Source organism: Buteo buteo, chromosome 16, assembly GCF_964188355.1.
Source record: "Buteo buteo chromosome 16, bButBut1.hap1.1, whole genome shotgun sequence".
NCBI classification, from domain to species: domain Eukaryota; kingdom Metazoa; phylum Chordata; class Aves; order Accipitriformes; family Accipitridae; genus Buteo; species Buteo buteo.
In genome coordinates this window covers 29,647,174-29,861,718 of record NC_134186.1, presented here as the reverse complement: position 1 = coordinate 29,861,718, position 214,545 = coordinate 29,647,174, and the positions used below count along the sequence as shown (strand labels likewise).

The window sequence follows — 214,545 nt, the reverse complement described above, 5'->3', positions numbered from 1 at the left end:
GGTTTAAGAGCTTGAAAGGCAAATGTAGTTGGAGATGTGGGTCCCTGCATGGCCAGGTGGTTGTGGACCAACTAAGCATCCTGCCAGGGTGTCTGTCAGTGTTTCATTAGAAAACACCTTCGTTATCTACAGAGCACAGGTTTAAAAATCACTAATAATTAAGCAAGGGATTAAGTCATCATAACTGATCTCATGGAAACCGCCTCCCTGCCTGAGAGCTGGGAGTCTCTTGCAGTGATGGCTTGGGAAAACTGGACTACGGTGACAGAATTTGTTTTCAAGGGGTTCACGGATCGCCTCGACCTCCAAGTTACCCTCTTTGTGGTTTTCCTGCTCATCTATGTCATCACTGTGGTGGGAAACCTTGGCATCATTGCTGTAGTCTGGCTCAATTCCCAGCTTCAAACCCCCATGTACTTCTTTCTCAGCAACTTGTCCTTCTTGGATCTGTGCTACTCCTCAGCTGTGACACCCAAAATGCTGCTGAACCTCTCATCAGGAAGGAAGACTATTTCTTTTGCTGGCTGCTTCACACAGCTGTATTTCTATGGCGCTTTTGTAACTGTGGAGTGTTACCTCCTGGCCGTCATGGCGTACGATCGTTATGTTGCCATCTGCAACCCGCTGTGCTACCCCGTCGTCATGTCCCAGAAGGTCTGTGTTTCCCTCTTGGCTGGGTCCTATGTGGTTGGGTTTTTTAATTCGGTGGTGCTCACGGGGTTTGCACTGCGGGTGTCCTTCTGCGGCCCCAACGTCATTGACCACTTCTTCTGCGACGGGCCACCGCTGTCAAAACTGGCCTGCTCTGATATTTGCCTCAACCAAATGCTGCTACTTGCTTTTGGGAGCTTCAATGGGGTCACCACCATATCAGTCATCCTCATCTCCTACGGCTGCATCCTAGTCACCATCCTGAGGATGGGCTCTGCACCGGGTAAGCGCAAAGCTTTCGGTACCTGTGCATCCCACCTGGTGGTGGTCGTCATCTTCTACGGGACCCTTCTCTTCATGTACCTGCGGCCCACCTCCAGCTACTCCCTGGGCAGGGACAAAATCGTTTCTGTCTTTTACGCAGTGGTGACGCCTGTGTTGAACCCCTTCATCTACAGCCTGAGGAACCAGGAGGTGAAGCGTGCTCTAAAGGGAGCAGTGAGGAGAATAATTATTTCCCTGCTGAGGCGGTAAATAGTTTGACATTTAGGCAGTGATGGGAATGGGTTCTGTGGTTTGGGGTCTTTTTGGAAGTGGAGAGCAGCTGTGATAATTCTTCTATATATTATTGTCCATTTTGTAGACTGCCTCTATTGATGTGGGATTAATTTGCTATACGTTCACCTCTAGGTAGTGCATTTCCTAACAGGAGAAATACATACTCATTGAAGAACCACCAAAGGTCCATTTGTGAGGAAACGTGCTAAAATGTCCAGATGGTTTCTGAATATTTGGAGGCAAGTATGTGCTGGGTTTTCTCATGGACCTGCCATTCCTTAGGCAACCCCGTCACCCCTTTCTTGAAGCGAAATACGATGACAAGGCTCAGCCCTGTAAAGGTAACACATTTGTGAGATTTCTGCTGAGAATTTGGACCACTTTCTTCTCAGCTATATTTGGTCTGAGCCTACTCGTGGTCACCCTCTCCCACAGCTTGGATGTCATTCATCAGCACAGCGGACTACATCCCTACCAAAGTGCTGTATCTCTTCCAGCTATGAGATGGGATCTCCAGATTTAAGGTGAACTTCAGTGCTTCCAGGTAATCCCTATGACAGATGGGAGCATGCAGGAGAACACACGGAGCAAACCAAGGCGGGTTGAATGGGAGAGGAGGATATGTTTCCCTAAAGCTGCAGGAAACGGGGAAAATTGAGAGAAACTTCTCTGAATCCTCTTTTTCCACAATGACCCATCAAAGTATGTTCAAAAATATCTTAAAAATTTTCTGCTGCACTTTAATCCTTCAAAATGCGTTTTATAGTGAATAAATACTTCAAATGATTTTGTTAATACGCAACTAAGTATTGGACAATGACAGTTCCTAAAGGTACTGTTTAGTGGAATTTTTCAGTAGCTATATTCAAACTTAAGGATGTACAGTAAAGCCATGGTGCATTAGTTGCAATAAACCTAATATTTCCAATCTTTTCTCTAATTTTCTCTAAGTATGTCATTATCTGTATCTGAAAGACCATTAGCTGTGGGATTTAACTGACCAAACTCGAAGTTTAATGGGTAAACATTAAATCTGATCTTGGTCTCCCTCTGTAGCAGGAACAAAAGACCATGATTCTTGTTAAAATAGACATGGGAAATGGCTTGGGTGAACTATGTTGCATAAAGACCTAATGCTGCATATAGGAAATGTAGCATGACTCTGACATAGTTAACTTCAAGACATCTGAATTTATGGTGGCTAAAACCCACCCAGCCTATGGGTCATGTCACTTCCATATGTCAGATTTCAGTTTATATACTATTTTCCTGTTTGTCTTTTTTTTTATTTGCAACTGCTCCTTTCCATTTCTACCTCCATTATAAGAGCAAAATTAATAGGCCAAAAATACCCTTAGATGTGGCAATACGCAACACAGCTGCATAGCTGATAAAAGAGAGATGAAGAATTTAGTAATAAACATTTCAAAGGTTAGTACCTACTTACCTGATAACTATTTGTGTAACTGCTTTCTATGAATTGTTTTCCCTTCTTTGTCATTCTTTTGTAAGAAGTAAAAGAAGTTTCTTTTGGAAACAACTGGAATGCATGTTTTTATTTACCTTTTCAAGAAATTGGGGGTGTTTTGATTTGTACCTGGAAGTTTAGTCATAAAGTGGGAACAAACGTGAATCAGTGGTGAAAGTGTTGGCACAGAAACTCCCCAAATATAAATCCTGCTGTTAAAATATTGCCATTTGTAGAGCTACACCTAACCAAAACACCGGTCTGGGGTCAGTGCAGCTGTCTGCATTGCTCTTCTCTGTCAATATTTGGGTTTGCTGGTGCAGGTACTGGTCTGTTGCTGGTTGCGCTGGCTCTGGTCTCTGGTGCCATTGAAGGTTTCCCGCTGGGCTCCAGCTGCTCTTCCAGAAGGTCATGGGTTCCTGTATCTGCCAGAGCCATCCCTTTAGCCAACTGAATCGCACCGCTGGAGTTCCCAGACTGGAAGAGAAGCTGGGACACCTATAGCTCGTGTGTAGGTCCATAGGTCGTGCGGACCTGGAGCAAGGTGAGCCCAAACCCATCCCGTGTGTCCATCTCTCAGCCAGTCCTCTAGGCTCTCAGTAATGCTGGCGGAGAACTTGTCTGTTCATGTGACCATCCGTGGGTCTCCTTTGGACATGGCAAATCCTCCTCCAGGCTCCACTGAGTCTCTTGATCCATCTGATCCCACCTGAGATATCATAGGACATACAGACACACATATGGCACAAGATGTAGGGAGAGTTGTGCCCTTTAGGGGAGCAGGAGAGATGTACGGTGGGTCTCAGACAGCCCTAGACACCCATGTCTGAACAGCTGAACCACCACCTTCTTTTCTACTGACTGCAAAGAGAGCCTAGGCTGTTGGCTCATATGTCTATGCTGAATGTTGTTGACAACTGATAGATGAATAAATCCCACCTATGGATCAAATATCATCCAAATATGAACTGCTATTTATATGGTGACTCTATCTATGCTGTCAGTTTAATCTAAAAGCATGGGCTTCTATTATTTAAAGGGAAAACCCAGCTATACTGAAAGAAATAGTGTGAGTTTTAAACCTTGAAATTGTTCCAGACACTGAAAGAAGCTGGTATCTATCGAGTGTGTCGAGCAGAGATGAATTACACTGAAATTACCATTAATATGCTATCAGTTTTCTGCTAGCCAAAAAAAAAAAGTTTGCGCAAAGAACTGGATTAGCACCATCTCTTTTCAAAATAGGCTGTGATGAGATGGTTTTGATCTTGCAATAGAGGTGGAGCAGCAGAATGACCTGGTTCTCTGCAAAAGGGAGGAAAAAAATGGGTAGCTGAGGTATTCCTGGAAATATCTGGAGTGTAGTAAAAAGATTTAATGGACTGCCTATCAGTCATGTTCTGACAGGTGGGTCCTGTGCAGAACTCCCTGTTCTTAACCATCAGTAGCCTGGAAGCTTTTCAGCCTCATTCATTGCTGGGAGGCTTGGGTCAGCCTTCATCTCCTGTAAGCCCAGCCATCTGCTCCAGGCATCCATCCAGAGCTAATTACAACAGCCTAAGCTGCTTGCAATAGGTGTTTAAGCTACTTGGAATAAATTGCCCTTCGGATGCACCGTGTCATCTCCCCCTTGATTTTCAGAGGGGCTTGTGAAGAATAACTTGTGCTCATTTGGATCTCTACCTTTTCTGTCCCTTGAGGCTGCCAAGTGTTGTAACAGGTTATTGATATTTGTGACAATAATTAGCGCAGGATTTTGCATCCTCCCACCTACAGAGCTAAGTCTTTATTAGCAGTTCAGGCTGTTGTGATTCTCATGGATTCTCATTAAGGAGCCAGGAGTATACAATCAAGATTCGCTTCTCTTAGAGACCTGAACTCTAGCCAAAGCCATGACAAACACTTGCTCCCTGAGGAGGGGTGCCCGTTGCCCACAAAGACCTGCAAAGAGACATATAGAAGTGACGCGTTGCTGCAAGTGAAGAACTTCATCTGGTGAAAATATGCAGGAGGCTCTCTGACGCGTAGGAGAGACATTCTTGTTTAGCTGGAAGCTAGGAGGATGGCTTCAAGGGTTAGTCCCCCAGATTTATTGTGCAGACATCCTGAGCCTGTAGTGTCATCCAAAGTGGAAGAGACCTTGCAGCTCATAAGAGGAGGTGACCCCCATACACAGGTACGTGTGAGCATTCCCCAAAAGGTCCAGGTGAGCTCTGCTAGGACTAAATCACTGCAGCAATGTTACCTTTGTGGGGGCTGCTCTGATTTATGCCAGGTAAAGGTCTGTTCCTCTGAGTTGGTTAAAGAAGATGAAATATTTCTGCTGGGATGCACTTGGGATGCACTCCAGTATTCTGAATTCAAAAGATCAGAAATCATGGTGCTTATGGTATGTTTAAGGAGCCTGGGAGAAGAAGAGAGAACACTCTCAAGGAAAGATTAACCCACCCGCTGACCCTGAAATAAAGTGATATTCACTTTAAGAAGTACAGGATATTTCTATAAAGAAATATTCTGCTGATGGAGAATGGTTCTTCAATGAGTCTTCTGATCCTAGTGCTCACCTGGTGGGGTAAGACTTTGATTCTCATCTTTAATCCTGTAAAGGTTTAATTGTTCTGAACCTTCATGTTTTCAGGCACAGAAACCTGTATGTCACATTTTCATTAGGGCAAGCAGCTGAACTATGTGCCTAAATTTAGGCAACTGGAGCTGAATGAGTTTGGCTTAGCCCAGCTCCGTGGTCTCATCCGTGGCATTGACTCCTCTTCCAGCTGAAGGGAGACGCAGGAGCTGCCGGGGTTTTGCCTGCTGAAAATGGGATGAGAGAAGTTCTGGTGAGTGCCCTAACCACCAGGATGCCATGCTGTGCCATCATCAGGCTCTCTCAGAAGGTTTTTCCTCTGCAGATGGCATCTTAAAAAAGTGAATTCTCAGTCTGGCTCGTTTTTCCCCTTGACTATTCCCCCCCCCTCGTGCCTTCTGCCAGTGCTCTCAGCCATACCTTGTTTTCACCTGGAAATAAGGTGCACCTCGCAGTCAGATGCTGCTGTTTCTGCGCACTGGGGAGAGCACCAGGTGTCACTTCATATTCCAGGACAGCATCATGGACCCTACTTTTGCCTGGGATTAGTCAGTACCTTACAGCTGGTTCATGCTCATAAACACTCACAGCCATCTCCTGACACTTAAATCACTTCTGCAAATCAGGTTTCATCTCCCAGTCCACTTCTAGAAATACAAGGCATGATTAAAGTCATCGGCATATCGTGGGGTTCATGGTACCTGCCATGGACTACTGCAGCACGGCGAGGGGAGCCATGAACAGGGACGCGATGGGCTCGCTTATTGAAAGGCTGATCCATCATTTGTTAAACCCACATAAACTCTTTATACGGGGGACCCTAACACCAGGGCTAGTACCTTTGCTCTGAACATCATGGGGAAATCAAGACAGATTTTATGGTGTTTAGTCTCTTAATTGTATATTCTCGAAATTGTACCAAGGAAAAGAAGTTTGATGTTTACACCAGTTCAAAAGAACAGCTTCAGACCCAAATTTTGCTCATAGTCTCCCTGGCTTCATCTCCCAAAGGCTTCTGAGAGTGTAATGTTAAACTCCTGATGTCCTGAAGAGTTTGGGATCATGCAATACCCCCTTTGTCTCTCCCTCCCTACTTCCCAACAAATTAAAGACTGGGGTTTTTTTCCTTCACCTTGGTGTCTTTTCCAAAACAAAAAAAGGAAAGCTACAGTATTTTCACTCTTACTCCAAGCTTACAATTACATCCAGAAGCCACTGCCAAAATCAGAGCTGTCTTGTTCTGGGCACCTTAACGTGATGGGTTTGAAATGGGGAGGAAGGGAAACAAATGTGGAGAAAAACAATTACAGGAGGTCAAGGGCAGAGCTGATGATTCGGTCTGTGTCCCCTGACGCCCTATATTCTGTTATATCCATCCATCTCATCAAATTGTAGGTACCAAAATGGGAGTCTATGATACAAAGAACCTGCCTGAAGCTCTGCCCGCAGCGGGAAAGCGAAAGACCCTCCTCAGTGACTCGGTGCAGGCGGGGAAGGTGTTTGGGAAAGCTGGGATGCTCTCCCTTCAGAAGGGACCTCCTCTTTCCTTGGACTGTAAAGGAGGACAAGCCCAGGGCCATGCAGTCCATCCCACTAGCTCCCTAAAAATGAATGGGAATGGGTCTGGGTGCTAAATAAAGGCACGGTTTCTACTGTCCTGTGTTTTCAGGCTCTCTCCTTCCTCAGTAGACGCGGAGCCCTGAATGGCAGAGCAGAATCACACCTCCGTGGCAGAGTTCGTTCTCGAGGGCCTGAGCGACCAGGCGGAGATGAAGGCAGCCCTCTTTGTGCTGCTGCTGCTCATCTACACCGTCACGCTTTTGGGCAACGTGGGGATAATCGTAGTCATCCGAGGTGACCCACGGCTCCATACATCCATGTACTTCTTCCTTGGCAGCCTCTCCGTTGTTGACATCTGCTTCTCCTCTGTGATTGCCCCCAGGACCTTGGTGAACTTCCTACTGGAGAGGAAGACCATTTCCTTCGTGGGCTGCATGGGCCAAGCTTTCTTCTACATCGTCTTTGTGACGACCGAGTGTTTCCTGCTGGCTATCATGGCGTACGACCGGTACGTGGCCATCTGTAACCCCCTGCTCTACTCCTCTGTTATGACTCGGAGGTTGTGCATGTGGCTGGTGGTGGGGTCCTACATTGGGGGTGTCCTGAACTCCATCATACAGATGACCTTCATCATCAGGCTGCCCTTCTGCAGCTCCAATGTCATCAACCACTTTTTCTGCGATGTTCCCCCCCTCCTGGCTCTGTCCTGTGCCAGCACATACATCAATGAGATGATTCTCTTCTCTTTGGCCGGCATCATTGAGCTCAGCACCATCTCCACTATTCTGGTCTCCTACATCTTCATCTCCTTTGCCATCCTGAGGATCCGTTCAGCTGAAGGCAGGCAAAAAGCCTTCTCTACCTGCGTGTCCCACCTGACAGCGGTCACCATGTTGTATGGGACAACAATCTTCATGTATTTACGCCCCAGCTCTAGATACTCCCTGAACACCGACAAAGTGGTCTCCGTCTTCTACACAGTGGTGATCCCCATGCTGAACCCTCTCATCTACAGCCTGAGGAACAAAGAGGTGAAGGATGCTCTGAGGAGAACAGCAGAAAGAATCACAGTCAGGCTCTGAACCCTCTCGTTAAAACCTGGTACAGGAATGTGGGTAACGTGGGGATTTGCCCCAGAGGCTGTGGAGCCTCCATCCATGGAGATATTCAAAAGTTGCCTGGACGAGGCAACCTGATGTGGCTGTGAAGTCAGCTCTGCTTTGAGCGGGACATCATAGAATAATTTTTGATCAGAAAGGACATCTAGGAGGTCTCTGGTCCTATGAATGGCAAGTTATACACATATATACATATATGTGTGTATATATGTATAAAAATACGATATTAAATGTACATTATAATATATATAATGCAATAGATTCTTGTGTTAAATGTGTATGCCAACACACACATTACTGATTTTTCGTGTCACTCCCTAGCCTCAGTTTAGCTGGGATCTCAATGATTTATGGGCTGGGTTGGGTAGGCAGCTCCTGTGAAAAGCTCTTCCTAGGAAAGATGGAAACACAAGATCTAAATGGATAAACTTTGAAGTTTTAATGCAGTTAGGGGGTAATGGAATGTTGTGCATAAGCCAAGTGAATGAAATATAAATTCTTAAATAGGTCTGTCTTTGAAACCAGGCTGCTGAGTTAAATTGCAGGGTTAAATTGATCTTTGTCACTTCTTTTTAGGCAACCATACACATTTGTCCTTTCGTCACTCCGCCCCATAACTTCAGCCTTTCAAAGCCTTGAAACAAAGCTCTAATTAGTTTTCTAATTTCTGCCCACAGCGGTTTGTTAAAAACAAAGACAATAATATTACCAGTAGAGTTTGCATCCAGAGATTTACACTTTGGTGTGAGGCACTAGGGAAAAGGAATGAAAAAAAAACCAAAAAACAAACCAACCCCAACAAACAGAAAAAAAGAAAAAACCAAACAACCTGAAACAAAAAAAAAAAAGGAGGTTAATTAAAAAAAAAAAAAAAAAGAGCAGTCTTTATTTCTTATGCAATAAGCAACTCCTACTAGAAATTGCAGCTCCCCTTTTCATCATATTCTGGATAGAAATGTGTGGTTGCTGCAAAAATGCAATGCCACCAGGGGCAACAGTAACCACCATATCTTCCCCCCACCCAAAAACCTTTTTCTATTTCTGTAGCAGTTCATCACTCAAAGGTAAGAGATGTCCCTGAGCAAATCTTAAGCTCCTCTGGGAGGGGATTTGGAGATGATCATCTGAGATGGAGAAGGTTTGGCTGGGTCCTGGACGAAGATTTTCCACCTGCAGTCACTTGATCTGAGCTGTACTGTCAACAGGGGGAAAAATACTCTGTAACACAGTGAAAAAATAACCCAAACAGTGATGTGACCCTGGTCAGCGCCTAGAAATTTTTAAAAAATTATTATTATTTTATCATTATTATTTTTTGATATTAAATTTACCAGCCTGAAGCTGATTCTTATGCGTGCTGGCAAGGCACAACAGCGTACAAACCTACATGTTCTTTAGCTGCCCCTTTCCTCCTCAAAAGTTGCATTTCATCTACTTCTGAATAAAATCCATTCCTGTTTGTATGGGAATGACCTATTTTTGTTCCTTCTATGTACCATTGTGCTTTGTTGTCAGTCCCAAGAGATGCAAAATGGCCATAACAGTCCCTTTCAGATATCAAAAGGGAGTGCTGGGGCGGGGGGAGGATGCTAAACAAGTGGCTACAGAAATACTGATCAGGATTTCTTATACATCGTCACCATCTATTGGACATTGTTGGAAATATGTGCTCCTTTTTATTTTAGATAAAAACTTTTTCTAATGTGGTAGTAAGCCTTGGGTAGCTAAGTGGCTTGTCCGTGTTCAGGAAACTGAGAAATAGCGGATAAATAAAACAAGATCATCATCTCGCCTCTACAGTTGGCTGATCCCATTTAGGTCAGCTCCTTGATCCTATTAAAAATGAATGGGCCATGTCAGATGTTTGAACAAGTTTCCCTTGCAGAATTGAGAGGGGGGAACTTTGCTTCAGAAATGTTTTAAACTGTGTATTTTTTTTTTTTTTAATACAATTCTTGGGTGAGGCTTCAGGTTGTATGAAATCTTGATTATCAAATTCACTCTGACCCATGAATTATTTTTCTCTTAAATAGTTTGGGCTAACCACACACAACTTGAAATGATAATTCCTGGTATTTAAAATTTTTACCTCCTACAACAGTTGTTTTCTGTAGATCTACAGATCACTCTCAGGAAGGGTCCCTACAGCACATCTTTACTCCTGACACAGCTATCCCAAATTTTACAATAAAGGCAAATGAAAATACATAGAGAGATCTAAACTTTTCTCCCATGTAGGTAAAGGATTTAATTTTTTGTTGTTGACTTCTGTGAATCACATCCATCATTACCTAAATAATCCCAGGTGAGCAGCTGCCCTCAGTGCTCTCGGATGCTGAATTAAATGGATGAGGCTGCCTGTATAGTTACCTGGTCCCTGGGTCAGTGGGGTGGATTCATCCCGGTGGCCTTCACAGGGAAAGAACCCATGCTTCGCTCTGAAATGCTGAGTGCTCAGTGGATAAAAGCAGCGTCATTCCCTACTAGGTATTTTTTTGGAGTAGACAAAGAGGTGACTTTTGTCCTTTCCTGGAAGGCACAGCAGCTGGTGCAGCCCCCTCGTCTTTGGGAGCAAAGTATAGGAAGAGTTTTGGATTGAAAATTAAAGGCAGATGCATCAAAATGAAAAATAAGGCTTGGTATGTTTTTTTTTTCTTTTCATTCTAAACATCAGCATAAACTGAAAAAAAGGGGGTGCTGGGTTTCTCATCACCTGCAGTCTGCACTGAGGGTTGAATGTTTCCAAGATGAGCCACTCTATAGAAACAAAAAAAGAGATTTTTGAATACAGATATCGCACACTACACACAGATATTTCAATAAACTACCTTTTGGGATTTTTTTTAGGATGTATGAAACTATTAAAGGCAACATTTTTGAGCCGGTATTGTTCAAATAAGACCTTCTGGTGTCGTTAATCTTAAAACCCCTTTGGCTATACCTTGACCTGGCAGTGGAGCATCTCGGGACCCCCCTGGGCTCGGCGGGGGCTGACCCTCCCTTGGTCCGACACCTCCCTGGAGGTGAAGACGTTATTCCCCAACTTGTTTTACCCCCAGCTCTGTGAAGGGCAAAGCTCTGGAAGCACGGATCGATGGTGCATGGGAGAGGACGTGGTGTACCTTTCCGGCTGGAGCGGGGAGCAGCTGTGAGTATAAAAACCGTTTCAACTGGACCCAAGAGCAAAGCGGAAGAAATCCCCGCTGTGAAAAAATCCCGCTTCATCCCACGGCATCCGCAGGATCCCCAGGACTTGTGGCAGACTGTCCGCCCTCCCTGCTCTGCTTCAGGGCAGCAGGAACAGTCACCTGGAGAAGCCAGAGGGATACTGGAGGCATGAGCACAGGATGCTTTTGCTTCCCAGTTTAAACCATCCTATTAATGAGGGGTTTTTTCTGCATCCACTAGAGAGTTTGGGCTGTAAGACTCTTAAAACACCAGCTAGCCGAACAGTGTATTTTAGCTTGGCTGTAGGGTCTCAGCAGTGGGTGGTCTTTCTCCTACCTGTAATGTCATGAGTTAAATCTTGGGAAAACACTAAAAGACAGGCTGCTCGGTGAGTCCTAGGGCAGCTTGTTGAAAAAAAAATCTTGTGCTGGCTTGCCCAAGCGGTGCAAGATCTTACTGAAATTTGTGTAAGAAAGCAGGTGCCACAAATGGAAGTCCTTTCCCCAGGAGGACAAGGATAAATATTTCGTTAGCTATTCAGCAGAGCATGGACCAACCACCTGCCTGTCAGCATGGATAATATTGAATCTGAGGCAGCAAGGTATGGGTTTTTAATTTAATTTATCTCCATTCCAGTCAGTGTCTTCAAGCCACAGGGAGATGTGGTTCCTGGCGGGCAGCTATCATGCATAGCACAAGACTTATTCACCTCCGGGATTTCATATCTACATCTCAGATCGCTCCACACAAAGCAGTTGGCTTGTCAAGTAAGAAAAAGTGGTGGTGAGCCGTAGTTAATTGTGAAATTCAGGTCAATTCTCCAATGGCCATAGATGTCTGCATCTAGGCAGGTGGATGCTGCCTCTGGGGGAGGATTCAGCTCTAGACCCAAACAGCTCGATTTTCATTATTTGTAACACATCTTCCAGCACCGTGTGGATGTCTCAGACGCTGCTTCGCCTCCGGCATCTCTACGTGGGCAGTGAAAAGCAGCTCTAAATCCCCGTTAATAACACCAGGAGACCAGACATTTTGCTCACAGGACACCTGAAATGAGATGTCTGGATCTGGAGGTGAACCTCACCCCTTCAGCTAAAGGGTCATCAAATAATTATGACTTTTTCGTTTGGATCTATACGTCAGAAGCCAGGCAGCATGCACTCTTGGTTTGCTCTCTGGTGTAACTCTGTCAAGTGATGACTGATGTTATCCAGGAAAAATCAATATTTGTTTATTCTATCTGTCGTAGAGTGTGATTTTAGGAGCTGCTGATTTCTCCCTGGTGAGCAGAGAGGGCAAGACTGAATTTATCTTTTATCTCCAAGTTAGGCATCACATCTAAAGTGAGGTGAGACAAATTCTGGCTCTTACTACTGCGCCATTCTAGACTTGGAAAAATTACGCTGAGGAAAGTCGCATTTTCCAGTGCTTTCACCTAGAAGAAGTCTTCCTGGGACACAAGGAACAGATATTTATTCCTCATGTACTCACACTGGAGTGGGAGCACTCAAAAGATGAGAAATAATTCCATTTTCTCAGTAGTTATTGTGGAAGTCATGGACTTCCATGTGTAAATGGCTTGAGAGGAACTATGAGAAAGCCCTGCAATTTATTTATGGTTTATTCTGGTATGGTATTGTCCTCCTTCCTTGCCTTAAAATATCCACCCACTTCCAAGCGTGTTGCTGGTGGTTGCATGCGTTTAGCTAAGGCTGAATGGGGAGACCGGCCTCGGGAACTTGAGGTTTTACTCTCTCAAAGAGAATTTACTTTATATTGACTTAAAGTGGTGTAACTGATTGATAGACAAAAATTGACATTCTTAACATTATTGACAGATTTGGGCCTGTTAAGCATTTCCATTTGAAAGACATAAAGCAGCTGAACTGCTTATATATTCAATATGGTTGAAGACAACTATACATTTGCATCCGAGTTTATTCTCCTGGGCTTCACAAACCGAGAAGACCTGCAGGTGACATACTTTGTCTTATTCCTTGCCATCTATGTGGTCACTCTAATAGGAAATCTGGGAGTAATTATGTTAATCAGAACTGATTCGTGCCTGCACACCCCCATGTACTTCTTCCTAAGCCACTTGTCTCTCCTAGACATCTGCTACTCCTCTACCATCATCCCTCAAACCTTGCTGAATTTTTTAGTGGAGAAGGTTATTTCCTTCGTTCGGTGTGCCACTCAGCTCTTCTCCTTTGCAACCTGTGCCACCACCGAGTGCTACGTGCTGGCTGCCATGGCTTATGATCGCTACATGGCCATTTGTAACCCCCTGCTCTACTCTGTGGTCATGTCCCAGAGGCTTTGCGTTGGGATGTTGGCTGGTGCCTACCTAGCTGGCGTGATCAGCTCCACCATACACACGGTTTCCATATTTCGTCTCCCATTCTGCCGGTCCAAGAGGATCAATCATTTCTTCTGTGATGGACCACCGCTGCTAGCCCTCTCCTGCTCTGACACCCACGTCAACGAGGTGATGGTTTCTGCCGTGGTGGGGTTCAACGTGCTAAGCACCACAGTCTTCATCCTAGTCTCCTACTTGTCGGTCCTCTCCACTGTCTTGCAGATCCACTCCGTGGCCGGTCGGCACAAAGCCTTCTCCACCTGTGCCTCCCACTTGGTCTCCATCGCTTTGTACTACGGCTGCTCCCTCTTCATGTACTTGCGCCCTGGCTCCAGAGCCTCCTTGGAGCATGGCAAGGTGGTCTCCATGCTGTACTCCATCATAGTCCCCATGCTGAACCCGCTCATCTACAGCTTAAGAAACACGGACATGAAGAATGCCATGAGGAAAGCAAAAGGCAGAGTCCTCTCCTCCTTCTCCACGCATGGTTCCTGGTCAGCTGAAAGGAGAGGGCTACCCTGACATGGTGAGGAGGGTTAGATATTGCACCTTCAAGAAGGAGAGTTAGATATTGCTCTTTCAAGAAGCACGGACTAAATGCACCCAGCAGCAGGACACCTGGAAAACAGGTTTCTCCTTGAACCAAGGCTACGTGCTGCACTAGGATGGATGGGACTTTCCCTGGCTGTAGCCTGAGACCTGACAGCGACCATGTATTGGGCAGAAAGTTATTGTCCAAAGTAAATTTTATTTCAATATTACTTGAAATAAATATTATTTATTATTTAAATACTATTAACAAATAATAACCCACTTCATTTCAGGCTTCAGAGAGCAAAAGGGAGAATGCATGTTGTGGCTTTGCCCTGCTGATATCAAACCAGCTAGTGTCTGATCTCTTGTGTTTTATATTCATGAACGTCCTCTGGTGATGTTCCTGGTATTAGGAGGATGTCAGTTGATTTTTCCAGGAGTTTTAGCTCCAGACCACAAAGTGAGGTTGCGTGAAACAACGTTGTGATGGTGTATTGGTCATCAAAGCACTCATGGTAAATGGGGAAAAGTCGTATTTGAGCCTCTGCTCTGCCCTGAGGTTAACTGGGCATGTAAAGAGCCAGAGTGCTGGTGGGAGGGAGGATTTTAGGTCTTCCTTTCCCCCGAACAGCCAAGGTGCTGGTGGTCTGCGGTCGCCTTATGATGGAGATGGAGCAGGTGCAGTACCGAGCTGTCCGGCTCTGGGATTTCAAGCTGCATTACTCACCCTGCAGACACCCCCCCTACCCAGGCAGGTTTTCTTAGTGGATTATTTAGCCTTCCATGTATGTTTTTAAAATAATCTTTGAAATATCTTTTTTTTTGTCCTAAAGTTGGGTGAGGGTTATTTCCCCCCCCTATTATGTTGTTTTTCCCACTTCACAAGCCTTAGTTTTAGCCCAGTACCCAATGGGGAAGAAAGAAATTAAAAACCATGGGGAAATCCTTTTCCACCCACCTCCAGTGCAGCTCCAGGACTAATAATCTGCTGCCTTCTAGCAGAAAAACCAATTTACATTAAAAACATCTAAAGGCATCTCCATCTTGTTTCCCCATACTTTCATAGCTCAGTATTCTCTTCCATCTGCCCTGCCCTTTGTGTTTTCTAAATGTCTGGGACAAAGTTATCATTTAATATTTGCACTAAGGGTTTTATAACCTCTCTTCATCTAGCAGAAGCTTTCAGGAAACATTGGCACTTGGAATTCATCAGAATAAAACTAGTAAATCTGAGTTAATTCTGTTATAACCTCAAAGCAGCTGTGTAAAATGATGCTTTTGAGCAACTGGTTGTGCAGTCACCAGTAAAACGTATGGAAATAAATGTATCTGCCGGAGAGGACTCCCCATGGCCACGCTCAACCCATTCACACAGCGGATGCTCCGTCAGGTTTTGTTTTCAGCACCCTTCAACGCAACACGAGCTGATCCATCAGCTTTCCCTGTTGGTAGTAAAGGGCTTCCTCAGTGAAAGACTGAAAGAGGGAAGTTTGTGATAGTTGGATAAATAAAAAGCAAACTACCCTGGACTTGTCTTTCTGCAAGACCAGGTGGTGGCACGGGCAGCCTGGGTAGTTCTCTACAGGAGAGCTCGTCGTGCAGGTGGAAAGGTTTTGGAGAGAGAGGAGGGATTGAAAGGGGCTTTTGCTGAGCAGGTCAAAATAATTACCAGCTGCAGGAGGGTCCCTGAGGGAGAGAAGCTTGCACAAACATCTGAGGTAACGCTTCATCTGGGATAAAACCCCTCTGCTAGCCAGCCAGGGCGATCCTGCCCTCCTGAGCATCTCTTCTGCCGCAGCTTCGACCCATCGGATGGGCTTCTCAAGGAGCTGCAGGTACCACATCTACCAACACCTTTCCTTTTAACCAAGCAGGTAAAAAAGGGGTTGGCATTTCCCATTGGTGACCCTTGTCGTGCTGCCTCTCACGTGCTTGAAAGAGTTTTTAAGTGCAAATGGTACAAGAAGACTCAGGCCGGTGCTTCGCTGCTCTCTCCATCATCCCTTAACCAGTAACACATTTCACAACACTTTGCTTCCAGTGTGACTCAACCGATTTATCTCTTTAGCTGTTTGTATACTTCATATTGCAAAAAAATACATTAGTATTGATTAACACCTGAAAAATGTACACCAGTCCCTTTTTGTGGGAGCTGGACTCAGTGTAATAAGTTAAAAGGAGCAGGTTACTTTTTTAAATTTCATGTTACAGTAATATTTATGTAATTTTTTTTTAATTTCTGCATTTCACTGATCAATTGGCAAACCTAGGAAAAAAAAACCCTAATTAATGCTTCTGTTTTGTTCATATGACTGAAGCTTCCCACACTCCTTTTGAGATGAGAAGAAAATTCAGAATAAAAGCATCTGCTCTGCGAAGTCCTGCAGCACAGGCTCAGGCTCAGGAGTAGCTCCATCTGTACTTGGCAAGATTTTAAATATTTTTATTATTTAAAACAATTTATTTAATATTTAAATATTTTTTAATATTAAGCATGTTTTTAACCTTGAAGTTCTTTAAGATACGATTGTCCTCTCCAGGACTGCAGGTTCACATATGAGCTGCTCACCAAAGGTTGCCTCTACGGGATGGAAACGTCCACCTCTAGGACACAATCAATTTAATTCCAGTGATGAAACTGTTGTCAATAGAGAGAAATGCATGCTTCAAGGGTACGAATCATCCAGACGGAGCTGTATCTCCAATACCAAGAGAAGTTGACCAAGAAGATCTGAGGTCGTTAGAGTGAAACGAGTGGTGCTGGTACTTAAATCACCCTCCTGCACTCCCTGCAGCCTTATGTAGTTGTTTAATTCAACCCATTCTGGGGGAGCAGATGCTCTTTTGTGGCCAGGATGTGCTGGTGGAGCTGCATCTAAAGGAATTCCATCCATGCTCTCCAAGAGCATCCATGGCGTGAACCCAAGTGCCCTAGCAGGGGTTAGGAGGTTTGCTTCAAAAAACCCACGGTCCTGATCTAGGGACACTTCAGTGGAGATGTAGACATCTGTAGATAGATCTTCCATCAGATAATTCATCTGCAGAGGGGCTGAAAGGGGGAGATGGGAATATCCAAGCTGAAGCTTTAAAAAGTTGGGTTTATATATACTATATTTTAACACCATTATGTGGATATTTGAGTCAGTCATAGAAAGCTGACTGCAATCACAGCAAAGCTGTGCTGGAGACAATACCACTGCTCCCTGCACTGCCCCCCCCCCCCCCCAACACATGCAGGGTTTTTTCTTCAAAAGCAGATAAATTTAGAAATTAAAAATGAAACAAAAATTTCAAGTGCACGGCTTTGTTTCCTAATGGAAAGGCTGCACTAGAAATAATGAGGCCACAGAAGAGCACTGACACAGTCTGAAAAAAAAAATAAAGAAGAGAGAAAAAAACCCTTGACATTTCCAGAAATCAGTGGGGAGAATACGAATCTTCTGTTTTCCACATTTTGGAAAGTGTTTATTTGACTTCATTTTTTTACACTCAGATAAACATTTTGGTATTTCTTAGTGCATCATTAGCACAGTGTCTATAAATCATTGCAGAATTACTCCCTTTTAACATCTGACTGCATAATTAGCTCCTTCACCTGTTTGACTTCAAAGCTTGGGCTAGAGGCAGAAATACAGTTGCCTTGTATTTTTCTAAAAGAATGCACCATTTTCTGTTGCATTTACTTTACGGATTAAAATCCGATGGTTCCACAGTATTTCTCTCTTAGGGATTCATTTCACTGACTCATTTTATTTCTATGCAAATTCATCTAACTTGTAGAAATGATGGATGGAGAAAACCTCACTGTTTTGTCCGGCTTCATCCTCTTGGGCTTCTCTGATGTCCCAAAGCTACAAATCACATTATTCACAATTTTCTTATCCCTGTATGTTTTCATGGTGCTGGGGAACCTGATGATGATCCTGCTAATCAATGCCACCCCCCAGCTCCACACCCCCATGTATTTCTTCCTGACTCACTTATCTTTCATAGATTTTTGCCTTTCCTCCGCTATCATCCCAAAAGCGCTGGAGACCTTCCTGCTGGGGAGAAGCCACATCTCTTTTTTGGGTTGCTTCACCCAGATATATTTTTTCCTTGCTCTGATCATCTGCGAGTCCTTCCTCCTGGTGGTGATGGCTTACGACCGATACGCAGCCGTGTGCAAGCCGCTGCTTTACACCACCACCATGTCCAGGGCGCGTTGCTACGGCGTGATGGTGCTGGTGTACGCCGCGGGCTTCCTCAGCTCCCTGGTGTACACCGTCCCGGCGGGGAGGTTGTCCTTCTGCCGAGCCAGGAGCATCAACCACTTCTTCTGCGAGCTGCCCGCCCTCCTGCAGCTCTCCTGCTCCGATGCCCGCGCAAACGAGATCTTGCAGTTTTCCACTGCTGGGCTTATCATCGTGGGCTCTGTCCTGATGATCCTGGTGTCCTACGCTTACATCCTCTGCACCATCCTGCACATCCCTTTGGCCAGGAGGAGGCTTAAAGTTTTCTCTACCTGCAGCTCCCACCTGGCTGCCATCACCATCTTCTACGTGCCGGGGATGCTCGCCTACCTCCAGCCTTGCAAGGCTTGCTGGCGGGATCAGGCAAAGCTGGTTTCAATGTGTTACACCGCCCTGACCCCCGCCCTCAACCCCCTCGTCTACAGCCTGAGGAACAAAGAGGTGAAGGGGGCCCTGAGGAGGCTGTGGGGGCAAAAGCTGGTGCCGCACCTATCCAGGTTTTGAAAACGCATTCGCAGCTCTTCGGTACTTTGGAGGTCATGAAGGAGTATGCGTTATTGGTCATTATTGGTCTGCTTACAGATGAGGAGATCACACAGCAAGTACAGGGTATGGAGAACTGGCATAACGAATTGTTCTCTTAAACAACTTCAGTTTATTTTCATTGTGGCGTGAGCCTTCAATAATTAAGCAGAATAATTGTCAGTGCTTTCCTAGCAAAACTGAAATAGTACCATGATGGTTTGTGTCTAAATTGTGTTAAATGAAAATATTGCCCACAAAAAGGATGTTCAAATTGGAGGTAAACAATTACTAATATTTCCATTGCCTCCTTGATGATCATTTCCCCTCCGAATAAGCTTAAAGAAGGGAGGATCTGTTTAAGTCAGTGATACATGGAGAGCTGCAATGCAGCCCAGACCCTCAGGGTGGGATGTGACCATCCAGGTGAAGGTCCAGCTGTGACCTCAGATGAAATTTCTGACCAATGTATGGAAGGTCCACCAGAAAGCACAAAGCCATGGTGTTGGCTCTGGGGACCTGGAGCTGTGCTGGCAACTTATGGGCACACATATGTTAGCACGTTGCCAGAAGTGTGTCCAAACCAAATTCTTCTTGGGACGTGTTGTCTTTACGTCTACTAATCTTTTCCTTTTTGGATGGTCAGTAACAGGTCCATGCTTTGTGTGGCAATTTGACTGAGTTATGACTTCTGTATGTCATCACATGGCTGAGGTGGAAGATGCCTAAAGAAAACTAGGCAAAGGTTTTTTAATATTTAATCGAGACACACCTTTTATCTTTAATGAAGTATACAATTTCTGGAAGAACATGTAGCCTGTATAATGACAAAGTGAATAAATTTTATGTTTTAAAATAAGCATCTTTGTAAACTGTGGTCTTCCTAAAAGAACTGTAATGAATAATGAATAAATGTGATGGCAACCAGTTAAAACCAGCTTTGAGCTGGTGTGAAGTAAAATGCTATAAAGCTTTTAATCAAAGTTTCTGAGGGAGTTTTCATGAAAAATAGAGGCATTTGGACAATTTCCCCAAGAAACAGAGAGCATGACGTCTGAAGCACCTTATCCTCATGAATCAACAGGAGGGACAAGAATTGTTAACATGCAGCAAAGGATGTTAATGCTCCTTTATGCCCTGTCCTTCCATCCTCTCCACGTAGGAATACATCAGAGAAGGCTGGATATGGTGCTGTAGCTGTGTTTAGGGCACTGGGTGGGGAAAAAACCCGTTCCTCTTTCCCTGAGACAGCAGGGAGCGGAACCACTGTAATTGCCATGGCCAGCATCACCTGGGGCCTCCACCCACACCCTCTGCCCAGGGCTCGGGGCAGTATTTAAGCTCAGCCCTGGGTCTTCAACAATTTTTAGAGTTGTGCTTGGTCCTGGTTTTCAGCTTTCCTGGCTTGAATTTGGCCCTTGGTTTCCTCCAGGCCATTGATGGGTGCTGTGGGACAATGCCCTGCGGGTGAGGCTATTGCCTATCCTGCATTGTGGCTGCTTTCAGCTCCCAGTTTGCCCTCCCTTATGGAGTAACTGGTTCTTGCTGCTCCCTGAGCCATGTTACGTTATGCAAACAGCATGAATAACTCTTAATGCAAAGCAAACCCCTCTAGAGTCCAAGCTGAGGATAAAACAAGTTGTTATGAAAGGTAAGTGTTATGAAGAACTCCTCCACCACTGCCTTTTTCTGTGGCTGTCTCGAGAAAAATGACCCCTGCTCAGCTACATGCTCTTGGCGGATTTTATTTTGCTCTGTATTACGTAACCACAATGTAGACGCTTACATCCGAGTGAAAACCAGTTCGGATTATTGGTATAACAGTATAGTGGGCATGCTTAGGTCATGATTTCTATAGCCATCTAAAAGAAATCATGCTAGGAGTATTTATCTTTTATTTTAGCTTCAAAAAAACCTCCAATGTCTGGATTAACTCAGATGCAGCCATGTGCAAGTTAACACTAAGTGACAGATGACCCCCCTCTTCTCTCTGTGGAGACCTGGCATCCCAGCTCGTATCGCTCAAGGTCTCTAACAGGTTGCAGTCAGTTGTCTCTGCTTTGGAGAGCATGAGATTCTGCAGCATCCCTCAGTGGTACCTTCTCAGCTATGCAGTTGTCTTGGGGAAGAGCTGGTGGGAGGAAATACCACTTCCAACAGCCCCATGACAAGAAAATAGGGGAAAAAAAAAATACTTCTCCCTTGCTAGTTACATTAGATCATGCTAAACTCCTTGCCAATAGGGAGAAATACCACTCCCAGCTGTTGCTGCTTCTCCTCCTAAAGCAGATGTGAGATGCAGGTCAGATGAAGTCCATTTCTCTCTCATAGAGCAAATTGGGGTGAGTTAGAAGCCTTGCAGTTGTAGGAAGCAAGGCATAGGATGAGATCCACCCGGGTGGCTGAGAGCACTGCTATGCTGCTGGGTACAGGCAGAGACAAACTGGAGCTTTCAGTCCCCAGGGATGAAAATGCCTGGGAGTTCAGCAGGAAAACATCCCAGCTGCTCAGGTGGAAGTCCCCACCAGGTCTGGAGGCAAAGCAGCAGAGGTTTTTCAGTACAGACCCAGCTATGCTGTCTTCAGGCTGTGATGTTCTGGTCACTCAATGATTTAGCATCTTCCCGATGCTAGATCACAGCACTTATTGCTCTCCTTCCCCGGCAGGTCAGTGGTCTCTGCTTCTGCTCCCTTAATTTCCATGGCACATCCCCCTAGAAGCAAATGAGATTTTTTTTTATTTTTTTTTTACCCTTCTAGTTAGCCCAAAGTGAGGTGTAGGGGGTGTTTTTGGATATACCTCCCCAAAAGTCCCCAGTCCTCCTTGAACTTGCCTCTGGAGAAATCACTGCTTGAATCAGTGCAACTTCTTAAGAAGCTAAGCTTAAGAGGGAAATTCGTTATGAGATTATTTTTACCACCTCCTATGATATTACATAATTTCACAGAAAGAAAAAAAAAAAAACCCAAAAAACCAAAACCGAGAGATGACAAGGAAATGGTTATCAGAGGCCCATAATGACAGGATGTTTGGTAACACTGAGTCTCTGCAGATTTTAAACCACGCTTAAAATTTGCTGTACCTGCTTCTGTAAATATATGTGGTTCCTTACTCCTCTAGACAGCTGACATAGGACTATTTAAAAAGGGAAGCAGCAGGCATTTTATCAACTGTTTGGGGTCAGTTTGGTCAGCAGGCAACTCCCCAAAATGTTATTTGCGGTTGCTTTTCTAAGTGCATCCTTGACCTCCTTGTTCCTGAAGCTGTAGATCAGAGGGTTGAGCATAGGGACGACCAGGGTATAAAACACGGCGGTGACTTTCTCCATCTCCAGCGAGTACTTGGAGCCCGGCTGCATGTGGCTCAGCCCCGCGGGCACGTAGAGCAAGGTAACAGTCAGGAGGTGGGAGGCACAGGTGGAGAAGGCTTTGTGCCTTCCTTTGACAGACCTAATCCTCAGGATGGAGACGAGGATGTACATGTATGAGATGAGGATGATGAAGAGCACAGACATGGAAATGGTCCCGTTGAAGGCTACAAGCAAAACCTCATTGAGGTGGTCATCAGAGCAGGTGAGTTTCAGCAGAGGGTTAGTGTCACAGAAGTAATGGTTGATGACGTTGGGTCCACAAAAAGGCAATGGCAGCAAGCAAGACGTTTGGATTAGTGAGTTCAAAATCCCCCCAATGTATGACCCGGCCACCAGCTGAACGCAGACCCTCTTGGGCATAGAAATAGTGTAAAGCAGCGGGTTGCAAATGGCTACGTAGCGGTCGTATGCCATCACAGCCAGCAAGAGCACCTCTGTGGTCACAAACACAAGGAAAAAGAAATGCTGGACAAAGCAGGCAGAGTAAGAAATGGTTTTCTTTTCCACCAAAAAACCAATGAGCAGCTTTGGCGAAAAGATGGAGGAGTAGCAAAGATCGATGACAGACAGATTGCAGAGGAAGAAGTACATGGCAGTGTGCAGCTGGGGGTTTGTCTTGATCAATGTGATCAGCCCAAGATTGCCCATCAGGGTGATGAGATAAATCATTAAGAACATCATGAAGAGAGGAGTCTGCAGCTTAGGCTCACTTGTCAGTCCTAGGAGGATGAACTCGGTCACGGTGGTGTGATTGCCTTGAGCCATAGTACCGTACCTCATAGCAGCGTGCCTGCTGGCAGGAGGAGAAAGAGAAATAGGAAGGAGCAATGGCATGGCTTGCATATGATGCTGATGTCAGCAAGTACTTTATTAGACTCTTTATTAAAACTACAAAGCTTTGATACTTGGGATGATAACATCTAACTGTGCTTAGGTTCTCTGCAAATCCTCACAGGCAGAGCAACTCTTTCAGAAATTGCATTCTGTCCTTACTCTCTTTAATCATGAGACTAAATTAAAAAAATTAGGTTTTTGCTTTTAAATAAAACCAACCCCAATATTGAACGATTTCAAAACTGGAGAAGGGGTGAAGAATTTGCAAACTTCATCTCATTTCATTAGGAGGCAGAAAAGGGGCAATGTATTTCATTTTCCCCATGAGAAGACTGAACACAAGTGAGTCATGACAACCCCAGGAAGCCCCGAATCCCCCGGGCCCTCTTGGATCAGCTTTGCTGGATCCCCGGCTGCCCACACCAACTCCGCAGTGAGCTGCCAGAGACTCACTCGGCAGCCTGGGACAGAAACTCCTCTGCTAGATGGCAAGAATAGGCTGAGCTGCCACATTTCTGCTGATAATTTTGGTCATGTTCCAGCACAGAGGGAAATATGCCCCCCCACCAGTGCGGCAAATCACAGTGAGACAGGATTTTATTACATTTAATTTTTGTATCTGCTCCAGCTCACCTTTTAGTTATGTGTTTTTCTCCACTCAAGGTAGGGAAGGATGGCATTTTCAGGCTGCTCTTCATAATTGTGAGACTAAGAAATGAATTGTATATAATGTGTTATGTATGTAATAGAAAGCTGTTTCCTGTATTCATGGCAATCCAGGAGGTGAGGAGGGAGGGGAAAAAAAAATTGCTTATCGGAAAGCTCCATGAAGCAGAAAGAAAACTGGTGCCTTCATTTTCAAACCACACAACACCTTGCACACAGGATTTTTTTTCTAATCAAGCCCCTCCAGTGCCAGTTACTCACTCTTTCTAGCAGAGGACAGCAGGTGTGAGGATTCCTTCATGTGCCTGAAAGACTAGTTTCTGGTATAAATAGTGGTTCTGGTATTAATTAACAATAATATCAGTGTGATAAACAGCAGTGGAAATCTTTGTTTAGAACAGAAAATGTAAGAGAACTACCACACCACACCCCCACCCCCCATCCCCCCAACCAGCTGGTAGTGAAAAATAACATCAACTACAAGCCAGGGAGAGAGGATAAACTATTTCTCTGCAGTATTGACACCAAAAGCTCAGGTGTCTCCTGATTTTCAAAGACACTTGTAATACCTTTTGTAAAGGCCCGGTTGGGACATACTGAAATAGAGTGTGCTGCTGTTTCTCTTGCAGCACGCTGTCCTGGCGTGTGGAAGGATGCCGTGGGCGATGCCTGGCAGTTTTGCTCACACACCAGGCATCAGTGAATGTGTTACTTAATTTTCATTCTTGGGTTTAGCGGTTCCCATCAGGGTGGCTGTCTCACATTTGAGATATATCGCTGCACTCCACTTCTCTGGTACAAACCCAGATTCTTGTGTCTCTGTAACAGAGTTTTCACTTTACAAATATTTATGAGGTTCAAACATACCAGAAATAGCTGGTAGGATATTTCTAGGTTTTGGCTGCAGCTGCTTTTCCCTTCCACTAAAAGAACTTTTTTTGAGAATACTTGAAGATCCTTATAAACAAAAACCTGTAACAGATCCACCCAACCCTCCTGCTGGGACCAAGCTCTCATCTTCTGCAGATGAGGAATAATACTGCAGCATGGGGAGAAGCAGAAGGTTGCTCTAAGCTCTGCAGCATGTTTTTATTCATCCTAGAGAAAAATCTTGAAGATTTCCTCAGGGGCTGAGACCTGCGTAACATGCCTTTCTGTGCTGCTGCATAGCACAGTCCTGCTCTTGTCTTCCAGCTGTCTTCCCTATTCAGTTTCTGTATGTTCAGGGCAGAAGAGCAGCTTTTCAAATGTTTTCTCTGAGGTTTTTCACAATAAGATGGTGACACATACTTAGCAAGCCTGAAGATAATGCTTTGAAATTCAGACATATGGAGAATAAACAGTTCAGGTATATTCTGCTAATGAGCTTTTGTCCTGAATCAGTAAACTTGCAAGCTTGAGTGCTGTGGGGTTTAATCTTACTCCACATTTGAAGCCTGTGCCTACAGTCCTGCTTTCCTGCCTAATACCGCATTCTTACCCAGCATCCAGATGCATCTTTCCATGATTTGCAGACAATACGTGTCCCTCGTCCTAAGGCAGAAAGAAGAAACGTGAGCTGTGTTCCTCCATTCTTCGAATTCCTCTGATCCTACAGGAGGGAAGCAGCAGTTTGCAGATGTGACGCTCAGAAGTGAGACTGAGTAACACAGCAGCTCCGTCAGCAAGAACCAAGGGTGCGTGGCACAGGCCTTTTGACCGGAGCGGGTGATGGCACTGTCCCTAAGGAGCTTGTGCAGGGGGACAGCTTCTGGGTTTACTCACTTCTTTCACCCTCATCAATAAAATCCCTGAAGTTAAGTCTTACCTGAGCAAAGAGCTTCATGCCAGCCACAGAGGGGATTGTTAGAAACTCTCAGAAGAGTCTGGAAGAAGTTTGGGCTTGGGTCCTGCCCACCCCCAGCTAACCGTGCAAGGCTCATTAACCTTTTTTTGCTCAGTGCTGATGTGGAGGCGGGGGAAGTTTTCATCTGTGCTGAGCCACAGGTGGGAAAGAAGCCATAGGAGTGTGCTAAATAATGTTTAATGGGATGCTGGGGTTTGGAATTTATTCTCCTGTTTGGACTGTGCAAGTTTAGAGCTTCACATAAACTCTACAGTTTAAGGTAGTTGAAAGCGCGAGTGCCAAAAGCAAAGTCTAATGTGCACATAAATCGCTTTCTCTCTCTGCATGTTTAACAGTTTTTATGGCTCTGAGTTAGAAAAACCCTGATTTCTCAAGCTGATCGCTTCTGCGCCTGGAGATCACCATTGCAGCTGCATCCTATGCAGAACACCCCAAGGAAAGCCACGGAGGCAGAGGAGATGTGCTTCCAACCCAAAGGTACAAAGCGTAATGCGTACTTCAGTGTAAGAGCACAAACCAAGTGTATAAACACCAGACTGTATTTCTGTAATCAGGGTAATCAAGCTTATGATTTTACCTGAGGTTCATTAGAGAAATTATATTCATTTAAAGGTCTCTGTATGCATCCCTTGAGAAAACGGTAGGCAGCAAACTTTACCATTGTGTTCCTCTAAGTAAATTAAAGGTATGTGAAAAGGCAGTTAAACTTTTCTAAGAATGTTTCATCATTCTGGTTTTATTCCTTGAACTATTCTTGGCATTGTAATAACGTGATACATAATTATGTGATGAACTAAACGCTGTTCAGGTCAGCAAGAAGCGGGCAGGATGAGGGACTCTGCAACCAGTTATGGAGACCAGGGTCAGGTTGAAGACAGCAAGCCTGCAATTTCTCTTTCCTGCTGTTTAGTTTACTTCCTTGCTATAAGCATTTTTCTGAAGCTTACTTCCAAATATTATTATTTTTTTAATCATCTTTCATTCCCTTGCCACAAAACCATTTCACTGTACCTTTCCACATGGTCACAATGAAGGTATTAAGAAAAAATAGGAGCATTTAATTAAGAAGCTCCTGTTAGGAAAAATTAAGGATTGAAACATTTAAGAGAACACACAATCCCAGTTCTTTGTCTTTACTGCATTTTGAAATGAAGTGACATAATTAAGGAATGAAATCCAGGTAGATAAAATGTCTGAACCACTATGACTACCAGGTGAGTATCAGTTAAGGGTAACAGATCTCAGCAACACCACAGGAAAACACATTTCAATCAATTTTCACTGATAGCTTTCTACATATACTTATCATTTGAAATGTGTTTATTATCTTCATCATTTAAAACTCATATAGTAGTCTACTTGTGTACTGTAATACTGTACAGCCTACTACATATCCTACAATACACAACATAGCCTACTATATATCATATCTATTGTCTCAGTAGTATGGCCTACTATGTATTATAAGTGTAGGGATAACTTACCCTGGTGACCAAGTAAATCTGGATGGAAGGTAACGGGGGTGGAGGGCACATGGGAGGAGGAAGGCAGGAGAGGAAGAGGAAGGATGGAGGAAGCAGGATGTGGCAGACACTAAAATAATCCCAGAAGAGCCAGGCTTTCAAACTAACCTGCCCAGCAAGGCTGTCCCTTAAAGCCTCCTGGGAAAACTACACTAAGAACTTGGACTGGGCTCCACTTCTCCATTAGAAAAGAAAAACCAGTGAGAGGCTGTTTAGAAGTTGCTTAAACTGTCTGAGCAGGTTTTTCCAGCTGAAAGAAAAAAGCTTGTCACTGAGCCACAAGAGGTAACAAGGATTCAGGGTTGGAAGCACAAATAATTGCAGATAGAAGCCTTATTAAATACATAACTATGCAGAATAGGTCATAAAACATCACCCCTTGTGTTGATTTTAAAATCTCATTTTTCCCTGCAGCACTTTTCTGGCTTTCTGGGTGCAGATTCTGCAAGTAACATGGTGGGAGAAGTGGCAGCTGCATTGACACTTGTGGAGAGCAGAGCTGTCCATCCCAAGGCACACCGGCTAGAGCTGCCCTTGTTTGAAGCACTAAGGCTTCCTCTTGCCAAAATATCTCCAGCTTGGAGCTTGGAATTACAGTTAAGCAGAGACCCTGTGAAAACCACCAGATCAGAGAAGCAGACATGTAAATTTTGGGTGCTCTGCTCCAGGTGCCCCTTCCCACACGCACAGCAAGTTGCAACCAGGCAGGACATCCAACTCAGGAAGCTCCCTGCACAGCACTCACTGCTGCCGTTTACACTAAGTTTAAGAAAATTTCTGAGATGGCTTAAAAATCAGGATTATTTTAGCAATGTTCATGGAATTCCACATAAAACAAGCCCAGCTTCTTATTTTATAACTTGGCAGAGTTGACCCACATATCTTCAATGTCTACAAAGCATCCAAAAGCCACTGTTAACATCAGAATTAAAACTTGAATTTTCTGTATTCAGGCCTGTGCTTGATTTGTTGGCTGTTGTCACTAAGAGGTTTCCCTCTAAGAACTGGTATTTTCTTCACCTGTGCAGCCCTCAGCAACAAGGCTTAAGCCATCCCTCCAGAGAATGAGAAACATTGTATTTGTGTATAAATTTTATTCTGAAAACAAAACCCAGCACATAGCTTTGACAAGTAAGAGGAAAAGACTATGCAAAATACAGAATAAAATAAAATAAAAAAAAAAAGAGGCACTATCTTTTTTCTTCTTAGTCTAGGACCTGTCTCTGTGTGTACAACATGGAAGGATGCCTCATGAAATCAGGGAGTGAACAGGATTCCATTCTAGGTCTATTGACATTTTTCTTTTTAAACACAAAACAGAACCTAGCAGCAAAATTCAGGCTTGGAGATCTGCAGTCTGAGCTCAGCTTGTCCTCAGTTTATGCACTATGAGCAGGCCAGAACTTTGCTGGAATTGGGATTACAACTTTTTTTTTTTTTTTTTTTAAACAAAGAAAAGCAACTGCAATAAGAGAAGGAAAAACCATTACCGAACCCTCGTTCAAGGGAAGTTTACCTCATTATTTCAAGTCTTCTTCCCAACTCCAGCGTGCCATCCATTCACATCTCCCCAGTTTTTCCTTCGGCCTCTGCTGCTTGCACCTCCCTCTTTTTGGATGGATTGTGTCAGGCAGAAATCTCTCTTTATTATTTGTACCCAGTTCTCGGTCGCTAGCTGTTCAACTTTTTATTTCTTAAATCAGCGAGGGTGTTTGTGACCAGTGCCTCCCTTTAACTCCACAGCCCAGGTATCACCTCCTGTTGTCTCCTCATCAAAAGTCTCAAACCAATGAACGCTGCTGCTGAATACAACTCCCTGGTTCCTCACCCCTCCAACCCCCCCACGCTGCGGTGGTTTCAGCTCTCTCCTAGCCTCATATGTTACTACTGCTGCGCAGGAAGACACTTATTCGATTCACTAATCTAGCCTTGTTGGGAAGCACTTTAGCAGCATCCTTCCTAGCACTAACACGCAGGACAGAAAGACGACCGTTTGTTATTAGCCTAAAATTCCTGGTTGAGCACAAAACCCCATCACAGGGGTTTGTGGTGGGACAGCCTGGCTATTTTCCCTTTTTGGTCTTTGCAGTTGCAGCGTTGTTGGTCTTGGCTTTCTTCTTTGCTGACCCCTTGGTCTCTGGCTCTTTGCGCTTGGCTGACGTGATAGAGCCCGTCACCTTGAAGAAGTCGTCCAGCCGGCCCTGCGTGCTGCCCTGCCGGCTTTTGCTCAGCCTCTTGACCCCATTGCGGATCCGCTCCTCATTGAACTGCTTCTCCCCACACATGAACTGGACGAGCTGCTCTTCATTCGGCTCGGTCCACTTCAGCTCAACAGAGTCGGGGTTGACCACATCAGGCTCTAGAAAAAGCTTCTGGGCCTCTTTGTGCAACCAGTTCTCAGGCAGAGGGTACTTCTTGGTGTCTATCTGCTGAATGATCTTCTCAATGGTTTTATGCTCCTTGATGAGCTCAACAGCACGCTTGGGCCCAATGCCACGGATGCTCTCGCAGTAGTCACAGCCCAGGAGGATACACAGATCCACAAACTGTTCCCAGGTCAGGTCTAGATCCTGCAGAATACGGTTCAGGTGAAACTCCTGGATGGGCAGCTTCTTTGTCTCGCTGGCAGTAAGGTGCCGCATCAGGACAGGACTGCCGAAGGTCAGGCAATCCATATCTTCTGTGGCAGCTGCGTAGACCTTCCCAGCCTTCACCAAGGTAGCACAGCTGGCTTCAGCCTCCCCCGGTGCCTCCACATAGGGGATGCCCATCAGTGTTAGTAACTTCTTGCACTCATCATTGTGCTGCTGGGTCACCTTGACCAGCCTCTTGCTGTATTTCTCAATGTTGGTCTCCTCTCCAGCCTCCTGAGCCTCCTGCAGGTGTTTCTCGGCCTCAGCCCGGCGCTCGGTCCGCTTTGCCAGCTCCCCCGATTTCAGCTGCGGGGGTTTGCCGTCAAAGACGTAAACTGGCTTGATGCCGTTCTCCACCATGCGGATGGTCCGGTAGAACATGCCCATCAAGTGGCTTGTGGTCTCGCCCTCCTCGTTCTGAAGGACTTCAGCTCCCTGCCGCACAGCGATCAGGAACTGGTAGATGCTCATGGAAGCATCTATAGCGACCTTCCGGCCAAAGTAAGACTTGATGTCATTCTCCCGGATGGCGCCAGGAGCCACATCGGCAATAAGCTTGGCCAGGCCATGGATTCCCATCCTGGGGAACGGAAAAGGGGATGTTGGGATCAGCCTCTGCACACGCATGGTGCTGGGGGTTAACAGCTGGGCTGTGGGGGCAGCATACCCCCTAAGCAGGGGTGACCAAAGGGAGGTGGCTGCTTCCCTTGCAAACCATTACCCCATGGGCTGCAGCCTCCGCTGGCTGCCGTTACCACGCTTCCATCCTCAGCCTCCCTCAGCCCACCATTATTGCCCTACTCACCATTACACCCCCACCATACCATTATCCCCACTTCTGACCTCAGCCTCTCCCAGCCCAGCCCACCATTATAACCATCCAGGTCCCATTATCCCCCCCCCGTTCTCATCTCCCTGTTTCCTGGCTCCACCATTACCCCCCTACCCACTATTACTTCTGGCCGCAGCCTCCCCAGGTCTGCCATTAACCCTTCCTCCTCCCCCAGCACGCCATTACCTCCCCCTCCTTCCATTATCAACCTCTTCCCAAGTTGGTCTCGCCGGGCATGCCCTTCCTACCCCCCCTCCTCAGAGCCTGCCATCATCCTTCTTTCTAATCACAGCCTCACCATCACCCCCTCTTTCCGCTGTGGCTTCTCCTGGCCCGCAGACACCCACCCCAGGCCAGCCTCAGCAGCCATTATCTCCCCCCCCCCCCCCCGGCCCACCTCAGCCTGTCCCAGCCGCTATTATCACCCCCAGGCCTGCCTCAGTCTCTCTGGCCGCCATTATCAACCCCCAAGCCCGCCTCAGCTTGCCCAAGCCTCCATTACCCGCCCCCCCCCAGGCCCGCCTCAGCCTCTCTGGCCGCCATTATCCCCACCTTCTCACCTCAGCCTTCCCCAGCTGCCATTATCAGCCCCCAGGCCCGCCTCAGCCTCTCTGGCCGCCATTATCCCCCCTCCAGGCCCGCCTCAGCTTGCCGCAGTCGCCATTATCTCCCTCCCAGGCTCGCCTCAGCCGCCATTATCCCCCCCCCCCCCCCCAGGCCCACCTCAGCCTGCTCCAGCCGCCATTATCCCCCTCCCTAGACCCGCCTCAGCCTCTCTGGCCGCCATTATCTCCCCCCTAGACCCGCCTCAGCCTCCCGGGCCGCCATTACCCCTCAGCTCGATCCCGCCACCGCTCCCGCGCTCCGCCGCAATGCCCGCCGGGAGCTCGGCGGAGCCAATAGCGAGCGGCTCCCGCTCGCTCCGCCCCACCTATCCCGGCATCCCCCCTCGCTCTCTCCTTCCGCTTCCGGCGGGAGCGGAGCGGGGAGCCGAGGCGACGTGTCGGAGCGGAGCGGGAGCCGGGCGCCATGGTGAGGGGCCGGGGCCGCCGTCGCCGTGAGGGGTCGGGAGCCGGTCCCGGCCCAGCCCCGTCCCCCAGCGGTGTCCTTACCCTTCTACCGTCTCCCCGCAGGAGCTGGAGGCGATGAGCAGATACACCAGCCCGGTGAACCCGGCCGTTTTCCCGCACCTCACCGTGGTGCTGCTGGCCATCGGCATGTTCTTCACCGCCTGGTTCTTCGTGTATCCTCGGGCTGGGGGTCGGGGGACAGGGGAGTGGGGTGGGGGGTTCCCTCACCTTGCTCTGCCTCCGTTATCGCCTTAAGCCCCGGGCTGCAGCTACGAGGTGACTTCTACCAAGTACACGAGGGATATCTACAAGGAGCTGTTGATCTCGCTGGTGGCTTCGCTCTTCATGGGCTTCGGCGTCCTCTTCCTGCTGCTGTGGGTCGGTATTTACGTCTGAGGCCCGGGCGGAGGAGCACCGGTACCGCCTTGTCGATCCCTATGGCTGTAAGCTCCCTGAGGTCGCAACTCTGCCTGTGTCTGGGTTGGGGGGGGGTGTCCTGGAAATGTAGCCCTGTCACCCCCAGTCTTTACAAAACCTACTTTTCTTCATGGGCAGAGTTAGGAGGTGCAAAAGGCTGTGCCCCCATCCTGGCAGCAGCCTTTGGGCTGAAGCATGGCAGCTGCTGCCAGCTGCAAAGCATCTGTTTGGTAACATAGCTGGAGAGGGCTTCTGTGCCCATCCATTAACTGCAGGCAGAACTGGCCTTCATCCCTGTTTGAGGCAGTAAGGAATCTTGCACGCTGGGTATTGTCCTGCGCTCTGGGGCTTTAGTAGCAGTAGAGTCTGGCCCTGGGGAATGCTGTCTCACCGACCTCCTTCATCTCTCATTTGGTTCTAGGTGGGAAGCCCTGCAGAAAGTCTTTTTGTATTTCTTTTATACTTCAACAACAAAGCTTGTGTCACGTGTGGGCTGTGCTTTTGTTGAGTGACTTCTGCCAGCCCAACAAACCAAACCTGAATAAAACTGGCTCTGTGACGCACCTGCCTTTGGACTCACAGTTTGTCTTTTAGGTGCCTTTTTTTTTAACCTGGCTTTTCCAAACCACTTTGATATTGGCACAAGACCCAAGGCCATGTGCCTTGGGATGGGCCTAGTGTTTATCATAGGCTTCCAGAGCTGTGTATGCCCTGAGGGGTTTCAGTGCCACCTAGTGCCACTAGACTCTAGAATATAAATGCTTCCTTCTTCTTTCTAAGCCTGCTTTTATATCCCTCAACCTTTATATCCCCTCACCCCCTTTCTGGAAGGCTATGCCCATTCTTATCCTGAGCCAGCAGCTTTGTGGCTCAGCAGCACAGAGGAGAGGGGCAGGGACTGCTCTGAGCTGCTTCGCTTACCATCAGCAGCACATGCTGGGGACCTCCTGCGCTAGAAATGGAGCTGATAGAAATGCCCAGTCCTGCTCTTCAGCCAGGTTCCGTGCTCCTGAGGCATGCGGATGGCGGCTGTGGCCGGGTTCATGTACCATTTGGCCTGGGTGAAACGGTGCTTGCGGAACGGTCTCTGGCCAGGGTTCCGAGATAACGCGCTGATGTGGCTTCTCAGGTGCAAAGCAAGAATGCTGCTTGGCTGGTGGGCACCGCAGCAGGTGACACAAGCTGTGTTTGTGGGAAATGAGGTTTTGGGAGGAATGGTTGAGAAGTACAGGACAGAATAATCTCGTAGCTGGATGTGCCCTTTGGTTAAGTAGTGAATTGCCTATAAAAGAGGAGTTTGTTTATGGCATGTGTAACTATTTTTATAGGTAGCTTTGAATTTGTAGCCCAGCTTTCAAAGCAATTAGATTTCAAAATCAGAAATTCAACAGGTAGCTTACAGATTTAAAGCCCTAATTTCCTGTTTGGGAAGGAAGCTTTCCCTTTGCGGATGCCTCTGGATCTGGCTCTGACCTCTGAGCCGTGAGCAACAAGCTCTTTTTTTATACCTGTTCAAAAGCACGCTATGTAGCAGTGAGCAGCCACAGGCTGGGGCTGTTCTGACCCTGACCGGACCCTGTATGGGCATGTCTGGAAACTCCCGCTGATTAATGACATGGGGGTTCCTCCATCTTTTGGGAAGCAGTTTTATAGCTACTGAACTGAAAGACTGTTATTTCACAGCAAGGGAGGAATGCGCCAGGAGCCGTCCTTGGATACAAAGCAGTATTTATATATTTATTTATATGGGCATATTTACCTCCAGCATAAAACAAAGTCTAAATAAGCCAAACAAAAAAGTGGGGAATCCGGAGACTCAGCACTCAAATTCAGCAAAATATAAATATAAATCAGAAAGAAAGGAGGGAAACCACGCTTGTTCCCCACAAATAAAAACCGATAATCAATAATACCTGCTAAGAATGCAACTCTACAGACTTGCTGGCAATATACAGTGATTAAAGCTGTGACAGCAACATTTAAACCAAACAAATTAGTGCTTTACTTTTTTCTTAATTCTTGCAGTGGTGGCATAGTCTCTATTTACAGGCTTTAAGCTCTAACAGTAGGACAGAATGTTTGTGAATTTGCTTTTGAAACAAACTCTGAAACAGCCAAACTTTGGCAAGTGGCCTCCTTTCCACACTTGTCTTCCCTCCTGCCAAGAATGTCTAGAGAGATGAAGCGTCTCGTTTCCAGCGGAAGGAGAGGGTTTTCCCCAAGCTGTACGGCTGGAGACATCGGCTCAGAGCTCCCTCCGTCTCATGCAGGGAAAGGCCTGATTGTTAACTCTCTTGTTACTGATTGGGGATGGGGAACATATCTTCAGTTAGGGCAGAGACACCTTGGGGGGAGTCTACACAAACAGCTGTTTCTGTGGGCTTGGAAGCAATCCTGTGACCCTTTAATAATTACAAAACCCTTTTGAGCTGGATTCTGCCTTGCTGTTCAGTGGCTGGTGGATCTGGCATACGCTTTGTGATACACTTTAAGACAAAAGATACTATTATTTGCGACATAAGATGCTAAAAACTGCATTCTGAATCCCTCTCCTCTTTTGATACCAGGGATTGCTGTCAGCCCGCTGCTGCTCTGCTGTGAAACAGCTGTACGTGGGTAGGGCCGGCCTTTGCACTTTAGGTGTTGCCTCATCTCCGTTCTTAAGCTAACTGGCCACTGTCTTTGAGGCACGCAGCATTTTACGCACGTGTGGGAAACCATGGTTCCCTCATGCAGTCCTGTCAGCAGAAAAAGGCACTAGAGATGTTCCTGTAGCCCTTAGGCACTTGGTTTGCCAGGGGCCCTTGTAAACCCCATGGCTAAGCGTCACAGGGACACCTGAGAGACTCCATCTCCTCTTGGGCCACTGCTGCTAGCATGTTTCTAGTGATTGATTGATTCCTCCCCTCCAGGAGTGGCTTTCCCTGCAGTGGGGTGAGATGGACTCGTGGGTCTCGGCAGACCTTGGCCAGGACCACCAGCGAGGGGGTGGATTGGTGGTGGTGATTGCAGGCAGTGCTTTCAGCTCTGGCCCTCACAACACCGCTCGTTACCTCTTCAGGGGCTAAACGAGCACACAGGCATCTAGCCCAGCTTGACAATACAAGGGAAAACGGCAGGGCTGAGAAGGCTGCCTCTCAGCTGAGCAGATATGGAAGAGCATGTGGCATCACTCACCTGAATAAGGACTTGCCAGACTGGACCACTGATTGCCAAGTGGAGAATAAAAGCTGCCAAGAAAGTAACTTCCCAGTTTAAGGCCAAGCAAAAAAGCTCAGGGCAGGCAGAGGGAAGAGTGCTGAGCAGCCTCGCTGGAGAGCTACATCGGAGGGTTTCCTTCCGAGTTGCAGGGAGAAACAGAGAATCCTGCTGAGCATGGAGCTGACCTGCTTGTGCGTAGCACAAGAGACCTCTGATTTTCCCGCTGAGCTCCCCAAAATCTGGTAGTCCCCCAGCTTCACTCCTGCTTGGCTGCCTGGCATTGCCTGCTCGCCTACTGGTTCCTGCCTGCCCAGGCTTCAGTGCATTTTAGTAACTGGAGAGCATCACCAACGTATAGTTAAGTGTTTGCTGCCTGTAGGCATACAGTAAGGTTGAAGACCTGACCTCAAAACTGCCCTACAAAGAGTGAGCCTTGCCTGGCAGAGATGCCAACTCCTAGCGATGTCGCAGGGAATTACAGGGCTGTGGCTGCTTTGCTGGGACAAGCTCAGAAATAAGTTCTGAGGAGATAAAACTGCTCCCCAGACTGTGGGGAGAAGGCCACGTAGGGTCCCACGAGATGTGCACAGGAACCACCTATATCTGGATAAAAAAATGTCTTTGCAGCTTGTTTCTCTGGAGCAGCGGAGCCAGCCACGCACTCCGCAGTGCTGGTAACAACACGGCCTGAAGCTGGCAAAGGGAGGGATCGCTGCATCCATCTCCACTGAAGGCAACAAAACGCAGCAGCCAGAGCCTGATGCAGTTTCCCAAAACCAGTTTGGTTCGAATTGCCTACGTCCAGTGGTGGGGCGGCAAGGCGTGCTCTTCTCTGAAGCCAGCTTTAGCGTGTGCTTCAGAACTGGTGAGTGGCGTTTCCCCCTCACTGCCCTTCCCCAGCAGTGGCTGCTCTTTCCTTAAGAGAAATGCATCTCAGACACAAGAACCTGGCGGTGGCTCAGCCTCCAGGAACGCAGATGTCTCCTTTTTAGCAAGAGGTGCTGGAGCAGGACGGGGAGGAGGATGGCGCGCTGGTCAGTCAGTCTGACATGTCCCAGCACCGCTGTAGCAGTCAAGCTTTAATGTGGAGCTTAGCAGTGGCCCCCTTTGGTTTCCTATTCGAGACACACGTAGCTCAATAGGGACAGAATTAAGAGACCCATTTTTATACGGCTTAAAAAAAAAAAAAAAATAAAATTCAGTAGTTTAGCAAGTTAAGAACTTGTAACAGTAAAATACCCAAAATACACTCAACATAACTGCTTTCCAAGAAGAGTGACAGCAAGGGCCCACAGTCGCTGCCATTCCCCGCTTTGTGGGAGAGGATCTGCCTCTTCAGTGCCTGGCAGAGGTCCGTTAGCCAGGGGGTGCAGCGAAGCCACGTCACACGTCCCCAGCGACTCAGCCTTGCTCTGCAGGGCGTACCGGGCTTTGCCAGTGGTCTCACTTCTGCACATCTGGGCAGAGGTGTCCATGTTGACTTGAGAGCTGACCAGGCAGCTCCACACACACTGCGAGAGGCCGCAAGCTGCTGCCAAATGAAAAAAAAAACCAAACAGGTCCCATGACACTTAACGCAGGTGACTCACGGTAATTTTTCTCCCATGGGTTGATGGCAAGTGTCCCCACGCATGGTTTGGCCTGGGCACAGCCTCAGCAGCATCTTTAGTGGGGTTCTTGAGTTTATCCATCCAGACCTGGATACGGTGAAAGTTAAAGAGTACAGCGAGGAGGGGGACAGGCAGGGTAAATGTTGAAGCTGCACCTTCTCTTGTCCACAGAGGACAGTCCGTTTGCGGGTCGTGGGGTCTCTGGGGTGGTCTGTGGAGTGGGGCTGCGGGGGATGGCCCTGGGCCAACTAGAAGGAACAGCAGCTCCAGTGTACGACTTCCAGTACGTCCAGGCACAGCCTTCCTTTCCAGGCCAAACTCCAGCGTTTCGCTCTTGGAAAGGGCTCCAGTGTCGAGCAATTCCAGTGTTGTGAAGAACTGACGTGGCACATCTGAGACCTCGGGGCCAGTACAGGATGGAGCTCCCATCCGCACTCTGGGATGTGGCAGACCCGTCCACGTTCAGTTCAGTGTAATGCTTTCAAATCCAGTGTTGCAAGGGGAGGGAGAAGCGACGGAGGACACAAGCGTCCCCATAAGGGAAGGAGAGAGATGGTCGGGGTGGCGTGGGATAGTGGGAGTCGGTGTGAGGTGAGCCCAGGAGGTACCACAGGGCCGGTTGTGTTCCTGTGGCTTAGGTCCTATGTTCTGCGTGTGCTGTGCTTCAGTGCCTGCGTCACCAGCCACAACCAAACCAGCTCCACGCCCCATGCGGGAGATGGGGGTAAGGTGGGGCTGGGGGCTAGTGGAGGAGGGTGTACAGGAGTCTCCCCAGTGTCACCAGTCCCCCTCCTCTCTCCAACCAGAGGGCACTGGTGCTGCCAGGACTCACTCACAGAGCCAGTAGAACTGAAAATAATAGTCAGTGAAAAGGTGTCCCATCTGCTCGGGAGCAGTGCTGCAGTTGGCTCGGCCCTGTGAGAGAGCGAGAAAAAGAGCTTACAGAGAGGGGTAGGACGCATACTACGAGGGGGGAATTGTGTCTGAATTACGTGCTGGGGCAGAGAAAAATCATCCCCCCACTACCCATGTAACTGTGGAAGGCAGCGGCCACGATGGAGAGGACTGTGGAAGGCTCTCAGCACAACGTGGCTGCTAAACCTGCCACGGTCCCAATGCTCTTCCGCCGCTCAGCCCTGGACAAGAGGAAGGACAAAGCAGCTGCTGGTACTCACAGGCTGTGCTACTCTGAAGCGGTAGGTAAACTCCCGGAAAGACATCATCACAAGAGGCCAACGGTGCGTTGTTTCCTGGGGAAGAAAGTAGAATAGCTGGGATGAGATCGGGGCTGAGCATCAGGGGATGTTCTCCCAGCCAGACTGGCAAGGAGCCACACAACCCTGCGCTGTCGAGTGGAGGAGCAACCTCTCCAAGGTCAGCAATCGAGCTGGACCGAGAGGGGCAAGGAGGCACTCGAGGGTAAGAAGGGTCTGAGGCAGGCTCCGGACATGGGTCGGGTGGGATGATTTCATGTGAGTGACCACATGTATCAGGTTTACAGACACCTCCCTGTTGGGGTTGCAGGGATGTCTGAGGGTCGTTGACATTAGCCAGTGCAGAGTACGGCTATGTTCAAGCACGAATTCCCTTGAGCAACTCCTGTGCTGCCCGTCCCAGGCAGCTGTAAGTCCCTTCTGGAGCGATCAGCGTTGTGCTGGGGTGACGCAAGGCGTGAGGATTTTGTGAGCCGTACCCTCCCTCCCTACCTGTGCGTCTGTCACATCAGTGGAGCTGTTCCTGCTCGCGGCATCCTGGCAGGGGTCACTGGAGACGAGGCCACAAAGGAAGATGGACACAGCGGAGGAGGAGCTGGGGAGACAAGACACAGTAAGACCCTGCTGTCCCTTCCCCAGCTCAGGCAGGAGACACTGTGGCCACACGGCACAGCGTCCAGCTGACTTCAGGGGTACCGAAACACCTGAGAGACGAGCCCTGTCCACTCACTTCATCTCCAGGGTCAGGTTGGTGTTCACTGCTGTGAGCTGGTTGACCGGGATGCGGTAGGTGAAGTTTCCAGCCCTAGGGACACAGAGAGAGCGTTGGACCTCATCACAGCATTTCAAGGCAGCTGTGAGATGGCCAGGACAGGACCCAAAGTCTCTGTTGGACCGAGACTTCAGAAGGGAGGGCTTCCCAGGCTAGTTCCCAAGGATGAGCTCATCACCAAATACAATCTTCCTGCACTCTGAGCGAAGGACTTGGAGCCCCAGCTCCTCTGCCCAAGGAGCAGCATGGACTGCCTTGTGGTGATGGCAGAAAACGGCCCAAGGCTCCAGGAGCTGCTCATCTGCTGCTTCCCCCGGAGCTCCCACAGTGCTGCTGCCACCAAAGTGCTGGCAGCCAGCCTCGCCTCACTCACCTGCATGCGTCGGCGGCTGCGCAGTACTGGGACTGGATGGCCATATTGATCTCCACGATCCGGATGGAGTGCAGCACTGGGCTTGGCCCTGCAGGTGGGAGAACTGACTATTTAGGAACAGCAAAAGGATGGCAGCTGGGTTACCCTGAGCGAGAAGGGCTGGAAGGGATGCCTGGCACTGAGACCACCTTTCCTCATCACCCTGTCATCAGAGAGGGGGTCAGATTGCTGCAAGACTGCGCTAACACCATGTCCAGGCACGGAGAGCCAGGAGAAGTGGTGCCCCAGACTATGCCAATGGCTGGTCATCGACACTCCTTTCTCTCTGCTGCCAGCATGACTGAATCTGTGCATTTCTTCCACTAGATCTCATTTAGAAATGGCCGAGCAAGCTGAGATGGGGGTAAGACCGGAGATGCTGGTACAGCAGCCTCAGGAGGGAACTAGCAACGGGCTAATATGGCCAGAAAGTGTAGGGCAGCATGGGGGAGGAAGGGCAGGGCTGGAGGTTGAACCTGGCTGCGCTGGGAGAGCCAGGGGCAAACAAGCTGCAGGACGGGGACACAGCGAGAACTGCAGGGGACGGATGAGACCCAGTTGGTTGAGGATACCCCAGGAGAGAACCCAGGATCCCGGTGCCGCTGCAGGGAGGGAAGAAGATAGGGTCCACCTACCATCTGTGCCGGGATCCTCCGTGCGGGGCCACTCGCTCACCGGCTGCTTGATGCTGCGCTGCTGCCGGGCCTGCCCCAGCGGGGAGTTGCTGCGGGAGAGCGAGAGGTTGGAGATGTACTTGGATTTGCCCTGGATGTGGGTGAAGGGGGAGGAGGGGCTGGCATTGGGGCTGCCGAAGCTCTGAGACCTGTCAGGTGTCTTTGGCCACTTGGCGTAGGAGGTCGCTTTCCCGGTGATGCCCCTGGATTTGGCTTTGATATTTGTCACTGGCAGGAGTGAGGTCTGACTTTGGTCTGTGAAGAAAAGGGAGAGAAAGGTTATGCTGAGGCAGGGAGAGGCTGGCAGCACTCCGGACCTCTGGGACCGCTGCAGAGAGGACAGCTACGAGTTCTGGGTTTGTCTTGTCCCCATGTCACCTCCTGTATTACCCCACTGGGAGCAGCTGAGGCTTCCCAGCTGCTGTGCCTGAAGGGGCTGGAGGGATCCTCGCAGCAAAGGGAAGCTAGAGCAGGCTGTGGGCACAAAGAGGGGGCACAGCCCTGCGCTCAGGTAGGGCACAGTGTTTAAGGCAAGATTAAGGCATGACTCCAGGGGTGTCACGGCTCTGCAGCGACTGCCCGGGGTGCTGTTCCTCCTGCAACAGCGACGATGACGGAGCAAGCGAGCTTGTAAAAGCCCAGCTTGGGCAGCCAAGAGGCAGCACACCTCCTGGCCTGTCAGAACCCTGCTCAAAGCAAACAGAGGAATGAGGTCAGACTGCAAGGTACGGCTGCTCGGGCACGCTGGCCAGCCTGGCGTAGCCTCTCGTGACTTCGTGCTGGCAAAGCAGGCAGCTCCAAAGTCTTTCCAGCCCCCACTTACCCCTGGCAGCATGATCATGGATGTCTGAACCATGCCACATGGGCAGCAAAGGCTGTTCACAGCCTGGCAGACCTGCTTTGCCCCGCAGCTGCCTGCTGGAGCAGCTCTCAACCTGGGCAGTGGGTGCGGAGGAAACCAGGCACATTTTGAAGGGCAGGCTGCACGTCCTTTTCATAACGTGCAGAGGTAAGACACAAGGTGAGCCGGGGCTGGGGATACGAGGTGACGCAATGGCGAGACAGACCTCGGTGTTGTTCCAGCACCTCGTGGGTGCCTGGGCTGGTACTCACCTGTCCGGTTAGTGGCATGAGTGGGGCTGGTCTCAGAGAGGGCAACAGAGGAGACGTTGGTGGGAGCAGCAGAGCAGCACGTGGAGAAACACGGCGGGCTGAAGCAGGCTAGCACGCTGTGACCAGGTAAGCCGGAGAATAAGTCATGTGTGTCCTCTGTGACTGCAGGGCAAACAGCAGGGACATGTGGAGTAAGTCAAGGGGAGAGGCATCTAAGAGGAGCGGCATCAAGCACCCCTGGCATCCCTTCCACAAAACCAGAGCCCTCGGACCTCCCAGCATAAAGACAGCACAGTGCCAGCAAGCCCCTGGCACGGAGGAGCAGCCGCGTTCATCACCCTGCACCACAACCCATCGTCGCGTGCGTCTGCCGGGCCCCCTGCCCCGCTGCGACCTACCCTGGTGCGTGGGGGTCCTGCCGCTGGCTCCGTCCGACGCAGCTGTGGATCGCACCATCTGCGTTTTATCAAAGTTCTGGCTTGACCTGAAATGCAGGAAAATACGGTGAAAACCTCTACCACAGGGTACAACAGTGTCACTTGTACGTGAAGAGAGAAGCGGCTGTAGCAGTGAGTGGAGTGATGGGACCAGGTACACGAAGCAAGAGCAGATGTGGAGAGCGCAAGGGCGAGGAGGAGCAGAGACTAGAGTGATCTGGGAAAGGCAAGGCAGGAGAGAGGCACGCAAGCCGTGAAGACAGCAAGGAGAGCTAGGAAATGCCACAGCAGATCGTGTGGCAGTCCCACGTCTGGCAGGGATGAGTCCCAGCTGGTTCAGAGGACACCAGCCATGCTCCCTTGATGCTCACTGTGGAACAGGGTGTACTCAGTGGACTTGATTTCCAACAGTGATCTCTGGGGTGGATTTATGTGCTCGGGTCTTAACACGTTAGTCTATAAGGGGCTCCAAGCATTCACCATTCCCTAAGGGAGGTGCCCCTTATCTCTCGGACACAGACTGTTCCTCACCTTGTTTGTTAGAAATATGAACAATCCCACCCAGATTCATCCCACGTAATTTCAGTTATTTCACTGAAGCTACTAAGATCTGAGCTGAGGACACCACAGGCATCTCGCGAGGGTAAGGCAGATGTGAAAGCGGAGGAACTGCTCCCTGGTGCTGTTTTATTCCCCTGTCTGCACAGGAGCCCGGAGCAACACCGCTTCTGGGCACCAGCTACCGCCTACAGAGATGTGGGATAAACCAAGGCTCTTGCCTTCATGCACTGTAGCTGTCCACTGAGCAGAAATTTTTACTGAGTTCCTAACAAAGATGTTCAAGATTTTACCTGTCCAGACCCTGCCCAGGCATAGGAGCAGTTCAGTTTTATCCATCCCACATTTTGCTTGTCCCATACCCCTGTCTTGCCTGTCCCCTTAGCATTGCTCAAAGTTTCTCAAAGATAAACGGAGCTTTCATTCATTTAGAGAAATCAAAATACCACTTTGTCACCCGCACAACTTAACGTATTTCTTTTTCTGGTGAAAGGAGACACAACGCCACTCTCCTGGAGGGAATGTGGGCACCAGCCTCTGGAGCTAACCTTCATCCCAGCCAAAAACCTACCCCTGTCCCTCATGTTCCTCCACTGCCTCGTCAACACTTACCATGCGTGGCTTTATCTTGCATTCCACAAGCAATTACTTTTTAATAGCTTCCTGTGAAACACTCTGATGTGGAGTTCTTAAAAGAATAAATTAATTGTGCCTTCCACCGCTCTTTATGCAGTGTTTTGTTCAAAGGGTGCTGATAAACAGGTAGGGCCTGGTTTCCTTTTAAGGGAATTATTTTGCAGCAGCCCTGCAGATCCCATTAACTGAGGTGCTTTACACGTCTGTACCTAATGAGTGACTCAGCCAGCCTTCCCTGTGTCAGTACCTTTCCAAACATTCCCAGGGGTGATGGCTCATAAAAAGAAATAATTTAGGGTTTTCTTCTGTCCCTCTTTTGCACAGTAAGCTGTCCTGTACTTGAGAGTGACCCTCCACAATAAAGCTACTGGCATATGAAGAGAGGGTAGGAACATCTCTTTGGCTAATTCTTCAAAGTCTTCATTCTTTTTACATACTCCCTCCACTCCTTTCAGACTGTCTGCTCCTGCTCTACCTGTAGTATGTAATTTCTTTATTTAGCCTTTGATTACTTGGTTCTTCAATCTCCTCATCCTAATTTCCCCTTCCTGATGGGCTCCATAATCCTTCCTCCTGGCATCCCACTTGCTGAGGTATATTCATATCTCTTCCTTTGCTTTCAATTTTGCTTAAGATTCTTGGTCTTCTGTGGTGCAGATGGAAGAAAGAAGAGGAATTGAGAGAAGGGATGCAGCAATTAAATAACAGTATAATGAAACAGTAACATACCGTGGACATAGAGCGACCGGGACCCCAGGACCCCTGTGCCGAAAGAGGGCCAGGAGACAGGCAGTGGGCACAGCAAAAGAGCTACAGGGCAGTGAAGGGAGACGGGAAGAAAAGGCAGGTCGGTAGAAGATGAGGAGGACAGGGGGGAATGAAAGATGATATGGAAGATAATGGAAATGAAAAGACAAGAATGGGAAAATAAAAGACAAAGTGGAAAGAAAATGGGTTGGATGAGAGATGTAACCAGAACAGGAGGGAGAGAAATAGGACAGGGAGAAGAGAGAGAGAAAAAGAGACTCATTATCTGGTAATGCGAGCTCCCAAAGGAGTCCAGTGTGCCAAAACTGAATGCCTAGCACAGGCTGCCCGTGTGCACGCTTGCCGGGTTCAGGCTGTTCCCTCAATGCTCTCTCCACACTAAGGACACTGTCTGCAGAGGAAAACTCTTGCCTAGTACAGACTGGTCTAGCCCCACTGCAATCAGTGGGATGATTCTGTTTTAGTGCAGCTGAAGAGGCATCCAAAGAACATTCAGACTGGCCACGAGTGGATATGTGAGGAGCCAAACAACAGGGTATTTTCTTTTTCTTCTCTGTTCCTCACTTCTTGCTCCAGATAATTTAACTGACATCAGACTTGGATGTGAGGATGCATTTGGTTGGCTTTACAGCTTGACTCACTGGAACTGTCTTCAATAACCCCACAGTGGCTGCTTTTTGCATTTCTGACTCCCCCGGGGTCACCACGTGCCTCCCACAAAGCCCAGAAGTACCTACCCGTCGATATCCACAAGGTCCTCTTCACTGCGCAAGCTCAGCACGTAGAGTGTGGACATGGACACCACGCTGGAAAGAAAGAGAGAGGTACAGGCTGAGGACGGGCACGGGGCAAGGGACGTGTCACAGTACTGATCTGCTTCCAAGGGATTTCAGCCCATGAAAGAAGCCGTAGGTCCACAGCCCCTCACTACACACCCCACAGAGGGCATGGGCCAAACCCATGAGCTGGAGCGAGACAGCGGAGGAGCGGCAGCCTGGGCGTGCGGTCTCACCTGAATGCCATGATGATGACCAGGGCAATGATGGTGCCCTGCAGGAAGCGCTGGCTGATGCACGCCTGTTCTGGGACAACCGACGGTGACTGCAAGAGAAAAAACCCAAGATCAGCTCAGGACTCCTTACTGCTCTGGCCTCGCACCGATCTCACCCAGCCCATCCCAAGCTCTCTTCCAGTTCCCCTGCAAGCCCTGAATCCCCTCAGTGCAGAAGACATAAACGTCTTCGTTAGGCATGGACAAAAAGGAAGGAGAGATCATGGAAATGGGAGCAGACAGCGTCACTCCCTCTGCAGCATGTGTAAGAAAACACATGAGGACCATGCAGACGACTGTTCCCAGAGAGGCCACCTTCCCCTGCACAGCGTTGCTCCTTCCGGAGCAGTCTCTTACCTTGCTAGCTACTTTGTGGGGCCTCTTTTTGTGGGGCATGCTTCCCGCACGGCTGAACTGGCTTCCTGTTTGGCTGCAAGGAGAAAGGAAGAATGGAGCTGAGCTGTGCAGGGACAGCACTCGGAGCAATTCCCAGGCAAAAACGTGATTCTCTGCTGGGGGAGAAATCTCTGTGGCATGACAGTCACAACCCCTTGTCACTTCATCTGCTTGGGGGTAGGTGCAGTGCTGGTCCTTTGCCCAGAGAGCCTGAATTCTGCCCCCAAACCTGCATAAGCTGACCAGGGTCAGGATGATGATTTTGGAAGCATGAGAAACTCTTTGCCCTGAGAAAGTCACTCACTCGCTCTAGGGAAACGTGGAGATAATTTTGTACTGGGATTTTTGGGCTGGTCTAAGAGCAGGCTGTTGGTATGTGTATGCCAGACCTGTCTCACCAATCTCAGCTCCTTGAATCTACCCCAGGCCAAATGACAACTGCCAACACCCCACCGCTCCTTCCCATCTCCCCTTTCCCAAACCAAGCTGTCCCTCAGGGCTGCCTGGGCTCAAAAGAAGACATCCCTTCTGGCTCCCATGCCCTCAGTATGCCCATACCTGAATGCCCCAGAGCTCACGGTTGACTTCATGCTGTCCAGCCGCTTGAGCTTGGCCAGCTTGTGACTCCACCTCTCCAGCTCATCGATGCGGGTCTCCAGGTTGTCTGTCAGCTTGCACAGCTCCTTCACGGCTCCCACATTCTCCATGAAGATGCGCTCCTGCCAGGGAACAGGTTGGCAGTCTGAGTGGCCTGGCATGTGGAGGCATTCCTGCTCCCGTGGATCTGGCCACCCTGAGTGCTCTCCCATGCCCTGCCACAGGGGAAAGGCTACACAAGACCCAGCTCTGGGGGTAGGGAATCATCCAACACGGCGCATCTAGATCTCTACACCCCTGGACAGGAGAACAAGAGATACCCCCTTCAAACCCAATCAAAACAATAAATGTTGGTGCAGGATCCCTGAGGTGTCCTGCTGGTGCTAATCCAACGAGTCCTCCTCAGTCACAAAGGACAGACACAAAGTCCCCATCTTCATCAGGAGCCCTTGGTCAAATCACGTAAGCAATGCTCTCCATCTACGCCTTCTCTGCCCCTCGCTCTACAGTGCAAGCTGCTGGAGTTATTCGGCAGCATTATCTAACAGACAGTTGATCAAGACCAATGAAGAGCCCAAATCCAGAAGCCTCTGGAGAGCAACCTTCCTCCTGCAGCCCCTCTGGTAAAGGCAGGGTGTTCCAGCACAAGCATCTCCCTCTGGCACAACTGCAGCCACATCCCAGGTACTGCTGCCGGCACTGTGGTATCGCCCCTGCCCCTTATCCACCCTCGGGCTCTGCCACTCCACTTCTCCATACAGAGCTCCCTAAAGCAAAACATGTCCCTGGTGTGCTGGTCCAGCACTATGCTCAGAGCATCGTGGACACCATGGATAATTTGTAGCAGTGGGTAGATGCCTCTTTGGGGAGCTCAGCTAGAGCAGACCACACAGCTTGCTGCGACAGACTGTTCTGCAGCATGCACCAGCTCCTGTTGGAGGGCTGTACAGAGACACGGCCTGGCCACGTGCAGATGGGACAGAAAAGGTCACGCTCACAGCTACTGCTAGCTGGTGATGTAACTGCAGGGATCTAGGCTTCCACAAAGGAGAAACAAGGCACTAAGGTCAGTCCTGGCCATTCCTACTCTGGACAGAGTGATGCAGGAGAGAGCTGGCAGCTCTGGGAGGCTGTCCCCTTGATGTATGCTACAAGGAGGCTGTCCCCTTGATGTATGCTACAAGGAGGCTGTCCCCTTGATGTATGCTACAAGGAGGCTGTCCCCTTGATGCCCAGAGCAGCAAACATGCTGCCACAGGTTACGGAGAGGTCAGGCAGCCAGGTGCTCTGGGTTATCTTGACATAACCACCTTATCTTATCCAGAAAGGAGAGATTATGACTAAGAGCCTCCCTACAGGAGGCTGCCAACAAGGATCCCTTCCTGCGGGAGATGCTGCCAACTTTCACCAACATCAGGCTAGTTCCTCCCTGCTGATGTCTGCCGTCCACCCAGGGCCGCTCCTGACATCTGAAAGACCAGCCAGGTCTGAAACTCGTATGGGTGGTGTTGGCTTAGAAACATTTCCCAGGCATCACAATTTCCCTCTTCCATTTTCAGCTCTGCAACTCCCTTGAGCCAGGTTTGACAGCTTCCCAGCCCCTCCTGCCCCTTTGGGCTGCCACTGACCTTGTTCACCACCAGGAAGTTCTCCAGGGTCTTCCCATTGGAAAAGACCAGGTCCCCAGTGTCCTTCACAGCTTCAGGGAGGATCTCCTTTACCTCCTGAGCAATGACACCTATGTGGAAACAGCACAGTGGGTCAAGGCGGTCTGGGCAGGGGTCCTCCTGCCACAGCTCGTTCTCCGGCCCACGCGGTCATTGGCAGGAACCCTGTTCACTGGGGACGACCCAAGGGCTGTCCTCCCTTCACCCCAGCCTGTGCAGGGCCAGGCAGAGCTCGTTGGATGCCCCACAGCCCCATACAGGCTCAGCAACAGAAGAGCAGAGGCTGTTCAGACAAGGCTGGTTCCCAGATGACGTGGACAGGGGTATCTGCATCACCCCGCTGCAGTGTGTAGCTGTACCCCTGGAGAGAGGTGGGTACTTGGAGAAGCCTTATCACAAAAGCCCTATAAGCCAGCTGCAGGAAGTGCCATGTTCTCTCCTGCTCACTAAAGAGGGAATTTCATTAGATGCCTAAACTTCAGCTGGTGAGAAGGCCCCTCTTTGCTATCCCATGCCTGGGGGGCTGTCCCCGGGCAGGGCTGGGTACAGCTGCCAGGGAAGGCAGGGCAGTGCCGCTTCAGCACCACGAACAAAAGCCACTGTAGGTTGCAGAACACGACGTCCAGCACTGCAGACGCAAGCAGGTCACGGTGGTGTGACACCGGGTCCGTACCTGTCTCAGAGGTGTTGTCAATGCCCACTGTGGCCGCAAACTCGGGCTTGTAGTTGTAGTGTACTAGCCGCATACGGGAGATCCTCTTCAGCTGCTCTGTGGTGTCCACCTGGGACAAAACAGACACGTGCAACTCCTAAGCGGGGTGTCGCTTCTTAAGTTCCCACGACACTGACTCCAAGCAGCAAAACCCACTATGGCTCATGGTAATACCTTTGTGAGACAGCCCTTCGTGAGACAGCCCTGAACCCTGCTCAGACCAGGCACTGGGATGAACAGCATTTGCACTGGGGTTAATCTCCAGTTCTTGTCACTGGACAAGTTCCTTGGGTAGTGAAGCCAGGCAGAGGCTGAGTCCCATTGCACAGCCATGCACAGGACTGAGGCAGTTCTCATAAATATGAGACATGATTGTACCCAGCTTTTCTGGACAGGGACATCCAGCTGAGAGGACTTCAGAGCAGAGCTGAGCCTCTCACCCAGGCTCTGGCAAGCCCCAGCGTGCTGTCTGATATACTGACCTGTTTCCAGGTTTGTAATTTCTGCGTTTGCTAGTTCTGGCTAACAGTGGAAGAGTCAATATTCCCTAAGACACGTTGGACAGGCTATGTTTGGGACAGACAGGGACAGACAGACTACCAAGGCGCTTCCCATCTGGTCAATAGGAGCTCAGGTTGCCCGTAAGGACTATGTCAAAATCAGCAGCCGAAACAGGTTCACAAGGACACTCACACTTTCTGTGGTACCTCTTCAGACCCCTGATCACCACAAACCTACCCTGGTTTGCTTGGCTCTTACCTCCTGGATGTCCTCCTTCACTCGGACATCTGAAGGGTGCATCAGCGAACCCATGACCTTCACGTTGCCATGGACCACGAGGGCTTCATCGGGGCGGTCCGTGTTGATGCCAACCCGACCGTGGTGAAAAACAGTATCAGGGAGCTGTGCCCGCTGCCAGAGCACATCGCTGTCACTCTCAAACTGGCCAGGGTTGGAGGCCTGCGGAGAGACGGGGTAGTGGGGACTGAAAAGCAGCAGTAGCAAGACCCGGGGGAGAAATGCTGCAGTGCTGCTGGGCAGAGGCACTCTGAGATGTAGACAGAGTGAGGATGTCAGGAGAGCCCCAGCGACCCATCCCTCTGTGCGTGTTGCAGAGGGACTGTACAGCAGGAGAAGCCAGGGGCAACAGATGGACGTCAGAGAGCCCCACGCTGCTGCAGTGGCCCAGACGGTGCCAGGCACCCTCCTGCAGCAGCGTGCCGTCCCCTTTAGCGTGAGTGGGAAACAGCCGCGAAACCAAGCTTGGTGTAAGCAGAAGCACAGCAGCGTCCTTGCTCCACGGAAGGGAAACGGGGATGGGGAAGATCTCAGCTAAAACTGGAGCACGTTCACCCAGGTACCCTGAGAAGCGGGAGGGGGCTTTTGGGATGAACAGTCCAGGTCACGAGATCCTGGCACGGATGCCCTCTCCAGCCTGCAGCACACTGAATTACAGCCCTAGGAAGACCTTCAGGCTGAGCTGTGGCAGCCCCAGCCTCGCAGGAGGGACAGCAGGGAGTTGGGCAGAGCCAGCAAAGGACAAGCAAGGCCACGGAGGTGCGAGACAGAGCTTTGCGGCAGCACAAAGCAAGGCGGCAGGGGCAGGGATCCACTGCCAGCCCTGGGAACAGATCCCAGCCTGCCCTTACAGCAGAGGCAGCCTTGGCATTCATCTGCTGGCCCTGTCTAAGCCTCTCTCCGCAGGATCTAAGGCTATGCCTGCTCCGCTCCTCTCCCTAAAGGAATATCCTTGCCTTCTTGAGCTGTCTGTTCTCTCAGCTTTCAGAGCTGTTCCAACAACCCCAACCAGAACCACATAGGACAGCAGGAGGAGACTGTAAGCGACATGGGTGTTGCTCCAGGTCCCAAATCCCAGGGTTCTGGCCTGCTGCTGTTGTTCTGTGACCCATTCGCAGGTTGAGATGGGGCAGTCCAGGCTGCCTGCAACTCCCTGCAGTTCTGCTCTGGGCACCCTGGAGGCTGCATAATTCATTGTGGACTTACTTGTCTGCAGATTCTGAGGTCCCTCTGTTTGTGTTTTACGCCCTGCCTTCACGCCTTGGAGCTGAGTGTTCTGAAGAGCCCCAGGAGAGCCTGGGGACGGTGCTTATCTCTTCCTGCTCCTCTGCATTTGAGCACTGCTGCCTTAGCACATGCAAAGGTGCTGCCCTGGGAAGATGCCCAGTCTTCCTGCACCTGGAGACCTTGTCCCTGCTGCAGAGTCCCAACAACACTGTTCTCTCACTCCCAACAGCTCTACCCTGGGTACCGGTCCAACCTTGGGAGAATGGGATGCCTTCCCCATCCTGCAACAGGTCCTTGCATGCCCTGAGCAGCTCTGACTGAGTAGGCGTGGAAAGGCTGGAGCCAGAACCCAGGTGAGGACAGGTATAGCTACAAGCAAGGCAGTGACAGTTTGGAGAAGGTAGGCAAGGGTTGGGTGGAGAAAGCACTGAAAAGCCAGAGGAAAGTAGGAGGATTGCCCAGGACATCCAGCAAAGGGCTGTGGGGCACCCATCGAGGCTGAGGGAGGAGAGAGGGACTTACTCTGACGATGATGCGCTCAGAGATGTGGGCTGCCAGAGTGTAGTTCTGGTTCTGCGCGTGTGCCTGCAAGGCTACCACGAGCATGAAATACCTGCCAAGAGGGGACAGAGGTCAGGGTGCCATCCTGCACTGGGAACTGCTTCCCCTCTGGAGGACGAGGCACCAAGCTGTCATGGTGGGCTTGGCACAGCCCCTCTCCTTCTGCACCGTCCCCAGCCCCTCACAGGGTGGGGGGAGACCCTTCTTGTGGCCACAGCAGACACCTCCTTTCCTCCACACGGACAAAGATGGCCAATTCAGGACATGTCCCCCTCCCTCCAGCCACACTCCCCAACCCAGGGGACTGGCACATCCGTCTTGAGTGCCCAGAACAGCTTGGAGAAGGCATCTCTGCTCCTCACCTCTGGTCCGGGTTGGGTTTGCCTTTCTTCCGCATGTTGTTGGCTGTGGTCTCGCTGAAGTGCAGCCGTCCCACGGTGACCTTGGTGACCTGCTCTGGAGGCAGGTTGACCCTGGGGAAGGGAAAACAGAGGAGCGAGTGAGGACACCACTGGAGGGGAGGTTCTTTGGGGATCAGCCGTCTCCTGGCCTGCTCCACGAAGGCAGGTCTATGAGCTGGGCACAGAGCAGAGTGGGGAATGTTCTACATTGGGAAAACTTTGCTGTGGGAAACACAGGAGAAAAGTGGAGAGCGTGAGACCCACAGTACTATCCCGCAGCCTCCGACCCAGCCCCTTTCCTCACCCTCTTCTGCCCTTGCTTATTCCCCAGTCGCTCTTCCCCAACGTGAACATAGCCCGGGCAATACTCACGTGACGGGGTTGAAGGGCCGTTTGCTGCGGTCAGACTGCGACTGCTCTATATTGATCGACTGGTTCAAGGCCTCTAGCTGAAGAGGAAGATTTGGGCATGTGACAAAGAGTGGACAGACAAAACCTTCCCCTTCCCACCTCCTTCTCTCCAGCACAGGCCAGCTGTCTGCCCAGCCCTCCTAGGACTCAGGACAACTGACTTGCAACACCCAACCTGAGTGCGGTCATCGCCCGAGCATGGGTGCCTCCCTTGGCAAGGGGAGGGTGAAAGGATGTTCCCAAAGTGCCTATATACCTCTGGAGTCAAAAGCGAGTGAGAGGCAGCCCTGAAGACACCCAGGCAGGGACTGAGTCCATCTTAGGACTCATATTTCAAGATGTGCCTTGTTCTGGCCTTCAGCACTCTCCTACGCACTCCCCTACAACTTCGCACACGAAGACGTGGTGTTGCCGTCTACCAAACACCCCTTCTCCCTGCTGGATTCACTGCTGGCCCTTAGCTCCCGCTTGCCTTCACTCCGTGCAGCTTCAGGTAGAAGCACTCTAGGGGTTTCAGGCCCTCGGGGGTCTTCACATACTTGGGATCTCCAAGCATGCCGATGTAGACTGTGACCTGGAAGTGATTCTTCTTCTGGCACACAAAGGCGTCGTCACCCACGGAGAAGTTGAACCCCTTGTCAGCATCGACGCGGTACGTGAGCATCGGGCTGTGGGAAAGGCAGCAGGCGTTAGACCAGAGCCCCGGGCACACCGCGAGAGGCTTACGCTTGTCGGGGGGAAGCACATGGGAGGGGAAGGAGGGTTGTTTTGAGGCAAAAGAGACAGCCTCTGATGCTGCCCCTCCTGCCTCACGCTGACGCTGCTCTCGGGCGCTCGCAGGGCTGATGAACACTGCCTGACATGAACCCGACACCTTGCCTAAGCCCACGCAGCAACCCATCCTGCTGTACACAGATGAGGGTTCAGAGAAGGTCCCTACCTCCCTTGAAGCTGCAAGCTTTGCTTTAGGTGGGTCTTCAGCTGGAAAGACATATGGTTCCTGTGACTAGGATTTGACGAGGATGCTGGGGCAACCCCCCGTCTACACGCTACGCTATAGTACTAATACTAGAAACATAGTATAATATGAGCCACAGCGGGCTAGCATCTCCTTTCTGAGTGCTGCTCCTAAAAAGTGCAGCTGCTAAGCCCTGGCTCAACACACACTGGAGATACCACGCTCCACAACCTGCCCAAAGCCTGGAGCAGACCCCTGAATGCTGCTTGCTGGGAGAAGCAGTTCAGGCTAACCTGGGGGGGGGGTCCCACACCTCCGCTCGCTTCACCCATCGCATTCCTGACGTCGCCTGCCCTGGCCCTGCTACCAGGCGGGACTGCCTGTGTGCCGGATTCCTGCCGAAATCACAACCACCTGCTCCGGCTGTTCCGAAAAGCCTCCAGCTCCCAGCGGGCATGTCCAGAGGAGGAGGAGGAGGAGGAGGGGGCCCCGGCTGCCCGATGAACACACACCAGCTGGGGAGGTTTAATCTACATCTCCGTAATGGGCTGGTTACCATGGGAACGAGGGAAATATGTGGCCTTTGCAGCAAGTCCCCTTTCTCTCACCATCCAAAAACCCAGACCTGGGCTGGTGGGCCCCCCGGGCGCTGCCCGCCCTACGCAGAGGGGAAGGAGATGTCTCTCATCCCGCCTCCCCATCAAGCAGTTCTAGCAGAACACCCAAATCCCATTGTTTTTAATTAAAGAACTACCGATGAGGTAAAGGGCAGCTCAGCCTAGCCTTTGACATCTTCAGGCTTAAAAATTGCGGAGCCTGCTTCCACAAAAGCAAACCGCTTCTGACTTCCACCTCCAGTTCTTAACACAGACAGACGGATACTGCCTGGAGCAATGGGAGGGGAGGTGGACAGACTGACAGCAACAGATGAGGCAGACCTCAGCAGACTCTGGGAAGCAAGAGCTTATGGAAAGGTCACTTTTGCTCCCCTGCTGTCCCTTCCTTTCTTCTGGGAGGAAAGCCATTCTCCCCCCCCATGCACTTGAGGGGTTAATGTGGATGAAACCTCTGGGTGTTTCCAGGCAGCCATGAATAACGTCAGGATGGCCGTGAGCAAGTACTACTCATTTCTTGCGCCCAAGGGACCCGGGGCTGCCATGCCGTGCCCTGAACACAAACCAGACGGTGGGAGCAGAGCACTACCTTAGCCCAGAAGCACGAGAGGAATTCCCCTGCGCTCTCACCCTCCCAGCCTCAGCCCCCAATTCTCTGTCTGGCTCTTCTTGATGGGGAGCTGTGGTTTGGGCTGGCCCGAGCACCCTCCGCACTCACCCCCCGGGAGCTGGACCCCTTCCCGACTGCTTTCACCGAGACCCGTCTCTGCCTGCTGAGCTGCCTCCGTCTGCCCAGACCCCTGAGCATTCACCACTTGTTTTCACTTTGTTCACTGGTTTTTAACAGAGAAAACAGAGGAGAGGGAGGGACTGACTGAACTTCCAAACCACGGGTGCTTCCCAAACGTGCTCTGGTTAATGTCACTCAAACCAATGGCTGCTAAACACATGTGTTGAGAGAGGGCAGACAGTCGGGCTCCCCTTCCTCTGTCTTCTAGAAACACCCGGTCCCTGCAGAGTCCCCTTCTCAGAGGCTCCTTTTCCCTGAGTTTGCCTTGACGGCTGTGGCTGCTGCATCCCCCAAAGCAGGATACCTGCACTGGGGTACTGTGGAGGCAAGAAGCTGCTCTCCAGGTATCAGAGAGGCCAGGGATCTCCCCAGCCCTCTGCCTTCAGCCCATCGCTGCTGGTGTAGCCAAGGAGCCGCTCTCAGATCACCCCCGCTGCAGGACAGGTTGCCCCCCAGATCTCCTATTCCAGTGCTTTTTTACTCTCACATTGTAAATCCCACCTGGAAGCAGCAAACCCGCTCCCCCGCTGCCATGTGGTGCAAAGACATCGCTGCCTGCGGCACTGTAAGGACTCCGGTGACACTCCTAAAAAAACATCCTCCCCTTCATCTTAACCCACAGGGACTTTAGGGTCACCACCTAAAGCTCCGGACCCGATCCTCAGGCAGCGTGCCCCTCTGGAGATGTGTTCTCTGGATGGGCGGCTGCCGTGAACGGGGCGGTAGGAGAAGGAAGGGCAGGTGACCCTGAGGCTGAAGCGGTTCCTGGGATTAGGGATGACACCAGCCCCTGACAAGTCAACGTCCCGCAGGCACCAAAGCCATGCTGGCTTTTCCCAGGGAGAGTGGAGGGGTCAGAGGGCAAAGTGTCAGGAGTAAAAGGTCTGGGGTCAAACGGATTATTTTAGCCAAAATGCCCCCACTGACAAAAGCAGATTAAGGCAGGACTCAGAAGGCCAGGATCAGAGGAGAGGAGGTTTCTCCCAATCTCGGTGGGTTAGAGGTTACAAACTCCCCACATCCGCACTTAGAGGAGCGGGGAGCACCCTCGCCCTCTACATTAAAGTGCAAAGCAAAGGGAAAGGCACTGCAAGGAGGAAAGTGTCTCTGATGAAAAGGGAACTGTATTGGGATCTGTGCCTGAAGGCAGGACCGTCAGAGGGATGCTCACTTGCCTCAGTTGTTTCCTCTCTGGAAGAAAAATCTCCCCCGTTTCTCTTCTCCTTCCTTCCAGGTTCCCCAATATCCCAACCACTCCTAAGACACAATGTCTGGAGACCCCCTAATTCATGGACCACTCACTAATTCCATGCAGTCCCTGCTTTTTTTCTCTTCCAGGATACAAACACCTGGATGGAGGAACGCACGGTTGAGCAGCATGACGCTGCCGTCTCACCCGGTCCCCACTAGACTGACACAGCCCCGCTGGCACGTCCACGGCTCAGCACCGTACGTGGTCCCTTCAGCTGCCTGGCACACACTCGCAGCACGAGAGAGCGAGCCCTCAGTGATCCATCACCACGGAATTAGCCAAGCTGGCCCACGCACCACGTCGCCTAACGCAAAACACATCCAGCAGGACCGGAGCACGTCACACTGGTCTCCGTCCCCTGCGTGAGATCCAGGACCTGCAGCAAGGCCAGGTTTGGTGCTGTTTATAAGGACACTTCTTCCAACCAAGGAGAGCAAGCTTGAAAGCTCCCCCCGCAGACCTGAGCTTCGGGGGAGAGCACACGGAGAGCACCAATTTGCTTGATGGGAAAAGAACGGCACCAGCCCAGTTCCCAGGGTCGGAGCAGAGAGATTCTGGCCTCAGCACGGAAATGTTTCTGGTGAGCGCTGCAGTACCCTTCGCCAGCTGCCTTACCTCAAACTGTAAACAAATGGGGAGAGGGAGGAGGGAGCCTGCTGGCATTTATCAGAGCACGCTGTCAGGGAGATGAATTACTCCTGCTCCCAGGAGTAAATTAGCGAACTGCCTGGTTCCAGGCCTCTTTGGCACCGCTGCTGGAAACCAGCTAACCCTTTTGAAGGTTCAGTGAGTCTGAAACCACAAAACCAGTGCAAAAGGCCAAGAAGAAATATATTATCAATAAAACTAATCCAGAGACTTTGGTCTCCTTCAACCAACGCAGATTCCTCAGCCCACATAAGCAAAGTCTGAGACACAAGCCCAGCAAGCCAAGACGCAGATTTCCAGGCACCTCCACTCGAATCCATGCAGCAACCTTTCCTTCCTTTCCTCCATTTCCTTAATCCAGCCTACTTCTAGGAAGTCTGTGTCAAAATTAAATCTGTGTAGTTCATGTGAGCCCAGCTCTCCTTTGCTCTTCTCCTGGCAGAGGGCTGCTCCTTCTCCACGCCTGCCTGGGGATGGGGAATCTGTTGCCATTCACACAACAAAATTCACTGTACAGGTCTCTTAGAAGGTGGAAAAAGCTACTTAGGAACGACAGAATTAGTTCAGATCCCCACTATGCTGTCCTCATGTCATCAAGCCCTGGCAATGGCTGAGAAGGAGCCTGGCTCCAAGACAGAGCCCAGAACAGCAGAAAAAGAGAAATGGTGAAGGGCCCCTACTCTGTAGCATTCTGCCAGGAAAATTACTGAACGGAGATGAAATTTTCCACATATCCACAGACACAAGAACAAATATGATCTGATGTGACAGCTACACTCACTGCATAAGAAGAGAGAGCTGTTAAACAGGCTTGAACAGTGCTGATACAAGCTGGAACAAACTCTCACAGGGCTATTGATCATCACAAACCATAGCAGAAAACTCTTTCACGAACAAAAAACTTTCAGCGATGGTTACTAGTGGACTCGATGATCTTAAGGGTCTTTTCCAACCTAAATGATTCTATACTAAGGGACCTAATTTTGTGTGTGCAAGAGGAGGAGAACATGGAATATCATTTCATTGTATTTTTTGCCCTGTGAAATTATACTTAGCATGGAATGTTACACATAAATCCACAGGCACAAGCATAAACTATTCTGTATAGGTTCAAAAATATATTAAATAAACTGCGACAAAGCAATTATTCCACCAGCCCAACAGAAAGTGTCATGCCTAGATGCAGAAGCAGAGCTGGATCTCTCCTGTGCGGCAGTGGTTACCACTGGCCTGGCTTTCTCTGAGGCAGAACAGGAGAAAGCACTACAAAACTGAAAAATTCCCCTCTGTGGAGGCTGCGAGCACTTGTCCTTCTTAGTGGAAATGCTACAGACTGGATGCAGGTTCTTCTCCCTTGCACACAGCCGGGTGGACCTGCAGGGATGGCTTTTGAGAAGTCAATCTTCTGCACACTCCAGGGCACAGAGCTGCTCTTTGTGTGCACCAGTTGCTATTAAAACACCAACAAGCTCTTGAGTACCGTGCTGGGGTAAGAACCTGAACAGCTTCCTATGGTCTCCCTCCTTAACCTACCTTCCTGGTCTCTTTTCTTAAGAACAAGAGTAGGGAAAATCAGATGATTCAGATGATTTAAATTCCTGGGGCTGTGAATAGGTTGCGGGCACCTGGATTGCAGGGGAAAAAATATGTTCCCTCTAGGGGCAGGAAACTCTAACAGCACATACAAACCAGAGAACAGCTTCCAGCAGAAAACAGACCAGGAAGAGCTGGCCTTGCTTTATGATCTCAGAGGAAACTAAACTGTGGAAATACTCATGGATCTCGAAGAGACACAGATGCCTGCTCATTTGCTGAGTATATCCAAAAGGCAGAAAGGAAGAAGACCCCTACCTGCTAAAACGTGAATTAGTCAACCTAGAAAATGCCATTTTAGAAGAAGGAAGGGAAGATCGATCTTCTGGTGTTTCTCATAGATCTGTTCTAGTGCAGTGCTGTACCGGGAGAACTAAGCGATCTTCCATTTAGAAAGAGATGTAGGTTCAGCTTGCACAGGCTCTCCTAGAGCTACCTGGCCTTGAACCCACCGCAAAGAAGGAAGAGTCCACTGAGGTAGTGTGTAACTAAAAATGAATCGATCAACCCTTGACCTTAACCCTTAATTCTGGTCAAATCCAGCGCCACAACAAACTGCACGTGGGTTCCTAAAATCTACATGAAGTCAGTTAAAAGGAATTTATTCATTACACAACAGGATGATGACCTAAATGCCACAGAAGTAGGTTTGCTCTGGCTTTCGCCCTAAATCCTAAAAGCAGGTATTAGGCAAGTGATCCCAAGCACAGATCCAAAGAACATGGCAGAGCAGGGCTGGGTTCGCAGAAGTTAAAAGCTGTGGTTTGCAGCACCCCAGCAACCTCTCTGTCCCCAGCAGAAAATATGGTGTAGTTTGCTTCTGCCAGTCTGCCTGTATGATACCAGGGTGCACGGCAAATCTCTGGAACAGGGACTGTAACACCTGCAAACAGTCCGTGACAAGCTGAACGACTTGTGACGTGTTTCAGATGGGAAACCATTTACCCAACGCAGGTAAACAGTGAGATGGAAGGAAAAGGGGACTCATTATGTCAGAGAAAAGCGAGGCCGTGCGAAAGGTCTGCTCCTACAATGCACAGAGCTCATTGGAGCCTGCTCACTACACAAGGTGCGTTTGTGCTTCTGCCACATAGTGAAAGCCCTGCGGAGATTGATGTTGGGAGAGAGGCCGCTCCGGAGACTGACAGGCTGTGACCAAGCATTGCCCAAGTTAGAGAAGAGGGTTTCGCTTCTCCTGGTGCCTCCACTTCTCAAGAAGCCTTTTGACAAGGGGCAAAGATACTGAGGCTCACAGCTGGAGGCAGTACTGGCACAAAAACAGAGTCTGGGAGAAACAAGAACAGCAGCCAAAGCCGAAGGTGGTTTTGTCAGGTAGGAAAACAGCAGCATCGCGACTGCCCAGTGACTCCCAGACCCTGGTTGAAAACCAAGCGATAGAGGTGACGTGTCCAGACAGTGCTCAGAGCGGGTGGGAGCTGAATGCAAACACCACCGGCCTGTGTGGGAAAGCAGGAACTGGGGACTGTGGCGTGTCCGTGCTCAGCGAGAGATGGTCAGCTTCCCCTGTCCCCCAGTCTACAGAAAAGCAAACTGATGGTGCAGAGCAGGAGTAGAGCTGCAGGACTGGACTCTGGAGCTGCTCACAAGTTCCCAGAAGTAGTTGATATTCCACCTGAAGGTGGGAGAAGCTTCCTTTATGGAAACAGTTCAGTAAAACAGAAGTAACCATCTCCTCTAATCACCCCACTCCTGCTGCAGCTGGGGAAACAGCCACAAACACAGTCTTTGCAAATGACAGAATGTCACCAAAGCAGTAACCAACTCCAACAGCCACTCTTCTGCAGGGGAACAACCCATAGCATGCCCCTGTCACCACCAGGTCTGCATTAAAGACGGTACAAGGACTAGGGCTGGCTGGGCAGGAGATCTGCGTGCAGAAGGGCCGGGGCTTGCAGCAGCAGCTTCCCTGCACGTCACAGATCCTAGTCTGCCTCCACGACTGGCCTCACCTGGGGTCCTTGGCTCCCATCCTCAGCACCATCCAGGCAAAGTGTGAAAAGAACCTGGGGTTATTCGTTATCGCAGACAACAGAGCACCCCTTACTCCGTGTCCCCCGAGAGGACCCTTACCAGCCACTGGCTGTGCAGAAAGAGGAGGAGGGGAAACAGCGGGGTTCGTTTGCTTGGCGAGCAGTTCCTGGAACCCAGCCTGCTGCTTGCCAGCTCTCGGTCACCTCCAAGGAATGCAGGGAGGATCCAGAGTGGTTTCCTCTTGAGCACTCCTCTTTCCCTAGGCAGCTTGTCCACGCGCTGCCTCCACCCTCCTCTGCCCCGGCCTCTTCTTCCAGCTCCCAGCCCCGCGCAGCCCCCCCAGCCCACCTTCCCACCCGCCTCGGTCACCCTAGCTTTCCTCTCCACTCGCTCCCCTTGCCTCTCTGCCAGCTCGCTGCCCCTCCTGGCTTCCCAGCTTTCCTTGACCCCTTCCCTCTTCCATTCTTTCTCTCCTCCTTTCCTCTTCTGCCCATCAACCGCTCCCACTCCTCCTCCCCAGGCTCCTTTCTGTGCTGCTCTCAAGCTGTGCTGAAGTGGCTCTAGATTACCTCCAGTCATCCATGCTATGCATTGCCTGGGAAATCCTAACACTTATTTTAAAATCCAGGACCTTGGTAAGCCTGGGCAGGAGGAAGGGCCGCTGCAGGTCCAAACCATGCTCAGGGCAAGGCTGTATTTGCCAATACAACCCTCCACGGCAGACCAAGGTCTGAGTGGCTGCTGAATTGCCACCAAAGCTGCTGAACTGCCTTCTGCTGGCTCCTACAGAGCCAGCCCCATTTCTTAATCCTCCATCAGCCCTGAAGAAGCACGGAGAAGTAACTTTCCCAATGGCAAAGGTACAGCAGAGAGAGTATCTCCCCCACAGCCCAGCAAGCAAGCAGAGATCAGCAGACGATAGGAGAGGACAAGGGGGTGCTCAGGACGATCCTTGTCCTGTCTTGTGAGTACAATGCCCCCAACCCCAGTCTCTTGCCACCGAAACACGAAAGGTGAATCTGGCTTTCTCCAAAGGTGGATGAATTACTCACAGTTCTTTGTAGTTGGCATCATACAGAGTTGCCCACTTGTTCTGTTGATGTGGCTGCCACTTTATAGACTGGTAGTTGGGATCCAAGTAGGAGCCATTCAAGCTGTCGTTATCTTGAATCAGGCCTGCAGTCAGGGGAAAACACCTATTTCAATCACTCCGACAGAGCGTCCAGCTGGGTAAGAGCACAAGGAAGCGAGCGGCATTGCCTTTGCGGCCAGCCTGAAGCTTGCCTCCTGCCTGCCAGGGCACCGCCAACGACACGAGATCTGGGCCAGGACAAACTCACCACCCTGCTCTCCTCCCGAGGACCCAGCCGGGGTGAGCCCCCCTCGTTGGCACCCTGTGGTGCCCACGTGCCCTCCTCCAAAGTACCCTGGCCCAGCGGGGTGCCCAGGCTGGCAGCAGGGGTTTGCATGCCGGGGGTATTAAGGGGAGGGGGGACGGGGAAGGGGCAAAAACCACATACCTGGTGAGAGCGCTCCCGGCTGGTGCCAGGGAGGCGTTTGGACTCTGTCAGGGTTGAGTGGCACGGACCCCATACCTGGCTCCTGCTTTATCAGCCCGTTGAGCATCTGTGCATTGAGGGTGTTGGGGGGCGACTCGGAGTGTTTCCTCTTCTTGGCAGGGTGCACCGGGAGGCTGCAGAGACCCACGGGAAAGCAAAGGCTGAGCAGGAAAGCAAGAGGTGGGGAGGTAACAGCCCCACAGCCCGTGACCACGAAAAAACTGGGATCTCGCATAAAAACCAACACCTTCACGGAGGGAGCCACCGGCTCGTTCAGCACCATCACCGCCTTCTCCCACCGGGCTCTGCCCACCCACCCTGTCCCTGCCGAGCTCTGTGCTGTCCCTGCGCTGAGCCATGTCTTTGCTTTCCTTTTGTCCGTCCCCACCACCCAACTCCGAGACACGCACCGCAAACCCCTGCCCCGCGCTTTGGGTCATCTCCACCTCGACGCTTCCCCAGCTCGCTCCCAGAGACCCAGGGCAGGCTCCTTAACTCGCAGCTAAACCCTGTAATTTTTGCTCACGCGTTCCGCAAGCCTCCAGCTCCCGTTCCCTCACCCCCCTGCTTCCCCAAATCGCACAAATAACGCTGAAAAGCCCCGGTGCCTTGAGGCCTTACTCTGCTCCGTGTTGCTGGAGTAGCTGGTGCAGCATCTGCGACTGCTGGGCATGGTGGAGGTCGGCGGGCGCCATGCCCTGCCCGATGCCGTACGGCGGCATCAGGGGCTCAGCCTTCATGTACATGTCCCGCTGCAGGCTGGGGTAGTGAGGGTTGTGCTGCTGCTGGTGCGGGTGAGGGGGGGGCGGCGGCGGGGGACCCTGAAGGTGGGGGGGTGGTGGTGGAGGTGGCGGAGGAGGGTGCTCCAGGCGAGAAGGGGGGGTCATGTGGCACATGTTTTCGGGGGTCATGGTCCGGAGGAGGTGAGGATCTTGAAAGAGAGGAAGAGTAATAGCTGTTAGACCAGCAGGTAGGGCCACGCGCTCTGTGTCCTAAGGGTCCAGCACAGACACAGCACTCTTCTCCCCTGGAAGAGAGGAGAACCATCCTGGAAGAGTGGAGAGCCATCCTAGTCCTGGTTATCTTCCCGAACCCATACCTCCCTGCCTCTTCTGCCTAGCCTCAGCACGGCTGTGTCCCCTCAGCCACCTCTTCTGCCTTGCAGTGGCCACCTTGCCCTGCACTGACTTCTCCTCCCAGGTTCCTTAATGGCCCCAGCATCCCACAGACACCTCCCGGGTTCCCCGGCATGAGAACCAGCGCAGCGCTTCCCTTCTCATGTCTGCAGCCTTGGCTGTCAACCACAGACCCGGTCTGTCCAAGTGGTATCACCAGAGCAAGGACACAGCAGGGTCCTGGCTGGCCAGCTGATAAAGGGATGCGCAACACTACGAAACCGGGTGTCTTGTACTGTACATCGTCTCAGAAGAGGTGAGACTGAAAGGGGTGAGCACAAAGGAAGCAGGCAAGGCCCAGCATCTTGAAGCTCAAAGAACCAAAACTCGAAGAGCAATGAGGTCCTCAGGCTGAGGGACAACAGGGAAGATTCCCACAAACATTCCTGATTATTTGGTAAACCTAGGTATCTTGCGTGGATGCTCTGCAGCGAAAGAATGTCTTTAGGAATTCCCAGACAGCTTTTGTGTTAGCTTTGTATTTCCCTTCAAACAGAAAATCCATCAACCACCACATTCCTGTAGCTCCAAGGAACGGCATGGACCAAGAAAGCACAGTTGGGGGAAAAGGTCCAACAGTCAGCAACAGGGTCTGAAGCCTGTGCCTGGAAATGCAGAGCTGGAGAGAAAGCACCTGAACTTTGCCTAATTTTACTGATTCGGGGCATGGCCCAAGGAAAGCGCCCAGCAATGTGCTCTTGTGGCAAAGATGAGCTACTTCATGATGCCAGAGCTCCTCGTAGCTGTGGGCCACGACACCCTGCCAAAAAACCAGACTCTCACTCACTGACAGAGCCTTGAGAAGCCAAGGGTGGGATTCATCCCACAGAGCACTGGTCATCTGAGGGCTCGGGGTCCCAGCTCGGTGCGTTGCCTGGTGTCCTCGATAGTCCCAGCAGAGAGATGTCCCAAGGATGCCCTCACCCAGCTTGGGCCAGAGGCACCGAAGAAGGCTTGTCACTGTGTTAGAGTACTACCCAACGTACTACCAAGGTACTACCAAGGACACTTGCTGGGCTCTTCTCCAACGAGAGCGGAGACAGGCATAGGAACAACTGGACAAAAGAAGAGACAACTGAATAACCTGAACAGCTCCAGCTCATCAGCACCACCAGTGAGGATTTCTGTGGAGGCACTTGCTTGATTTTTTTAAATTTAAACCAGAAGGAGACTTTGATCTCTAAATTTAAATAAACAAAAAGGGATATTCAAATGTAATCTTACCTTTTTCCTCCTCTATTTGGAATTGGATATTAAGGCCATGCCATGATTAGGGTCGTTTTGACTATATCAGCATCAAAAAAATGCTCGGTGTGTGGAGGGGCATGCAAATCCATCTCCCTTTCTGCAGCTGCTTTGGCCTCCAGCTAGCCATAAAGCTCAATGCACAGCAATGCCAGTGCTCAGCTGAGGGCTTTAACTAGAACCAAAACATTTTTGGAGGCTAAGAGCAAAAAGTAAAGTGTGTGCAGTAAAGCAACATGGTTGAATCTCACCCAATATCCCTTGAGAATGATTAGAAATTAGTGATTTGACCAAAGGAAATAATATGAATAATTTTACTGAAGAAAAACACACGTGTTCGTGAGAAAGTTGGTGTGCTGGCAAGACTTGAACAGGCTCAGTGCTCATCTCAGATGGAGCAGGTCATGATTTCCATTCTCTGAACTCAGGTGTTTGTATGACACTGCCTACAGTCTGAAGGACTGGTCACACTAGTGACCACACCAGTGAAGTTTTAACACCATTCTCATCAGAACTCAGCCATAATGACAGGATTAAGTGCCTACTCAGACTTTCTGAGAATAGTCAGCATTGGCATCATTTCAGCAGCTTATTTTTATGTTTTAAGGCACCCTAAAAAAGAGTGAGCTTGTGCCATGAGCAAGTGAAGAGCAAAGATCTGAGTCTGATAAATTGCAATGATTTCTTATGCCAGCTTCTCTATCCTCACTGCAGAAGCTGTAAAGAGAAGAAAGAAAACATAAAGAGCAGAAACTTTTCACCTGGAACATGCTTCTTTAGCAAAATCAAACCCTTCCACAGCAAGATTCTACGAGTGAAGAAATGCTGTGAAAAAATACAAGAAAACTAAAGGAATGATCACCAACTTTAGTGCAAGACACATGAGAAATGAGCTGACAAAGACTGAGAGAAGATCAATGCAAGAAAATCTGTGCACAGGAAAATCTCAGTTATCAAGATTTTACATGTGAGAGAAACTTTTCAGAACAGTGCACGCTGAAGATGTCATGTTGAGAAAAATATGACCTGAAAGAATCTACAGATTTTCCCATGAAAATCTCCCAGGAAAACGTGAGTGAACATCCTGGATGTAGATGAGTGGGAATTTGAGGCATTAACAGGCAGCTCCTGGAGAAGCAGGTAACAGAAGCCTCATGTGGAAGTTCCAACATTTCTCCAGCATGGAAGTCCTTCCCTCCTACCCAGCATTAAAACAGAAGATCTCAATACCACTCCAAAAGCCTGTGCTTGCTAAGGAGATTGACAGCATGGTCCTTTAAACAACAACAAAAAAAATCAGCTAAACTCATGTTACCCTCCTGAGACCTCCCCAGAATCCAGTACACCAAATCTGTGCTGACAAAGCACGCTCAGCCGGGTTTGGTCAAAACCTCGTAGCAAGCCGGGTGCTGATGCCCAGCTGAAGCACATCGCCTAAGAGAAATTGGAACTGAAAGGCCCAGGCAGTGACAAAATGTGCAGCTGATCCACTGCCACAGAACAGGAGCTCTTCCCTGGGTTTTCCTGCCTGTGGGAAACCCACAGCCTGGTCCCCAGCCCCACAAAACAAGCCTCCACCCACCTTTTCTTCAACAGGACAAAAGCGCATCTCTTTTCACAGCCTTTGCCTAATGGCTGGAGGTGTGTCTCCATCAGTCTGCAACGTTCAGGTGTCCCCAGAGGGCACCAAGGTCCCTGCAGAAATGAGGGACTGACTCCGGGGGCGTTTGGCCCTGGCGTATAAGGAAACCAAGGGGTGGGAAGGGACAGTGACTTTGCAGGTGTTTTAAGTGCAAGACAAAACTTCTTTGCACCCTGCTGTGGACATCTGATGAAGCTAAGCACCAGCAAATTGCAGGAGGGAGAAAACACACCCAGGGACCAGCCAAGCCTGTTACAGACTATGGGGACGCGGAGGGGGAGAGCCGGGAAGGTATCTGCTGCGTCTTTGCCAGGCTGCTCCCCTAAGCAGGTGCCACCAGCCAGCCCTGAGCCAGACACCGGGCTGGATGGACTTTGGTCTCAGAACAACCAGTCAGTGGTTGACTAATGAGGCCAAAGCACTTGACCAGGAATCAGAAAACTCCTCCCGTTGCAAGGTCTGGAAAAGTGAAATGTGTTTACGCTGAGCCCTCCTACTGAAAGCTGCCGGGGCAGGGCCACTTCCACCCATTCTGCTCCCTGCAAAGGCTTTCTGCTACCTGCCAAGATCTCTCGGTGCCCTTTTCCAGCACCCATCGAACTGGATTCCTCTGCCCGTGCTCACAGGCAGGGTCCTGCTCGCAGGCCAGTCTGCTTTCTGGAGCTGTCTCAGGGACAGCCTAGCCAAGCACCAGGGCTCCAGGGCGGAGGGGAGGTCTCCATCCTCAGGAGTTTGGAGATGGGGAGCAGCCTTGCTTTCGCACAATGGCTGGGGCTGACAGGTGACATCCCTGGGACGGAGTATCTCTCTGCTTTTCAGCCGGGTAGTGATGGTACCGGGCACGACATCCCCCTTACCCAGCTCTGCTCCTGCCATCCTGACAAGCACTCAACTTCCACCCACGTAACTTGGAGCGAAACCAGCACAGCTCAATAACGCAACTGGCCAGGCAGCTTCGGCACCACTCAGCCCAGCTGACGGATACAGCTTCCAACAGCTTCAGAACAACCCTCAGAGACCAAACCTGCACACAAGGACAGCCGCTTCAGGGCTGGGAGAGGAGCCTCGCGTCCTCCCCTGAGAAATACTGCAAGAAATACGTCTTTGCAACATCTTAAGTGAATGTCCTGATCCTGCAGCATGGTCAGCCTTGGCACTGGCGGCTCGGGTACAAGCTGGGAGACCTTGTGGTGCAGCTTTCAAGGGACAACCCACGCACGAGGGTCCGAGAACGTGCCCTCGCAGCAGACACTGCATCTTCACCACGTCCACAGCACATCGCAATTTTCACAGGCTTCTAACCAGGGCGGAGATAGGGGCTGATGCATTTGCCGAACGCAGGACCCGTGCTCTGTGCTCCCGGCTCCAGGGAAAAACCAGGTCTGGGAATCTGATCCTTTCCCTCGCGAGGAAGGAGCTGCTTTGCGGGTGCTCTCTGGAGCCTCCTCTCCTCCCCAAGCAGAGGTGCTGCTGCTCTGCCTGCACGTCAAAGCAGCTCTCCCCATGGTGAGCAACCCGGCCTCTTTGTTATATTTAAGGAAGGGCCAGGAGGAATTCCAGGGATTTTTTTTAGCAAGATAAACAGAACTCTTGACCTCTTCCATCAAAAAAAAAAGAGCAGGCACTGTTCCTGGTGGGGACTGGGCTGGAGCCTGGGGAAGAGGGTGCTGCTGCCGAGGGGGAAGGGAGACCAGAAGCAACCTTCCTTCCTCACCAAGGAGTTTCTTCCACCAAAGAGCAGTGAAGGTCACCAGAGGAACCAAATAACGCTTGGTGGCTTCCCCAGCGGGAGCCAGCAGGGCCTGGCAGTGACGCTGCCTGCACTTGGGGGGACCCGTCTCTCTCTGCCCTTTGTGGGGGGAGTGCAAGACCCCCAGGATCAGCTGGCCCCACTGGAGGGGAGGGGAGGGCTGGGAAGGAACTTACTGCTGAACGGCGGGTTCATTTCTGTCTCCCCGAGCCGGGCTCCATCTCAGGGACGCGCTCCCGCTCTTTGCCTCTCGCTCACCCGAGGCGGAGGGCAGGACAAGGAGGCTCGCGGGCTCCACATCCCACCCTGCCCGGGGACAAGCCACACCGCCGATCTCTCCCCGTGTCAGTGGATTCCCACCTTGCCTTCTCTCCTGTTCCCTCTCTCGCTCGCTCTCCCCCCTTGCAAAGACTAGCAGCAGAACAATAGGCGAAAGTCTAGGGATATTTACTAACTGATAATCTCCCCACGTATTGCAGCCGCCTGTTTTCTCCCGTCTGATAAAGATTTCAGAGCCAACCACTTTCACAGAAATAAGAGGGGGAGGATGTTGGGGTTGGGGTTTGGATTATTGGTTTTTTTTTCCCCTCTCTCTCTTTTCAGCACTTACCATTCACCTGCTGAGGGGAGTAGGCTTCTGATCCAGAGTCCGGGGGAGAGTCAGGTAAAGTGCTGCAGAGCAATGGGGAAAGAGAAGGGAAGGTCATTTTAAACCAGCTTCCAGCACAACTGAGAGGTCCAGTTTGATCAAAGCACCCTCCGGGCTCCTGTCAGAAATCCCAGCTGTGCCCGCGGCAGATCCCCGTCACCCCGAGCGTGTCCAGCTACGGGACTGCCGTAGCTGTCACTGCTCCCCACAGTGGTTCCCTGGACCTCAGGAGCAGGGACAGACATTTTGTTGACCTGACAATGAGATCTCCAGTTAAAAGAAGCCAAACTGAAACGTATCCCTTCCCCAGAGAAAGACTGCGTGCTTCACCGGGGGTCAATGGGAGGCTCTGGGGGAGCTGGGCTGGGACCTGGGATCTGATGCACAAAAGCGAAGGCTGGGAAGCCCACGGGATGGATTCTGCCTTGTGACCTGTACGAACCTGAGCACCACCACAGCTGCTGGCTGTACCACCCTGGCTCTACTCCAACATCACCAGCACCAGGATTTGGCCCTGGCTGCAAAAAAGCAACCAAGTAAAAAGGGGAGCTCTCAGCTGCCTTCTCCAGCACACCCACGGCTCGGGGATGGCAGGACTGAGGACCAGCCCCGTCATGTGCGGTGGCAATGCAGATGCACTGCAGGGAGCCGGTTAGCTCCTGCATCCTTCCTTGTTTTACCTCGAGCCAGCACAGACTCCCAGCAGCTGGTGTCTTCAGCCATTTCCAAAGCATCTCCTTGAAAATTCATTTGAACCAATTTTTCTTTTTTTCCTTTTGCAGCCCCTCCTCAACATGCTTCCTACTGCAGCAGAAGCTTGGACCTCACACATCTTCAGGCCAAGGTAAAATTTCCACCACCCTGGCGCACAAGTAAAGGACTTGCCTGTCTCAGACACTGGTTCTTCTCTAGCAACGTTTTGGAGATCGAGTACATGAAAAAAATTGAGGTCCTGCTCCCAGCTAGACTGAGCCATGGTCACTGCAAGCCAAAGCTGCAGCAGAGGTGGGCAGGGAGGCAGTGGCTCTGGTGGCTGGAGCCGTTATTGCCTACGCTCTAGAGAGAGGCTCACTTCACCTTAGTGTTTGCTGTATGCTCCGTCCTTTGGAGATCTTTGGCAGGGAGATAGCTTGTCTGCCCATTCGCATCCGCTCCATCGCCGGTGACGCACACCCACAGCAAGCCCCAGCAGGTTTCAGCAGCCCAGTACCTCAGCAAAGTCTGCTCCATCTAAGACAAACATGGCTGTTTTCCTCCCCATCTCCTGACACCTTGTTCCTCGTCACAAGTGGATTTTCACTAGGGATGCTTTTCCATTCCCCCCATCTTACACCGTCAGCTTTGTGGCTGCAAAATAATCCCAGACAAACCAGTACGGCTTGGACGAAAGCTGGTGAAAAAGCAAACGAGGCCCTTAGGGCTGCGGGAAGGAAAGGTGCGGTGCACCATGCACACGCTTCTCTGAAACTCTGCTCCTGACAGCACCCACAACGACAGCTACAAACCAGGACAGCCACCAGGACCTTCCTGCACCAGAGGAGCCCAAGACCCCCTAAATGGGTTCACCATGGTAAGAAGTACACAGCAGTAGCTGGAGAGAGATGAGGTAGGGTAACCCCAACAAAGAGCCCTCACCGTACTTCCCTCATCCTTCACTTGCAGCACCTTTCCACCACTCCCCTTCTACGCTTGGTCTGGAGCATCTATCACCAGCCTTACTTCCAGTCTCCTTGCCACGCTGGCCATGACTTCATACTATATTTCCTATGAATTTAATAGGATTTGTGCCTCAGCGAGCCAAGTTTCGGCCAATAACAAAAGGGCCTGGGACAATTCAGGGAATCCTGGAGGCTGGAAAAGGCTTTGTAGCAGAAAGATGGACACTGCAGAATTCACGTAGGGAGGTAGTGTGGATGTGCCCCATCCAAGGGAAGGGTTTGTTGGTATCCAACACGTGAGAAATTGCTCTTCCAGGAAGAGCCTAGTACAATGGGGAAGAGTCATTCTGGGATGCTGAAGAAACGCTGCTATGAAAGCTGATCCAGTTCATCTACATCCAAACCAAGGTCTTCACCTCTAATAGCAAGCTATGATCTTTACTCATGACCTCTCACATCCTGCAGAATGCCAGATGCAGGCAGAAGAAGGGGACATGACAAGGCATGACGTCATGCTTTTGGGCTTGGCTCCTCCTAAGCTGCATGTAGCCTTCTGGGTACACAGCAAGGGAGAACTCCCCCTTCTGGGAATAAAATAAGGGCAGATTTTGTTAAGCTTGTTTCTTTCGGCAAGATCTTTCCAAGTTCATCCAAAGGGCCAAAGTCATCCCAATGGAGCTGCGTTATGGCTGAATCATTGGTTCAGTCTGCTGGAGGCTTCCAAATCCGGGAATCGCCACGCCGTACTTGCTGGCAACACTAGAGGGCACAAGGCAGAGGGAGAAAAACGAGGCAGGGGCTTGCAGAGATGAGCAGTCCTGGGGCCATCCTGCCCTCCTTGTCCCTGACATCCACCATCTCTGCTGGAGAAGGCACAGAGGTTGGCTGTGCAGAGAGCGCATCAGGGCCACCCATCACCTCTGCTACGGAGACAGGTTGGACCACGGCACAGCTCCTCGTGGTATGACTATTGCCAACTGCCAGGGCCTCCTGCTGATAAATATGCTGCTGCACACGTTGATTTTCATCTGTCCAGCTTCAGATCATCTTCTTGTTTCACTCCCGTATGACTGGGGGAGAGCAGCATGGACCAGAGAGATGCACGAGGAGGAAGAGACCAGACATGTTCTTCCTTTTGGGTCTCCAGGCTGTAAAGCTTTATGGATGCCAGCCCCTATCCCTGTCACCACTGTGGGGCCATACCCTCTCAGCGTGCCATGCCTGCCAAAGTGCTCTCTACTGACATGGTCCCGGTCTGGCCCCTTGGGCCACTGCAGATGGCTGCTGCCATGTCGCTGCGTTCTCCCAGCCTGCCAGGGTCGTTTCCTTCCTGCCTGTTTCAGGCAAGGCCATCCCAGAGAGCAGGAACCACATCTTTTCTCCTCCCAGGACTAATTGTCCAGTTGAGTCCACCAGCAATGCTAAAACCGGCTCATCCTCTTCCCCTTCACCAGGTCTGCATCCAGACCTTGTTGCAAAGGAGTACAAATCCAGCTCAGATGCCGTCTTTTTCTTCTCAAGAGTGGAGTTATCTACAACATCAGGCCAAGAGAAGTACATCGCTCTGCCCAATTTAGTCAACATCTTCCCCTGGGATAGTCATGGGAACATCCTGGAGACTGAATTTTGTCTTGTTCAAATTTATTCTGCGCCTCTTCCTTCTTAAAAAAATACAATGCTACAATATTCTCCAATCACACGCTTGTAGATGTGCAGCATAGATATGCTGGTCACCCAGAGACGACAGCTCTACCACCACCTGCAGACACGGGGGATGTTACCGATCCTCTCTAACTCAATGCATACAGCCAAGATCTACCCAACAACCTTCCAGGAAACTTCAGGACCTACACTTGTAAAAAAGCATCTCTCCGTGAAGCAAGGGTTTAATACAGACTGACGCCGCCAGCAGTTGAGGCACTGTGGGACGAACTACACCACCCCTCCAGGCCCCACCAGCCTGGAGGAACACTCGTCCCACCATTTGCCCTTGTTCTGCCACCCCAACCCCACTTACCCAGGTGCGTAGGAGGCCTTAGGCTCCGATTTGATTGGAGGGACCACGTTGTTTAGGCAGTGGCCGCCAAGGTAGCCCTTGGGCACCACCATGCCATTGTTGTTATTGCAGTTGAGGTGAGCACCGTAGCCGGGTCCGCAAGGGTTGGCCAGAAGAGGACCATGCCGGATTGGGATCTGGTTGCCCGGGGGAGGAAGGTGGAGGGAACCGCTGGAAGCGGGGTTGGTCACATTGGCGATGGAGCTGGCAAGAGGCGCGTTGACGGTGGTTGAGCTGGAGGGCTGGGGGTGTGCATAGCTGGCTGAAGCAGGGATGTCAGGGAAACAGCTGAGAGAGAGAAGGGGACAACCTCAGCAGAGGGACAGGTAGACGGTGCTTTCTGCCCACCCCTTCCCTCCCCAGCCATGCAGCAATGGGGACGGAGCCACTCAGGTGCTCTGGGACACCCAGAAAAGAGCAAAACAGGCAGCATTGTGGTGGCACCAGCAGGAGCGTACAGGAAGGCAGGTCAGCCACCTGGGTTGGTGGGACTGACGCAACCCCGAGGGCATAAAATCCATCTGCGGAGCTGTAAAGGCCAGAAGCGCCCAGGACACCAACCTCAAAGCTTGCAAAGTCAGCAGGAGACAGCAGGATCTGCTCACCGTGCTTCAGCTTACAGACTAGCACATGGAAGCCGCTTTGTCACATCAGCCCCGAAAGATCCTGCTCCCACCCTGTGGCCCAGATCGCACTGGCTGCTATCCGGGTCTGCTCCCCCCACTTTGCCAGTGTCGGCGCACACAGGGAGACCCTTCCCCTCTCCTAGCTCGTGTTGTGCTGGGGATTTAATCTTTCATGCTGAGCTCCTAGTGCTTGCTTTCCTATTGCTCAAATTAAGGAAAAGTCTTTTGCGGTGCCCTCAGGAGGGGAAAGAAAGGGGACAGAAGAGACTGGGGAAATTCAAAGGCAAGAAGCCAGGAAGAGACAGGAGGAAGAACTGGAAACGAGTAAGGGAGCAAAGAGCAATAAAGAAGGACTCTAGGAGGGACAGAGCCGCAGCCAGGGTGCACAGTGATTTCTAAGTGATTCCTCGAATTGCAGGGCTGGAAATTGCTCAACTTCTCTCCACAGAAAACAACAGCGAACGCTGTTCCTGCTGCGGAGCAAGGGATGCACTTACATATCTGGTGAGTCCTCCTTGCTGATGTACTCTTCCAGGATGCTAGTGTCGATGTTAGATGGTTCCAGAGCTCCATTAATGTCGTGGCCTGCGAGGGGAGAGGAGGTGGAAGCGTGAGCCATGAGAAGGACACGAAAGGCCCTTGCTTTGCAGGTCAGAAACACCACCAGACCTTTGCAGAGTCAAGAAACTGACCCAAGAAGATCAGCAGATACTTCAGTTTGAGGACTGCCATCTGTCCATACCCATCTGTGTCCCAGCGCAAAACCAGACAGAGATGGGGCACGGGCGACAAGCCAAGGTGGTGACACTACCTGGGAAACTGGACACACGGGTGGGCTTTGTCTACAGCAATTTGCGAGCCACGCTATGGCTGCGGGACACGCGGGCTTCCCGGGACCGGGCTCAGGACACGTGGGAGACGGGAGATCACGGGGTCAAGCCTGAGCTATGCGAGACACATGGCTCTGCAGAGCACGAGAGCCAGCTCTTGCCCAACCACCACCACGAACTTGGCGCTGACGTGGCCCGAAACGGCTTTGTCAGCGAAGCTGCAAGAGCCGCTGGCCTCGCCGGGGCTGATGGCGGGGCTCCCCTTTGCAGGCAACGGGGGGAGAACAGTCCCCGCAGAGGCAGGGCTGTAAGCGTGGGCTCGGGGGTGCTTTGGGAAAGCTGGTTTCCTCCCCTTCGGACCCTCACCTCCGCTTCGCAGAACGCGCTGGAGTTTCTCCGCTGCTGCCATGACAGCTCTGGATCAGCTCCCGACCCCGCAGGAGCCCTCCTCCCTCTCCTCTCCTCTCCTCCGCGGGCAAGCGGTGGATTTCCCTCTCCTTTCTCCTGGAGGGCTCCTCCTCCCCTCCCCTGTTCTGGGGAAGCTGGGCCGGGTTTTGTTGACAGAAAGTGCTTTCTTTATCTGTCTCTCTGAAGTGGGAGTCTGCAGCCCTCTGGGGTCGGTGCCAGCCCTCGGTGCCAAAGACACTGCCAAGAAAGTGGAAGAGAAGGCCCGGCTCCCCCCACCTCCCCGAGCTCAGATAACGAAGGCAGCCCTTCCTGAAAGACCCCGCAGCTCCACGTTAAAGCACGACGTCCCTTGCCCAGGAGAAGACCCTGACCCCCCGGCCTCCCCCCCGCAGACCATGCGCCGGGGAAAGGTCAGCCGCTGAACCGCAAAACCCAGGACGGGGGGTTTCAGCCCACCCCTGGCCAATTGCAGCTCTCCCCTCTGCAAATCCCTTTCATACCAAGACAAGCAAATCGGTAGAAATAAATCCAGCTAGGAATTCTGCCAAACGGACAGGGTGTGTGCGCGGATGGAGGGATCTCTCCCTTAGTAACCCTGGCTAGAGGGGAAAAAACCTGGGTAGCCGCTCGCTTGCGAGACACCTAACCCTTTGCGCACCATCTGCCTCCGTGGCAGAGCCCGGGGACTTGGGGGAGGTGGTGGTGGTGATGCTCTCCCATGCGAACTCTTGCTACAAAAGGATGCATCTGGAGCAGGGACGCGTGATGCTCCGGCCAGGCTAGCGTCGTGGCGAGGACAGGGCAGGCAGAGCCTACGAGGTCCTGAGCTGCACCAGCACCTCGCTTATACAGTTGCAGACCCCAGGTCAGCACAAGGGTACTCCTCAGCGACAGCACCGTCCTCTCCTGCAGTCGCAGCGATGTGGTAGCAACCGTGTCGTTGTCCTGCTTCGAGTGACGGTTGACTGGAAGAGCTCACCGATGGCCAGCACCGTGGGTACTTGAGTCCCTTGCTCATCCCTGAAGACCTCTGCTATAGCCTGCTCCCGACACTTCACCACGCGTGGCTCTACCAAGGCATCTCTTCTACAAGCAGCCACTCCTCGGCCGCTGTGACCCCTTCGCATCAGCTGAAACCCTTCTGCCAGCGGGCGAGCACTCCCCGCTCTCTGCTGCCTCGCTCTTGGCCAAAGAGACCGCACCGTAAATCACACGACGTGTTTGGCAAACATCCATCGCAAAAGCTATCAGAAAACTTGTCTCCATCCCGAGTTCCAGGGTTGGGACCCAGGTTCAAAAAAAAGGCACTTGACCAATTTTGCTGCCCTTCCACAAGCTACTGAGCCTGTCCAAGAAAAATCTGACCCCAGTGGGTTTCCCTTACACCTCTAAACTCCAGGAGCTTCTCCATGGTAGAAAAGGAGCCCAGGACCTCTCCAGAAAGGACAGGAGGCCCTCAATAGACAGAGGTGTGCTAGGCTTTCCTATTTCTTTGCTACTTTGCCTTAAAAGTCACCTTCAGAAGCCCTCAGCTGAGACCCAGCCGAAAGGTGAGATAAGCACCGTGACGCGAGAGGTGTGTCAGCTGTGCGAGACGTGATAACGGCCGTGGCGGGGTCCGGCTGCGCATGTGCCATGGGAAGGGGCTGCCCACTAAAAATAGAGGACTTTCCTTTGCTTGGGGACAGAGGTACTTGCATCAGCTAGGGTGAAACGGGGATGTCAGGGCAGCGGCAAACCTGCGCGAGGAATGTCCCACTGCCCGTCGCCTCCACGCAGGCTGGGCTCTTACCAAAAGCCAGCTTAGGTGATTAATTAAAAGCTAATACTTCTCCATAGAGTCACGAGCTCCTAACGACACCAACAACGCTCCCTCCCCCTCCGAAGTGGGGATTAGGAGGAAGCGGGAAGCCACCGAGGAGGGACCCTGGGAAGCTCAACACCCACGCAGCTCTGCACGACACAGACTCCCGCATCTCCCCGTCCCAGCAAAAGAGACATGAAGGAGCCCAGAGCAGCTCTGAGCTCCCCTGTGCTGCCGGCATTAGCCCTCTCGCTGTGGGAAGAGTAGCATCAATCCCCACATAGCATCTCCTGTCCACGGCCCTGCCTCTGCACCAGTGCCCGCTCCAAAGAGTACACGAGAGCTCTTGTCACCCATAACCCTTTCGATGTCCCCGGAGCTCAGCAGGATGAATCCTGCCTTCCATCCCAGAGCAGCAAGCCGGGCAAGGTGCCACAGGCACCCACAGAGCTGCCCAAAGAGACCGTCTCACAAATCAGCTCATTAGTGCTCTCTGCACACAATGAACCCTCCCAGGGCAGGAGGGTACCAGGACCAAGTAATTCAGCTGCTTCTAAGATGTTGACCTCCCTGTACAGGCATGGAGACTCCTCAGGGCAACCTCTTCCAGGACAACCTTCTATTTCACAACTCCTTCAGTTGGTGCTGCTGCAAAGAAACTCCCAAACCTGCCAGGTCCCTATGCCCTGTCCTCCTCTTGGCCCCCGCATTGCCACCCCGCTCTCATACCATGCCACCCCTCCATCTGCTCAGCTTTCTAACCCCTCCCTCGCAAAAGGGCTGAGGAGATCCCCCAAAAGTAAATTTTGCCTGAAGAACAAGAAGATGTTAAACCCGCAGCACCCTCCTCGTCAGCAGAGCCGGGCGAGCAGAGGCCCCCGTACGTGTGAGAATGTCAGGAATCCCAATGTTTGGACTGGTTTTCTCTGCCTTCCCCAAACCTCCAAACACGATCGACATTCAAACGGAGGTGCTTCCCACACCGCCGTCTCCTCCCTGCCCCTGCTCTGATGGCCTGGGTCTGCCAGCTCGTCCCTCCTGGTGACATCCTCTCGGCTTGAGAACTTGCTCCCCATCCCATTTCCAGGTGCTCCGCCATCAGAGATGGGCAAGCGGCCACGGGGCTCTGAAAGAGTTAACGGTGTCTGGCCCCTGTGAGTCGTCATATTTACAGGTCCGAGAGATTAAAACCAGAATTTACCTCGAGTGATAGGCTGATAAGTTTATGGTATTTCTATTTATAACAGTCCCTCCCCCACCTATTCTTGCTCTGTTGCCTGTCTTCTAATCACCCATAATCCTGCCTGGGTCACCTGGGGGTGGGAGGAAGGGAGAGAGCTGAAGAACTTCATCCTGGGATCTGCTAACGAGAACCAGATGTGGGAACCTGGAGATGACAATGAGATCAACTGTTTTCAGGGGCTGGGGAACATCAGCGAAGAGTGGGGGGACACCAGTGACAAGGAGGAAGAGAAGAGGCTGAGCCAAACCCAGAGCCTCCCCGCAGCACTGAAGCCACATACCGGAGGGTGAATTTGCGTTCTGGGTTTCAGGGACCCACTAGGGGTTTGCAGGCTTGAATTACAAATGAAGCACTGTGTTCCGAAAGGCGTCGAGAAGAGGACTGCAATTAAGACGAACGAAAAGCCGCAGACCCTGGTAAGCCTGACGGCCGCACGCTTCCATTCCCGGCCACCTCAGCCCTGCCTGGTTCCCAAAACAGACAGGTACAAGCGACAGCCTCCACCAACGGGCTGCTCCAAAAGTCCGGCTCTTTCTCCAAAACGCTTGCCTGAAGCATGGCAGACGTCACCGGCTGTCAGTGCTGCCCCGCGTTCACTTCGGAGAGGACGAGGAGCGCTCCGGCGGCACCCAAGCCCTGCACGGCTGGAACTGGGGCAAACGTCTGCGGTCCCAGGGCTTTGGAGGACGGCTGCTTCCCTGCCTTCGAATCAAGAGACACGCCGGGCAGTGCCCGGCGTGCAGCACAGCCAGGAGAGGGAGCAGCCTGCAGGAGAGAGCGGAACTGGCCATTTGCTTTGAAGTCCTTGACCTACAGATGGGCCAGGGACATTGCCCCGTTGAGCACAAACCTTCACCTGAAACCTGGTGCAAAGGACGCAGGGCTTGCCCACGTCCGTAGCGGGCTGGGGAGCCACCAGACCCAGCGGAGTGGAGAGAGGAGGCTCGTGGACGTGGTGCTGGTGGTACAGCGCAGGCGGCTGGAGCATGCCGGAGGGCCCGCAGCTTTCGGGACGGTCCTTCGGCTGGTCACTGCAATCACCAAAGCACATCCACCTGCCCAAGGACTTCCCTTGGTCCCTCAGCCACCCACCTCAGCCACCCTTGGTCCATTCACCCACCTTGGTGCCCTCCCTACACGAAGCACGTTAGGGCAGGGTGCTTATGGGGAAACTGAGGCATAGAGCACCCCAGTGACAAAACCACTGCTGAACAGGGAGACAACAACCAAATATCCAGCGGGTGCATGGTGGGACAGGACCGGGAGACCCCAGGAGCTCCCAGCTGACGGTCCCACGTGGCAAGGTGCAGCGTTCCCTCTCCCAGCAGCTCTCCAAGCACACATCGGAGTGCATACATAGGTGAGCAGGACAAACGCAGCCAGCCTCAGCAAATGCCGCCATGCCTGAAGAACCACCAGCCGATACCTGGTATGGCACGGCGTTATCCGCGGAGCTCAGCAGCGGAACGCCACGCCGGCGCAGCCGGTGCCGTAGCGAGGCGCGGAGCCCCGGCGCAGCCCCCAGCACGTTCCCGTGTCCGTGCGTGAGGGGTTGTGCAATCGGCGGGCCAGGCTGCCGCATCGGCACATTCCCGGGGCCTCGAGCTGCTCAGCACCCCCTTCGTGCTTCCTCCCCTGTTTATCCTTCGGCCCTGGCGGATTGGCTGCCAGCCTGGCTGCGAGCACGAGGAATCCGTGCCATGGCTGGCTAACCAAACACCGCCTAAGCCCGAGGAGCTGCGGGGCCAGTGCTCGGCTTCAGACCTACTTCCCCATCAGCAGGAGCCCAGCTGGCTCTACCGCAAAGGGCGAAGCCCGAAAAGCATCCAGCATCACAGCCCTGCTCCGCTCCGGCTGGGAACGGCATCCCTCTTGTGCCTGCCCTGCCCGGAGTGGGATAACGGCGAGGGCCACGACAAAATCCCGTCCCTGCCCAGAGATGTGGGCTATGCATCTGCCAGATGGGGAGAGCCAGCCCCGGGGACACAGCTGCTTGCTTAAGGAACAGCGGGATGATCTCCCCATCGCTCCACGTGCCCAACCCTGGGCTGCCCAGAGGGTACGGAGGGGTGGAAACGTCCCCTCTGGCAGGAGGGACGCCGACCCCGCAGCCCCTACCTCCCCCCCAGATACCAGCCCAGCATTCCTCTTTAATTAATGCTCTTTACTACCTGACTGTAACGATAACCAGTCACTCCCAGCAGAAGTGGCTCCTGTAACCCGAGTGGGATGCCAAGGAAGACCACTCCCCCGTCTCCCCCAAAGTGCTCTCAGGACCACCCCAGAGCAAAGCCCTGGCTGTCCGAGGCACTGAAAGGGGCCCCCTCCCCGAACCGCAGCATGGTTCCTCCACGGGATGAGCCCTTCCTCACGCCAACCCCTCTATCGTCTTCCTCCGGCCCCTCCAGGACAGCCTGCTGGGGTCTGCACGGGCCGCCAGCGGGGAAAAATTTTACCTGGTGTCAATGCATGCAACTGCTCGACTTCAGGGGGCTTCACTTGATCTGATGCTGATGGAGCTACGCTGGCTGGTTCCTCACTCCTAAATACTGTCCTTGAGCAGTTTCAGTCACGTTAGGACACCCTTCTCCCACACTCAAGGAAAGGCAGCACGTGCCCCTTCCCATCGGAAAAGGTAGGGCTGTCCCAGTCAATGCAGAGGTAGAGCCATCGCCCTGTGTCCTGTCCTGGGGACATTCCCTTGTCAGCCCATCACCAAGGACAGCCCTGCCCCTCCAAAGCATTCCCCGTGCATTCCCCGTTCATGCCAGAGCAGAAAACCCAACACCCAAGTCACACCAGAAACACAGCCAAGGCTGAGCTCTGGGAGTCCGTGGGGCAAAAACTTGGGGAAAAGACCGAACTCAGGGCTGAGGAGATGGGGGTTCGTGAGAATTTGGGCATTACCCAGAACCTGTGGGCTCCAGGGAGCCTAATTTGTTTTTTCCTATTTGAAAGGAACTAGTGAATGGAGCAACTGAGAGGGGTTTTGAACATAGACACAATACCTTCTCCACGGAGAGGCCAAGACCATACCCAGCCCAACAGTACCTGACCCCCCCCATTCCTGGCAGCTCTCTTTCGCTCTCGGTGAGCTCCCAGACAGCATCCCCGCTCCCATGTCTAACCCCACTGAAATCCTCTCACTGCTGAGAGGAGAAACTATCCCACGTCAGCTAGGGCAGGATGCAGAGAAAGCAGCGCATCAGGAAGGGAGATATGGGACTGGTGGGATTTAGCCAAGACCCCAGATTTACCACAGTGAGTAAAAAGCGTTACAGGGTCTCCAGTGGCCAGGAAGACCCTGGAGCAACAACCTGGCTGAACAGCAAACCAGCACCAGTGGCAAAACACTCAGGGTAATGAACCGCACTGGTATGAGGTACAACCAAACCATCAGTAGCACCATCCACAGCAGCATCGCCATGTCCCCCGAAAAGCTCCTTCTGACCTCACGTGGGCCCACAACTCCTTAGCTTACATGCACAGAAGAATGTATCTGACAAAAGCACCTTCGGATAAGCTGGAAAGCGTCCCTAACCTTTTAACGTGTCCTGGCTCAGACCCACAGCAACCCTCATTCCAATATCCACTGTGCAGTGTTGCTATTCCTGACATACTAGCAGGAAGATCCCCTTGAAGATATCCCCTTGTTTGTATACAAGCCAGTATATATACCCTGTATAGGTGTATAGAGAGAGAGATTATGCCCTCTCTCCATCTCCCAGGCCTGGGGGAGGACAAGGTGTGTGGTGAGAGACATCCCAAGACAGAAGCAGCACAAAGAGCCAGAGGAAACCATCCCGCTGCGCCACAGCAGGGCATGGGCATCTCCCTCAGGGAACCCTGTGGGAAAAGGCAGGCAGCTCCACGCAGAAGGGATGGCCGAGCCCCATCCTCCCTCCCAAACCTTCCCGAGCCGCCCTCCTCTTTCTACTCTCTCCTCCCTACTGCCCTCTCCGCCAGCCACCTCTCAGCACCTTCTCCTCTCTCCTTCTTCCAAATTCCCCATCTCCCCTCGTCCCTTCCCTCTCCGAGCCGTTATCCCTCCGGACACTCCCGAGTCCCTTCTCCTTCCGACTCTCCACCCTTGTCCTGGCCTCTCCTCCGCCCTTGCCAGCTGTGAACCTTGGCATGGATAGAGCCATTGTCCTCCGGGCATTGGGGCCGAGGAGGAGGAGGGGAAGGTGTGAGAGGGGACACAGTGGAGCGTTTGTGCGTGTCCCCGCGGCCGTCAATGCCCTGCTTGTCCATTCATGCACTAAGATGGCAGGAACAGCAGCACCCACACAAGCCTCGCCATTTGGCGGGGTCCAAGGTGCCTGCCCAGGGGGGCACATTGCCCTGTTTGTTTGGAGTCCCGCAGAGGCAGAAGACAACGCCTTTATCTGCCTCTCCGGACCGAGGGTGTCGGAGGGCTGGCGGGGGGGGGACAACAGGACCAGAGAAGGCCACTTCATCCGGCATCTCCCGAGCCGAGGACCGACAGGGAGGTACCGCTGCGCGAGGCCGGCTCCGCGACCCTCGCACCTCCGTTCCCCAGCCCAGGAGGAAGACAGGGATGGGGAAAGGCTTTTCAGCACAGCCTCCGGATCCCTCCTGCCGAGGCTCCTTCGTGCTGGTGGGCTTGCCTGACCCAAGGCAGAGCAGCACCACGCTCCCGGCTCCTCCGGCCGTGCCCCGAGCAGGATTACGGCACACCGGCCCCACGGCCACCCCGCTTCCCCAGGCTTTGGTGGGCTGCAGTTAAAGGACTGGACAGCAAAAAAGGAGACGCAAGCCAAAGCTTCTGCTCTTGTGCATTCCTCTTTGCAGTCGCTAACTTTACCTAGATTGCAAGTTTTGGGGGACAGGAGTGACCGTTTTCTACAGGGTAACGCCTACGTGCATGAGCTCCCTGTCACCATCGCGGCAGCGAAGGTCCAGCGCAGCTCTTTCCGCTATCAGCATAAACTTTCTTCAGTGTGAATTATTACAAGAGCATACCAGCAATACAAGAAAAAAAAAAAAATATTTATTACTAGCTACGTACTGGCATTAAGCAGAGACTATGGCCCAGCTGCCCAGAGCCTTGCCATGCTCGGCGGCAACCGAAGAGGCAATAAAGGCTCAGAGAGGCACAGGGGCTTGACAAGGCTGATGGCAGATGGCTCAGCAATGTCACTGCTGCTCTGCTACTGCCAGGGAGAGAGCCCAGGGACACAGTCCCTGGACACTGACCTCGCTGCAGGACCACCAACGCTCCTGGAAAGGCTCTTGGGAAACTCGGAGACCCAGGAGCCACTCCGGAGACCATTTTCAGCCCAATTCTGAAGACGTGCGCACCGCATACATGGGGGACTCGGGACTTGTCGCTGCGCTGCCTCTCCTGGAAAGCCCCCAGCACAAAACAATCCTGAGGCAGGAAGATTAATAATCAAACAGCAACAGAATACAAGCCTACAGGCAGCCAAGCATCGCCTGGAACACCACGTCCAGATCGGGCGTCTCGTTCCTCCCTTCTAACTGGGAGGCAACAAGGTCTCTCCTGTCCAGTCTGGACAGCCTCCAGAGGAGACTGAGTGTAAGAAAGCAGAGCGATTTATCTAGATGGGACTTTTGCCAGGGCTTGGGGAGGGCCATCACTACTTTTGTGCAACCAACACCGATCTTTCACAAGCAGGAGTGTCAGGTCATCAGGCTTTTCCTTCTTCTCACACAGCTGGGACGTGCAACCATACAGCACTTGCTCTCAGCGCTACACTGCAACAGCATTTGCTCCAGAATTGACTCCTGTGAAAATCACAAAGGGTAGCAAAAACTTCTTACGTCCTTGGGTTTCCTCTACCATCGCTGCAGTAAGTCCTCATCTACCTCCACCGCACACACGGCACAAACCCCCTCAAGACCCAAGGCCACTTCCCAGGATCTAAAAGCAGAGTGACGCGACCAGGAGAAGCGGACCGGTCAGCCGCACAGGTACAGGGCAGTCATTTCTTTCCCCAAGGAGGAGGCTCAACGCATCCTGCTTCGGTGGTCTAAGTCTTACTTGGCAGCGGTGGAGCATAAATGGTGTGTTTGCCGGTACTCCCGCAGCCGGCGCACACTGGGCTAGAGAGCAGCATCGGGGTTGTGTAAATGGTCCAGCCAGAGCCCTCCTGCTCTGCTGCTTGGCTTCTGTTCAGGCTTGATTCATGAGCTGATGTGCCCTGCTTGGGAGTTCTTGCCCTCCTTGTGCTCCTGAAAGAGGGATGGACCGAAGGACACACTGGACACTGTTTCTCTCTGATTTCATCCATCTTAAGACAATACCGACCATTATATCCCTGAATCACGCAGACCACAGAATTTTACTCAGGGTGTCCCCCACAAACCTAGACTTTCTCACTGTAGTGAACACATCCTTCGGACATGCAATTCTGAATTAGACTTCAGCTCATTAATTCATCTCCTGAGGAAGGGGCCACACTAATCCATTTCCACCTTTAGTTCCTCATCTTAGTTTGCACAATGTATATCCATACCCTTAATTACCAGACTAAAGAGCCCTCTGCTCCAAGAAAGCTACTTTTCAACAAGGTGTTGTGGACTAGCTCAGTCACCTTCATGCTTTACCTTTTCCCAAGCTAAAGCTAAGCTTCTCTAGCCAACCACAATAAATAATAGGTAACGATGAAATTAAAATAATTATTTTTTTAAATATCCCTAGGGATTAATGCCATGCTGGCTATTTCCATATGGGCTTTCAGACTGAAACTGAGGTTTCTTTTAAAAAAAATAAAAAAATAAAAAAAAATTCTTGTTTGCATTTTCTGACTAACTATGAGCTGTCTCCTGCACCGGAACATAGTTCCTGCACCAGGGATTTAGCAAACAGTTACCAGACAATACAAATCAGATACCAAACGTGCTGCTTGGATCCCATCCACCCTGCAAGCTCTCTGTGTGTTCTGGGTCTCACTTCAAAGAAGTGTGCTGTCTGGAGCAGCACAAACCAAGAGGGAAGGTGCCTGGCACGCTGCTCGAGGACGCTGTGTGGGGAGGGCAGCACACGGAGGAGAGGATGAGGAGGTCACCCCAGGCCTGGGGAGGTGGGAGGCACTGACTGCATTCCCGCAGGCAGAACAGCTCCTCAGGCTCTCCAACGAGTCGTCTCTGCTCATTAGACAAAAGGAGGCAAATACTGGGAGTGAAATAACGGTGAGATGTGCCCAAAGCGAGATAAACCTCGCGGCAGCACTGCCTGAGCTGTGGGGTGCAGGAACGCGAGGGACAGATGACGATGGGTAAAACTTTCTCACAAAGGACTGAGGGCAGAATTGATGCACGAGGAAGGTCAGGGACCTGCCAACTACATTGAGAGCCGGCTCCTAGTACCTGGCCCGGGCAGATCTCCGGGATCCACCCCTCCTTCGCTCCTTCCATCTCCCCCCAGTGCAGAGGACAACAGGCAGCGACTGCTGCGGCTTCCCGACACCGCTCGCCCAGCTCCTTCTAGCAGAGGAGGGATCACACGCTGCTGCTGTTTTAAAGCACCTGCTGGGGAAAGCAGCGTGTAGGTCCTAGCAAACCAGTCTGTCTCGCTGCCAGCCAGAACTGTGACAAAGAGCCGAGTTATGAGGGAAGAGTGGGAAGGCAAGGAAATTACACAAATTGTATGAGTCATTAGATCAACAGATTAAAAGACCTCTTAGAGCCTTCTGTCCAGGCCAGCAGAAGGTCATTCATTCCCAGCTCGCTCCTTGGGGCTCTGCCCCATGCGCCTAGACTTTCATCACTTCCATTCGGGAGACGATGCTGCGGTCCCACACTCCTCCAAGGCTGGCTGCCCTCCGCAGAGCCCAACCTGAATGCTCCCTTTCTGATCTCCACTCACCGCCAGCGCCCCTTGTGCTAAACAGCAGAAGGATTTCACAGCTGGGCCATTCACTATCTTCTAACCACAACTGCTCACAGGCCAACTCCTCCAGTCCTGACTGCCATCAGCCTGACGTTGTCTGTCTCCTGCGACTGTCCTGTGCACAGCAATCCCCGTGCTATCGCTTCCCACTGCCAGCCCAGCATCTGTCGCAGCCGGGATCAGGGAGGCTCCCTCTGTCCCTTTGAGTATCTACGTTTGGAATTATTTTCCCCCGGATGCATCTTCTTTTGCTTTCCCCAAAAACGAGGGGCACAGCTCCAGCTGGGCTGGACCACAGCAGTTCGGCTGACTTCATTGGAAATGGAGCAGAAAGCCTGGCCTTCCTGCAAAATCCACTTCTCATCTTCTCACTCAATGCTTGTGGCACCAGCATCATCTTTAGATTGCTAAATACACTTGTTGTTGAGGTGCCTCAGTGCCAACACACTCTGAGGTCTGCTGGGCTAGGTGCTGTCAATTCAAATATCAGCCAGGCAGCCCCTGCTCTGCAGCGTTTACAGGCTTGAATTTCTCCAGTGCGTTTCACTTAATGCCAAACGACATCCCGATTAGAAACTTCCCCCGCATGGAACTGACAGGGAGAACATGAGAGAGATCAAACACTGAGTCACTGACAGAGCTAAAATACAGCTGTTAATAGAGAGACATCAAAGAGCAGAGGGGTTACTAGCAGAGACCCCCAGGAACTGGTACCCAGGCCAAAGCCATTCAGCATTTTTTATTGCTGTTCTCCACTGGCAAAGTTCGAAGGTGGCACACATATTGGTGGGATAGCAAAGAAAGGAAAAAAAACCCCAACTTATTCTTACAGAGCATCTTGAATCACCTGGTAAGTGACAGCAATCTGTCTGCTGCATAATAACAACGCAAAAGGCAAGACAATCACGAAGTAGCATGTACAGGCTGGGAAACTGTTGGAAAAAATCAACTAAATAAAAGGCTCCAGTTTTCAGGACTAACCACAGCCATGCAAGCCCTCAACACAACGTCGCAGCTCTGACAGTGACTGCAGGTTTCTCCATGCAGAAGGGGACTATCGAGCAGAAGATGGAGAAACGGTCTTGGCTTTTCTGCATACCGCTGCTGGAATTGATGGCCCACCTATGTTTGTCTGGAAGAGGGCATGGAAATACTGCAGAGACTGGAAAAGGTTGAAATAACGCTGCCTGGGATGCATGAGAAGCTTTACAAAAGTCCCTGTCTGGTCTGTTTATTACCAGGAGGCTGAGCAGTGATTGAATCCTCACATATATGAACTCCCATTGGAGAACGCAGCTTGCTGGGAGGGAGTCTCAGTCTTGTGAGGAGGATATGGCAGTTGGAGTGCAAGATCTGACAGCGTCGGCCACGAAATAAGACGTTGCTCCTAGCAGGGAGCAACAGCTTTCCCAGAGAGGTAAAACACGCGGGTCAGGGACCATCTGCTCCTCTGTGCTTGCAAAGCACAGCCACAGCAGGCCCATGGCCCTCGTGTCTGACTGCAATAAATAGGAATGTTAACATTACGGGTCACTGTCTTTTGGAAACTATGAAAAATTAGTCTCAAAGAGATGCTCTAGGAGCAATTCTACTTCTCATGTATCTTGGAGGCCCCTCCTAGTTGTAGAGCCCACAGTGCTCTGAATCTAACACAATACAGAGGCAGCAGACAATGTCTCAACAGATACGCGAAGCTCAGGGAGGGAAACCAAACTTTCTCAGCACAGAAAACCACAACCACAGCCCACTTGCTGTTCAACCATCCTTCAGGTTCTCCACGTTGTTGAGCTATGGACAAAGATTTCAGAGGTAACTCAGTGACTAGACACTGATTTAGGATTTTCAGCAGTTCAGGAGCACTTTTGACAGTATTTTCCTATTTCCTTATCCCCACTGTAGTTCACGGATCCTCCCAAGAGAGTTCTATTAGCAAAATTCATTCACAGCACGTGTTACCGCAGCTCCATAAATCATGAGTTGTCCATGGAAGGGGAGCAGGGAGACCATTGACTTCGTCCCACTCCCACCAGATAACTCTCTCTAGGACAGCACGCCGGATTCATCCCTTACACTAAGTCTTTCAGCCAGTCCCCAGCTGTGAAGGGAGCTTCCCTGGAAGCTGACGCACAAGTGACAAACCATTCCTTAACGTCAGAAGAGAAGCGCTAACATTTATTCTGGAGCTAATCTCCCTCCAAAGGCTACAGGACAATTCCTCACTGCCTAAGAACAACACTGAGAGCTACGAATGAAAGGTGATCTAAAAGGCTGGAATGGCTGTGGTGGTGACTGTGACCAATTTGGGGGGGGGAAAGCTGAGCCAAGAAGATAAATGACAAGAGTTTCAGCCACGCCAAACTCCCCCAAGACAACACAGCCCACTTTGCTGAAGTTTTCTAAACTTTCTTTCCCCACTTGCCTTTCTTCTGTGACAGACCCCGGTATGTCTTTGGAACAGCACGAGTGTACCCCACAGCCAGGACCCATCTCATGCCAGACCCCAACTCCGCTTCTTTTGGAGGTTCACTGTGCGGATTGGGGTCTGTCGTGATAGGAAAGTCACTTTCCCCTTCCGCAGATTCCTGGGTCTCTCCTAGAAGTCTGCTCAACACAACGAGGCTGGGGAAGCATGTTAGTGCTTACACCTTAGGTCTAGAGCCGAATTAAACGGGACGTTCAGCTTAATGCACCTCCCTCCAGGCGCTCGGCGAACTTGCTGGAGCCTCTTCCACCCAACTGCGCCTGCAACCGGGAAACAAGCTGCAACTGTCCTGCAGAGGCTGTCGGTCCTGCCATCTCCCCGTGACCCGTGGGGCTCTCCCTCGGGCCGGAGCTGAGCTCCTGGCCGGAGAAGGACGGACTCTGGGAAGGCCGTGGCAGGACAGCACTGCTGTCCAAGGTACCGCCGCCACGCCGCACCCACCGCCTCTTCCCGCACGCCGCGCCGGCACGCAACTCGCTGGCAGACACCAAGAAGGGAGAACCGAGCCAGACTCTTTCCCAGAAGGACGGTCCACGTTTATCGAACAACCACAGTGGTCTCCATCAGTTATGTTTACCGCGCCTGCGCCTACAGCTCTGATCCCTGCGACATCTCTGCCCACGCAGGGCGAAAGAACGTCCCAAGATTATTGGCCTCTTGTTTCTGTGTAGTCGCTTGTGCGAGGGGCTACGTGGACACAGGGAAGGAAGAGATGGATCTCAACCCAAAAGTGCACAAGTCTGTTATACAAAGGGCTGACACAGGCAAAGCAACAGGGAACTGCCTGGATTCATGCTGTAAAACCATGGTGTAGCCCAGAACAGAAAAACACATCTGCAGACTGTTTTGTCTGGAAGAGACCCCTGCTTATCCCTTCAGAAAAGAGCACGCAGACCTGAAGATCTGCTGGAAGAGGCTGGCAGACCTAGCCTCTGCCTCTGACAGGGCAGACACAAAACCTTCTTTTATAGAGACCTGTACTGAGACCAGCCAGCAAGGCAGACCCACGTGCTAATCGACCTGTACACTGTGCTCTTGTTGGAAACTTCTGTTGTTATTTGTTTCTTTGGTTTCTAAAAAAAGCTTACCGCAGAAGCAAATGAATTACTGACAACTTCTGACAATCCCCACTCAATCTCTTTGACTTCCCCCGTCCCTCAGAGAAGTCCTCAGCCCATACAAACTCTCAGGGCTGAGCCAAGGGCAAAGACTGACCAGTTTCACACAGTTCAACAGGACATACTCCTTCCTGTAAAAGCCCCAAACCACAGCTATGGGGTTTTGGGTTGGTTGTTAACCTCAATCTCATAGACAAATTCTCTGTGGCAGTAAAAAAACCACCAAACATATTATTCCTCCACAGTTTCAGCTGGAGGTTGCATTGCTCAAAGCTGTTATATGGGTCAGGGTAGAAGATCTGATAGTTCCTTCTAACCTGAAACTCAGTTAAGCCTCTTTATTTTAAGAAATGATACTGTCAAAGTAAGGAAAATCAGAAGGCAATTTTATTGAAAGACTTACTGCCACTGCCTGGGCCTTATGAAATCAGCAAGCAAGAAGAGAGGAGCAGAGAGGGATAAGAACAGAGCGGAGAGGTCCCTTTACCCCAGGTGGTCCTTAGCTATCTCTGTAAGTGGGGAGGCTCATCTCTCCACTCTTCCACACTTCACCTGAACCATAAAGCCTTCAGGGCACGGCCTGTCTCCCAGTCCAAAGAGGTTCGGAGCTCACCCCTGCTGCAAAGCAACCAGCAATGAGGACAAACACCTTAGCAATATGAAACTTCCCAACCACTCAGTGACACAAAGCCTCTGGATTTATTGAGCACTATGAAGTTTGGGAAACAGCAAAAAAAGATTTAACGTGGCTCTCCTGCATTGACAAAAGCCTTTAAACCAACAAACACCACCCCGACCCATTCAAACGACAGGCTGATCAAAGAAGAAACAACTTCTACAAAACTTGGGGTTTAGTTCTGCAAAACCAGAGACCTCCACAAGTCTCCTTCAGGCAGTGACTATCCCCAGGGAGCAACCTGCACTCCTAAAACTCATGTCCCCTTTTCACTTGCTAACATCAATTTTTCACTGGCTGATTTCTCATCCTAAAACACAAAACAAGGACACATCAGACCAACTTTCTCCATCTCATTCCTACTATCTAGTTCTCAAAGCTCACTCTCACTGTGGTTTGGTTTCCAAAACTGCAGAGAAGAGCGTTTAAACAAAAAAGCCCAGTAAACCCCACTACTTCTCTCCTTCAGAGAGCCAACTGAAAGCATTCCATCCTACGCATTATGTTCTCCTGACAAGGCCTTGCTCTGCACCAGTGGTGATAAATATTTGTGGTGTCTGGTATCAACTTTACTACACATCACAGCTCACTGTCACTGTTCTCATCTCCTTCAAAGCCAAACTTGGCCCAATGTCATGATCAGCTACAAATTTGTGCCTTGACTAAATTAAGAAAGCTGTGCTGAAAATTCATGGTAAAAATTCTGTAAAAATCTCTATCAGTGATCATCCATGATCTATCGCATCCACAGATGCCTCCTGGGTGTAACAGAGCCACAGCACCTGTGTCTAAAAGCAGAGGAGTAGGAAAGGTCCCTACCCTGATGTTCCACAAGACCATTCTGTTGGACTGGATTGACTTTTGACCAGTTCCTCTTCCTCTTCCCAAGCCCCTACACACCAGCACAAACCTCCAGCACCCAAACTTCTCATTCTGGGCTGTGAAGCCCGTCCCCAGTCTGCAGGTCCCCACACTGCTGTTTCTTGTGGCTTTTCAGCCCCTCAACACCAATGAGATGAGTTTTGAAACATCGTTTATGACCGTTCTCTCTTCACTACACATTCTGCTACACTGCATGTGAAAACTCATCACCATCCACCTCTCCATTCCAACACCCTTTTCCAAAGACTGAATTAAAACAGACAGGAGGGAAAGGAGATGGACCGAAGTCCTCCTACTCCCCCCTACCCAGAAATTCTCACTGACCTCAGATTTTGATTTGGATGGGACCTCATCAGGAAAAAAGACCATTTCTGTTCTTATACTGAGTGGAGCATTGATTATATTATCAGCAAGCAGCCAATTGTGAAATGGCTTGATAGCCCTTATAATGTACAGGTTTTAAACTTTTGCTTTACTTAAGCAGGTGTTTCGTTTCCAATAAAGACATAGCGCACTTTTTAGTGCTTTAATGAATCAATGTCCATAACCATTGCTTGTCATAGCAGAAGAGATATGCCAAGATCAAGCAGGCTGATAAGTTGTTTAGTTTCCTGTTTACCTAGATTTCTAGCAGTTAGCTGTAATCAGCACATGGGATTAAAAGTCATAAACGATAGTTGTTGATTAATAAGTATTGTCAGATACAAACTAAGTGAATCTTCATATACCAAATTAAGTTGAATGTACTCTTTATACTACCTGTGCTTCTCAAGGCTGCAAGCAAGAGCAGCTCAGCATGCTCTATGGTCCTTGCCATCAAAGCAGACAGACAGCTTGCAGGAATTAGGCCTCCAGCTCTTTTGGAAACCCTACCTGTCTCTTCCACAAATCCTGTCCCATGCCCATCCCCACGCCCTCTGCATTGTCTCCTCCCCACCAGTTACTATCATCATCTCCTTGGGTAAGAAAACCAGATCTGTTTGGCACTCTGAGTCTTCTGAGATAATAGACTGCTGCAACGTTGGGTTGATGACAAAAGACTCTACAAGAAAAAAAAAAAATCAGTCCCAGCAAAAATCGCTTTAATTACTGTTTTTAAAAAAAGCAGAGATCTCACCAAAGCTAGACCATGGCTGTTGGCATTGCACGTGCCTATCAGCTCCTCATTCACTTCTGGCTCCATCCCACACTGCTTCAGCTACCCTGTTCAGTCTCTATTCACACTACACACTGGTCTGCAATCACAGCCCCACTTTTTTTGCTCTTCCTACTGATGCAGTTTGCAATCACTTAGGGCATAATTCTGTACATCTCCTTCAATACGCTGCAAACAAATGATGAGAGCTGCTGAAGAAAAGAAGACTGGATAGAGCAAAAGGGACAAGGGATGGGGAAGGGGAAGAGTGGGGGAAAAAAAAGAAAATGTAGGATAAGCCAGAGAGGCTAAGAAAACTTAAACCACTGCAGGGACTGATGCCAGCTTTCTGGTGACCAAGCTGGTCTGTCACAGCAACTGGGAGGTGAAAAAGAAGCATTGACGCTGTGTTGCACCAGAGGAAATGATTCCTACCTCTGCCTGCAGCCCTGCACACTAGCCCTAGCCCTGGACATGCCATGGGATTATGATCACAGCCGCATGGCACTCCCAGGACTGCTCCCCCTGGTTCACCCTAGCCTCTACTTTCAAATCCTGGATCCGAGCACATCAAGGCTATTTGAAACTCCAGCCTTGGCCTTTCCAACCAGCCCTCCTCCCCACCACCCCAAAAGCCAGCAAAATCCACAAGCGTTCGCTCTCATTCCACAACAAATCTGGCACCTCTGTTTTGCACCAGGGCTGGCCTCTCTCCCCAGCCCCGCAGCCCTGCTCCAAGCTCTCCCTTTCGCCATTTTGAGTAACTGCATCAAAACAGACAAAGTTCAGCGAGATAAGTGGTGGACCCTGAGTATCACATTTCGTTTTCCCTCGGGAAGGAAGCCTTTCATTCAAACGTGCCTTGAACGTGCTCCAGGGTGTGCTGGAAGACAGCGAGGAGTACAGGGTCCTGGGCTGACCAGACCGTCCACCTCCACCAAATCAGACAGGAAACATCCTCTGTCCCTGCCGTGCAGGGCAAACGGTACCAATGGGAGAAGGAAGGTCTGGTGTACCCTTGCTTATCCTCCAAAGTATGCCGGTCAGTAGGAATAAGAGGGTATATTCATGAAACCGTAAGTGGGAGCCATCGGATAGCCAAGTGTGGTGTCCAATGCAATCCACCCTCTACTTCTAAGAGCACCCCTTTTCCCTACGCAGCAGCAGTACCCTCCCTTGGACTCTGCATCTTCCCTGCTGACCTGACACAGTCTCATCGCCCTCTGTCCATCCCTCATCCCGGTATCTGCCTGGAAAGCACCAAGAAGGCTATGACGTGGGTTCTCTCTCCCGAAAGATGCTGCCCCACGGGAGGGGCATCTGGCAAGCACCAGCTCGGGCCCAAAAGCCACAAGCCTGTTCCTGTTTGTGTCTCCAGTCACAGCTGCTCCCCGTCCTCTGGCAACGCACATGCTAGTTAATCATTCCTCAGACACATTTAGCTTACTGGGGTTCTTATCAGAGAGTGCAAAGTCCAAGTCCAAACAGCAACACTACTAGAAAGAGGCAAAGGGGTTACCCAGCAAGCTCTGCAAAGCTCTGCTGGAGCAACACCATCCCCAGCCAGGGAAATCCCCAGAGATACACTGGAGGGATGCCAAGCCATGGTCTAGGACCCTGTCTGGGCAGCACAGAGGAAGGGAGGACACCTGCAGCATTGCACCCTCCTAGCACAGCTCCCAGCTCTGGATCACTCAGGTCTTGTCCCAGCAGGAGGGATCCACAAGGTCCCTAACCAGAAGAGGGCAGGTACAGCCGTGCCCCGTCTCTCCTCCTTCTTTGAAACACTTCTGGTTTTATTTCTCACTAAGTGACTGTGGGGAGAGAATGACAGCAGGGCAGAAAACAGGGTGAAAGCAGAAAGATGACCACCGAACTATGACAGGAGGCAGAAAGCCCATGGGGAGAGCAACTTCCCTACGCACCACTCAGGTGGGGTTGCACTTCTCCAGGCAATACCCAGCTCTCTCCAGGCTAATCGTGCTCAAGAGCCATTTTATTCCACAGTTATTGGAGCCAGTGACATGGCAGCTGGGATGACTCTGGCCCCAGAAGGCTGGCCCTAGCGAATGCTTTGCTCTAGCAGAAAAGGCTGAGGGAACGGAGGGAAACCCTGCCTATCCAGCATCCCACTAAGGCTCCTTCTTGACCGACATCCCTTTCCCATATCCTTGTACGCAGCAGCGCTTGCACAACCCCAGCCCAGGCACAGGGAGCAGCGCGGGTCAGCCGGATCTCTGAGTCACCAACAAGCCCAATTCCATCAGCCTGGTCCCACCTCCAGCACGACTCCCTTCTCATCTGTCCCGATGGCCACCTCTTCCTGCTACCTCCTTCCAAACCCCCTCCCAGTCCGTGTCCAGGCATCGCTCCCAGGACACCAACCTGCGGAAGATACATCAACCAGAACACAGGCAAAGTACCTCTCTCCATCCCCGACGGAGCCTCTGCGGGCTCTTTCTGAATCACAACCCACCCCTTATCAGACGTCTTAAGGGATCCACCCTCTTACCAACAGCTCTCTGGCCTCGCTCCATCTGGGGGTCTTCTGTCCTCTTCCCATCCAGGAAAAAAGGAGTTTTGGGGAAACTGGGGAGAGAAGGCAGACCCCAGAGAAGTACCAACACAGTCACAAGACCACGCTGGAAGCAGCAGACCGTTCTGCACTAGCCTTGCCCTGAGGAACGGGCGAGGACAAGCGCTTTGGTTGAAGACTCTGGGAACCTCCTGCTGCTGGTCCTGCTGGGATGGAGGTGGCAGCTTCCCCCTGTGCCCAGAAATGCCCCCTGGGCCTCAGCCAGGCACTGAAGGCTGCTGGTGATGGGCGCAAGGGAACATTTTTCTCTCTTCCCTCCTCTGCTTAGGCCCTAGGATGGAGCTGGGCTCACCAGCATCCTCACGGAGGGCACATGCTGACCAGAGGCAGACACCAAGTCGAGTGGGCAGGGGAAGCTTGAAATAGAGTACAGAGAAAGGAGGACCAGAAAACAATCACATTGAAAAGAGAGATGCAGACGCCGAGGGGAAAGCAAGCTGAACCGTGGAAGGGTTGGGGGATCTGTGCTGTTACCTGCTCGGATCCAGCGCATCCTGAGCATGGTGAGAGCAGATGTCAAGCTCCCGCTGCGTCCCTGCTCTCTCCCTCTGTCATTATGCTGCCTAGCTCAGCTTGTCTAGGTCCCAGGGCTGCTGCCTGCTGGTTTTTCTATTCCCTCAGGGAAGAGTGGGAGGGCCAGGGAGGAGGCTGGGAGGCTGCTGCTACACACTGGGATTTGGGTCTGCGAGGGGATTACCAGGAGGGATGGTCATGTGTTTGTGCTGTACCAGGTTCCCCAGGACCATTCTGTCACGGGCTAACTCCATCCAGCAAAGCACTCCACGCAAAGCCTCTTACCTTCCCCACTGCGCCAGCCCGGCCCTGGAGAGACTGTCACACTGCAAAGCCACCGCTTCCCCAACCCCGCTCCTCCCGAGAGTCGGGTCTAGGCACAAAACACCCACGGCGATGTGCAGCAAAGATCATGCTGTGCTTTTTGCATTGGAGCCCGCGATTCTCCACAGCGTTTCCCCGGTGCTTTCCCTCTGCCCTTACTCTTGCCACATCGAACAACTCCATGCGAGCGGCGCAGGAAAGCCAGCGCAGCATCAGAGCTCAAGGATGCATTTGGGGGACGCAGAGGCTAAGGGCCAGACAGCCGCTGGACAGGCAGAGGGTAAACAGCGAGCACGAAGCCCGGCTCCCAAAAAAGCCATTCTTGCATATAATTCAAAGAAACTAGATGCTTTGATCTGCTGTAGTTGCATTGCTACGTCAAGCCCAGGTACCAAAAAACATACACGGGGCCAGTTGTCCTAGTTTGCGTGCGTGGCTTCTGCCTGCCAGCCAGCACCACAATAAGACACCACAGCCTCTGCTCTAGAAGCCCCGGGTCTACTGTTCTCCAGCCCGTTCTGCTCCTGGTGTTTTCAGCCTCAAGAAACCACCGCTCTCCCCTCTGCATCCCTAAGCAGCCAGGAAGACCCTACAGCAGCCCCTTGTTGCTCTGTGACTCTTTTTTCGCAATCCTCGAACATCTTGCCAGGCAGAAACTGGAACTGTCCCTGTGGTTCAGAGAACCCCCAGCGAGCTGTAACTCACACGTGGGGTCACCAGCACCGCTGGCAGCCAGAGCCCTTCCAGCTCGGGGACGCTTCCCCCCACCATGAGGTGCCAGCCAGTTCTGAAGAGAAACCGTTATTTCTCTTCCCTTAAGCTCATGGCTTCACTGTTTTACATCAGTTAAAGTTTTACCAGTGAAGTCCTTCTCTACTCGTTCCCATCCACCACCAAATCCTCCTGCAGACACACAGCACACAGAGACCCAACCCTCACGACACAGCACGGTGGACAAGGTGCAAACCCATGAGTTCTGGGTTCAGCTCTCTGCCTCAGCCCCATCATTTTATATTTCTTCATCCGAGGAAAATGGGGCAACGGCCCAGACCTCTTCCTGCAGGGCTGCAAAGCGGCATTTCCTACTCACACACATAAAGTGCTCCACAATACACAATAAAAAACACCAAGAAAGTAACCAATACCATTAACACACATAAACATGCACTCCTACGGGCAAAAACATTCCCTAATACAAACACGCTTGCTGCCTTGCTGATAAAACACCCGGTGCTCACTTGCTCACTCCCAGCTCGGAGGCTCCTGCAGCATGTGCAATACCAGCAGCCCCCATGCGTGCACGCACAGACACACGGCCGCTCGACAAACACACGCTTCCGAGTGCTCCAGCCACTTGTGCTCGGTGAAAAATTGTAAAGAGCTGCTTCGTTTCACAGGACTCGCTTGCCCTCACTGAAATCCGGCCCTTTCTGTTTAACCAACTACTGTCTTTCCCAACTACAGTTCAACCCCCAAATCCTCCAAACTTTTAGCGTTCACTATTCTTTCTCCATTTCTTACCCTATCCCCATTGAGCCATCTGCCAAACCGCTCACTCCCCTGCCCCCCGAGCCCTGCTCTGCACATCTTTCCCGATATACATTCTTTAACAACCTCTTATCTCATAAATTAGCTGAGAGAGAGAGGGATCCCGAATAGCTGAGCTCTGTCGTAACTGTTTCCCTTACGCGAGTGGTAAGCGGGGAGGAAGGTAAGGTTTCTAGCAGGATGCCAGCCAAGGGTCAGACGCTTTCAACTCCCTACTTTTCCTTTGATACAAAATACAAATGCTCTGGGTAAACACTCCTTATACTATGGAAAGACCAAACTGCGCTCCTTTACCTCCGCTGCCAGAACCCCCAGCATCCCACGCTCTCTGCCTCCAAGCTTTTCCAGCTGTCTGCCCAAGCTCTCCTTGGCAGGATGGTCCTGGACACCACCAAACATGTTTACCAGCTGTGCTAACACAAACCAGGACAGCGATGATCTTCCTAACGCAGGACAGGCCCACCTGGAGGACACACTCACAGCATCTTCATCCCAGGAGGGTGTGAAGTTATGCCCAACCCACCTCTTCTCTCAGACTGCGTACGCTTTTCCCCAGCCCCCTCCCAAACATCAGAGCAAAGCCCTGGACTTTTCACATCATTCTGCTTCTCCATCCTCACACGTCTCATATCTCACTCTCGAAGAGCAGACGACGACATTCCAGGGAAATAAGGATATCCTGCCCAAATAAATACTGAGCGCCCTCTTTATGAAAATAAAGGTCCATCTCTTGCAGCCGAGAAAACCAGAGGTGGGCAATTGGACCTGAAATCTTGGGCGCGCTCGGTCCCCAAAACCAGCCTTGCTCTGCAGATGGGACCTGTCGCGCTGTTGCTGGAGCCAGCCAAATGCCAGGATTTGGAATCAGCACAGACACCAACTCTCTTCCACACCTCAGACAGCACAGCCCCCACTCCCCAAAAGTCTGCAAAAAGAGACCAGTTAATCCTTGTCTGACACTTTGAAATACCGAGTGCTATACAAGCACTAAAGGATTACTCTTAAATATGGCGGGATTGCTTACAGCAGGCTCAGATCCTGTGCAAATCAGAGTCAAGCAAAGGAAAGGGAATTCCCAAATTATTTCAGGGTTTTCAGTGTACAGGAAGAAGTCTCTTTAGCATAAAATCTCCACTAGGCGAGAAGATGATCTGTGAGAAGAAAAAGTATTTCACTATAAGAGAAAAATATGGTCTGAACATGTGTTCCTCCCAGGAAGGGAATCAGCAGACACCTTTTAAAGAAGTGATGGGGTAGCGAGGAATCAGTTCTACTAATGAATTTATTCCTGTAAATACGTTAATAAACTCTAACAGATCTATTGTTCACCACTATAGTACACATCCAGAAACCATTAATTCTTCAGGACAGCAAGATTCCAGGGCAAATCCGACTCTGTGCTGCAAAGCTAGCGATTTAAGGCACTGACCTTCACTTCCAAATAACAGAGGATCAGTTTGGCCGCGTACTCCTTCAGAGCACCACGATTAAAGCGTGCACAAAAGGAAAGAACCTTGTTTCTTCACTCGCTGCATAAACTGAACCGAGCAGCAATCCTTTGTGGTAAAACTTTCTCCTCTTCCCCTCTCACCCTCAAGCACTGTGTTGTAACAGATGCTCTTTAATAACACCACCAAAGGGATCTCGCTGCCCAAATGAAATAAACAGCCATGTTGGGCTCCACAAAAAAATTAAGATCAGAGGAGTTCTGAAAAGGAAGTTATAAAAGTAAGCAGATAGCAGAGGCTAAGAAATATCCTTCAGCCCCAGTTTCCCTCACTCTCGGTTTTTACAGGGACATGATGGTTTTAATTCAAAAGAGAGAGAAAGACTGAAAGAAAGAAGAAAAAGACAAAAAGAAAAAGACAAAGATAAAAAGAGAAAGAAGGAAAATGAGAGAAAGAATGCCAGAATGACTGAAGTTGGCAGGGACCTCTTGAGGTCATCTTGTCCAAGCCCCTGCTCAAGCAGGATCACCCACAGCACCCAGAAAGAACAAGACAGACAGAAAAAGAAAGAAACCTTCCACCCTATAAAAAGATGCTCTGGGGGAGAGAGAGAAATTCTACTTCTACAAATGAAGAGACAGAAAGTTGAAGTCTAATGCCGGTAAATAACGTCGGGGTGCTGAGCAAGGGCTGTGCAGGACGCCGGGGAGGTGCTCAGTGCCCAGAGGACTAGAGGTGGGTGGGCAGGATTTAGGAGATTCATCCAAGTGAAACCCTAAAAACAAAACAAGCCCCCTGAAGGCTGAGGAGAACACAGGCTGGGAGCACACGATAAGAGCCTGCGTGGCGAGGCTTCCCATCCTCACTAATCCTGTCGCTCCCGGGAATCCAGAATCATGGCTAGAACAAACAGGGGATGCTTTTTCCTTTGAAGAAGAGATGTGTTACTGAGACATCACACGGATGCCAGAAGAGACGAAAGTGAGAAGTAAGCAGCTTGAGCCTCTGTTCACTCTCAAGAGCATCTTCTGTTTGCGGTGCATCTTCGCTTTCCTCCCCAGGTTACGTCCTTCCACCAGTCAAAGAAACAGAAGGGACACAGTCCTCCCACCCCAACCGCCCCAGGCCACGCTGAGTGAGAAGCTCAGCGGAGCAGGTGGCACGCTGCCCGATCCCACCGCCGGTGAAGCACAGCACGAGGACTCCGGAGGGAATCCAAGCTCCGGAGCTGACCCATACACACAACCTGCTCTCCATGGACCAGGGTCGACCCCAGCAGACCCCAGCTCTACCACCGGCAACAGGACCTGTCGACGCAACGGAGCCTCACCAGGATGGGCGCGTTGTTCCCCATCGACCGGTGCATCTGTGTGCCAGGGTCTCACACCAAGGTGTGCGGCCCGTGCAACCGAAACCTCCGCCTGGTAAACGGCCCACCAGAGAACAAGGGCCACGCGGTGCAGGGCGCAGCACCAGAAAGAGAGAAACAAAGACAACGAGCGAAAAAGAGAAGCAACAACGCAGTCAACAAGGAAGAGCGAAGCATGCCAACAAAGCCACACCGGGAAGAAGAAACACTGAGCTGAGGGAGAAACAACAAAGAGCATCGGGGTCCCGACACCTCCCCAGCCGCACCGTTCAGCCCTACCAAATCCTCAGCTACCACGAGCAACCGTGGTTCACCCCTGCTTGACAGAGAGACCAAATTCTCTTTACGACTACTTTTCCACCCTTGGTTTCAGTAAAAGCTGCCTTTGGTTTGCACTGATGGGAAGGAGACTGATCCACAGATACGTGGTGCCCGAAGGGGTCCGGGTTCTGGCTAGACGGCACTGGCCTACGGATGCCGATTAAGAGATGGTGCGGGGTCCGCTGCTGGGCACCGCTGCCGTAGGATCAGCTATCTTCTAGACCAAAGAGGAATGACTTCCCCAGCGAAGCTCACAGCGGCAAGCCTGCTTCCAACCCGCTGCGCCCAGCAGCCACGGCTCAGGGGACAAGTAGAGAGGCAGCCGGTCCCGAGGCGAGCAGAGACGGCGGCCAGGAGTTTGGCCCCGTGGCGACGTCCGCGATCCGTACGCCAGAGCCCGCGCCCGCTCCGAGGACCGGCGAGGGCCGTACCGAAGTCCTCGCCGGGGTGGCGGCAGGGATAAGGTACGACGCCAACGCGCTCCCCGGCTGTGCCGGGACCTGCGGCTCAGGACCCCCGAGGTGAGGGCGGCGCAGCGCAGGACGCGTGCCCACCACGCCTGGGTTCTACGCGGGCACGGGGGGACGCGGTGCCGCTCCGACGCCGGCCGAGGCGGTCGCCGTACCTTGCCTTTGGCCTCGGTCGGTGGCCACGGGCCACCCCCGCGGTGGGAGAGGACCGGGCCCGTAGCGGGACAGCCCTTACCTTCAAAAAACCGCTGCAGAGCCTCCGTCTCGTCCACCACCTCCATAGCTGGGCCATGCACCAGGCGGCCGGGCTAGTCTCCGCGCTTGCAGGGGGGCATCCCCCCGGGCAAGCGCCGGAGGGGGGTTAGGGGGGAAATATTTGGGGAACCGCTCCCGCTCCGCAGAGAAATCCCCCCCCCCCGCCGCCGCCGCCGCCCTCAGCGCCCCGCACCGCCGCCCCGGCGGGATCCCGGTGCCGGTGCCGGCGCCGAGCGGGGCCGCCCGCTGCCCATCGGCCTCCGCCGCTCACCGCCGAGCGCTGCCCCCAAACTTGGGCTGCGGCGGAGCGCTCCTCCCTCCCTCCTCCCTCCCTCCCCGCTCCTCCTCCTCCTCCTCCTCTTCCTCCCGCCGCACCGGGCAGCGTGCGCCCCCGCCGGCAGGGAGAGCCCGCCCCGGTACCCCCCCCCCACACCCACCCACCCGAGACCCGGGGTCTGTCCGTGTCTCCCACCCCCCCGATGGCTTTTTCCAACAGCACAACCCCGCGGGGCTGACCCCCCGCTCGCAAAAACCAGCCCTAAATCACCAAAAAAATTTAAATCCTTCCAGCACGGGAGCTTGGGGGGGGGGGGGGGAGGGACAGTTGTGTTTTCTTCCCCAGATGTGCCCACAATCAATAATAATGCCTCGGGGAAAAAAAAATAAATAACAGTACAGTATCTAAATGAAGTTACAGTTATCTGACCACAGTTAACCAAACGCAGAGCCCCTGCCAGGCAAAGACTGTGGGACCATTCTCTTCGGGGCAGATAAAGCGCACAATGAGGTTTTGTCCAGCCCCACAAACCAATTCAGAAGGGCAGATTCTCTTATATATATAAATATATTTTTCTCGCTCACACAGCTGTGCAGTGACCAATTCTTCTCTGGGGAGGGGAGCGGGGAGGGGAGGGGGGCCGAGGTTTGGGGATAGTAATAGGTCTATTATTTCAGGGATGGAGAGAAAGAGCTCAACAGCCCTTTTTTCTCCTCTCTCTCCCTCTCTCTTTCCATTAAGACAATTGTTATTCTCTGTTACCCCACGCCCCTTGTTCCTGCGCACACACTCACCTCCCCCATCTTCAGGCACAAGCTGCGTGGGAAGGAAGCAAAAATTTATTTTCGCCGTAAAGCCCGAGCGCTAGCCCAGGCCTAAATCCAGTTGGTGCCAGGTTAGATGTTAGGCCGTGTTAGATTAGACCCCAGAACTAAATGCTCCCACTAAGTATTCAAGCCCGGACCCTCGGTCCCCCGTCCTCCCGGCAGCACGTTATCTCTGCTCAGCAAGAGCCTCCTGCGCGAAGATGGCAGGAATAGACCTCCCAGCGAGCACACAGCCCTGTACGCCCAAGTCTCGCTTGAGAACACAGCAGAAGACGTTCACAGGCACGTATAGGACCCAAGCATCTAGCTCAGTGCTACCGGTGCATGGGAAAGCCTCCCCCGTTGAGTCTCTGCTCGCTCCTGGCCAGGTCTCCCTTGCATGAACCTCCCCCCCTGTGCTTCCCAATGGTCCACTGCAACATCGCCCACCCCTAAATCTTATTCTTGTGCCATCAGGCCTATGGTGCGTCACCTACACGTCTCTCAGAGACAGCTAATGCATTATAGGAGTGGCAGGAGGGAGCTGGAGCTTCAGCTGCTTAGGCACAATAAAATAACAAGGGAAGGCCAAGGCTATTCTGGGTCACTTCACCGGTGACTGTCAAAGCCAGCAAGAGAACCTGGAAACAGGCCAAGCTGGCAGAAGAACAAGTTCCTGCCTGTTATGGCATTGGACCCTAAAGCTGGGTCCAAAGATGATCAAAAGATTTGAAAGACAAATGACCCTGAGACCGATCTGCCTTGGGTTTGTAACCCTCTGGATCGACCGCGTCAGTCTTTGCCTGGGATTCCCCACCCCCAAGGTGCAAACTCCTGTGCAGCAACTCATTTAAAATAAAACTGCGACACCCCTCTCCTCTCCTTAGCAGCAACGTGACTGTCCCCGCAGCATGCCCGTCCCATAACGTGGCGCAGACTAGCCAGCCCTCCCGGCCCGAGTGCCACACGCCCCACTAACGAGACGTGAAAAGCCCTTTTGAGAGCAACCCACTAACGACGCAAACCATAGCAGAGTGGCTGCCACCCCCAGCAAACCATCCTGCTGATAAATACTCTAAGTACATAGTGTGGGGGAGCAGGATAAACAAAACACTCTTTCTATTGTCTGTGGTACGAAGTTATCGTAAGAACAAGTAGGCCAACGGCCCCCAAATAATTTCTGAAATAAGTTGGTGCCTTTGGGCAACAGCATTAAGCTAGCCAGGTATTTGTACCCAGCGCACGGCCACAGCATCCCAGCAGCCAGCAGGTAGGCTCAGCACGGTCTCACCTGTGTAGCACAGTATTGTGTACTACATTGCCACAAAAGTAAGATCCACCAGCAATTAAGAGATCTCACTCCCACTTTGCACTGGGAAGGCAGAAGTTAGAGTGGCTGCGCTTATCCCAATCCAAGCAGGCAGCCTGTGAAACACAAGCCGTGTCTCCTGATCCCAAGCCACTTGGACCTAACTGCCTCCCTAGGGCTGGTTCACCCATCTTTGCTCCTTCCCTGGTGTCTGAATCAAGCAAGGTATTGACGGTCTGCGTCCTTCTCACCTTATTTTTCTTCATGCATATTTGCCTCTCGGTACTGCTCAGCGCTCTGTCCCAAGGAGTGCCACTGTCTCCCTTCCTGGACCTAATTAAAGGGAAAAGACAGGTCGGACACGCACTCCTGATGGCACTGAGGTACACCCCCAACCTCATCCCTGCCCAAAAGGGGAAAGAGCAGCTGGTCGCTTACTGCAACGAGCTCAGAATCCAGCATTTCTGGTACTGTACTGGTGTACTGGTGTAAACCTCAAGACATACTAGAGAGATTTGAACCCAGAAAAGTCAAAAGGTGTTGCTTTGATCTACTATCGCTGCACAGAAGGCAGCGCCAGGGGACAGAAATCCAGTCCCCGTTGCAGCGTGCCATTTGCTTTCCTTTCTGCTGTCTCCCCTCTGCCGCTCTCCCTCCCTGCCAGCCCACGTCCTCCCCGTCCCCCGTGTCTCTCCCCCTCAGATACACACACACACTCCCTTCCTCATTTCCCCCGGGTCATGCTCTTTGTAAACACTGCTCTCCCTATCCCGTGTGGTTGGTCGGGAGCGGGAGCCAAGAAGGGGGTGGAGGGATATTACTCATGGAAGGTGTGGCTGTTGCTCCCTCCAGCGCTAAATTTCAAAGTCCAGCTTAAAACAAAAAAATAATTCAGCAGTCCCCCTCACCCCGTCCCTCCCCACACCTCGACCCCCAGTCAGGCTTCTCGGGCACAGCTAGAAGGCTTTTTACTCTCTTTTTATCCTCCCTCCTCAGCACCGAGCACGGACAGACACGTCAGTCCCTGTACGGGGGCCGCAGGCGTTAGGCTGGCAGGCACGTGCCCTAAGGGCGATGGAACCACTGATCCAGCTAACGTGAGGTTCAGCGGAGCTGGGCACTTTGGTCAAGAGATGTAAGATTGCTCCTGATGTGACCGTGCCATCAGATGCCAAACAAGCTGCTGCTTAGCTGTTGGAGATGCTGGAATACTTGGTGTATCATACTGATGGTTTATGCGTTATACACTCAGAGTGTGCATATATCCATTCGTTTAGTGTATTAAGGCTATATCAGTTTTGATTCTGATCTAAAGACCACTCAAGTTACTAGAAATGTTGTTGAATTTCACTACAGTAAAAATCAAGGGGCAACTGGGCTGGGGCCCTGTCAAAAGTGGTTGTACACCAGCAGTCTTCCTTAGTCCCTGGATTTTGTCTGGTATCCTTTAGGAAGCAGGCTTACAAAAATCACACCATGTGTGCAGCTGTACCTCCCCAAACTTCAGACTGGGATGATCAGCCCCATCAGCATTTAAGAGAGGGACAGTTAGGCAATATTGTATATGTTTTGCACTGCATTAAATAGGACGTATTTGTAAATAGAACGTGGACCACATGAACTGGATTTAGGTGGCCTCCTTAACAATCCAGAGTTTTTTTAATAATGTCAGCCAGGACAGGATAGTGGCTACATCCTAAAAATACGCATTATCTTAGGCAAGACAACCCATCTGACTGATTTTATCTGCTGACGGAGTCTCCATGCATTCATGGTAAGAAGTAGAACCACCATAAGGACTTGCAAGCAAGCCCCAGCAGTACTCCTCTGCCAGGATACAGTACATTGGTATGTAATCCATGAAAATGTTTGGGTGGGTTTGGGTTTTTTTCTTCCTTAAAAAACATGCCTACAGGGAAGCAGAAGCAAATAAGAAACTTGTAAACAAAATAAATGCTCTGAATTTAGTCACATTTTACATGGTTAAAAATGAAGCTAAGACAACAAACATAGCCCCTAGAATTTTTCACAGGTTGCTGTAGTTACTGGGTTTAAAAAGCAGAGAAACCGTAACATGGCCATAACTACTGTCACTCTTGAAGGCTGCAGAGAAGGGCTATAGAAAGAAGGTACGATTGGGGCAAATAACAATAATTACTGTCTCCAGCACAGAACTTTGCTCTTCACAGATGCTAGAAGGGTTAAAAGAGTTGCCATTCAGGAGCACGTTGCAGCAGTTCCCTTCCTCAGCTCCCACTGCCCCCTTCCTTGAGCTGACAAGTCTCTCTGCCGTCACCCGGGCTGACAGCCACTCTGGTACGTTGGCACGCTGCAGTAAGGGTCTTTGGACTTTTCCACAGGGTTAGTGCAAGTGTAACCTGGCAGCCACCCTCACTGACACTGTCCTAGAAACCTGATTTGGGGCAGTGTGTGAGCTTGCGTAGGTGGCAGGGAAAACAACCCATCCATGATAGGAGATGCCAAGGCTCCTATACGCGTTACATGGACTAGCACTAGGGTCACTGGGAGGTTGGTTGAGAAAGTCTGCTGTGTGAAGACTTTATTTGGGGATGGATCCATGTAACCTCATCTGTGCGCTACAGCATTTATACCCGTTCAGAGCTCGAGTCAGCTCAGCCTCAGGGACTGCGCAGAACTTTTATTTCCCATGGTTATTTGGCTGCAGAGGAGGACAGAGAAACTTCTCTCCTTGACCCCACCTGACTTCCCTGGGGAAGAGCGGTTGCTCTTATCTGGTGCGACAATGCTTCTTTGAGCCAGCCAGTGAATTCAGCATGATCAGAGAGAGATCAAAAACCTTCAAGTGAAGACTACAGCTTTGATGAGTAACTCCATGGGAATGCAGTCAATGATGGGAGCCAGCAAGCTGGCAACGAAGCTGCCTCTCGCACAACGCTGAGCTTGTGCAAATCTATACTCTCCCGTGGTCATCCCTCTACAGGTTTCCATCTCCTGCTCACCACCTCCCAGAACCCCGCTGCCAAACGGGACACCCCTCTTCTATGCTAACCAAGGCCACCAGAAAAGCAGATCCCCTTTACTGCGAAGCAGCAGGAGCAACATAGAAGCCACCATGACTCATGGACAGCTATGGTCATGATGCAGCTGGGCTGAGGTATGGAGAGGAATCTCTTCCTCAGGAGTGGGGAGGCACATCTAGCAGTGACACTCCTGTCCTCTGCAAGGAGCTAGGTGAGCACTGCTTTTATAGTGAGAGCTGGCAGAGCTCAGGGCTCTGCTTTCCCAAGGTGGCCTTCAAGTCCAGACCTCTTCCAAACCACCTTCAGCATTCACAGCAGCCCCTGCAGTTCTGGTTGACCTCCACTAAATGAAAAAGAGTACATTTACAGACCATAAGGTCTGCTGGTAGCTAAAGCCAGATAGCCCAAAACAGAGACTGCATTTGGGAATGAATCCTTTTGTGATTGATTTCTGGAGGGTCTCACAGCAAGGGATTGTCAGAACCAAGCTCAGGTCTGGGATTCTCTGGGTTTGCTTTACAATGCTTAATCCACTGGACTGCGCTGCCAGGCAGAGCTAGGGAGGTTGCAAGTCTTACAAGCTCTCTGACTGGTTCAAGGCACTTTGGAAAAATCCTCACACAAGCATGGGAAGAGCTCATCAGAGTGTTAAAGAATTACTAAAGCCCAGAGCCGAATTTCTAGGGCTGCAAGGCAAGTGCCAATGTTTAGGAAAGACCCTGCAGACAAACGCTTCAAACTTGTAAAGCATGCAGGATGCGCTCCGTACAGCATGCTGCTCCACTGACATGCCATCAGCCACATAAACTGCACTCTAGTCCTCCATCCCTTTCGTAGGGATCCAACACATGCTATTGCTTAATAGCTATCAACAGCTTCAACTTTTGTTTCAACAAAAGAAACCCACAAAACCAATTATAAAGTTTTAACATTGCAGCAATCGAAGTACAATATTTCTTGATTTGTCTGAGCAGGAAGAATGAATTTAGTACTCTGAAGAGGCCGGGAATCCCTTCTTCCTAGAGCACCAGGGAAAGCACCTACCGCTGTTCTATATAGTGCTCTCCAACTTTATCACTCCTTCTGAAGTGCTCGCTCTCTCTTCGCACATCCATAAGGATGAAGTTTTCAAAGGCACCAATGGGAGCTTAGAATCAACCATCAGTTTTAAATAGGAACTGAGTGCTGAACTGCCCCTTGGGCCTTTGAAAAATCAAACCTAGAAACAAGAGACAAGCACCAGCAGAATGCCAACGTCACACCGCAGTGACAAGCTAAACTAGTTCCTAACTAACGCTGCCCAAGGTTGTGCACGCTGGCAGAGCCCCTCCACCAGGTCTTGTCAGGGTCTGTGCCACACAGAGCCAAGTTCTCTTCCACATCTCATCACAGGACGAACAGGTCACGCCACCAGGACTGCACCACGTATTTACCATGGTCTGGGCCAGCCATGTGTCACAGAGAAAGGACTCTTACCTCAAACTGTGTTTCCTCGCTCTGAAAGGAATTTATAATGGACCCCGCTTCAGGTCCAATTGAATTTGATGGAGAAGGTATCTCTGTGCCGCCCTTCAACATAGGGCAGCCTAGCCTACCACTAAATTTAACCTCTGTGGGGAAAATAAGGATCTCTAACACTTTTAGTCAACATCCAAGACTGAAATCCCTTCAGGTAATGTGTAGTGTAGTGGCATGTGGAGGGGAAGGATGCTAGGATGGAGAAAATCTCTTTGGAAATTTCACTGAGACTGGACGCGGCACTTTGAGGCTTGCAGCCGAAGGCTGACGCATAGTCTCTTTGATCAGTAAGGCTGAGAAGTGGATTATTTTGTGATCTCAGTGGTAGAAGGCAGGTAAGATAAGGGTCAGATATGGACCTATACTGTGGTATCTGCCAGCAAGATACTGCAGCTGGCATACAGAAGAGCCATGATCAGGCAGAGGATGCGTGGCCCAGGGAGTGAGCTATCTGGCAAGATGTTATGGAATGGGTTTCGGATGTTGGTTATTCCATCCTGTTCTTACCTTACCTGACAGTCTCAGGCAGGAGGGGCGCTGCGGTCTGCATGTCTCAAACGGACAAACGGAGGGATGAGGGATGAGAACCTTAATGCTGCTGTTTCTTGTTACTATGCTCTACCAAACTTGCCTCTGTTGAACTCAGCGCCTTCCTCCTGTTCTCGTAACTGGGCTTTGTTTGAGGACACAGAAAGGCAGAGGGAAACGCAAAGAGACTGGCGAGAGTTAACATTAGCACAGTACAAACAAGAGTGTCGTTTGCTCTGGGGTCATTGGCCGTGTTAGCTTCAACATCACTGATACTGTTATCAGGGATGTGTTAAGGTACATCCTAGATTGCTCTGCCTGCGTCCTGCGAACAGCCTGTGTTGCCGAGACAGCCTGAATGCGGAACCAAAGCCCCTGTCCGCACAGCCTCAGTAGGGCACCCGCCGCCGGGCAGAGGGGCATTGTTTTCTCTTCGTTGCAAGATGCCCCTCGCCATATCGCCAGCGCTTTCCAGCTTAGGAGAGCCCTTGCTGCTCACACACCAAGGCAACGGCTGGATGAAGGATTGGTGAATGACGTCAACTCTCCATACTCTCCGACATACCCAACTCATTCTCCCTTGAATGGCGCTGATGTAACTGGATTGAGCAAGTCTAAATACAGGCCGTCCGAAGAGCCAGGGCTTGTACCACAAGTGCAGCCACTTGATTTCTTTCCTTGGTTTTGCACTTACACAAATATTCCCACCCTAAATACCCTTTCTCCTTACTCTCCATCCTCCTTTGGCCTTACACAGCCAGCATCCTTCTCTATGGCTGTCTCTGAGGCAGCCAGCACAGCAATCAGCATGCAATCCTGTGAAATCAAGGTACACTTAATTCTTCCCCCAGCCCCCCCCACATCTCCCCTCCTCTCTGTGGGTCACTCCCTCCAAGCTGCCCGAAAACTTTCATCTTTGTGCTGTAACATCTCCTTGCCTCAAACACTGCTGCAATTCTTCCACTCCTCAGCAAGCGTGGTTATTCTGGGAGCCCCCTGCCAGCTGTGCAGAATGGAGGCATTTCATAATGGAAGTTGTGCAGCCACCTAAACAAAATGCTGCTTGCTTGGGCTGCCTCTCACTCATGATTCAGGCAATTCCTGCCAGTTTCTAGGCAAACTGGGACTCCAGGGAGCCTTGCTGGGAGCCTCCTCCCCAGCCTGGAGGGTGCAATGGAGCCTCCATTCCCAGGAGCTCTGTTTGTATCCAAAACACGGTGAAACGCCAAGCAGAGGTACCCCCCAGTAGTTTTGGGGCAAGGTGCCTCAAATCAACACACAGCTGCAGCAGGAGACCAGTTTGGCTCTGCTGGCAAACAACTCTGTCACACAGCGCAGAACAAAAACATCAAAGTGACAGGCACAGAGGCGTTTGTGGACATGATGGACTATCAAAGTTGAGGAAGATGTCCTCAGGGAAGCCCCTCCAGATTAGTACTCCCTCATCAGCAGCACCAGTGCTAGAGCATACATTCGTACAAGAACACAAAATCACCTTGAGTCTTCCAGGTGACCCAACACACGCCACCACAAGGGCCAATACAGTCAGATCAGGCAGGCAGAGCTCGGTCAGCCCAAGGAGATCTGTGCCTGCTTTGACTGCGAGCGTCATGCTTTGACTGCAAGCCTCCTTCGGTATCAGCCCACGGACAGAGTTAAGACAGCAGAGGATGCAAACTCGCCCTTCTCCAACGCCCTGTACGCACCCAAGGTAGCTCCCACACTGCTGGAGGCGGAAGCAGACCGCTGCGGGCTCCTTCTGTTATCTCCTCTTGGCAAGAGAACTGCACTGATAAATCTCTCGCTGGTTATTCATTAACTGCAAGAGGTTCGTTCCCAAGATGGAGAGAACACCACCATTGATTTAAAAAGAATAAAGGACAGTCATCAGCAAGGGACACCCGTCCTGGGAGACCTCTCCATCACGGGAAACTGGCACAGTCAGAAGCCCAAGGGCTCAAACCACCACCGCTGGTATTCAGAACAACTACGGGAGCATTCGCAGAAAAAAAGATTGGTCCAAAACTTTTGGACAGGTTAGAAAGGACCCCACAGAGCTCGTGCCAGTTCATGGTACACCTGAGACCTTCCAGCAGTGAGACCCGCACCCCCAGAGGCCAGCCCCTCACATCTATTATCGTTTTTCCCCAGGCCTGCACTTGCCAGCTGCAGAGCAAGCACTGGCAGCGGGCAGAGAGCAGTATTTCAATCCTGGGGGTGCTCAGCTGGGCACTGGAAACCCCTGGACTGGGGAAGCGCCCAAGGCAGGCAGCGCTGCCAGCACGGGCACAGCACCCTCTGCTGCAGCACGGCCGACCAACACGGGGCACCTCGGACCGGGCACACCAACCGCCTGAAGGAAAAAGTCGCATGTCCGCCTCTGTGCCTCTGGACAAGGAAATCGAGGTTTGATCGAGCCCCTCTGCTGACTTTGAGAGGAACAAACAAGCCCACAAAAGCTGGGCTCGCCTCTCAAGGAAGCTCGCTAACTGGAGGAACGGAAGCGTAAGTAGAGATTGCTGAAAAGGCAGGGAAATTCAAATGCTGTCAGAAGAGCTCGTATATTCTCACATGAGTGGTTTTGGAACAATACATGCAGGCTACATGGGTCTCTGCTGCATGAGTTGCATCCTTCTATAACACACGAGCTCTGCTGTTGTGGCCTGTTATAAGCTCTGACCCACACTCTTCCTCTCCTATATCACCACCTGCCACTCTTCCACTTCTGCAGTTTTCCAAGTTTTTCCTTACACTGAGGCAGACTGACCTGGCTCCTGATCACTTTGTACTAATCTGGCCTCCTCAGACAACTAAGCATCACCCTGTAATTGCAAGTAATACCCCTATTTTCTCTATTGTACTGTTAATTGAAAGCACTAAGTTAACCTGCATCAAAGCACTGAGAGCTAGAGACACCACCCAGCTAGAAATCCTTCCATAAATTGTTTTTATTTCCCTTAAGCTTAACACTGTTCCCTAGAAAAATCAGTTGGTCGAGTAAGATTTTATATAATGCAACTGACCAGACCATTACCTCTTCTGAAAAGTACAGACTAATTAAATAACTTTTCATAGCACAATTTTTAAAATATACTTTCTGTACAATCACCTTCAAATCACTTTCTTAACTTTTTTCTCTTTTCTAACTGAAGTACAACCTAGCATCCTTGAAAAAACTGATAAACTAGTTTCTACAAAGCTGGTTTCCATTTACAAGTAATTAACAATTAGATCACAGCTTTAATTACTTCCATATTTCCATTAGTTTTCACTCATTTTCTTTGCTTGCTTGGGAATGCATCAGTCTAGCTTAAAAATTGTTTGAAAATTTGTTCTCTGGATGCTTTATGGCCAATGGGTTGAAGAACACTTTTCTCAGTAAGCTGGAAATTTCTCCTATGGCCACCAACACACCAAACAGCCAGACAGTCTTCCTGGAAGCAACTACATCCCTAGCTACATTCAACAGCTAAGGCTTTTAATAGTAAAACATGTTTTAAAGCAACATCCACCATGCCTGCCGTGTACACATTCATGTATTTTTCTCCCTTATAACTATATTAAAACAGTCACTCCTAAGCATAGATTATTTTATGTTTATACAAGGGTAGTATCCAGAGTTTTATGTTTTTCTTTCCCCACAAGAGGAAGTGTTTACAGAAGAGGCAATATCCTTTTATGAGACTGATACAATTACGGGTAGGAAAAAACCCACAAAACAAAACCAAAGCATCAGGCAGGCACTTATACATACCAGCACTTTTTATAGGCATTTTTATAGGAACTCAGTAGTTCAGCCACCTTTGAGCTCTTAATTCCCTGATAGTCTCTTCAGGAGCAACCATAAAAACTATTCCATGCAGCCATTAATAGGATTACTTTCTTCCAGGCATTCCTTTTCCTGCCTGTTTTTCTCATGACTGGCCAGAAGGCTCCTGTTCCTCTCCTGAAGCTGTTCCACTGGCTCCCCTTACTCTCCTTCTCTCTGACCCTGTTAAACCACAAGTCCTGCTTTCCCCTTTCCAGAATATGAATTACTATGGCATTATTCAGAGGTAGTGTAAACAGCACCAGGCATTGAGATCCTGCTTTATAAACCTACACAAAAACATGTCGCCTGCTCTGCAGGGCACTTAGTGCCAGGCTTCTGTGAAACTCTTGCTCACCAGTTTGAACTCACCTTCTTTGCAGAAGGATCCCAGCACATTGCTATTTTTCCACAGGGCAGATGTCTACACTATTCTTGCTCCTCTTCTCTCCCTGCCCCTTTCTCTTACCCTTCCAAAGAGTCCCTAGTTATCAACTGCCTTTGTTTGCACTAATGTCATTCTTCTCGTATGGCATGTTGAATTCAAGTACTTGTAACTCAATACATCAAGTTTCTTCCTTAATTCTCTTCTCCACTGAAGAAGAGAGATTGCTAGAGCTGAGCCTCCTGCAGTTTCCACCCTTGGCTGCATGGGGCCAAGCTGGAGCTAGCGAGTGCTGCACAGAAAAGTAGGGCGTAGAAGTGTCAACCTGGTCTCAAGGGACTGAGATATTACCCAAAGTGTTTTTCCCCCTCCATCAAAGGCTGAGATCCAGAACAGGCAGAGCTAGCGAGGTGACAATCAGCCCCACTAGCAGCTAAATTGTTCCCCAGAGCATTCCAGAGAGCTGTAGCAATGCACCAACACCATATTCCTCGTCCCTCTGCAGTAAGAGAGCACAGTACAGTTTCTTCCAACTCTCAAACTCACATGCAATCCTTTAAGGCATAACATCAGGCAAATCACAACTATCATTCTCCAGGTCAGACTTGGGAACAGTCACATACACCAGTCATGCTTCTACATCCATTTTATACACAGTGCCATATAATATACAGAAACTTTTATATACATATATCTTTATATAATATGCTATATTAATCTGTATCTTTACAGCAATATTAGTTTGGATCTTTCATACATAGGTACAAAAAGTCACATGAGAATGGCACATGAGGAGTGCTTTAGTTTCCTTGTAGTCTTCATGCTGGGGCAGCTCGGAGCAGGGATTCAGAGGGCAGCATTCCCAGGATGGGCAGCGACCTCTTGGTTGAGCATGGGGACACAGGATCCTGTGCTGTCTCCCCACTGATTGCATATGCAAGTGCTCTAAGCCCTGCAAGAGGCAGTCTGAGCAGCTCGGAGCTCGCTAGAAGGACTGTTTCTCCCATAAACGCAAAAGGCTTCAGCTATAAAGAGGCAATTGGGGTCAAAGAGTTAATTCATAGCTACCCTACTCTGAGGTGCCCCAGCACATAATGTGAGATAGGTGACAGAAGCAGGCAGAAGGGCTTTTCCATAGAGACATTGGTGTCCGCTGACAGAGAGAGAAGTGGGAGGCAAGGGAGTTATTGTATGCCATTGCTGCGTGGGCCCCCTCCCAGCAGACAGCTCCAGTCCTACGGAGGCCATCCAGCTGGGCTCCACCCACCACAGCTGGCACTAAAAAGCACAAAAAGATGAGAAAAGAAATAGTTTCTGCCAGTTCCTCTGGTCTTGCTGTCTCTGCTCACTCACAGCCATTAGGGAGGACAGGCCAGACTGGTGGCTGTCACAGCAGGATACTGGAACAGACAGCCGAGCCAAAGGAAAGGGTCTTACAGGGCAGAGCGCTCCTCTCCTGCTGCCCCACACGCACAGGCAGGGAGGCGCAACCCATCACCAATAATCCCTGTGTTGACAATAGTAATTAAGTTTATCACTAGGACAGGAGGTTGAGAATATTCCCTGGACATCACCTCTTCAGTCAGCTGCAGCATGTGTGGAGGGAAAGCTGGGAAGCTGTAGCCTCAGTAGCTGCAGATGTTGCCACTTTGCCACCAGACAGTGGCCATCAGCAAGCGCTGCGGACATACTGATAAAGGAGTTAAGACCCAAAAAGGTGCATGGCAGTGGTCTAGAAAACACATCGGGATGTGACAGCTTGGCACATATAACATCCCTTAAGTAGTGCATCAAGACAGGACAGACCGTACAGGCACATGCCACCAAGCCAGCCTGAGTGCTGAGTGATGCACACACTGCTTGGGGCTCCCTCCTCCTGGCACTGCCATGTGCACCAGGTACCTCCAACTCTGAGCCATCAGAACTGCACAAAGCCCGTGACGGAAAACAAGGCAGGGGAATTCCAATAAAAAACAAAATGAAGGCTTATTCCTATGCTGCTCTGTGTTTAATGATTTTGCAGAAATAAATAAGTAGCCAGATAGGGGCCCCCTCATCATACAGATATGCTGGGCAGGTAGAAAACTTCAGTAAATGAAAAACAGAGCACAGGATGACATGGTGAGGTCCGAGGTCTCAAACACAGCAATGAAAGCAGCAAAAATGCCCAACTCTCTAAAAAGAGAGCTTACCTTTGGAAGATGGCTGTTCCAGAGCCAGTGAGAGAAATACCAGTAAATCAAAACTGCAGCGGACAGTTCAGGATATGTTAAGTCCCTTTCAGCAAAAGTTCTTGCAAAAGCAGAGTCAGATCTTGAAGAGTGGAAAGAGTTTTTACTCACAAATAGACCTGAGAGGAAGTGTTACTTGTGAACAGACCTGTTAAACACTGACTGAGGTCACATACACCAAAGGTAGGAAGTGGTAGAAAGTCTTCCCTTTCTACTGCAGAGAAAACACTCGCTTTGCACAAGACGAGGTTCTAGATCAGAAGGGGCTGGCAGGGTAACTGCAGTGTGGGTTCGAGGAAACAGCCTGCCTCAGATCAGGCTTTGCTATGGGCACTTGGATATGACCTCAGGCAGCAGGGGACAGTGGGAAAATCTGGCAAGTCCTAGCGGAGGCAGAAAGAGAGTGCCCAGCAGCAAGGGCAACTCTGAACCAGTCCTTGGCCACACTGTATTCCCTTTCATACATCCAGAGAAGAAATAATGCGCAGAAGTGGGAAAGGAAGCTGGCAGATGTCTGGTCCTAAGCAGGCGGCTTGACCTCAAGCCAAGGGAAAACAAAGGCACAACAGGTACGAACTGAAGAAAACAAGCGAAAAAGAAAACAACAGTAACAGAGACAGCAAAGTGCTTGGAGACAGCTGAAGCTTTTTAGGACTGCAAGTCCCTACGACAAAGCAGGGAATTGCTCTCTTCTTAATTGTTTCGAATTTCCAGGGTGCATGCCCTTAAGCAACCTAAGTTTAGGCTAACAACATCCTCCCGCGCAGAGCGTAACAGCTCACAGGGAAGTGCTAGGCACAGATACAGTCAGGAGATGGGGAAGACAGAAGTTTGGCAGTTTGCGGTACTCCTGCCACACAAGGAAGCCAACAGCCTTGCTGCTCTGCAGAACACACTGCCCTCTGCACAGCAGGCTATTGTTATACAGCAAGGGATCTCCTTCCTAAAATATTTCTCCACTCTAATGACACAGAGTTTACAAATTAATAGGGTTTAAGTTTCAGGCTCTGTCCGCCACAGATCTAACACCTACCCATCTTGGCAGTGAAGGCCACGACTCTCAGAGCCGGAATACAAAACTCAGAAGCAAACAAACCACAGGGCCCCCCAGGCTTGTCTGTGCCATCTCACCTGTCAGGTCTCACTGCAAGGGGTAGTGGCTCCTCTCTGGAACAGAACAGAGCAGACACACAGCCTGCTGAGGAGCTGGCAAGGGGGAGAAGGACATCAATGAATGCTGATACAGTCTATTTCACATATCTCTCACACTTGACCCACAACACCAGTAAGACCATCTGACTGGAGAGCAAGGAACTCCCAGGCCAAGTCCCACCTCCCAGCTGCAGTCTTTCTTTCCTCTCATTCTTCCCATAGCTGCCAAGAAGGGGCAATGTTTGCCTCCAGCAGGATGCACTCTGCCTGCAACATGGAGTGTTGCCTCCTCCATGCAGGAGCACCGTGAGAGGGAGCTTTGGCACAAGAGATGCAGTTCTTCCCTAAATACAGCGCTGCAGTTCAGTACTGCACAGGCTCCAAGAACGTGCAACAAGCCTGATTCAGCCGGTACTTCCCAATGCTTCAGAGCAATATATTCCTTCATGCAGAGAATCAGAGCAGTCTGTGCAAAACCGCTGCTGCATTTCCAACCCTCCCTTTCCTTAGGCCGGCTAAAGAGGCACCAAGTACACTGCAAGTAGAGAAGAAGCTGCCATTTCACAGCTAGGAAACCACCACCACCTGTGTTAAATCTGTCTGGGTTTTTAAACTGAGCTTTCAGGTTCAGTGCGGTAGATATTTGACTCATTTCCCTTTTACTTCCCTGTACTTCTGTAACTCATTACTTTTTCTGCTACAGAACTCCAGGGAGGGAGCACTTAGCCAACAAATATCTACTCGCCCTATGCTTTTCCCAACTAGAAAGAGGATCACACAGATTGTCTATGTACTTCCTAAAGTGCAGAGCAGCTCTGTGAGAGTCTGTTGGCAGCAGCATAATTAAATAACAGCTCTCAGCAAAAATCCAGCTTTCATGGGGTGAATTTAAACAGAAGGGATGACAAACAAGTGACAGCATGGAAGGATTGTCAGCAAAAGCCATCTCAGATTTCAGTTGTCTGAGCAGAAAGGAACAAATGTAATGCTACAGATTGGAGGAAAGCTGAAGGAGCTTTTAAGCAAAAAGCAAAGCTGCTAGGTTTGTTGAGGGCTAGAGGTTATTTTAAATGTCTGCCAGTATTTCTGCATTACATTTAAAGACTTATAAATCATTTTATCAGCTAATTACTGACCTGTGTGGCTTAACATGCTCTGCAGGCAGCAGTGGCGACCACCATATCTAAAAAAATGGAAATCAAATGCTACTGCTACACTTGCTGCAAAGCCAGAATGTCTTCCTACTGCCAAGGGAAGAGAATATCCCAGCAGGAGGTACGCATAAGCACAAAGTGAACCCAGCATCAAGCAGAGTTCCAACCCAGCCAATTCCCAAGGCAAACACAGAAGGGCTTCTGTTGACCATGGAAATGCAACAGGGTAGGCTAGAACACCCTCCAGCATCACTGTTCTGTTGGGATTTAGATGCAGGCCACATTGATGAGTATGTGCAGTACTTAGGTGTGCACATGGCATCCACTCACCAGCAGAAACAAGGAACTTGTAGCTCAGTAGCTAAACTTTAAGACGCTCCAAATTTCACTACATCTAAAAAAATCCATTCGTTCAGGTTGTAAAACGCGCAAAGGATCCCAAATACAGCTTACATAGGTAATAGGTATCCTGTTCTGCTATGAGAAAGGTCTAACAACTATCCTAGGAAAGGGGCAAGTTAACAGGGTGCCAATACAATGCAAACAACAAAGCACGTATATTTTGGGCTAGCTAGCACTGATGCTCCTTCTCCCAGTCTTCCCTATAAGGATATAACCACAAAAGACAAACTCTAAACACACCAACACATGCATTTCAGCAATGATTAACCCAAACTAATCACCATTGCAAGGGATAATTCTGATTATTCATATGCCCCAATTTGTAAATTAAACAGGGTATCTGTGTGGGTAATTCAATGAAAATATTGATCTTTGCCTGCAGGCAGATAAAGCTGAGAAAACATTTAAGTTCATAAAAAAATATATTAGAAGAGGCCATTTTGCAAAACATACAGATCTCATCACCCCATCTAAAAGCAGGATACAGGAAGGATTAAAATTAATTTAAAAGTGGGAAGCAGTAGTAACCAGAAACATGGAAAACCTTTTTAGAGAGAGCATTAAGACTGGGGCCCACATGAATCTAGAGCAGTGAAAAATCAGAGACACCTGATAAAGAAACAAAATCACTTAAGATATCAAGGGAAGGTTTAAAAACCCCTCTTAATTAGGCCCAGATTACAAACAGTGAAACTGAGCAGAGGGGAACCTTATTAGGAGATGATATTTGAAAAAGTAATGCCATATTCATCCAGTTTGCTGCGCTTGATACAGATCAGCCCTGTTCTGTTTCTTTTGATAGAGACAGGACACGGCAACAAGTCAAACTCGCACAGCAGAAACAGCTCCAAGGAGCACACACTGATCCTGTATCCCCGTGCTTGGTGCTCTTCCTCGTTCTTACATGCCCTTGTGACAACACCACCTACTTCTCACCTAAATCCCGTTCCTGTTTGGGACCTTCAGCTGTTACTGCAATCTAAACGTCTATGTCCTAAAAGCATAGGAGTGAGAGTCACTGGATTTGTACATCTACACTCACAACCAGCTTTGCCATCTCAGTCCACTGTAGAGAGCAAAAGGTCCTCATACGATTCCTGTTTACTTTGAAAAAAGTTCTTTAGAAGTTGCAGAAATTAGGAATGAACACTGAAAATACTGACCACAGATCAGGTAAGCAAAAGCTAGAGATAGCTAAAGAACTTCACGGTGTTGACAGCACTCTGACCTTTCTAGATAGCCTTAGTTGCTACAGAGGGCAGCAGCCCTCTCAAGTGAATCAAGACAGGAACCCCGTTCAGCTGTTTTGGGTCATCATAGGGAATAGCTTACCCATGCTTAAGTGGTGCTATCAAGGATGTGGACTAAGACACCACCATCCTAAGACAGAGCAACCAAGAAGAGAGATAAGCTGGCTCCTGGTTATGTGACAGGAATAGGGAGCAAAGAAAAGAGGAAAGGTTAGAGAGCAGCAGTTATAAGAAAAAAATGCATGTTCCAAATAGAGAGGGCTGCTCCCCAGCAAAGGAGAGGGGATAATGGTAAGTATTGGAGAAGAGCTTACTTTCTGTTCAGCACTTGCACATACTCAGCACAGCAGGATCCTAAATTCTTGGCACTGCTGCAATTAAAGCAACAATAAAAGCAATTATTACTGATGCAGAAGAGCCTTCAAAACCACAGCCAGCCAACATTACATACTAAGGGCTTGACGATCAAAACTCACTGGAATATTATCAATGGGATTATTTTATTCCACTTTGGACAAGCCCAAAAGGGCTAGAGTGCAGCTTATAGGTGCAAAAAAAGGACAGCAGTACCAAACCCTTCACACCTTGTGAGTGAGCACAATCACAGCAGGGTCAGAAGCCGTTTTTAACTAAGCTGTTGGATGGAGTTCAACATGCACCTAGTTAAGGGCCTCCCATGTTGCCCCTGAATGCTTCAAGGCTTCAGGATTACATTCTACTACAGTCTGCTGAGAATATCACGAACAAGTGTGCAACAGCAAGTACCAATTACACAGTCAGCTGAAATCTGCTGCACCAGGGGATCGTGGAAAAGGGCAGAGTACCCTGCTAGACTCTTTGGCAAAGCTTCTTTCACTTACAGAGCTTTAATTTTAAGGTGCACAAAGCCTACTCTCTGCTCTCCAGGAACCACGTGGCCTCAGCTCCACTCCTTTACCAAACAGCTCAGAGGGGATTTTAAGGATGTGCCATTGAACTTGGCGAACTGTTGGCCCCTTAGCTAGGGTCTAGGGCGTCAGGCACTATGAACTGCGCTTCCAGCACTGCCTCCACATGGGATGGAACACCCTATTGAAATATCAAGGAAACATATAAAGATTAGAAGGCACAAAGCTCAAGAGTAGCAACCAGAAGCCAAGAGATTAAGAAATCTGAAGATGCTTCATGCTTCCCAAGACAGCTGCACATCAGAGTAGAGTGAGGGCAGAGAAAGCAGGCAATAGTATGCAGTACAAATGAAGGAGGTAGCACAGGCTTAGAATTTATTTTAACTTTCCAGATATGCTCTTCCAGGATGAAATAGGAGATCAGCCTGTCCAAATGCTCTTATAGCAAAGGAGCAATGAGAATCAAGACACAGACACACATTTAAAGCAGAAATAATGCAAAGAACATGGATTTACTTTGTAAGGACTGGGAACAGATCTGTTGGTCAAGAGAGAACAGAAACCAGGAATTACCCATAATGTGATACAACAAGAACCTTAACTAAAAGGGCTTTTTTGCACTTTTACTGCCTTGATCTATGGCAAGCCCAGGTCACAAGCATTAGGTATTTCCAGGCTTTTTAGAAGCAGCCTAATAATCACAGAGCACAAAGCAAGCAAAAAAATGCAGCATGCCAGGCTGCTTCCTGCTACAGCTGGTCAGGGCAAGGTAACCCCATTCCCCTGGGACACAGTTCCAATGGCACAGAGAAGGAAACAGTCACGCACAATGACTGTGTCTTCCAGGACATAGAAGATGTACGCCCAGGTCAGGAGTGGCTTTCTAGTGCAATATTGCAACCCATTAAACATCATCAGGTCACTACTGAAACACCAATTTTTTCTTAAGAGGGAGATAATCCACCTTCCCCGCCTTGGGTCATCTCCCCACCATCCTTGGGTAGGGCACCAGTAGTTCCACCTAGTCTCAAAGATAGTCATCTCCTAATACCTCACTGCCAGGGACAGAGATGATTTTCATTAATGTTCGTAAAGTGCTTTGCAGATATAAAGCTCTGCCTAAGTGCTAAGTGTTATTACTACCCATTTTCTGCCAACAACTAAAGGCAGAAATGAACTCCTTTTCCCTACTCTATCAACATCTGTCAGCAGTCTGCATCAGGAGGTGAGCTAGCCTGCTAGCCCCAGCCTCCCTACACTTCAGCTTCCCTTTCCCCCTCAAAACTACCCAGTTTGTGCGTATTCCTGGACATGACCGTTTTAGTGTTTGTGTGTGCAGCAATTCAGCCTTACCCTGTGGTCTGCAATAGTGGATGATCTGACAGCATTTACACAGCTGTTCTATATGAGCTCCTGAACCATACAAGCTCTCAGCAAGGGGAACAATACTGCTCTTTTCTGAAGGACCTACAAAGAAAAAAGTAACTTCTTGTTGCTCAGAATGAAAGCATTTTTCTTTTCCAAATTACTTTGAATTCAGAGGGGCTTCTTCCCTCCAATTCAAGACAGTATAGAAAAGGTCACCTTTGGAACCTAAACCATAGGGACAGTTTTTTACTGCCCATTTAACAATGTCCCTGCACTTCTAAAGGCCCTGTAATTTGTAAGCAGCAGGGGACAAGGGGACACAGCATCCCACACTAAATTGTTGAGTGGGAGATCGGCACTTGGACACAAAGTCCAGTGCACTTCTGTACACCTGAAGTTATTTACATCAACGCACACTGGCTATAAAGTGCTCTTGTTCTGAACTGATGGCATTTGATACCACTCATGCTCCATTTGTGTGGCACCCAGGACAGCACAGCCACGACCCATGCCTGGGGCTTCCAGAGACTACTCCATGAACACAGCTAGAAGCTAGAGATAACAGGAGCTGAGGGATATGCCATGAGCTAAGCTCCTGGGAAGCACAGCATCCTCCCACAATGGAAATACCACAGCTAAGGAGGGCAAAAACATCTCTGTGATAAGGAAGTTAAAATAGGAATTTCTTTTCCACTGAGGGAGGACAGAGCTCCAGTGAGACTAATTGGTAACTCACTGAGCTTTAATATGAAGGTGTTTTATCAATTAAAGGTCTTCTACTGGTCCCAGTATATATTACTTTCTAGATAGGTAGTTTCTCTCCTGCTTCCATCATTGGAAAGTCCCTGCCTAGATAAGTCTATAGCAGACTCCTCCAGGCACTGAGGGCCTGCACAGCAGTACTCAGGTAGTTTTACTAGCAACTTGGTCAAGCTTTGCAATGCAGTGTTGTGCAATGGGGAAGTGGACAAGGGAGGATGGGCAAGGGAAGCACCCAGCTTCCCCCAGACTCTGACCCACTTCAAAAGTAGGGGACTTGCAATCATACCTGCCCATCCTCTCTACCCTCAGTCCCCAGAGGGAACAGCACAGGAAGGAGAGAATGAACATGCTTTTTGCTTAGGGAAAGCCTCCCTGTTTGCTTAATAAATACCTTCCAAAAAGCTTAGCAGCTCTGTAAACATACAAGAGATTTCAATACATAGTAAAAGTTCGTCTTTTCCCTGAACTCCCAATGACAGAGGCTGGCACTGATCTGCAATTACTGCGTATGGGTGGTGTGAGGACCCAGCAGAGTCCAGGAGAGGCTCCCAGGCTCCACAGGGGCCAGGCAAATAATGCTAGGTGTTGAGAAGCCTGTTAAATTTTTAAGTTGATGCATCCATGCAGCTCTGAGATGAGAATCCTGTCAGTCCTGCAGGAATGTCGCCAGCTCAGAGTGGTCCAGGGAACTTAGAAGTGATGATGGTGACATCCAGGAGAACTCTTTCTGGCAAAGGAGGGACATGGCAGAGGGCTTTGGCTCTTCAGAACAGTGTCCTTCCCTCTCAGCAGCAGCCTGGTGGTCACTGAACACAGAAGTACTCAGGGGAAAGAAAACACAGTGCCAGCCCCATTCTTGCTGTGCCTGGCCAGGGGAGGGGAGACTGCATTTGGGGAAAATACAGCCCCAATGGCTTTAAAACAGGAGTGTCCTACAAAAGCAGCAATCCCCATGGAAGTGTGACGAATTGGATCTTGGGCCAGATCTGACATGGTAGTGCAACAGGGCCCAAAGTCTCAATCCGCTCATTTCCAAGACCACTGACACAGTACCAAGGGGGTGATCTGGCCTGGCCCCCTTGCTTCTGTCTATCCAATCCTCAAGCTTCAGAGAATCCACCCCTTCACCCCAGAGGATTCCCTGAAGCAGGGTATCTCACTCCCAAACTCAGCAGGTGCCCTGCGGCAAGGAATCTGCCTCTGAAATGAAATGAGACAGGCTGAGGTAGGGAACTTGCATCTACCTTTAGTGACTCAGACCCTCTTAGTGTAGCAGGCCTTCTGAGGCAATGCTTCTTCTCCCAGCTGCAAGCATGGGACTCAGGCACAATCCATCCTCCAGACATCAGTGTGCCACCACTGTGTCACCCCAGAAGAAATGTTTCCAGCTGTCTCCTCTGATCTGAACTGCCCGATGACCACCTCCTCCAAGTATTATCCCAGCACTCAGCCTATGGGATCAGCTCTCAGAGCCGCACCCCTTTACCCTGCACTAGAGGGCTGAAATCATGAGGTCGTCCTGCTTGGCAGGGCTGGTTACATGCCCAGAGGGGGTGGAAGTCCGGATTTTGTCAGTGGCCAGGCACTCCTGGCTGCTCACGCCTGTGGGAGTGATGTCCATGAGTTCTCCAGATGAACTAAGGGGGAAAGAGGGTGAGACAGAGATGCCCGACGAAGGATCTGTTGAGCCTGCAAACACCCTCGGGGGCTTTGGGACTAGGTTGGGTTCATATTGTGCCCTCAACAGGATCTCCTGATCACTGACAGACTTGGGCATCTCTGCAAAGTCACTGGAGCTGTCTGACACCATCATGCAGTAGATGTCCTGGAAGGAGCTGCTTTTGCTATCCAAATTAAAGAGGCTGTCTATGAACTCAGCAAACTCCAGCACTTGAGGACTGGGAACATCAGTGAGCCGTCCATTCTGGAGGGACAGCTCCTCACGAGGGGCTAAGGAAACACGGTCCCCCTCACTGCTGGCCCCCTCCTCGCTGCAGCGTCGCTGGGGGGTAGTGCCACCACTGTTGAGCACATTGTCGGGGGGTTGAGTTTCCTGGGAGTGCTTGGAGAGGCTATCAGCAGCCAGCAGCTCTGTCCGCGAGCTGAGGGAGGGGTTCTCCTCAGGGATAACAGGGTCTATATAAAAGCAGTGTGTCTCATCCTTCTCCATGACAGCATGGAGGCTGGGGGAGCCCCGGATGCTCCGAAAACCAGAGGAACGCCTTGAATCAAAGCTGTAGATGGATTCATTGTCCGAGAGGCTCTCCATGGTCGCGAGAGGGGCACGACGGTCCTGCAGCTCCACAGACAGACGTTCCTTTGTATCCAGGAGCAGCAGCTCCACAGGGTCTTTCTGCACAGGAGAAAGCGGCTTTGTCTCATAAAACCCCTCCAAGCTTATTTCAGAATGGGACTTGCTCCTGCAATGAGAAACAGACAAAGTGAGGCTGCATTGCTCCACAGACCCACAAGCTGCCAGAACAGCCAGAGAAACCAAGTCTTGGGCACAGAGTTCCTCATACACACTGAGGGTCCATGTCATTGCTCTAATCGGAGCCATCCACAACCGCAAGAAACCTCTTATCTCCCCATCCTCCCCACTGAAAATATTAGGTACAGTTTCTTCACTCTGCAAACTCAGGTTCTTGCCCTTCTCCCTTTTCTCCTAGCTAAATATCTTCTCTCTCAAGCATCATTTTCACTTAGCACTATGGTTCTGCTCCCAGTGAAACTTGCAGCACTTCTAACTGAAGCCCCTCAAAACACGGTGCAGTCTCCACACATGCAAACCCCTCTCTCGCCCAACACCTCTGTATTAGAGAGGATTGAGGCAAGAGAGGTTAAAGGACTTGCCTACAGTTAATCTACTACTTTTCTTCTCACACTCTGAACCTCTCCAGTGTCATGCCTTCCCCTCCTTCTCCATGCTGGCAATCCCTACCTTACCTACCACAAATGCCAGGAGGTGTTAGAGCACTGACCATGACCAATTCAGCTACCACTTCAGGTAGCAGATTTTATAATAGGTAAAAAAAGCAATTTACTCAGCTTAAGACAGGTAAAGACACCAGTCACACTAAGACTTTTAAGAATCAGGCAGGCTTCTCCAGAAAGACACCATGTCAAAGACACCGGGAAGGAGCTTCCCATACCAGACATACACAAAGCCTGGGATGAGCTGCAGCCAAAGCAACAGCCCTAAAGGAAAGGAGGAAATATCTGGGAAAAGATTCTGAGCTTGGGAGGACTGCTGCACCTGCCAAAAGGACACAACATATAGGGAAAGGCTTAGAAGTTAGGCCAATATTTGATCCCTTTGTAACTTCAATAGAGTAATAGTCATCTGAGAACAGGTTACAAGAACCCCAAAAGAGGGAGTCTGACACAGTAAGCTGGCTCTAACCTTGAATTCAACACAACCAACCTACAACTGTTTCCACCCTAGCACCTCCCTTAAGCGTCTCTGCCCTCTCCCTTGTTCCTTTCCCTTTCATAACTCAGAATTCCCTCTTTGCTTTCACTAACCTCAAAGGGAAGCAACTCCTTGGGTCTACTCTGGCTATGGCACAGAAACCACCACTCCTCTCCCTGCTGCCTGACCTAGTTCATTTTCTCAGTCTTATTGTAGCCTTCACAAATGTGGGCCAATCCCTGTTCCTGCTGTTTCACCACAGCTGCAGTTCTGTTTCTAAGCTCTCCTTCACTTTCTCTGACCATTCACTCTCTCTGTGACAAGAGCCTTGCCATCTTCATATTATTTGCTGTCTTATTGTCCTGGTTTTGGCTGGGATAGAGTTGATTTTCTTTCTAGTAGCTGGCATGGTGTTATGTTTCAGATTTAGTATGAGAAGAATGTTGATAACACACTGATGTTTTCAGTTGTTGCTAAGTAGTGTTTATACTAGGTCAAGTATTTTTCAGCTTCTCATGCCCAGCCAGCAAGAAGGCTGGAGGGGCACAAGAAGTTGGGAGGGGACACAGCCAGGACAGCTGACCCAAACTGGCCAAAGGGATATTCCATACCATGAGATGTCATGCCCAGTATATAAACTGGGGGGAGTTGGCCAGGAGGGGCAGATTGCTGCTTGGAACTGACTGGGCATCGGTGAGTGGTAAGCAAATGCAATCTGCATCACTTGTTTTGTATATTCCAATCCTTTTATTATTATTATTGTCATATTATTACTATTACCATTATTATTTTCTTCCTTTCTGTCCTATTGTTGTAGTTTAAGCCCAGCCAGCAACAAACACCATGAAGCCGCTCACTCACTCCTCTCCCCCACAGTGGGATGAGGAGGAGAAAATATAAAGAAAAGCTTGTGGGTCAAGACAAGGGAGGGATCACTCACCACTTACAGTCACAGGCAAAAGACAGACTCAACTTGGGGAAAAAAACCAAAATCAATTTAATTTACTACCAATCAAAACAAAACAAGGATAATAGGAAGTAAAACCAAATCTTAAAACACCTTCCCCACCCCTCCCTCCTTCCTGGCTCAACTCCACTCCCAATTTTCTCCACCTCCTCCCCCTGAGCAGTGCAGGGGGACAGGGAATGGGGGTTGGGGTCAGTTCATCACACATTGTCTCTGCTGCTCCTTCCTCCTCAGGGGGAGGACTCCTCGCTCTTTCTTTTCTCCAGCATGGTGTCTATCCCATGCGAGACAGTTCTCCACAAACTTCTGCAGCGTGGCTCCTTCCCATGGGCTGCAGTTCTTCACAAACTGCTCCAGCATGGGTCCCTTCCACAGGCTGCAGTCCTTCATGAACTGCTCCAGTGTGGGTCCTTTCTGTGGGCTGCAGTCCTTCAGGCACAGACTGTTCCAGCGCAGGCTCTCCCATGGAGTCCTGGCCATCTTCAGGGACATCCCCCTGCTCCGGCGTCGGCTCCTCCCCGGGCTGCAGGTGGGCATCTGCTCCCCTGCTCACCTCCATGGGCTGCAGAGGGACAGCCTGCTGTCTTACCATGGGGTGCAAGGGCATCCCCTCCAGCACACCTCCTCCCCTCCTTCTTCACTGACCTCGGTATCTGAATAGGGGTTTTCTCTCACATTCCACTCCCCTCCCCGCTGCAGGTTTCCCCTCTTAAATCTGTTCTCCCAGAGGCGCTACCACCATCACTGATGGGCTTGGCTTTGACCAGCAGCAGGTCCGACTTGGAGCCGGGGAAGCTTCTAGCAGCCTCTCACAGGACCCCCCCCCCCCTTAGCCCCCTCCCCTGCTACCAAAACCCCACCACACAAACCGAAAACACCTATTAAACTGCCTATCTCAACCCACAAGTTTTACTCCCTCCCCCCCCCCCCCATTCTCTCCCCCATCCCACTGGGTGGTGGGGGAAGTGAGGAGTGGCTGCGTGGTGCTCAGTTGCTGGCTGGGGTTAAACCACAACACTTATCTATCTTGTAAATTTAAATCTCACTCATGTTATCTCAAGGATACTCAGCTGTCCATCACTCAGCACAGACCATCTCACCCTGCCTCTTCCCCCACACACAGAGCTTCTTGTTGGGTCTTTCCACCTCAAATCTCCATAGAAGTGCTTCCCTTGCAAAGAAATAATCGCCTCCCACCCATAACACTGTCTTCTGTTCCTACTCACAATCCCATTTGCTATCTCTGACTACAAACCATCTTCCCTGTTTTGTCTGCAAATTTGCCCTACATAATGCAATTCTGTGACAGAAGTCATGTGTTCCAACTTTGAAATAAGCCTTTACCTACATTTTTATGTTTATTTTCTTTGTTTCTTGCAAGTCTGTGGTCCTGCAATGCCTCGAATATCTGAAATTCTGCAAGGAGTCTCTCTGCCTTTAGCTCCTGGAGGAAAGTGTTTAGGTACACCATAAAGAACAAGTTCTTCCCCAAACCACTCCTCCATATACCTTCTAGATGTTCCTCCACCTTTTGGTCTTTGCCAGACTACTGATGTTAGTGCTCAGTGATGGTCCAGCTTTTGGAAAACAACCCCTGTAGGAACACCTTCAGTACTCAGAACATGCCTTTTCCCCTTGCCTGCTTGCCACTGGACTGAGCTTCCTGCTCTTGTCCTTCACAAACAGGACACCAACTACTCTCCCCTCATCTGTATCCATGTTCCCAGATTGTCCTGTTTATAAACATTACACAAGTCACATCATAAAGTAGCTTTAAGTGCAGATCTTCTGGTAAGCTTATGGCTTTCACTGCTTCTCAGCTTTTGAGAATCACCATATTGGCTATCTTTGGGCACATAATTCGCACAGGAAAACAGAAATTTAGCTGCAGGACTGCAAGCTTTGTCTTAACAGTTTCAGGGAAAACCCCATTTGTCTGAGTACGGAGAAAAGGAAGTTTCTTCCATACCCTTATCTTCTGGGTTCTCCTGACCTTGCTGCACTCACAGATTCTTGAGCAACACAAAGGATATTTTCCCCCCAGCATGACACAAGACATGCTGAAGCTAAGTAAAAGTCTCACAAAGGCAGCCCGTGGACCTATCCTTTCCAAAAACATTGATCACAATGCCCCAAGAGGAAGAGGACCCACACCTAGAGCCAACAACCCTTCAAAGAAATCAAAGATATATCCTTACTTAGTACTGCTGTTCCTTCTGTCCACTGTTAGGGCTCCAGTTCCGATCTGCACTGAGGGTCCACTAGGTAAGGGCTGACTCTGGAAGATCAGCTCTGGGGTGAGATCCACTTCTGTAGGACTCACCATCACTTTGGCTGCAGAAAGTAAAGCTGTTTTCCCCTTGTTGTAATTCTCCAAGACCTATTCAAGGCAAGCAGAGGAACAGTAGTGCTTTACTGGAGATATCAGCTTCGCTATTCTCAGCTCAGGACTTCCAAACAGCTGGATTTGCTTGTTTCTTAGCAATACTTTCTGCAAGCACAGGGCAAGATCTTGAGATAAAGGATTATATCAACAAACTCTGACATACTTTATCCTGTCAGAATGCCCTGCTGCAAATCCAATGCTGGGGAGGTAACTGGCAGGATGCTGGCAGGAGCAGCCTTCAGACCAGCAGGGCAGAGGAGACTTGGCTAAATCTCCACGGTAGAACTGCAGGGCTAGGAACTGTAGCTTAATGGCAGAGACCCATTCTACAACCATTATACATAAGCTCAATCACCCCTCAGACTAACAGAGGGGCTGCAGCCACAGCATGGAGGACTTCTGTCACAGCTTGGATTTCACCTGACCTGCAGCCTGTAACGGGCAGTTCTGAAAAAAGGAACCAAACAACAGCCAGCCTCATATTATTATGATATTCAATTTGGAAAGACAACTTAGTCTGGGACTCTGTGTATTGGGATGGAGATCTACATTCCATTTCCAGACCTCATTAATTCAACACTAACAGCCTGTGTACGATTGGCCCAGAGCACAATCTTCTTTCCTCCTTCACTGCAAAGTAAACAGCCTTGTATATTTAAATAGCCAGCTCTCCTGGGCAAGGACTACCTCTTCTGTGTACATAAAGGCCTGTGACAAGGCACTCATTTTATTAAGGCACCTAAGTGCTCTTGCAATAAGAATTTCTAAAACTGGACCCCACCAACAGTACCTTCCTGGCCCTCCAATAAGCGCACAGAGCTTTGGCTTGGCACCAAGAAACTTACTGGGCTCATATGCTAGAACCACCATGCCCTTTGTCCATTTTGTGTTTACAGCTCACCTCATCAGCATCATTATGCTGAGCCTTTCCTGCCCAAACCCTGGTCTTTCAGGCATTCAAAGCCAGAGCCTATGTTATTGCACTGAATGATCCCTCCCCACCCCTGATCCTAATTCTCTGCATTACCTTGTTGAGCCCTTCCATGACCACATATGGGAGGTGTTCGTGCAACATCGCCGGTGAGATGATCACTTCATTAAATGCCTTATTGTCACCCCAGATAGCAAAGTAAGTGGGATCCTCTTGCTCACAGCAACTGGAAGAGGAGTTGGGATACAAACAGAGGGGAAAACAGAGAGCAGGGGATGAAAGAGCAGGCCAGTATTTTGGCATGCAAAAGAAAGAAACAGCAGGTTGCAGACAGAAAAAGCAACAGGAGGAGAAACAGAAGATATTAAAGTACACATGCTACTGCTATTGCTCCAAAACTTTGCACTAGTCAACAGTGACACGACTATCTTCCTATTCTGACAGCACAGACACAATCACTGTCATCATAAGACAGTGGGGAGTGGGATCACTTCCTTCATAGATGGGTTCCTGTCTTGGGAAGCCTTTTCCAAAAGAAAACTTTCACCCCCACCCATAGGCTGGCTTCGCAGCTCTGCGCATACTCACCAGCACTGCTCTGCAGGGTGATTGTGCACCACATGGATGATGCGGCCAGGTGGGTAGAGTGGTGTGCTTGCAGACAGGGCAATAGTCAGATCACTGGGATGGGTCCAGAGGCGATTACTCGTTACTGAATTTTCTTCCGTCTCTTCAGGGAGCTCTGACTTGGGTATGCACTTCGTAGCACCCACAATGATTCGCCACTATTCAACACAAGAGAAAGAAAAGAGAATACTGAAAAGAGAAAAACATCAAAGAAAAGCAGAGTCATCTCAAAGGGACTACTGGGAGATTTAAACTGAATACCTAATACCAGAATAGAGAAAAAACAGGTCTTGTGCCTTGATTGCTTAAATAATAGACCAAGAGACAAAGATAACCCTGCCCAGAAAAGTTGTTTCTTCCTTTCCCAGTTTTAACCTTAGAAGTGGCAACATCTCATCCTTCCTTTTTTTGGAGGTTTTTGTGGAGTTAAGGATCTAGAGCAAGCACCAACTTGTCCACCAATTAGTAACTTAGTATCTTTCAGGATAAACAAAGATGACATCTGAATTTACTGTAGAAAAATAAGCAAAAGATTATGCAACATAAAGAGACAAAAATTCTGTTTAGGCCTTTCTTTATGCACTAAAAGAAGTCCTAAAAGCCCCAATACTCACCAAAAAACCCATAAACCAAAACACAAAAACCATAGAATGCTAACAAGAAAAATAAATGTAAGTTCAGTTTTCTCCCTCTACAGGTCATATCTATAACATTTTACCCCTAAAAATCTTAAATGTCTTATGTTTTTTCCATCTCAGTGTAATGGTAAAGAAGCCTGGGGAGGAACAACTTTCCACATTTCCCATCTCCAAAATATTAACAGACAACTTATCCTAGAACAGCACCACCCAGACAGCACGCAGCAGTGTCTGTAAGCAGACAACTGTTGTACTTTCTAGCCTGTTAGCATTTGTTACTGGCCAAGAAAAGCTACAGTTGGAACACAGACTTCAAAACAGGCTCAGATGAGAATATTTCCTGCTCAGTTATTTTAGACCTGTGACGGTGAATTTACAGCACGTGAGCCAGAATCATCACACAGCCTACAGAGTGCAGCCCTTTGCCCTCACCTCTCTAGCTGCCTTCCAGCTCTTGCCATCACTCCTCTGGTTACCTAAATAGTAGTCCCAATGAACCTGAGGAGACCTGGAGGACAGAAATCTGCAGTATTGCTATATGACACTAAAAGTTTACCATCACTGCTCAGAGACTCGCCTCCAGGCGTCTTAATTTTTTACTCTTACCTTTGGTTTGTTACTTCTTTGAAGAACATCCAGAAGCTGCCGGCGAAATCCCTCCAGCTGAGAGAGACCAATTCTGGAAAAGAGGAAGATGTATTTACAACAGCTGGGCAGGGAACAGCAGGTGGGTAACAGGACAGTAGGGACACACGCACAGAAGAACAAGAAACTATGCTACAAGAGATACTACAAGAATGCAACAACACCATAATGCAGATCATTTCAGAGGTGAGTTGTGGCATCACCCAGGACCAGTAACCAGGGTTAAGAGGTCACAGGAAACCATCGTGACAACAAAACAAGTATGAAATGTAATAGCAGAGTCAGATCAGTGAACACAGGTATGAGACAGGTCAATGAACAGATAAGGAGGGAGATGATGCAATCACAGAAACAAGTGAGCAAGAAACAAGTATAGGATGACACAGAACAGGTAGGTTAAAAAGGTATCAGAGCTATATGACACCACTAAACAGATGAAAGAATGGACAAGATTTTGTCATACAGGTTACCGAGAGGCATACTCAATACCATCTAGTACTTTTCCTCAGCTGAATTCTACAAGCCTTAAATGGTGGCATTTCTGTCTGTACAATGTATCTGAGGTCATGCAACGGGGCAGAAGCAAAAGCAAAAAACAGGTTGTCTAGCTCCTAGTCCGATGCCCTGTTCAGCAGAACACGTCCCAGGAGATGATGAGAGGTGAGAAATGCCAAGACACAAGAAATGAGGGAGCTGGTTTAGAAATGCGAGATGATATGGAATAGGTATTCAGGGACAAACAGTACAATGAGATGACAACACATCTAGTTCAGGGCAGAGTGTAAAGACATCCAAAATAACACAGGCAACCAGGAAGATGGCATTGACATGTCAGATACTGCAATGAGTATAGTTACAGAGGCAGGTTATTCACCCTTTTCTTTCATACAGGCAGCTGAGAGACAGAAAGGGATATGCCTATAAAAAGGTGTGTGAAACACCAATATAGGTGTTCAGGTAAAAGATGCAGAAATACAGGTAACTAGGAAGACAAGTAAGAAGTGTATAAGGACAGGTAAATGAGGAAACTGGAGACAGATATGATCTAGGTGTTTCTGATAGGAAACAGGTAACTTTGGTATAGAAACAGCAGAAACTCATCAAGAAATTCAGACACTTCTCAACTTGCCTGGGCACTAGATCTTTGCCAAGCACGACTGCAGTCACAAACTCTTTTGAATACTCCATGGCATCCTCACTGGAAGAGAAACAGGACCAAGAAGAAGCAAACAGTGTTTCACTAGCAGCAAACTGCACTTCATTCCCAATTTGCCCCTGGTGCCAGAGAGGTTACCAAACAGCAAACCAGGGTCATAAAAACCACAAAGCTGCTCAAGGCTTTTGGGACTTGCACCTTGATAAAGAAAAGCCTAATATTCACATCCCATGCCCCAAGCAATATTACTCTGCATATGGCTCTGAATATACTTGGAAAAGGAAGTACTTTAACTCAATGCCTCATAGTCATCTTCCAATAGTTTGGGAACAGCCAGGACAGCAGAAAGGAAGAAGATATTCCATGCTCCTGAGACTACTTTACAAAGACACTTTAGAACTCAGATGGCCACTTTCTGCAGCAACCTGAGTACCAAGAGGGAATTAAGGCTTCTACTCTATGAGCTGGTTCTGCAATCAGCTACCTTCCTAGAGATCTTCTGAACCAGTTACCAAAGGCAGAGGCTGCATCATTACATTGACCTAGAGATGGTCCTGGGGGTGACACACAGTGTAACAGAAGTGTGGCAGTCAGAGGCACCCTGAAACAGTTGAAGTAACACAGGATCTCAGGAGAGGAAGCTCTGAGCAGAAAGCTATAAACTCTCATGAAACATTCTACAAAGCAATTCCTCTATAGTTGCAGAAGACCAGGGATTACTATCATCACAAGGCATGCCAATATCCAGATTCATTAGTAGGATGGTTTAAAACCCTTGGCTGCTCCTGGAACATGATGCAGTTAACTATCACAAGAAGCTTCTGATAATCCATAGCTGCTTTCAAGTGCCCCCATGATGTTTGTCACAACTAGAAAAACCTTTATCTCACTTCACAGCAATCAAGTGGGATGTTTTTGTTTGGCTGCCATGTAAGTAACATGACCAGCAGGTCTGTTCCCATTTACAGTGGGAGGAATTCACCATACCTCTCTTCATCTGAGGTAGCTACCCTAGATTCTCCCTATAGCCGAGAGAGAGAGAGGCACCCAAGAAAACCAATCCCTCTGACCTATTTTAGGCACACACTTTAGAATGACAGAAATCACACCCCAGAAGTGCCAATTCCTTTGTCAGCTGCAAAAGGAGTCCAAACAACTAGATCAACTGATGCAGACATCTATGTTCAGTCAAGTATCTCCCTTATTGTACATCTATTCACAGCAGATGGGGAAAGGACACACTGGCACTGTGCAGAGAATAAGGAAATTGCACCCCATCCACTCGGCCTGCATTTTCCACTAGTCAGGGTGAAATTAGAGCTATAGCCACAGACAACTAACTCATAAACCAGAATATTTGGGACAGTGGCCACCTGCTATCATAACCTAAATTCCAAACTATAACACAGAGCAAAGGTTGCCAACAACCCTCATCTCCTATAGACTGGCTCTCCATTTTTCTGCATACTTCTCAGGGCAGAGACTTGTCTTTTACTGCTCCTCAAAGCATCAGAAACAGGATCTGATCCAGCTACAACTATACAACCCCTCTCTTTCACCGGTCCTCCTGCCCCAACACCTACCTCAGCAGCCCACCTGGGGGAGAATAGGCAAAGCATTTCAGTGATGGGTACTGCGGACGCAAAAGGAAGGACAGGATGGCAGCTGTGCCAGCCCCTAGGGAATGACCAACCACAATCAGGCCATAGTGTTTTGTTCCTCTCCCCTGAAAACAAACAAACAAAAAAACAAACAAGAAATTAAGGTCATACTGAAAGGCAAGTCCCCAACTCCCAAAATCTGCACCTTTCCCCTGCTGTCAGTCCTTCCCATACATGAGCACTCCAGACTCCAGCTAACCAGCTCCTCCACTAACGGGAACTAGTGAGGGTATGTTAGGTCTTGAAATGGAAGCAGAGTTCTTATTTACACTGTTTAGCCTAAGTCACAGTGGCCGTCCCAGCACTCTCTTGCCCTGCAATGTTGCCTGTTCTGAAGGGATGCTAGAATTCATTGTCTTCTGACATTCTCTCCTATATCTCCTTCAGTCAGTGTTTGACCTACTGAGTCTTCCTTAAAAGAAAAAAGGTAGGAAGAAAAAGGAATTGTACTGTACACAAGCTGTTTGAGTTATTTAGGATTTGATATGAGCCTTTTGCTCCTCCTCAAATCTGACAGCCTCCTGATAATATCTGAGTCCAGGCTCACACACCTAAGGTCTCCCTGGTTCTAGAAATTACTTGCTTTCATTAATTCCAGCACTTGTGCAGGCTGAAAAACAGAAATCCTAACTAGCAGTTCGAACAATAGTCTTCTAAGTCTAGATGCTCTCAACAGCTGACCACTGCTCAAGTAATTCAGAGACAAAACTATTCTCTAACATTTTGTATTGTTCTTGTTATTCAGAGGCTAGAGTGCTAGGCATGGCTTAGAACCTAGAAGTTCACTAAGACAACATTTGAAAAGTTTCAGTCTTGTTTTTCTGCAGAGCTCTGCCAGTGCCCTGTAGGCTTTACACAGGGAAAGAGAATCCAGCATCCGACTCTCCATGGCCCTGGGTCACCACAGTGGCGGTTATACTTGGACTTCTGCATAAGATGAGAAAACACATAGAACATAAGACCAGGCCACAAGAATGAAAGATCTATCTTTGTTTCATTTTCCTTCTTGAGACCATCTCTAAGACACCATCATGCCTGTTACAGTCAGTGAGATGAATGCTGGGGGAGGTTTGAGACTTTATACACCTCACTTGTTATACTTTATCCCTGAATACCTGTTGCTGGCAACTGTCAGAAACAATATACTGGGATAAATGAACCTTTGGTAGGACCTGGGATGGCATTTATGTTTTGACCATAGCACTTTTTCAGATATTCTTCAGAGTTCAACCTCAGGCAGTAATTAATTTTCTACACACAAGCCAGTTGCTCCATCTCATATTACTCAAGCTCTCTCCATCCTTGTGGGTCAGGTCCAGCTAGTTACACTATTTTGCACCAATTAGAAGTTGGACCCACCCCAGAAAGCCAGCTTCAAACAGAACAGAATATGATACTTATTACCACACACAGGAGAAAACCAAAGTATAGAGCTTCGAACATCACCGTATCCTTACCAGTCAGGTAGCAATTGAGCTCTATAGGACATCAGGAAAAATTCCTCATGAGTAACAGCTCACTTAAGACCAATTTTCACTTTCTGGGCAGAGAGGAATAAAGCACCATATAAAGAAGTCAGATGCCTATGTATCTCTCCCTACATCTACCAAACATCACAAGGCAGACACTTCAGTGTTGACTGGTATGACACTCAAGTTTCAGGAAACCACTGAGGCTTTTATCCTTCTTTTCCTTCTCACTTGATCTATTGCTAATTTCCCCATGGGCACTGCTCAGACCAAGGCACTCTTTGGGCATGAGAAAAGGACAGCTGCCTGACAGCAGGGAATCAGGTAGTTCAGAAGTTCCCTCCCAGAAGGGGACTGACTGTGCTATTACCAACATATAAACTAAGGTAAGCTGCTTCGTAACATCTCTCTTGGGTTCTCTGATAGCGCGATCTCACAAGAAATGCGCACACACAGACAAGTCAGCATGGCAGCCCATTGCCGTCTCCAAAGAGAATCTCCATAGAGATGGGATTTTAGTTCCTGTTGATTTGTTTTTAATGTTCCCTGTCCTACATTGCCACCAAATGGGACTTCCTGCCTTAGCTTTGCCTAAGGAAAAAAAATAATCAGGACCTCTGCAGTATTGGTGGTTTCAAAATAAAAAAGCCTTGGGGGAATAAGTAACTAGTTGCCTGTCTGGCAATCCAGAGGGATAGGAATTGAAGGAAGATTTAAGAAATTAGCATGGTAGATTCAGGGACATGGAGATTTCCCTAAAGCTAGTGTTTTAGGGGAATCTCATCTTTTGTATAGCCTGCGAGGATAAAAGAAAACTAATACTCACTAAGTCTCGTCCAAAAGCTTGAGAAAGCACCATTTCTTGCTCCAATTTCTTCTTGATGTACTCAGCAGATAGCACCATTCCCTGAGGGAAACATGAAGACAGAACAGCATGTAAACAGTTGCATATCAGCCCTGATCTAAACATCTAGGAGACACCATACTGCCCCGAACACTGCATAAGCTCTAGAGTGCCACACAGCATGTGTCAGGGTTGAGGAAGAATACTGACTCCACTCCACATTTAGCAATAGACTTCATTAGGCACATGTCTTGGCTCACTGATCACCAAAGCCACAAACCGTTTGGAAGTAATGACAGTTCTTAAGATAATACTCAAAGGCCCTATTCCTGGGCTCATGGTACAAATCTAGGAAAAAACCCCAAACAACCAACACAAAACAACCCGCTTCTTAAAGACAAAGTTGTGTATCTGGTAGCTTGGCAGACACTGGGACCTGCAGTAGAACAGAGAAACAACCTTTGATTTTCCGCTTGTCAGTGGCCTTAAATGCAAAACTGTGCTCTTACATTTAAATCTGTGAATGAAAGCATGAACTAGCCTAAGAAGTTCATAGGGAAAAATAATACAAACACCAAAACACTACGAGAGGGAAAAAGAGGCAGCACTATCTGTATAGGAAGAGTTATTGATGACTGAAGAAGACAGCAACTATTAAGGGGATTCAGCTATCAATGGACATTAATCACAGATTAAAGGTTTTTATTCACTAGAAGTTAAGAACTGCTGGAAGATGGGAAAGAAGCTGATAGTCTGGTTCTAAACATTTATCCTCTCTGCTGATGGCTGCATCTGAAGTTTCTCCCTCTGTGTAATAATTACAAATGCAGTTGATCTGTTATAAACAAGCAACTAGAATTTGGTCTGTTGCATAAATTCTTGGTTATGCCTTTACTACAGTTTAATTCAATGGTAAGCAAGCCTGAACTACAAAGGCTGAAAAACAGTGATGTAGTACAAGTTGAACATGGGTAAACAGAAATCATCCATTTCTAATTTGGTGATTACAGACCTCAAATAATTCACACTGCCTGGGTTAGTCAAAAACCAGGGAAGATCTCCTTTGCTATTTTCCATTACACCCCTATCTGAAAACAGTTTAAGTACAAAGTGAACATCATTGAGGACTATTTAATCTCGGAGACATAAAAGAATTCATGGCCCTCTCAAAAAGCAAATGTGGAATTTTCAAAGTCCTCAATATCAAACACACCATCAAAACCAATCTGACTACTGAAGAAAAAAAGCAGAACACAGGTGATTCTGCTGAGCCTGTAAATGGGACATCTGTAATGCTACCATCATTATCAAAAAGCAGATGCCATGATATTTTATGCCTCTGTTCAGATCTCAGCAGCTAGCCAGCTTCCACTGCATTCAGAAGAGTCTTCATTTCCAACTCTAATGAGAAGTGAACAGCACACTACTTATATAAATTTCTAACGTGAATTTAGGATTCTATTTTTGAAAAGTATGACCTAAATCCATAGTGATATTACTAATGGGCTTTAGCCTTATAGCAATATTTTTGATAATTAAAGTACATTCTAATATAGACAGTGATTTTAATATTATGGAATAAGACTTATCACTGCAAAGCTACATTTAGACTTTCCATTAAAATGGACACTGTTTCATAAGTTTCAAAGGAATAAAACTATCTGGGCTTAATTTTCAAACCTCACATGTAAACAACCAAACAGATTGGAGATCCAGGGAAAGCAAAATGGAAATATTCTGTATTGCTTTACAGTTTGAAGGCATGAAACTGCTCTGTGATATTTGAATTGTGTGTGAAAACCCAGAGGGAGTCTATTTGGTAGAGAAAAGAGCTTGAAAGTTTCTGCTATTACTGACTGTTCTATCAAACTGGTGAGAGCTGTTATCACGGCTGAGCTTTCAGGGTTTGCTTATAGCAGCTACTTCTTGTCATGCCGGTTGGCTCAACACCAGGGAACAAATCTCCATAACATCATCATTTTAGTAGTTTTGTTCTATACAAGTTCAACAGAATTAAGTATGGATCCATGCCCTTGACTTATGATTATTTTAAAATTAATTTTGTTATAAAATCAGTGGATTTTATTTCAAAAATAGTGAAGCTAGATTTATTTCTTGCAGTTAATCTCCCCTCCAAATGGTGGCAATCCCCCCCTTTTTTTTGGCATGCTAACCCATAAACCTTAGTTACAGCTATGTTTTTTTGATCCGAAATAGCTCAGAGACCTAATATATATATTTTAACTGTGGCATTCACAGCAACCCAAGCAATCAAACACTTTCAGTTGTGGTACCGGTGGAGTGATAAGAAGGCTCATATAAACATTAAGAGTTTTAATTCGTAGGATGTCTGATCGACACTGCATGAAGCACAGTGACAGGCGGGCTCCACAGGTGGAGATAACAGGCCATGGCAGCCTGCTGGGTGTGCAGGATGAAATCAGCAAGAAAAACAACAGAAATCAAACAACTTACAGGAAGCTCCCGAATGGCCAACTACTCCTCTCCAAGTTAAATGTGTTAGCAAAACACTTCATCTATTTTTGTATTAAAGTTGACTTCTGGACATTAAAAATGCATTAAGACAGACATTTTTAAATTCTATTACCTCCATTAGTTTCCCTCAGGAATCAACAGTACATTATTGTCTGGAGATTAATATTGATAATAATTTAAGATAAAGCTATATTTCTGTACTAGCAACAATCAAAAAAGAAATAACACAAAGGCCAAATAAAAACTCAATACAGAACAAAGGGTATGATCTAAGACACTAGCATATGAATATTTTCCACGTAAAGATTAAAAGAGCCAACTTCTGTGAGGATCTATTACTAGCTTCTCTGCACATTAAAAATAGAACAAATTCCCCTCGCTTCCTTTTTGTTTCCTTTTACCTTCCTTTCTTTGTACAAACTGTTGATCACAGACTGTGAAAAGTTACTTTGGGCTGAATGAATTAGTACAAAACAAGTGACATTGTCATTGACAGTAGACATAATGCTTCAGAAGTGTTAAATAGTAAAGTCACATAGCTAAACATCAGTTATGTGACAAAATACTACCTCATTTATCTATGTTTCCATAACATGTCCTATGTAATCACCAGGTGATTAATTTTCTCATTTTGGAGGAAACAAAGGAAATACCCCTTAGCCAAATAGGAGGTACACAACACTGTTTTCAAAAAGACCCACTCCAGGAGACTTGGAGACCACAGAGAGTCCAAACAACACTTTCTTAGGTAAGCACTTTTTTATCAGATCCATATCCAGCTAAGCATTTGAGTATGCAGTTATCTATCACCTACTAATGCTCTACTTCCTAAAGCAGAGCATCAAAGCACAGAGAAGAGGTTTGGCATTCAGGCTGGACATCATGAATGAAGCAGGAGCTCCCAAGCTCTTGGCTCCTTAGGAATTAGGAGCAGAGTGTCCTGCCCTGAAGGGACACTGACCAGATGATCAGCAGCATCTTGTCTCCCTGAGTAGCAGCGTTTCCAGCAGTTGCTACGTTCCTTCCAACACACACACAACCTTCAGTTTGTATTTTTCTTTCCCAATCAGGCACTGCGTCTTGAGAGGCTGCCAAATTCTTGATAATCTTAAAACTCAGCATGTGTGTCATTACTTTGCTGGACTAGGGCAAGGGTCAGCTTTATAGTAAATTGATTTAGTCAGCCCAGTCCTGATCACTAACACAGACACATAGCATCAGTCTAATTACACAGATGCAAGTCCTGCCAGTATCCTTTTATGAGGTTCAACACCTATCCTACTGCAACAGAATTTTAAACACATGCTCAGGGTTTGATTGCAAATTCTGAAAAGGTCATTGGAAGAAAAAGTAATTTGAATTACTCCAATAATTTTGTTCTATGTCTCCACAGATGCCTTTTACAGTTTGGTTTTTACTAATTGTATGGGTTTTTTAATTACAGACATAGTGATTTTAACTGTTACACTAAGGATTTTCTTTTAACATCTCAAAGCCATTTCACTGCAATTATGTTACATCCTTCTTAAAAGCACCTCAAGCAATTAAGACCACTTTTTTTTGGTGTATAATTAAAAAGTCAAAACATTAGAAGTGGTGAGTTTTTTGTTTAGGGTTTGTTTTGTGTTCTTTTACACACCTTGTGTCCTAGCCATGTTCCATGGTGACCCTCAACTGGAAGGCGCTCTGCATCCCCTGTTAGGTCAGTCAGGGCATCCTGGAAGAAAAGAAGTCACCATGTTTCAGGTAAGTCAAACACCAAGTGTGAGTCAGGAAGGTCTCAGATCCTCCTGAAAGTTTGCCAGAGTGGCCAAGGGTATACAAGGCCACTGCACAGTGTGCTTACTTTTGGAGACAGAGTTCCTCGGATACTAATGACCACCTTCTTCTTATCATGGTCCACTGCCACATAGAAAGGCGTTTCATAAACCTGGAAAAGATCCACTACTGTAACAATTGAGACATTCCTGTTTAATTACTCTCCTGCTCAGGGAAAAAGAGGCAGAACAGCGTGACAGGTTATGCCTTATGGGTAAGCACTCCTCTGAATGATCTGATTTTTGGCAGTAGCAAATATTTCTGTCCACATGGCAGAATTTCTTGACGGAGAGATAGGATGGGACGCTCTAGTGTCAGAAAAAGGCTTAAGTTTCCTTCTTTGTACCACTACACCTGGAAGCACGTAAATCCCATTAGAAAGGGCCTTAGAAGCATACCCCAAATATGAAGGGGGTTGCAGATTCTGCTTACTGCATCATGGCAGGATGTGTAAACAATGTCCACCGAGGTCATGTTCTCATCCAAGAAGTGGCGCCGGATGGCAATGGCATTGCAGCCACAGCAATTATCCTCTTCAATGGTGACACTAGGTGCATAGCGGGGACGTGAAGGACAGAGACAGCAACATCTGCAGAAGAAAAAAATAGCTTTGAGGAAAAGAGGAACATGGAAGAGACTGGCTTTAGAGTGGAATGCCTAGAGATAAGGGAAAGACAGACCCTGCATGCCACACTGGCCTCATCTCAACAGCAGTTATTTCCTTCACTTGGAGCTCTTGCACAAAACAGCACACAACTCATGTTTCAGCGTCAAAAAGGGGCACTGGGATCAGATGTAGTTTTCCTTCCGAGCACCAGAGAGAGCTACAGTGCAACCAGTCCCCAAGGAATCAACGGATGGTGGGGCTGGGATCTCTTCTAAAGGGATACTATGCTTCATAGCACAGTCCTACATTGCTTCAACACACAAAGCAGCTAGCATTTCTTGAGATCTAGATCTATTTATAACAAAAAATAAAACAAGTCTAGAATCATCCCAGAACAAAAACAGAAGCACAGATTTTTTTTTCCTTCTTTCCCTTAAGAGACACTTCACAAATAAAAATACTCAAAAGGAAGTATATTCCTCCTAAGAGGTTCAGCACAGAAGTTGCCTGCGTAAGTGCAAAAAGCTGAACCCCAAAGAGAATCTGATGACATGATTACAGCAGCTGAAAGCAAACATTTAAAACAATACAATCCTGAACTGAACTACAGCATTGCTACCATGAGATGAGCACTATACAGCATGGCAGAAAAAACAAAAATTAGTCATAGAGAACACAGCAAAAACTCTGGTCAAGTCTTGCCGATGCTTTAATGAAGACCCAAACGTCAACTGCCTGCATATCTGGGCTTGCCGATAAATCAGCTTTCTGAGCTCCAAGACAGCTATTTTGACTCAGTGTGAAAGCAGTCTTGTGCCAGATGACTTCTCTCTGCTGGCTGTTCAAACTGCACAGGACTGGCATGATCCTTAGTGCAACAGAGAGGACAGAACACAGGACAGCCTGGTTTATTTAACAAGGTAAGCAGATAAGCAACTGTATGGAAGAGATTCAAGAGGAAGATATTGGAGTATGAAGGCACAGAGTTACTGAGAGATGGAAAGAAAAAGCAAGAGAATGGAAAAGAGGAAAAAATACAGAAGAAAAAAGGAAGAGGAAGAAATAGAGGGGTGATAGATGGCAAACTGATGAAAGAAAGGGTATTTCTAAATCCAGGAAAAACAGAAGGGAAAAGGGAAGAAGAAAAGGCAGAGTGATAGATAGGATGATCACTCACGAGCAGGATCTGGCCAGGCGACAGAGTCCACATGTAGGCTTCCTCATCAGGTATATGGGCCAGCCATAGGCAGCCAGGGCAAACAACATGTAGTAACACACCTCTTTGTACCGCTGCATCTCTTGCTGAAAGAGACAAAAGACTCACTAAAGGCCTTATTCTGTTAGACAGTGTTTTTCTACTGTTTCCCTTTTTTCATCATAGTGAGACACGTGCACCCTTCTTTCTGAGCATCAGCCTTCTCTCAGCACCACCAGAACAGCACTGTCAGCATTTCCAGGTGACTGCAGGAGAGCAAGCTGGTTCTGCTGGGCAAGATCCTCCCTCTCCCCAAACCAGCTCAGTATAGCTATGCCTGTTTTCCTGAGCAGAGGGGCCCTGCTAGCTGTTTAACAGAACTAGAAGTTAGTTCAAGAGAAATTCTCCTCTGTTTATCAAACACCCTGCTGCAACAGAAGGCCATCCCCTATGCATTTTACCCCACCCTACCCTAGCTGAGGAGAAGATAAACTAGTTTAAGTCCCAAGAAGGTGAGTGCTCTAAATGTACTGCTTCCACATAGTCACAGGCTGTAAAATGCCCAGAGAGGACCATAAAGCTAGTCTGGGGCCACATGCCTCAGTGCCGTCTTCTATAACTTCTGCTGACATCTCTCCCCACACACACCTATTCAGAAGGAGAGACAAGCTAAGCACGAGCAGGATGTCAGCATTAAACGCAATGCAGTACAGCACAGCCACAAGCAGGTTAATCACAGAATCACTTGATCAGAGATGCTGGGATTTGGTCAGTCTTGCCTCTCTTGCAGCAATATCATCTCATCAAGGGGGGTGAATACAGTTTGCCCAATGAATGGCTGCAATAGCAGCATGCCAGGAGAAAAGCCAAGCTTAATTCACACAACAGACTGCAGCCATTTCCATCCTGAGAACTGCAATCAGCCCCAGGGAGGAAGGCTCCATCTCACTCCAGGCAGCTCCCTGTCGTTATCAAGATGGAGCCCTGCCTGCTGGGCTCCACGAGCTCTGATGGTGGTACTTCCATACGGAGCTCTGCACAACACTCCTGGATGCAGCCCTCAACCCCTACCTCTGGCTTTGGAGAAACCTCACATTGCCTTCCCCCATCTGAGCAGAAATACCACCACTTCTCACAAAGTGGAAGACAGAGATGGATGGATAATGCTTTAAAAGTGATCTGAACACAAAATGCCTCTAGAGAGCGAGTTTTGTTACTAAACTCCGTTGTACTAATCTTTAATTTCCTTGATTATTCCAGAGAGGGGCAGAAAGGAGTAAGAGAAGCCACTGAGAGAAAGAAAACAGGCTACATGGGGAAGCATGGTGAGTTTGCAAGATCACAGTCCAGTGACTTACCGCATTTTTCAGATCCAGATACTTTGTGTTCCTGGTCACTGGCATCCCAGACAGAAAAGCTAAAATGTCATTGTTTGCCTGTAAGTCACAAACATACATATAAATTCTTCACTGTGACAAAGACAAAAATCTATGCCTGAGAAACAGAAAGCACTATGTAACCTGGGACAAGATACTTTCAAGTATCCCAACCAGTCTCCTCAACTGGTTCCAATTCTGCTGTTATTTCTGCCTGATCTGATCCCTGCTGTCTGAACCCCATCTCTGGGGGGAAAAAAAAGAAACCAGAACAATTTTCTACTGGGTTGGTAATCTCAATGCCAGTAATGACTTGGGAATTTTGGAATTTTTCCCTGAATTTCATCCTGCAGCTTTACCCAGATGATGGAATCTTCTCCACCTCACTACATATGAGGAGCAATCTTCCCATTCACTTTCATGTACCTACCACCTCCTTCAAGGTAGTTGCCCATTTGGGGTCAAGAGCTAAAACTGTATGCATCATCTCCCTAGAAAAGATGACAGGTTTCACAAGCTTGACTTGGTGTCAGTTGGGCCCTTCGGGAGTCTCAGAAAAAGCTGCTAAAGAAGTTAGTATTTTCATTTTATAGCTCAGTGACTGGCAATAGCCCATCACACAACAGAAACAAGGTGGGCAGTTCTCACACGCTAAGTCACAAGAGCAGCAGGTAAGTCAGAGGCCAAGTGAGATGCCCACTGCCTCCTTGCACAGCAACGGGCCCCCTCCACCCACCTCATCCAGCACAGCATTGCGCTTTGCCCGCTGCCGTTGGCGCAGAAGAACCAGGCCTGCAATGATGTCAGATGGGACGATGTCAAGGTCTCGGAAAAACTCAGCAAAAAGGTAGGCGATTTCAGAGTAGGCGTCCTGCAAAATCCAGGGAGAGAAGAGTTTAGGAGGAGGAGTTTGAGTGTGGGGAGCCTCAAAACAGGACACAGAATGAGAACCAATGCGGCAGCAATGGCCTCATTTCTTTAGTGCTTTCTCTAAAACATCCATGAGATTCCTTCAGGGAACACCATATCTGGTCTAATCATATTAATATCTCTTATTTATTTTACATAGTCACACTCAGAGGCCTCAGCTGAGACTGAATTTGTACTATGCTCGGTGCTTGTGTGGGCAAGCAGACCACATCAACATCGAAACAGACCAGGCAGGCACAAAGGGAGAGAAAGGAAATGTTTTCATCTCTACATTGTAAATAAGACAGAGGAAGTAAAGTGATAACCAAGCAAATCCCAATCCAGTGTCATCTCAGAGTCATCCATTATCCTCAAAAGCAACTTCATTTAAACAAAGGCTATTCAGGAAAAAAAAGTACTGATTTTGTCCTATTTAACAGCCTCTTCAATTCTGTAACTCTGTCCTGGGATCTTTTGGCCCATAATTAACCCAGACCTCACCAACCCAGGCACATCACAGAGAAAGTGACAGCTTTTGATTCCTGTGACTGAACAGTCTCTGTAGCTGCTCATTGCTCACCATCACACTCTTTGCTATGTGATTTCGAAGAGTTAATTGCAACAAGCAGGTGTTATACATGGCAGCTCTTGGTACTGAAGGAGCTGACCAAGTTACCAGGCTTTTCCAGGTTTATCTTGGACTACACCCAAGGCAAAAGGACCTGAAAAGGAAAACCTGGAAGAAGATCCAAGAAGATCCAAGTCCAGAGGAGAAGGTGACCAAACCCCAAAAAGAAACCACAGGACAGACAGAATTAGAAGTGACCTGAGAGGGTCAAGCAAAAGCTCTGAAGCAGAGTGACAGAGGTATTTTGAGGAGAAATGTAGTACAGAGCAAAAGGGAAAATAACAAGAAAAACCCCACAAGATCTTAAGTGAGAATTGTTTGGGAGGTTGGAGATGGGCTGGGACTGTGAGACAATGCTGATCTAGCCATCACTCAGACCGGCATGCTTAAAGACAAGGGTGACCCAGAGGCTGGGTCAACAAAACATGGGACTGAGCAAGTGCTGTAGTATGCCAATGGTCAGTATTTTGACTCATGCCATCAATAACCTTTCCTACCAAGGTGTGTCACAGCCTTATCCTGAACTTTTAACCCATGTTTTCATAGCATCCTTTACTCAGCACCTAAAGCCATGTGACTGTAGTCTTGTCTGTACAAAGCCTGAGCCACGCACTTGAAAGGCTGGTCTTCAGGAAAGGATCTCTCCATTTCTCGTTTGACCAGCAAGAAAGCAAATCCCTTCTCTCCCTAGCAGTCTTGCAGGAAATGACCTACATTCTTTTATCTCTGACAAACTCCTGGAGTGCAAGATTACTTTCTATCATTTTTTACTTGCCTACAAACGCAAGTTAAATCACCATTAAGAACGGGGCTTCAGGTGCCAACTGTGCAGGTTTCCATGCCAGCTGTGCCTTTGAAGAGCAAACGGCCTGGCATTAACCTCTCCAACATTACAACTGCAGTATCCTTGAAGTGCTGACCCCATAAATCTTAGCACAATTCCTATAAGCACAGAAGAAATGCAAGCAGCCTCAAAGTAAAAATATGACAAACACCTATTAACCCAAAGTGACAGCAACACCCCTTAATACTCTGACCAAAGTAAAAGGCCATAATGAAAGTTCAACATTTATGTTCTGTTCCAAAGAAAAAAGCTTTTGCTGGAGCACCTGATATTACATTGTAGGATTAATTATAGTGTTCTGCTACAAACCCTGCAGGCTCTGGTGTTGGCAGAGCCAGTGGACACTTAGCACTTCAGATTTCACTTCAGACCCTTAAGAACAGATTCTTGCCCCAATGCCATGTCCACTCTGCAGAACTATTTTCCAGCCCAGAGGATGACGATCCTCTGCTGGAACATTTTTTCCATAAAGACTCGGAGAGACAGCAATGGATTCATTTCTGATCCATTACATATGCATTCATTCCACACGCTGTCATGCCAGGACACACAAAGTCAGAGCTTGTTTCTGCAAAGAAAAGAGCCTGGAAATTGCTCAAGCTGAATGTAAAATGGAAATTCAATAGCACAAGGAATTTGGAGATTCTGGTATCTGCTTTTATCCTGAACTGAAAAAAAAAGTAGAAACAGACAGTCACTGCAGAATGAAAAGTTTGTTAAAAGAAGCTTGACATGAAATTAAATATTTTGCATTCCTGAATAAAATAGAGCTGTTCAGAAACCAGGCCATTCCAATGCCTGTCAGTGCTCTCAAGCCAGGCTGCAGCACCCATGCTGCACCCTCCAGACAGGCATCTCTCAATACCTGGGCAAGGCAACCTGGTTGTGCTGTCAGTGGGAAGGGAAAGTGCCTCTGCTGTGGTAGCACAGGCAGGCAGAGGAGCAGAAAATAACCCCCAAGGAAATGCTGCTGTTTGAGCTGCCATGACACAAAGCTTGTTTCACTTCAGTTTTCCAGATGGACTTTCCTAAGCAGCTGTAGCAGATGATCTGTGAAAGCTGGCAGTCCTGGGCTATGACTCCTCAGTGGGACAGCAGATTGGGGCAGTGACATTCCCTGGGAATGTGGTGGCATTTCATCCAGTATTGCAGGAGCATGCCACTGGGAGGATCAGCATGCCAGCACATGTTGTTGGGTTTCTGGAAAAGGGCTATGACTATTCCTGCAGCCATCCACACTTTGGAAACTGCACCCTGCGGATAACTGCACAGCACTTACCAACAAATCCTTTTAATCTAATTCATACTGGTTGCCATCTGTGATGAACAAATGTTCAGGTAGCCTTCACCTGACTCTCCATTATTCTTACACAGCTCTTCATCTTATTACACCTTTCCCTTTTGAGGTTAAAATCCCAGCCTTATTTCTCTTCCTATACAAGTTCATATCCCCTTCAACATGCTCCTTTTTCTGCTGCATCTTTTAGGAGACCAAACACCAGGCTATATTTAGGGAGGACATCACCAATGTGGTCAGCCCCTTGGTGTTTTCCCTGTCATTTTCTATGCCCTTCTACTGAAGCTAAAGGGTTTTTTTGATTTTTTGGCCACTGCTGTCTTTGCTGAAGCGTCCTTGATAACTCCTAGCTCTTTTCCTGAGAGGTTGCAACTAAGTTGAGGCCAGTGTATGCAAGTAATTGAAATTGTTTCTTCAGATGTACATGCATCAGCTCATCTTTCTTTATGATTTTCTTCTATCGTTGATAACAATACCTTGGTTCTGGCTTGGTCTTTCAAGGGTTCTCAAATACCTGTAACCCTGACCAACCTAAATATTATGAGTCATCAGCAAAATTTTCCACCTTAGTACTCACCTCTCCAGCAGGTCCTCAGGAGTCCTGTTGAATACCTCCTTAAGGGACAAACCTGCTCCCATTGCTTCTAATAAGTCTAGATTCCTAACTTTTGGGGAAGCAATATCAAGCCCCATACCCTTCCCTGCTGGATAGATAACGGCAAGGAAAAATCCCAACTGTATCATGTGAAAACTTCAAACCAATGATCTTCATGTGATTCTATGGATTAAGTAGTAGTTTTTTTACTGTTAATAATCCAGAAGTATTCTTTTGCTGATTCTGACAGGTTTACATTTTCCCATTTTCAAAGAGGTATCTCTCTTGTCTTTAAGCGTACAACACTGATGCAAACTATAGGAGAAACTGCCTAAGCAAGCTGGCTGATAAAGGGAAACTGAAGCTGACCACAAAGTGCTGTCAAATGTTGAACCTAAACATAGTGAAAATATGTATTTCTTCCACTGATATCTTCACTTAAAATTATTATCCCAGTTTACTGCAACAGCAAGGTAAAGAACAACTTCAGGACAAGAGTTTAACACTGACAACATTGCTTTTCAGTGCTACTAACTTTACCTTCGGAGACTGTCCTATAATATTCAAAACCAGAGGGTTAAGACTAGCCATTCTGAGAAGACAACTACCCTACCCAGCAATGTGACATCAGCATCTAGAAGGGTAACATCAGCTTCTGTTTCTGCATGGAATACCCAGGTACACTCCTGCAGAAAAGCAAGTGCTTATTTGGGCTACTTGGGCTGAAAGGAAGGAAAAGAAACCAGCATGCAGCAAAACTGGTCATTCTGAAGGTAGCTCAGTTTGCTGCTTCTTGGGAGGCATTTCCAGTCCTTGCATGCACTACTGTCAAGGCTCACTGGACTCCTTGTGCCTCCAGATCTCAAAGAACACTCACAGTGAAATGAGACACACTTTGTCCAGGCTTGACAGCAGGAACCCCACGCTGCTACGCTCTGCTGAGTCCCATGCATCGTCAGCCATACACAGAGAGCTTGCTCTCTGACAGGACACATTTGGTACGTACTGACTGAGAGTCTTTTGTCCGTGTGCAGCAAAGAAAAACTTTAAGTCTGCGTGTCCAGCTGCTGGCTTGCCCTTCTTCCAGGCGGTGTCTACAAATAAAGGGGAGAGTATGCATATGAGGACAGGTAGGAGAACATGACTGCAAACAAATAGTAGGATCCAATACAAAGTCACACAGCCTACACTATCACTGATAAAATGCATGTATAAACCATATTCTTGTATTTATCCTGGTCTAGCAGAGGCAAGGAGGCCACATATAAATTAAAAACTTATCTTATTTTCTAGGACAGGGAGATCATTAATAATCTAGCTGTTCCGGCCAGGACCAAGCCTCTGTATTTATATACATGGTGTCCTGTCTGAATGGGATGGCTATAATGAAGCTACTGTTATTCTACAGTATCTGCTGGAAGCAGGATGTCCAAGAGCATCTGGCAGTCTGGACAGAAGGAGGGTCTAATCGCAATTTGGCAGCTGCATCATGTTAGGATGTACTACCACTCAGTAGGAAAACTCCACCTCCAGGTGAGGGGGTGGGAATGGTACAAAAGACCCTGAGCAATTAGTATGAGAGGAGCCGTGGAATTTTTTCCAATAAATAGCTTATTTGGAAAAACGTATTTATTAAACATAATACAGTCACAGAACTTACACAATTTGCACTCTTTATTCAAGTATGGTGCATAACTTCAATTAAAAAACCCCTAAAGGTTCTCTTTCAATACAGAAAAGGTTAAAAAAGGCTGAGTACAGAAGGTCTAGCTCAACCCACATTTGGTTTATATGACATTTCAATTTCAGCTTCAAAATTAGCTAATTGGACAACCCTATTTAAAATGAACTACAGCCGAGTTCACTGTTGTGAGCTTGTCCTAGTTACTACATTTTGCAGGGTGACAGTCCCTTATTTTTGACTGGCATACTTGCAAACAATCCTTAGATCAAGCCAGGCTTAGTGGCAATGAAGTGGGTGACTGTGTGATTCTTTGCCAGAGTGCCATGCTACCAAAAGTCCACAGCAACTCTAATGCAGGGTCTTTTTTTTTTAATGTGAACACAGACTAACTCACAGGTCAGCCCAATCAAAAAAGACCATTTCTATTTTCTGGCAAATGATCACATCAGGAAAAGCCTAAGCACAGAAAGTGGGGTGCACCTGGAAGATGATGCTGGTAAAGCAGTATTTGCCTGCAACAAAAGGAACAGATCCTGCAGGGCAATCCATCAACTCATGCCTGAGCACTTTAAAACAACTACCCATAACCTCCAAGGAAGACTCCAAAAGAGGAACAGGAATACAAGTGTCCTAAGACAGAGCTGGCAGTACTCAGTTTGCTCCACCAAATGCCAAAGAACTCGGGCAGCAATGCAAAGAACTTCACAACTTCACTGCGGGGGTTGAACAAGCAAGTGTGCTCTGAGCTATTTTCACTCCAACTCTTCCCAAATTCTTTCTTCCTAACACTGAACTTCGACATGTTTAGTATGAGCTCTAAAGCAAGTTTCTTAGAAAAGCCTCAGCACAATTAGTTGAGCCTTTTGTTTTGTTGTTTTATTTTCTTAGCTCTGCAAGAACATAAAAGCCCCCACACATCACGACGCCACTGGTAAAGGAAAACCACTATGTAACAAAGTCCAATAACTACAGCAGAGTACCACAGTAAGAAAGCCAAAGTTACATGTCTCCTAACGTAACAAACAAATCAAGTTTTTTCATGAGTTAAGACAGAGGAAACGTAGCCCAGGTTAAGTGTAATACAAGGGTCAAATTACTGCTGTACATCAGAAGGCACTTAGCACTGTAGACCAAAGGATTTCATTAGGAATGGCTGGCCCTCACCATCTTACAGGATCACAATCCAGAAGCAGGCAGAGAATTTCATAATATATTCTTTGGAAAGGATTGCTTTAAGCAATCAGAGAATTTCAAAATATATTATTTGAAAACAATTGCTTTAGTAGTGAACACATAGTAACATTTTATGTTTCCCTTTCACATTATAGCCCACAGCATTTTGCTTGTTAACATCTGTTAACACTCCCTTTCTAGAGTGGAAATCTGCAAACAGCAGACACAAGCTCTCTGAAAATGTTACAGGCCTGAAGGGAAAAACCTGGCCATAGCCCAAGGGACAAATACCTTCACTCAGCTGTCTGGGATCTCCAAACTCCACACAGGGGAGAGAATTTTGGGGTTTGTTTTGATTTACTTTTGAGTTCTCTGGCAAAAAACTTTGCCATCTGTGGCACTTGGTCTCCCTTTGGAAAAATAATGCACTGAGCCAAACAGCTTTGATGTAGTGTGGGGTAGTAGGCCCACAATATCATCACAGCTTCTCATCCTGATTTGCCTGGGAACATCCTGATCACAATACAGCAATCGCACATGTTAGGCTAACAGGGCACTAACTCCAAATATTCAAGGCTAGTGTTAGTAACATATTGGAAAGGTTAGGAAGAATGTCTTGCATTCCACAATAAAAACAGGCTCCTTCAAACAAAACTTGCTTGCATGGTCCTTACAAAATGTTTTTTCCTCAAAAAGACAACCTGAAGGATTCCATTTCAAGACATTGGAACAGCATGTATTCAAAACACCCTCTTGAATATACATTCCCAAGGAGAAATGCAAAATCTGCGGAGTATTTTTAAAAAGCCTCATTTTTTAGCATTCAAAGCCTAATGCCCTCAAGTCCTACAAAGCCACATTCCTTGCTGACAGTTACATATGTCAAGAGTGCATAAGAAAACAAAGCCTGTTTGTGTTGTCCCGCTACTGGAAAAAAAAAAACTTCTGAAAAATGCCTTGCTTAGTGAAAAACAAGCTTCCGTATCCCCATCTGGGTAGCTCAAAGATGTAATCAATTCTTAATTAAAAGATCTGACTGCCAACACAAAAGAAATTGCTTCTTGGCCAAGACCAAATACAAGAAACCTCAGGCCAAAAGGTCATATTTTGAAGACAAAAATAAAGGAAGAAAGGGGCTTCGGAAGTAGATGTTGCCTCCACCTAAGCAAAATCTAAGCACTGCCTCGCTGTTACCAGGCAAAACACTGCTACAGGATGGACAAAAAAGCTGTTGTGGTCAGCACTGGCTCAAGGGGCTCGTAAGAATTCACAAATCCAGTGACTAACGCACAATCCAGCCAGATACCACATTGCTTCGCCTCCTTTCGATACAGATGCCCACACACAGCACCTGACAGTCTGAGCTGCATTCTTCCAAAATCACCCTCACCAAAGGGAAGCAACGCCTGAAGCTGAATGCTCCCTGAAGCACAGCAAGGAGAATATCAAGAACCAAAAAAAGCAGGGCACCCTTCCAGAAACGCTGCTTTACCGCAGGTTGTATGTCCTCAGGTTGCGCTGTCTCCGCTTCGTGGCACGCAGCTTGACAAAGGTCCGGCCTGTTGGGTCGAAGACGCACAGGACAGTGATGCAGACGCTCAGGATGACAACCCAGTTGCACACCACCATTCCTGCAAAGAAAGAAGAAAAGTCAGGTGCTCTGCCCATAAGTCTTGGCAGCATTGCTTCCTGCTTTTCGCCGCACACATCAGACCCACCTCCCCATAGCTGCAGGGCAGGGAATATTAGCCCAAATACTCTTGCAGCCAGCTGCCGCAAAAGGAAATCCTCTGGAAAGGCTTCTAAACCACAGCTAGATTTTCCAGCTGTTTTAGAAGATTGCGCATGCAGAAGGCCATTAAATACTCACTGAGTATCTAGGGGGGACTGCAACATTAGCATCACCCCCACCAGGAGACTGTCTGAGACTGAAAAGGAGTTCCACGAAAACAGTAAAGCCATTTTGAGCTGAAGAAGGGGAACCAGGTCTTACAGACTCCCCAGCCAGACCCTTCCATGGGAACATGAATTCTTGCCTCAGTGCAGACTGCACAAACAAATGAATAGAACAACTGTTCTGAGCAGTAATGTCTCAGGAAAACAAGCACCACATTTACAGCTACAATCCACTTCCAACAGTCAATCCCCGCATGCATGAATGAATGAGCTCTCCAAGGCAAGAGGATGTCTGCGAATACACAGGAATGCACACAAACCACATTCCAAATACATACCCAAAGTGACACTCTTTGCTGTGATATCATTGCAGGAAGCGTAGTACTGCGTTAGCCAAACGATGCCCACAATAGCATACACAAACTCAATCACCAAGATAGCTGAAACAAAAGGAACACAATGAATAGTAGCAGCATCTCCCTAAGGATTAATAACTGCCTCTCCCCATCTTCTGGAGAGTAAGCCCAAAGACATGTTCTTTAGCAGGACAGTTGCACAGAATAAATCACTGCAGGACTAGGCCCCAATGCTTTGGAAGGTGATATTCAAGAAAATGAACAAAAATGTAATGCGTGCTTAACACTAACTACTCCTAAATGACACAAGGACCACATGCGCACAACAGAGCTGTCAGTGCCCTTGGTTGCATCAGAGGCGTGAATCAGATAGTCATGCCTTCTGCCCAGGACAGTGGAAAGACTCCCTTCGGTAACAAGGATCACCATGTAACAGTCCCTAGGTCTTAACCACCTCAGACAGCTGGTCTGATTCAAAGATACAAAATAAATAGTAGCGTGTATCCAGGATTAATTCTGCTTACTACACTTGGCAACTGTTCCCAGCACCTCTGCCCTTTGCAGTCCTTCCAGTAATAGTTCCCAGGACACAGTCCTCAAGGAATCATTTATGGGCTCCTCAGTTTTGCATGTTACCCTGGTAATGAAGAAACTGGAGATTAACAATGGTTCCCTGGAACAAAAAAGTTGGGAAACACTGCTCCAAAGTGCCCATCCTCTACACATTACAACCCCAAAGCACAGGTGGACAATCAGCTATGGAGAGGGTAAATAGTTTGCTTAGTAATGCCTAGCAAGCCTTTGGTGGAGCCAAGGCTAAATTCACATTCCAGCCTCACCAACTAAGCATCCACCCTCATTATCTACATGTTGGCACAGTATCTTTCTGCAAGTGGCTTACTACGGACTCTCACTAGCCTGGAAAGACCAGTTCAAAGAGACACATAGCAAAGTTTTCAACAGCAGTGGGCAAGGAAGCAGGGTTGGACCTGGTTTCTGATCAGCCCCACCTACGTTCTTAAACTGAGCTAAGCTTTGCCTACCTTGGCTTCTCTTCTGAGATTACCTGCTGCAGGACAAGAGTAGCAGTAGCACAGAAGAGACTTTCATAGTGGTTCATATTGGAACTCTTTCCCTAGATTCATATGCACTAAACAGCACATGCTTAAAATGGGACAGTCACATGGACCTTGCCCACACAGTGGTCACACTCCTATTTCTATCATCAGAACTGATGAAGCCATTAAAAGTAAAAAGCCCCATGAAACCAGCATATACAAGACCCAAGATACAGTGTAAATACAGATTCTGAACACATGTACAGTTTAAGGCAGACAAGGAAGAAAAGTAGATGATTCTTGGGTAGGAAAATGGCTCTTTGGATTCTCTTTACCTCCCTTGCCCCATTTCGTCCAGTTTTAACACTGTGTTACTCAAACTGTCAGGCTCTACGTGCCTCCCTAGGGAGACTGAAGTGTGTCTGGGAAACTAGAGAGAAAGATTTGTTTGCTATTCACGTTAATGATTTGCACTTAGCACTCAAAGGCAGAAATGTCCCAGAGCTTTCAAGCAAGGTTACCCGTATGATAGTGAATTCTGCATGAAAACAATCCAGCAAAAAAGAGAGATGCAAAAACATGAGAAGCTTTGTTTGGAATGGGCTTGACTCTGCATCTCCAAAAGATTTTTCTCTTAAAATCTTCACTCAGCACAGAAAAATCCAATCAAGTTTCTGTTCCTGGAAGGCAACAGAACAGAGCAGGGAAGACAAACTAAAAGGGAAGCTCTGAATGAGAGATCAAGGAACAATCACTTTTCTGATGTAGTTCTTGGTGGGTGAGACAGGACATGTTTTTGGGAAGACAAATATGCACTCTAAGAGACAAGATTCAACCAGTGAGCAGGTGGTAAACCTATTTATCTCCTGGTGCCTGGAGGTGGAGTATCAAAGTGCAGGTTGCTGGATGGAGAGATGCATCACATGTGAGTCAAGAGGTCAAGTGTATGCCTCAAGGTAGGTGGGTGTAGACATAAGTGTCTATATGACAGGCAAGGACATGCACATGCCTTGGGGTCAGAACCACCATGATTTACACAGACATATGCCTGTACCATAGGAAAACGTGTGGAAAAAAGGTGGGGGAGAGGTGTAGATGCATCTCACTGTGGCAGATCTGTGTTGTGAGACAGAAGGGGAGCATATTTTGTTAGAGGAAAAGGATGTACCTGCATCACAATGAGGATGACAAGTTAAAGGTTTGCTAGAAAGATATTTGGGGCATTGCATGAGAGTCTTACAGCAATGACAGGGTGCAGTATATGTGATGTATTCAGATGCATATCACATACAAGTGGCCATCTGGATGTCTTTCAGAAGCTGTGTGTTTGTCAGGGTGTGGGGAGAGAAGTCTTCTGCGATAGCAGATGGCAGTGTGGAGGCTGAGTCATTAGGAGGCCTCAGGCCGCTGCCTCTTACCCAGTCTGACATAGAGCACATACTGCATCGAGTCCCGGGGCTCTGTGTACAGGATACTGCCTCGCATGCTGAGCCAGATGATTGCCACCTCTGCGATCATACAACTGAGCAGGATGCCCAGGTAGCCTCTGCCGTGGTCCACCAGGTTAAGCGAGCAGGTCTCGTTGGGGTTGTACACCAGCCCAAAGAGCACCACAGAGAGGATCACAAACCTGCCAGTCACAAACCAGCTTGTTACCAGCAGTAAGCCAAAGAAAGCTGCATGTAATATCCCACACCTGCTCTCCTGACAGATCCTCAGTGTCCCACAGCTACCTAAAATTAATATTAATTTGGTCCAGAAATCTCCTCCCCACAAGCCATCCAGAGGCCCTGCTGCCCCAGTCAGAACAATTTGATGATCTGTGTCAAGTCACTTGACATTGATGATCTGATGATCTGTGTCAAGTCACTCTTATCCCATGGGATCTGCCACTCCAATTGTTTTTCCTGAGCCCCTGTACAGAAACACAGCCCCAAACTCCAGTGGACAACCTTGGGTAGCACTGGAGGATGCAGGGAGCTCTCATCAGGCTCCCTCTTTGGAGCTGGAGCTAGAACTTAGAATAGAACTTATCCAAAGAACCGGAAGCTGGAAATATGCTGGTGTCTGTCACAAATGCCCCAAACAAGCCTTCCAGCTGCATGCATAATAAGCATAGGAAGAATTACAGCTGCAAGAAACAGGAGTAGCAAAAAGATTTCATGGGAGGATTCAGATCATCACTGTGCCTTTCTCACTTACCAGGTGGTATGCAGGAGGAAGAGGAAGACGGCTGGCAAAACCAGGTCATCGCTGCCTACAGACCAGCGACGGCGGAACACAACAATCCCTGGCATGGCTAGCAGGTCTGAGGGAGTTCAGCAGGCACAACACTCACCTCCTGGAAAAACACAGAATCAAAGATGCTGCTGACCCTCTTCAACCCCCTCAAGGAGAGCCCCACAACCCCACACCAGCAGAAAGACTGCACCTGAGAGCTATCTTATTTTACACCAAAGATGGCAGAGCTTCTTCCTTCCAGCACCAGGGGGCATGGCACGCTTGAGAAGGAGAGTACAGGAGGGGAACGTACAGTTTAAAGAGTGGGAAGTATTAGGTGAAGCCGGTGCATAACTCACTGAACATAATCACCACTCACCCAGCTCCACTTTACAAGATTACCTGGAATCCTGTTAGGGCTGCATGTTGGTAAGCAGTCACTGTGGGGTGTTTTGGACAGGTTATACTGGCCTCAACTCCAAAGATTACTCTATTACCATGTTCTTCCACAGGCACACCTGCTGCCAGCCTTTTCTCTTGTTGTTCAACAGTTCCCTCCCCTCACTTGGCTCGGCAAGCCAAAATATCCATTAGCAGTTAGTGGCAGCATCTGAGGAAGCTATTGACTGGCTCCCAACAGCAAGCACTTACAGCTGAAGGGAGCAAGCTCCTAGGAGATCTCTCACTTGACCATCAGTTGCACAGAAGCACCCTGTCAGCTCCACATCTCCTTTGTGTTCACTTTAGCCCTGACAGGCACCAACAATTAAAAGGTCGAAGATTGAGGAGCTGGCTGTTCCTCCCAACATTTTGTTTGTACTCCTATTTTTAAAGCTTCACAAACCCTTTAAAAAAAGAAACAGCAGTGGTATAAGTCACGAGACTCCACAGGGCTATCCAGACACCTCCTCCCAACACAGCTCTCCCACACCATTTCAGTTATGCTGTACATACTCCAGCCTGCTCCAGTTCAAGTCCACTGCATCAGAACGGCTCAGGCCTTTCCTGCAGCACACCCTATCTCCCTTCTGCATTTCTTGTACAACACACTTCAACCATGACGCACAACCACAACTTCTGTTTGGTTTTGTCAACCTTTGGTTTCTGAGATCACATCTATCTGGTCTGCCCACAGCCAGCAGTGATCTCCTGAATGCAGCAGTCAGTCCTGTCCCTCTCTTCCATGTCCTAAACATTGTCAAACTTCTTACCTGTACCCTCCTGCGCTACCACAGACCAGGGGACACCACGCATTGGCCTGTGCCTCTCTGCTACAAGCCACCACCTCAAGAGTGCCAAGTTCTCGCAACTGATGCATCTCAGTTCCAAGTAACAGCACTTCTCCTATTGTAACCCCACTAACCTCCCAATCTTCACATTCATGCACTGCTGCCAGAGCGCTCCATCCGTGACCTGCAGTGACCACACCGCTCCAAAGCCGCACCTCCAAAGTAGTAACTGCTCTTTGTACTGATCTGGCAATTTGCTGTTAGGCTCACAGAGGCAAAAAATCAAAGTGTCTCCATTTGTTACTTACGATGTAATCAGGATTTCCAACAGCATTTCAGAGGGAATATAATCTGCCATACTTCATGCACCAGGAAAAAAAAAAAATCAGACTTGTATAATGATGTCTAGTGCTCTGGTTAAAAAAAGGGGGAGGAGTGACATGATCACATTTAAACTAATTTGAACGTTCAAAGTAACCCAAGTAGTGGTTTTGTGACAGACCACAGACTGTATCACAGCACCAACTGCTGCAGTAACAGAAGCTCCCTTGTCCTACTAAAACCTATTCACCAGTCACATGTGGTTACCCCATCACTTACCTACTGTGCAGACCATCTCAAAACAGAGGAGTCTCCCCTCCTGTACTGACACCCATGTCCAGTGGACGAGACCTTCCTACCCTTTTCAGTCACCAAGTATTGAAAACCTGAACAAATCTTTCACACTTTCTGGGAGATTCCATAGTCAACAGGCTGACACACTTCCAGTATGTTACTCACTTGGGTGAAGGAAACGCTCTATTCCACAAACAAAGCAAATGTGAAATTGCAACACCATTTGGATTCACACTTCCTTAGCACATAATAATCAGAGCACTCAGTACATTGCAGCTCTACCTTCAAACTGCTCACTCCTCTGGCCATCTGGGGACTTCTTCTAGCCTTGCCATGAATAACCCACCTGCCTGTCACGCACTGCCTGTATGAAGCACTTACATCTTGATATAAGTGCTCAGTATACATGGATACACTTTCCAGCACACTCATTCACTCTGCCTCTGGCCACCACAGCATGTCCCAGCCTAGCTCAGACCTCAGTTCCCATCATCCCTCCGCTTATGGCTGCATCCCGCCAACGCACTTTCCACAACTCTTCCACCTCTCCAGATGCAAGCAGTTGTGCTCTGTCTGCTTTCTCTATCCTCTGCCAGTTTAAGAGGCAGGGTATCGGCAAGAGCAGCAAACATCTCATGCAAATTCCTTATCCACAGCAACAGATGGGGACAGAGGACAGCAGCCCGTCACTCACTGTCACACACGAGAGTACTCGCTCTGGGACCGACACTCCTAGCTGTAATGCTTACCAGGCTCCTGGTGCACCGCAGAAAGAGTCCCAGTTAATTTTCAAAGACTCTCTGTTGAAAATCTAAACCATGAGGTCTGGGGCCTTGCCCCCAGTTTGGAAAGAAGGAAGATGATAGGAGGGCTGAGACTGTAAAGCCCACAAAAAAAAAAAAAAAGGTAAAGCTCTCAGTGTGAGGACTCTCTGGCTTCATCCCAGGGTAGCAGATCCCAGGAGTTAAGACAATGAAGATATGATCTAGCAGAGGAATTGGGAGAAAAGTGGAAGGTCAGAGTGCAAACAGCCCCGAGACCACTGACCCTAGTTTTACAACAGCAAGAATCCCTTGCACTGCCCCTAGAATTGCTGCAAAGAGTGAAAGATTCCCAGGATATTGAAATCTGAACCCCAGTACAAGAAGCCCCAAGCTCCCAATGCTGAAATTAGGGGAAGTACATGCAGGCACAAGCTTTGTGTGCAAGGAGTCCAGAGCCCTTGACCCTCAGATCAGAGAAGGATCTATGGAAGCAGAAATCTTACATGGCATGTGGTCCAGCTGCTGCACATTCTTCTCTCCTGTAAGGGTATTTCAGGAAAAGTGCATATCCACGGAGACAGACATCACAAGCGAAGGAGGGAACAGCAAACTCTTCTTGCAGCCATTGAAAATCCCACTCGGCAAAGGGAAGGATGGCATGGTGACTGCCTGCCGACAGAGCTGGGCATCATCTTCAGAGCAACGCCCTCCCGCCAAGACAGCAACCTCATTTATTCATCAGGGTAGCTGAGAGCCACCGAGCCAGGGGTCGTGACTCCCCCCTTCCACACCCCCAGCACCCTCTGGAAGGAAGTGACATCATCCCTATTCTGAGGAGATTGTATGTGAATTGTGGGAAGGAGGACTGGGAGCGAGAGCGGGCGATGCTGTCAGAGATGTACAGAGATGGGAGAGAAGGAAAGCCCTCCAGCAGCAAGCGCAGCAGCACAAACCTCCTCCCTCTCGCCACCGAGAAGCTGGCAGGACCGGGAGCGCTGCGGCAGCGGTTCAGGCTTGTCCTGGAGCCCTGGCTGTGAGCGGGAAGCCCTTCGGCTGCAGCGGATAGCATCAGGCAGCAACTGCCGGAGCAGGGCTGGGAAAGGCTCAGGGCCACCGGTCTCTCCTCTGGCATGTACTGAATGGCCAGGGGGTGGGGAATTGGATGGGACACAAAAGGGGCACAGAGAGGGGGCCACCCTGGTCACAGAAAGGAGAGACTGTTCCAGAGGAGTAGCCTCTCCCAGGCCTTTTCAGCCGCTAATTCCTTGTGACATGCTCTGGGGTATGACAGGATGTGGGGGAAGGGGAGAATTAGCTGTCTGTAGGGGAAGGCTTAGAGAAAAGAGCAAGGGAGAAAAATGCTACAGTGAGACAACATTCCAGCTAAACCTAGGAGATTTAGTCTAATCCAACATCCCATCACATCTGACATTAGCCTCAGAAGAAGGTATGCAAGCAAATACAAGCTGAACACAGCCATAGCTAAAGGAAAAGGGCTGTGAGTAGATCTTGCACCACAGGAGACCACCCACACCACGCCAACACCCAAGGAGAGAATCAGCTACTCCCCACCACCCAAGTCCACAAGCAGGATTTGCTTTGAGCTCACAGCATCATGCAGACACCCAAGGCACACTTGCACCCACACAGCCCAACATGCTAACCCCCTGCAAAGCCTAATCCCTAGATCCATGAGGGCTTGCAAACTCACTCAGCATCCCCACCTCGAACACCAAAAAAACCTCCTCACAGTCCTCACTCAACTTCCCACAGTTCAGACCATTATTTGTTATTGCTGTCAAGCAGAAGATGGGAGGCCAACACCACACTAAAATCAGATCCACCAGTGCCAAGTTTCTTCTCACTGACAGACCACTGGCGATGTCTGCACAGAGGCGTTAGCAGGAGGAAGTCCTGCTAGCCCAATACATTCATCACCTACCTTTCCCCTCAGGCCGAGGTGGTGACCTGCTTGCAACTTCACACAACCCAGGTATGACAAAGCAATCCCATCTCATCTGTCAGCACCCCCTTACAGCTGTTCTCCCCAAATTCTGCCTCAGCCCTAGAGTCCTACAGTATAATTTGCCCAACAGAAACTCCCTCAAAATAGTAACTGTTCAAAGCCCAGCGACCAGACCTTCATCTTCACTGCTTCAGGCTACAGGAAGCTCAAAAGAAACATGATTTCTAGGTTTTAGCTCTGTAGATGGTTGGAGTTGCTACAGGACAAAGCCTTTTGCTGTTCTGCAGAAATCCAGCAATACGTACTGGCATGCTGATCCTCCCAGTGGCACGCTCATCGTCCCAGTGGCATGCTCCTGCAATACTGGATGAAATGCCACCACGTTCCCAGGGAATGTCCCTGCCCCAACCTGCTGTCCCACTGAGAAGTCACAGCCCAGGACTGCCAGCTTTCACAGATCATCTGCTAGAGCTGCTTAGGAAAGTCCATCTGGAAAACTGAAACAAAACAAGCTTTGCATCACGGCAGCTCAAACAGCAGCATTTCCTTGGGGGTCATTTTCTGCTCCTCTGCTTGCCTGTGCTACCACAGCAGAGGCACCTTCCCCCTGACAGTACAACCAGGTCGCCTTGCCCAGGTATCAAGAGACGCCTGCCTGGAGGGCGCAGCATGGGCGCTGCAGCCTGGCTTGAGAGCCCCAAGAGGAGAATGGGGGCACCTCCATGGTAAGCCCTGAGAGTCACCTGAGTAGCCCAGGCAGGCCCAGGACATTGAACAGGCCAGATTAACTCCATCCAGTTAGGTCCTCTAGAACTGCCTTCTGCCTCCTACCACACAAGATGGCAACTGCAAGTACTCCTCCACAGCATTGCACAACCTTCCTCATCTCCTTCTATCAACAGAACCATGTTCTGTCCCTCACCATTATACCCACATTTCCTCTTTCTGAAGTTACTTATTAGAGCTACTGAAGCTCTCTGTATTTCTTGCAGATGCCAAAGTGTTTTTATACTGAAGTGAACTAAAAAAGCAACAGCATTTTACAATAACGTTTGTCAAATTTGGGGTGACCAAAAATAACATTCAGCATGCTTAACCATATAGCTCCTGACCCTTAAACATCTGCTGGTTCATAAAATACAAACCCTTCCCCTGAAATAGCACTTCACTAGCAGATAGGGTTCTAGCCCCATCAAATCACCCCCACCTGAACACATATCCTTCCTTTCCTCCCAAGCACATCCCACACAGGACATGGGCTTTCTACCCCAGGTTGGGTCATCACCCCTGCAGCTTACAGAAACCTCCTGTTCCCTTTAATCACACCTTCCTGTAAGCACTTACTGTACTTGACTGAAATCATCAATTAGAACTTGGATCAAACTTCACTAGTCCTTGTCCAGCTATTTTTAAGGGCCTTAAATGGAGCTCTTTCTGTTTCTGAGCTCAGTTCCTCACAATCTGGGAATTGTTCTTGCCTTGCAGGGAGAAGGGGAGAATGTGGTTACAGCCATACAAAATGTCCTGAAGCTGCCTAGGAGGCATTTGCTTGCTCATGTCTGCACACATACAAACCCATCTCTCCTCCAGCACCTCTTGCAGGCTTGCAGGCCCCAGCGTGCAGCATGAACAAGACAGCAAGGTCTCTTGCTGTGTATCTCCCCGTACAATTTACCCATAACAACCATTAGCAAGAAACAGCAGAAATAAGGGTAGGACAGATGAAAAAATATCCAAACCTTCGAAAAGCACCCTTCCAGGGTGGGAATATCTCAGAGCATCTTATAAGAGGGAGGAATACCTACTCAACACACACAATATGGAACAGAGGCTCATAATATAAAGTGGGGGCAAATTAGCACCAAAGGAAGATGAGCCCTTCCAAGACAGGGCTGCCTTTTACAAGCAGCAGAAGATATCTGTTGCAAGTGATGCCTGCAGGAATTGTTACCTTCCCTGGGGGGAGATGGTACAGCAGCAGCTGGAAGGTTGTGAGGATAGTTCTAGCATGACTGACTATAAGGGAACAGATCTGTACTTTAAAGAATATTGTATGTACTAATGTAACATCCAAGAGCCTTATTTACAACCAAGCCATAGACTGCTCAGCATGGGCAGGGAACACTGGCAAAAATCAATGGGGTCTTTAATTTTGGAATTTCAATTTGATATCTACTTTTAAGATTCTCCTTTATAGTCTCCCATTTTCCAAGGAGAAGGAAATAAAATGAAAGACAATGCCAGAGCCGTGGGACTAAGCCATCAGGGTTTGAGAAAGGAAAAGTTCAAAGAGTCCCTTGTGGCTTGGCACATTTCAGATGCAGCTCCCCCAGGATAAGGCCACTGCACCACAATCATCTCACTACAATGTCATCATTACAGAACTAATATGATTAGGTTAGATCTGGAACTACAATACTGCCCACTGACACAAATACCCAAAATACATCTCTGAGTATAAACTGACCTTCAAAACCCAGGGGACAAGAACTTACCTGCACATCCCACCATCTTAAATTGTAAATGCTGGCATGAATACACCCTTAGAAGTACAACGGTGACGGTTACAGGCATATATCGGTAGTAACAAGAACAGACTACTGGCCACTTGGCCCAACACTGGCCCACCTCCATCTCAGCTTATTCCTCCTAGTATTTTTTCACAAAGACCCTTTGCCTCAGGCAGCATAAACACATCAAGGTGTTTTCTGAGTGCATGCGATCCTTGCTTAAACCCATCCCCTCTGTCCCTTATTCCAAACACCTCTTGCCTTGGGTACAAATAGCTCTCATGAGTCCCACACTATCTTCAAACACAGACAACCTCTTCTACCTGTTACCTTCTTGAACCTCACAGCCTTACAATTTATACCCTTGAATTTCAAAAGCCTCTTAAGAGTTTTTCTTAAGTGGTCCCTATTCTCTCATGAGAAAAAAAAAAATCAGCTCTCGAAACCTTAGTACTAATACAGAAGATTTAGTATCACATTTGCTATTCACTCCAAACTGGTTATTTTCCTGTAGAATAATGCTGTATACAACACACCACAGAGGGTTCAATGCTGACATATTGCCTGCTCTTGAGCAATAGTATTGATAATCCCATGTAGTCTAAGCCATTAACTGGGATGTCAAAATTCACAAGTATTTTTAAAAAGAGATGCTACCATTAAAATATTTAAGTCAAATTTTGGGCTCTGCACCCAAAAGGGTTCAAGCTTTCAGGCATTCTCCTGCAACTGCGAGGATTAGTACTTTTCCCCTGTCTAACAACAGCATGAGAGGAAGTGAACATTTAAGAAAAAAACCAAACACCCTGCAAGTTGGCAACACCCATTTGCCTCCACTCAATGGAGCTGCATGCAAAAATGCAATATGCAAGGGGAAACCAGATAAAATTCTCACCTTTAGCCTATGACAGTGGCTTATTTGCTTTTCAAGGCCTTCCTAGCCATACCACTGCTGCCTTCAGGAATAAAGTTTTTCTTTGCAAAGTTGAATACATTTTCTGAATTATTATTTTTTATTATAGGGATACCAGAACAACCAATGTATCTGTTTGGCATGTACTTGTCCATAGTGGTGGTGTTTTCAGGAAAAAAAGTATTATCTTGCAAATCTCATTGTTTTTCGTGCAAGAGCATGGAAAGGTCCTAAACAGAGTTAAATGATACCAAAACACTACTATTCACAGCACTGTTCACAGCTTTACAACTACCTGTAAAAAGCCGGATAAGGGATCCACTGAATTAAAGAGAAAACAAAGAAATTCTCTGCTTTGGAATATGCCTCCTCTAATCAACCAGTATCAGTTCAGAGCCTGTTCCCAGGGTCTGCAGACCTACAAATCAATGACAGTGTAGATCACAACAGTTGTTTTCAGGAGGATATCCCCTGACACCCTCTGCCATCTCTGCATCACCCTTTGTTTCATGATATACAAGCTGAACACTGCTATCCTGGCAGCAATCTTTGCACCCCTCTCACAAGCAGAGTACACATTTCCAGCAAGTGCACTTAATAGGTGGATTTGCCAAGGGTGCCACCTGCCTTAGCTGCAATTAGTAAGATATGCACATAAATAGGAAAAAACCAATCTAGCAAGATCTGAAGTCTCCTCTCCCCTTCATTTCCAGCTGGGATAGCCCACAGGCCAGGATTTGTCCATGGGCAAAAAGGAGGAGGTTTGTAGGTATAAGCACAGTTGTCCTCTAAAAAGCACTTTAATTTTAGTACATACAGCAATCACCATGACACATTTCAACTGCCCAAATTAAAGGAAGAATAATGTTCTGAGACAGATGAAAAGAGCCTCACCCTACAGCTCCAAGATTACTAGTACTTTTCTCCTTGACCTCAGCAGGAGCACAATTTAACTCTAAGCTTCATACTTGTCAGACTAAAGAAAATTAAAAGTCTTCATGAATAACTAACTGGTCAAGAAACAACAGAAGTCAACAGATAAGCTTACCTTAAAATGAGCCACTTTACTGAAAACCTAGGAATGGAGGAGCACAATCCAAGTCTGCTGACACTAATTTAGTTAAAAACAACACCCAATCGTTGTATCAATGCCGACATATCTGCAACCACCTACATTTTGTGCTAGCAAAGCCCACAATCTGAGCTTTCTGACGATTCCAAGCTTGAGCAAAAATAATGTCCGAGTTGCTAGGGGGAAAAACGTATTAAAAAGTGAAACTAATTTTATATTTTAAATAGAACTTACTGTTCTACAGGGTAATAAAATCTGCTAATGTTTAATAGTCAGCAACCAGTGACAGGAAAAGTTCAGCCTGAATGGGGGCAAGGAAAGGATGTGGAAAGAACATTCAGATGAGTCGACTTAAGTCTGTAGATACAGCAAGCGCCTCACTTTCAAAATGCTGAGCAGCTGGGCACCCCAAATCTGACTGGCATCAGCAGACAATGCAAACAACCCTGGTCAACCCACGCTCAGGTACGTGGTACAACAGTTAATTTTCCCTGGACACAATTATTGGGGATCAAAGTTCTTTGGTTTTGTTGTAGTATCCCATGGCTATATTCAAAATTTGTTAGTTCATGGTTGTAAACCACACAACCATTAATTTGTCTCTAGTAAAAATAACAAGGGCTGGACTAAGTCAGCCAGGGCAGAAAGGAGTATTTCAGATGTAGCTGACTGATGCCAATCTGACAGCCTCATTTCTTTAGGCAACCTATTTTTCACTACAATACTGGCAAATTCAAATCTGTCAGTTTTACTCCACCCTGGAATGCTTATCAGATCAGCCACCTTAAAAAAAAAAAGGAAAAAAAATCAGGAGGAGCATATTTCAAGGTGAAAATAAATATATTCAGCTATGTATGCCTGCTACAGCTAATCTTGAAGTGACCTGCCTTTAGGAAGAGAGGACAACCTCAGCCACACCAAAAAGTAATTACCTCTCTACGATATCACAGGCAGGCTCCCTGGCTTCCTAGTTTACACTAGTGGGCAAACAGTTTTCCCAATAACTTGACTCATTGCTTCAGGAATTCCCTAGAGGATGAGTCACATACAGGGAAAGCCACCAGTCATTCTACGGAGCTAAATGGACCACCGCTGCCAATACGAGAAGAGTGAAAGAAGTGGGAGAACAGAAGATCAGTGCCAAACTCAGGAAAACTGTGCGGTCAACAACGCTCCTTGGCAGTCCTTCCCTGCTCCCCTCCCCAAAAAGCGTGCCAGTAAGCAGAAGCACACCCGTTCAAGCAGCACAGAGGCAGCACCAGGCTCCCGAGTGAAGGAATTGCTGTGAAGCTGTTTCCTCCACATGCAACTGCCAGGACAGAAGGAGGAAATGCTAGCTCTGCTCACATCCAAGGACCACTTGATACAGGAAGGGAAGGTGTCTCTGGAAAGGAAAGACGCTAAGGAATTAAAAACAGTGCCTCTTCTCCCTCCCTCCTAGCACTAAAGAGGATATAATCATGAGTTACAGGGGCACATGCAAAATTTCAGGGCCTCTAGCTTGTCGCTCCACATTGTAACCCCCTGTTCACCAGGGTTCACAGATGGCACTGTGTGCTTCACAACCCACTACATCTTATCCTGTGATTCCTCCTTTTCTCACATCCCATTACTAAGTGGTTAGGCAGGTATATGCCCAGTTGCAAGTGAAAAATGCTGAGAACCACTGCTATGTGGCAAGCTCTTTGATAGACTAAACCCTAATGCCCATTTTCTTAATACAATTTGTAATCATTAAATGTGGATGCTAACTATGTGAAACTGCCAGGCTCAACTACATTGGAAATTGGCTTCACACAGTCTAAACCTTACTTGGATACAATCTGTTCCCATTTTACTGGTGCTGCCTGTTTATTTCAGCAATTTCCCTCAATCATGTCCCTGATCATGGGACCCTGGGCTGACAGCTCTGTTTCTAGTCAAACATCTGGCCCCTACATTGCTTCTCTGGTTTCTTTTACATTTGCACTAAAATGCATCTGCTGATCTTGTTGGATAGCTTGTGCCTCCACTTGGGTTCAGATTGCCACTTTTACTTCATATTCTTTACTTTGGGCAAGGACATGCCTGTATCTTGCATTCCTAGAAATCAGACTGAAAAGAATGGGTCATTGAGGTCGCACACCCCAAAGGCCATGCATATTCTGGTCACGTCCTTAAAACACCCAGGAGGAGATCCGAAATTAAGAGCTCTCTCTAGGTTATTGTAACTGACTCAAACTCTCACTGTTTTTCCATGTCATTCATCACTAAGGATTGCTTCTTACAACTTGCAAATTGCCCTTTACTAACTGTTCTCCCATGACATCTCTACTGCCCATAAACAGCCCCACAAATGCAGTTAACCCATTTCACAACTATCTTTTAACGGGTCACTCCAAAACCATGAAGTCCTAGAAGTCCACCTCTCCCACCAGTCCCCCATGATCCCCAATCCATTTTCTTCCCATGTTCAAACGAAACTCCCAGTAGACAGACACCAACATTCTGCAGCAGTATTTCAAAGAGGGAATACTCTCAAGTGCTGTGACTTCCCTGAAAATACCATGTCTGTATTTCATTGCAAATGCACATCTGCCTTCTCCCATTACTCCCCAAACCTTACCAGGTTCCCACCTTCCAATAGCTTATTCCTCCTGAGAGCATCAGCCTTGCACCTTATTAAGCAGAATCTCTTCTATTTCTTGCCCACAACTCTGGATTTCTTAGAGCCTTCATTGAAAATTAATCTAACATCAGGATACACTGCAAGCAGAAGTATCAGTTATTCTTACAAACAAAACAGAACCTAAAGCAATGTTTATGGCATACTATTTAGAAACCTAACTCTATATTGCCATCATTCCCCCCTCCTCAGTGTAACTCTAACTTCACAGAAGTAACCTCAAAAAAAAACCCCTGAAACCATTTTTTTCCAACAAGATCTTGTGAAGTCTAATAATCTCCTAACATCCAGAGGACTGCTGCTTTCCAGAGGAGGGCTTCTCTTTGCACAAATCCAGGCCACGTACCCATATCATGGAGCATATCCACCTTAGCTTGAATGTTTACCCTGAGGCATTAATGAAGCAAAGATCAAACACCAAAGTAATGAGCTCTATCTGGTGAAGGCTGTGTGTGTTGCTCAGGACGCATGAACGCATGTGCAGGCAAAGGTAGGCATTTTTACCAACACAAGTGTCAGCACAGCAGTGACTACCTTTAATGTACACCCCACGTAGCATAAATACCACATCATATTTGCTAAAATCCTATAGCAGAGAATTGTGAATCTCAGCCTGGAAATCTCCTTGACTTGGATAATATCACTTACATATATACCGTGCAAGAAGCCTTACAGCATGCAACAACAGAGCATTGCCACTGTCACAAACACAGATATTAACCATCTGTATCTGTACACTGACCCTCCACTGTTCTCAATCCATCACTTTGGGTACTCAAAAGGAAGGTTTTCAGATTTCAACAGAAACAGGCGTTCAAGGTAAACAACAGTAGAACACCTTTGTATTGACTAACATGATTTTTCTCATCCTAGACAAGCCCAAATTAGTACAAATTAGAATCTTAAAAAGATTTTTCTATCTCTCCTAAGCACAAAGTGAACATTTAAAGCCTAACTCTGAATTTTCAGATGCTGGCTTCTGCTGCTGCAACTTCAGAAGAAATGTGGTTCTGCCCCTCCCATCGCGTGGCTTCCACCTCAGTGCAGAGAACAGCCCTTGAAATAAAACAAAGGATCAGGCTAAGTATTCCCAGAAGAAAAATCTTCCCTTATTCCTGCCTGGAGAACATAGTCTTCTAAAGAAAGCTGCCAGCTCTGACCTGGCTCATGTAAAGCTTGCTAATTGCAGTGAAAATCTGAAGAAAGCAAGAGCAGGAGGGAGGGAGAGCTAGACTCTAGTTCTCTGGCTCACACAAATGACAGCTTGAGCAAACTTTTCCTGCCTCAGTGGTTGTTGCTATAAATAACACCCTCCAGGGCTCAGTGCTGCAGGAGCCCAAATCCCAGTCACCTCACAGAGACCCTCTTAAGTCTGCACTGCTCTGTACACACATAAACTTTAAGAGCAGCCTCCTTCCACAGTTCTGCACACACCAACATGCTTCTCTTACACACAGCTCCCCTCTCATACATAGTCCCAGACCTGCTAGTAACAGCACCTTCCTATGTTCAGAGCAGTCCTGTTCTCACAAACACACCTATGCACACCACTTTCTGAAAGACTCCCTTGTCTCTTCACTCAATCCTTTAGATTTTATGCATCTTTTCTCTCCTCTGGCAACCCACTCCCCCATTATTCTGTCATTCTCTTACTCCTTTTTCAGTCTCCACATATTCTGTGGCTTCCCTTGATTACATTGCTTTGCAGCCTTCCATCTATTTCTCCACATTTTTGTTGCTAAGATGCCCTGGAGTATCTTGAGACTAGCAGAGCTCCTTCTTCCAGCTGCTGACAGCTGTTCTCTAGCCCAAAAGGCTTGTCCATTAGGAACCCAGAGGAGATAACTGAGGAAGAGTGCAGCGTGCCTGCAAGAAGTAAAATCACCATCTGTTCCGTGCATTCAGCTCCAACTCCCTCCCGGATTAGGAAATTAAGTCCCAAATTCAGACCCAGTGGAAATCAAATCTGGGCAGTTCCTCTGTGACTTACCAGTTTGCTTTTCCTCTTGCCACCTCGTCCAGCTGGTCTTTCAAATAAAGATGCTGTAACCACACACGTGCAGCACTGCTGTGAGAGGCACAAGAAAGCAAACAGCACAGGTCCCACACCTCTACAGATCACTGATCACTGGGACAAGCAGACCAAATGCTTCCTCCTTTTCCTAGAGATTCTTTCCCATCCAGTGCTTCCCTAATGACACAGCAAGATAAACCAAAATCCTGGGCTGAATCCTGCGAAGCTGAAGTAGCTAGACTCTTCCTGAATCTCAGATTTGGGTGCATGTGATAGAAGGCAGAAATCCTATTTTCATTTTGCTTATGTAAACAAGGATGAATCAAGCCCAGGTTTCTCTGATCTTGTGTCATATTTAAGCCTTATATACATCCCTTCATAACCCAGGGCTAAAAAGCCCTTCTCTTCAGACAGAGCCTCCATTAGCTACACTTCTAAACACCAGCACACACATCCCTCCTCCGCAACACCCACGCACAGCACCTTCTGCACGCACATACAGCATATAATCTGCACGCGTCGCTCATCTACAAAACCTCCAGACCCTTGGTGGCTGTGCCTTGCCTGGCAGTTACACAGCACACATACATCAAACAACTTCTCACTAGCAAGTATCCCTTCCTGCTGCTCCCCAGGGAGAGCCAGTAGACAAGTATTCAGTTTCTACCTCAGTAATTATTTAATTAGACAACTCAATTTTAGATGATCTCCTACTTAAGTTCTATAGTCCTCTAGTTCTCCAGCTACAAGTCCTGCAAATACTCTTACCCTGTCTTACACATATTTACTCAAACTTTTTTTTCATTTCGGTCACAGAGCTTAGACTTCTGCCTATTTTTCCTCTGTAGGTTCATCACTATAGACCCTGGAGTTGGAACAGCTAATTACCATCTCATCCTCTGCTCCCCAAACATCTGACAAACTCAGTCCTACAGGCAACAGAGCCCACATTCCTGTCTTCAGCCAGGGTACCATGCATCTCCTCCTCACAGCATGCCCAAGTTTTCACACACATTTCCTAAATTAGCACTCCCCCATTTCCTTCAGGTGTCCCCTTGATATACTGACCACCTATACCTTTCTACTCTACCTTACAGCTCTTCCAAAATCCCAGTCACAGGACACTTTCTAGCTGACTTTCCTTGGGCCTTTAACAGGAACATCACATAACAAGCTATGTACTGATCATTTCATTACTCTGGCTCCAGAAGAAGGTTACATGAAGGGGCTATATTAAGCAGACAGTGGGGATCACTCTATACTCCTTCATACAAATGCATGCATGGCATAGCTTGTAGCTGATTGTGTAAGATCACAATGTAAGCAAACTGTTTCTAGCCTGTCCCAAGGGTTGCCTTAATATTTTCATGAAGACACTTATTTTTCTCCCTGTTGCCACCATCCTCTTTGTTTCCATATACTCCTCGCTCTCTTGTTAGCAGCTGCTGGAAGAGTCACTAAGCACGTGTTGGTAGGAGCTAGAAAAATGTGTCACTACAAGGACAGAATTGCCACCCGCTTGTCCATCCAGCCCTGTACATAGAATGAGTTTAGCAAAGATGGACAGAAGTGAGGTGAAAGGAGGTGAGGCAGAAGCAGACATCCCACGTGACAAGAGCAGAGCTGCAGCAGTAGAAATACCCTGAAAAACCATCCCTTGGCTTCAAGCAGCTGTACAGACAGGAACTGAAAAGCACAGATTGCAACTATCTGTTTCTATGGCTAACAACTGGTTATACCAAAAGAAAATCAGGAATTCTTCCCCAAGCTAATGGAGTGCAGGAAACATGAACTGGCCACACACAGGAGTCCACCAACTCCAGTGTTGGAGACTGCCAGGACTATGGTAAGAGGTACGAAAAAGCAGCAGAAGACTATTCAGAACATAAATCAAAACCATAGTTACTAAAATACAGAGAGCAGAATCATGAAAATAAGATGAAAGGGAGAAGAGATCACAAAAGACAGATTGGGAAGGGAGCTAGGTATCTTCTCCCTACCAGAGAGAAGTGGACAAAATTTAGGCACAAGCTCTGTCTAAATGACATCAGTTTGGTGCCAGTGAACTGCAAAAGAGAAAGAAACAAGACTGGCCATCTTACCTGTGAGCAAGTAACACATGAAGAGATCTGCCAGACAAAACAGCCCAGCCACACAGCTCACCTGGCACCCAGTTACAGACCCTCCAGAAAAAAAAGCATCCTATTTTCAAAGGTGACTCTGTTGGGCTACTCTCTTTTCAAAAGAGGGTGGACTGGCATAATGTGCTCTCCTAAAACTATCACTGAAGTCCATACCTGTCTGAATTTAACAAGAAAAATGTCATCTTTCCTGAAGAAAATCAGTATGGTAATCCTCAGAGCTGTATATAGGCTTGCTCTCTGCTCCCAGGTACAAATATAAGAGCTGTGAGCATGAATGCTCTGGGACCTGGCTGCTGTACATCCTGGACAAAAGCCAGACAGTCCCAGTTCACATCTCTCTATTGAACTAACTTTTATTGGAAAATTAAGACATGAATAACTTTGCAGGTTTTGTAAAACAAAGGAAAACATTTTCACTTTTCCATCAATGAGAAAGATAAAGAACAGAAGTTGACCCCAAATCTTGTCCACAGAACTTACTAACAGAGGCAGGCTCATACTCAGAAAATGGAAAGTATCACTATTCCAACAGCTGTTTGGAAAAGGATGCATTTTTAAATTGATTTCTCTAAGAGAAGCCACCTTTCGTCTAGTCTAGCAGATAAGAATTTCAAAGGCTAAATGAGTCTTCACACTTGAATTTACAATCCAAACAGGATTATAAGAAAAAAAAAAAAAGAAGCTGTTTATTCAGATATACTTCAGGACAAGTGATTGGCTCTGAGCTGACACAGTTTTAGGCTATTAGAAGAGAAAGTACTTTTTCCTCTTATGCTGTAGGCAATGCATCATTATCCCTGTAATTAAATTTAGTGCCTTTGTGGCAATGCCTTCTGCAGGATTTATCTAGGTGTGGACTTTTTTCCCCTTTCCTTTAATTATATTACAATTAACCATGAAGTGTCCATTTATTTCAAGCTTTTCAACTGGGCTTCAGAAGTAAATGCCTGAAACAGTCCTTGGTAAGAATGTTCTAATAATCTTGGAAGAGATCACAAGCACAAGATCTGGGATTTGGCAACTAATTCACTTGTTGCAAGCAAACTTTCAAAGCCTGCAAAAAAAAAATCTTTTTTTTTCCCCATCTTTTTCAGTTATAGTACTTGATTCAGATCCTCATCCTTGATTAGAGCTCAAAGGCCTCAGAGCAATATCATATTGCAATTAACCCAGCCAATTAAGGTATAATCAAGGCATAAAGCATAAGCCTAGCCTAGGTCTGAGCTCTTCTGCATCATAATCCTTTGCTACTTTTCTTCCTCAATTTCTTCACTCAGTCACTTAAATTCTGAAGACAAGCACAAACATTCAAGTTGAGATTTCCTACAGTACTTTTCTGGGCAATGTGGGAAAATGTTCCCAGCCCTTTTGAAAAGGAATAATAGGACTTATGCATGCATTCTTGCAGAAGTGTTTTGTTCGACTTAAACTCTGCATGGACCTCACAGACCACCAAGCATAGCCCACAGGACTAGCAAACTATGTTCTCTTCAAATCACAGTCTGAGATCATCTGTGTGTACAACAGTATGCAAGGACAAAAGCTACAGTAGAGTCTTGTCAGATGGCTCCAATTCTTCTCCAGAATATGGCTGTAATCACAATCTCTTTGAGAAAAGGATCTCTCAAGTACTTAATAACAGATCACACAACAATTGCATTTAGATGCCAGGTAGCTTCTCAGATACCTCCATGGCATTCTTGCTGACAGTCTTTCCCACGCTCCACAGGCAACACACTTTCTCCAGTGAAAAAATCTATGCCTCTAACATCTGACATTCAAATTCTGGTGACCTCAAGAATCCATGCTTGGTCAAACAGCCACCTACCTCCAGCCTTTCCCCTATGCAGGTGTCCATCAGTCAGTTCCGTTTGCTGCATTCCTTCCTTGAAACTTGTAGCATTGGGGGTACATGTCAAGAGGTGCATACAAAAGGGTGCCTGATGAAAATATTGCAGTATTTTCACCGTGTGGGGAATTCATTATCAGAACCAGTTAGTGATTAGGTTACTGTTGGAAAGCAAGATAATGAAGAACTCTTATTTATACATATTAGGATTGCTATTATTCACATGAACAACTAATCCTTTTGTGTATCTTAGGATGCACAGCATCCAACACATGATGTGGCAGAAAGCTGCACAGATAATTTATGATTTTGTTTTCATTGCAAAGACAAAAAACAGCAGAGCAGACAGACCCAGAGAATGTAATCTGCTACAGCATCCAGTTTTGAGCAATGACTTGCCCAACACATGATGAATTCAAGCATTCTTTAAACTGGAAAAAAATGAACATCCACAGGCTTCTTCCTTCCTCCACTGTACTCCTCAATCACAGCTAGGATCAGAGTGTCCAGGAGAAGAGCATGCACTAGCATACAATATCCTACTTCAATTGAATGAATGATACCAATAGGCCAAAATGATAACTCTGGAGTAAGGAAATAAGAATACTGGCAGAATGACACTGTGAATAATTCACCATCAGTTCAATGATCTCTCCTGGCACCTCTGAAACTTTAAAGGTGTTCCAGCTGCCAGGCTAAAGTTAATCCGGAAAAGGAAAAAAGTATACAAAAGACAAGAATGACCCCACTCCCTTTTCCACAGGTAGGTTTTAAATTGCAATACCAGCAGCCTACACATGCCTTCTTCCCTCTCTCCCTGTGCATTACCCAAATAAGCCACGGAGGACACAAACACAGCAAAATGAAAAAATTATGCATTTCCACCAGTGATAGACTGTACATGAAAGAAGCAGGGGAAGGGCAGAGAGACAATCTGGTGTCTGAAATGTGTTAGGTTATGGGATAAAAAGCTCACCTACACACACAGGAGCACAGAGGCAAAATGGCAAGTGGGGGAACTCAACACCCTCACCCAGCTCCTCCCAGGCCCATCACCCCACCAAAGCCTCATTGCCATGAGCACAGAGGAGCAGAGGCACTACAGCAGGCAGGGGAACCCCATTAACCTAGACAGAGAAGCAGAGCCTCTGCCCTAGCTCCTCTCCAGGCTGTCACAGCAGAGCATACACATAGATATATTCATGTTTATGTTGTGTACATATGTGCAGGCCTACCAGGACTTAAATGCTCAGCCGCACTTTTGGCTGGATCTGGGCCACAGCACCAAAGCAGCCTTGCCTCCATTTGGCTACCAGAACTGGCAATCACTAACAAAATGTACAATAACAACTTACTCTGACCCAGCCAGTTGGAAAGGGATTTAGAAAACAAAAGCATTATCAGGATGGGAGTCAAAGAATCCAGAAGTGAAACATCAAATAGGAGACTGGGGGGAAGAAGTTGAAGACACCAAATGAGTACAGCAAGAGCCTGCTGCTTTAACACCCCTCCCTCAGCTGACAGCAACCAGGCATCATGTTCCTGCTCCAGGCTGCCAGCAAAGGCTGCAGAGTGACCTTTGTGCTATCCATCTCTGGAGAACACAAGAGCCATGTACCAGAACCACACACTGAGAACTAACACTCAGTTTTTCTTATAGTGCCTACAAATTTGTCATCCCAATTTTAGGGAAATCTGAGATAAAATTTTGTGATTTTGCAGTCAAGAACAGAAGCTCAAAACCCCCACATTTCTAGGGTGGGCTCCCCCCTACCCCTCCTCGCCCCCCCAAGAAAGCTGAAATCATGTTCTCTAAATAGTTCCAAGTCTTCAGCAAGCACCCTCAGTAAGAAGGCTACAAAGGAGGCAGAGCTATTCTTTAAGTGAAGCACTTAAATTTTTCTGCACACCTAAGGGATCTTAGTTCAAATTGCATTTTACAACATTGGTAACACAGAAAGTATAAGCACTATGAAGAAATAGTATTATTTGCACTAAGCACAGTGAAGTTTTTAAGTACCAAGCAGGTATCATATTTAATGGCTAGCTACAAACTAATTGAAAACCCATAGTTTTGGGGGTTGGGAAGACTTGACAACTTATCCCCCTTATAATAAGAGACAGTAACCTACAGGCAGGAGTCCCCAGATGTGCTGGCCACAACTCAGCCACAGCACAGCTACGGTGGCAGAAGTGGCACTGGAAGTTCACAAAGGGAAAAGCTCCACCAAGCACAACTGCTTTAATCGGGGCCCCAACACCTTTTTAGCACTGCACCAGCAAACAGTACTCACCATAGCACAGACATAGCATCCCTGTGCAGTCTCAAACACCACACCTACTGCTCATACGATCAGCAGGTGTGAGCCACAGTCCTACTTTTGCTCACTGGTCATATTCTGTTGACTTTCTAACAAAGAACCAGGATGTGCAGCTAAAAAATTATGTATATACAAGAACATTAAAGGGAACTTCTTCCAAGAGGTAAGCGCAAAATGATGGGGTTTAGTCACCTGACAAGGTCCATTTTAAGACCAACACCCCCTCTTTCCCTGAGCCTTTAACTACCATGACAAACTGCCAAAGCCACCAGATTTTTTCTCTTTTAAAAAAAAATAAAGCTGTTCCTGGTGACCAGGAATTGCACCCATCCAAGAGCCAGCAAGGCACCACCCCAAGGCAGGTGCCTGCTTTCCACTGAATTTAGCTGGAAACAAAACACTTATTGTTAGAAATCTAAACCTCTTCATTAATCAAGCTCCTTTCTTTTTACCATTTCATTTTCAATTTACAGACAGAGCAACCTAACTTTGGGACTGCAGTTCCTCTTAGGTCACATAAGGCAGCTGTTTTCCTTGCTACACCATGAATCTTATACCACCCAACCTTTCTGAACAGGGAGAATCTACTTACAGCATGTCGGCTGATCTCCCCAGGAAGAGAGGCGTGCTAGACAGGACTGGGCAAAGTCCTCCATTCACTAGGAATTGCTTTAACAACAGGCTACAGCTCAGCACAGTGAAAACAAAGCCAGATGTCTCTGCCCTGAACATCTTATCTACTTTAAATGGAGTGGTAAAAGTGGATTCAGAAATAGTTTAGTCTGGAGCATTCATTCAGACTGGGTTACTAACCCTGCTCCACAAGCACCACTGCTATGTAGAACAGAGCTGTGTTTGCATTCTCATCCAGCAGACATGTGCGGTCTTTTTGCTGCCCCTCGCCATATAAAAAGAGCACTGAACTGCTGAGTCAGTAAAACAGCAGCAGGGTGGACTCATGCATCTCATTGTCCAACTTGTAATTAACTCTGTGGCCATGGAGCAGTGAAGCAGCCTTGAAGACACTGCACAAAATCCTGTCTCCTCTTCAACAGAGAAAAACTTGCAATCAGGAGCCAAATCGGAGAGAGAATGAGTATTAGTTTCCCACTCAAATCAGAAATTAAATCCTTTTCCCACCTTTCTTGACAAATCCCCTTATAGTTGAGAATTCAAGCCCTTGCATCTCCTATCTGTTCCCATAGGAACGTAAGAGCCACAACTGCTTCCAACCTCATCTCCTTTTCCAACAGCAGAAATACCTAACGATGTCTTGGTAGCCTTGCTCCTCTGCAGCAGGAACACTATGCATATTTGAAGAAAAGATAAAGATAACACATTTCTCATCGCTTCTACTCCTGCTCCCTACAAAAAGGGAGCAACAGCCACACAGTCCTGAGGGCCAATCAGTCTTGGATAATCGTATCTTCCTCCCTTTTCTTCTCTCCTAATAGGCATCCATCACTTTTTTCCTCTTAAAAAATCCACAGTTTACACAAAAACTCCATTGTGAAATCCAAACTCCTGGAAAATTCCTGCACAGAGGCAGCAGTCAGGTGCAAAGCAGTTGAGCAAACACCAGCATATTCATCTAAAGAACAGGGAAACAAATGGATGCGTTTTCTGGAAACAGGATCTCCTTCTTCTCCAGGCTTGGACAACCAGGAGTTCCGGTATCCCACCCCCTGGCACTGCACCTTCTCTGCAGCGAGAGGCTTGCACGTCCAGATGCGAAAGCAGAAGACCAATCTACAGTTCATACTGTCAACACAAAAGCTGCAAGCCCAGACATACTGGTATGATGAAAGTAGTCCAGAACAGAACCGGAAGAGAAAAGGGGGTTCACTCACACTCCCCACCCAAAACACTTCCTCAAATATTGACATTAAATGAAGCATGTTACTGAAATAGTCCCTGCTGAAAGAACTGAAGGTTCAACTTACTCTTTCTTCAGGAGCGTTTAGCCCTTGTGGTCTAGACCAGAGGCTCAAGAGCTGTATTTTTCACATGCTAGTCAAGAGGGAGTGTTTTGGCATAACATCAGGTAACTTACAGTCGAATGGTTTGCAAAACAAATCTATGTTAACATTGAGATTTTCATGTCATAAATCAGGTAATTTAAAGTGAAAAGGTTCCCGATTGCTTTAACCGCACCCTTTCATGCTTTTGCACTCAAAAGGATTTCATTTCACAGCCACGATATACAGAGTAGTGACACAAAACACAAAAGACCTGCAGCTACAGCAACAGGAACCAATGTGACTTCTTCCCTTTCAGTTCAACTGTGTTATTTACCAAAAAGCATGCCTCTCTGTCTAGTACTGTGATCATACAAATGAAAGGCCTTATTCCTTATGAACACATTTAAGTGGGAAGCAAGACTAGAGCTGTCTCTTGCTGTCCTCTGTTCAATTAAAACCCCATGCATTATACTGCTTTGAAGTCTTTTTGTTTGTAACAAACAAAAAGAGTTAACTAGAAAAGAAAGATGAGCAGAGCAGCCAGAAAACCAGGTTTTCATAGGATAAATACAACAGCAGCTAGGGACATAAAGGACACTGACTTGTCCATTGCACAACATTGCAATGTTTTAAGAGAATAATTAGCTCAGGTAGCTCAGAGAAGGACAGTCCAGGATACTCAGTGTTGGAGACACTTCCATGTCCCCTTGGGCAACTCTGTCCTCTTCCTCAGCCTACGCAGCCAACTTACCTCAGAGTAGCTAACACAAGCACCCTGTACATCCAGTAGTAGCGGTCACATAACTTTAGAAAGTAATCTAACACTTCGTATTAGCATGCATACTCATTTCAGAGAATAAACACAGTGATTTTCCTTCCACTCTCTTGACTCAAATATTTGAGAGTTCAGAGTCACTAAAGCAGCTCCAAACAGATCTGCTGCATCGCCTCCCCAGCTTCTACAGCAAAACCTCAAAATGCAGAGTGGCAGCAAGTCCTTATCAAGCTTTCAGTTCACATCATGCACAAAGGTTCAAGTCCCACAAATGCTCATTTCCTTTTCTTGTCCCCGATGCTGGACACTTCCATCATCAATTTATTTCTCCGCTAATGCCTACTGTCTCAAAACATCCATTTAACCTCACCCAGGCACCCCCAGCTCCTCCATCAGCAGGCCCAAACACACACAACAGTGCAGGAGAACAAGGATGTGACAATCTGTCAGACAAAGAACACACAGCACCAGGCTGAATTCCTCTGCTCTTTACCACTCCCAGTAGAAGGAAAAAATCACTATTTCTGTGGTGATAACATCCCCTTGAGGACCTAGTCAGGGTAACTAATCACAAAATAGGTGTTGCATGTCCCAAAGAATAAAGGTCAGATGCAACATACCTTAGAGCTCCTAATCAGAGGCTTTCAAGCCATTCCAGGAAATGAACACCCAAGGAGCCAGTAAAACCAGGGACACAAAACATAGGTTCCTTGCACTATGAAGGGCATGGGTAGAGTTGTTCATTTCCCCAATGCGCATCTAACCACTCAGAAGTACATGGCATACACATACAAATACACATCCTGCAAACTTGCACACTAGATTATAGAGAAACTGCTAAAGTATGCATATTCATGTTTCTTCTCCCCAAATACCCGCTTACCCAACTCACAGTGGATTGATTTTCAGGCTTTCTGCCCACCCCTCCCTGAACAAGCTTACAGACACACCCCCCTTCATTGGGGCAAATTAAACATACTTGACACTTCTGGGCTTGCATGCAAACTCATACACCACATACTCCAAATTCACAAACTCTGTAAATATTACCAGCAGGCTCCCACAAGGCACTTCAGATGCATGCACCACACTTACTCAGCCACCCGTTCACAGAAGAACGAGCATTTTCTGCAGCATCCTACGTGGTTCCCACCTCCAAAACCGCCTGTACTAATTCCTCCGCCCTCACCCAAAAGAGAGACAAAGTCAGACCAAGACTTTAGAGAATCGATAAATTCTCTTGCCCACCAGCAGAGAGCTGGGGTCCTATAAAGCAAGGTAAAATACTAGTTACATGCAACCAGCAAAGTTCTTTATCTCAGACTCTTCCAGGCCAGTAACATTTGGAAGAACCAAGGACAACACTGCATTTGTGGATGTCCCCATTTCCTATTGAGTTAAATTCAATTATGGCCACTGAGGTGTTCAAAAGGGTTTGCTCTCAGATCTGAAAGAAAGCTTGTTCCTTTTTTTGTTTAAAAAAAAAAATTAAAGACGATAAAAAACCGTTTTACAAAAGCAAAGTATTGAACCAGGAATAGGCATGAAATTTAGAGGGGAAAGGGCTTCTGGAGAAAGAAGCCCATGGCTTCCTGCAGAATGAAGTTTTACCACTGGAATTACACAAAGGCATTTTGCCCTGCACTCCTCTTGTGTCGCTGAAGTTCAAGGAAAGCTCTACTCTTTCCGGTTTTAGAACATGCACGTAACATCTCAGGAAAGGCATCTCTCGCTTCCTATGCGCTTTATTATTCATCTGCCAAATAGTTTTAGCCCCATATTAACCTCGGAAGGAAAACTTGAAAAGAAAGAGCAGCCTCTTTCTCTGCTAGAAAATAAGTGAAAATGACAAAGGTGAGGGGAAGAGCAATCCCACAGCACACAGAGAATCTCTCAAAGAAATCTGTCATTATTCTCTATTCAGGAAAGAAAAAGAATGTACACTGTAACAGGAACTTAAGAGGCAACTTCAGTGGCAAATTACTGCTTCTTCATTTTCTTTTAAGGACTTGCATCCGCCATTCAGCAGAGCAAATGGTAACTTTTTTTGCTTCCTCTAACAGGGGATCACAGGCACGTTTCCCCTCCAAGCAAAAATACAGAGGTTCATATCTGAATGCTCTCATTTAGTGAAGCAGTTGCCGTTAGCGGATGCTTGGATACCATGGAGATGGTGACAAACAACTGAATCAGACAGAACAGAGTCACAGAAAGGGTACTGTAGTTTAAAAGGTTAAATCTGGCTGAGAGGTAAAGCAGTCAGACAGGACTGCTGAAATGGAAGGACACATCATCTTCACAGAGTTATCCTGGAACAAGAGACAGACCACTGGCTAGAAAAACTGCCATCTCCAGAGTGTCTGAGGCTGAAGTTCATGAAGACTGGCCGGTGCACTTTTAAAAGAGGTCTTGTTTTGAGTTCAACAGCAGACAAGCAAAAAAGTGAACCACTTACTGTTCCAGAACCATTTAGCAATGGAGAGTTACAGAGTTCACTTCATTTACTACTTGCCACATCTGAATTTTCAACCACCAAAATCCAAGTTGTGTTTCAAAAAGGAAAGAACGTATGTTTTGGACCCTGACAAAGACAAGACAAGCATAAATGGAAGTTATTAGACAGCACTAGGTTGCATTTCAATGAAGAACACTTAAGGAGTCCTGATATGACCAAGAAATATAGTATGCAAGACAACACAAGAAGGTAGGATTCACTTTATTCGGGGCAGTCATAGGCTGGCTGAGATGCTGCAAACTCACAAGAAGGATCTGACTTGCTCTTATTTTATGGGAGGTGAAAGAGTTAATTTCCCATGAGAGAAAACAGCACAATTTTGCAGGATCATTTGGCAGATCACATGGGGAAGACAAGCCTCCAGAAGCTCAGACTTTTGAGCTGGAATCTATATTCCAAAAATACATCAAGGCTGTATCTATGGCTGTAAACACCAGCAAGCACATTACACAGATCTGTGCCAAAAAGACAAGCCATGACACCATACTAAATTTCATTCTTCTTTCTAAAAGATGCAGAGCTGTGTAAATTCCAACTTCTAACAGACATGGAGCAGCATAACAGACCTGAATGGAAACCTTTCAGTGTAGAAATGCTCTGGAGCTTTTTTTCAAACCAGCCTCACCATTTCTATTGTACTTACTGCAATGAAACTGCAAGGTCCTGAATTTCCCTGTTTCTTCCTATTATCCAGTTCAGTTTTATTTAAGGTGGCCTAAGGGATTCACCATTTGCACATTTGTTCTTCAGAAAAGAATAAGGACTCAGTCTAGAAGCTGGCCTGGATCTAAACTCAGCACCTCTCAGGTCTGTGCTGATAACCATACATCTAGACCAACAAATCAAAGAAGAAACAGTTATTACAGAGGAAGACAGACATGGCAAATGCTTAGAGCACCTATTCATTTAAGGTAGCCTTCTCATATTTATCAATTAGCTAATTACTCCTAGTAACCATAAACACTGTTTAAAATTATCTTACTGTGTCTTCACAAGAAGGAGCATCTCATACAATCAATTTCAGTATCAGCAAGTCTCTGCTCTCATTCAGCAAAGAGTTACAAGCTGTCAATAATATGACACTCATTGTTTAGATGGTCCAAGCAAATCTTCCCATCGTGCACATCACAGAGCACCAAACTGTATCAAATAAACTATCCCACCAGCAACAGTGGGAGAACAAACTCCTGAAAAAGATCACGAGTGCTTACTCACCCCTAAAGACGCCAATGCCCAGACAGAAACCAGAATGCTGAGGAAGAGGGACTGACACCAATTCCTGTGCCTGATAGCTTTCTCAGCTAGTACCCCTCAGGGGACAAGGACATTCTCACTCTGAGGAAAAATCAGAGAAAATGGAAGTGCATGCAGCAACACAATCCTTTATCTAAAGGAAGGAGCTCACAAAACTTCTTAATGGTTGGACTCGATGATCTTGAAGGTCTTTTCCAACCTAAATGATTCTATGATTCTATTCTTCTGAAACAGCAGGCATTTAGAAAATACACACAACACACAAAAGGCACAAACTCCACCCACGATAACCCTACCAGCAGTCCTCTGCAGGTATGTGCTAGAAGAGGACTTTTCATCACCAGATTACTGCTGATGCAGCAATGTAGATCTGTGCATAAGATTATGGAAATGAGATCAGTTTAAACAACAGAAGACAATTTATCTTACTAGCTTACTAGAGAAGTTAGTTGCACTGGGTTTTTTATCATTGCTTGCTGAACAGCACCTTTGCCTGACAAAACAGCAAGTGAAGAACATGAGGAAAACTACAATTTTTACAACTCTAGAATGCTTCTTGTATCCTGTTTTCAGGGAGAAATGCTTATTAAGGTCAGAGACATCACTGAGGAATCCACTTGTTTTAATTTCACACAAAGGGAATACGCAAGAACCAAAGTAGGCTGGCTACTGAGTTAATAGCTTGAACTGAACAAAAAGCCATGAATTCTCATGCAATTCCATAGACATTTGTAGTCAACCTGAAGGAGACCAGAAGGCCAGGCCTCCTCAAAGAGGGACAGAAACTCCAATGGAGGGGGAGAGAGGAGGACTTCCAGGGGTCTGCAAGAGTCTACAGGAACATTAGCCCAGTTAAAGGAGCATTCGTGTAAAAGCAGACAGACTGGAAGCTTGCGGGTTAAGAACCCATGACAAAACTCCCTGTTAGTCAAGCAGTCTCTGCTTGCCATGCAGATTTTCTACTCTTGCTCCAAGGAAGAGAAAAATAATCAGCAACCTTTTTTATTTGATCTTTTAGCTTGACATCTTTACATCTTTTCAAACAAATCCAGTGTATAAGCTAAGGGACCCACACCCCTTTCACTGGAAGGGAGAAAAGGATAAAAAGGAAGAAGGAAAAGAACAGAAAAGAAGAAATGACTGAAGATAGAGCGCACATTTTTCTAAATCTCAGTAGGAATTCTACCTCTTATTTGAAATCATCAGCAAGATACAGCAGCATTATGCTTTGCATTTAAACACAAATTTTGTATGCATTTACATTAGGATATTCCACTTTACTATATGTTGCTTCTAAAATACAAACCCATCAATTTTCACATGCGTCATTATCATGCTTTAAAAGCTTGTAAATGTGCTTCAAATAGTTAATTAAATAGTTCACTGTATTTTAGACCTTTTTTTTTAATAGATCAGTTATGGTTACATTCTTACATACACTTACGAACTTCGGATCAAGATACCAGGCACCATGACTTAAGCTCATGCACCCAAACAAGCAAGCAGAATAAGAGTGCTTAGCATCTTGCACTACAGAATTATAGGCAGAGCAATTGCAGCTGTAGGAGACAAAAACCATATTGTATTATTGGAAAGCAGAGTGAGACCTAATAAGCAGGATCAACATGGTTGCACAAAGGGAGCAGACTCTAGAGTCTATTTCTGTGCCCTGTGAGTAGACTATAAACTCCCAACTATACTTGTGCTCTTAAAATACATAGCAATTTGATTTTAGTTTTTCAATATGCAAACTTTCAATTTCTTATGAAAATCAGAAAAATAATTTCAGTTTCTTCCATCGTAAAAGTTCAAAGCCAGACAGATACTGCACCTGGCAAATTTTCAAGATTTTTCTTCTGATTTCTCTTTAGAAACACACAAAGTATTAGCTTGGAAGTAAAGGAATGGAGTTCTAACTAGAAGCATCACAACGATTCCCACCACCGTGAAACATGTGCCATGTATGTTTGTTCTGGAAGACTTAAATTACAGTATCACATATGTGCAGTGCAGAATAAAGAAAATATCTTCACAAACTAGCTTCAAGTTAAAAGTCTGATTTACTCAAAGAATCTATTCCAGCAAGAATAAACATCCCAAAGCTATCCACAGATCCCAAGAGTCCATTTGTCACGCTCCTGATAGCACAAAGGGCACTTTCATAAACTCCTTTCCCCTAGCTCTCTAAAAGCAGATGAAAATAGTTCCACTCTTCCAAGCATCTCAATTGCTGTCTCTTTAAATATAACTTCCTCAAACTCCAGTACTGAATCCAGCTCAGGATGTACTTATTCATCTGCTGGATCACTGTCAGAATCAGAGAGACTGCTAGCTTTAACCAAGTATTATTTACTGCTACCTAGGTGGCAAGCTGAAAAGCAGAGTATGCTGTTTTCTCAGAGGAAAAGCAGAGTGCAAGCAGACTCCCCAAAGTAAAAGCTGCTTGTTCTAGGGTAGATATAAAACTTTGCTACCCAAGGAAAAAGCCTCAAACATCCTTCCCCCGTCTGAAGACAGAACGAATCACTGCTGGTTTAATGCAAGAAAGTTTAGTAAATTGCAAGCAGGCCTATAAATGACTCAAAGCCTCACAGGCTGTTATCCCCCCCCCAGGCTGAGCAGCATACCAAGCACACTGGGGTTTACTCTCTCAAGTAGCAGTCTTGTATTTCCTACAGGTCTCCAGCTTGCTGTTCCTTGCCTTGACAAGACCCACAAAACCAAGATTGGTATTTATGTTGCTTTAAGGAGAGTTTTCCAAGTCACAAAGGCTTGGAAGAAGTGTGTAATTCTTGTTCGCAAATCCATTCAATTTTATTGCAACTCAAACCAAAGTGACCTAGTTCTGATGAGCTAACGCAAAATTAATTCACTTCTAAGATGAGGTTGCACAGGAAACACCCCTCTGCCCATTTTTATACTTGGCAGTATAAAATGCCATTAAACATCTGTACCTTCAGCACCCTAGGATTAAAGGTCACATCACAAATAGAGACATGACCTGAACTTCACATGGATTACATGGCAACTCACAGCTCGTACACTCAGATCCCATGGGGAATGCCAAACTGTTTTACAGAGGGAAGCAAAGACAGGTGAGACTGATAAAAACATGCAAGTCAAGTGGATCTATCAAAGGGCAGCTAGAGGGCTTGCAAGTTTATGTCTCCGGTTTCTGATTAGATGTACACAGTGTTTAAGGGATACATAAAAATCTCTTCTTAGAACAAACCAAGGTGGACGTAACACAAAGAATGCGACATTTATATTCCCACCCAAAGTCCAGAAGCACATCGGTGCACTTACATACAAAGCAGATTATTTTTTTTTGTCATAACTATTTGTTCATAGGAATTTTGACAAAGTTTCATAAAAAGTAAAACTCTAACAAAATTTAGTACAATGTAAACGCACTATCTGCTGAAGGCAAGGCTTCTCAACACTTCTAAACAGTCTGATATCTACATTTTTTTTTTCCTATGAAACAGACTGACAAGTATTTTGGTTTACCCTATTTCTCTTCTCTCATTTTTTTAACATAACTTTTTGTCATTGGAGGGAGTCTTTTCATCCTTCCCACTGTTCTTCCTGGAGCGCATGTTTCTCAATTTTAACCGCTCAGATCACAGTGTTGCACAACTGTTCCTTCCTAGGACTCTAGAAGAGGAACAGGTGGATGCAGCACAGTGAAGTTTGCCTTTCTCATTGCCCATTTCCCAGCAGTGATCGAGCTGCCAGGGGCTTACAGCAATCCTTGTTTCTCTGACTTCTGATTTGGTTTTGCAGATAGCAGTCAAAAGGATCCAGCCCAGTGCCTTAAGTTAAAATGGAATTCTGATCAAATCTCTTTTTTACAGATCAGAGCTATCAAAATCTGTACCAGCAATACATATGTAGTTCATATCCTTGAGTCTGTGATTTTGACTCTGTAGCATGTTATGGAGGGAGTAAAATTTTTGTAAAACAGCAGAGACGGTAACTCCCAAATCTCTTATTTAAATACGGATTTAAAGGGGAACATTTGTCCTACTCCTTTCTGAAGAGTTTTGGTTACACAAGTTCCAGGCTATATGCATTATTTACCACATTGCGGATGCTGTTCAAGTTTCTTGTGCCTTTTAGCCACTACTGGGCAGCCTGTCCACTACAAACTGACATATATTCAACTGGGCTGAGCAGTAATCTAATCAGCAGCTTTAAGAACCCCATGTAACTTTTATGACACAGAAAGCTAACACCTAGGACAACAAATAGCTTCACCCAGATAATGTTTTCTATTTAGAAAGCTTTCCACCAGTGCCCAATAGGTATTCCTTCCTCCCCAATCACAAACTAACCTCCTTAACAGTGTAGACACTTCCCCACTGCATACACATTTCACTGAAGCCAATGCCATAAAACTCAGAGATTAAAGACTCGGTCTTTACAAAAGCCACTTCCTACAATTTCATTATCTCCCAACCACGACTATTTTAAAAACACTCAGCCTGACCACACAAGCTCAGAGACACTGAAACCCCTGTTCAACCAGAAGATGACAGTAAGCAGGATATAGCAACTCATCACCAGGTAACACAAGGTTTTGTCCTGGCAGGTGAGTAATCTCCTTCCCACCTTGGCAGAGGTTATACTTTCCCTCAGAACCATTTCCTTTAACACGCTGGCTAATCCATCAAACAGAGATTTGCTGCTTTCAGTATGCAACACCTACAAACACTCCAGCATCCCAGAAGCTGTATATACTGTCTTTGGCAATCACCGTGCTGTTTCCCACCTGGAGCTGGCTATACATACCAACCCGTGTATCAGGACCTGCAGACTCAGCAATCCCCATTCCTATATTTCAAGTGACAACTGAAGCCTGTCCCAAACACACCAGCAGATACCAATTCCCAGAATGGGCACAGCATGAATTCTGGCTGAGCAGTCTGGCAACGTCTCAGCTGTAAGATCTGAAAGCGATATAGCCTTTACTTCTACAAGCATGCAGGTCTCTGTGACCTTAACCAGGGATTTCTATGGTCAGGGCTCATCACCCACTGTGGCAGATCCACATGGCAGAAGTACTTTTAGTGCTAGGTAACCGTTTCAGATACCCGTCCCTGTAGAGAAGTAATAAAGGCTGAGAGAAAGAATCCATGTGTCACACCCACCCCTCTACACACCAGCAGCTTCTCCCTGTACGATCAGACAGCAACGCCTATCCAATCCCGCACAGCCAAGGCCAGTTTGGACTGGGGTCTTGGGTCCCAGTTCTGACCCCGCCATCAGCCCTCGCACCTGTCTGGGGCAAAGGACCGCCTCTTTCTGTAGGGTGCAGGCCACATTGCGAAGAGGCCCTCCAGCTGGAAAGGAAAGACGCGGTTCCCGCAGGAGACAACCACCCGCACCGCCCCTGCTCAGCCGGCCCGCCGTCTCCCCGCAGCCCGGCAAAGAAAACCTTCCCTCCGGCCACAGCTCCGCCAACCCCACCCGCACCTGCCAACCGCTTTACCCGACCAGGGCGGGACAGAACAAAGCACCGCCGGCACCCTCAGCCCTCACCGACTCCCGCTTCGCCCCTCAGTGACACCCCCCCCCCCCGCCTCCGCGGCCCACCGGGACCCCGACACCTGCCTCAGCGGCCTCTTCCCCTCACGCCCCGCGGGGGACCTGCCCTCCCGCCGCAGGAAAGGCCCCACCGGTGCGGAGAGGGGGGCTGACAGCCGCGTCCCCGTCGTCCGTCCCCCCCCCCCGTGCCGGGGCCGACCCAGGGCGCGGGGGTCACCGCCGCCCTCCCGCCTCACCTCTCTGCCGCCGCCGCCTCAGGCCCGGGGCCGCCGCCGCCACCGCCACCTCCATCCCGGGGGCCTCGCGGCCCCCCGATTCTCTAACACCGCCTCCGCCCGTGCAGGGGCCGCCCCCGCCCGTGCCGGGCCGCCCACTGCGTCAGCTTCGTAAGGGCCGCTACGCACCCAGCGGTCACCATGGCGACGGCTGGGGCGGAGGGGAGAGAGAGAGCGAGCGCGTAAGTACGGGAGGCGGCGGCGCCCCCTGGCGGGCCTGTGGCGGCGGCGCGGGCGGGCCGGGCCTTCCCTTCCCGCTGAGGGGAGCGTTCCCGCCGCTGGCCCGGCCGCCCTCGCCCCTCCACACCTCGGGAGCACCCGAGCCCAGCCAGGGTGTCGTGTGTCCCCCCGTTCTTTCACCATCATCCTCTGCCTCCCCCTGCTTGGCGCCAGGGCCACAGCCCCCCTGAGAGAGACCCCGTTCCCTCCTCACTGCCAGCCCCCAGCCTGGGGTTCCATCCCAGGCCTGTGGCAGCCGGAGCTCGCCTCATGCCACTCCGGGCATCGAAGCGGCTTTTATTCCCTCACAGCAACACCATCCGCTGCTTTCAGGACAGCCCCAGCACCGCCTTTCGGAGGGAAGACGGGCATACCTGGCTCTCCCAACATCCCTTCCCTGAGGAAAGCCCCCCAGCACAACATGGAAGCCTCCCCTCATGGAGCCTCCCCCTCTGCTACAGCCTGCCAGGGCAGCTACCAGCTACACACAGCCTTGGCAGACCTCTTTCAATCCCCACCATGGAGAGCAACGCTTTACTATCACTGGGCTTGAAATTTAATCGTCCTTTAATCAAAAAGGCTTCAAAACTATAACGTGACTGAAATGGAAATAAGGTTTCAGCTGTCTATAACCACTTAGAGCTCTGCGTGGCCCAGGCGGGCGGTGGTCTCGGGCAATCCGAGTGCAATGGCCTCCTGCTCACACGTACGCTTACCAACAAAATCCTGGTAAGGATGGACTCGCCGTAACAGCCTTCCCTTGGTTATGGCATTTGGGTGGGAGAAAGGACAGCGGTGGCCCCAGTCAGACACAGCAGCGGCTTCAACGTGGCAAGTACTGAAGTATCAGCCAAGGACATAATTTAGATGCTCTTATTGCAAAAGTCTAGAAAAGTAGCAAAAAAGAAAAAAAAAAGTCTCCCATGGGTTGGAATACATGTCCCAGAAAACAGTTAAGCTCATCCAGCAGGGGATAGCAGCATATACCCACCTGTCCATTCCTCCTTAAAGCAAATAGAACAGCCTTCAAATGGTCTGCTCAGTGATATCACTGTACCTTGAAAATAAAATAGCCTGACAGTACTATAGGTGGTAGAAAAACATTCAGCAAAAGCTTTGAAGCACTGGTATTCATTTATGCTGAGGTCTTTGTATACCATTCAGGCATAAAAATCACACTCACGCCCATTTTAAGTCCCTTTATCTTGCCAGACAGGTGTAAAGTGGCTCTGGTTTAGATGAAAAGCTGGAGCCAAATATAGTATATGGACAAATAAGTTTATCCTGCGTTTGGCACTTCAAGGTCTTCCTTCAGCACGAACCGTTCTCAGCAGAGCAGTGCCAATCCGGTGAGCAGACACGCCTGGAAGTGCTGAAACCTAGAGCAGACAGAAGCAAGAATCTCAGGAAAACTATAAATGACTATTTTATTAATGAAAATACAATCAGTAGCTGTTCAAGACTTTCAATTCAAGTGGTGGTATAGACTACATACCAGCCCAGATCCTGCCAATTAATGTACACAAGTCATCACAGGCAATTAATCTCATACAGCTCAGGCTTTCTGCTTGCAAGCAGTCCCAGCTGTCCGTATCTAACTCAGCTCCACAAAAGAACTGCCTCTTAGCAAGGACCAGACCGTATTTATAGCACAGCTCCAGCAACAGAGTACATCACAGCTATCGGCAGTTCTTTCTTTCCAGACTCCTATATGGCAGTGACACAATTTACAAACAAATTTGGACTTTGTTTTGTGTAAGCCTGTTTCCTTAACACTCCCTCAAGTGTTAAGGGAAGGACTTAACACCCCCCGAAATCCCCCGTCTCTGCCCTCGCGCGAAGGGCATTGCCCTCTATCGCTGCATGCGAGGGCGGGTGGCAGAGCACTCGGGGTAATAACTACTTGCCAGAAGAAAAAGCTGTTTGATTATGACATTAATGGGAGTGCGTCACAAGAGAGATGGGATGTTCGTTAAGCCCCAGAGAACCATTTTAGCCCTGCTGAACCCAGTCCTCACCTATATCCTCCATAGCAAGAACATTAACTTACAAGTTTCCCAACCTGGGGAAAATGAAAGAGTTTGGTTTTGAGTGCCCAGGGCAATGGTGTGGAGAAGTACATGCATCAATGACAAGTCCTACATCTTCAGAGGGATGTAGGAGAACAGAGTTACAGCATCAAAGATACATATATCAGCTGGGTTATCACAGCAGATAGCTCAGATACATGCCTATTAGGGTGCACTTACACAGCCTGCTTTATTGCCTCTGCATCAGGACATCACCTCCACCGATACACCACCATCAGTTTCACAATAAAACCTTCAGTAGCAACACTGGCTTAATAAATTGCCAGCCCTCACCATCCCTACTCACCCTTGGACTATTCTGCACTGTGCACAGTGAACCTTGGCTGAAGAATAACCCAGGAACACAAGGGCGGGGGCATTCTCTGTGGTGTTCTTTAAGCTGCAGCGTGTCATACCTCAACCACACAGGTATGGCACAGAGCTGGTCTGTCACCGTGGCCTTGGAATCACCAACATCAGCTCTCCAGAACAAGCGAAAAGTCCAGACCACTGTAGGCAACCTCGGTGGAGCTCCAGAGATCTCTGTAACATGCCAGCAGCACCCAGGGAGGATGGGATCAACAAAGAACGCATCCAGCTCTGCTGGGCTTGGTGTCCTGAAGAAAGCCAGTGGGATTCTGGGGTTAAGGATCACATTCTCCTAAACCTAAAAGCAAAACAAACCCATCTCCAGGACATTTGGAAAAGTAACAAGGCTCTGAAATGTACAAACCCAGGAGCTATCAGCTACCAAAAATAGCTGTGTACATGGGAAGCTTTTTATTATTATTATTATTCAGTTTGTTTTAGTTACCACCACCCCCAAGCACAGCACATGCAATCTCTCTGCTCTTAAATCCTGCTCCTGCTTGCCTCCCAGTCAGAACCAGACAGTTTGTTACTCCTGTGGTAACAAGCTCCTCTCCTCCTCAATCCCAACCCTACCAGTTGCCCTGAACTGCTCCATGAGGACTACAATAAAATCATAGGAAAAAATATTAACAACAAGCCTACATGGGATCTTTTGAGAGCGCAGCAGTCTCCTTGACACAGTGGTTCAAACGTCCAGGTTACCCAGCTGCCTTCTGTCTCCTGGTCAAGTCCTGCAAAACACCAAACGAGGGTGAACCCCATCACCCCTGCAGCAGCTGCAGGCCTTGTGCCAGGTTCATCTCTATTTCCTTGCAGGCTAAAACTGCCTTGAGATCACTTTTTGCATTAGCACAAACTCTCACCACCAAATAATGATCCCACAGCTTCTTCCATCACATGCGTTGGGAAATAAAGCCATCTCTTTGCCTCTTGTGACAGTTTCTTTGCAGCAGAGGGTACGGGATGCCTGAGCAGCGTGCAAAGAGAAACCAGCCTCCAGACCTTGCAGATGACCCTCCGGGTGATGGTCACTATTTCACATGGCTGAATTCAAGGGGGTGACTGCAGCAAGTGTCTTGGCAAGATGTTTCTTTACTTCTCAAAGGGGGGGGTCACTGGGGACAGGCTGTCACCAAAAGATGAACAATAACATTACCCCAGTATTCCCTTCAGTGGCAAACACCCCAGTACCTCACCCACCATCTCTGGCTCTCACGGGAATGTCAGTCAACCATATTTCCACAGAAAAGTACCACCAAATCAGAGAAATACCACACTGTTTCCTTCACGCGATACCAATGCCAGATACAACCAGAATTTGGGAAGTGCTTTTAAAAGCCAAAGTCAGAGGGATCCCTGTCCCCCATTTCCAACACATCAAGCATAAAGTACCTGTGTTTGCTTCCAGCGCCTGTGGTAGCTGTGCCTCCCCAGCCTGCCTGTCAGCTCTCCTTCACTACCCAGCGTGACTCCCACCCGCAGTTAGCCAGAGCCATCAGCCTCCATCGCCTACTACCAAAGTGTTTCTAAACCAGCACCTTCAGGCTGATCCTGCTTGGCTTAGAAGCTCCCCACACACCAGCTACCCAGGTCCATCCTTAGCCACCATCAGATCTCCCCAGAAACCTGCTCTACTTTGATGCCCACAGAAGCAGCTGTAATCCCAACACACAAAGCCACCACCTCCCAGACTGGCCCTCTGTCTCCTACTTCATTTTCCCATCCCCTGCACTGGCACCGTAAATCACTCAAGGCAGGGACTAGCAGGTGCTAATGCCCCCACGGCAGGACCAGCTGCTGCAGCACTGCAGATAAACAGCATTACTCAAGTCTTAACTAAAAATCACTATCCTCATGAAGGTGCTGCTTCTGTGCTCAGCACGTTCGCAAAAATCTCCCCCAAGCTGCAAGCTGGGTCAGGGCCTTTTGCGGTTCCTTCAGGAATCGGGACACACCTTGGAGGGGTACCACGTCGCTGTGCCAAGCACAGTCACTCCCCTACTCCCATCTCCCTACACCGTGTTCAGGACTCTGCACCCAGCCTCCCCTCCTGTTTAAGAGATGCTCATTAGCATTTTACAAGCATATTTACAGCTAAGCTAGCCAGCAGTGGTACCCATGTAAAAGCCCAGGGAGTTGCGCAAGTCAAAGCACGGATACTGCTGATTCAAATACTCCACAGGTACTGCTGTCGGGGCACCCCAGGAGAGGTGTTTGGCCCCTGTTGGGGACAAACACAAACTCCCACTCAATGCGAGCTGGGTGCCTTGCCCCCATTTGTGCCTTTCAAAAGGCAAAAAGCTGGTCTAACACGGAGCAGCCCAGGTGGCTGGATTCGCTCCTGGCCCACCCTGTGTGCCTGAACCCCTAAAATAAGTTCCCTTCCTACTGTAAGCTATGGCTCATTTCAGAGATGAGACATCTCCAGCCTCAGCCAGTCTAACCTGGGGACAGATGCTCTGGAGACAAGTTGAAAGCACAAAGTCAGGCTCTTAAACTGACACACTGGGGTTTATAGACTGATCCAGGAGCTGAAATGCCACCCAAAGGCAAGACAGGTCCTCTTTACTCACAGGGGTGGCAAACCTCTGCCATGCATGTGGAGACAGACCATTATCGATGTGTGGGGCAACACCCAGTTCCCATCGCAGGCAAAGAAGGCAGAGTGCTGCTGGCACGTTCCCGGCCAGCTTGGCAGCTCCTTCTCTTGGGCACAGCTCTCCTTTCACACTAGCACAGTGCACTTTTTGCCCAGCCATGAGGTTTCCAAGCTCCGCTTCTGCAGGTGAGACCACCTTCCCAGCCACAAAGCTGCTTTCTTAGGCACTGCTTTGCAGGATCCCTCTCTTCTGCAAGACATCTTCCACACAGGGAGCCAGGGCACTACATGCCTTCACAATGCTGTGGGTTCACTTTTGGCACGTAGTAAATACATACATGTGCACATGTATTTATTTTACTGGCCTTGACAGAAAGCCTAGAAGTGATTTCTCCCCCAGGTTGCATTTGGTAATTCAGTACAGCCCTTGCTGCTAATGATTCCAAGCACAAACTCATCCTCCAGCTGCTTTTCTAAATTTGTGCCAGCTCTAACTATGGAAGCCAAGCCTCAAAGACTTGCTATAAATCCCGCCAGCGCTTCCCCCTCCCAAGGACATTATCTAGCATTACCCAAGCTGTGACTCTTCAGCCCAGAAATTTCTCACTGGTAAATAGCCATCTCCACTGAAGAGGAACATTAAATAACATTTCACTGGAGTTCTCTCACCACTGCTGAGGCTGCTTAGCAAAGCTCAGGGCCTTTTCCTGCCCAGCAGCTGCAGGTGGCCTCTCCATCAGAAACAAGCAGGTGAGCAGTTAGAGCAGTGCTCTGGGCTGTCAGTACATTTGCCATCATCCTCCAGCAGTGTTGCACACTCCCTTCTTGGACAAACCCCCTCATTCTCAGCAAGCCGAGCATTGCCCTGTGCTAGGTTTGCTTTTTCACCTTGGATTGTAAAGCCTCATGGTTTTGCAGAAAAAAAAAAGGAAGCATAGAAGTGAACCCTAAAGGCTCAGAGACGAACACAAACCCACAAGCTCCCCATTTTGGGGACCTGGCTCACAATGTTGTGTTTGCAGTGCTGGCAGCCCAGCAGAGGCCCCAGCTCCATCGCAGCACTGCCTAATTCAGGTGCAATAACATGTCGTTTTCTTTATCTGCTTGACCCCCTCCCCCCCCAAATTCCTACATGCTGTCTTATTTCTCCTCACCACCCACCTTTCAAATGCCCTTGGCTTCATCCTCCTTGCTAAAACCTCATTTGGAAGGAAAGCTCTAGCCCAGAAATGAATCAGGATTTTTAACAGGAGCTTTAGGGATGTGGGATGCATTCACCCCCACAAGCAGGAGAGCTGGCCTTTTCCCAGGGCTCTGCAGGACTCGGTCAGGTGGCATTAACACAGCTTCCCTGCAGAGGAACACTGGCCGAGATATCAAACCATGAGAATTTACCCCATGGGCTGACCAAGAATAAGCTGCTTCCCGATTGTCAGTAGCTTGCTAACCTCCTGTGACGGAAATCACTGCAGCAGGATAGGAAAGTTTACAGTTCAGCTGTGTTGTGCCTGTCAGTGCTAGAGAGAAGCAGTCCTAAGAGAGCACCGAGTCTGCCTCTTCCTCACCAAGCAGCACCTGCAGCCTCCCAGGCTCTCTAGGAAGCGAGAGGGGCCATGAATACTGCTGTCAGATATGGGCACTGCACAGAGGATGCCACCCCTCCCTGTTTGCCATGTCTCTGGACATCAGTCAGATGCAATTAAAAAGCAGCAGCTGGAGCCAGGGCACTTGGATAATTTCATTAGGCCAAATGCCCTCCCTTCTCTGCTTGCTTGGGAACCTGCGCTCACTTCTGGAGGTGATTCTTAGCAGGGCCGAGGCAGCTGTACTGAACCAGAAGGTTTCACATTAAGGATTCCTCTCTGGCTCGGCTCCTGGCTCCTTTCCGACTTCTTGCACCAGGCTGCAGAGCCATCCCTCAGTTCTCTAGGGCCTCAAAGACCTTTCTAACCCACTTGGCATTAGCCCAGCTCTGAACTGCCAGAGGGGGAGTCTCTGCTCTCACCTGGAGACTGTGCTTCCCATTGCGATCCTAATCCTCCTCATAGTATTAGTTAGAGCACAGCTCCTCCACAAAGCAGTGCACAGAGGTGCTGGGGTCACAGCCCATCAGGCAGATGGGAGAGGGGCCTAGGGAACAAAGCAGAGGTTGCTATGAAGACCAATATCCTGGAACAATTATCCTACAGAGAAGTTCCCAGTTTGCCCTTGCAGACAGCAGTTCCCTTTTGTACAAGACCACAAAACATAGCAGAGCATCACATCATCCCTCCCTCAAATACAGGTTGTTCAGTACTTAGAGCAGCAACCGAGATGTCACCGCTGTGCCTTGAGTCTCCAAGATGGTCTTGGTTTTGCAGATGGCAGCCTGCCTCCCAGCGGGTCTCTCCTCCAGACCCATTCTGGCAGAGCCCTGCTGTGCCACAGGGAGAGACACATGGCAGTTTTTGGTTTTATGGTGCACCAACACCATTATGCTTGCCCCAGAAGCACAAAACAGCCCAGCTGAAGTATTGCATCCAGGTGGCCTCTAGGAGCTGCCCTCACCACCCAGAACCCATTTCTAATGGGAGAAGAGCAGCAAAGCCCAGGCTGATCCTTCCTTGTGCACCTTTGGGCCAAAGTACAGCACGGGGAAAGAGCAGAAAGAGATAAACTGCAAATAGCAAGGGCGAAGCAGCAGGGCTGTTAAGCAGACATGCTGCACCTCCAGGGGTGCTGGATTTCTCTGCAGGCTCACACCTTGTGCCAGGGAGCAGAGGCAATACAAGGAAGGGTGAGTCTGAACAGGCAGCGCTGGAAATGCAATTGCTCAGCTGTTGGCCATGCCCAGAGCAGAGATGATGGGTGTGCAAACGTTGAGAGATGGGATGCTGGGACCACCCTGAGCCCCAGCTATGCACATTCCCCTTGGCTGCTGTAATTTAAGCTGTTTTGTTCTGGAAGTCACTAGTTCAGTACCCACATCGTCAGCCATAACAGCAGCCATCAAATTAACACATGCCACAGCTCCAGTTCCAAATCTCCAAAGTCTCTTCCCCAAGAATTACTGTTTAATCTTCGCCCTGCAGCAGGCAGCCTGGCGGGTCGGAGCCCAGATGTGCCGCAGACATAAATAGTGCCAATCCCTGCTCCCTGTGCAGCCCCAAAAACACGACACAGGCTGCGGAGGCAGCGCATGGATCAGGATGAGGGCAAAGGAGAAGGAACTGGAAAAGATCAGGCTGGAAATAAATAGCTAGCAGGCAGGTGCGGAAACCAGAGCCCGCCCAGAACGTGAGCAAACACAGACCCTGTCAAAACACGAACATGGACATGTCCCCTGCGTGGGAGGGCAGCGTGTTCCTAGGTAAGGAGTCTGCACAACAGTGACAAGCAAGAGGGGTGATCCAGAGAGCCAAATGCAAGCAAAAGGGGAAAGGAGAGAGGGTCTGACAGTCAGGATCTGCTTCAGATACTTAATGAAGGAGAAAAGGACAAATGGTTGCTAAGGGAAATGGGACAGATGGCTGGCACAGAGAACTTGCTGACTCTTGAAGGCTTAAAACTCTTTTTTTGGGGAGGGTGGCAGAGGACAGCAGGCAAATACACAGCAGCAAAAGCAAGAAGATGACCACTTCCCTCTTTCCCTCTGCCTCTGAGTGTCAGGATAGATCATCTCAGAATGAAAAAGGTCACACAGGCAGGAGACAAGATGCACTTGCACTTCTGCTCATCAAGAGCTGTCCCCCCCCGCGCCAGCCCTTCATCTCGCTCTTCTTCACCAGAGGCCACAGACACCAGCACCATCCCCACGCTGGGTACGCCACGGGCAAGTCACAGCACTGCCACGCAACAGCAGGCCCCGGGAGAGCGACCGGGCAAAGTCACAGCTCCAAGAGAGGGGAAAGCCAAGGGGATGCTGGCTCTGGAGATCAGGCTGTCTGTAAAATACCATAGCTCCTGGCCATGCTGTCTCTGAGATACATTTACACCTCTCCCTGACATTTAAAACCATCTGAGCCTTTTGGCTTCTGCTGCTGTCATCCCTGTGCCAGGTCTTTTCTGGCTCTAAAAGTCTCCAACTTGATTTCCCTGCAAAGACAGCCCTCCCAACAGGTCTCAAACTGCAGTGGCAGGGCAAAGGGAAGCAGGGAGAGGGCGGGAGTTTCTGCTACCATGTCATTTGCTGGGGGTGGGAGGGGTGCCAAGAGTCTGTCAAATCCTGACGGCCATAAACACGTTTCTGAAGGAAAGAGCTGAAAAGGGAAAAAAAAACCCCACCAACCCTCTTGGCAGGAAAGGCAGCAGAGCTCACAAACTGAGACACGCACCACTGTGTGGTGCCGAACAGAGCAGCTCTGTGCTGGGATTTGAGGGGTGTGAGGTCTGACGGGTAGAGCTGTGGGTTTGGGGAACCTCTGCTCCTCTCAGGCTGGACCAGGCTGCCTCCCCTCACCACCTCCCCAGCAGCTCTCGTGCCCACCGCAGCCACAGGGTATAAAACAGAGGGACTTGTGAAGCAAGGGGGGGCTCTGGGGGCAGCAATTGTGACTCTGCCATCCAAACTACCGTCACAGGTGCCTCTTGGACTTGAAAACACCCCCCAGAAGGTCCACGAGGAGCTGCAGATCTCAGCAGTTCAGTAACCAAGTGCCCACACGGGACCCTCACCAGGCACTCGTTCCCGGCGAGCTCTCATGCACACACGCAGCCCTGGGGGAAATCCCAAGCAGCAGGGACAAGATCAGCCACTTCACGGGATTGCTCCGCTCCTGCCGCCAAGCAGAGGAGGAAGAATTTGCTCTGGCTACCTCGGCACCGCACAGCTCCAGCCACGGAGCACCTCCGTGTCCCTGCCGCGTGGACCTGCGGCTGTACCAGGAGGCACACCGGCACGCCTGTGCCAGGAGCAACAGCAGCCAGCACTGTGGAAAACAGCCTCAGATATTTCAAGGCAGCTGATGCTCAGCAGAGGGAGGATGCACCGCCGGCAGGGCAGGACACAGGACATGCCACCATCGCGCTCTGGCTTTGCTGTGAGATAGCTTTGGGGCACCATGGATTACCAGGGCCAGTAGTGGGGAGGAGAGAAGATGAGGAGAGGTGTGATGCCAGCTTGGAGCCACTCGCCCAGACCGTTCAGCTGGCTGTGTAGGCAGCTACATCTTGGAGCTATGTTCAAAGAAGCTGCACATAGCAGCAGCTACCATATTGCGTGCCAAACTGCCACGGCTGCTGTTGAGATAAACCCACACAAACAAACAGATGCTTAGACAAGCCAAGAAGATATATTATATCAGTACTGCTCACATGCCACGGGCTGTCCCCCGGCTGGCTGCTCTCCAGCTTGCTGTCTCCTGGTGGTCCTGTCAGGGAGGAGAAGTCATCAGCACATCTTGTCCTTGTACATCAGGGCAACGGGGGGGTTGCCAGGGGCACACACAGCCCCCCTCCTTGCCAGCCCCTTTTGTGCCTGTGTGACAGCAGCTCAAATTCTAGTTCAGGCATGCAGCAGAGAGTGGGAATGCCCGGGTGCCGGGTGGTAGAGCTTGGAGAGGAGCATCTGCAACCAGGCTGGGGGATTACAGCTCTCCTCCAGCCCTGGAGCCAGGGGAACAAGCCCCACATACACAACCTTGCCCCATCACTGCCTAATTAGCGTGACTTGCATGAGACACGCTGACTGCAGAGAGGCCAGACTGATTTACACCACCCACACCGCTTCCAAGTGGGATACAAAGTTCAGAGTGACCAAAGCATCCTGCTAGCTCATGGGACACGCTGTCACTGAAGGCCACAACCGTGCTTGGCCTCCACATTGGCAGTCAAAACCACCCTCACTCTGGGACACTAACACAGCACTGGCAGAAAACTGCCTGAAAAGCAAGGAAGCATATTTCAGAAGACCCTGGGAGAGCCCATGTGTAGGTGGCTGGGCATTCAGGCACATCTGGAGCTCACTTAATCACAGAAAGACTCAAATTTTTTTTACAAATCCTCTCTCCTCACCCTACAATCACCAGGATACCAAGGACATGAGCATAAGTAAATGCAGAGGCTAAAAAAAAAAAAAAAGATGCTGTCCCAAGCCTTTTGCTTTCCTCTGCCCATGCACCCCAGAGCCCCCCCCCGCATCCACAAGGACTTCAGTGTCCTCTATCCCTTCTGCCTCAGGCTCAGCCCTACCAGCTGCCTGGGTGCTAATGGGGGCACATCTTCTCCTTCCCCTCGGGCACAGGGCACTGCAGCGGGTGGTGAATCCCCCCCTCTTTCAGGGCAGAGGGCCAGGCAGTTGTGCTCTGTCCACCTCTGGTGGGCACGGGGCCAGGGACGTGCGGGCATCACAGCTGCCAGCTGCCGGGATATTGGCAGAGCCACTCCAACTGTGACAGGGCTGTCCTGCAAATGAGCTTGGCAAGACATTAAGGGCCTGATTTTCAAAATTAGGCTGATGTAATTACTCATCCTAAAAGCACTGGCCTCAGCTGCTCGCGGTGACACCAACTACACACCCAGCACCACACAGTTGCTGCCTGGTCACCCAAGTACGCCGGCCCTACAGCCGTTCACAAGGCATGGAGCACAGCACAGGCGCTGCTGGTCCTTTCGGCAGAGTCTTAATGCCACCAGCCTGGGGCCTGGCACAGACACAAGGTGACACCGCGTGGAGCCTGGAGGGCTCCTGCTCTCACTGCTGCTGGGACAGCCCCACTGTGATGCTGGGGCATGGACACGCTTCAGATGTGAGCCCCCTCGCCCAGGGGTCTGCATCCCAAAGAAGTCATGCAGCTGCAGGGGGGACTGGCTGGGGCAGGCGGCTGCTGGGGATTGTGCCACTGATACAGCCCTGCATGCAAAGCAGAGCTTTAACACAGTCTCTCCTTGAAATGTTTTTTTGTTTGTTTTTTTTTTTTTTTTTTGCCTCATCACCAGCCCAGTTATCAGTGACACGGACTCATCCTCAGGAGTGCTCTTGCTGCCGACTGCACTCCGTATCAGCCAGCAATCCCAACGTGCCTCCTTGCCTCCTCCCTCCCATACTCTCCCAGCCCATGGGGGAGCATTGCTGGCTCTGCCAGCCAGCTACTTCTCCTAGCCAGAGGCTGGCTGGGGCACCAGCGATGTGTCCTCACAGCCCCAAGCACCCAGAGTCCAGGAAGCACCCTTCCAATAGGAGGGACACAACTTGTGCATTACGGTCACATTACAGCAGCCTCAAGTCAGCCCAGGGCCACAATTCAGGCTTCAGCCACAAAAAGCAGCATCAAATGAGAGCAAGAAAAGGTTTTATGGCCACACAACTGGGTTTACCATCCAACAGCCAGGTTATGAGCCGCTCAACCAGAAAGGGCACATGGCTGTGCTCACACCCAGGGCTGGTGGCCCCAGGCAGAGCAAGCCACAGCCAGGCAGTGCTAAAAGGGAAAAAGTTATGCGGGAGGAAGGTGGAAGAAAACCCCTGGTCTATCCACAGGGCCACGTACTGTAGACAAGCTTCAGGAGGTAACTCACCTTCCTTTGATGCACCACCAGCAGCAGCTCTAGGTGCTGAAGAGCCCCAGGTCGCAGCCATCCCTGCAGACACAGCACAGAGCCCAAAGCCAAACCATCCTCTTCCTAAAGAGGACGTGCCTGCCTTGATTGCTCTTTTATCAGGGTGTATGTTATCATTTATCTGCTCCAGGTGGGAGGCTGATGCACAGCACCTGGGCCAACTGGTGAAGGCAGCTGGGGCTCAGCCCTGCCTCCAGCGCACCACTGCAAGCAGAAAAAACTTTCTACCAAGAGCAGGGAAGCTCTAAGCCGAGGGTGATTTGAGGATGCTGGAGCCCATGCTCAGTCTGCGCACATGCGAGCCTCCCCGCTGTCCCCTGTCTGTCCGTCCATCCCTGACAATGCCGTGCTTTCCCCCCGCCTACACCCTGCCACCCCAGCATTAGCTCCCCACCTTTCGGCTTGCTCCTATCTCATTGGGATAATGGGCCCATCTGTCTTTCCCTCCCACTCAGGGGTTTCCAAATCCCCTCCTCGTCAGGGCAGAGGCTGATTTGCACGCCCCGGCCCCGCGTAGGTGCAATGCAGAGACAGAGGCAGCTAATGAGGGAGCTCATTTAGCCGCTCACATCAGTGACCTAGATATGCCAGCATGCTCTGCTCCCCTGCCTCGGCACCTCTGTAATCTAGGGGGCACGAGTGGGATTTCTGTGGGGGGAGAAATGGTCAGCCCCTTTCCATCCCAGAGCTGTACCTGCAGGGTCCCCCATCCCTCTCCCCGCTTCTCGGGGGCCTGCTCCTTCTCCCTGCAGTGCTCTCTGCTTGGCAGCCCTCCCTGAACCCACAGCAAGGGGGCTGCGGCGTGGGGCTGCCACCCTACAGCAGCCCCAGGGAAGGGCTAGCCAGGCTCTGCTCCTGCCCACATCCTTTCTTCCCTCTGGGAAGTGATTCCAGGGAAAAGAGAGAGGGGCCAGGGCTGCTGGCGGCCACCCCGTCCCACTGCCCAGCCCGGCTCTGGGAGGGGGACAAGGCCACCAGGGTCCAGCCTGACCTCCCTGCAAGGAACATGGTCTTGGGGCAGCAAGAAGCAAGGGAAGAGGTGGCTGTGCTGGAATATTCCAGCACAGCCAGCCTCACCTCCTCGTCTTTGGCTGCTGCTTTTTAAAGCCCGTTTCCCTCGGGACGACGCAGCTAATTTAGCCAGAGGTCGGTCTCCCTGGGTCAGGGCTGAGGAAGGATGCAAATGGGACAGCTTGCTATAAAAAGCAACTCACAGCTGCCTTTTTTTGCAGCCAGGTATTGATTTTTCCTTGTGTATCTGTAACTGGAGGGTACAGCGTGGCGGCTCTGCCCGTGTGGGAACCGGCCACCCCATCCCATGCAAGCTGGGTAGCAGAGCTGGGTGCGATCCTGTCAGCAGCACATCCCGCTTGTATCAGCTGGAAAGGGTGATGAGCGGACGTGTAACCCCACCATGGGGTCCCAGCACCCAGAACGACCCCAACTCCACTCTACTCCTCCCTCTCTCCTTGCTGCCAGCCGTGTCTGTGACACTGCCGGGCCCCGCTCCCTCCGTGGGGGACTGGCAGAGAGGGATTTCTGCAGCTGGTGCTGGGAATATGCACTTTAGGCGCATTTCCCGCAGAGGAACAGCAACCTGCTGGGACGGGGACACAATGCATTTGGCACAGCCCTTTCAGGCATCCCCACAGTGCAGAGAAAGGGGCACAGCGTTCTGGAAATGCAACTGCATGCTGCCCTGAGGGTCCTGGTTGTTCTCGTTCCTCCTCTCCCCCTCTTATTTTAAATACCTTTGCCAGCAAGGGGAAAAAAAAGAAATTGCTGCTCGCAGCAGAAGTGATTTTCCACTCGCAGTGTTCCTGCCTCGCTCCCCACACTCGTACCCAGCCAGGAACCATGGCCTGAAATCATATTTCATGCATTAACTTAATGCCTTCCTGGAAGCCGGCAGAAACCCTACCCCAGTGCTGCACTGGGCTCTTTTGGGGTGGCTGGTGACTCTGTGCAGAGAGTGGCCCGCGCCGGTGGCATCCCCGTGGGAAGCGAGCCAGGATGCGGCCGCAGTCCCATCCCGGGGGGTGGCAGGGACAGTCCCAGCCTTGTCCCACCCCGGGGTCCCCGTCCCCACATATTTCCCGGGGCCGTGGCTGTGACCCCGCGGGGCGGGAGGGATGCACCGTGCCGTGGCCCCCGGTTCCGCCGCTGCTGCCTTCGCACCTCGGCCCGGGGCTCTCCCGGTGGCCGCTGCCGGTACCCGGTAATTCTCCACGGGAGCCACGAGGAGGAGCTTTCAGACCGCACCGCCACCCGGTGTTCCCGGTGCATCCCGGTGCTCCCGGTGCATCCCGGTGCTCCCGGTGCATCCCGGTGCTCCCTCTGTTCCCAGGGCTCCTGGAGCATCCCTGTGCTCCCAGGGATCCCAATGCTCCCGGTGCATCCCGGTACTCCTGTTGCTCCCAGGGCATCCTGGGGTTCCTCCTGGGGTTCCTCGTGTTCCCATCACATCCCAGTGCTCCCAGTGTTCCTGGTTCACCTCGGCCCTTCACACCCATCCCCAGGGCTGTGCTCTGGGGATGCTGGAAGGGGTCCAGGCTGCAGCACCCCGGGGCTGGCAGGAGCCAAGCTCTATCCCCAGCCCTGTTCTCACCCCTCGGGTCCTCACATCTCCTCCCTTGCCATCCAGCGGGAAGCCCCCCAGGAAAGGCTGGATTCAGGCTGGGGCTTTACCAGAACCCCCCGGGAGCTGCTCGGGCTCTTGCCTTGCACCGCTGCCACGGGGGTCCCCGTGGCCGGCTCCCGTGCGGTGGGATAGCGGCAAGACGCGGGACATCGCTGCCGAGAGTGCAGGTACGAGGGACGCGGGAGCAGCCCCCAGACGGGTGCCTGCACCCGCACACAAATCCAGCCCCACTGCCGTGGTCCTCCCTGTGCGCACGGGAATTGAAGTTTGACGTTGTGCTCCTGGGAAAGGGCCGCGTGCAGGTTTTAGGGTTAGGGGCTGCGTGGACTTTTTCCTCTGTTATCAGGGTGAGTGATTCACAGCAGCCCCCCACCGTCCTCACTGCAGCTCTGCATGGCTGGGGGGTGTCCTCCCCACGGCACCCCACGCCCAGGGGCTCGCACACCCGTCCCCTCTGGGACCGGTGGCGGGGAGCACGACGGCAGCCCCTACGCCGGCGGCCGGGGGTGTCTGATTCCTCCCTGACACCGCCGAGAAAACCTTTCTAAATGCGGCACCCAGCGTCGGGGGGGTGGGAGGATTTGCGTCAGCGGGTGACACTGAGCCGCGGAGGGGGACTCCATCGGGGAAAACAGCAGCGGTTGAGTCACACAGGGAGAAGTTCCCTGGGGTGGGACGGGGGCCCATGGCAGCCCCTGAGGGGTGGGAGACCTGCCATGCCAGCCCAGTACGTGCTGAGAGGATGAGGATGGAAGGAAAGGGGGAGAGGAACCTTTTGCAGTGCTTCCCACACAGCCCTTTGCCAGCTCCTGGCTCTGGCACAGGAGCTGCCGGGCTGGGACCGCGTGCTGCTGGCTGGGCTGAGCCACCAGCCTCTCCTGCCGCCACGGCAGCTTGGGGACCCTGCCCGCAGCCCCCCACGCTGGTGAGCCCCACGTATTGGGTTTGCGTGGCAAGGTTTTGGTAGCGGGGGGAGTGACAGGGGCGGCTTCTGTGAGAAGCTGCTGGAAGCTTCCCCTATGTCCGACAGAGCCAATGCCAGCCGGCTCCAAGATGGACCCGCTGCTGGCCAGGGCTGAGCCCATCAGTGATGGTGGTAGCGCCTCCGGGAGAAGAGATTTAAGAAGGGCAGGGAAAAACTGCTGCACAACAGCAGCTGGGAGAGAGGAGTGAGAAGATGGGAGAGGAACAACCCTGCAGACCCCCAGGTCAGTGCAGAAGGAGGGGGAGGAGATGCTCCAGGTGCCGGAGCAGAGATTCCCCTGCAGCCCTTGGTGATGAAGACCATGGTGAGGCAGGCTCTCACCCTGCAGCCCAGGGAGGACCCCACGCCGGAGCAGGGGGATGCCCGAAGGAGGCTGTGACCCCATGGGAAGCCCGCGCTGGAGCAGGCTCCTGGCAGGACCTGTGGAGAGAGGAGCCCAGACTGGAGCAGGTTTGCTGGCAGGACTTGTGACCCTGCAGAGGACCCACGCTGGAGCAGTCTGTGCCTGAAGGACTGCAGCCCATGGAAGGGACCCACGCTGGAGCAGTTCGTGAAGAACTGCAGCTCGTGGGAAGGACTCACGTTGGAGAAGTTCGTGGACGACTGTCTCTCGTGGGAGGGCCACCACGCTGGAGCAGGAGAAGAGTGAGGAGTCCTGCCCCTGAGGAGGAAGGAGTGGCAGAAACAATGTGTGATGAACTGACCCCAACCCCCATTCCCCACCCCCCTGCACCACTGGAGGGGGAGGAGATAGAGAATTTGGGAGTGAAGCTGTGCCAAGGAAGAAGGGAGGTGGGGCGGGAAGGTGTTTTCAGATTTGGGTTTATTTCTCATTACCCTACTCTGGCTGATTGGCAATAAATTAAGTTAATTTTCCCCAAGTCGAGTCTGTTTTGCCCATGATGGTAATTGTTGAGTGATCTGTCCCTGTCCTTATCTCAACACATGAGTCTTTCGTTATATTTTCTCTCCCCTGTCCAGTTGAGGGGGGGAGTGATTGAGCAGCTTTGGTGGGCGCCTGGCACCCAGCCAGGTCAACCCACCACAGCCCCCCCAGAGCCCAGGAGGGCTGAGCTCAGCCCCAGCGCTCCCCTCTGCACCACCCAGTGGGAATAACCTGCCCTGGGGTGTGGTTCTGCTGGCCATGAGGGAGCAGGGGTTCACCCACACTTCGAACCCCAAAACATTGGTAACAGATGGAGACAGCCTGCTTGGATGCTCCTCAGAGGGGCACTTTAGCCATGCCATGCCATTCCTTCCCATCCCATCCCATCCCATCCCATTCCTTCCCATCCCTTCCCATCCCATCCCATTCCTTCCCATCCCATCCCTTCCCATCCCACCCCATCCCATCCCTTCCCATCCCTTCCCATTCCTTCCCATCCCATTCCATCGCATCCCATCCCATCCCATCCCATCCCATCCCATCCCATCCCATCCCATTCTTTCCCATCCCTTCCCATCCCATTCCTTCCCATCCCATCGCTTCCCATCCCATTCCTTCCCATCCCATTCCTTCCCATCCCATCCCTTCCCATTCCTTCCCATTCCATCCCATCCCACTCCATTCCCATCCCTTCCCATCCCACTCCACTCCATTCCATTCCAATCCCACCCCATAGCCCATCCCATACCTTACCCACTCCCACCCCCCCAACATGCCAGGAGGGATTTCTTCCGAGTGGGTGGAGAAACCAGCCCCAAGGCCAGCCCTGCCCCAGGAGGGAGAGAGAACCCCACCTCTCCCTGAGGATGAGCTGCCACTAATGAGGGCAAGACACAACAGAGCCCAATTAACTGCTGGCGCTGCCCCAGCTCATGCACATCCGAGCCTGAAGTGCCTTCCGTGCGTGGAGTCGAGAGCCCAGAAATCAGGAAACGGCAAACCCTCACGCCGCTCTAATCCGTCCTCACGCCCTCCTCCAGCTCCTGCCTCTGCTTTGCCGCACAGCCCCTCGTCGCTACGCTCGCAGACCCTTCTGCTGCCGACCCCCCAGCCATGACCTGCTGCTGCTTCCCCCCGTGGGGATGGCCCCAGAGCCTGGGATGCCGGGACCCCTCGCTCCTTCCCAGCTCTCGGGGTTGGGGGGGATCCGGGGAGAGCGGCAGGCGCTGCTCAAGCGCTGCAAATCCACATTCAGGCAATTAAATGGCCCGTTCTCAAAATATGCTCAAGGCTCGCACATCCAGGCGAAGGCAGCAGGTGCTCGGCAGCGCTGGCAGGCGGCTGCTGCTTTTTAAAGCCTCTTTGGGAATTCAGGCAGCCTGCTGCACCGCGAAACGGGTCCCGCACCATCCGCGCAGGGATAACGGGCTCGGTCAGGCGTGCGGGAGCAAGAGGTGCCGTGAGCGGGTTTGTGCTCCCGGTGCTCCCCGCCGTGTTGGGAATTGCTTTCTCGCGCTGCGCTGGAGCATCGGGGGCCGCTCGCTGGCAGCCCATCTGGTGCTCTCCGCGCCGGCTGAGCCGCGGGGCAAGGGAGCACACGGTGCACGCCGGAGGGGCCCGGTGCCGGACATCTGCTGCCAACCTCGGGGACCGCGGAGGCAGGATGGGACCGGTGTCAGGCAGCGGCGCGTGATACTGGAACCTGCAGGCTGCCGAAAGCACGCGGGGCGTTAACAGCCCCAACATCTGCCGGCAAGCGGCTCGGCTGCCAGCATGGCGCGGGAGCTGCTGCGAGCTCTCCCTGCCCGACAGGTCGCGTTCCCGGGGCGGCTGGTGTGTTCGGGTGAGGGCTGAGCACCGGGGGAACGGGTGCGGAGCAGAACCAGCCTGTCTCAGGGAGCCTCCTCCAGCGTCCCCCTCCCCGGCTGCAGGACATAGATCCTTCCCCTCCACAAAATAAGGTGCCAGAGGCTCTAGTGATGGTGTTGGGGAGAAATCAGATAGGGATAGGGGCTGCCGTCTTGCTCTCTGATGCTGTCCCCCCTGCAGAGAGTACAAGGTGAAGCCTCTGTCCCCCTGCTAGGTTTGGGGGAAGAGCCAAGGATGGAGAGCACTGGTCCAGGGGGCCATGGGATGAGTGAGGCTGCCGGGCAGTCCCGCAGGACCCCGGGGTCTGAGGACCCCCTGGCTGACCCGATCCCACCGGCTCCTTGCAGTGCCTGCCTGGATGCCGTCCCCACAGCCGCACTGCCCAGCCGGGGACAAGAGGTTATTAACACGTCCTGAAGTGTCCGCTTCCTCATGACGGCTCTAAGCGTGGCCATTATCATTTAATAACTGCTAATCCCCTCATTACCAGTTATCTCCGCTCACTGACTGCTCAGCTGCGGTGCAAAGCCACAGCCCCCTCCTCCTCTCTGCCCCAGGGGGTGCTGGCGGAGCAGTCCCACGCCTGGCACGGCGACGGTTGCCTCTGCCAGTGCCTTCACCCATCCCACGGAGGGACGAAGCCATCAGCTCCTCTCCTCGAACACGTCCGAGGCTCTGTCCCCTCCAAGGCTCTCGGTGCTGCCAAATTCCCCCCCCGGGGCCGCTGGCATCCCCACGGCCCCCGGGCACCCTCGCCTGCCTGCAGCCCCTCCTGGGCAGCGGTGACTCCCACCGGTGACTCCCACCGGTGACTGCTGCTGGCTGACGCAGGCGGTGGCGTCTTCAGCTGCTTGGGAAGGGGCCAGTTTCTTAATGCGAGCACCGTGGCCCTGGAGCGGCCGCCTGGCTGGAAGGTGCAGAGCCGCTGTGCCCTGTGCTCCCGTATCTCCTTCATCGCATTTAAGGAGGCTATTAGAGGGGTTTGGCACAACCTGTTCTTAATAAACCCGTGTTGCTCGCCGGCTATTAGAAACCTTTCTCCTAAGCGCTTGCATTAGTGAGTACGCTCCTCCGCAAACAGCTATTTATTGCCAGGGCGGGATGTCAAGCTGAGTTCCCACCTTTGCTCTTCCAGTAGCTGGGACAGGCATCCCTCCCCTTCGACCTCCCCGTTCCCTGCTTCTCCCTGCCCCGGGGACCCTGGCTTTTTGGATCCGTCACGGGCAGGTGCTGGAGGATTTTTCTGCCAGATCTACTCCAGCCCTCGCAGGGACACCAGCTGGTCTGGACTTTGCTCTGACACCTGCAGCAAAACAGAGATGTTTGGTTTACAAGCGGATGTGGCAACACTCGGCCACGCATCATCACCCCTGCCCTGCGCCGTCACCGTTCCACGCCTCTCCGGCTCTGGCTCGGCGTGAATATCCCACACGCTCTCCCCACCACATCCCCACTCCACGACTTTCCCTCAGTCCTTTTTGCAGCCCGGCCACCTGAGCTGGCACCCTGGGCTCAGCCCTTTGGGCTCTGCCGGTGGCAAATACCCCGTCCCTCTGCCCAGCCTGAGCCGATGGGCTGCCGCGGGGTATTCTCTGGGGCGGCACGTTTTGGTAATGCCCGCGGGGAGGTTTGGGGCCCAAGCCCTTGTAAGCAGTGCCCGCGGGGTGGATATGGATTGCAGATGCAGGCTTGGGCACGGTGAGGGCTATATGTTGGCATCGCACGTGGCTACAAACAGAGAGAGAAAGAGCCATGCTTCCCCACGTCTCGGAAAAAGGAGCTCAGGGACAAATTATCCCTCCGAGGTCACAGGGAAAGGCAGTGGCAGCGTCCCTGCTCCTGGGTGGCTGTCCCTGGAGAGGACGAGGCTCCGCTAAGCACCAGAGCTGAGCCAGACCCCGTGGTTCTGGGGATGCCCAGCAATCCCTGATCCCACAAAGGGATTGCAAAGCCAAGCCCTTCCCTCCCCTGGGACTCCGTTCTTTCCAGACAGGGTCTTCTCCGGAGCTCTCTCTTCTCCGGGCTACTTCTGCCCACGCTGCTGCTGCCTTGAGAGGAGGTTTCTTTGATGCCAGAGGAGAGCAAGGGTTCATTGGCACGGCTAGAACATCTCATGAGGCTTTGGAGGGAGGGCTCACCCCAAAGTGTGTCCAGGGGAGGCAACGAGTCCGAGGTGACCACGCAGGGATGCCCCGACGTGGGAGAGAGCCAGGGAGCTGCTGCTAGTCAGGGTGATGAGCGTGACAGCAATTTCTCTCTCCGGCCCTTTTATCTCTCTCTCTGATTTTCAGGCAGATCTTTCATTTTATATCTCTATCAGATTTTGCCGGCAGAGCAGCCGGTCCCACGCGACCTCACTCCTGCCCTTGCAGCCATGCCACAGCTGAGAGCAGCCACAGAAAGAGAAAATGCACATCACCCCCAGCCATCCCCACCGGGTCCGATCCATCAGTGACTGCAGTCGCAGGAATGATTTATTCCTAATTGTACAGTTACTCGGCAGAACCTGACTGCCTTTCTACCCACCAAAAAAACCCCAGCAATGTACTTTAGGAACTCCTGATGAGACTAATAGCATGCCTAATAGAGGTCACCGCTCATTACAGAGCCGTGTACTGCAAATTATACGAACACCAGGACGCGGAGAGCTATTGTTTTGGACGCAGCGCGAGCTCTCAGGCCCACGTTGGCATCACAGGAGCACTTTGGGGCGGGCGGGAAGGGCAGCGGTTGCGGAGCAGCGCGGCTCTGCCCCAGCCAGCCTGCCCAAGGGCAGCATCTTCTTCCAGTGCTGCCTCTCCCAGCCATCGACCGCCAACGCCTTCCAGTGCTCATGAAAAAAAGATGACCCGAGGGCAGCCCTGAAGGGCTCTGAAAGCAGCGGGAGGGAGGATGGGGATTCAACAGGCTTTGGGTGGGAGCCAGAGGGAAGAGCGGGGCCTGATGCTGCTGCAAACCGCGCTCCCGGGCTGGGTCCTGAGCCCAGCACGGCTTGTCCCCCGGGTAGCAGCCAGCAGCACCAGGCGGGCAGAGCGGGACCACCGCAGACACCCCCGTGGGCTCCCTGTGGCTCCGCTGCCACTGTTCCCAGCTCCCCTGGGGACAGCAGCCCAGGCGGTGGGAGCGCACATCACTCCCCAAACCCCTGCAAGGGGGTCCGGCCGGTGCCAGCCCTCCCGGTCAGGACCCGAAGGCGCAGCGGCCATCCCCGGGGACTCTGGGAGCCGCCGGCGCCAGGATGCAACCGCGGTGCCCAGCCCTGCCGGCCGGCCGGGCAGCGGGGACCTGCTGAGTCAGGGCAGCAGAGCTCGAGCGAGCGCTTCTTCATCGATCGAAACCTGATTCCAAATCCAAGGCCGACAAGATGAAAGCCCTCCTCGAGCGATGGCTGCTGGGCGGCCGCTGCATCGCCAGGCCCCGGGCAGATGCCGGCATCGGCCAGGATTTTACGGCAGCCCCACGCTCCCGGGTACGGGGCTGAGAGGTGATGGGTGACCACACGTCCTTCATTTCAGGCTGAGTGCTGGAGCAATCGTCTATCCCTTCATTTAATGGCACCTCAGACGAGAGGAGACCCTGCCTGACATGAGCGGGGTGCAGGGGCAAGGAGGGGAAAAGGTCCGGCTGCGGCAAAGGACCCCGGCACAGCCCGGCTTTTGGCTCCGTGCTTCCAGAAAGGACAAGCGTGGACTCGAGGCAGCTGCCCCAAGCTGCCCACCTCATCTGCGGGCTTTTGGGGGGGCAGGACCCGTGCAGCCCTGGCCAAAACCCACCGCAGAGGTTCCTGGGGCACCGCTGCATCTCTAGGGTCTCCCCGCATCCCGTGGCAGCGGCAGGCTCGAGGCCAGCGGGGAGGAATCCAGCCCCGCCGTGCGCCCTCGGCACCCATCTCACCGGCTGAGCAGCTGCTCCCGGTGGTGCCACGGGCAAAGCCCGAACCGTGACCTTCAGCCTCCATCTGCCACCTTTCCCTGCTTGCCACGGTGCTTTACAGCTGCCCCGGCAATGCCAGTGGGCCGAGAGCCCCCCTCCCCGCACCAGCAGCAGCCAGGCTGGCCATCCCCGCAGCGCCGAGCACCGTCCCGGCTCCCCACACCGCCGCACCGGAGCTCCCGGTGCATCTCCGCAGAGGCAGACGCGCCTACGTAGCACGTGGGAAAGCCTCACTTTTCAATCCCACCCGAGCCCCCCCGTTAGTGCTGGGGAAAGGAGCCATTTCCAGGAGAGCGGAGAGCTTAGCCAGAAGTATTTTTAGCTAAAATTGCTCCCAAAGAGACAAGGAGCGTTGGGTAGCCGAGGTATATAAACGCCTCGAATGGGATCGCGTGGCAGCGAGGAGTGGGGACGGGGTGGCAGGAGGAGAGGGGAGATGCGACATCCCCCAGGCAGCACAGGTAACCCCCTCCCCAAGAAGGGGGCTGGCAGCTGCAGGCACCGAGGGATGCTCAGGATGAGGCCAGGCGGGTCGGCGGGGTTTTAGGAGCCCCCATGCACAACCGCTTCTCTCTCTTGCTCATCCTCCTTCACACCCCGTTTACCTGCCCGGGGCCAAAGGGGCTTTGGGGCATGAATATGGGGTACAGTCTGGGGTGGGGGGGGCCCACTGGGGGCTGGAGAGCGGCTCAGGGTCGGCGAGGCTGGCCCGAGGTTGTGGGGAACAGCACCGTGGCCGCCCCGGCTTGTGCCTCTCCAGCCACACCACCGTCTCCAGCATTGCACAAAAATTATAATTCATGTTTCTAGTTGCATTTCTTTCATTCTTTTAATAATGTTTGCTGCCTGGGAAAGGAGCAGTAATGAAGTCCTCCAACGGAGAGCACAGCTCCGGGGCTGGATGGGCAGTATCCCGGCAGGCAACACGCTCCGTGCCGAAGCTTCCCAGCTCACCGTCAGGAGCCCTTATGGCTTCTGCCTATAGCTTGAAGACCCTGAAACCACCACGATGCCTTCTTGGAGAGCGACCAAACCTCATCAAGTGTCACCACCGCCGGCGCTGGCCTGCGCCCAGGGACGTGCTGTCTCTTTGCACTGGCATGGCTGGCGTGGCACGGCACGGCGTGGAAGCCTCGCGTCCGGCAGCGTGCAGCCCCAAAGGGCTGGACCGGCAGCATGAACCACGCAAAGCAAACAGGCAGGCTGTGCCCACGGCAAACAGCGCCGGCCACGGTGGAAATCTCCCTCCGAGCCCCGAGCAAACACGGTGCCGAGCAGCTCCGTCATGGGAGCGGCTCATGACGGATGCTCTCTCGGTAGTTAAAATATACGCCAGGGCAATCAGTCGCCACCGGGCCAATTATTCACATGCCAGCCTCCCAGCGAGAAGCACGGCTCGTCACCGAGGGGGACACCGGCCCTGGCCCGTTTCACCCGAAGCAAAGCGGGTCTGCTGTGGTCTCAGGTTTTTGCTGGCCCCCGTGGGTGGGTTTCCAGCTGACCTGCCTTCCCTGGGGAGCCACAGCCTGCGTTTCGGGTGCTTTGCTCACACGCGGCCTGGCGAGCTTGTCAATCAGCATCAGTTATACGCCAGAATAACTCCTCGAAGGGATGAGCATCCTCCCGGAGCAAATCTCTGCCGCTCGCCTTCCCGTGCACGCACAGCCCGTGCCTCCCCGGGGCCACGGCGCTTTCCCGGGACCCCCACGGGTACACCGACAGCCGCGTGGGGAGCCGCTCGCGCGAGCTCGGCAGCCGCCGATCCCGCTCAACCGCCTGACCGGTTCTGCCCCGCGTCCTGTTTGCACAGAAAGGCAAACACGGCACCGCGTCGCCAGGCTCCGCTTCCGCCCCGGCCGGAGGACCAGGACCGGCAGAGAAGGAAGAAAGAGCGATGGGAGAGCCCCGTTGCTACTGCCGGTTCATTAACATTTTGATTAGCTGTAACAAGTGCCGGGTCACAGCCTGCTCTTGTTAAAGTTGTGAAATAGTTTGCTTTCTAACCCCCTGTAATTACTCCCGTTAGGCTCTGAAAATTTCATCGTTTTAGATGAAATTTCCCCAGGCTTGGCCTCAGCCCAAAGATTAATTTATATAAAAGGCTCGAGCGAGGGGAAAAAAAAAAAGAAAAGGTTCTCCCCGTTTGGTGGGAAGAGAGAATAAGAAATACCCATTTTCTCCCCATTGACAAAATAAAAGAGAAGGAGAGAAGAAAGGAGCATAATGACTCTTTTCTGAACAGTGTGAAAGCCAGTGCAGCTGGCAACTGAAAACTGCAATTTGGCACTGGAACCCGCCTTTGCTGGGGAGCCCTGTGCCGGCACCTCCCAGAGAAATTTGGGTTGAGTTGGTGGAGCTCTGGCCGTGCGGGACCCCTGGCTCAGGGCCGGGGAAGCTCCCCGGGCTGGCGCCGCAGGGAAGGACCAGAGCAGGATGCTCGGGGCTGGCAGAGGAGCTGTGGTTTTCCCCAGGCTGCCAGTGAGGTTTGTAGCTGGCATCGGAAGCTGGAGCTCTTCTCCGCAGCGCCCGGGCTGCTCTGCTCCCTGAGCTGAGCCCTGGGGAGCGGGCAGGAGCGTCTCAATCCCAGCGGACACCCGTGGTCCTCATGGTGCTGCCCCAGTACGGCCCAGCACCGTGCCGGAGCTGCAGGAGCATCTCCCTGCCCTGTGGCCGGGGCAGGGTGGCCACGCCGGGCTGGGTTTGGGGTGCCCAGGGCTTTGGAATGGCAGGGGTCCAGCTGCCTAGGGATTTGGGGTATCCAGAGGGTTGGGATGGTAGGGGCTCCAGTTGCCCAGGGGTTCTGGGTACCCAGGGATTTGGGATGGCAGGGGCTCAGGTTGGCCAGGGGTTTTGGGGGGCAGGGGTTTGGGGGAGGGCAGGGATTTGCAGGGTCGTGCAGGGTTGTATGCTGGGAGAACAGTTGGAGAGGACGGCGCTGGCGGCAGCTCCTGTCTCCATCACGGGGAGGCAGGGAGTGTCGGGGGTGGCTGGAGGACAAGCGTGAATTGGGGTTCATCTCCCCGCACAGCCACCTCCCCGACCTTGGGCGAGCTGCGTTGTCGGCCAACTTTCTCCCTCCGTGGTGGCCTGACGGGAAGGGAAAAGCATCTCTGGGCGCTGCTCAGCACCCAGCCGGGTGCTGGCCCCGCGGCAGGAGCCCGGCCGGCGGTGGAGGCTCACGTGTGGCACTCAGCGAGGCGCCGGGCCCGGCTCCGCCGTGAGTCAGCAGCGTTTTACACCCACTTGGCCCTGGTGGAAGTGACGGCGGGCGGCGGCGGAGAGCGGCTGTGTGGGTGCGGGAGGTTACGGTGCTGCCGGGATGTCTGTGCGTGCGGGGACGGGGATTTTAGAGCTTGCTGAAGAGTGTGTGGGAAGCGAGAGGAGAAAAGCAGAGTGAAAGCAAGGGTTTGTGCCAAGGGTTTAATGAGAAGGTTCCCACAAAGGGGTAAAAAAAAAAAAAAAATCAAAATAAAGCTACAAGTCCCCGTGAGGAGGCTTTGCCAGCCCCTGAGCAGAGGGGGGCAGAGGGCTGCTCCCTCTTTCCCAGCCCACCCGTGGCCCCGGAGGGCCGGCAGCAGGCTGGCACCCGGCCCCCTCGCTGGAAGAGCTTCGCCTGGGTGTACGTGCAGAAGTTTGCCTGGCACGCGGCTCCCCAGCGAGCCGCACCAGCTGCCGCCCGCGCGCGGGCACCGCTTTCCTGGCACCGACCCCAAGACGGGCTGTCGCTGGCCCAGCTCCGAAGGGCTGGGAGAAGCCCCCGGCCCCCAGGCGAGCGCCGCGGCGGGCGGCACGCTGAGACGGGCTACGAGGAGCCAGCGGCGTGAGTCAGGCGCACGAGACCGGGTCCCTTATCACCCACGTGGCCTCGACGGAACAGGCAGCGCCGAGCAATGGAAGCCCCCGGCACTGGGCTCCCACTTGCCCAGGCTCAGCCCCATCCTTAAATCCAGTCCCTGCTTGTTCAGGGTTTCCTCCACAGCCTCTATTGCGTTAAACATCATTATAAGGAGATTATTTCCTGCTTCATTCCCTGTTTTTAACCCAGCCCGGGGACAAGGAAAGTTGAGGTTTAGTCCCCAGAGCTTCTGAACCACCGTGGCGGTGGTTTTCTGGCTCTTCCCAGCCCAGTACGGCTCCAGAGAGCTTCCACCTGATCCCCTCCATCCCGGGAGGCCAGGTTGGGCTCTGCCCCTCGAGGTTCCCACAAGCCCCAGACCATCCAGGTGAGTGTCCCAGCCCCATGGCCCCGTGCTGGGGTGGGTCTCTGACCCCCTCACCCCAGCAGAAGGGGGAAGCGGGCACAGCCCCCAATCCTGGGAGCAAAGCCCCCAATCCTGGGAGCAGAGCCCTCAATCCTGGGAGCAGAGCCCTCAATCCTGGGAGCAGAGCCCTCAGCTGCCGTCATCCTCCCCTGCCCCATTGCCTCCATCCAGGGACACCTCCTGCACCCGGTTGCGGGGTCTCCTCCTCGGTCCTGCTCCCTCCCAGTCCGGGGACCCCCAGACCAGCACCCCGGGGACACGGCTGGGGGTGGACGTGCCTGGCAGGCCCCGCTGTTTGCACACCCCTGAGTGCTCCGCAGAGCAGCTCTCCCGTTTGTTTGCTCTTCGCCTGCATCTCTGTAGCAAATGTTAAAAGAGGCAATAAA

At 49.6% G+C, this 214,545-nt stretch overlaps 9 protein-coding genes across 18 annotated transcripts; 5 read left to right on the top strand and 4 right to left on the bottom strand.

Annotated features, from left to right (window-relative positions):
• Window positions 1-237: 237 nt before the first annotated feature.
• Window positions 238-3,390, top strand: LOC142040597 (olfactory receptor 5AP2-like). Its single transcript, XM_075048681.1, has 2 exons — window positions 238-1,181; window positions 3,258-3,390. The coding sequence occupies exons 1-2, from the start codon at window positions 238-240 to the stop codon at window positions 3,388-3,390; spliced, it is 1,077 nt and encodes a 358-aa protein (XP_074904782.1).
• A 3,526-nt stretch (window positions 3,391-6,916) lies between these two features.
• On the top strand, window positions 6,917-7,903 carry LOC142040494 (olfactory receptor 5J3-like). Its single transcript, XM_075048478.1, has one exon. It carries the CDS (start codon window positions 6,965-6,967, stop codon window positions 7,901-7,903), a length of 939 nt encoding a protein of 312 aa, XP_074904579.1. The 5' UTR covers window positions 6,917-6,964.
• Window positions 7,904-13,010: 5,107 nt separating this feature from the next.
• Window positions 13,011-13,988, top strand: LOC142040596 (olfactory receptor 5T7-like). Its single transcript, XM_075048680.1, has one exon. The coding sequence runs from the start codon at window positions 13,011-13,013 to the stop codon at window positions 13,986-13,988; it is 978 nt and encodes a 325-aa protein (XP_074904781.1).
• Window positions 13,989-17,782: 3,794 nt separating this feature from the next.
• Window positions 17,783-18,736, top strand: LOC142040595 (olfactory receptor 8I2-like). The gene has a single exon (XM_075048679.1). The coding sequence runs from the start codon at window positions 17,783-17,785 to the stop codon at window positions 18,734-18,736; it is 954 nt and encodes a 317-aa protein (XP_074904780.1).
• Window positions 18,737-21,481: 2,745 nt separating this feature from the next.
• Window positions 21,482-23,642, bottom strand: LOC142040473 (olfactory receptor 5J3-like). Its single transcript, XM_075048445.1, has 2 exons — window positions 23,592-23,642; window positions 21,482-22,917 (listed from the first exon to the last, which is right to left on the bottom strand). Exons 1-2 carry the CDS (start codon window positions 23,636-23,638, stop codon window positions 21,921-21,923), a joined length of 1,044 nt encoding a protein of 347 aa, XP_074904546.1. The 5' UTR covers window positions 23,639-23,642; the 3' UTR covers window positions 21,482-21,920.
• Window positions 23,643-28,074: 4,432 nt separating this feature from the next.
• FEN1 (flap structure-specific endonuclease 1) lies at window positions 28,075-31,345 on the bottom strand. The gene is made up of 2 exons (XM_075048434.1): window positions 31,290-31,345; window positions 28,075-30,206 (listed from the first exon to the last, which is right to left on the bottom strand). Exon 2 carries the CDS (start codon window positions 30,203-30,205, stop codon window positions 29,057-29,059), a length of 1,149 nt encoding a protein of 382 aa, XP_074904535.1. The 5' UTR covers window position 30,206; window positions 31,290-31,345; the 3' UTR covers window positions 28,075-29,056.
• Window positions 31,346-31,365: 20 nt separating this feature from the next.
• TMEM258 (transmembrane protein 258) lies at window positions 31,366-32,513 on the top strand. The gene is made up of 4 exons (XM_075048480.1): window positions 31,366-31,490; window positions 31,592-31,701; window positions 31,798-31,971; window positions 32,367-32,513. The coding sequence occupies exons 1-3, from the start codon at window positions 31,488-31,490 to the stop codon at window positions 31,922-31,924; spliced, it is 240 nt and encodes a 79-aa protein (XP_074904581.1). The 5' UTR covers window positions 31,366-31,487; the 3' UTR covers window positions 31,925-31,971; window positions 32,367-32,513.
• Window positions 32,514-36,059: 3,546 nt separating this feature from the next.
• On the bottom strand, window positions 36,060-119,930 carry MYRF (myelin regulatory factor). 2 transcript variants are annotated; one of them, XM_075048381.1, is made up of 28 exons: window positions 119,900-119,930; window positions 118,732-118,845; window positions 71,866-71,953; window positions 70,704-71,030; window positions 66,990-67,051; window positions 61,189-61,498; window positions 60,529-60,701; window positions 60,061-60,184; window positions 51,634-51,829; window positions 51,123-51,199; window positions 50,712-50,822; window positions 50,311-50,401; window positions 48,523-48,723; window positions 47,725-47,833; window positions 47,013-47,122; window positions 45,346-45,506; window positions 44,749-44,821; window positions 44,353-44,441; window positions 44,078-44,146; window positions 41,340-41,425; window positions 40,942-41,103; window positions 39,978-40,083; window positions 39,790-39,878; window positions 39,116-39,203; window positions 38,701-38,775; window positions 38,463-38,565; window positions 37,932-38,006; window positions 36,060-37,671 (listed from the first exon to the last, which is right to left on the bottom strand). In XM_075048381.1, exons 1-28 carry the CDS (start codon window positions 119,928-119,930, stop codon window positions 37,585-37,587), a joined length of 3,387 nt encoding a protein of 1,128 aa, XP_074904482.1. In that variant the 3' UTR covers window positions 36,060-37,584. The 2 variants fall into 2 exon arrangements, with proteins under 2 accessions (XP_074904482.1, XP_074904481.1); XM_075048380.1 differs by having other exon boundaries at window positions 39,790-40,083.
• DAGLA (diacylglycerol lipase alpha) lies at window positions 108,088-188,207 on the bottom strand. 9 transcript variants are annotated; one of them, XM_075048384.1, is made up of 23 exons: window positions 187,999-188,207; window positions 187,724-187,893; window positions 186,750-186,939; window positions 157,508-157,673; window positions 154,379-154,517; window positions 153,595-153,806; window positions 151,101-151,202; window positions 150,359-150,497; window positions 147,016-147,103; window positions 142,473-142,607; window positions 141,719-141,796; window positions 140,343-140,467; window positions 138,991-139,147; window positions 138,587-138,670; window positions 138,380-138,457; window positions 134,227-134,307; window positions 131,854-131,996; window positions 130,244-130,312; window positions 129,076-129,148; window positions 127,793-127,989; window positions 127,301-127,430; window positions 126,086-126,267; window positions 108,089-121,928 (listed from the first exon to the last, which is right to left on the bottom strand). In XM_075048384.1, exons 5-23 carry the CDS (start codon window positions 154,471-154,473, stop codon window positions 121,001-121,003), a joined length of 3,096 nt encoding a protein of 1,031 aa, XP_074904485.1. In that variant the 5' UTR covers window positions 154,474-154,517; window positions 157,508-157,673; window positions 186,750-186,939; window positions 187,724-187,893; window positions 187,999-188,207; the 3' UTR covers window positions 108,089-121,000. The 9 variants fall into 9 exon arrangements, 8 of the variants coding, with proteins under 8 accessions (XP_074904489.1, XP_074904485.1, XP_074904486.1 ...); XR_012653220.1 differs by lacking the exon at window positions 108,089-121,928 and adding exons at window positions 123,854-124,449; window positions 125,236-125,331 and having other exon boundaries at window positions 187,724-188,109; XM_075048385.1 differs by lacking the exon at window positions 157,508-157,673 and adding an exon at window positions 180,925-181,044 and having other exon boundaries at window positions 187,724-188,112.
• Between the last annotated feature and the right edge of the window lie 26,338 nt (window positions 188,208-214,545).

Bases quoted from the DNA above. Each gene is read 5' to 3' on its own strand.
- LOC142040597 (XM_075048681.1), top strand. From the start codon at position 238: ATGGCTTGGGAAAACTGGACTACGGTGACAGAATTTGTTTTCAAGGGG. The intron at 1,182-3,257 runs GTAAATAGTTTG...TCCATCTCTCAG, and splicing joins ATTATTTCCCTGCTGAGGCG to CCAGTCCTCTAGGCTCTCAG.
- LOC142040494 (XM_075048478.1), top strand. From the start codon at position 6,965: ATGGCAGAGCAGAATCACACCTCCGTGGCAGAGTTCGTTCTCGAGGGC.
- FEN1 (XM_075048434.1), bottom strand. From the start codon at position 30,205: ATGGGAATCCATGGCCTGGCCAAGCTTATTGCCGATGTGGCTCCTGGC.
- DAGLA (XM_075048384.1), bottom strand. From the start codon at position 154,473: ATGCCAGGGATTGTTGTGTTCCGCCGTCGCTGGTCTGTAGGCAGCGAT. The intron at 130,313-131,853 runs GTAGGTGTTGGG...TTTCTCTTCCAG, and splicing joins CCCCCAGGTGGGCTGCTGAG to TGAGGATGCCATGGAGTATT. The intron at 126,268-127,300 runs GTAATGCAGAGA...TGCCTTGAATAG, and splicing joins TCATGGAAGGGCTCAACAAG to GTCTTGGAGAATTACAACAA.
- TMEM258 (XM_075048480.1), top strand. The intron at 31,702-31,797 runs GTATCCTCGGGC...CCCGGGCTGCAG, and splicing joins TTCACCGCCTGGTTCTTCGT to CTACGAGGTGACTTCTACCA.
- LOC142040473 (XM_075048445.1), bottom strand. From the start codon at position 23,638: ATGCCATCCTTCCCTACCTTGAGTGGAGAAAAACACATAACTAAAAG. The intron at 22,918-23,591 runs GTGAGCTGGAGC...TCCTCCTGCCAG, and splicing joins GAAAAACACATAACTAAAAG to CAGGCACGCTGCTATGAGGT.
- MYRF (XM_075048380.1), bottom strand. From the start codon at position 119,930: ATGTTTACAGAGCTGCTAAGCTTTTTGGAAG. The intron at 45,507-47,012 runs GTCAGTGGCAGC...GTTCCCTGGCAG, and splicing joins ACTTCCTGGTGGTGAACAAG to GAGCGCATCTTCATGGAGAA. The intron at 38,776-39,115 runs GTGAGTGAGGCG...CTGTGTCCCTAG, and splicing joins GCAGCCGCCGACGCATGCAG to GGCTGGAAACTTCACCTACC.
- LOC142040595 (XM_075048679.1), top strand. From the start codon at position 17,783: ATGATGGATGGAGAAAACCTCACTGTTTTGTCCGGCTTCATCCTCTTG.
- LOC142040596 (XM_075048680.1), top strand. From the start codon at position 13,011: ATGGTTGAAGACAACTATACATTTGCATCCGAGTTTATTCTCCTGGGC.